The sequence below is a fragment of the Podarcis filfolensis genome (genome assembly GCF_964270895.1).
Source record: "Podarcis filfolensis genome assembly, chromosome: 11".
Taxonomy (NCBI): Eukaryota; Metazoa; Chordata; class Lepidosauria; order Squamata; family Lacertidae; genus Podarcis; species Podarcis filfolensis.
Genome location: NC_139613.1, coordinates 569,823 through 844,958, shown reverse-complemented (window position 1 = coordinate 844,958; position 275,136 = coordinate 569,823). Strand labels below are relative to the sequence as shown.

Below are 275,136 nucleotides of genomic sequence, written 5' to 3'. Positions count from 1 at the left end.
GACTACTTACTTTATGGTGAAGAATCTTATTTGAAGGGCACATGGTTAGGGAGCCTGTTGAATTATTTTGTTCAGCAGCGACTTCGCCAAATTGAAGCACACATGCACACAAAGCTGAAGATATTTTCTGCCCTTGAACTCTTTCCCCCGTCTGGGGCTGGAGACAGGCTGGTGGGTGGCAGAGCCGTAAGTGCCGAGCGCCTTGCGATTCCTTCTTCTGCCTCATCCAAAGAGAACCCTGGCATCTCTCCCGGCTGAAGCCAGCTCTGGGTTGGGGGTTGTGAGTATCCCTGGCTGGGATTCTGCTTTGCACGAGAGGCAGAAATAGGAAAAGCTTCTTGCTGCCTCACATAGTTGTTGTGTGACGCCACTTGTGAAGCTGACAAGGAAGAACAAGAGACAGAGAGTTGCTCCTCAGGGAGGAATGGGAGTGCTGAAATTCACTGTTGTTTGAAGTCTTGCTTTGCCATTCTAATTCCCAGGCTGGGCACTTTGGTCCTGGTTTTGCAGAAGCCCCGTTTGCCAGGCCCTGGAGTTTAACTGGGAGTGAAAAAAGGCAGCCTTCCTCACAGGGGTGCACATTGCTGCTCCTGTTAGAATCCCATGTTAGTGATGACCCACAGTCTTGGAAAGGGGGTGTGAACTTTCACAGCCAGCTGCCTGGAAATGGCAATCTAGCACAGATTCACCAGAGTTCATTTCTTTTATGGAGATTGTTCAGAAACATAAAATCAATGACACAGGAGGCTTGCAGGTGGTTTGCTTTTCTTTTTGGGTGTCACCAGGACAGCTTTTAGCGGGCAGCCTCCATTGTCCAAGACATCACTTACCCAAGTTCCTTGTGCAAACAACTGGCATGCTTCAAATTTCCTTGCAGAGGAGTCTGGAGGGAAAGAGATCTGAGGAGCCTGGCATGGGCCGCGGCCGACCTGCAGCTCTCCCAGGGGCGCTGGCATCACCCTTGGATACAGAAGCTGCCATGCCTCTTGCCGCTTCATGTCTGCCTGGCTAAAAACCTGCTTTGAATCCTCGTGCGGAGCAGAGACAAAATACCTCGCCGTGCTGTCAGAAACCAAACTTCATTCTCGCCAACAAGAAACATGTTTCTTAGCATATAGATCAAATAGTGGCCAATCCACTGCCCCCCCCCCGGGCATCTGTGCCCCCAGTTTCAGGTTTTCCCAGAGGACTTTCCAAGCACATTTCAAGTGTTTGCACTTTGCACTCAGTTGGTCAAATGTCTTCTGAATCTGGCTGCAATGTATCTGTTATTCCTTCAACTATGGAGAATGTCACTGGAATTTTCATACCTTGCTCCTAAGAGTAGGTTTCCATGTCTGTTGACTTTTGCTTCTAGATTGTTCAAAGAGTAGGTTAGTCTGCGTAGGCTTACTTTTGCTTACCCTTACGCTTACTTACCTTTCTGAAGGAAAATTGTCACCTGCCAATTGTTGAAATGCTTCTAACGTTAACTAAATTTAATGGGTGCCTCAGTTTTGTTCATAGAGCTTATCTTGATGAGGCATTAATGATAAGCTTTCTTAGCAAGGAGGAGAATGGGAAGGTCTTTCAAGGTGGCTTCTCTCCCTTCCGTAGGAGGAAGCGGTTAGGCTGACAGAGCCTTGCAGCAATCAGCACTGGTTACTCAAGGCTGAGTGACTTGACAAGTTCTATCACCGGCTTTTTGTACCAATCAGTTTGTGTTCTGTTCTTGTCATTCATCCCCAGAAAGCTTTGTTGCTTTCTGCCACATGTGTCCCCTCTGACTGCCATGTAACTAGGATGTCATGGGACCTGTAGCTTGTTTTGGGATGCCTGAGTCCCTTTACATTCCCAAATGCATTCCTTGGCACAAGAGGCTGTGCCAGTCTGAGCCTCTGCAATGGCTCCCATGAATCTTGGTGCGATTGGCAACAAGTGAGATGGATGTAGAAACCTAGGAGTCAGGCCCATTGAGCTCAGCATTGTCTGCCCTGATCAGCAGCTGTAGCATCTCAGGCAGCTGTATCTTCTCCACATCTGTTTATTTTGCATCCTTCTCTTTGCTTCCCGTTTTCTTCTATAAACATTTTGATCTGAGTCTCAATTCCCTTCTGAGCTTGGTGAGCGACTTGCTAGCGCATGTGCTTGCTCTGGCTGGAGTTTAGAATATTTTCCCTTTGATAAGCGTTCTCATTCGGCTCTCTACCTTCCGAAATGTGATTCATCCAGCCGCGTAGTGCCTGCTTCAGCTCTCGCTGAGATTAGCAGCTTGCTTATTGGCAGATCAGGCTTTAGAAAATAAACAGTTTGGGAAGCAAGCGACGAGGACAGAAACTGTCGTCCTGAAGTGTCATCAAATTGCAATTGCAATCTTTGCTTGCCAGCCTCCAGGGATGATGGAGCCAAGAAAGCAGCATCATCCCGGCACGTTGGCCAGGCCTCGTTTGAAGCAGGCGCAGTCCTCCGTTGGCCATAAAAGGTGCCGTGTAAGAATTCCCAGCAAGTGTCAGAATTGCCGCATGTCGAGAAGGGCTGCCATAGCAACCTTTCCTTTGGCACTCAGCTGTGAGTTTTCATTCTCCGGCTTCTGCTGTAGCCTTGCAAGCCTAACCCAAAGCAAGGCGGCCAGGTTTGCCTTGCAGGATTAGGCCCAGGCCCACCCAGCCCATTGCTGTCCAGGCTTACAAGACTGGCAGGAGGGAGGAGCCCGGAGGCCTTGTTGCTGAGGTTGCTCAGGTTCTCCAGAGCGAGACGGCTGCCAAAGACAGATGGAAAACCTACACTAGCCCATCTTCCATGGCTAATAGCTTTGCCCGTGTCTATCAGACAGATTTGTGTCAGCCTTGAAAAAAGCTTCCCCAGCCATTTCGCCACATGGTGCCTTGCGGTGGTGAATTTTGTGTGTGAGTTCTGTGTTGTGCTTCCAATCAGTTTACTTGGGTGATCCTTAGCATTAGGAGACAAGGAGTGTCTTGCTGTTTAACTCTTCTTGATCAATGTTTCCAACTTGATTGGCTTTCCCAGGAGCTACAGTTAGCTATTTCAGCATCTTAATGGCTGCATTATTGCAAGGCAACAGTATCTTTGACTGGATCAGCTTATCTTCAAATGAGTTTTTCTGGGCCCTTAATACCAAAGGAGCATCCTTTATCACCTGAAAGCTGGTTAGCAGAATTGCAAGGCTACCTAGCTATCGTCACACTTGCTCTTTATTTCCCCATAGTTTCAGTCACCGTAAGAGGCAGATACACATGTTCACAATGTGCAGCCTTCTTGAATGCTATTTTGAGAGTCTACTGGAGGAAGATCTCAGCAGGAGAGGGACTCTTTCCTTGTCTCATCCTAGATGTGCTGCTGCTATCCATCAGCCCCCCATGGGTGGGGTTGGAGATTGGAGTGCTTTTATAAAAACTCCCCTTCTCTCTCCCTTGTTGCTGTGGTGGTTGCTCAGGGTATCTGATCAGCTGTATGCTGCAACCACAAGATCCAGTTTGATTGCTGCTGAGATGAGTTTAGGACCAGAAGAAATCCTAAGGTCAAATCCTGACACTGCCCTCCATGTTCCCTCCCTACCCACTGTTGGACTGGCAGAGAGCTGAAAGCTATAAATCCCCTCCTCCACCTGCCAGTTCCCAAACTTTGTTGCTTTGGCCACGATTCTCCTTCTCCAAGCCTTTGTCTTCTCCAGGAACACAAATATCCTTGGGGAGTCATAGAACTCCAGACTCAAAAAAGAGTAATTGGTTTGTTGTGATTCCATGATGCCCAGAAGTTTGTGCCCCAGATAGGACCCCCCCCCAATTTCCCCCATTTTAATTTTTTTATTATTGACTACTTCCCCTAGGTTCCCTGCTGTGATACCATGCTGCCAAGAGGTGGGGGGTTTTTTGTAGCTCCCCAAGACCTGCCCCCGTGTGCCCTTTTGAAAGATGCCCACAATGTGCTCTGCCCCTCCCCCTTTGATATGCTACCCCCAGAGGGCCAATGTGGTTCTCAGCCTGCACACAATTTAGCCACCCTGATACAGAGCATGTGATGGCACCCAAAGGGCCTGCACCTTGTTTTCCCTTGTGCTCCCTGCTAGGTCTCTGCCACCTCCTTGGCAGCAATTTGGGGTTTTACTTGCCGACTCCCTTGCGGCTCATTAGGAACAACGTGGCTGCTGGATGGTGCCCTCTGCCTGTCAGGCCAGCTTTGAATAGCAGGGGCTTGTAGGTGGGGGCTCTTGTGGGGTGCCCCACAGCTAAGGAGTGTCCTTTCTCTGCTGACTGCAAAGCTTAAACATGAAAAAATAAAATATTTCCTTTCTGGGGCTGGTCTTAGTGCTTTTAACAACTTAGAATGTTTTTATTGCATATTTTCATAAACTGCTTATCCAGCCTGAGCTTCTGGGGATAAGCTTTTTTTTTGCACCCGTTCCCATTACGGTCCTTAACGGTTTCAGTGGAAGTTGCAAGCCCAGCAAACTTCAAACAAGGTTTCTAGCGATAAATGCCTCTCTTCCTGCCCCCACTCCCAAAGCAGTGCATCTCCTCTTAGGAGATTGTTCCTGCACTTGGGGTGAGGTGTGAAACTTCATCTGGGGGGCAGCCATCTTTCGGTACAGACCCCTCTTTCCAATGCCTGCGTCTCCAGTCCTGCCCCCCCTGCTCCAATGTGCTTAGTCACTTAGAGATAGTTAGTGTTCTTTGACGCTGGAAATGAATGGCTGCTTACTCTGTGGGCTGAAACGGTGGCACTGTCATTGATGTGCCCTCAGAAGAAACGAGATTTTGCAGGGCGATGCCGCTCGCCCTCAAGAGAACGCACAAGTAGCAGGCCAATCCTGCAGACACGTCCCAAACAGTCCGGCGGCTTTTTCTCTTAAACAAAATTGAAGCTTTTTCCATCGGAAAAAAGTTGTCTTCTTAATTATTAAGATTTCCGCCCCAGCCTTCCAGTCCATAGTCAGAAAAGTAAGCAGAAAAGCAGACAGCTTTCAGTAGAACTGGGAAAGAGACGGTGCTTCACACAATATGCTGCTCTGGGATGCTGAATACTGAGCATGGAAAAGCGGGTTTTGTTTCGCTGCTCCAGCAGTTTCTGAATGGAGCTGAGTGTCGGCAGACCCCGCTGTGCTGGGCCAGGCTGGGGTGCTTGCTGGAACAGAGGGCACCCCTTTTTGAGGAGGGTCCTTCTGGATGTTGTAGTTGGAGAGCGTGCAGCCATCTTCCAGCTGCTTCCCAGCAAAGATCAGCCTCTGCTGGTCAGGGGGAATGCCTGCTTTGTCCTGGATCTTAGCTTTCTCGGTCTCAGTGGTGTCACTGGGTTTAACTGGACTTCCTGGCTCTGCCTCGAGTGCCTGTTCCTCTCCTCCTCCTCCTCCTCCTCCAGGACCCTTCAGCACCCACTATTTTACCCCTATTTATTTTTAAGGAACAACTGCAAATGTTAACTCTCACCAGATTTATGGTAAATCTTTCTTACCGATGCAAAATAATAGTTGCAGAAACTGGCTGAGTTTCTTGCTCACTAGGCCAGTCGCAGTTGGTGTAGAATTATGTAATTGTCCAAGGTTTCAATGCTGTGAAACCTTGCCTATTTCACAGTTGTGAGGAGGTGGCCCAATAAAAATGTCTTCTGCATTATATACGCATCTCATGCCACTAGGGCCCACTGGAGTAACAGCAAGGAAAGAGGCACCTATCTTCTTCCAAACCGCTTAAGTTTTTTTGCGCAGTGAAGTGGCACGCAAATTTTGTTAAATTCATAAAAAGAAGTGTATTCCTGCCGCCAAGGAGATTGCAATCTAACCTTCAACATGGGGAGGGGGAGAATGTTCTGTTCACTTGCCTCTATCTTCATTAAGGGACAAGGACTAAGTGGTTGTGCTGAGCCTTCCCTTAACTGATTTTCGGATATTAGCAGATGACCTTAAAGCTATAAAAAGAAAGCTTCTGTATGCAGGCAAGGCCTTTTCTGTGTGTTCTTTCATCATTTTTCTTGCGAAAATGATAGCTGCACACAGACAAATCTGTGCCCATACAAAGACGTACCTTGAAGCTGGAACTGGCTTGTGCCTGCGCCTCTTAGGGAGCAGGGCAGAGCTGCTGGCTGCATGCCAAGGAGCACTTTAGGCAGGTAATGGATACGCCAGGGTATTGTACTTGAGGGGGATAAATAGAGAGGGCTCTGCTGCTAAGACTTCAGTTTTGATAAAATTCCAGTCTCCCTGGTGGAAAAGGAAACCATTCTCATAAGGCAAATTTGGGGGAAGGTGAAGGCAGCCTTTACTTGTTGCAAGAGTCAGGGAGACCTTCCTGCACACCACTTAGCCCCAGGACCTTCATTCAGTTGGAAGGCTGAAATGGAACAGCAGGTTATACCGGCATGCTTGCAAAAATAGATTTGTCCTGCTGCACGGGTGCAATTTTGTTCGATTACGTGGCCCAAGCTAGTGTGTGTGTGTGTGTGTGTGTGTGTGTGTGTGAATGTGTGCATCGCTTTTTTCTCCACTGACTCCGATACACAGCGTCTCTGTCCCTTCTCTTGACAGCGGCTTCTGATGAGTCTTAATCCTTGGCCGAGAGAGCCTTGCTGGGCGGGCAGCGAGGGGCACAGGCCTCTGCTGCTTTGTGGCATGATGAGAGGGCGCCAACACGGCCACTGAGGATGTGCGCCGGCAGAGGCACCCTAAGGCTAGAAGATGACATTGCTTCTGTGCTTAGAACGTCTGCTGTGAAACTCCTAACTGGGCAGCCCTCTCAGAAGCAGAAGGCCCTGCTGTTTCTGGAGGAGAAGATGAAGAAGCTTCTGCAAGGGCCGGCGAGCGAGCTCTCCCTGAGCCAGAATCACCACCAGCAGCTTTCCCTCGTGGAAATAGAAACGGACGCCTTTGTGTGTGGCGTCAATAGGAAATCTGCAAGCAGTGACTTTTCCGCTGCTCAGGGGAGGAGCCCTGGGACCAGGGAGGCCAGTAAAGGTGGGCTGGACTGGGATGGATACATCGAAGCCCCACGAGCGTTAGTTCCAAGCCAGTGTGACTTAGGGGGCGTCTCTGGCCGCCTGGCTGCAGAGAGCCTTCTGGAGCAAATGGAGAGCCCCAAGGGGCAAGCCGATCTCGCTGCCTTGAGCCTTGGCACCGGCTGGAGGGGAGTTGCTGGGGAAAGAGAAGGGGAAGGGCCCTGCCCTCCAAGTAAGCCCCTTGCCTACACTCCCTGCAGCCCTGGGCCCAGAGACCGCTCTGCCGATGTCATTGAGTACATCGTGAAAGAGCTCCAAGGGATAAGTCGCATCCAGACCGAGATTGCTGAGCTCCAGCAGCACCTCACCTTGATCAAAGGCTCTGTGGACGAAGTCTCCAGCTGCGTGGACACTGTTCTGAGCGAGATTGAGGGCCTGCAGAGCAGCTCTGGCCCCACCAGCAAAAACTCCCCATTGCCAAAGGCCAAGGTCAGGGAGCCCCTCCTGGGAGGGCCCATCAGAGAGCCAGTGTTGTATTTTTATGGCATCCCAGAGCAGGAGGGGGAGAACACCAAGGAGCTAGTCCACCGTTTCTTGTCAGAGTACCACTGTTTCAATGGCATTCAGCGTAGCAAGTACATCAAGGATGCTTACAGATCTGGTGCAGCAACAGGCAAGCAGCTGGCCCCACGACCCGCTGTTGTAAAGCTTGCTAACGCTGAGCAGCGAGACTTCATTCTCCAGAAATCGATTCTTTTGCAAAGTGCAGGAGTTACCATTGTGGCCAGTGGTGAGCAAAGCCAGCAGAATGGCCAGGTGGGTCCTGGGGCACAGCTGGGCACCTTGCCCTCGCCAGGCCAGAGTGGGAACCACTGGGGCTCCTTGCACATTCGTGGGGAGGTGGTCAGGACGGACGGAGATGGGCAGCTCCAAGTGGACTCTTGCCAGGCTCAGCAGGAAAACACCTGCCAAGAGGTTCACCGCCACGTAGGGGAGAGGCTTAACTTTCAACCAAAATCCACCCTACCTAGGAAGAGCAACTTAATTGGTGAACTTGAAGAAAAAGTGGGGAGAGTTGTGCAAATAATGGGCAGTAGTGAGCAGACTTTGCACAAAAGCAGCTCTTCTGCTGGAGTCCTTGATGCATCCCACAAGAAGCTGGAAGGCCCTGGGCATGAGAACACAGGCAGGGATTCCTTGCCATCCCCGGAGTACTTGGGCAAGGTGCCCGCCTTGTGTGAGGGAGGAGGGGGACGTGCCTCAGATGCTGAAAATGCCACCAAGGGCAGCTCCTCCCCTGTGGAAGAGGACCAAGCAGGAGGGCTGACTCCAGGGGAAAGCGAGACGGACTGTGATGCCACCACGCTGGAGTTTCTCAGTCCTGAGCAAGTCAGTCTCCTGGAGGAGGCACCGGTGGCCATGACCACTCCCGGCTGTGATGGCGCTCTGCGCAAATTGGTTGACAGCAGTGAGACGCTCAAAGACATGATCCAGATTGACCTGAACGAGCAAGACCCAACTGATCAGGTCTTCAGGGATGTCCTAGAAAATTCCCAGTACTTCCTTGAGCACTCTCGGGACAGCATTGATCTTGTGGACATGAGGTTTTACACTAACAAACTGGGCAAAGCACTGAATCATTTCCGGTCTGCGCTGCAGGTGGTGTTCCACAAACTGGAGACCGGGGACCCAGAAGTCCTCCTTGAAGGGGAAAAGAGCTTCCATATGAACAATGAGCCAGCTCCTGCCCTCCGTAGCCCAAGTGTGCATGGCAGCTTGGATACCTTTGCTGAAACTCCCCCTAGTCAGTCTTCTGAGAGCCAGGCTAACACGACTGTGAGCAGTGACAGTGTGGGCCTGATGCAGAGAACTCTTCCCAGTGCTTCATTGCCTCTTGACAAAGCTCCGGTCCCCGACCTGGTGCCCCCACCGGATTCCGAGAGCTGTGTGGAGCAGCCCTTCCCCTCTGGAGAGGCCCAGCAGGATCCGGGTTCTGCGCCTGTGCAGCCCGGCGGGTGCCGACCTATGAGCCTTGAGAAGGTGTGTGCCGAGACCATCTACCTGAACAAGTGCATCAACAACTTCAAGAATGTCCTGAGGGAAAAGAGGCAGATGCGTCGGAGGCTCTTGAAGGAACTGGCCCAGGAGGCAAGCTGGACTTCCTCGGCTGAAGAGATTCATTCAGGTACTCCCAAAGTTCTTGAGATTTGCTGGTGAAATGCTTGCTCATTTTTTGTCAGAAAGTTTAGCAGCTGCAGGCAGAATGATTAAATAGAAATGGTTTATTGAAGTTTGGTCAGAGATAGCAGATGATAAGAGCCAAAGACAAAGGCTGCCCTATCTCTGCACCCTTAACAAATGCAAAAACAAAACAACAACAAAAAACACAAAACCCCAGTTTCTGGAGGTCTGCCAAATGATTTGTGATGTTCTATCTCCAAGGAAGCAGACATTGACTTCAGATCTGCTTCTTGGCAAACTGAAAGCATGTTGGGAAAGTGTTTCCAATACCATCCACTTGGAAGCATGAGCTTTTCCATGTCTCTTTACTTTCACAGGAAATATTGAACCAGGAGCCAGTTGCCATTTCCCATATAAATTTGCCAGGGAAGCTGAAATCGCCTGAAATGTTTAAATAACCACCCCCAAGGAAGAGCTCCGCTAGAACACTGTTTCCCTCCATGTAATGATGCCCCTTGAGAAATCCACAGAAGAGGTGTTCTGTTGGAGTGCAGAATTCATGTGGATTGTACCCTCCGTTATGTTTGTCATGCGCCTTATATCAAGAGCCCTCTTCTGTGGAGTTTATATTGAGGACTGTTCAGATGATAATCAGTTGTGGGGTCCATGTGAGCTGCTTCCTAGCGATTGTAGGCACTTGAGATTCCATTTGGGTTAGGCTTCGTGTTTTACCTTTGAGGGTTTGTGAAAATCAAACTTCAGAACAGTGGAGCTTGACTTTAGGCAGCAATAAGGAGACTTGAAGGAGAGCAAAGCGGAAGAGCAGAAGCAAAATTCATCAGAAGCGTCACCCAGTAAGATTCAGGGAGCTGCTTTGGTCCTTATGTACTACTGAGCTGCAAAAGGACCATGTCTTGGGGGCGGGGGGAGGCACCACCTGCTCACTCGCTAAAATAAGCAAAAGATTTGCACATATTTGAAATTGCACCTTTGCAGTTGACCCTTGGGTATAGTGGCAAAGGCGCTTTCAGTTTCCCACCTGATTCCAGACTCTCATGTGTGATGCATGTTTCCTGAAATTGCGCCCAAGTGGTAGCCCCCTCCACCACACTTGGCAGCAGCACCTGTCTCCAAGGATAAAGATGAGGCTCTCTCTCCCCTCCTCCTTCTGCTGTGTGCAGTATACAAAGACGGAACATCATGCCTAGGACAGTTTGACACATTGCCCCGTGTGGGAGAATGACTTCTCTCAGAACCCTGCAGTCCATGCGCCCAGGCCAGAACCACAGTGGCTTCCCACAGCGGCAACATCAAGTCATAGTGTACTCTGCATGTGCATCTCCCACATTTATGGGGCATACCAGATGCACACATGGAAGGCACTCAGTGCTTCTGCAGTGTATGACAGGGCTCTGGATGGTGGGATGACACCAACTCCCACTTTCCAAGAGAAGCCTCATGTCTTCCCCCAATACTTCATCTTTCCCTGCTTAAAGCAGTTTTCCAAATACTTTTAACGTGTTGTGTCGTAGCTGTGCTTCAGAAGGAAGAACATCAAGTTGAACAAGTGTTGGGCTTGGGAGAGCTGGACTCTCATCCTTGCTCACTCACAGACTGAAGGCTGCTCCACACATTAGGGGAACAACCACTTCCCTGATGCGCACTTTGCTTTGATGCTTGAAGGCGAGATGCATGCAAGGAAGACGTGGGAAAGTTGCAGGAGCTGTGATTGGCTGCAATTCCCACTCAGGGCAGGCTGAAACCTCTTGCCATTTGATTTCTGCCGTTCTAAAACAGGGTTGTTGGGGATTTCCTCCTCTGCAGGACTGAAGGAAAGCAGCACGGTACTTTCAACACTTTAAATGATTTTCATAAATCATGGGTCGTAAAATTCTCTAGCAGAGCTATGGATAGTGCAGAAGGTTTGAGGCTGTAATGAGCTCAATATTACTATGGAAATAGGGGTTTTTATGAGGCAAGGATCCTGCCACAAAATGGTCCCAGGTAATGATAATTCTAGTAAATTAATATGCCCTAGCCATCCATCCTGTGGCCTAGAAAATTTATTCCAGGTCTTTATAAAATCAGCTTATTAGGGTTGGAGGCAGAGAAGTTGTTTCTGCTGAGGGATGGCAAAAGTTTGGAGCATTTGCCATCTTCCTTCATAAGAAACCTTGATCTTACTCAGAATAGCTGGTTTCTAAGTAGAGGCAGTTTCTGACTGCAAACCACATTAGCCTTTTGTGTTCAGGTAACAATTAAGAACAACAATGGGAGACCTTTGAAATAAGTGGCTGACATTGTGGTGCCATTGGGGAGCTTGTGACAAACTATTCATTTTCCTAATTTCTTGTTCTTTTGATTTGACAACAAATATTTACCAAAATTGAAATGGGAACAGTTGCTAAAATCTGCCAGCAATTTTGTGCTAGATTTATCAAGTAATGCTTCAGTTCTCTTTCGAAAACAGATGGGAGAAGGATTTATTTCTCCTCCACCTGTTAAATCACTGCTCATATGTGTTCCTTTTGTGCATGTTTTCGTTAGGGAATGGGAGATTTAGAATTTGAAACAGGAGAGAGAGAGAGCGAGAGAGAGAGAGAATGGGGCAAAGGTGGGCCTGATGTTTCAGACTCCTAGGTCCCCAATTCTTTCTTTGCTCTTTTATGCCCAAGAAAAACTAGATGACATTTACTAAGAAAATGTGCTTTTGTTGTAATAAAGAAGCTTGATTCAGAGCATACCCTGTCAGGTATTTTCCTTGGGACAGTTTCAGATGAACTTCTGAGGTAATGGTTGGCTGTGTTTCTGGTATGTCAGCTCTTTGTTTGAAAATTAGATTCTTCTGGCACGGGGCTCTCTCTCTAGGCATAATCCTAACCCCCTTACCAATTTTATTTCACTTTTTGAAAGCCAAGGGTCATCTACTTTTTGGACAATAACTGCCACTCTGGCTCCCCCCTCCCTTTTTTTTGGCCAGCAGTCACCATTATGGATTCAAATTACTATCCATGCAACTTTCTTAAAAGTAAAAAGCCATATTCTACCGCATGATGCATGTACACTCAATTTATGGTCTAATCTCAAATTAAATCAGATTGAACATGCCCCCCTGGATTTGGGCTTCCTGGGCCCTTTGATCTATATCAGGTTTTTGGGGAGGGAAGCTGAGTAGCTGTGAGACGCTGAGATGCTGCTGTCCAAGGTGCTGAATTGAGGGCTTTGCCTACTGAGCTGCCAGGAACACTCATCCAGACTTCATTTTGCACCACACTTTCCAGGCTTTAAACTCCATGTCCAAGCATTTTGTTTGTTTTGTCCTGGCGCCTCCCCGGTAAAAACCCGCATTTTACTGCTGAATCGGAGCAAATAGCAATCTGCGGGGAACCCAATTGTGGTTTGCTTCATTCAGTGGTAAAACGTGGGCTCTACCTGTGAAAGCAGCAGGGAAGAGAAAACGAAACTGCTCAGACATGGAGCTTTAAAGTGCAGACCTGGGCCCAGAAACGCAGCGCAAGAGGAAGTCTGCCTGAGCCTTAAGAGTGCGTCAAGTGGGGAGGGAGGGAGGGAGAGAAAGACCCCCCTGCCTGTGCCACTCATTGGCCTTTCATTGGACTCCTTTGGTGTAACAAATGTTCCAAGAACCACTAATAACCTTCATAACATTTTTTTATACACAAGGTGGAGTGTTTTGAATTGAAGGGTTTGCTAAAAAGCTGTATATCCATTTCCCTGCTAGCTTGCTTGTCCTGAGGGACAAGACCTCACAGCATTTTTTTTTTTTTTAAAATGTTCAGAGAAGGCTTCAATAGCATTTGATGGATTTGTTATTTAGACGTGATAAATCAGTGTGTGGTGTTTTATCCAACCTTCTTCGTTAAAAGTATTAGCTTCTGGGACAGTGCCGCAGTTTTGTAACAGAAGCATTTGGCTTTTCCCTTCCTTATGGAACAAAAAGTTATCTGAATGTTGTGTCACCACAGCTTCCCTGGACCCTTTTGCCGCAGGCTCAAAGACATCCTCTCAGGAGGATGTGGGAGCCAGCCTACTCTCGGGATCCCTGGAGCTTTGTGGGTCATCATTAAGGAGAGGGGACATGACTTCTTAAGTGAGTCAAGATTTTTTTAGGTTCCTGGTACTGTTGTGGATTTCGAGGCAGGTGTGACTATGCTATGCTAATTAAAAGGTTTACTTGTCATTAAGATTCTGTGCCCACAATATGTTGTTGATGCTAAGAAGAAAATGAAATCTGAGTGTTTCATTGAAACTGCAACAGAAATTAATTTTAAAAACATAACCACCCCAACCTTCCAGCACCTTCAGTGTACAAAGTTGAGCCTATGTTTTTCAAGCTAAATGGACCTTTCCTACTAGGGATTTTGGGGGTGATACAGAAATTTTACATCTCTGCACTGCTTTGCTTCATTTTCCAAACTTGGTCAACAGCATAATTTTTCCGTGTTAACTGTGTGACTCTCCTTTCCTCTCCTTTGTGTCCCCCCACCCCTTTCTCCTTTGCAGAAGGAAGTAGAGGAGAACTTCAGGTTATATACTGTTCATTCTAACCAGTGTATCTCCTACTTTTGACACTCCAGTGTGTTATTTGTGCATGCCCTGTGGAATTGTCACTTGGCTGTTTGGCTGACCCCTGAAGTATTCCCCCCCCCCCGCCAAGTCTCTTGGCAAGTTCAGCATGCGACAGTCTTGGGAGGAATTCCTGATCTTGTGTATGAACTGAGAGGAGTCTGTTCAGTGCAGGTAGCTTTTATAAAGGAAGAAAACATTCCTACTTAACACCTTGTTGATGTTGCAAATCCATGTCTGCTGTGCGCACGCAGTTCCTTCCCAGTCCCAGCAGAGGATAAATGTACTGTGTGGCGTGGGAAGGTTACCTGGAGTGTGTGTGTGTATCTGTGGGTCACAGAGGCTCAACTCTTACCTCTTGGGCAGCAGTACTTAAAATATAAATATTATTTTGTGTTTGTCACTTTGGCAGAAGACTTACTTCTAATTCTAAGGATTGGCAGAGCCACCATTTCTTCTGGTGCTTCTGGGCAAAATTGTTTTGCAATTGTGCAAACTGTGCAAACTGATGGGCAGAAATGGTCTTTAGGGGTCTGCAGGCTACAAGCAACAAGGGCTTTATCCTTGTGCTTCCTTGAACTCAAAAGACTCATTGTCCATTTCTAGCCATTTTATTCAGAAGTCAGACACCAGAGGGATGAAGCCCAAGAGCAACGTTCTGTAAAAAGCAAAGCAGGTTTCTAATTGAGGTTTGTCTACATGTTTCTTAGCGAGATCATGCATTTGACATTTTGGTTTAAGATTTGATAGTCTCCATGCACAAGTTCCAGGGTGAGAAGGCTGTGCATCCAGAGGCCTTTGCTTATGTTTGTCTAAATAGTGCTTCCCCAAGTGGGCTTGCTTCATTCGACTGCCGATCTGGACTCCAAATACATGTTCTGTCGCTTTAATCTGACTGCATCCTTGCACAAAGCCAGCAGACTTAAGCCCAGGCACCTCAGAGGAGACCTGCAGCTGGATCAGACCCGAGGTCTGTCTGGGCCACCATCCTGTTCTTGCAGATGCCTGCAGCTAGTTCAGAAGCACGACAGGAGTGAGCCAGCACTTGTGCTGCCCTTCTCGTGTGTCACAGGAGTGAGTCAAAGTGGCCACGTCATCTCTGCTAGCACTGGCGCCGTGCCTTCACATGAGTGGATTTCTTGAATGCCACATGATTGATCTGTGACTTGCTTGGCGCAGGCAGCTTTCCTGTTGATTCCTCCACCTTTGCTCTTATAGGAATTCCTCTGAGAGTTAGTCCTGGGCAGCCACGGATTCCCAGGGAGGGGTCTGGGTGGAAATTGCCCTCCAACTCCTCATTCAAAGGGCCAGTTGCCTTCCTTGGCGCAGTTAGCAGAAACTTGGCAGTTGGCTACTGAGGGGGCCAAGAACAAGGGAGCAATTGACCAAAAGGGGCTCCTCCTTTCACCATTCACTGTTTGCCTGCTTCTGTTCCACTGCTTGGCTGCTCTGGTTCCAACAGTGCTGTGGACCTTGGAATAAGTGGCTTCCTATTGAATTAGCCTGCCTCCTCTCGGTGCTCATTCTGGGGCTCATCCTGTTGGCAGCTTCCTGCACAGACTGTGGGGCTGCTCGTGTCGAGAGCCTTGGACGCCAGCCATGGAGGTGGCAGAGCCCTCTCTCTTGTGCTCTCTTCAGGCTGGGGAATTGGATGCTGCTGCCTGCATGAGCCTTTTGTTCCCTTGTGCTCTCTAGGCAAGGATGGCTGCTTTTCAGGAATTTGTCTAGCATGTATTTGTTCTTCCAGGAAACAGGCTGCTACTAAATGGTTGCTGCTGCTGCTGCAGCTCCTTGGTGGTGCAGGTGCCAGGAACAGCTGGCAGGCTCCTCTGGCACCTCACAGAAGTGCCCTCCCCGGCTGTTTCCTGGCTTAGGGATTGAAAAGCAGTGTGAGACCAGACACTTTCCCCTGGTTTCAGAGGGGCCGAAGGGAAGGCAGATGCGTGACTCAATTCCAGTGTCCGTAGCCTTACGTCCGTTTGTTCTGTTTGTTTGTGTGCTCTCAATGAATAAGTATTTTGGAAATGTTCTCAGCAACATTAGGACTTCACAGATTCAAATCAAACTCGTAGGATCTGCTCTTGCCAAACTCTTGGGGTTTTGTTTTTTTTAAAGAAATGTTTGTGGGTTGATTCCCCCTCAAAAGCACATTGCACTGAACAGGCTCTTTTGGCCCCTCTCCTGTGTGTGCTGCCGTGTCCACACCACTGGGCAGCACAGCCTCCCTGCCGTCCTCTGAGGTGCTAATGAACATGAAGCGCTTTGTGTGCATTTTCGTGCATGAAACGTCCTCCCTGATTTTGAACTCTGCAGCTGGCTGGAACTTTGCTCAGCACAATTAATTCTTCTCTCTCTCTCTCTCCTTCTCTCTCTCTTAAAAAAACATTTAAGGGTCCGGATGATGGCGATCCGTCCAAGTCACCGTGGTTCAAAGGAGGGTAAGTGGCCTTTGACAACTTCTGTTTTTATATTGCAAATTGCCCTATGATCCTCGGATGAAGGGCAGTATAGTAATTTAATAAGTAATAATGGCACACAAGCCTCTCAGAGTCTCTGTGTTAGTGCATGAGCTTCAATTACTCAGGGAGGGAGGCAGACACTAAGTTAGATCCCTTCATTTCAGGGGGCCTCCTCTGATCAAACTTTAGTCCCCCCCCAACTCTTAACTCCGCTGCACCCCCCCACCTCTCTGGCTGGTTCTCCCCCCATCTGGTCCTGCTCCCAGAGCTCCCTGCCGCCAAGCCCCTCTCTGAGCCTCACACCCCCCCTGCTTGCAGCCCTTCGAAGCATCAAACCCAGCCCAAGCCCACCATGTCCTACCTATGTAGCTGAGTCCCCTGAGCAGTGCAGCAGGCTTGCAGGTTGCTCCCTGAGCCATGCAGCTGAACCCCCCACCCAAAAAAATCCTTGAGGTTCCCAGCAGTAGTGGTGGGAGCCTGGTCCCCTTTGCTTTTCTCAGGCTGCATAGAGGCTGTTCCTTTCAGAAGTACCCCAAGAGAGACCTGTGCACTGCGTGAGAAAGTCCTTTCTCATCTGCCCCCCTTTGTGCCAAGAGGACAGCCTCTGCCTTGAGTCACTGGGTTATGGAAGACTCCTTTCCTCCCTGCGCAAGAGAGGCAAGAGAGGGTTTCGCCCACCATAGACGGCTCATATGGATTATCGCTTCCGTGAAGGAAATGTGGCAAAATAAGGTTCCTGTGCACACAACCACTTGTCGAGGTTGTGGCTGCATTGGGAAATGTGGGCAGATGTGAATTGGCAGACCCCGTTTTTGCTTCCCTTGGAGTTGGAGGGCAGGCCAGGGCAGGGACGGTGGTGAGCCCTACTTGTGCCTCTTTCGGCTGCAGCCCCCTCAGCTTCTCTCTTAAGGGGTTGGCCTGGAGCTTCTCGCCTGCCCTGCAAAGGACCTTTTGAGGGCAGCCGGTGAAGTTGGTGTGATCTCCCTCCTCCTCCTGCTCCTCCTGGGTGTCTCTGCACCTGCTCTTGCGCCTTCCCCCATTAGGAACTGAAGGCTTGCCAGGAGAAAGACGGGAAGGCACCATTTTACATGCTGTTTGATTTTAAATGTGTTCGTGTGTTTGATGAGAGCCATATGGCTTTGATCTGTAATATTTGAATTCTGCTCCCTCCGAGGGCTGGTGTGCTGTTGCAGCCGGCGGGACTGAGCAGGGGGGCACTGGAGGCTCCACCCCGAAACGTCTGCCTGAGACTGACTTGCCTCTCTCCCTGCATATAAATCAGGTTTCCAAACAATGAATTAGGCAAAACTAATCAAACATGAAATTAAACGAGGGGAGGCTTTAATTTCAATGAGCCTCTTTCCTGAGCTGGCTTCTTTCTTTCGTCTCCTCCTGTCACACCCGCAGATGTGCCGCGCTGCTTAGCAACTCCCCCTGTGCTGGGAGGTTTGTGGGCCATCACCCCAGAGGCGGCAAGGGAACTGTTTTTGTTTCTTCAGGTGTGCGAAGCGCCTCCTCACATGAGCTGCTTGTGAATTGCACACACTCAGCTGCCTTGAAAGAGGGGCAGATGTACTCCAGCGTGCTTCACTCCAGCTATGCCAGCTGTAACTAGGGGAAAACTCAAAAGCCCATCACCCTCCCCTTGCTGAACGGAAGCATCAGCCAGCCCTGGGCAGTTATCCTGGCCAAAAGTGTGCCTTGCAGGGGGCAGTGTCATTGAGGGTCATGGAACGCCCTTCCACCACATGTCAAAGAGAACAACAACTACCAGACTTTTAGAAGACATCTGAAGGCAGCCCTGTTTAGGGAAGCTTTTAATGTTTGATGTATTACGGTATTTTAATATTTTGTTGGAAGCCGCCCAGAGTGTCTGGGGAAGCCCAGCTAGTTGGGCAGGGTATAAATAATAAATTATTATTATATTATTATTATGGTGCCTTGGAGAAGAGGCTGCAGGGAAGGTGTCAGACAGAGAGTTGAAGCTGAGGCTCCATGCTTGCTTGAGCCGCCACCACCTCCTGTCCTTGGCAAGAGACCAACCTTTCTTTCCTGGGGCCACTTGCACTAACTTGCTAGTGTGAACTGGCTCCCTAAGGCACCTTCTCTGGCTTTCTGCTTAACCTGTTGCCATCATAGATAACAGAAATGGAGCCTTTGGGGTGTGGACACATGATCCCAAAGGCCACTAGCCTGGCCACTTCTCTCTTCCATTGTCCCTCTGCAGAACCCCCTAAGTCTGGGCCCCATAAGCTTTGCCATGGCCTCCTTCTCTACCCCCCCCCCTTCTGTAAAAACTCTTGAGCAAATGGAAATCGAAGCAAAGGGCAGGAGGGCAGGAGCAAGGCAGGGCGGCTGGAGAGGGAAAGAAAGGAGCTGGGGTCAGGGAGACTGGAGGACGTCCAGCTTGAGGGGAGACGAGGAAGGAAGCCTATGGGGGTGTCTGGATCCAGGGGATTGGGCTGTGCTGAGTGGGAGGCAGTATTGTGCCCCGAATCCTGTCTCCCTTCTGGGTGAAGGCTTCCTGGCTTGGGTCTGAGGTTCCCTTTCCATGCTGCCTTTGCAGAGATAATTAGCCATGTGCTTGTTGCGCACAAGCCAATTATCCCCATCCGCTCGTCTCTAACGTTGCCGCTCACGTTTTACCAAGCGTCTGTGCGCATCAGCGTGACAAGGTATTATCAAAGCTGACAAGCGTTCTCCTGAGGGCAATAGACTTCCAGCACAGTGCAGATAACACACTCCCCGGAGTTATTCAATGTGAAATATATGTAACTTAGTACAGCAATATTTAAAGTTTCGCTGACAGCTTCACTCCGTGTTATTGTTCACCTGCAGCGCAACAGGGAGGCGGCAGAGATGGATTCCAGAGCAGTGAAATGGTTGCATTTTTCCCTTGCCTGCCAGAATTTCCTCCTGCCTCACTGCCGAAGGGTGGTGTGTGACGGAATTGGGCCTTTTTAACGTGCTCCTAAGTGATCTGCATGGGGTGGTGATGCCATGTATGGCTCAGGGAGGAAGGAAGGAAACGGGGCTGTGAGGAGTCCGAAAAGAAGTTGTCCAAACTAGGCAAATGCCATTAAAGTAGTGCATGTGCTTCTGTATACTGATTGGGCCACAAAATGCGAGCTCTGCCTATTCCCTGATGAGGTCCAAATCAGTTTGCCACCGAGGGAAAGGAGGCAGGCATTGGGCCTGTAGGGCAGCCAGACCCTTCTGCTCTCCTGCCCCAATGGGCAGAGGTGATGGAAACTGTAGCCCAACAGCATTTGGAGGGCACAGGTTAGAATCAGATCATTTTGAAGCCCAAACCTGTCTAAGGCTCTCATCCCAGATCCACAGGTAATCTTCTCCCCCATCCGAGAGAGGGGTCTGGGATGGGAAGGGCTTCCTTCTCCCCCTCGCTGGCTCTCCTGATGAGCAGGTGCTTTTCTCTTTTAAAATGTAGATTACAGGCGTCTGAAGAGCTTTCCTGTTGTGGCTCTTTGGAGTTCAAAGAGTGTGCTGCCATGATGGCCTGATGAATTCTGACACCTTCCCCATTGCTGCTTGCCATGCCTCTTTGGAGGAAAGAAGAGAACAAAACCTGATTTAATTTGTACATGGGATGGATTTGAGCAAGGCGCCCTTGATTTCAAAACTGTCAGGGGCGCCTGTGCTGTGTAACCTGAACTGACGGGAATAATTCACAGACTTAAAGCCGCACAAAAGCCGCTCGGCATCCAGTCACGTCATGGTTATTCCTTGTAGCGTGGAGCATTTCTTGCCTTGTTGAACTGATGTGTTTTTAGGTGTTGGTTTCTCCAGGCCGAGGCGAGATCCTGCATTGCCCGCGTGATTCTTAAGTCTGCAGGAGACCTCACGTGGGTCCCTCAAGAGCACCTGGCTGACAGATGATAACTCGTGGCTTGCCATCACTGCTTGCCCTCATGCATTTCCCCCTTTGCTTTCTAGGCCAGCCGGGGGTCTCTATGGCATCGACAGCATGCCTGACCTGCGCAAGAAGAAGCCCACCCCACTTGTCAGTGACCTGGTGAGACTTGCCCCCCATCTCCCCTCCATGAATATAATGGAAGTGGTATTTACTGCTTTTCCTTCAAGTGCAGAAATGTTATAGGAACAAGGCTCTTATGATGAGTTAGACCTGGATAATGTGGATTCCTGGCAAACTCTCATTTGAAAAGCTGCAGCTTCTTGATGGAGCAAGTTTTCTCCAGAGGCCTCTGCATGGCAGCCTCCTGCCCTCAGTCCAGCTAAACTAAAAGGGAGGAAGGCAGGGAAGAGACAAAACTTTTCCCAAGCGTTTCCTCTGTTTTGTAGACTCTGAAACAAATGTGTTAGTGTCGCGTTTGCCTCTCTCTGCTGTGTGGATGTATTTTGCAGACTGTCCTCTTTTCAAGTCTTGCTTGTTTCGCTTTATATGCTGCTGCCGCCGTTCAGCATTTATTTAGCCCTCCCAGGGTCTTGTGTGCCACATGCAACTTGGAAATGACATGGTCTCTTGCCCAGATGAGGGCTCTGTCTCTTCCACCCAATCCAACACTGATTTCTTGAAGAGAGGCCTCACTCATGACCGAAGAGCCAGCTTTCATGCCTTGCATTTGGCAGAGGAAGACGGTGGAGAGATTATCAGAGTCAGTAAATCAAGGCGATGTAAATCTTTGTTCAAAACACACCAGAAAACATCAAAGCCGGAGTCATGGGCAGTGGGTGAAGGCACAGGTGGTGCTCTAAGGGGGGGGGGATACAAATTTGGAAAGAGAATTGGCTACATGCAGCAGGCTTAAAATTAGGCATCAGGAAGAGCCTTGTTCTGAACAAAGGCTCCTTTGGGTGTTTGCCTCCTGTATTGGGAACTGGTGAAAAGGGGATGGCAAACGAGTTGTGGAGATTCCTTTATATAGAGGAATCGTGCCATTTGGTTGGCTACAGTGGCATAGTGTGGTGGGCAGGGTCACAGGGGCAGCTGGCCTGGGTGCAAAATTCTTAAAGGTGCAAAATTTTGAAAGGAAGAAAAGAGAAAGTAGCAATAATCAATCAATCGTAGTCCCTCCCCCTCACACAGAAAATTTCCCAAAGTTCACAGGGTGGACTGAGGAGAGGATTTGGGTGGCAGCTGGTTGCTAGGGTGCCCCCTAAAGGGCTTTAGAAAGATACCCGTTCCCGACCAATCCCCTGTCCTGTTCTTCGCCATGCTTGACGCTCACGGGACATCGCTGCTGCCACCGACCTATTGCCCCTTTCTTCCAGCCTATCAGTGGGCAGTGCCAAGGATACTTGCCTTGCCCTGGGTTCTGGCAACTCACGCTATGCCACTGGTTGGTGATAAGGCTTCCATGGTTTTTCAGAGCTGCACAATTAAAAGCAAGAAAGGTTTTGATTAACATTACTGAGACTTAACAACAGATTTCAGGAACACACTAGATGAGCACAAGAGTCCTTCCACTTCCTTATCAGTAGCATTGACCAAGGCCAGTGTCACCAATTCCTCTAGACACTGAGATGGGAGTAGTACTTCCTAAACATTTCTGCAAAAGCAAAGGAAAGCAGTGAACTTAGTTTCTGCACTGGCAGCAAGATCAGTCTTGCTTAATTAAGAATAATAGCTAACTGGAGAATTGCATCTGTAACCTTGCAAAGAGGAAGCCTGGGCAATGTGTTTGTAGCTTTAGTGATGGGGGGACTAATGGAATTAACCTGTTATGCTTCTCTTGTATGCTGACATTCTCTTCCTACAGGCGATGGTAAGTGGAGATCCAACCATACACTCCTTCCTACAACCACCTATTTAGTTGCATTTCCCTTTCTGGTGGCTGTTCCCTCCCCCCCTCTTTTTTTGTTTATTTCTGCAGCTTGCTCAATGGGGATACTCTGCCACATTTCCCTTCCTTGCCCATCAGGGCCTTAAGGATCCCACACAGTCTTGCTGTGAAATGGCCCTAGTTTTTGGGGCTTGGGCCACCTTCAGAGTGAGCATCATCACCTTGCCTGAGTGTGGCTGGAGGGCTCCGTGGATGAGGCCCTGATCCGCCTCCTGGCCCCCTGTGCACTTGACAGTGGGAGCAGCCAGTGGGCAAGCTCATTTCAGTCAGTGGCTGCCGAACATGGCATGCGGACGGATCCAGACATGCATGCCCACTTCTCCCTTACTCAACCCTCCATGCGTGGTGCCTGCCCCTTCTGGTCCCGGTTGTCTCTCTTGCACGGAGGAGAATTGCTGGTTTCCCCCACCCACAGCCTGGGAGGAAGGTCCGAACTATATCCTGCAATGGAAGATGCCAGCTTCCTTGAAGGCTGCCCTCAAAATGTTGGGCAAAAATCTAACTGTTGGGGATGCTTTGGGTACATCTTGCCTTTTTTCCCAAGCAAGAGGCTGGATTCAGTAGGTCTGTTGGATCCCTTTATGTGATCCCCCTTGGACCTTCCTTCTGTGCCCTGCCTGTGACACGAGGAAGGGCCGACTAGCGACCCTTTGATGAGCAGCTAATTGGGGGGCCAAGTGGGTGACCTCCTTCGGGGCCCTTCTTCCTCTCAGGGGCAGAGGAGCTGGCTTTGGGGTGGGAATGGCAGAGCAGGCAAGGCTGCTGGAGCACGGAAGCCTCTCATCTGTTGCGCTCCTATTAGTTTGGCTTCCTGCCCTCCCTTCAAGGAGCTCAGGGCGTCTGACTTGGGGGTCAGCAACATGCGCAGGGACCACCTTGAGCTGTGAACGATGCTCTTGAAAGAAGCACAAGGGTGCAGAATAACTGAGGCTGCTTTTCTTTCCCAGTCGCTGGTCCAGTCCCGGAAGGCCGGAATTACCTCAGCCATGGCCACCCGAACTTCTCTCAAGGACGAGGAGCTGGTAAGGGAGCCGGAGAGCTCGCCTCCCCCTTCTGGCAGGCCCTGGTCTGTGGTCTGAGTGCCCCTCGCGCTCTGCGTGGAGCACAAAAGCCGTCTCAGAGCGAAGCTGGCGTGGAAAGTCCGCCCTCGTCGGCACAGGCGAGATCAAAATAGCATGAAAGGGGGAGACTTTCAAAGGCAGCCAAGAGAGCTGAACTTGCTCCCACAGAACAGCCATTACAAGAACAATGGGGTGTGTGCCGGGGGGGGGGCAGTTAATTACCTACGTGGGACTGCTGAAAGGAAAAGCAGCAGCACCTGAGGAGACGGAACCGAGCGGCTCTTGCGCTGCTGTTTCCATCAAGTCTCCTGCTCCTTGCCTGTCCTTTGAAAGTGCTGCCCAGGGCCTGACTCTTAGGGGCGATGGGGCGGGGGCCACGGAGGGCTCCCCACACGCCGCCACCACGACACAATGCAGGCATTGCCGGCCTGGTCGGGTGCCGGGCCTTGTTGAAAGGAAGCTCACAGGAGAGGAGGGCTCTGCTTGCTCAGCCTACGTGGATCAGGCCCCACCACTCTGGCTTTGGTTACTAGGGGCAGCTAGCACACTCGAGGAGCTCTTCTCCTGCGATGAAGCATTCTCCCCCCCCCCCCCCCGGCCTCTTTTGGTTTGGAAACACAGGCCCTGAACACATCCTTGCTGAGTTTGGCAAGGAGCTGTTCGCCGTAAGTGCTGCTCTCTGCACGCTGCCTGGAATGGCGGCTCTGCTTCAGGGCTGACCCCGGCAGGCATCCCATAAAGCTGGCAGGTGAGGCCGGGTCCCGTATTCTGACCCTTCAAGAAAACGGGGCCTGATCCCTAAACGAAACACTGCCAGCCGCGCATGCTGAAGCCTTTCCCCTGCGCAGGGCGTGACTCCGCTGCCTTCCTGTTTCAGAAATCACATGTATATAAGAAGACCTTGCAAGCCTTAATCTACCCCATCTCCTGCACAACCCCCCACAACTTTGAGGTCTGGACAGCCACCACCCCCACCTACTGCTACGAGTGCGAGGGGCTGCTGTGGGGCATCGCAAGGCAAGGGATGCGCTGCACAGAGTGTGGGGTCAAATGCCACGAGAAGTGCCAAGATCTGCTGAATGCCGACTGCCTGCAGAGTGAGTAGCCCCTCTGTTTCCTGTGGGGCAAGAACTGCTGGGGGTGGTGGGTGGGGGCCTGTAGGGCAGCCACGTTTGTTGCATTTCTCAGTGGCTTGTTTTTGAGGAATGAGGCAAATGAATGGAAAGGCTTAAAAAATGGGGGTCAGGAAATGGAGAGAAGGCTCTTGAGATTCTGAACAGCGGTCAGGACACTGTTGGGTCTCCCTGGTGATGGTGCTTCGTCTGCTCTGGCTAGGGCTGGGTAATGGGTGGCCCCACCAAGTGTTGCTGGGCTACAGCTCCCCTCGTTCCATCGGGGCTGGAGGCGCAGGAGAGTTGGAGTCCAGCAGCACCTGCCGTGGGGCATCAGGTGAGCCAGCTCTGCCCTGCAGGAGGTGGAGATGTTCTTCAACCCAGCCTTGGCACAGGAGACCCAAGTGACCTCAGTGGCCAGAAGACCTTGCAGACAGCTGTGTCCTCTCTAGACTGAGAGCATCTGACTGCTTGGTAACCTCCCCTCTGGATCTGACGCAGTCCACGGTTGTTCACTGATGTCAGCTGTCCTGGGAGGGCCCCCCTTTTTTTACTTTTTGTTGAAGGAAAAGCCAAAATAAAATAAGTTTACTCTTGTGAGTTTCTGTCTGTATCACAAATATAAAGCTGTGTTTTTGTCTTTCTCTTCTTGGAGGAGAGGTCTCTTTCTCCCTCCATGGAAAAAACAAGCTGTTTCCTCGTAAGCTTCTGACCTCTTTGGCCTCCTGTCTTTGGGAAGAGTTAAAGCTCAGAAAAGCTGACACTTTGGGCAGTAGCTTTGTTCTGGGCTGGCCCCATCCCTCTCCCTTGATGCAGCAGGAAGGACATCAATACTCAGCCGGACTTTGTGTTTCCTTTCCTGCCTCTGCTCTTGGCACCTGAATGTTTTAGCCAAGTAGCATTTTGGTCTCAGTGGATCATTTTAATTTCAACCATGGAGTCCCAGGAAGAGTTGACTCTTGTTTTTGTGTGTGCAAATTGCCTCCTTTGTCTTGTGAAGGACAGATGGCTCTGTGAGGGAGGTAAAAAAGAAAAAGAAGTCCACCTGGTTTGCAGCTTCACAGAAATAGAAATCTCACATTTTCAATGCAACAGGTGCGGCAGATGCATTGATGCCCAGATGGCAAATCCTGCAGGGAAGCTATGAGGCCTAATTTTGGTTTGGTTTTCTGAGAGTTGACCCACTGCTGGCAACTTGCTGAGGCTGCCTGCTCAGCCCATCTTTTCCTAGAGTTGAACTAGACGGGTCATTGCTGCTTGATATTATTCATCTGAATCACGACCATGCTTTGTCAAGAGGCCTGCTTTCTGAATGCAGAAAGGAAATCTGTGGGGTGTGTGGAACAGGGCAGAGATGAGAGACCATAGTCCAGGACCTGGGGAAAGCACTTAGAGGGAGCGTCCTGCACTGGACAAACTAGGCAGAATGCTTGTCGTGTCTGTTGCTGTGTCTTCCTCCCTGCTGCATGAGAAATCTTGCAGCAAAATTTGTGCAGTAATTTAGATGGCAAGAATCTGCAGCTGCAAATGTCAACATTTAGAGAAGGGAGCAACTTCACTCCCACCAGAAGTCAAGTCTGTTCCTCTGCAGGTTCCCTTTTCTATCTGTGACTTGAAGTGGCTGTGAGTGGGCTTTGTTGTGGTCCCAACCAAGGAGGAGCCGGTGGAGCAAGGCGGGTGGGCCTCCGCAGCACCAAGGAGAGCTCCCAGGGAGCAACTTGCTCCAAAGAGGGTTGGAGGTGGAACTGTGGCCCTTTCAAGCCCACAAATCTGCCCCTCCAAGGTTCTGACCCCTTTTGGAGTAGTAGACCTTCTGTGGTCTGAACACAAGCGCTTCTCCTGCACTCCATGGCTGGTGCTGTCAGACTGTCTAGGCAGCAGGGGAGGCACTAGGTTCCTTGAGCCCTGGGAGAAGACGCCCAGGAGGGTCCAGACTCTGGTTCTGTAGGTGCTTGGGCATCCAGCTGGGAGCCAGATACCTGGTCCAGCCTCAGCTGCTGACCCTGCGGCCTCCTCTCAGGGCAGGAGCAACAGTTCACAGGGGCTCAGAAAAGTTGCTTGTATGCCATGAATGCCATGACCTGGAATCATTATTTGGACATACATAAAAGTCTGTACACTTTGGGATACTCCTGCAGGAGAACAAAGGATTGAAAACAGACTCTGCCATTTGGATGCCCCCTTTTCTTGGGTTTCATATCCTTATTTCTTAAGTCGTAGTTCGTGCAAACACTTTATCTTGGTGCCAGTTCTGCGCCATTTTGAATTGAGTTTGATAGGAGCATGTAGCTGGCCTACGTTCCATTAAGGTCTGGAGCCCCATCACAAACCATCCTCAACCCCCCCCCCCCGGCAGAGCAGAGGCGAGAGACTATTTCCCCTAATGAAGGTAAGGGGGGAGAGGAGGGTGTCCCCCTCCCTGGCGCATCTTGCAGGGCTTTTAGCTGTGAGGCTGCAGCATCCTTGACTCAAACCCTGGAAGCCAACCAGCCGCTTTGGGAGCTGGTTCACTTCCGACTCCGCTCTGGTTGTTTGATCAAAAGGGGCAGCTTGATGCAGCTGGGAATTCTCGTTCTCTTCCTTTTACAAACCTTGGTGCTGAGTGTTCAGGTGGTGATTGAAGTGCAACTTTTGTGAGCGCCAGTTTCGTCACAGGCTCTCTGTCAAGAAGTGTTTGGGCAGCAGAAGGAACACTGGTTTTTATTTTAAATCGCAAAGCCTATTTTAGGGTTCCAAGAACAAATCATTTTCAGGCATTACCCTCCTACCTAACAGATGTCCCCCATACCATCAGCAGGAGGAAGGTGCACATTTCTCCACTAAGGCAAATGGCACTTGGGGGAAAACTCCCGAGGGGATCCCCAGTTCCTGTGCAGCAAGCACGTTCTGTTGGAGGCTTCCCTCTCCTTGTGACCACCCTGCGCAAGATGCTGGGGGAGCCAGAAGCCACGGGGGGGTGGCTCCTGAGGCTGGGATGCTGTTCTGTCATCTGGCCAGGAAAAGACCTTTAAGTTACAGGCTAGCAGGATCCCCTTTCCCCCTACTCAGCCTCTACTTATAAACGCTGTTTCTGTCTGTCTGTCTGTCTGTGTGTGTGTGTGCCCATGCACCGCTCCATCTTTGCAGCTCTCCCATTAGCAACAAGTGCTCTGTTTCCGACTGCTACATAGCTATCGCAGTTGAGCCTTGGGTGGCATCAGGAATCTCAGTCTTGCATATCACACAGCCCTGGCTTAGGGGAATTGAGTTGGGTCCTACTTCCTGGAAAGCTAGCATGATTCCAAGAGCAGTTTTGCTCCCCTGCCCTCTTTCCGGCCAGATCGAAGATCGACGGGGTCAGCTCTTTGCCAGCCTTCCCTTGCTAATCCTTTCCGCATTGTTTGCAGGAGCGGCAGAGAAGTCCTCGAAGCATGGAGCCGAGGATCGCACCCAGAACATCATCATGGCCATGAAGGATCGCATGAAGATCCGAGAGAGGAACAAGCCAGAGATCTTTGACCTGATCAGAGATGTCTTCAGTGAGAGCAAAATGACCCACTCTCAGCAGATGAAGACGGTCAAGCAGAGCGTTCTGGACGGTACCTCCAAGTGGTCAGCAAAAATTACCATCACAGGTCAGCAAGGCGGCCTGAGCCGTTAGGGGGGTGAAGGTGCCTTAGCTGCTCCTGGAACTGCCTTGTGTATTTCTTTAGCTGTACTTTCTTGTTACAATGATGTGTTTTTCTGAACCTTCACCTTTCCCCCCGTAGTGGTCTGTGCGCAAGGCCTGCAAGCCAAGGACAAAACGGGGTCCAGTGACCCATACGTGACAGTCCAAGTCGGCAAGACAAAGAAGAGAACAAAAACAATATTTGGGAACCTGAATCCCATCTGGGATGAAAAGTTCCACTTGTAAGTATTTGTGTGTCGTTTTTTCCACTCCTCTTTCATAGATTCCCGTGTTGTCCTTTTTGTTTACAAAACACCTTGGGGGGGGGGACACAAATACCTACCAAATATCTCAATAATAATAAAAAGGCCAAAAGTTGTTGTTGTTGTTGTTGATGGTGGTGGTGAGTGTGAGGGTGATGGTGATGATGATAATAATAAGACACATTTAATCTATTTAGCCCTAATTCAAGATAGCAGCATCCAGGGTTGCAAGAAGAGGGTAGCCAGTCACCCACAGGCATTTCTGGAGAAAGACAATTGAAAGGGGCCCAGTTGTCTGGCTTCTTGTCTGGTTTGTGTAGTGAAATTGCTTGGTAGAGGCAGGAGGTACAACTGCGGTGATCATCTAAATTACCTGCTGGAGATGGGAGTTGGAGATGGGGTGCTGTGGCAGAGCTGCTCTTTTCTGATGGTTGGACTGAGAAGGTGGTGCTGAGTCTGCGGCGATTGTACAGTATAGCTTTGCAGGGCTCTGTCTTGTCCCCCGAGCTCTTCAATGTCTTCTTGAAACCGACAGGGGAGGGTTGCCAGGGATTTGGGTATCTGCCTTTTCATCTGATCCAGAAGAGGCTGTGGACGTTTGGGCTCCATGATGGGCTGGGTGTGGGCTGATGAGCTGGAGCTCAGTCCAGGGAAGGTGGAGATGCTGCTGTTGGGTGATGTGTTGGACCAGGAAAGGTAGACAGGACTGCACTTTCCCTGTGGGCAGCTCAGGGCTGCCTTTTGAGCCAGCTTTGCTGAGAGATGCCTAAGTAGAACCGATGCCTTTCAACGACTCCAGACGTTGTGCAACCTGATTCCCCTTCTGGGAAGGGATGATCTTGTCTTGGATATCCATCCAGTTGGAGGACTGCTGTGCGGTATATATGGGGCTGCCTATGCAAAACATTTGGAAATGTCAGTTATTCCAGAGCACAGCAGCCAAGATGGTACTCATTTGGGGGAACTTCACCGGCTTCTGATTTCCAGTGGAAAGTGCTGATTCTAACCAAGAAAGCTACTTATAGCTTGGGGGCTCTTCTCCTGTAAGAACCTTCCTTTCAGTGGAGATCTGATCAGGCCCTTCCAGAAGCTAGAGGGGGCTGTCACTGCAGAGAGGGCCTTTTCTGTGGGGGTGTCCCACTTTCTTTGCCTGCTCCAGACACATTAACCTGGCCTCCTCATTACTCTCTGCTAAGCCTCCTGCTTTCCTGACCCTTTAACAGAACTTGGGATCCATCATCATTACTAGGTTTTATATTTATTTGTACTGTTTATTTCTGAGTACTTTGAGTATTGTTTCTACTTTTGCTCCTTTTATTGAAATCAATGATATTTAAGTGGTTCTTTGTAAGCTGCCCTCAGGACAAGGCAAAGGAAAAAGGAAAAAAGTAAACTTACATGGGCCTCTGGTTCTCTGTTAGAGGCAGAGCCGGCCCACCCATGAGGCAAGGTGAGGCAACCGCCTCGGGCGGCAGGATCCACGGGTGCAGCAGATCCCAATGTAGATCTTTATTCCCCCTTGTTATGGATGTAGATCTTCATTCAGCCCTTATTCCCAAGCAGGGAAGGAGAGAACATTTTGTGGTTCGCCTCAGGTGCCCAAATGTCTTGGGCCGGCCCTGGTTAGAGGGATTATGCTCCCTTCAGCTTGCTTTAGGAAGGGCAGCAGGGTGCCTGCAGGGTGCTTCTCGGTTAACAGTACAACCCCTGTATCTGTGCCCAAGTGGCATGAAACCTGGCGGGCAGCACGGTGACTTAGAGAGCACAGAAAGCTGCAGTGAAGGACTTTGTTAGTCTGCAAAGTGGTTGCCAAGTTAACAAGAGATGCCCTCAAGTTGCTGCTGCTGTCGTTTCACATTTAATTAACGCTAAACCTAAAGCGGAGACGGCTGCTGCAGAACAGCTTTGTTCGATGGGTGCTCTGCTTCTTTAAAAGGGTCTCCTCCTCGACAGCAGTTGGCCAGCTTTTCCCTTCCTCCTCTTGGCCTCCTCCCTCCCTGGGCAAAGGAGCCCCATTACCCCCGGAAGACCCCAAAGTGTCAGCCAAGGGACCTTTTCGTTTGGTACTTTTGTCGGCTATCTGAGCTGCCCAGGCTCTTCTTCCTTGAGAGCAGATTTTGAATGAAAATGGACGAAGTGGGTCTTCTGTGAGCTAGAGCTGGTGGATCTCACTCCATTCTGAGTGTAAGATGCAGTTTGTGTTTTCAAGAAAATTGTGCATGTTACAAAGACTAAGCTTTTGCTTGGATGGATGAGGAAGCCTTTCTGGTCTTTAGAATTGTCCACAGGAGGCCTGATGGATTCTGCAACCCGTCGATAGTTTGCGGAGACACCTCCAGGTTTAAGAGCGTGAATGGAGGAGAGATGGTTTGCGTTGGGCTGAAAGGGGTGCATGAACATCCCAGGGATCAGCTGCCACCCAGTGACCCTTCCTATTGCCCCAGGGCGGGTTCAGCACCGAGAGTGGAGTTTCTCTTCCCTCTGGGCTGGGAAGCCAGTTTCCTCCGGACGTTCACTGCCCGTTCAATGCCAGCACCTGGGAAAGCAGAAGAGCTGCCTGCTCACAAGGCTGGAGCTGGAAAGCCGAGACATGGGCACGTCGAACCTCTGCTGACGTCTCCAGATGTAATTGTCTCAAAGGGGGAATCAGAAAGCACAGCTCATCAGGGGAATAATCACGCATAAACACAGGATTTTGGTGAGATGCTGAGCGTGATAATAGGCTGGGCCCCTGCAAGAAAGATTACAGAGCCAGGCGGAAGCTTTTAAGCAGCGACACTGTAGTTAACCACCCAGCTGGCTAGTTGGAGAGGATTTAATGGTAATCAAAACTGTTACATGCGGCTGCCTCATCTACACCTGATATTGATCATCAGCTGCAGGGAGGCATCTCATCTCTTGTAGCAGCTGGACTGGCTTTGGTAGTGAAGGAATAAATATATCACAAAAGTACCCCGCTAACTCCCCTCCCCCTCCCCACAAAGCACCCAGCTACATTGCCATGTGGCTGGAAGAATACCATGCCTGGCAGCTTCTGAAACATTGGCATGACTTGGGCAGAGAGAGACAACCCACATTTGACCACTTGCTGTGTCATCCTGTTAAAAATGCACAGAGTGTAGTTCTGAGAGAGGAGTCAGGTTTTGTGTGAAGCATGTGTAGACTTGTGAAGAAATATATGACTGGAGCATAGAAAACAGATTGAGAGTATAGGCCTAAAAACTATAGGAGACAGAAGCACCTTACTGGGGGTGTCTGCTATAGACCTCCAAGCCAGACTGAAGACTTGGGTGATGCAGATTACCAACCATTCAGAAAAGAGAGATATAGTAGTCATGGGAAACTTCAGCTTCCCCGATATCTGCTGGAATGCAAACTCTGCCAAGAAGGTGAGGTCCAGCATGCACTCTGGACTCTAAAAAGGCCAATTTCAAAAAGCTTAAGGAGCTGCTGGGTGAGATTCCCATGCTCAGAAATGCTCAGAGAGAAGGGAGTCCAAGTTGGATGGGGATTTCTAAAGGGAGAAACTGGAGTTTCTGTGAAACACAGTGTTTGGGCTTATTATATGCATCTCAGGCTCTCTCCACACACACACACACACACACACACACACACACCAACTACTGGTGCGTTTGACTCTCAAGAAGCCTGCTTGATGCAGCATTTCCAGAGTAGTTGAGATTCCTGCACTGCAGGGGTTGGGCTAGATGACTCTTGGGGTCCCTCCCAACTCTGCAGTTCTATGATTCTAAGCCCGAAAAGAGAGGTGGCACCCCCTGGCCCATCCTCTTGGCAGAGAGGGCAGAGCAGCGCCACCCCCGGGGAGCGAGAGGAGCCCAGTCAGAGAGAGGCCTTCCGTGAGTCCAAATGGAGCTCTGCTTCCCAGTGGGAGCCGAAGGCAGAAAGGTTTCGGATGGACGGCAGCCTCCCTGGGAACGTCTCCCGTTTAATTCACTCTCAGCCATACAAATTGCCAGGAGTTTAAAAGGTGTCAATTAATGGATCCCGAGTTACAGGTCAGTGGCAACTGGAAGCCCCACAAAGGCTTGGGGGAGAGCAAGGGAAATGCCACTGTCCTGATTGACAGAAGCTTCGCAGTTCGCCCATGACCCATTTTTTCACTTTCTTCTTCATTTTCTTCGGGTTGCTTGGCAACAGATGGTGCATTCTTAAAAAGGCTAAATCCCAAGCCTTGAGCACAGGCTCTGCGATGAGGCAGGTCGTGCATTTTCCTCCCCAGGCTGGGTAGTTGCCAGGGCTGGTTAGGATGAGTAATTGTTCCCTTCATGGGTCCACCTGGGCCTCTGCCTTTCATTCCATCCTTTCTATCACTTGCCCTTTGTGAGCTGAGACATTTGCCACAGGAGCCAACCCATCTTGCTACACACACACACACACACACACCTGTTTTGGGGCTGCGGGGAGAGAGGTGGACCCAAAAATGACTTTAGTCCAAACGCATGCATCCTCTGTCCCTTGTACCTTCAGGTTGGCTTCAATATCACATTTGCACACCAGAGATTGCTTCCAGAATGACTTCTGAAAAGGCTGCATGCCTCTGGAAAGCAGGTTTTCCATAAGGATTCAAGAGCAAGCTGGGAGATGCTGGCTTGGTTCCTTTCTGCTCAGTGTAGCACCCCAGGAAACAGCCGCAGGAGTGGCAAATGTTCATGTCAAGTGATTTTTACCTGTGTCGCAATAAGCAGCCGTGCGGACAGGTTCCGAAAGAGCATTCCTGTGGGGGTCCAGGACCAAGGAAGAGGGTTATAGCTTTTTCCTCTAGGAATGAGCTCAGCTTCTGCTGGGGATTGTCCACACTCCGTGCCAAGATCACACGCAGGGTTGTTTTTGTATCGACTGGAGAATCAATGGCTTTAAACTGATGTGAAAAGCGAACGGCAGCCTGTCTTCACATCTTGAGGAAACATCATATTGGGCTGCCTGGGAAAGAGATGATTGCCAGGCAGAGCCCAGCTCCCTCTGCCAGTTGTCTCCCTCTGAGAAGGCTCAGGTCTCCCAACCTCATAGCTGGCAGAGCTCTCCAGGCCCTTCTGGGTGGGGGAAACGTCATCTGGTGGGCTCAGCTTATATGTACAAGATTTCAGCTGGATGTGAGGACGGATGCAAAGCAGTGGCTTTGCATCTTTTTCCTTTGGCCTGGAATCCCTCAACCCTTCCTCCTTTCCTCAGCAAATGGTGCATTTCTTTAGGAAAGCTGAGCCTGATACAGCAGAGGGCATTTGGGGCAGTGGAGGAGTGAGGGGGATGCTTTTTTAAGACAAGAGACTGAGCTACACGACAGTGCGCTCCCTCCTTGCTCTGTGTCCCTTGAACATCTTGAGAGATAGGCTGGAGCTCTTGACTCCATCCCCTGCTGTCCCGCACTGCACAGGGAGGAAGGGGGCCGTTCTCCCTGCCCTCCCAGGCAGCCTTGTGGAGCCTCCTCACGCCCATGATCCCCTCTTCCTGGCTTGCTTTCAGTGAGTGCCATAATTCCTCCGATCGGATCAAAGTGCGGGTCTGGGACGAAGACGACGACATCAAGTCCCGGGTCAAACAGAGGCTGAAACGGGAGTCTGATGACTTTCTGGGGCAGACCATTATTGAGGTGCGAACCCTCAGCGGGGAGATGGACGTCTGGTACAACCTGGGTAAGAAACCTCTTTGCTTGCTGGCATTTAGGCAGATGCTGAATGGGAAAAGGGGCATAGCTCAGGGGTAGAACATCTGCCTTGTAGGCGGGTTCAATGTTCCTGGGCCTACGCTGCTTCGCTTCAGTTGGAAATACAGCTTTGTAGACATGTGGATAGACTACCTTCAAAAATAAAGGGAAATTGTGTGAGAGAAACACAGAGAGAGACCTACTTCAGTCTGTGCTCAGCCAATAATTTAGTTTCTGGGCCTCAAAAATACAAGCTGCAAAATCTTTCCACCTGGAAGTCCTGTCAGAGTCTGGCAGAGAGGCCACAGAAGTGGCTTCCCTGAGCCTTTCCCTGCAGGGCTGCCTTCTGAGCTCTGACTCGGTTGCAGTGCCAGGAGTGTCTGCAACCTCTGACTGGGCTCAGAACCCAGATCCGCTGCCTCTCACTGCGCACACAAGTAAGATAACAGCTGCCGTGAAGACTCCCCCAGAAGAGTGTTGTGGGCAGAAGCAAAGCCGTCCGCAGACACCTCTCTTTAACACCCCCCACGAGGCAGCAATATTTGGGGAAGAGTCTGGCTTGGTGAGAGCTCCAGGCAGATGGTGCCTGGGTTTGGGGGGGAGGGCTTGGTTGCCTGCAATAGTCCTCCGCTGCCCCCCTGCTCTGCTGAGCTGTCTCCTGCTTTCTTGCCTGGGCTCTCGTGGGGAGGGAAGGTTTGTGGGGGGGACATTTCAGAGAGGGGCACTTGGCTGTGTCACAGAGGGAACTCTACCTCCTCTCACAGCCTGTGAAGTTGTCCTGTTCTCCATCTTCCTGATGGGCAGCTTCAATGCAGGTGCTCCCAGGGCATCCTTGAGTTGACTTTTGGCTGAGCCACCCCAGGGCTCTGAAGACATGGAAGTCTTCTCCTGCCTCTTCCCTTGTCTCCTTCCTCTGGAATTGGATCCCCTGGGAGGAAAGGGCTGTTTCAGTTTCTTGAAGGCCAAGGCCTCCAACTCCAGGATTTTATAGCCAAGGGCAGGATCCTGCCATTGACATTGCAGTGACTGAGGGGACACAGGGCTGCAGAGAATGGGCTGCAAAGTTTGTTTGTGAGCCAGGTAGGCAGGAGCAGGGCTGTCTTGTTGGCACGGCTCTCTGTCTGCAGAGCCCCAACGCTGATCTTTTATGAGGCCCCAAAATGGGAGAAGGGGTGCAGTTCTAGCCTTGGGGTACAGAGCGCAGGGTTAACTCTGTTTTTTAAAAGAAAAGGTTTCATATTTTTTTTTGGTTTTTCAAAGACTTACAAACATACAAATTACAAAGACACAAATCACATATTTTTCTGATACACATATATTTGACTTCCCTCCCCCCCCTTTGTGGTTTCTTTTTGTTTAAAATTTCTATACTGCATTTCCCACATTGCTCCATCTTTAAGTTATTATTTAGTTTCTCTTAATAATACGTTTAGCTGTTTGTTTTACGTTAACGCTCGCAGGGTTGGCTCCGGCTGCCGCTCTCCTTTCTTCCTCCAGCCAACCTTGCTGTGCTTTTGTGGACACCCAAACTGTGTTAGGGGAGGCTCAGGGTTTCCCTCTTGAAAATGGGCTCGTTTTTCCTTTTAGAAAAAAGAACAGACAAGTCTGCTGTGTCCGGTGCCATCCGCCTGCAGATCAACGTGGAGATTAAAGGTGAAGAAAAGGTGGCCCCTTACCATGTCCAGTACACCTGCCTTCATGAGGTAAGCTCCGCAGCATGGTGGAGGCCCAAGGCGGCAGCGTCTTTTCTCCTCTTGCAAAAAGAATGTTGGGGCACAGCGAATTCAGCATCCCCAAAGGCGATTCCTCAGACTCTGGAAACCCCTCTCCCTTGCTTGCTTCTCTTGGACTCCAGGGGAAGCTGGCAGGCTAGTGGGGCAGAATGGGGGGAGATTCTAGACAGACAGAAGCATGTCCTTCTTCACACATGCTTAAGCTATGGATTGCGCTCCTGCAAGATGCCATGACAGCCACCAGCTTGGACTGCTTTAAAGAAGGATGAAGCAGATTCGTGGAGGAGGAGGAGAGGGCTATTGATGGCTACGAGACTCCTTGGCTTTGCTCTGCCTTCCCTGTTGGTGGCAGGGATGCCTCTGAATGCCAGGTCCTGTTTTGGCTTCAGGCACCTTGTTAGCTTCTCCAGAAAAGGTTTGCAGGCTGCTGCCCAAAACAGTCCCCTGCTCTTGTGGGCACAGCCTGCTTCGATTTGTGCAGGGTGGCCCCCTGCCTAGGGAAAGTGGCACGTCCGTTTCCTTTGCTTATTTATTAGCTGACTTTTAGTTGCTGCTCTGGAATGAGCAAGTTCATGGCCTGCTGGCATCTCCTGCACTGCAGCCTCTGGGCTCCGATTAAATTCCTGGAAGAATCCTGGTTCTGCAGTGATTAGACGGTCATGTCCTCAAAGTTTCAGCAAGGAACCAAATGGAAAGAAAGATGGACTCCATCTTCCCAACATTGTCCTTTTCAGGCTGCGTTGGCTGAAGGGCCTTTTGCAGTGGTGTGACGGTTCATTACTGAGCTCCAGAGCGGACAAGAGCTGTCCCTGAGCAGCCTGACAAGACGGAAAGCTCAAAGATGATTTGTGCTTGAAATTGAGCCTGTGGGGATGTCATTAGGAAATTCATTTGCATGACAGCAGCCAAGAACAGAAAGCTGGCGAGTAATGAATGTCTAGCAGGACACCTGTATGTGAGCTGCTTAAGCCATTTCCTCGCCTTCTTTCTCTGCCCAGCCACCTGATGGTTTCATAGCCCCTCCAAAAGGGGGGTTAATTGGGGTCACTTTAGGGAGTCCCATTTTGCTCGGGGAAGTGTGATTCAAATTCCACCTGAGTTGAAGCAGGCAAGCTGGTTCGCCATCAGGCCTTCGTCGCCAACTGGCTCATCCTCTGGGGCTGCCTGGCCTGTTTAAGGAAGCGCTTTGATCCAGGCCGGCCTCACAACCTTCTCTGGTTTTGCCTGCCCAGCAGAGCTGCCCAGTCTGTGACCTGGTTCTGTCCCCATCACGGTTTCCTGATCACTTGTGGAGAACAGAAGAAGAGCCTGCTCCACGCAGAGGGATAGTTGGAGAGAAGCAGCACACTGATCTTGGTAGCTCAGACCCAGAAGAGGAGCATTTTGGACCCTGCATGCCACCACTCAGGCATCGAGGGCAGCATCTCTATAGTCACTTCTATCTCACCTTTGCACAGAGCTCATGGGTGACATGCCCTGATTCGATCCCCTGCCCATTTTATCTTCACAACACCCCTGTGAAGTAGAAAGGGTGTCGAGGTCACGCAGGGAGGATTTGAACTCTTCACACAAGTTCTTGGCAATAGCCCTCACCTTGAGCTTTAGCTTTCTGCAGAAGGGGTTGATTAACCAGAAAAGATTTGGGAGGGACAGCAGAGGTTGTCAGGATGCAATGCTGGAGGAGAGAGCAGCCTTCAGGCTCGGGGAAAGGCGAGGGTGGGGGATAAAACCCCACAAGTTTCCCCAAACTAAGAAAGCAGGTGGACTTTGGCCACTGGGCAGCTGCTTTCTGAGTTCTTTAAGAGTACCCCGTGTATGTCAATGATAAAGGTAAACCTAACTATGAGGGTGCTGTGTACCACTCTGACCTTCTGTTGGGTTCACACCCGAAGCAGTGCTGTGTCCGTGTCTGTGGCAGCAGCAGCAGCAGCAGCAGCCCCTGCGTTGATGTGCTGGTCTCCTCCTTTTCTGCTCCAGAACCTCTTCCACCACCTGACAGATGTGCAAGGAAACGGGGTGGTGAAGATTCCTGATGCCAAAGGGGACGACGCCTGGAAGGTTTACTTTGACGAGACGGGCCAGGAGATTGTGGACGAGTTTGCCATGCGCTACGGGATCGAGTCCATCTACCAGGCCATGACGTGAGTTCCTGCCCGATGCTGAGCATCCCTTTCACCCCGGGTGCCGCGGAAAGCTCCATTGCAGAAAGGTTTCCTGGTTAGGAAGGGGCGGGCTTGGGTTTGATGCGAGAAAGTCGAGTCTGAGAGCAGCTCAGGAAGTTGTGATGGCGGGACTTTTGAGAACCATCGTCCTTTAAAAACCTGCCTTCCGCACACTCTTCTGCAGAATATGATCCTGGCCTTTGTCGGCCATCAGACTTCCATTTAAAATGCCAGTTTTGCCAACTGCAGGGTATCTTCTGCTGCTGCCATGTGTCTTAATGCTGCTCCCTTATTCTGGGATGCCAGAGACAGGGCCGGGTGGGGCTGCAGCAGACTGCGTCTGGTGCTCCCCTTGGGGAAACTGGATCCAGGTCCCCCAGGGAGGCTCAGGGAGCTTGTAGGTTCCTCTGGGCTCATCCTGCCATCCTCAGGAAGGAAGTGGCCTCATTTGCATTTTCTCATTTAATTGCTCTCATTAAAGTGCAGAAAAGAAACCCTCCCTCAGGAAAACTTAAAACTCATTCCCCCAGCACTAGGGCTTGTGGGATGATTAAAGTAAACAATCAAAGAAAAACTGCTATAAATAAGGGAAAACAGTGCTTGAAAGGGGATTATGTCACGAGACATGACAGGAGAGAAGCACTCTCTAATTAATAGAGTTGGCGAGAAAGTCTTGCTGGAAAGTTGCTGGAGGGGAAGGGCGGAGCTGAGCAGAGAGGCTCTTGCTCCAGATTCCTAAGCAGGAGCTGAAGCAACAGGAGGCTCTGCTCTGCATCCCAGCTCCTGGGAGTCTCAGGTGGGGAGAGCCCTCCTCCTCCTGCTGCTGCTGCTGCTTTTGCTTCCCAGGAGAGGCAGCGAAGGATGTCTTGGCGTTGGGAATGTCCTTGCTCTCAGAGCCTCAGAGCGCTGGGCAGAGGCAGGGAGGCTTAGGTTCCTGGGCACTGGATCATTTTATTCCCAGCTGCTTCCTAATTTGGTGCATCTTTTAAGGCGGTCTGTAAAACCAGCAGGCTAGTTAGCTGTGCTCCCTGTTGTGGCCTCGTTGATGCTGGGGGTCAGGCAGAGATGACTTTGAACCTTTCCTGGCAGCATCTGGACCCCCTGGCACCAGCCCACTTGCAGCCGGGATTCTGTATGGTGTGCAGCTCTTTGCTGTGTCATTCTGTTTGGGATGGATCATGGGATGGGTCTTGCTCATCTTCAGTGCCTTTTATGGGTTATGAGTGGGTTTTCTCCCCCCCCACACACACACCTGAGCCTCTCTGCTAGATCCTGAGGCCCCTCTCCACCCCCACTTCCCCCATAGCGTGGTGCCTCATCCAGTCTCTTGAGTCACTTGGAGCCATTTGCTCTGGGGGAAGCACTGGGCGGGGAGGAGGAGATTTTTGCTCCTGACTTGCACCCTGTGGCCTGGTTTTTGCAGGGGGGGGGTGTGTTGGAGTGGATGAGCTTCCGCTTCCCACCCCCAGCATCCCAGTCACCCTGTGATTTCTGGCACAACAGAGGTTGGGTTGATGCTTGGTAGGAGAAGGGGGAGTCTCTTTTGAAGATGTCCTTCCTTGAGATGGCTCTGAGCATCCCTGCAGCTTCTGCCTGATGGCCCCCAATGGCTTCTGTTCCCCCAGGCATTTTGCGTGTCTCTCCTCCAAGTACATGTGCCCGGGGGTGCCAGCGGTGATGAGCACCTTGCTGGCCAACATCAATGCTTACTATGCTCACACAACAGCCTCCACCAACGTGTCTGCCTCCGACCGCTTCTCGGCTTCAAACTTTGGGGTAAGTGCCCCTGCTGCCTCCCCCCTGCCCCCCGCTTGCTTGCTTGCTTGTGGGTCCAGGTTCAAGGGGACAAGGAACATCATTCTGTGGGTTGGAAGAAATGCTGCCTCTTCTTCCTGCCAAGGCAAGTTCCTTTACACTCACAAAGACACTTGCCCGAGGGATGCTGATGTAGAAATTGGGGTTTGGCTTTTGCTGCCCAGCTCCCCTTGGGACTGAGCCCCCCAAGTCCATGGTCAGTCAGAGAAGAATGTATGGAGGCAGGATCCAGTGGAAAGCAAGGCAGATCTTTATTTTTCTATTGCAACAGAGTTCTCTCTGCTCCTTCCAAGGAGGGAGAGACCCTGAACAAAAGTGTGCAGGAACCTTTAAAGACTTTTAACATTGCCCAACCGCCTTAGCCAAAGACCACCACCAAATCACCATACATACATCACAGAAGGAGGCAGTTTACAGCAGAAATCCTGTCTGCCAGGATGCCTGATAATGGCCGCTGGTTGCATTACCTGGGCAGTCTCGCCATTCTTCTGTGAAGGTTAATACTTTAGGATTTGTAGGCGAAAAGACAGTGGGAAGGCTTTCCCCATTTGCCTCCCTTACGGCAGAGGAATATTTGAGGTCATTGGAAGAGTCAAAATGGCTTCAGGATTGCTCTCCTGTACTATTTCAGACACATGGCTTATATATTTGTGCATTTATGAATATTTATTCTATATTTGAGACCTTAGAATTCTTATAACAATGCCAGGGGCCTGCTCTGCCTGAAATGAATCAATCGGTGTTTGCATGCAGTCCTTTGGATTTTTGATGTTGCATGCCTGATAATGTAACAATCTTGAAATTGTTTGTGTTGCCGCTCTGTGGTTTTAAAGCAGAGAACGAAACCAAGTAGTGATGTCCCAGTCCTTAAACGTGGGCAGTGAAAATGCCTTTTAATCCTTTCAAATCTCCAAGGCCTCAAGAGTTCCAAAATAACACTGATTGGATGTTTTCCCTTACTGTAAAGTAAGTGGGGCTGCTCTAAATCTTCATGGGATTCTTTTTCCCCACAGAGGGGTGATTCCTAAGGGATCCTATTTATTTCCTGACAGAGCCGCCCTCCTCAGGGCAGATTCCTCTGCCACCACGTTACTCTTCAGGCCTGGGGGCCCAATGTGGCCCTTTGGGCATCTCTTTCACACTCTGGACTCTGTGCGGGCCACGCCCCTCTCCCCAGGCCACGCCCCTTCAAGGGCCCTGCTTCACGTGCTTCTCGGGTGCCTTTGCCCGGCTGGAATATGCCCTTGAAGTGACGGTGCCTCTCGCTTGCCTGAATGGAAGGTGGAGCAAAGTGTGTGCAGAAAAAGCATCTTAGCCTTTTGCAGCCTGCTGTCCGAATGTGGTCTGCTCACTTTTGCCACTGCCATGGCGACCCTGGGAGGTTGCAGCCCTCGGACAGAAAACAATTCTGCACCCACTGCTTCAATGGATGCAAACCTTTTCACTCTGTTTGTGTGTCCCAACAGACTGAGTGGCCCTTTTTGGGGGGGGGTAGGAGAGAAATGTACCCCAGAAGGGGAGCTCCCCTTTAGGCCTGGAAATAGGTAAGGACCAGTTTTTGGCCACCCCTCTAACACATCCTCTTTTCCTCCCGCACACAGAAAGAGCGATTTGTTAAACTTCTGGACCAGCTGCACAATTCCCTCCGCATCGACCTGTCCATGTACCGGGTAAGAGCCACACAGAGAGATTGTGAATAGTTCTTGGCACTCGTGAACCCCCCTCCTGAGCCTTCAAGTGCCTCGCATTCATTATGTCTGTAATCCTCACTGCTGTGCTGTAAAGTAGGCCAGCCTGATTATCCCCATGTTGGCCTGGGAGGGCGAGAGAGGCTTGTCTCGGGTTTTTGGCTGAGGCAGGGGGCTCCCTGGCTCCCACTGAGTGGAGTCCTGCTAGTCCTTTCTGCTTTTTTAAAAATAAACCTAGGGTAAGAAATGTCTGAGCAGACAAAGGCTGGGTGGGTGGGGAGTTGTCCTTCCGCTTTCCAACTCAGAAATCCTCCTGTGGGAGGAGGACACTTCAGAATTTAAAAATGGAGTGTAATAGTGACCTTTTGCAGAGTTGTCGTGCTCCCATCTAAATTAGCAAAGATTGGGAACAGGCTTTGCAGCTCTCGCCGGCTTGATTATGCCCTCTCCAAAAGACTTGGGGTGGGGAGGGGAGCCGCGCTCTTGCCTGCAGCTTCTGCACTATGAACCATGGTCAATGCATCTGCCCAGACAAATCCAGCATCACTGCACCCATGCCAGGAAAGCCCAGCCAGTAACACTCAGGACTCAGTTTGGATGGCTCTTAGTTAGGATCCCTTGACGGATGTTTCCACTGGGCTCAGCTGAATGGCACCAACTAAAGCAAGCCTCTTTGCCAATTATTTTCTCTTTACCCCCTTAAAGGTGACCTTAGGAGGCCTGTGATACCTAGATTGGGTCTTTATCATGTTTTGGATAGCCTCTATTCCCATTATTATTGCTATAGCAATGCAGAGCATGGCAGGGAGTTTCTCCTCCTTGCGATCAAGTAGAGAGAGCTCCTCTGCCTTGGTATACAGCCAGTTCGGCACGTGGTGACGACGTTGAGAGTTTCAGTTTCATTTTTGCAGTTTGGGGTTCTGCACAGCAATAAACAAAAAAGAATGTGCACCACATTGGCGAGAAACAGCGCGAGGAAATGGCCTTTGGGAATGATGTAATTATACATTGTAGAATAATACCGCTCGTTATGGTGGGGGGAATAGCTAATCCTTGGATGAGATGCCGGTTCATTCTGCTGCCAAAAATAGTAGCCTAGTGTGAGCTGCAGTGAAATGTAATTAGATCTAATTTGTAATGATAAGACTCTGTTGCATAAATGGGCTCCTAATTGATTGTCCCCAAAGTGCAGCTGACGTTCTGTCTTGGGGAGCGAAGCCCTTCCACATTAATTAAAGGTGTCTTCTGCCCTGGAAACGTCAACAAGGAGGGAGGGCAGCTCCGGCTCAGAAGCCAGCAGGGCCAGAAGCATCCAGAGAGGTTTCTTTCTTGTTGCCTTGGCTCTTGCTCACCGCCAACTTTTAAAAGGAAGCATCCGATCTGTTTCCTGGACGTTTATCGTTCTGGGGATGCCTTAACACAGAGTGAACCAAGCGTGTGGCCGTTGGGTGAATTGGTATCATTGTTGTGACCAGGGAAATCCTGCACTGAGGGGGAAGTCTCCCTTCCTTGTGCCCCTCCCTTCCGCCCCTCATCCCAGTCTTGTTTAGCTATAAGCAGTTTTTCCTGTCGGGTTAGACTCATGCAGGGATGTGGTCTTCTAAGCGATGTGAAGCTCCCATCAGCACCAGCCACCAAAACCAGTAGTCAGCAGTGATGGGAAGTCCCCAAAACACCTGGTTCTCCACCTTTGGAAGAGCCTCCCGTGCTGCTGTCTGTTTGGGCCACTGAGCTGGGTGTTTGTCCCTGGGTGTTTGAGCCATGCTCACCTTTTTGCCTTTTTTAGAAGGGGATTGGTTTTTCTGCCAACAGAACAACTTTCCGGCCAGCAGCCGAGACCGCTTGCAGGACTTGAAATCTACCGTGGACCTGCTGACCAGCATCACCTTTTTCAGAATGAAGGTAGGGGTCTTCCTCCCGGGGGCTGTTCCTGGCCAAGCCAAGCCCTCACTCTCTGGCAGAGACCTCCTCCTCCTCCTCCTCCTCTCTTTCTCTGGGGAGGAGCTTGAGAAAAGCACTCTCAGGCTGTCCAGTCTAGCGACTTGTCCACACTTTTGCCCTGCTCTGTCCAGGCACAGCTCTGTGCTTAAAAGCTCCAGGCATGAGGTTTTTTTCCCCTGAAGCTTTACCTGCAAAAACTCGCTCTTTAATGCTCAGTTGGAGCAAACAGCAGTTCGGGTTTTCTGCGGATTGCCATTTGCTCCAATTGAGCTTCAAAGAGTAGGTTTTTCATGGGCAAAGCTCTGGAGCAAAAAAGGGTGCTGCTCGGACATGGAGCTTTAAAATGCAGACTGTGCCTGGAAAGAGCGGAGAAATGTGAAGTGTGGAGAAGCCTTCAGCCTCCTAGTCCAAGGAGAGGTCAGCCTTTGCCTCCGAATGCAAGATCTCTCCTCCATCCTTCCAGCAAGTGGAGATTCTGCTGCAGGTCCCAACTGAGTTGTTATCGCATCTCGCTCACTGATGTGGCTATGAACTTTCCCGTGTGCTTATCTGACAGCCTTATTCATTTGCCAATTAATTAAATGCTGCTTATTTGTAAATATCCCTGGAAACAAAGTTAAGTACTGGAACAAAACAATTCATTTTACAGGAACAAGAAGCCCATTATTCACAGTGAAGGCTGCTGATTGGTAATGAAATCTGCCTTTGTGCTTTTCCAGCTAACGGGGAAGCCAAGTGATGATTTCTGACACCCGGAAAGCTATTACCGCTTCGATGTGAGTGCTGGTGCAGGAAGCGGCAGGCACACCTGTTTATTTTATCTGAACAAACAGGCTTATTCTGCTCCTGGAACATCAATACCTGTGCTGTCAAGTTCTTTTTCAGGCCAGGTGTCTGAGTTTGTTTTGACTGCTGCAGAAATTCAGAATAAATGTTCTGCAATGGTGTTTTCCTCTGTTTGCAAATGTTCTGAGAAGCCGCATCTAAGGTTTTCCCTCTTCCAAAAACTCTGGTTTTTAAAGTCGCAGGGGTCCCATGCATTCTCCAGAGCAGCAGGTTTCTAACACCCTTTGTAGGCAACAAAGCCTCGGCGATCTGACTGCCAGCCTCAGAGGCGGCGCGACTTGTGGCACTTGCGGCTTCTCTCTGCCTCCCACCCTCTCCTGCCTTCCTTTCCAGGTCCAGGAATTGCAGAGCCCTCCTCGCGCCAGTCAGGTGGTGAAGGATTGTGTCAAAGCCTGCCTCAACTCAACGTACGAGTATATCTTCAACAACTGCCAGGATTTGTACAGCCGCGAATACCAGACAGACCCTGTGAGTCGAGGGTGACAATAGCATTTGTATTCCACTTCATCTGGAAAGCCCTCTCAGAGTGGCTTAGTAAGGGGTCAGAGTGTCTCTGCCCTTAGGCCCATGTTCCAGGCTCAGTCCACGCTTTAAAGCTCAGCGCCAGAGCATCCCCTGCCAGCGCTTTTGCCCGTCTTTTACCACTGAATCGGAGCAAATGGCAACCCACAGAAAAACCAGTTATCGTTGCTCTGATTTAGCGGTGAAACGCGGGTTTTCCCCTAGAAGGTGCTGGGGGAGGGCACACACTTGGAGAAAGAGCTTTATAGCCCCGGCCTGTGCCTAGAAATGCAGCCCGAAAAGCAGACTGGATGAAGCTTAAGAAACATGACCCAGAGGGTGGGAGGGAGAAGGAAGCCCAGATCTCAGTCGCAGAATTCTGAAAATGAAAAATTTGGAGAGCAGCGGCACCATCTCCAGGGAGCCCTGTGGGCGCAGGCACCCACAATTTTTTTGGCTATGGGTGCCTGGCTTCCCTCGTGCTCTGGCAGAAGGCGCAGGCCCTTGCCCAGTTGCCCATCTGGTGCCTTTTGCTTTTCCTCTAGAACAAAGCTCAGGACATGCCTCCCGAGGAGCAAGGCCCCAGCATCAAGAACCTGGACTTCTGGCCCAAGCTCATCACCCTCATTGTCTCCATCGTCGAAGAGGACAAGAACTCCTATGCCCCCGTCCTCAACCAGTAAGAGCCCCTCTTGCTTTGCTGTCGGAAGCAGACTCTGTGAGCCGGCCGGATTCGCTTTGCCTGCCTCTCTTTTTTGCCTTTCTGCCTTTCTGACCTTCCTGTCTCTTTGGGGTGACACTGTTTCGATGGTGTTCCCACTCACACCCCTGCAGCGTTAGAGCTCAGATACTCTCCTGACGAGTGGGGTGAGAGCAGCTCCTCTTTGGGCTGGCCTTCCGGGTGCCTTTCTCTCCTCCACCCCACTCCCCTCAAGAGCTCTTTGTGGATGTTAGGTCTAAGCGGGGCTGGGGGAGGGGCTGCATGCATAGGGCAAGTGAATAACGCAACAAGGTTGTCAAGGGAGCAAGAAGGGCAGGATGTAGCCCAGGGGACTCTCACTCGACCCAGGAATTTGTGGTAATTTGGGAGACGGACCTCATTGGCCAAAGGTTGCGGGATCCTGCAGAATCCCTCTTGGCAGCATCTTCTGAGAGCGATCCACCGTCAGGGATCTTCCCTTCCCTTTAGGTTTCCTCAGGAGCTGGCTGTTGGGAAGATCAGCGCCGAAGTCATGTGGAACCTCTTTGCTCAGGATATGAAATACGCCATGGAAGGTAGGTGGCTGGTCTTGGCATTCCTTACTGCTGCAGAGGGTTTTACAAAAGCGGTTCCTGGCCTTTGGCCCGGGTGTTTTGCAGGAGGTCCTTGCTCCCTGCTGATGAGCACATTTGCCAGGGGCCGGCAGTGGGCTGGAGCGGCTGCTTTCAGTGCCTTTTGATTTCCAGGAGGCTCCTGTTGAGGCTCCCAACCAGCCATAAATGACATGGTGGCTGCTTTCCCTGCCCTGCTCCAGCGAGGCTCCCAGCTTCTTGCTCGGCAACTGGCCAGTCACGTTCCGCTTGGGTCGAAGCCTTGCAAAGGCCGGCTGTCCTCTAATCAAATTACTTCTCCATGATGCTGCAGCCGGAATCCCTGAGCTCTGTGCCGTGTTCTGTGAGGAGCTGCCAAAAGCTCCCGGGGGAGTTTCTCAGGCCATCTGAGGAAGCCTTGCCAGCGCTGCTCTGCCAGCTCAGCACCGCTGTCGCTTCTTGGAATGGAGCTTGGCATCCTTTGCCCCATCAGGAGACTGAGGACTGGCCTCCCTCCTGCACCAGGCGAGAAGCTGCCAAGCCCTAAGAGCAGCCGCTGGCTCTGTCCTCTCTGGGCACAATCACCTTCCCAGTCTCTCTCCCCCTGGACAGAGGGCGGCATCTCTCTGCCCTTAGCCCCTGAATTCGTGCAGCTAGAGGAGAGGAAGTCCCTGCTCCCCTTGATTCGCGCTGTGGGCTAGTACCTGAGTGGAGCAGGGCAAAGAGGGTGACCCACAGTTCATGGGATGTTTCCGAGGACCTTCGTCTTGGGTCTCTGCTTCTCCTGCTCTTTGGCATCCTGGGATGTGGGGCAGGGGAGAGGGCTGTTTGCCCCCCACCTCTGCCCCAGACCTGTTGCTGATGTCCACTTTTTCTTTGCCCCTTCTCACTGAAAGGTTTGCTCTACACTTTTATATATATGGCATGCTTTTTTTAATGTATGCTTTTTTAAATTGAAGCAGTGCTTGTGGTGGGGCTGGGGGCGGTCGCGATGGTCGGAGAGGCCTGTTGGTTGCTCCTCTCCGCACAGCCATCTGGGGAGACAGGAAGGGAGATCAGCCACATCCTGCACAGCCGGCTTGGGCTGGAAACAGAACCATCCTCTCCTGAGCTCCAGTCCCCGGAGGAGGCTTGCAGAGCTGGCCAGACAGGGCTGACCACTGATCCACTGCAAACTCCCCACTCCAAACTCTGTTTGCCCCCTAAATGAGCCACTAGTCTCTGGGGAGCATTTGGGGGTGGCATTCCTGCTCTGGTTGTTACCTTAAATGATCAGAGCATTAGAAAAATCCGGGCATCTGAGGTTAGTTTGCTCAAGGTGAGGGATCAAACCAGCAGGAAGAATACACAAGTGTGAATACATGGCATGGATCCTGGCATTAGATACTCCTCCCCACCCTGCGATATCTTGGCAACATGCATACTCATTTGAGTAATAATTATCCCAGGCCTCCAGCTCCTGTTTATGCAAAACACAATGGGGGGGGGGAGAGGGGGAAAGGGGCCAGGCGGTTAACTGCACTGAGCCATGATGAAGCCTCCTTCTGTGGGTTTGATTTTTCAACCTTTAAAGCCGTTGCTGCCTTTGCTTCCTTTTCAATGCTCTGGGTTTGAGCATGATGCATTTTGATCATGGCTAATAGGCACAGGGGATGCGATCTGTGTTTCAAGATGTCGCTTCAGGTAATTAGCATCCAATTGGTTCTGACACCTCGAAGAGCTGGAGTGAGACACACACACACACACACTCCTGAGATTTTGTCCTCCCCCTGCTGCAGTTCTGCTACGAAGTGGAGCTCTTCCTTAGGAGCGCAAATGTGACTCTTCCATCTCCTGTATTTTGGTGGGCTAAGCCTCTTCCCTCTGGGCTCCTAATAATGTCTGGCCTGTGTGTGCTTTTTGTCTCACCCCCTTGCTCATCTCTTAAGTTCTGGATAGAATGAGCACCCTCAAGGCATCACGTGGTAAGAGCCTTCCCTTTGGTGACCCTTCTGAATGTTTCTGCTAAAGACCTTTCCTCTCCATAGTGAGAATAATAGCACATAGCCTCCCACCCCCACCCCCATGGTGTGGTCTTCCACATTAACAGATGTAGAACATGAAGGGAGAGATCCAGAGGGTGGCAGCATAAGAACGGGGCCTTTTCTGCGATGGCTCCCCATTTATGGGGTGCTCTCTCCAGGGAGGCTCACCTGGTACCTATCTTTAGATGCCAGGCAAAAACATCCCTCTTCTTCCAGGCCTTTGGCTAATGAAACAATCTGTAGCCTTTTAAACTGGGGGAGGGGGGTGTATGCTTTCGGTTTGTCTTGTGCTTCTATATTGCAAACGGCCCTGTGATCCTTGGACGAAGGGCAGCGTAGAAATTTAAATAATAATCATAAAGACGTGACGCGTCCTTCTGAGCATCTCTCTCTAGAGGAGCGGTTCCTGGTGAGGAGGGGAGCCAACCAGAGGCCTCTCGCCTTGCTCTGCTTCTGACATGGACAGACAGAAGGATCTGCAGCCAACTGGCAGCTTTTTGGAGTTGGGAGTCAGGGAGGGCTGTGTGAACATTGGTGGCTGGTTCACTCCTGCCTTTTCTCTGTCCAAAGCCCCACCTATATTTCGCATCCGCATGGTCCTCTTCCAGGGCGGTAAGAGCCTTTTTTCTTTCTCCCTGACTTTATTCTAGTTTAGCAGATTCCCATCCCCCTCCCAGGCTGTGCGTAGATCGCAAACCCCGAAGTGATGCTTAGTTTGCAGAGCAGACACGTCTGCCTCAGCCCCTTTCCATGGCAGGCCAGTGGCGGCAGGAAGCAGCTTGTGTGTGTCGCTCCGCCCTGCAGAAAACCCCGCCTGCTGCTCCTCTGCTCTGAGTGTGCTTTCCCTTGCAGCTTCTTTTCAGGTGCCAGGTACTGTAGGGCCTTCTCCTGGCCCGCCCTCCTTCTAGAGAGCCTCACTGGGAGAGCTCCACTGCTTGGCAGTGTCCATGCGAAGGTATCCTGGTTTTGTGTTTTCATTTCCGAGCACAATTCAAAGTGTTGGTGCTGACCTTTAAAGCCCTAAACGGCTTCAGTTCAGTATACCTGAAGGAGCGTCTCCACCCTCATCGTTCAGCCCGGACACTGAGGTCCAGCTCCGAGGGCCTTCTGGCGGTTCCCTCCCTGCGAGAAGCCAGGTTACAGGGAACCAGGCAGAGGGCCTTCTCGGTGATGGCGCCCGCCCTGTGGAACGCCCTCCCACCAGATGTCAGAGAGAACAACAACTACCAGACTTTTAGAAGACAGCTGAAGGCAGTCCTGTTTAGGGAAGCTTTTAATGTTTAATAGACTATTGTATTTTAATATTCTGTTGAAAGCCGCCCAGAGTGGCTGGGGAAACCCAGCCAGACGGGCAGGGTATAAATTATTATTATTATTATTATTATTATTATTATTATTATTATTATTATTATTATCATTATTATCATCATCATCAGATGTCCCTGGGAGGAAAAGCCTGTCGGCCATTGCAGCCCTTCCTCTCTGTAGGGTCAAGTGTGAAAATCTTGGCCGTTGCCAACGTATTGGCTTTTAGACGTCGCTGTCCAAAACTTCAGCACTTCGGTCTTAGAATCATAGAATCGTAGAGTTGAAAGATGCCCCAAGGCTCATGTAGTCCAACCCCCTGCAGTGTGGGAATCTCAGCTAGGTCATAGATGAGAGATGGCCATCTAGGCTCTTTGAAGGAGAGTCCACTACCTCTCATGGGAGTCTCTGTTGGATGGCTCTGACAGCCAGAAGGTTTTCCCTGATGTTTAGCAGGGACCTCTTAAGTTCAGGGTATCATCTGAAAGTGCAGAAATCTTGAGAAGGAGGTCCGGCCCCTTCTTGAAGGAGGAGGCACAGGATACAAATATACACGGTGCCTTCATGTTATGCCATTGGCTCTGTTTTCCCTGGATATTATCAAGTGGGGATCAGTGGCATTTACCAGCAATTTTTAAGAATTTAGGCAGCCCAAGGTTAGAAAAGTTTCTGCCAGGATAGTTGGCATTTTTTGCGTTGAGACAAGTGTCATGGAAACATTCTGGAAGCGAAGGTGCCAAAAGCTGAAGGCTCTGCGTTGGCTTTGACGTCTCATCTCTCCTGGCCCTTTTCTCTCTGCGTCCTGAAGTCTTAAGATGGGCTGGGAGAGCCAGACAGCAAGAGGCCTGAGCCCAGGAAAAACCTACAGGGAGCCTCGAAGGGCCATCACACACGCAGAGGAGATGAAAAGCCTGAGTGTTTCCTGTTCTCTTCAGAGGTCTTGTGGTCCTGAGCAGTCAGGGTGAAAACGGTGTCCTGAGCCTAAGGTGTGGGGAGGAATGCAAAGGTCTTCTTCAGCTGCTGGGAATTCCCTCAAGGGGTCTTGGGAATGCCCTCCATGCTGTGGGGTGCTCCTTCTGATGTGTGGCACTGGTTGGTGTTGGTAGAACAGGAAAAGGTGGGCAGGGGATTTATTCCAATTACCTAAACCTGAATAATTTAAAATGAAACTGAGGCTAGTGATGGAATTTACCCTATTCTTCCGTCTATAAGACGCCCCCATGTATAAGATTCCCCCTATTTTGGGGAACTCTGACTTAAGAAAATGGAGGGAGAGCTATAGGTGTATAAGATGCCCCCAAATTTTGGAAATTATTTTTTAGGGGGAAAACCTAGTCTTATACACAGAAAAATATGGTACATTGGTCCTACAATTATTCTGTAGCAGAAGAACTCTTGCTTTCAGGAAGGCGGCATCCTCTTACCAAATGTCTGGGGATCTCCTCGCGCCTTCAGGCTTAAATGGGTATCCAGGTGACCTCCTTTCTTTCTCTTTCTCTCCCCCAATAAGTCTTAATTACTGGCCTCCTTGAGTGCTAATAAAACCCTCCTGCTGTCTGAAGTGGGACGCAGAATTGCTCTGCGCTTGCTTTCAGTAAATCCCCTTTCCCCTGGGGGCTTTCGGGATCTTAGACCGGCCTTGCCATGCCTGGCAAACGACCTGCCCTTGGGGATTCCAGGACATTGACGCTTCCCTGGCCGCTTCTGCTGAAGAGAAGGAGGGGGGCGCCCTGGCCGGGGTCATTGGCTGCAGAGGATGGTGGCACATCCTGCTGCCCCTCTTTGCCCAGAGAATGCGCAGCTCTGCTCCTGGGAGGGAAGGGGGACTGTTTCTTGCAAGCAGTGGCTTCAGCCACACAGTTAGGACCTCCAGATCCTCAGGTGGCTTGAAAGAGTTAGCTGGTTAGATCTGTCCCTGCCTCGGATGTGCCTCCTGGGCTTGGCCTGCGCTTGGATGGGAGACAGGCCAGGAGCCCCCCATGCTGCTGTCCTGAGCTCATGCGGAAGATTGGGGGAGGTCCGTTTCACCTTGGGGAAGAGCCCAGCAGCCACTGGCCCTCAGCGAGGAGAGAGCAGAAGCTCCCTGGGCCTTGTGGTTGCAGCGTGTGGGTCACTTCTTGGCAAAAGGTGCCGCTCAACTTGGAGAGCACCCAGCTGTCTGCCAGAGAAGGGGGTGGACAGGAGGGACTTTGGAAAAAGAGAAGAGGAGACATCTGTGCACAAGGTCTCATGCTTGAGACGACTGACCTGGGGCAAGATGGAGGCATCATGCGCCCCAATTGCCTTGTGGGAAGTGTCTCTCTCGTCACCTGGGCAGGCAAGCAGTGCAACCTGTCTTCAACTTTTAGATTTGTATCCTTCTTTTCCTCCACGATGGAACTCGAGGCAAAGCCATGGGGTTCCCCGCTGGTCTCCCATCCAGTGCCAGACCAGACCCAGAGCTGCCCAGCTTCAGCAAGGCGGCTGCTTTGTGCCCTTTCGAACTGGACCTGGCGACCTCTGTGAAGCAGGCAAATGCTTCTCCCGGCTGGTTTGGGAAGCTGCATGTGCTGGATTTTGAAGCTCGTTTTAGAGAGGCTGGAGGAGCCTGGAAATCCAGGAGGCCAAACCCAGTGCCCCCCCCCCATTCCTTCTGGTTTGCCCAAGGACTGGGCTGGCTTGGGTGAGACGGGGGGCAGAGGGCGCTCCAGAAGACTCTCCAGCATGGGGGGCTGCTTTTGTTTCTAGGGATTTGCTTTGTGCTTCCTCCTCTAGGAGATGTGTGCAGCATCTTAGGAGGAGGACCAGCCCTAAGAAGCTGTTCTCCTCTCATTGCCATGGCAACCAGAAACTCTTCCCGTCTATTTTTGAAGTGCTGTGTGGAAAATCAGTTCCGGGCCCCAACCGAATGAACTGCCATGCCCTGCGATCGTTAGCAGGATCCCAGGTTGCGGGGATTTCGTGGGTTTTGGACATGCACTGTGTGGCAGGGCGTTCTGCCCTGCGGATGTGCGGAGGCTCCTGTTTTTGTGGCAGGTTGCTGGGAAAGGAGCCGATTGAATTACTCACCTGACAGCATTCTCGTTCCTTCTCCCTCCCTCCCTCTCTGCTCGTCTCTCTCCACCTTCCTCACAGAACACGAGAAGCACCGGCTGTGCAAAAGCGCCGACTACATGAACTTGCACTTCAAAGTGAAGTGGCTGTACAACGAGTATGTCTGCAGCCTGCCAGCCTTCGCCGGGAAAATACCTGAGTACCCTGCGTAAGTACCTGGCTCACCCTGGGACCTCCGGCTCCCTTGCAAGGCACACACCCCTGCGCCACTGCCTCCCCCCTTCGGAAAGCGGAGGCGCCTTAAGTTCTCCGGAGGATTTGGCTGTGTGACTCACAGTGCCCTTTCCCGACGGCCTCCTGCCTCCTTCCTCTTAGGGGTACGTGGAGCAGGATGCTGCCTCCCCAGGTTGAAATGCTCACTGGTGCAAGGGAGGCCTTTCTGAGGCGTGGGGTTACCTCCTGGTAAGGCCGGTCTCTGCCACTTACTCTTTCGGTTGTCCAACGAGACACACATTTCTGTTGGCGTTTGTTCACTGCCACCACCCCATTCAAGAAGAAACTTTAGAGGGCTCGGCCCAGCATCACAAAAGAAGTTCCCAAGGCTGGCCGTCTGCTGCCAGAGGGCTCTGAGCTGGGAGGACAAGCCAGAGCTATCTGTCCTTGCTTGGTCTCTCTCCTGGAGGCTGAGGGGGCAGCTCTGGCACCAGATGTTGCCTCTGGCCCCACAGAGGAAGAGCTGACGTAGAGTAATGGAATCATAGAATTGGGAGGGAGCCAAGGGTCATCTAGTCCAACCCCTGCAATGCAGGAATCTCAGCTAAAGAATCCCTACCCAATGGCCATCCAAGCTCTGCTTTAAAACCTCCAAGGAAGGAGGGAGTCTTCCACTGTCGAGCAGCTCTCACTGTCAGAAAGTTCTTCCTGATGCTTAGTCAGAATCTCCTTTCTTGTAACTTGGAGCCATGGGTTTGAGTCCTGCCCTCCAGGGCAGGAGAAAACAAGCATCCTCCACCCTCCATGTGGCAGCCCAAGAGATATTTGAAGACAACTATCATAGCTCCTCTCAGTCTCCTCTTTTCCAGGCTAAGCATACCCAGCTCCTTCAACCGTTCCTCATCAGGCTTGGTTGCCAGACCCTTCATCATCTTGGTTGCCCTCTTCTGCACACCTCCCAGCTTATCAACATCCTCCTTAAATTGTGGTGCCCAGAACTGAGCGCAGTATTCCCGCTGGGGTCTGACCAAGGCAGAATAGATTGACTTGCAGCTCTGTTCTGCCCCTTTCTCTCTTAGGTCTCCAGTTTCACCCTTGTTGTTTTTTTTTTTATAAGATTTTTATTAAAGTTTTACAAAAAAGAAAAGTAGAGATTCACAGAGTAAAAAATCATAAATTACAGAAAAAAGAAACACACACAAGAAAAAAATACAGAAAGAAAAACACAACTAATTAAGAAAAATTAAATTTAAACAAAGAAAAAATAAAACCATTCCATTTTTCCAATAACCTCAATTTCATATGCTTATGTTCTTGACCTCCTCGCACCTTCCCCTTTTTGTATTCCCATTCAAATATTTAATTCAGCAAATTCTTACCCTTTATCAAATGTTTAAACTTTGTACCATAACATATACTATATCCATATTTTTCAACCAATTATCAATACCTTTTTTGCATAATCTTAATAACTTTTATCACTAATTACCACTTATTACCCATCCAAGCACAATTTTAACACTCATTAATTTTATAATATTTCTGAAGATAGTCTTTGAATTTCTTCCAGTCTTCTTCCACCAACTCTTCTCCCAGGTCTCGGATTCTGTCAGTCATTTCCGCCAATTCCATATAGTCTATCAGCTTCATCTGCCATTCTTCCAGGGTGGGTAGCTCTTGTGTCTTCCAATACTTTGCGATGAGAATTCTTGCTGCTGTTGTTGCGTACATAAAGAAATTTCTATCTTTCTTTGGCACCAATTGGCCCACCATGCCCAAGAGAAAGGCCTCTGGCTTCTTCCAGTTTCACCCTTGAGGGGAGAGCCACAAAGGCCCTTGCCAGCCCCTCCCACTTTCCTCCAAGGGCTCATCCAGACTTCCTTTTGCACTGCTCAAAAAGGTTCCCCAGCCCTTCTTATAAAAGGCCAGATCAGACCCTTGGTCCATCTAGCTTAGTGGTATTGACTCTGACTGGCAGCAGCTGCCCAGGCTTTCTGGCTGGAGTCCATCCCAGCCGTGCCTGTAGCTCCAGAGCCAGGAGCCCGGGCCCTTGTTCATGCAGCACTGAGCTGCAGCCCTTCATGTTTGCAAAGGGGGAGAGACCTGCCCCCCCCCTGGCGCTAGCAGTGTCAGAAGCAGGGCAAACACAGGCAGCCTTGCCGTTCCTTGTGTGCCATCCTAGGCCATAGAAAGGGGAGGGAGAGCGTAAGAGCAGGAAGAAGTTTGCTCAGTAAGCATCCTTGCTGGAAGTCTGCCAGCACTTCTTGGCAAAGCTCCAGAAATTAAATGCAGCATCTGATTCTGGGGCTGAATTGCTCCTGTAGCTGTGAAGTTTCAGGCTGTGGATTAGAGCAGAACCTGGACCTGATTGGGGTCCAAAGTACCTCCTGAGTCTCTCATGGGCTGGAGCAAGGCTTCCTTCCTGGCCTTGTCCTGAACAAAAGAAGGTTGTCACGTGTGATATGCTGCCTTGTTAACTGTGGTTCCAGACCTTTCTGGTCTTGTGGAAACTGCCTTTGGAGCCTGCGCAGCCACCAGCAAGAGCCTCCATCAGAATCCCGGCATGCTCTGGACCTCTTGGGTGCAGCCAGGCGTTGGCTCCCTGGTCCTGGACCTGCAAAACAGTCTGAAGAAGGAAGTGTTCCGGAGTGTGAATCAGACGCCAGGATCGGCAGCCACGCTGTGCCTCTGTGTTTCTGAGCTGTGAAAGGCAGAGTGTTCGGATCACGTAGAAGAGATGGCGCGCGTTCCGTCCTGCTCATTATTAAGGGCTAATTACCCCCTTCCCCAAGCCAATTCCACGCTTCCTGTTTCTAGCCCACATGAGAATCTCCGCTGCCGGCTTCCACCACACACAGCCCCGACTCTGAGCCCAGCGCCAAGGATGATTCAGTCGCTTTCAGGAGGATAACAAATCTGCATTTCTGAGCTGTCTCCCTGTGTACCAGACTTGCCTAGGCTGCCCCACCGAGAAAGCCAGGAGAAGGCGGCACCCACCGAGTGGTTGGATGGCAAGGAACCTGGCTCTAAATTGGCCCAAGTCACCTGCTTTGCCTTGGCTGTGTGGCGAATTGGGCTGTTAGTCAGCCACCTGCCATCTGCGGATGGAGAACGGATCTAAATGCTAAGCATTACTAAGCAGAGGGTGCACTGAGAGCCAGTGTGATCTTGGCTGCCCTCTGGGCTGCCTCTTGATGGCAGCCCTGTTGCCATGGCACTTCTCTGCCACCTCCCAGCACCTTCTGCCACTGGGCCAGGCTCATATTTCAGCCCAGGGGCTGTTTGCAGACACCTCCTGCCTCTTCCAACCCCCTGCCTTGCCTTGCCTCTTGCCAGCAGCCCTGGCAGGATCCCGGGTTTGATGCATGTGTGTTTGCTGAGTCACTTGCTTTCCTAATAATCTGCATCGCCATCAAATTTGGACGATATTAACACTTCCCTGCTTTGGCTTTCTCTCCAAATGTCAGCAAACAACTTAAGGCAAACCGGAGCCTCATCACAGTTGGAAGCGGGGCTCTGCGTGGGCAAGAGATGGAAAAATAACATGTGATGGCGTCGTTGCCCACTGCTGGCGGACTCCAGTTGGTTCAAAGAGTAGGGGGAAGGTGCTGGGCAAGAGCGCCCAGTTTCGCTTCCCTTCCTTCCAGCCTCCGTGCTCAAACAGGCAGAGAACTCGCTTTGCCTGTGGGCCCTCAGAGGCTTCCTCCCAACCCGGCGTCTCCTCACTTGCAGCTGCGCTTTCCTTTCCTCGGCACCGCAGGGAGTGTTCATCGCTGCCGAGAAAGGCTGGCCTTGCTCTTGACTGCCTTAGCAGGTGGCACCAGCCCCTGATAGTCTTCTGGCTCAGCGGAGACCTGCCCTGCCTTAGCAGGAACGGTGGAGGGAGTGGGAAGAGAAGAATGAGAGGTGAAACGAGAGCCATCTTCCAGTATCTCAAGGGCTGCCTCCTGGAAGATGGAGCAGCCTTGTTTTGTGCTGCTCCAGAGGGGAGGACATGAACCAATGGCCTCAAGTTCCAACTAAACATCACGAAGAAATTTCTGGTGGTGAGAGCTGGTCAGTGGTGGAACAGACTCCCTCGGAAGGCGATGGGCTCTCTTTCATTGGCGGATTCCAAACAGAGGTTGGATGGCCACCTGTCAGTCAGGGATTCTTCACTGTGATTCCTGCATTGGTGTGGGTTTGCCTAGATGTCCCTTGGGTGTCCCTTCCAACTCTGCAAATCCATGACTCTATGATCACAGCACTCGAGCAACTATGAAGAGGCTTACGCTTTTCCCCAAGGTGTGGCCCGGACACTGCCAGAGATTCCCTGGCCTTTCTTCTTACCCTCCGGCAGGCCTTGCGCTCCTCCATGAAGACTCCCTGGCCTCTCCCAGCTCTCTGTCTGGAGGTTTCCAGCTGCCTCTGTCATGGGAATCTACAGCCCGCTGCTGGCCTGATGTGGCTGTTCCTGTCCAGTCCGGATGGGACTCTTGCATTGTTTGAGGGCTGCTGGTTCTGGGTCCTAATCCTGGCTCAAGTGCCTCCCAGGCACTGCGCAAGCATCTACTGCCATCAGCACATGTTAAAGGGGTGCATAGAAGGTCTCAATAGGAAACCGCTGTGCCTCAGAATTTTGGGGGCATGTTTGTCTCGTAGCCCCAATACGGGGTGCCTAATTCCTGGACCACCTTTGTGTGCAATCAAATTTCTCAGATTCTTGTGAAATGTCTCAACTGCAAAATACCCTGCCGTGTGTGCATTCAAACAGAGCTTTGTGGTGCTTGCAACTTGCTGTCAACTTGCTGGCTGCGGTGCGGATGGGCCGATGCCAGCTTTTTAACACCGTGCCAATTACAATTCCCAGCATCGGGTAGGCTGTGCCTTTCTATTCTGAAGTGTGAAGGGTTATTTCAGGCTTCCCAGCATGCTCTGGGCTTTGCTCTCGCTCCCTCCGTAGTGTCTCTCACTTTCTTTGCAAATTTAAGCACCCCATAATTAGCGCCGTTTGTATAAACTCAGCTGCGGGTTTGAAGAGGGCCGTAATCGGCTGTGAAGATCGCACAATGTGCTGCTTTGTTGACTCCCCTTCCCTTGTTTGCAAGCACCTTGTGTTTCAGCCGCGTTTCTAGACAGAGGCGGGCTCTGGCTCCGCACGAACACAAGCAGGCAGACAACGGCCTCGCAGCGCCAGGCGGGTGTTTCTGTTCTCTTGGGGACAAAGAGCCCCCTGGCCTCTTCCGCGGCTTGTTCTGCCTCCGGGGCCTGAAGATGCCTCTGCCCTGGCTGCTGTCGGAACTTCAGACAGTCCCGGTTGACAAAGAACCGATCCTGAAAAGCAGTGCCTGGACTGGGAGGGGCGAGGAGCAGCCCAGGACAATCCAGCCCATGTGAACAGAGTTTAGGGCGATTTTGGGTCTGGGCAGGCGGGAGGGGGAGCCTGTGCCACCCCTCGACTGCTTTCCAGAGCAGTGTCATCTGCCGCAAGAAGACACGCAAACACAAGCTTGGGAGAGAAGCCATCTAGTTGACATGCACCTAAACAGAAAGATTCAATCATCCAGCATTTAGGTAAAACGAGTGAAGCAACCCGAAGGCCAGTCACTCTGTTCTCCACACTTGGAGGGAATAATGGCAAGCTGTCCTTCTTTCTCTGAAAGAGATTCTGCCTCGGGAGAGAGACCTCTCGCTGCATCAGCTCTTATTAGGGTATAAATGGAGACATAAATGGAGACCAATTTCCCCCCAACTGGTCTTTTGTCTGCCTCACCATAACTTTCTGCAATCTGCAGCTCTGTCACTTTCCCAATATCCCATCTCTTACATCGATTCTGGGCCTCTGGGGATGCTGTGATAGCCTTGGCTGTGGCAAAGAAGACGCGCAATCAGTGTTTCAGAAATACCTGGGACACGTGAGGCAGACTCAGAATGTCCACAGCCCAAGGGGCCACATCCAGACCTTGGGTCCCTGCCCCTTCCTTGGGTGTTTAGTCAAGAGCAGGATTCTCCCCTCGTTCACTGGAAGTCATGCAAATCCCTGTAATTTCCTTCCCTGCAGTTTGCAGTGCTACAGAGGCAGAGGACATGAAATGAAGGAGGGAGGGGGAAAGAGGGGGGCAAGGGCCTGTGAATATTCTGTCTCCTTCCAATGCTGGGGGGCAGTTTTGGGCGAGTTTGGTCCCAGAGCGGCCGGCTGGTGGGGAAGGGCTTTGCAAACGCAAATGACGTTGTCTTCCCTCCCTCCCCAACGCAGGTGGTTTGAGCAGTTTGTGATGCAGTGGCTGGATGAGAATGAAGACGTGTCCCTGGAATTTTTGCATGGAGCTCTGGAGAGAGATAAGAAGGATGGGGTAAGGTTTTGGAACACAGAAATAAAGTAAATCATCAAACCATCAATTCTAGCATGCGGGGGGCCATTTGAATGATTGGTATTAGGAACTGTATTATAATTTGGCATTGATATAATTAGGCTGTTATTGGATTATTGGACAGCAGTACTGTCGTCCAATGTGTGAATTGTTGTATGCCTTCTGCATTTTGCCGTCCTACCGTGTATAAACTTAATAAATAAAGAAGCCAACAGGTATCCTTCAGGATCGTGGAAGACTTGGTAGAAAATAGAAAAGTGTTTCAGATTAAAATTCACATGGTAAAAGGCTTGCATGAACTCAAAGGCACCAGGTAGAATCACAGAATCGTGGAGTTAGAAGAGACCCCGAGGGTCCTCGAGTCCAGCCCCCTGCAATGCAGGAATCTTTTGCCCTGCATTGACACTCGAACCCAGGACCCTGAAATTAAGATTCTCATGCTGTACCGTCTGAGCTATCCCGGTCTTTCTTCACACTGCATGTTTCTTGTTTGTGTTCAGTTCCAGCAGACATCTGAGCATGCTCTCTTCTCCTGCTCGGTGGTGGATGTCTTCACCCAGCTCAACCAGAGTTTTGAAATCATCAAGAAGCTGGAATGCCCCGACCCGGCCATCCTGGCCTGCTACATGCGGCGCTTTGCCAAGGTGATGCCCCTCCGCCCACGGGATCTCTAGGAGCCTCGTTCTCCAGGGGGAAAGGGGTGCAATTATCATCACGGTCAACAGCAGCATTTGTTAGTGGCTTTTTGCCAAAACGAAACCTCAGAGAGACTTAACTAGATGAAATTCAGCTGTGACAAACCATTAAATGTTCCTCTTGTGCCGCTCAGAACGAGGCAGGTAACCTTTCTGGTCTCCTTGCAGACCATTGGGAAGGTGCTGATGCAGTACGCAGACATCGTCTCCCGGAGTTTCCAGGCCTACTGCTCTAAGGAGAAAGTGGTGAGTCCTTCTGCCTGGTTGGGATGGGGAACGCAGAGGACAAACGGGGAGAAGACGTGCCCCTCTCTTCTTAGCCATATCCTCAAGGCCAGGCACCTTTGGACAGATAGTTGCCCAAGATTTGTTGACTGTGTGTGTGTGTGTGTGTGTGTGTGTGTGTGTGTGTGTGTATTGCCAGAAGCCACCCAGAGTGGCTGTGGCAACCCAGTCAGGTGGGTGGCATTTAAATATTAAAATTGTTGTCTGTAGACCGATGGGCGTTCTTGGAATGCACTTTTTGCAGCCGGGTTCTCAAGGCAGGAAGTGCCTCTTACCCTTTTCTGCTGCTTAGGAGGGGAAAGTTGCTCAGCCTTCGCTCACAGAAGGGTCACAAAATGAGAGGCGCTTCCTGTCCCCGAACGTCGTCCTTGTTCGTTCATTGGTTCCCCGGGAGCTAGGTTTCTTTCTGCCTTGACAAAATGTTCCCTCTGACTCTCTCCAACTCCTGATAGTGATGGGAGGGCATGAGGTCCTGGGGCGCGGGGGTGGGCATGGCACTCCAGCCATTTCACTTGTTTCTCACTCCAAGACTCTCTGCCAGTTGGGCTTCCAGCTCCAAACATCAACTGGGCTTCTCGGAAACCGGCGGGGAGAGAGAGATCCGTTCACTTCCTGCTGGCTGGGCTACTGAATTTGCAGAACTCACTTCCTGCCTAAGGAAGAAAGGCCTTCTCACCTGTATCTGGCCTGAAGGCTTTGCGCAGAGAGAGTCAGTGGCCTTGGCATTTGTCTGTCTCACTAGTAACCTGTCATTGGTGTTTTCTCCTCCTGCTCAGCCCTGCATCCTGATGAACAACATCCAGCAGCTGAGGGTGCAGCTGGAGAAGATGTTTGAAGCCATGGGGGCCAAGGAGGTGAGAGCTCGGAGGAGCCCTTCTGAGGGTGGGGCTCAGTACTGCCTCGTCAGCTGGTCGGGGATTGGATTTTGTGGCTGGGGAAATGGGTAGCTTGCAGGCCTGCCCCTGATTACATCATGCACCACCAAGAGACAAAGTGGTGAACTGTAATTCCCACCAGGCCCAGCCAGAAGGCTAATGGTCAGAAGGGGGGGGGGGGAGATGGACAGACATGTTGGCTACTCCTGTCATAGTCAGAGAAGGAAGGGAAGATGAGATCACGGCCTTCGTTGAACACGTTTCCTAACTCTTGAGTTTCTAAAGGGTTCGTATGGATGTGCTGAGTCTCACTTTATAAATGGCCTGAAACGTTCATACCATCGATTCGCCATGTGGCGGCCAACTTGAGTGAAGCTGGGTTGATGAAAGCTGAGATGCAAATGTGTAAAGACTTTGCTGAATGAGTCTGGTTTGAAAATGTGCTTCTTCCAGAAGCAAGTTCCAGCTGCTACAATTGGCTTTGGGTCATCCTTCGCAGCTGAACAGACTGTGTGTGCCCTTTCTCATTATTCTGGATACTTGCTGGGCCTGTGTGGATACAGCTGTGTTGCCTGATGCCTTCCAAGCCTTAACTGGAGGCAGGATTTCCCCCCTCTGTCGCTGATTCAAGCTGTGAGATTTTCTGTAACGCTGTGAGAATGCTTGGTCTAACCTTTGCATGTCTGTCTCTGTCTTTCCCTTGCTTTCCAAGACTGAGAATGTGGAAGAGAAGGAGAAGGAGAAGGATCAAAATCAAAATCAGGATGAGACTCAGAATCAGGATGAGAATCAGGAACAGAATCAGGAACAGGAAAAGGAAAAGGATCAGAATCAGGAACAGAATCAGAATCAGAATCCTGAACCGAGGAATCCTAAGGCTGTTAGAATCCATATTGCTTACTCTTGGCCTTAAGACACTTCCTCCTTAGCTGTGACTTCCTAGATCAGAGCTTTCTAGACTGTGTGTCGCGACACGCTAGTGTGTTGGCTGCAGAATGTAGGTGTGTGGTGCAAATGCTCCCCGCGCTCCTCCCGGGGCTGGAAAGGGGTTAGTTCAACCTCCGGTTTACTTGTAAAACTGAATTCCTGTGTCGTGAAATGATGCCTGTCTAAAAAGTGTGTCACCGACATGGAAAGTTTGGAAAGCTCTGCCCTAGATCCTGAATAGATGTAGGCTCTGCACGTGGCAGGAAACTCCATGGTGGCACCGTGGCATCGGGTGGCTTCTCCCTGGCAGCATGTCAAGAAGCAGCTCAGAGCTGTGCAAAATATCCTTAGGAAAAAGCATGGAATGGGAAGTGATGGCAGAGGCTATTGGTTGGTGTGGAGAACAGACCCAGGCTGCCTTGGGCAAAGTGTTGCCATCCATCGGGTCTCTCTTGCTCCCTCTGGCCAACTTTGGTCTCCAGCACTGCTGCTAGGAAGAGGCCTTGGTGTCCCTGAAGTGCCTTAAGCGGTTTCCCCCTGGTGCCTCCATTCCGAGTTCTGCTCCGTGCAGATTCTCAGTCCCTCTTGCCTTCACCTGTGTGCTGTGCAAGGACTCTGAATGCTGTTCCTCAGCCTGGCTAGCGAGTGTCGGCCACTGAGATAATGTAGTTCTCCCGCTTTTGGATTTAGTCAGCTGAACAAATAGCTAGAAACATTTGCTGCTCGTTTTAGTGCAGAGCTTCACCCTTCCCTCTCCGAAGCCTTTCCCCTTCCCAGCTTATCTAGAGTTTCCCATGAGTCACCTGCTGCTTTTTCTCTAGGTCTTCTGCAGCGGGAAGGCTTGCCAAATGAAAGCAAATCCTGCACTTACAGGAACTTGCCTTCCAGGAATTAGAGTAGTCATAGTCATTGATGGCCTTATCTAGCCTGTCATGTGTGAGTGTGTTGACCCTTTTGTTGTGAGTCTCCATGCAGTTGAGACTGGGGGAACATGGGAATAGCCTGCTGGATCAGACCAATGGCCCAACTGGTCCAGCATCCATGGACCTCCATCAGGCATTTCCCAGTTTTTTGCAGGGGGTGGGCGGGCGGAGAGGAGAATGGGGGTGGGGGGACTGGGCTGCCTTCCTGCCTTCCTGTCTCTTTCTGAGCTTATCCACATTTTCCTTTCCTCCACACTTTTCAGGCACTGTCTGCATTTTAAAGTTTTATGTCTGAGCACTTTTTTTTTCTTGCTCCAGAGCAGCCATAGGCAAACTCAGCCCTCCAGATGTTTTGGGACTACAGCCCCCATCATCCCTCGCTAACAGGACCAGTGGTCAAGGATGACGGGAATTGTAGTCGCAGAACATCTGGAGGGCCGAGTTTGCCTATGCCTGCTCCAGAGGTTTCCCCATGAAAACCCGCTCTTTACTGCTGAATTGGAGCAAACAGCAGTGCACATAAGCACCCAGTTGCCGCTTCTTGCGTTTCATCTTTAAAGAGCAGGTTTTCACGAGGAATGCTCCAGGGCGAAATAAAAAGCAATTGGGGTTTTAAAGTGCAGACTCATGCCTGGAAAACGCCAGGCGAAAGGTAAGTGTGGATCAGTCCTTACTCTCTCTTGTGTTCCTGCCGAATGAACACTGGACCGTGTTAAGGTGTAAGAGCCATCAATAAATAGTATTATTTCCAATGGATGCAATAAGCACATAGTTTAACCATGGTTTGTTCAACAAGCCACAGGTTGTCTCACAGTCGAGCAGAGAAGCCAGGACTTCTTTCCAGAGCCGCCTTTGTTTCCCAGATGCTCTTGCCTCCAGACTCTGCTGCTTAGCACATGCCCAGCGTGGGATGGGCAAACCATAGTCATTTAAGACTTTTGGTTTCAGACATGACATAAAACCATAATTAAAACATGGTTCGTGAGCCCTTTACAAACCACAGCATCACATCTTGGTTTGTTACCAGAAAGTAAACCACGGTTATTGTGGTGGGCTGGGTTTGGACATTCAGAGAAGCCGACCTTTGGCTAGGCAAGCCATGGTTTAGTGTTAGATGTGTTTCATTCGCACAACCACGTCATCCCACAACAGCCCCATCCCCAGCAGTGTAAGAGCAGGTGGGGAGTTGAGACCAGCCTAAAGCAGAGCTGATGTTCATTCTCCCTGACTTGAGCCAGCGGGGCTGAAGCTGAGTTGAGAGATATTTAATGTTATGTTATTAAGTAAAAGAGAGAGAGATGATCTCCCTGGCTGCCCACCTGCATCTTGCTATGGGCTATACCTGTGGAGCAGGAAGAAAGATGCTGGGGCCGGGAGGGAGGGAATCTCGCTCTTGGCTGCGCTTGCCCGGTGCCTGCCTGTTCCTGGGCAGCGTGACTCATGCCAGGGGCCAGCCGTTCCCTCGGCGCTCACACAGTAATGAGACCGGCTCCCTTAATAAGGCACGACACACACCAGCTTCAGCTGGTTGAATCCTGAGAGGCTTTTTTAAGCAGCCAGCTCTGCGTGCTCCCTCCTCCTCCTCCCGGGGAAAGGGAGAGTTTGCCTTCTGCCGCAGGGTCACAGCCCAGTTTCCTACGCCAACTGGGACGAGGAGGAGGGGGGGAGGTGTGGGGCTCCCACCTGACCCAGTCCTGAGATGCACTCCCATTCCAGGGCAGGTGAGAAGTCTCCAAAGCCCCGGCATCAACAGGGCATTCGCTTGTGTGTGATCTTGGGGCTCTGTGATGTGAAGCTCTCTAATAGCTGCTGATTTAAACAGAGGTCCTCAATTTGCCCCAGTGGGCGAGAGGCTTTTGGTGTCATCTGACCAGAGGCTGACACCCATTCGCAAAATTTATCCGAAGTACATTGGCAAGAAAGCAGTGAAAGTGTTTCAGTTGTGGGAGGAAACACATCAGGTTATAATGATTGCACGCGGAAATAAAGTGCGAATTTAGGATTAAAGCATTGGGTGAGGTGGCTGTTAAATGCAATAATTGTGGCCAAATAATAATAATAATAATAATAATAATAATAATAATAATAATTCTAAACTCTACTTTGAAATTTGTCCAAGCAAGTCCAATGCTCTCATGGGCTCAGCTAAAGGTGACCAGAAATCAGCTTCCCTTTTTCTTGGGGGGCAAGGAACACGCTCCCTCCCAGGGTCTTATCCAAGAGCTCTGAGCCCCGAAAAGCATCCTCCTCCTTCCCACTATGGTCCATGGAGACACAGTTTGGCCACGGCCTCATTGCCATGGCAACCCCTTGTCTATCTCCCCCTCCGTTCGGAATCCGGCAGCTCTGCCCTCCTTTGCAGCTGGAGACAGGCAGGCTGTTGGTGGGCCGCCCTTCACACCCAGGGCTTTTATTCCATAGCTCTGGAGGCCTCGACTTCAGAAGCCTTAGGCTCTCGTAAACAGTCTCTGAAAACAAGAGCAAACCCACATTGTCGCTTAGGGAAGCAGAATCAGAGAGTAGGATGAAACAGTATTAAAGGCTGATTGGGAATAGTTTGCAGATTATACGAAGAACTATCATAAACAGGTTAAATTGCTAGCAGGTTTGGAGAAAATTCAATAGTAAAAGTTACATTGAGAATAAGATGGGGGAAAGAAGGTATGGTTTGATTGTAATATTCAGCAATAATTGTTATATGGAGGAAACCATGGAAGGGTGGAAGGGAAGCCAATGTTTAATGTATTGTAGGGACATTACATATATAAAAAAATAGAAGTTTTTGTGGACAGGCGTCTCTCAGGGGTGCAGTAGGCAGAGGCCAGGGGTGAACTATTGGGGGTCCCTTTTGTTGCCGCAACGCCCTGTCTCCACAGATGGGCTCCTGTCTCTGTCCCCACCCTGCCTGGAATATAATGGAAAGTACAAGTGTACTTAAAATGATAATCCCTGGGAAAGAACTGACAGCACATCTGTTGAGAGAGACACTCCAAACCAGCTTGAAAAGGTGCTTGTTTTTAATGGCAGTCGTTGGCCCAGAGCCCAGAAACCAGCAATGCCTACAGGTAGCTAAGGAATCTCTCTTGCCAAAGGCTCTGGCAGGATGGCTGAGTGGATTTTGGCATGTTTGCAGCATGGAAGGGAGCAGAGGCAGGCAGCGTCTCCTCTCTGCTGCCTTCTTGATGGGCTTCCACCCATTGCTGTTGGATCTGGGGGTGCCTCCCCCTTTCTGTCCCCTCTCGATTTTCCCGTGAATGTGTGTAGCCCTGAGTCGGGACCTCAGTCTTGTGTTTGCCACACAGGTTGGCGCCAAGAGAGTCTTGCTGGCTTGGCTTGGCGGGTCTGAACTGTCCTCAACTCCGCAGTTGCTGGGGGACAGAGAGACGTGGCCTTGCGGACGGTCTTTCACTTGCTGCGTCCTTTGCCAGGCAGGGCTTTCTGATGCGAGTCAGATGTTGTTAGAAGTGGGGAAACTTTTGGAGACACTAGGCGCTGCTGCAGAGTTGCTTGCTCCTAGTTCCTAGCGCCAGCGTAGCACCGACAGACAGACGCACCCTCCTAGCCAACCGGCCGTTGATCTAGAACTCAGTGTCCGAATGGAGGCAGTGGGCACAGATGCTCTTGGCGCTTCTCACTTCCCTTCCTTCCTCCTGCCCACAGCTGGATCCAGAAGCCAGCGACTCCCTCAAGGAGCTGCAGGTGAAGCTGAACAACGTGCTGGATGAGCTCAGTGCTGTGTTTGGTAACAGGTGGGTGCCAGCAGCCCAGGGGTTGCAGAGGGAGATGGCCTTCCTTCTGTGTCTGCTTCACGAGATGGAAAAAGAGGCCAGGCGTTTGCTCCTTTCCCTTTTGTTAATCCTCAAATCCTCACGCACGAAAGCAGCCGAAGAACCAAGAAACGTTTACGCACTTCTCGCCTGGCTCAAAGTGAAATAGTCTCTGAACTGTGAAATCCGCCGCGAGTTCATATTCTTGGGATCCTATCGGCGCCAGATTTTGCTTGCCAGCTCATTGATCGAGTGCAATTTCTCTCTTAACATTCAGAGGGCGATATGGCAGCTTTAGCAAGCGGCAGCTGCATTAAGGGAGAGAAAGTGCTCTCTCTCGGTGCAGCTCTGCTATCAGCACACAAGCGCTTAGTGAGGGCTGGGAGATAAGGGCAGTCCGGTGAGCTCTCCTCAATATTGACAAGGCAAAGTCGGGCTCCTCCTCCGGAATACAGAATCGAAACTGATCACAAGTTCTAGGGGCCCAGCCAAAATTTTTAAGGGTGGGGTAAATCCCTTGCTTGGATTTGGGACACACAAACCCATCTCTTAGGTCCTGAACTATTTCCTTCTAATAGTGAATGCCAATCTCCTCTGCTGGCAACCAAATATGGGAGGCATTTTAAACTCTGGGGACTTTCCTTTTCCTCCGCTGCTTCTCCCGCATTCCCTTGCTCTGCCAGCGCAGTGGGAAGGAGAGATAGAAGCATCCTGGCCTGGCTTCCGTCCAAGGATAACCACGTATCCTTCCTATGTCCCTCCTCCTGAGAAGTGCAAGGGGGGAGGAGGGGAGAGCTTGAATTTCTGGGAGCATAAATCCCCCGACCCGTGAGCTGCCCGAGGTGAGGTGGGCCAGGCTCATGTTAGGGGGCTGCTGAGCGCTGTGCTGTGAGGGCTCGCCCTGTTTTCCTTCATGCAGAGGCAGACTTTGCCCACAAGCAGGTGGCATCCGCCTGCAAGGGAGGGAGGTGCCCGTAAGTGCCGCGTTGCCGCGCCCAGAGTGATCTTGTCCCTTCTCGCCTCTAGTTTCCAGGCACGGATCGACGATTGCGTCAAGCAGATGTCGGATATCCTCTGCCAGGTGAAAGGGCCGGGGAATGCCCCTCCGAATGTGGTGGCCCAAGATGCAGACAACGTCCTCAGGCCCTTGATGGACTTCCTGGATGGAAAGTAAGGGCACCAGGCAGATCCGCACCAGATTTAGAGGGTTTGCGCAGGCTCTTGGGGGCTGTCTATGAAGAGCAACCTCAGCTTGAGCCCAGGGCTGGGAAATGGAGGGGGCTGATTCTGCGGAAGAATCCCCCACCCTTTCTTGGTTTCTCTGTCAGTCCCAGCTGAGGCAGAAGGACTTTTAAAGCGGCCCAGAGTGAATTACAAAAGCTCCCCTAAGAGCTGGAAGTAGCAATAGCAGTTGGCCTGGCCAGACCTCAAGGCATGGCCACAACTGCTGGTTGCGTCCAGCCAAGGGAGTCGGCTGGAGAAGACCAAATGCAGGCTGGATGGACCTTTGGTTCTGGCCAGGCACTTGTGGCCACCAGGGAAAAGTCAGGGATCCCTTTGTCCTGCTGAGGTCCTTTTGCTTGAGCCTAACCCTCTGCTCTCCCCCTGCAGCCTGACGCTCTTTGCGGACGTCTGTGAGAAGACAGTGCTGAAGCGGGTGCTGAAGGATCTCTGGAGGGTGGTCATGAACACCCTGGAGAAGATCATTGTCCTGCCTCCCCTCTCGGACAACACGGTAATCCTCTTCCCCCGCTCCTTTCGCCCCAAGGAGGTCAAGTGAAGAGGCAACAACTGCCCAAGTCACAACCCAAAGAGCCTTCTGGCCAAGTGGGGGGTTGAGCCCTGATCTCTCCCAGGTCCTGGTCTGACTCTAACCACTAGGTAACGCTGCATCTCTTGCCTTTTGCCAATCTTGGCTGCTCTCGATGGTCTTTGCAGTTGTCCCCTTCCTTCACCCCCCCGAACAGCCCCCAGGTGAACAGAGAACAAAGGTGGTACATTTTTAAGTGTAAGCAAAGAGCTGAAGGGCTGGGGGGGGGGGGAGGAGGGGGTCTGAACCAGCCCAGGGGCATTTGGACCAGATGGGAAGGAAGGAGCAGGTCTGAGTGTGAGGAGAGGGGGCTCCAGAAGGAGCCACGTTCAGGCACAGCCAGGGAGGTGGGACCTTCCCGGATGCTTCCTCCTCCAGCCTGTTCCCACCTGGGCTGCCCTGAGTCTGCTTCTGCCCATGCAGAGGGGCAGCAGAAGAACCAGTGAGCCAGCTTGGAGGCTGGGCTTCCTTTAAGGCTGCGAGCGATCAGCGCTCTTGCTGCTGCTGCTGCTGCGTGGGCTTGTGTGGGTTGCCGAAACAGAAGGAGAAGCCCTGCCCGCCTTTGTGCGCTCCTCGCAGGCCCCGCGGTGAAGAGGTTTAAGCGGAGCTGTGAAAATGGCTGGGTCAGGCTGTCTGCGGGGCAAGCCCAGCGGCAGGCAGCAACCAGCCTTTTCAGAAAGAAAGAAGGAAGCGAGACAAGCGGGAGGGGAGGCGGGTCAAGCGGGGGGGGGGGCTGGCTGCAGAAACCCTTTGAAGCTCCCAGGAAGGGGAGGAAAATGGCCCACCAGCCTCTTCTCTGCACAAAGCCCACCCCCCACTCCGCGGAACAGAACGGACCCAGAGAGAAACGGGTCCCAATTGCCGTGGGCAATGGCAGCAAGTCCCACATTGTGTTCCTTCAAGGAGCCACCCATTGCCTTCTTGAGTGCAGTGCCAAGGAAACCCCCCACCCACTGGTGCAGGGGCTGGAGAGTTGCATGGGGCAGCCAAGAGACCTTTCTTTGTGCCGCCATCCTTTGAAATCTTTCCTCTCTCTTGCCTGGCGTGGGGAGGGCGATTTTCGCCCAGCCTTGTAGCAGCCATTAACAGGAACAAACAGGAACATTTTGCAAAGCCCGTTTTCAGCAGCCCTGTGTCCACGCTGTGCCTGCAGGGAAAGGTTTAAGGATGATAAGGGAAAGGTGCTGCAGCCTGGCCAGAGACCTGTTCCCTCCGGAGGGCAGGGGAGCCTGGCTTGGGTGGGGCTGGCGCTTCTTGGCACAGTCCCAGGAGCAGCCCCGAGCCCCGAGGCCAAAGAGGGAGCGCCAGGCAGCTGCAGTCGTCAGGAGACAGCTCAGCCAATCAACTCTGGTGCTGTGGAAACGGAGGGATGTCTCCATGCCTGGAGGCCAGAAGCCCATCGGACTCTTGGTCAGGGGCCGTGGCTGCCAGCTGGCTGCCGGCTCCCTAGAGCCTGGTGAAATCTTGTGGCTTGGGAAGCACAACTGGCATGCGGGTGGATGGAAGGCACACATGTCTTTCTGTGGTGCGTTTGCCATGGCGGGAAGAAGAGCTGAGCCATCCCTCAAGGTCTGCAGTCAGCGATGGTGGCCAAGGGTGGAGGGGGTGGCCCTGATCCACAGGCCCAAAGGAGGAGGGCCTGCACAAGTGGTTTGGTGCAGGGATACCAGAGGAGGTCAAAAACACCAGAGGGATCCATTCTAGCTCTAGAACAGGCCAATGTACAACACAGACTGCAGAGCCAGACTCGGCACGGACCCTGAAGAGGCAAGCGGTCGCCATGACTTGTCGGCACCTGGGAAAGCATTCAGGCATCACGTCTTATACAAAAGCAAGCTCAGGCTTCCAAACTTCAAAGCAGGTGAACATAAGCGAGCTCATTCTGGCAGCAAATGACAATCAGCCCCAGGGTTATTCTGACTACCAAGGTGGCGTTTGCAGGCCTTCTGGAACATGGTCACCGTTTTGGTTCTACACAGGGTTCCCTCGTGCCTCTGCCAGGCGAGATATTTCTGTTTCTGCAAGAGCTGGATTCCCAATTCCCAGTTTGATTCTAGGCTAAGGCTGGAGGGGTACGTCTGCATGTTCCCTCATATGCGCCTGGCCACAGGGTGCGGGGAGTGAGGGAGGGGTTCGTGGTGCAAAGGGGCCTGGAAACACTAAAGCAGAGTGCTGTCAACTGGCCCTTTCCCCACGACTGCAGCAGACGGGTGTGGAAAGGAGGGTTCTTTGCTTGGGTCTCCTCTTGGTGCTGGAGGAAGAGCCTCGCTTCCCCCTCAAGGGGCCACCATGACCAAGCCAGCACAGCACCCCCAAGGCTGGCTACTGGCAAGGGCTTCGGAGCCGAGGGGCGATGGTGAGCAGACCAGGGCAGCTTCTACTGGCTTGGAAGTGAAGTTTTCCTCTCTTTTTTTGTTTCTGCTGGAACCTTTGTGCACTAAATACCCCCCCAAGTCTGACCATACCAGCCTTGTATCCGATCCTTCCAGCTGAGCCCTGGGTCTTCCTTAGGAGTGAGGGGCTTTAGTGGAAGGAGGAGTATGCAGGTAGCCTCTCAGCCAGGTGTAGGGACCCTCTAGCAGGGGTGTCCAAACTTTTTAAAAGAGGGCCAGCTTTGATGACGTGAACATTTTTAGGGTAAAATAAACTGAATTAGGCCCCTGAAACAGACTTTGGACTCTCTGCCTTCTTCCTGGACTCTTGCCAGCACTTCTTCAGACCTGCCTTGGACGTTTCTGCCTGTCTTTGAACCCTGATGATGCCTCTGGGTTGCCCAGATGGAGGGCGGAGAAGGTTGTGTGTGTAGAAGTGCTCCTGCAGTACAACAATATTTTCACTCGTTGACCTCTGGCCCAGCCCACTCCTGGGAGGTCACCTAGGTGGGAAAGTGGCCCTGTCTCTAAGCTGGCTGCGTCCACTCCTGCGTATCTTGGAGATTGCCAAGATGGCCGTTTGACGGCTGAGTCGAGATAAGTGGGGCTTCCCCCCGCGAGCGCCTCTCCTTCCGTTGACAAGTCAGCATGTTCCGCTCAGCTCAAAGCCTTTGAGGCCTCCTGATCCCTCTTCCCTCCTGTACTGGTGTGACCCATGAAGGCTGCCCCCCTTCGCCTTGTTTCCCCCCTGAAGCAGCCCTAGTGGGCAGGCGCTTGCAAGAGGGTCTCCTGCCTGGGCCAGGGTCCCGCTGGCTGCCTCTGCCTGCTCAGAATCCGGGGTGTAACCTTCTGCTCCTCCTGTCTTGTCTTTCCTCTCTCGCTCATCACGCCCGCAGGGGACCCCGCTGATTTTCAGCGCCGCTAAAGAACTGGGACACTTGTCGAAGCTGAAGGTATGGGGGGGTGTAACCACTAGCGCATGGCCCTCCGGCCCCCGCCTGCCCTGCCTGTGACTGTGGCTGTCTTGCTTGTGCGTCCCGCAGAATGCCCTTGTGTCCCCTTGTGCGTCTTGTCACCGTTGTTGTAACCGTGGCCAGTGCCTGAGTCCCTGCCCAGGCGCAAGCCGGGTTTTGCCTTGGCTCTCAGCGCATGATGCTTGACCGCGGGCTGTCACACTGTCTCTCCGCCCGCCATCCCTGGAAGAATGAAGCCCTTGTGCCTCAGTGGGGGGCCCCTCCCAATGGCCGGACGAGAGAGAGGGGCTCCGAATGGGCAGGGGAAGGGGCTGGGCAGGGGAAGGGGCTCTCGGCTGGGGCTCTCGGCTGGGATAGCTCAGTTGGCCAAGCATGAGACTCTTCCCCCCCCCCAAATCTTTTTATTAATTTTCCAAATCTACAACAAACATAAAAAGAGAAACATTACAGTCTGAAAAACAAGCAAAAAAACAAGCAAACAAACATACATTTACCCTAACTGATACATTTCCAGTTTTATTATCCTTGTTAGATGACTTCCTAGCTGAGTCTCCATATAAGTCATTGTAGCAGTTTTCCAATACTACCTTCAAATAAGATTAGCTTAACCAATTAACATCTTTCTTTCTTTTCATATTAAGCAGGAGACTCTCAGTCTCAGGTTTGGGGGTTTGAGCCCCACCTTGGGCAAAAGATTCCTGCCTGGCAGGGGGTTGGACTAGATGGCCCCGGGGTCCCTTCCAGGAGACCGTTGTGCCGTGTTTTCTTACTTGCGGCTGGTGTGTGTGTCCGTCTTCTCTCCCATGTGAGCTTGCATAGGTCTCCAGAGACAGGCCTGTGGCCGCATTCCCACTCCCTCTGCTCCGCTCGTCTTTCTGCCGCGTGTCTCTTCATAGGCTTCTTCCGCTGGATCCCTGACCCACCCCTGCGCTTGCCTTCCCTCTTGGCTCCTTATCATTTAAGGACTCCCCCCCCCCCGAAACAGCCCTAATCTTGCCACCTGCTGTTTCAGGATCACATGGTCAGGGAGGAAACGCGGAGTCTCACGCCAAAGCAGTGTGCGGTGCTGGAACTGGCTCTAGACACCATTAAGGTTAGTGACACACACACACACACACCCCACCTCGGTTTCTGAAACACAAACAATGGTGATTCCTGCATTGCAGGGGTTGGGCTAGATGACCCCTGGGACCCTTCCAGCTCTGCAGTTCTGTGATTCTGTGAATTCCAGGGAGAGCATGAAGCTCAGCAGTTGTTGCTCACCCACCCAGGGGGTGGGGATGTTGGCCAGCGCCAGACTCTCAGGGGCAGACGGTGGGTCTAAATCAGGTTCCCGGGTAAGACATTTTACCTATTAAAAAGGGCAGCAGCAGAACTTATAAAGTTCAGTGAGTTCAGATGTGTCCCAAAACAGCCTGAGACTAGATTCTAAGTAAATTCTGTGTCCAGGGCAGCTGTTTATCAGCTCCATCTGGTACGCAGGATGAGACCCTACCTGCCCGCGGACTGTCTCACCAGAGTGGTGCATGCTCTGGTTATCTCCCGCTTGGACTACTGCAATGCACTCTACGTGGGGCTACCTTTGAAGGTGACCCGGAAACTGCAACTAATCCAGAATGCGGCAGCTAGACTGGGGACTGGGAGCGGCCGCTGAGACCATATAACACCTGTCTTGAAAGACCTACACTGGCTCCCAGTACGTTTCCGAGCACAATTGTTGGTGCTGACCTTTAATATCCCTAAATGGCCTTGGCCCAGTATACCTGAAGGAGCATCTCCATCCCCATCGTTCTGCCTGGACACTGAGGTCCAGTGCCGAGGGCCTTCTGGCGGTTCCCTCACTGCAAGAAACGAGGTTACAGGGAACCAGGCAGAGGGCCTTCTCGGTGGTGGCACCCGCCCAGTGGAACGCCCTCCCATCAGATATCAAGGAAATAAATAACTATCTGAGTTTTAAAAGACATCTGAAGGCAGCCCTATTTAGGGAAGTTTTAAATGTTTGATTCTATTTTTAATATTCCGTTGGGAGCCACCCAGGGTGGCTGGGGAAACCCAGCCGGATGGGCAGGGTGTAAATTATTATTATTATTATTATTATTATTATTATTATTATTATTATTATTATTATTATTTAATTTAGCTGCTTTCTCAGTCCACAAGGGAGATGGCTGTAAGACAGAGACTGCGCTAGCCGAGACAGAAGCCCTTCCTCCTTCCATCTTCTGGACCACTCAGTTCCAGAGTCTCCTTGGTGGGCTTGGGGGAGAGCCAGTTGGGGGTCCCCACCCCCTGTGGCCCAAGGAGCAGGGCAGGTGGGTCTCTGGGTGGGTCCCTGGTTGCTTCCTCCTCCTGCCTCTGACATGTATGGGCCAAAAGGGGAGGAAGGAGTCTAGTTTTTGGTGAGAAGAGCCTCGCCCAGAGGCAGAGAGAAGAGGCAGTAGTGAGGCCTCCTTCCTTGTAAATCCCACAAGGACTGCAGGAGAAAATGTCTGTAGCGTTGAAGGGCTTGGAAGGGCCTGTTTAATCCAGGCAGCCTCCCCGTCAGGAAAGGGGGAAACTGGGATTCCAGCCTCCAGTTGCGTGTTTGTTTTTTAGTATTTTTTTATTAGAATTTGGGAAATATTTTTATTTATTTATTTATACATGCCCCACCCGTCTTGCTGGGCTTCCCCAGCCACTCTGGGCAGCTCCCAAGGGATACAAAGATTATTATCCAATTTCTTTCTTTTTTATCAAAACCAAAATGTTAATCTAAGTAAAGACTCAAACCCTTAAGAGAAGAAAGACAAAAACAAATAGAGAGAGAGAGCTCAAGAGAAGGGAGAAGGGAAGAGAGAGAGGAAATAAAGAGAGACAAAGGGAGGAGAAAAGAGGGGGGAGTTAAAGTTAAGAGAACAAGGAACAGCTATATATAAATGTTATTCAACTCATCCCCTCTGATGTAACACCCAACAAAACTACTTTCTGTACACCAAAGATGTTGTTCAGTCGTGCTCCTAAATTCATGTGGTGAGCTGCTTGTGATGATGCCTGGGGGGTCCCTTAGAGTGTTCTGGGACTACAGGGGACCCCCCCCGAGCCCCCAGCCATCACAACCCCCCCCAACTGCCTCTTTCCCACAGCAATATTTCCATGCTGGGGGAAGCGGCCTGAAGAAGACCTTTCTGGAGAAGAGCTCGGACCTGCAGTCTCTGCGCTATGCGCTGTCCCTCTACACGCAAACCACTGACACTCTCATCAAGACCTTTGTGCAGACGCAGACGGCACAAGGTGAGGATGCTGCGTGAGTGCGAGACTCATTCAGGCGGGGGGACCATGGGGCAGGGCTGGGGGGGCCTCCGTGAGGTTGCCTCTTTGCGCCCTTCCTCAAAAAGGCATGTGCTCACCAGAGCAGGCCATGCGCAGCCATGTTCTGGGGACTGTCCAGGGAGTGAGCTGAGTTGAACCCTGGAAAAGCAGAGAGGGAATGCATGCCCACATTGTCTTCCCTGTTGATGCCCTGGGGGGTAGTTTTGGGTGGTCCCTGCCTGCTGCTCCGTCCTGGCAGAGCCAGCCGTGTGGCCCCTGGAGCTGATTCCCAGGCCCTTGCTCGCTTCTTGTCTGGGACGGGGTCGGCCTGAGTGCACAAGCAACCCAAGAGCCCTTTCTCCCTGGAAACACCAGAGAAGCAGCGAACTGTCCAAGAGGGGCCCCTCAGTCCAAAGTGGGGGGGGAGAATGGACCCCCTTTGGAGCATGTGGTGCCTCTGCTGGGGGTAAGAAAGGTGCCTTGGGCCGCTCCTGCATCAGCTCTGCATCCCAGGGGTCCTTTGATGCTCTCCATTCTCCTAACGGCGCATGCCTGGCCTCCTTCAGCTCAGCTCGGCAGCTGCCTTTGCCTCTGGCTCCTGCCTGGAGGCCGAGGGCTTGCTGCTGCTTTGACTGGAGGCTGAGTGAAAGGGTGAGAGAGCCAGTCTGGCCTGGCCTGGCCCAAAGTGGAGTGGTAGCTAGCTGCTCCCAGAGCAGCGGGGGTGGGGCAACCTGCACATGGGGGCAGCGTGGTGATCTGCCCACAGAGTCCGCCTGGTGGATGAAGCCCCACACTGCCGTTTGGGCAGCATTGGTCCTGAGCCACTGCATCATTCCCAGGAGAGATGTGTGGCCCAGGCAGGCCAGACCCCACAGTAAGTGCCACCCCCTGCGGTGTGCCATTTTGTCACGCCCTCAGGGATTCCCCCTGGGGTGGGCTGCACCCCCCCCCCACATACACCCCGCACCCCCTTCCTACACCCCAGCCCCCCAGGGCTTGCCTGGGAGTCCCAGCTGCAGGGCTCTGCTTCGTTCAGGGGCTGAGAAGTGAGCGATCAGCAAGTGAGCTCCGTCTTTGCCCACCTTCATCTCACCCAGAGGACTCTGGGCCGGAAGGAGCAAGGCTAGGGTCCTGCTTTCCCTCCTCTCTGCAGCCAGAGCAAGGAGACTTCCTCCGCCTTCTCCAACTTGGGCCCCAAAGGCAGCCCATTTTAGGGCACCAGGGCCCCCCTTGATGCTCAGCCTCCCTGGAGAGGGGCTCCCCTCTGAGCCATTCCCACGCCCATCCTGCCTTCTCCGCCCCGGTGGGTTTCTGCATTGTGATCTCGGCCGGGTGGTAACCAAACTCTTCTCTCTCTCCGTCCTGCCTGCTGCTTGCCCCAGTGCATGGTGGGAAAGGGATTAGGTTTACGGCTAATGAGGATGTCCGTCCTGATAAGGGTACGTTCCAGGCCAATGTTGCCATAACAACATTGGCCGGCTGCAAACCTGCTGTGCTTTGGAGCCCCCCACCCTCACCCCCCCGTTGGCCTTTCTCTGTCCCCCTCTAGCACCCCCAGGCCTTCCCTCCCCTCCTGGACCACTCGCCTCGTAGCATCTGGTGGCGTGCGCCTTGCAGGCTCCCTCCCAGGGGGGTGGGAAGGTTGCTCTCCCCAGGGAATTTTGTCAGCCTGATGGCAGAAGTCTGCAACTCTGGATGTTCGAACAGCCGTCGTGGCAAGAGAAATAGGGTGCTTCACACTTTGCAAGGTAGAGGGCTCCTCTGAGCATGCACCGAGTGCACTGTGGAGCAGCCACCTGAGATGGTGCTCAGTGCTGGACCCCAGGCGAACAGTTTGCCTCTTGCGACACCGTGATGGACAGTCCAATGAAGGCTTGGCTTTTGGCTGCAGCTCTTTCTGCAAATCTAAAGAGTCTGTATGGTTAAGATGGGTTCAAGCTCCCAGGAGCAGGCGGGGGCCGTGAAAGGCAGGGTGAGGTTGGAGCTTCTCTCTGCTCCTGAGGCTTCGCCTCTGCTCTCCACACATCCTCCTCCCACCTTACTCAGTTTCATAATCAGCAGGAGCCTTTAAAATGCCGCACCAGACCCAAAGCGCCAGCTGAAGGATGTGCACTGGAAACCCTGCTTTGCGGAGACACAACTGCCACCCCAGAGGGCCTGTTTTAGCCACCTGGCAGCCCCACCCCCCAAAAAAACCCACCCTCTGGCCCTGCAATGGCCTTCATGTTGTGTGTCTGAGAGGACAGTCTCCAGGAACCAAAGTGTTGAGCGTGTGGCAGCTCTGAGCCAGCGCCTCTGCCTGCTTTCGCAGTGCCCACCCACTGTCTCGACTGGGTCCCTTTGGTGCTAAAATGCCTCGAGACACACACACACACACACACACCTGTCAGCGGTGGGAAGCGTTGCTGAGGAGCGGAGGGGAGAGCCTCCGGGGGGGGGGCTGTGGATCCGCAGCTAGCAGGGGCTCTTGACTGTGGAACAGCAGCCTCTCCATGGGGCAAGAGGCAGCCCCCCTGCCTAGAGCTGGGCTGACTGTGCTTTGGGCTGGAGGAAAGAGAGCAGGGATCCAGTCCAAAGAGGATAGCAGAGAACTAGGCTGCAAAACATAAAGGCAGGAGGGAGCTCTCCATTGGGGGAAGAGAGCAGAGGCGTGGGGTGGGAGTCTTTGGGCAACGGGATGCAGTTGCCCCCCCCCCCAAGCTCTAGGCACATGCCAATGCCGTCTGTGGCGCTCTTTCTCTTTCTCTGCCCCCCAGGCTCAGGAGTGGACGACCCCGTGGGCGAAGTGTCCATTCAGATCGACTTGTACACACACCCTGGCACCGGGGAGCACAAGGTCACGGTGAAAGGTAACCAAACACACACACCCCCACACTCCTCTGATGGGCTGGCAGCCAGGCCTGGCCTCTTGGGCTGGCAACCCCCGAGACGTCAGCGCAGCCACTGTGCTGGAGAGTTGGCCATCCAGGCGGGCACTGAGTAAGCCTTTGAGCAGAACAGGCTGCCCGCCTTGCACTCCCCCCACAGTCGCCCCCAGAGGCTTGCAGGACTGTCACCGGCCAGGGCGGGGACTCCCTTTTGGAGCAGCCTTTTGTGGACGTGGCTTGGAAACTTCCTCAGCCGATGGGTGGTTGGGCTTCGTTGCAAGTGGAGAGGCCAGCTGCCCTTTGGGAGAGGCTGAGCTGCCTCCCAAGTTGCACAGCCGTATAGTGGTCCACGGGCTCCCCAAATGGCAGAAAGAGCTTTTCCCTGGTCAGGACAGTGGTGTGGGGCAGATGCGTCTGTGGGAGGCCAGCCAGCGGCCAAGGAAGAAGCTCCAGCGAGAGTGTGTGCCTTGAGCTGGGCAAGAGGGGCTGGGCTTCTGCCTTGGGCAGCCTCTCGGGTTGCGGCTTCTTGAGTACTGCGAGTCCAGACCCCCTTTGCCCTCTCTGGCTTGGCCAGGGGATGTGGAGCGGCTGAGCCGGACCTCTCCCCCAGCCTCTTTCTCTCCTCCCGCAGTGGTGGCAGCCAACGACCTGAAGTGGCAGACCTCGGGCATGTTCCGCCCTTTCGTGGAGGTGACCATGATTGGGCCGCACCAGAGCGACAAGAAGCGGAAATTCACCACCAAGTCGAAGAGCAACAACTGGGCCCCAAAGTACAACGAGACGTTCCACTTGTAAGTCCCGTCCTCTCCCTCCCGTCCTCTCCCCAACTGGGCCAAGAGACAGGCAAGCAGCCCCTCGGCCTGGGAATGCAGGATCAGGCCACGCAGAGGGAGCCTTGCAGGAATCCCACAGCCCTTATCTCCCTCACCTCCTTGCCTCTCCCCCTGCAAACAGAGGGTGGACTTGGCAGTATTCTTGGCATTGTTTCTTAGCCAGTAAAGGTAAAGGGACCCTGACCATTAGGTCCAGTCGTGGCCGACTCTGGGGTTGCGGCGCTTTATTGGCCGAGGGAGCCGACGTACAGCTTCCGGGTCATGTGGCCAGCAGGACTAAGCCGCTTCTGGCAAACCAGAGCAGCGCACGGAAACGCCAGAGCAGGGACCGAGCAATGGGAGCTCACCCCGTTGTGGGGATTCAAACCGCCGAACTTTTAATTGACATGTCCTAGGCTCTGTGGTTTACCCCACAGCGCCACCCACGTCCCTTTTTTCTAAGCCTTTACCAAAGCGATAAAACTGAATATGACCAGACAAAACAAGAGAACTCCTGGCCGGAGCCAGGCTCAGGAGCTCAGGAGGAAGATGCCAACTTCCCTGAGGACTTTTCCCACTGGGGTGGGGGCTCCTGGTCCCGGGACCCCGTCTCCCTGCCAGAGTTTTAACGGCGCTTCCCCTCGCTCTCTTGCAGCATCCTGGGGAATGAGGATGGGCCGGACGCCTACGAGCTGCAGGTGTGCGTGAAGGACTACTGCTTTGCCCGCGAGGACCGCGTGCTGGGCATCGCCGTGATGCAGCTCCGGGACGTGGCCGACAAGGGCAGCTGCGCCTGCTGGTGCCCGCTGGGGCGGAGGGTCCACATGGACGACACGGGGCTGACGGTCCTGAGGATCCTCTCGCAAAGGACCAACGACGAAGTGGCCAAGGAGTTCGTCAAGCTGAAGTCGGAGTCGCGCTCCACGGAGGAAGGGAGCTGAGCCCTCCTGCGTTTCCACCCTTCTTGGGTGACTGATGCCAACGTGTGCGGAAAGCGCAGCTGCCGGCTCTCTTGGACCCGGGGAGGAGCCTCGCGTCTCGGTCGGCCCCTTTGTCGGCCGCAGGAGACCTGTCTGGACCCTCAGCAGAAGGCAGGGAGTCGGAGCCAGGGGTGGGGGGGAGGACTTGGACTTGGGGTGCCTGCCTCCGTCACGGCTGCTCCTCTGGGGTTGGCGCTGCGGAGCAAGGAACGTTATTCTCTTGCATGGGCAGGAAGACAAAGCCAAGGTGGGCCAGACACTCCTGGCCTGAGGGGGGTTGGGGGGTGTCCACGTTCTGCAGAGGAGAGTTCAAGGAGGAAGGTGAGCAGCTGCTTGTTCCAGGCTGATTCCTTGGGAGTCCAACCTGTTGGTGAGCCTGAAGCCTTTGCTGGTTTTGGGTGGGCAGGAAAGCCCGAGGTCAGCTGTGTTTTGCCCGAAGCCTGGTTGAGCCTGGGTCCAAGTGGAAGCAGGAGGGGGCTGCAGGAGCTTCACTGTCCCCTACCCCCCACCCCAGACAAGCACAACACTGACCAAAAATCCCCCCTTTGCCCACCTGAGCACCATCCTCTCTCTCAGGGCCGCCTTATTCTCCATCCTCTTCTGTTTCTGCGCCAAGTCTTTGTCCTGGGAGTCTCTTCTCTTCCCCCCCTTCTCTCCCCCCCCCAAGTGTTGCTTTTGGGCCGTGCAGGGAGGGAGAGGTTTCCTGGTGCAACCATCGTGAACACACCCACCCACTGGAAACAACTTTGCACTAGGAACCGTGCAGGAAGAAGCCAAGCTGCCGACTGCCGAGGCGGATGACCCGGCCCCCGCCCTCCGTGTGCTGTGGCCCTCAAAGAAACACCCAAGAGCCGCATGTTGAGGGGGGATTCTATTTGTATATTGGGGGGGTTGTTTTTCTATATTTTTTTTCTCTTGGCACTTGTACAGCTGTATAATAACAGACCTTGTATTTCTCAGACCTGCTTTTAGACGCCGTGTAGTTGTTGTCAATGGATGTAAGAGAAAACCGCTCTTTGGGTCACCACAATTATTACTGTTGCGGTTTTTAATCCCTGTTTAATGTGCCGCTGTGGCAGGAAGCGATCTGTGTAATAAAGGGCCTTTTAGCAGCACCTCCTGCCTCCAGCCCCTCTTACTGGACTTCCCCGGTTGAAGGTGCACGCCAGGCTCCAGCCATTCCCTCTTCAGGCTCCCCCAGAGGCCTCGGGGCCTGGAGCAGCCTTCGTTGCAGAAGGGGTGGGCCTGGGGAGAGGCCCCCCCCCGTTGCTTAGCCTCCCAAAGAGTGTCTCCATCCCCAAGGTGAGACACTTCCCATCACAACCCCAAATGGAGGGCGATTCCAGAGCCCTTCACTGCTGGGCCCCCCAGCACCAATTGGCTTCTGGCCTTGGGATGTCTGCCGGATTTGACCCAAGGCCCGTCTGGATCTCGTCCAGCCTCCTGATCCCCGCAGCAGTCAACATGTCGTCTCCCAGCCGTTGCGTTCCCCAGCACCTTTGAAGCATCCTGCCACCTCCTGAGGGAGCTTAGCAACCAACCGCATCCTCACTCTTCCATGCATGTGCCTGGTTCTCCCTTTTAAAGCCATCTCCGCTGGGGATCATGGCCAAAGCCGGTGGCAGCAATTTTGTAAGCTACCTGTGTGCCGTGTGAAGAAGTCTGCTGCCGCCTGGCAAGTCATTCCCTTGACACTTGTCCCCAGCTTCCTGGGGGTGGGAAAGAATCCTGCCTCCTGGCGGTTTCTTGGCCATTGCTCCTTGCTAGGTCAGAGTGTTGGCTTTCAGGCATCATCCAGGCGCCTTGTCTATGCAAGAGCTGCCAAGAGGCTTCCTTCGTGTCATGAAATTCTACTCAGTATTGATCCAAAGCAGATTCCAACATATAGTTAGCAGAGTGAAAACTTAAACACGTTGCAGGATTCCCAAAAAATAGACCAGAGGCAATTAATATTTCACCCAGCAGAGTTTTACTGCTCCTGAAGGCAAATGAGCATAATGGTCACAAATCCAATACATTCAGGATTGGCCCTGTCCATAATAAATTCACTTACAGCAGACTTAACTTAAACTTATAATAAGAATAAACCTTAACACTAAGCACTAAGGAAGAGAGACAGAAAGAGAAAGAGAAAAACAGGCTCCTTCTGGCCTCTTATTATAGTCAACATGACCTTGACTGAAGAGATAAGAGGACCAGTTTAAGCCAACTGTACTCGGCATCTCTGAAGGAAGAACCCAAACACCATGAACCTTCTGCCTGTTTCTTTCACACAGAGAAGCTTCCAGAACCTCTTGAATTCAGTAGAATAGGAAAGATCTTTCTGCACATCAGATCAATACTTTCTGCACTAAGAAATGCAAAGCGACGCTTCTTTCAGGGGGTCAGGAGATGCAGGGCGCAACCCTGAGGGACAAGAGGTTGGTCTACTGAGCTTTAAAAAGAAAGAAGATCCTTGAGGACTTAGTGACAAAGAAAGCAAAATCTGTATTTCTGGCACCAGTGGCAAAAATAGGCAGTGTGTTTAGTGTGTCTGGTGTTTCTGAATGGGAGGCTTGAGAGGGGCAATGGGGGGAGCCCCACACCCAGGGGGAAATTCAGCAGACACTGCCTGGGCAGACGGGATGTTTTCACCTGCTGAGCAAGTCATGAATTTCGGAGGAAGCTCAAGACCATTTAAGGCGCTAGCATCTTCCATCAGAAGCAGGATTCTTGCATAGATGGACCACTTCTGGAGCATCTCTGATTGAGTTCAGGCAGAACCGCTTTATTATTTAAACAACACAATTTAAAATAATGTGGTGCTTTAGAGAGCAACAGCCAAAGAAAGACGAGAGAAGCCTCACAGTGTGATTTCTGTCTGGAGGGAGAGTTGAAGGTCACCACAAAGATGCCAGGAGAACCTTTCTTGCCTTGACAGGCAGCTCTCCAGGAGCCACGTGGGTGGGTGGGCTTCGTTCTATTCCTACCGGCTACACCGGAGAGCCGCTGCTTGCCCACCTCTTCCCGTGGGAGCGCTGATCGACTTCTGCAGTGCTGCCTCCTCCCTGTTGCTTTGCAGTCAGGAAAGAAGCTAAGGAGGTGTGAGGTTTTCTCTTGGTGGGTGCCTGGATCTCTGGGGGGCTGAACTGTGCCTTGGACCGAAAGGGGAAACATTCAACGCAGAGGACTCCTGTCTCCAGCGGAAGATGGTCAGCTCTTCTACACCTGTTTAGAAGCCAGACAGGAAGAGACTGTTCTGAAACCGATTAGCTATTTCAGCCTCTTTCAAGACATCCAGATTTAGCATTTCCAACTGCCTTTCTGTTTCGAAGGAGGCCACAGGATGAGATGCCTCCTCTGGGTCATTACTGGGATGCTGTCCTGGAAACTTAATTGCCTTGAACCATGAATACTCAGAGCATCAGTTTGTGTAGACAGAGAAGCAACGTGGTTGAGCTCAGGCTCTCGGTTGCTTTGGAGCAAAGCTGGGTTTGGGGACAGGCAAGAGAAGTTGGCTGGAGGTTTTCCAGAGAGATTGGGAAGAAAAAGCTGCTGGTGGCGAAAGACTCCTGCCATCACTGCAGGGAAGGTTACAGGTCCTTGTCGCCCATGAACGGGGAGCAGGAAAAAACTTCAACATGTAACAGAGTTTCCAAAGGCAATTGTACTTCATCCAGCAGAGCTTTTACTGATACTGAAGGGAAATGAGCAATAATGGTCACAAATCCAAAACATTCAGGATTGGCACAGTCCATAAAAATCCAGTTGCAGCACTTAAATAAAGCTTACAAACTTGTAATAAGATGAAACTTTAACACTACAGCATAGAGAACACCAGAACAAAGAAAAGAGAAAGTGAGTGAGAGCCAGGCTTCTCCTGGCCTGACTATAATAGCCAGTATGACCATGACAAAAAGGACAACAAAGCCAGTTTAAACCAGCTGTACTCAGCTTCCCAGAAGAAATATAACCCAAACAACAGAAACCTTCCTGTTTCTTTCACATAGAAACCTTCTAGAATCCTCTTCAAGTAATCAGAATAGGAAAGATCTCTGCGCATCAGATCAATACAGTGGTACCTCAGGTTAAGTACTTAATTCGTTCTGGAGGTCTGTTCTTAACCTGGAACTGTTCTTAACCTGAAGCCCCACTTTAGCTAATGGGGCCTCCTGCTGCCGCCGCAGCAGGAGGCCCCATTTTATTTTTTTAAGGGGTACAAAAATAAAAAACAAAAAACATCATTTTAAACAAAAAACAATACAACCCATCACAATAGGTAAAGGAAAAAGGATAAAATACAAAGGGGAAAAAAACACAGAAAAATAAAATCCATTAAACAAAAAAGAAAAAACAAAGAAAAATACAGCGAATCTTCCCATAACTTATCTTTCATTAGCTTATTTCCTTGACCTCCTCACACCTCCCTTTTTTGTATTCTAGATCGATTATCTATTTCAGCAAATCCTTTCCATCTTTTCAAATTTTAGTCCTGTACTTTATCTTAGTATAATGTAGCTTTACTTTCCCTCCTTTCACCAATTAACAGTCAGTTTTTCCCAAATCCTTTATATCATTCCTGCTAAAGTCACATAACATCATTCCAATATCCTTCTAACATTCATTAATTTTACAATGTTTCTGTAAATAGTCTTTAAATTTCTTCCAATCCTCCTCCACCGACTCTTCTCCCTGGTCTCGGATTCTGCCAGTCATTTCCGCCAGTTGCATGTAGTCCATCACCTTCATCTGCCATTCTTCCCGGGTGGGTAGATCTTGTGTCTTCCAGTACTTTGCAATAAGTATTCTTGCTGCTGTTGTGGCATACATAAAGAAAGTTCTATCCTTCTTTGACACCAATTGGCCGACCATGCCCAGGAGAAAGGCCTCTGGTTTCTTCAGGAAGGTATATTTAAATACCTTTTTCATTTCATTATAGATCATCTCCCAGAAAGCCTTAATCTTTGGGCACGTCCACCAAAGGTGAAAGAATGTACCTTCGGTCTCTTTACATTTCCAGCATGTATTATCGGGCAAATGATAGATTTTTGCAAGCTTGACTGGTGTCATGTACCACCTGTATATCATTTTCATTATATTCTCTCTTAAGGCATTGCATGCCGTGAACTTCATACCTGTGGTCCACAACTGTTCCCAGTCAGCCATCATAATATTATGTCCAACATCTTGTGCCCATTTAATCATAGCAGATTTCACCGTTTCATCCTGAGTATTCCATTTCAACAGCAAGTTATACATTCTTGACAAATTCTTAATTTTAGGATCTAGCAGTTCTGTTTCCAATTTTGATTTTTCCACCTGGAAGCCAATTTTTTTATCCAAGTTATATGCCTCCATTATCTGGTAATAATGAAGCCAGTCTCACACTCTATTTTTTAATTTTTCAAAACTCTGCAGTTTTAATCTGTCTCCCTCTTGTTCCAAAATTTCCCAATATTTCGGCCATTTGGCCTCCATATTGAGCTTTTTCTGAGCCTTCGCTTCCATTGGTGACAACCACCTTGGGGTTTTATTTTCAAGCAAGTCCTTACATCTTATCCAAACATTAAACAGTGCTTTTCTGACACTGTTCTGTTCTGATTTCTGATCTCATCCTGAAGCAAAGTTCTTAACCTGAAGCACTATTTCTGGGTTAGCGGAGTCTGTAACCTGAAGCGTCTGTAACCTGAAGTGTCTGTAACCCGAGGTACCACTGTACTTTCTGTACTAAGAAATGCAAACTGACCTTTCTTTCCCTCTCTGGTTTTGAAAGTGCTTGGGAGACCCAGATGAAGGTGCACAGGTAGCAGAACAGGTGATGGGGTGCAGCCATTCCCTCCAGGGACCATGTGCTGCTCTGGCCCCTCTTAAGCCCTCTGCATTGCAGGGGGGGGTGCGAGACGACCCTTTGGGTCCCTTCCAGCTTTACAATTGTGCACAGAAATGCAGCGTCGCTTTCCTTCCACATTGCTTGCTGTGACTGAGCTGCACATGCCGCCTCTGATCTTGCCCACTATCTGCAATATTTGCCCAGACCGGCTGCGAATTCTCCAAGTGCAATCCAAATGCTTGCAGGGGGCTTTGGGGGGCTGAGCCTGTGTGTCACAGATCCCAGCTGGGGCTGCAAAAGGCTGTGAGCTGCTGCTGCTGCTGCTGCTGCCGCCTCGCTGCTGCCAGGGGGCACTGCAAAATGGCACTGGCCTCTGCAACACCTCCTTGGCTGTGACATTCTCAGGAGTTTCAGCTCCATCTTTGGTGCGGCTATTTCTCCTCTCCCCCCCCCCTTGGGGCCCTGTTCTTAGAACACCAGGATTTCCCCACCGGCTCTTGCTTCTGCCTGGCCTCTCAGTTCTCCAAAGTTTTGATGTGCTCACTTCCTCTCCGAAACGTGTGATCTGTTTCCCACAAGTCCAATACAATGCAATGGCAAAGAACCTTCCCGTTTCTCAGTTCCCTCTCCAGATAACAACAGCCTGTCTGAAGCAGCTATTGGAGAGAAACAGATCCCTTTTTGTTGATTCCAGGCAGACAGACTCTGGGGCACTTGGCAGCAAGAGCAGAGTGCGAAACACGAATAACACTGGCTGTGCCCTCATAAGAACATAAGGGGCATTTACTCACAGGGTCTAGAAGCGGCCATTACAGCAGCAAAATGAAGGCAGGGCTATAAGCGCTGTCTAAGTTGCAAAAGGACAAAATGTAAGTTCACAAATGGCGTCTGAGCTGCAGAGCTCAGGCATGCCTGTGCGGTCAGCTTGGAAGTGCGGCGAAGAAAGACGAAGTCATCTCACAGAGTTCTCTCTAGCAAATGTGACAGGAAAGCTCTGTGAGCCTCAGACCCTTCATGTTCCCATCTGCCAAAGCATGACTTGTCGGTTTGACTGCAATAATGCCCCTACAGTATTCTGAAGCATCGCTGTGGAATTAGAGCAGAGCCCTCTCCTCCTCCGTGAATTTGTCAAACCCTCTTTTGAAGCCACCCAAGTTGTTGGCCATTCCTTCCTCCAGTGGGAGGGAGTTCCATAGTTTAACCCTGCGAAGAAGGACTTTCTTCAGACACTTCCACATGCGCCTCCTATCCAGGCTTAAAGAAGCTCATGACACCTGAATGCTTGCTGCTTTACCAGCCCTCTTCTCTGGACCTGCCCACCTTTTCATCCACTCGCTTTTGGCGGGGTATCCGATGAATGCGCTGGTGCTTGCCCCAGCTCAGCCCCTCTCACTTGCACACCCAGCTGCCAAGAGGAGTGTGAGCTTTTCACGGGGCTGCAGCCGAGGGAGCTCTGTGGATTGCACAGGAGCCCTGAGCAACAGCCCCGTGTTCAGTGGCAAGTCCAACGATCAAAGGCTTCTATTTGCTCAGTGCTGCTCAGTGCCATCTCCCGCCCTCAGGTGCAGGAAGTTGGCCAACCCTCTCCTCTGTCTCTGCCCGCCTGCAGCGGCCGCCCAGGTGCTCCTGAGCTGTGCTGCTGCCAGGATCACAGCAGGCGCTACTGGGGTCTACTGGGCAGAGTTGGGGGCATTTAACGGATTCTCAACAGGACTTCTGGCTGCACCCATTGGGGGCTGCATGCATGCCTGAGTTTCAAAGGAACGGGAATGGTTATATGGTTGCAGCCAGGAATCGTCTTGTGCTTGCCCTGTTGGACGACTACGGAGGAAAACAGGAGTGCCTGCGAGTGACCGGGTAAGTCTGGTCACTGTATGGCCTCTGGAGGGGGAGGGGGCCTCAGTGCCCATTGCCCTGTCTGTCCTGGCCACCAAATAATTCCCTGTTCTCCTCTCTCACCTGGAGCCTCCCCAAATGGTGTGGGGACTCACACGCCAGGCTGGTTCAGGGGCTCATTCAGTTCCTCTTTACACATTGCAGGGTTCACTCTTGGCCTTGCAAACAGGTGCAGGGTCCGGTCCCCAGCACCCGCTAAGCCTGGATTCCCTCGCTTTTCTCCCTTCCCCCGCGACAAGTAGAAAAAGATGGTGAAAGGGAATAAAGCAGCGAAGACAGCTGAGGTTTGTTCCCTCAGGCCTTCTGATCAAATGCGCAAAGGAGGAAGCGAGGAGGGTCAGGGACATCGTTCACCTTCCATCCGTTGCAAAGACCCTCCTTTTCCCAGGCCAGTGAGACATGGTGCCATTTCCCCCATTGCTTCCTTTTCTTTATTGAACATGATGTTCACATTCCATCTTTGCGCTGAACAGGACAATAAAAAGGTTGAATTCATTTCAACAAAAATAACAAAACGCTGAAACCGCACCAGCAGCAAATAAAAGCAGCAGAAGGAATCAGTCCGAAACCCGAAGTGCAATAAAGATAACTCCCACTAATGATAAAAATCAAGTGGCAGCATAAAACAGGGCTGTTTGATGGTTCAAGCCATGTGTAAAAAAAACCAGTGGTTCTACCCTGGCAGCTGAAACTAAGAGCGGGTGGCAGCTGAACTTTTTTGGTGAGGGTGTCACCACATAAAAGCCCCTGCGCTGGCTTGACATCTGCCGCTCCACTGTGGGCGGGGTTTGCAAAGAAAGGAGTCCGCTGCCAATGGGCTCAACCTCCAGGAAGGTTCCTATGGGAGCAGGTGGTCTGTCCCATTACCAGGCCCCAAATCCCGTCGGACCTGGATGGCCAAAGCCAGCTCTTTCCATTGTGCCCAGAATAGGGTTACCAGACATGCCCGGTTCCCGGGGACAGTCCCCGGATTCACCAATCTGTCCCCGGATTTTAATTAATGTTCCCTGATTTATGCCTGGGGACTTTCGGTGAAGCAACATGGTGGGTGCCATGGCAGCGAGCAGCACCTGAGGTCCCGGCCACGTTAAAGTTCCAGCCAGCCAATCTGCTGGCGGGGGGGGGGGGGGACTATTTAAACCGAGGCCTGAGCCAGACAGCTTCCTTCTGGCTCGCTTCCTAGATCAATGCTCGCCCCAAAATCACGCAGAGCTGCCTGCAGCAGAAGAGCCCGCGGCGGTCTTCTGCTGTGGGCTCTGCGCACCCAAGTTGGGGGGGGGGCAAGCAAGGCGGTGAAAAAGAGAAGCCTAGAAAAGAGCTGAGCTGCGTTGCGAGACAGAGAGAGAGAGATGGAGCCTTGTGTGTGTGTTTTAATGCGTGTTTTCCCAAGACCAGCGAGCGCCTTTACTCGATCTCTCTCTCCCCCTACCCCAACCTCTTTTTTGGGGGTGTTTGTGTGTTTGTAGATGGGCTTCTCCGCCTGCCTTGTGTCGAGGTGCACGCCCAACAACTTTGGGGTCCCGCCCTTAAGAAGGTCAAGAACTCTGGGCAACCCTTTCCTAAAATAATAAAGCATGAAATTATTATTTTTTTAAAAGTGTCCCCGGATTCCTTGAAAAAAGTCTGGTAACCATAGGCTGGAAGCACAGCTCTCAGGCTGACGGAGCGTCATTCATGTGCTGCACCACAGCTCTGAGCTCCTGCAGCCAAGACCGCCTCTGGCTGGTGAACTGTTGCGCTGCTGCACCCTGTGGGCGTCCACCCAGCATTTGAGGTGCAGTTTCTTCTGGAGCTGAGCTTGTGACCAGGGTGGTTTTCTTGCCAGCTCCACTTTGCAGGGGCTCCTGCTCCTCTTCCTCCTTTGGTAGGCAAAGCTTCACAGCGACAGAGGAGCCCCATCTCTCCCATGACCAGGTCCAGGCAACTGTCTCTCCTACATCTTGCTCCCGCTTTTCTGAGCTGCTTCTTCCTCCGCAGGAGACCATCTCTTTGATTTATGCCTCCCTTATCTCCTGCCATTCCTCCAGGAAGATCAAAGTGGTGGGGCCGGCTCTTGCCCTCACCATGTCATCCTCAACAACAACAACAATGCCCCCCCCCCACAGGGTAGGTTAGGCTGAGAGGCAGTGACCTGATGAGTGAGGATTTGAACCCAGCTCTCCCAGGTCCTAGTCGGACACTCTCCCTCCTGCACCACGCTGGCCCTCATCTTACAGTTGGTGAGGGGTTGATTCTTCTAGTGAAGGCTTCCTAGGGGCTCAGGCCTTCGTCCTCCCAACTGATAACGTTTGCCAGCATAAAAGTTTCCTGGCCCCCAAGTGACCCTGGCAGAATACGATGCCAGTGCTCTGGGGCTCGACCCTCCTGAGTGGCGCACAAGGCCAGATTGAATGACACGGCTGAAACTCTTCCAGTCGTGGAACTGGATTGCCTTTGGGGCTCTTGCTTGCTCCCGGGCAGCGGAATATTGCCTGAAGCTGACTTATGGGGGATCTGGGGTGCGCAGAAGATCCTGGGGAGCCTCAGGCTATGAAGGAAGCCAGGTGAAGGCGAGCGCAAGTGGCGCAAGCCTGGCCTTGAAGCCGACCAGGTGCTGCTTAGAGCATGGAATGGTGCCCCCCCCCCCATGCAGCAGTGGCACAGGCTGAAAAGAAGGCTCCTTCCACACCTGGCGTGGCGCCTCCTAGTGGCCAATGGGTGCAAAATGCGCCTGGTGTTGTAAACAAAAATCTGCCCTTTTCTCCCTAATGGGGTACCCAAGAGCCCATATAGAGTCCTTACATAGGTTCCCTATTGGTAGGAGAAAATAACAGAGGCCAACCAGAGAATACTGAGAAGCAAAGCAGCTCGTAAGCCTGATCTTTATTGATCTGTTGCAACAGGGTGCTCCCCTCACACGCAGGAAAGGAGGAAGACCCAGAACAAAGGTGTGCCCGCCCTTATATAGACATTTTAAATTCCCTGCCCTGGAGCTCAAGACCACCCCCAGAAACATCATACATACATAACAGAAGGGGTGTAACCCAAGACCCCCCCCCCAGATACATCATACTTACATCAAAGAAAAGGTGGTCTACAACAGAAATCTGAGTGACTTGTTTATCTCGTCTGACAGGTTACCTGTTTAATGGTCACTTGATTGGATTGCCTGCTTACTTGATTGGATACCCTGGGGAACCTGGCCAGTCTTTTGTAATGATAAATACTTAGTAATGATAAATACTTAGTTCCTGGGCCAGGTCACAGGCCCACCCTATTCAAACACAGACGGACATACCCTTAAGACAGGATTTGTGAAGGAAAAGACAATGGGGAGGCTTTTCCATTTTCCTTTGACCTTGCAAAGAAAACGTTTGGTCAGTTTGGGACAGTTTGGGAATCAAAAATGGTTCCAGGTTGGTCTTCCTGTGCTGATCTATGTACATGCTTGGTTGGTACACTTATGAACATTTCACAAATTCTAAGACCTCAAAATTCCTATCACACTGGCGCCTGGCTAATTTTGAACCCTATACTCTCCATGCATCACCATTGACCTCAGAGGGAAGGGTGGGCCAGAAAACATGCTTTGGTAGGCTTGGCTGCATCCTGGCTTATCTCAGGGAGCCCAGCAGGTGCCTCGAGTAAAGCGATGGAGGGGGCTTGTCGGGGTGTGTGTGTGTGTGTGTGTGTTAGCCCAGGCTCCTCGTGAGGCTTCAGGGCCCCCAAGGAGAAGCCCAGCCCAGCAGCCAGACCCAGGGGAGGGAGCCAGGCAGTCAGACCCAGCACAGGACACAAGGAGAGTCGGCTGCTGCATCAGACCAAAGGCCCGTCCAATCCAGCATCTTGTTCTCACAGGGCCAAGCAGATGCCTCAGTGGGAAACCCACAGGCGGGATCTGAGCCCAAGAGCAGCTCCCCTTCCTGCAGTTTCCAGCCACTGGTGTTCAGAAGCATGGCTGCCTCCAGCTGTGGAGGCAGAGCAGGACCATCAGGGCTAGTAGTCATCAATAACCCTCTCCTCTAATCCTCTTTTATAACCAGCCAACTTGGTGGCCATCCCTGCCCTCTGTGGTAAAGCCTCCAACTTTTCTCTGATGAAATTAGGGACGTCCCATCCCATAATGATGATTTTACTCTTTAAACCCCACACATCTTACTAGGTTGCCCCAGCCACTCTGGGCAGCTTCCAACATATATAAAAATATTAAGCATTTCTTTAAAAACTTCCCTATACAGTATTGCCTTCAGATGGCTCAGGGGTCAGATAACTCCATACCCTCCAACATTTCTCCAATGAAAATAGGGACATCCTAAGGAAAAGCGGGACATTCCAGGCTCAAACCAGAAACCGGGACGTCTTCTCTAAATCAGGGACGTCCCTGGAAAACAGGGACCCTGGGAGGGTCTGCTGCAGGAGGGAGTTCCTCAGTTTAACTCTGCTCTGCATGAAGAAGGACTGCCTTTGATCTGTGCTGAATCTCCAAACCTGCTTCAGTGGAAGCCCTCGAGTTCTTGTGTTGGGAGAGATGGAGAAGAACGTTTCTCCGTCCCCTTTCTCAAGGCCAGGCATCAATATGTAAACTCCCATCATGTTTCCTCTCCCTTGCCTTTTCTCTAGACTGAAAAGTCCCAAGCGCTGCTCCCTTTCCTTTCGGGGAGCCTCTCCATCCCCTGGGTCGTTTCAGTGGCTCTTTTCCCAGAGTGGTGGCTGGCTCGTTTGGATGCCCTTCCTGCACCTGACCCGTTGGCACCATCTCCCTGAGCCCCCCTCCCTCTTGGTCCTTCTGCTCCAGGCTCCTCGCCTGCAAGGTCCCTGCCTGCCTGGGTCCTTGGCTTCCCTCAAAGCCTTGCAGCTGCTTTAAGCAAGCAAGCACCCTTTCCCTATCTACAGGAAGCGGGGGGGGGGGGGGCTGACAGAAGCCTTTGGCCCCAGGCCAAGACCACAGAGTGGAGCAAAGAGGAGGAGGAGGAAACTCTGCAGAGCCCAACTCCTCTGCCCAGGACCTGGAAGAGCTGGCCGGCCTTTGCCTGGCTCTGAGCCCCTCCAATCGGCAGGTCTGGGGTGCCTCCTGTTCCCCATAGCTGTGCCCCTTCTCTGCTCCCCTCCCCACAACTGGCTCCACGCTGCGCAGAGTCGGGTTTGGACTGGGGGTGTGTGGAGCGCCTGACACATCTGGAAGTTGCAAAGGGCCCATGGAGGCGGAGGAAGTGAGCAGCCCGGCTGCTGGGAGGCGACGCCTTGCAGGGTAAGATGGGAGCTCCCGGGGTGACTTGTTTGCCTTCCTGTCAGCCCCAGATGTGGCCCAGCTGCTGTCTGAGAGGAGGAGGAGGAGGAGCTGCCGCTTGGGCAACTCTCTTCCCACGCCTCCTTTCCAGGAGGGCCTCAGAGCCGGAGCAAATCTAGGAGCTTTGCTGGGGGGTCAGACGGTGGAGCTGTGCCCCCTGTCTCCTTTGCAGAAGCCCCTTTCCACTCTGGGGCGAAGGAAATGCCACGGGACATGTTTGGGCTCCTGCAGAGGGTCTTGGCGTCAAGGCAAAGGAGCGACAGGGAAGCCCACCCTCCTGCGGAGAGCAGGGTATGTTGGTCCAAGGCAGGCCGGAGGCGCAGCCAGGTTCCTGGCCTGGGTTCAGCTGGGCATGTGGTGGCCGTAGGTCTCCTCCTGAGCCCTTGGGATGTTCTGGCGGATGCAGGTTTCCCTGCTTGGAACTGCAAAGGAGTTTTCACAAGCGGGACCCGCTGACAGTCTAGCGCTGATGCGGGTTGGTATGTAACAGAAAAGTGAGTGGGCTTTTGCTGGCTGCCGCGGGTGCCGCTCTGCTCCCCTTGATTTTGCTCTTGCTATGCGGCCAGGATCCTGGGTCTTCCCTGGCAGGGTTGGGGAGCCCCGTGGGGCCCCTGGATCAGGGGGCCTGCCTGGGAGGGGGATGCCCTGGGGTTGGGACGAAGGTCCTGGAAGGCCCCTGGGAAGAGACAGGCTTCTGCTTGGCAGTTCCAGCCAGGGAGGGGAGCTACCCCCCTCCCCAAATTACTCTTCTGGCTTGACAAGGCAGTGGAGCTTAGGCCAAGCTGGGGAAGAAAAATGTGGCTAGAAGCCCAAAGCTGGGGGACTGGATAAAAGGCAGAGCCTTGCTTTAATCCCAGGCCTCCTCAGATCAGCCTCCTCAGAGGTGTGTGTGTGTGTGTGTTTCCTTTTTGTGCACCTGCATCCTGGCTGGTGAAGCCAAGGTCTGCCCACCTGTTTCAGTCATTTGCCTTTGATCCGACTGGCTGACAATGAGAGTTTGCATGTTACCCAAATGCTTTCCTATTTCTGGGACCGCGAGGGGAATCATTGAGTCGAAAGGGACCTCTGAGGGTCATCTAGCCCAACCCCCAGCAATGCAGGAATTGCAACCCAAACGTCCCTGACAGGTGACCTCTACTTAAAACCTTCCAAGGGAGAGCCTTCCGCTGTCCAAGAGAAAGTTCCTCGTAATGCAGGAGGCAAATTCTATCAAATAGCCAAAAGCTCCTGGTTGGAAGGGAGCCTTTCTCCTCTCTCTGGCAGCCACAGGCAGAACCAAAACAGCCTCTCCAAGTCAGAAAGTGAAGGTGCCTCATTTTCCCTCTCGATTCCTCTTCCCCTTCCGCACTGTCTGACGATTCCCAGGCAGCCCAAAGCAGCGCTTGTTGCCTCCCCCTTCCAGGCCAAAGGAGAAGCCTTATAATTCCTCGACGCCTTCCTGCTTCTGGGATGCTGTTCCCAGGAAGGCTCACCTGGTGCTTTTGTTCTATATCTTTAGGCACCAGGCAAAAACTTCCCTCTGTAACCTGGCCTTTGACCTTTAACTCTCTGTGGCCTTTTAGAAGTGGGTGGGAGGTTAAGTCACTTTGGGTTGTCCTAGGCAAGATGAACAAATTTAATGAATAATATTGTTGGCATCTGCCTGTCTTGGAAGACAATGGAGTGCACCTCTGGGGGTGAAGTTAAGCCGCTGCGCTGGCAGCACCGAAGTGACCTCCTTGGGGTGCAAGCCCAGGCAGTGTGTCTGGAGGTTGGGCTGCCCAGATGACAAGACCCCCTTTTGACCTCCCTCATGTGGTCCTCAGGGAAGCAGAGGGTGATGTTGGGCACCAGCTTGGCTGCCAGAGTTGCCAGGAGGAGGCATTCAAGGCGCCATCCAACCACCTTAGGGACTCCACTCCAGAGTTGTGTTGGGCTTCCTCCTGAAGCCTTTCTTCTCCTCAAGATATCCTACAGGGCAGCAGAAGTTTAGGGTCAGAAATGTCCCTGCCTAAAGAGGTGTAACACGTATCATTTCTCTGGCAGTGATCCACACAGCTCTTAAGCGGCTGGTAGGTCCTGCTTATTCGGCCTCCACTCCTCCTTATTTTTTAACTGACCTGGATTTCTGGCCTGCTGGGTTTTGGTTCTGCCAAAATTATAGTCTTACCACAGGAAGTGGAACAGAATATTTGCTGGAGCTGCCAGTGTCCGAAATGCTTGGAAGGACATCTTGGAAAGGGCATGAGAGTCTTCTTTCGGCAAAAAAGATGTGCAAAACGGAAAATTAAAAATAGATTTGGTGACGCGACCAGAGCTGGAGCCGACCCTGGACAGTGGTGCGATCTCCAAAAAAGGAGACGTTCCACGCTGCTCCCAGGCAGATGTCGCTCAGCTAGATAATTTATTATTTCTTCATCCTAATGCGTATGAGAGATGCAGCAAGGCTAGACCAGGGAATGGAACAATTTATCAAAACATTTCAAATGACAGAAGTGGAATCTCTCATTTACTCTACTGAGCATCACAAAAACCGTTCCTGTTCATCACAGAGACTGCTAACCATTTCCCTCTGAGCTACTGACTGACTGGCTGAGCTCACTTGGGAATGACTTCGGCTGGTTTGTGTGAATAAAGGGAATGAGTTTTGTTCTTCGGAACAGAACATTTAAAATGTAGTTTGGCTCTTAAGCAAATGGATTGTTTATACACTGCTTATCTCAAGCCCAAAGCAGTGGACGTCTCATACATATATCTAAAATATACCTCCTCTTAATTCAACTACCGATCAAAACTAATCTTCAAACTGAAGACATTTGCTTTGCTTTTCCCTCTTGCAAGAGGCCTTCTAAATCAGGGCGTCCTCTCAGTCAATGAGGCACAGCCAAATCTGTTGCCCCTCCCCACTCATCTCCAACACCCTGAATGCTAGGAGGGTCCTCAGCCCCTCCTCTCCTCCCTCCCTGCCCCTTTCTTCTAAGAGTCCAGTTTTCTAGGGCTTAACAGCCCCTCCCAGGTGATCTCCTGAACAGGAGAGGCCAGCCTGGCTTGATTTTAACATGCTGAACCCAGTGTCTGGTACCCAGGAATCAGGAGGGCTGGGCGGGTGTCCAAGCAAATTGATAGCAATGTTTTTAGCAGGCCCTGGAAAATAGTACAGGCTGCATCTCTCTTGCTACTGCCGGGGGTCAAGGACCAGCTCTCCCCGGACGTCCTTGCACTCTCGCCCTGCTCCTGAAGGTCTGTGCCCTAGCTTGCTTCCCATCGTGTGTATGGAATGTGGTTTGCAATCTTCTTCCAGAAGCAGAGCAAAGCTTTCCATTTTCCTTTCTCCTTCTGTGATGGAACTCCTATTTAGGGACTTCCCTGGCTTTTTTCTGGCCCGCGTAGGACCAGTCTGGATAGTTGGCCTTGGTGAAGATTTGACGTTTTCATCCCCAAAACGTTTTTTATTTGAGTTTCTACTGAAATGAGGCTGCATTTTAATGTTGTATTTAATCTTGTTTTTAAGTTGTATTTTAATCAATTGTTTTTATACCTGGTGTTAGCCGCCCTGAGCCTGGTCTTGGCTTGGGGGGGGTATAAATAAAAATTATTATTATTATTATTAGGCCTTCTGGACAGGTCTGGTTCTGGCCTCCGCAAAGTCTCTGGGGGCCTCCCTCCCTGCTGGAGCCGAGCAGGGCTAGTTGCCACCACGTCCTAAAGCGCCATTAGCGGCGACATCGCAGCCGTTGTGCAAATCTGTTTTGGGCCCCGGCTGCCTATTCTTCCCCCTCTCTCTGGTTCTGCAGAGGAACAATCCCTGCGCACTGGAGGGGAACGGTAGGCCCTTAATTGCTGGGCTCTCCTGTTACTGCAGATGGTTGTCTCGGAAGGGGTGGCAGACGCCTGGTCGGCTCTGGTTACTTGGCACCTCTCAGGGCAGGTAACCGTATAACGGAGTTAAAACACTAGACGAAGACCTGTAGCTGGAGGGAGGGCGGCTCTTGCAGGGTGGGGCAGGGATACAGACGGCTTTGCCCCTGCCCTGGTCCAGAGACCCCCTCCCCACCGAGGCCATTTGCCCCAGGATGGAGGCGAGATCCCATTTGCCTTTAAATTGTCGATGAGGAAGCCTCAGTTTAGCTCTGCCGGTGGCTGTCTCCTCCTCCCTCCTCTTGGTGTCTCTGTATCTGATGGTTTCTTGGTCCTGGGACTGGGTGAGGGGCCCCTGTCCCCCCACCCCAATTATGGCAGGAGCAAGGAGAGTGGGGGTGGAAGACTAAGAGGACAGAGGAAAGGAGGGGAGGGGAGGGGAGGGGAGCAAAGGACGACTAGCACCACACACACCCCTGCCCTGACATGGGTGCTTGGTGTTCCTTGAGGGCTAGTAGCTTGCGAGGCAGATTGGACTCCCTCGGAGAGGGTGGTCTCTCCTTCTGCTGGAGGCTTTCAAGCAGAGGTTGGGCAGTCGTCTGTCAGGGATGCTTGAGCTGAGATTCCTGCATTTCAGGGGGTTGGGCTGGATGGCCTTTGGGGTCCCTTCCAACTCTGCAATTCAAGGATTTCAGGTGCTGCCCAGGAAACTCCTGGCAACCTGAGATTTGGCTTCTCCCCGTGATCTGCAGATGGAGCTTTTCCTTGCAACAGCTGCTTGCCTTGTGGGCCACCCTTCTCCCTGTTTCCCCCTGGGGTGCAACTGCCTTTTGCCTCTTTCAACTACCTGAGGGTCTCAGGCAGGCATGGGGGGCCGGGTGCTGCTTCGGGCGGACTGGGGGCAGGCAGGGTGCTGGCAGCTGCCTCTGCTGGCCCCCTGCTGCATACTGCTCCTTTCCCACGAGGAGCTCCCGGCAACAAGCAAAACAGATCCCTCCGTGTTGGTGAGGGGGGAGGGTTTCTCGCAGCATCATATTGCTTGGAAGGCTTGTCCACTGCATTTCAGGACAGTGATCTCTCGACCTGTTCACTTTTTTTTTTAATTCATAAAATTTATACACTGTTTGATTGTTTTAAAAAAAAACCCTCAAATTAGTTTACGGAAAGGACAAAATGCTAAAATTATCATAAGAAGAATTGGCAACAACCATTTAAGACTTCTGAAAAGTTAAAGCAGCAACAGACTCAAAGCAGGTTAAAAATTGCACCGGCCTTCTGAATCTCTCGACAGGCTTGCCTAAGCAGAAATGTCCACAAGGGTTCATTGAGGGCCCCTGCCTGATGTTACTAGGCAGGGGGTTCCTACTGTTGTTCTTGCCCTCGTACGGCTGCTCTGCCCTTTTGGGGAGGCCGGGAGGGTGTTGCTTTGCCCCTCCTGCCTCTCCACGCTGAACACCTGGGCAGGAGGACAGGTGAGCAACAGGCCCCCAGGTGGGCTGCAGCACACAGTCACCTGCTGCGAGGCAAAGTGAGTAGCACAGGTGAGCAGCAGCAAGGCGGCCACTTTCCTCCTCCTCCTCCTCCTCCTCCTCCTCCTCCTCCTCCTCCTCGTGGTGCTGTAACCGTACCTGCCCCCTGAACTGTGTCTGCTTCCTCAGAAATAGGGCTGAGCCACCTGGCTGGAGAGGCAAGAGGCACCTTGGAGTCAAGATCCTTCTTTCTCTCCCTCTGCAGGAACTCCAGAGCAGACTGCTGAAAGGATCTGCCGGGATGCCGCTCTTCGGACTGGGGTCTGGCCAGAAGAAGCGGCTGGAAGGTAAGCGAGCTGGACTCTTGCGGTGGGCACAGTTCCTTGGCTCTTGCCCGGATGCCCTGCAGACTCAGCTGCCGCCTGGCGCTCCATCAACCCGTCTCTCCAGCGGCAGAGCAGAGCCTGCGCCTGCCGGGCGTCTGGTTACAGCTCCCTGCCTGGAGCGCAGAGCCCAGGCCATGTGCCCAGGAGGCTGGGTAGGCAGCCCCTTCCCACAAGGGGTGGGGGGCAGGGGGTTTCCCTCCCGGAGAGATCAGATCTGTGGGTCGCAGAGGTGTACAAGGGACACCCGGCTTGGTCCAGTCGCTTTGGCCTGGGGAAAGAGCCCTTGCAATTCATGGAATCGTGGAATTGTCGCGTTGGAAGGGATCCTGAGGGTCATCTAGTCCAACCCCCTGCAATGGAGGAATCTGTTCTCACAGTGGCCAGCCAGAGGCCCCAATGGGGCACCCTCAAACAGCCCCTCCTGTGGTTTCCAGCAGCTGGGCTGCCTCTCACTATCAGTGCCTGATTAAACCCTATGGAGGCCCCTAGGCAGCTGAGATCTCAGGGACCCCCCTCCCAAATCATCTCTTAATTTTTAAAATTTTCTTTCAAGACCAAATCAATATTGTTTTGATCTATTGCCGTGGGGCACATCAGCCAGGGCCTCCTCTGCCTGCTTGGTAATCTGGCACTGCTCACTAAGCAGGCAGAGCTGAGCCGCCACGGAGCGTGGCCTCGAGTGTGGAAGTGCTGGCTCTGTTGCTCCGTCCTGCCCAGGTGATGGGGCAGCTTCTGCATGAGCCCAGCAGCCTCCTTGCTGCAGAGGTTTCCTCTCCAGGCTGTGGGGTGGAGCAGGAGCACTGCCCTCTCTGAAGCAGCAAGGGGTACGGAGCTCCGACGCCCTTCTCCCTCGTGCGACGCTAATGCCCAGCGAGGGCTTCTGTGTCTCCAACCTTCCACATGTGCAGGGAAACGGGAAGTGGAAGGAGGTTTGTGGCCCAGCCAGAGAGCCGGGCCTCTTTCCCTTTCCCCTCTCACTTCTCCTCTGGCTCTTTGGGCTGGGGGGGTGCCAGGACCACGTCCGAGAGGGGGGCTGGACCTTTGGCAAGCAAAGGAGGAGACCTTCTCCCCAGGGCTGTTCTGTGGCTTTGAGCAAAGTGGCTTCCTGCACGTGGCTTGGCTTGGGGGGCTTTCAGGGCTGCCCCCTCCCCGTCCTGTGATTCAAGATGAACTCCGGCAGTGCATTTTGGTTTGTGTGTGTCGGGAGGGGGGTGGGGAGGCTGAATTTCTCGTTTTGTGCTCAATGAGCAGCTTAAGCAAGAAGGGAGGAAATTGTGCAAGCTGCCAGATCATTGCCTGCTGATTCCTCCTCTGAAAGCCTTTGACTTGTCCACGCAAAGTCCCCCTTCTCTCGCCCTCGCCCTGGCCAAGAGATGTTTGGAAATTGGTCTGCCCCTTTCATGCAGGAGGGAAAGTGGGGCTTGGTTGCTCCTGCAAGGTTTATTTCTCACCCACCCCTCACCCCAAACTTATTTCTTGCAGGAGAGCAGCCCAATAGGAAACCACGAGTTTTGTGTGAAGCCAACAGCCATAAGTTGGGGTGGGGGTGGGGGAGATTCAAGGCTGCCCAGCGATCTTTATTCCAAGGAAAGCTTACCTATATTTCTTTGTGCTGTGGTTTAAAAAAGTTTAAACGCAGGCAGTCGATAGCACACATGAACCAGACCTCAAATGGCTTTCAAAACACCCTCATTATGTAACAGTGACGCCATGGATAGATCTCGTGTCTTGCAAGCCCCCTTTTGGGTCCTTCCTGTCTTCCTCTTCCTCCTCCCTCCAGTCTCTCCTGGCCTCCCTCTCCTTCCAACTGCCACCAACTGACTTTCCCTTTCTTAGAACTTTCCCAGCGCTCTCTTCCTCAGACCCCCCCCCCCACATCCTGCCAGCTCAGGAGAGGGTGCATGGCACCCATCCCCCCACAATCGCCCCCCCCCCCCGCTGGCCGTGGCTGGAGAGAGTGGCCGGGCAGAGCTGCTCTCCTGGGGAAACCTCCAATAAATGCATGTTTACGATTTAGGGGGGCTGCGTATGACAGCGTCTGGGGACCCCGGATCTGGGGGATTCGGAGCTGATTCAGCCGGGGGGAAAGATGAGAAGAGCAAATATCCAGAAGGAAAGCGCAGGATGTCTGAGCTGAAGTAGGTCCCCCTCCTCTCCCCCTTCCGAAACAATTCCCTCTTTTGAAAAGACCAGAACTCCTAATGCTGCAAAGGATGGGGGGGGCGGGTGGAAGCCTGTTCTGTAGCCTCAGGCCAGGCGGGTGGGAAACAGGTTTGGGGTGGACCTGAGCTCAGTGGGAGCTAGAGCTTTGCATGCGGGGGGGGGGGGGTCCTGGGTTCAGCCAGGAGCATCTTCAGGAAGGGCTTGGAAAGACCCAGGCAGAGACCCTGCCAGACAGCGGGTGCAGAAGATGGGCTGGCGGCAGCTTCCTCTGCTCCAACCTTCCCTGAGCTCTGGCTCCGAGGAGATGCTGTGAGTTATGAGAAAGAGGCCTTGTTGTAGCTCCTGAATCAGGAAGCCTCAGGGGGGCCATGTGAGCAGCACAGTATCCGAGGCAGAACCATACCAGTCTCTCTGAGGTCCAGCAGCCCAGCTAGGGAAGGACCTGCCCAAGGCTGGCATGGGGCTGTGCTGGGCCACAGCTGGGGCTCCTTTGGCCTCTGTGACCTGCTGGCCATAGCATGTGATGATGGGTCAAGCGGCAGAAGAGCCGAGCCCTGGCTTGCAGCCGAGGAAAGATGAGAATGTAAGAAGAGTCTGTGGACCCGGCCAGTGACCCCTCTAGCCGAGCATCCTGTTCTAGGTGCCTCTTTGGGAAACCTGCAAGCAGCATTCAAGCAGAAAAGTTCTCCTGCCATTTCCAGCAACTGGAAAAAGCATTGCTGCCTCTGTGGAGGCAGAGCAGAGTCATCCTGGCTAGGAGCCATTTCTAGCCCTTCTTCAGCTGCCTTGCAAAGACCAAGAGCTTCCAGTATAGCAAAGCCCCTTCAGGAGCCCCCTCACCTTTCCCCTTTCTGGCCTTGTTGCCTTGGCGTAGCTGCAAACACATCTATTTATTCCCACATTTGGAGCTGGAAGACGAAAAGGGGTTTGTCTGTTTCCTGGCTGGCCTCTGGCTCAGCCTTCTCCGCCTTGACCGTTTCCTGCTTTTCTTCGCACTTATCCTGGCTTCATGGGAAAAGGTGGACAGAGCAAAGGCTTTCGAAGAGAACAAAGGCCAGCAGAGACATTTACTGGAAAGTCAAAGGATGCCGGCGGAAGATGGAAGACCCCACTTGGCCCTTGCCCAACTTAAGAGGAGGAGTCGGAGTCTGAGCCGCTGTCTGTGCCCTTGAAGCCATGCAAGCAGCAGCCGCCCCTCCTGGAGGCAGAACTGATAACAGAAGAGCCTCTTAGCCGAGGTGGAGCATCACCCCCTTCCTCCTGTCCTCTTTCAGATGTGGATATTTAGGAGGGGACTGAGCCTCTTGTGGGAACAAGGTGCTGTGAAACTCTGCAGCAGGAGTTTGGGTTCTCCTTTGGAGAGATGAACGTGTTGCTCCCCCCCCCCCCGCCCAACAGCTCTTTGTGTGGATCTGAGCAAGAGGAGAGAAAGCAAAGACCAGCCTGGGAAGGTGGGTGCTTGGGAGCTTCCTATGGGGCACCTTCTCTGCTTCTTAGGGGAACTCCCCAACCTCCTTCCCTCCAGATGTTCTGGACTCTTCAGGCTTGGCTCTCCAATGCCTGGGAAGAAGAAGAAGAAGAGTTTGGATCTGGTATCCCGCTTTATCACTACCCTAAGGAGTCTCAAAAGACGCGGGTGGCACTGTGGGTTAAACCACAGAGCCTAGGGCTTGCCAATCAGGTCAGCGGTTCGAATCCCTGCAATGGGGTGAGCTCCTGTTGCTCAGTCCCTGCTCCTGCCCACCTAGCAGTTCAAAAGCACACAGTGCAAGTAGATAAATAGGTACCGCTCCAGCAGGAAGGTAAACGGCGTTTCCGTGTGCTGCTCTGGTTCGCCAGAAGCGGCTTAGTCATGCTGGCCACATGACCCGGAAGCTGTACGCCGGCTCCCTTGGCCAGTAAAGCGAGATGAGCACTGTAACCCCAAAGTTGGTCACGACTGGACCTAATGGTCAGGGGTCCCTTTACCTTTACCTTTACCTTTAAGGAGTCTCAAAGTGGCTAACATTCTCCTTTCCCTTCCTCCCCCACAACAAACCCTCTTTGAGGTAGGTGGGGCTGAGAGACTTCAGGGAAGTGTGACTGGCCCAAGGTCACCCAGCAGCTGCAGGTGGAGGAACGGGGAAGTGAACCCGGTTCACCAGATTACGAGTCCACTGCTCTTAACCACTACACCACACTGACTCTCACAAGGGAGCCTTGGTCAGGCTGGCTGGGACTGATAGAAGCTAAGAGTCCAGAACATCTGGAAGGCACCAGGTTGGCCAAGGCTGACCAGAAGCCTGCAGGTGCTGGAGGTGCTGTTTGCATGGCATTTGGGCTTCCAGGAGGAAGCAAAGCAGCTGTTGGTTTTGCTTTCTGACATAGGAGTGGCAAAGGGCAGAAGAGGAGGAAGAGGAGGAGATGGGCTTCAAAAGAGGTGCAGGTGGCCTGGGGGTTGGGGGATGCAGGGCAGATACTGGGAATCTCACTATTAAGTAAATCACAGAGAAACAGGAAAGTCCCTTGGCCCACCTGCATAAATATTTGCACAGGGCATGAGAGTGACCCTTCTCCACCCCAGAGTGAAGTGGAATATTTTGTCCTGGGAAAGGGAGGCTGTCTCTGGTGGTTCAGACAGAATACATCTGGTTACAGCAGCATTAGCATCAACAAGAAGACCTCCCACCACACTGCCGCTGTCCTCTGAACTTCTGTGTGGAGCATAAGGGACTTGTGGGACTTGTCGGCCGTTGGTCTCCTGGGCCGGTTGCTGGAAGGTCTCCTAAGTCCAGCTTTGATGAGGTTCTCCTGGATCAATCCCATGCTTTGCTCACAGGGAATCTCCTCCATCCCTTCCCCACTTCCAGAACCAAGATGATGGCAAAAGAAGAGCTCCCAGGAAAAGTCTGGAGATCATTTCTGGCACACCACGAGACTTCACCTGCTCCAATCCCAGCAGCTGGTCTAAGAGCTGCGGGGCTTCAGGAGATCACCCTCTCCTTTGCAGTGGGTGGTGTTGATGGGCACAAGTCCTTGGGCTACCTAGCTGGACCTCCCACCTTTACACCAGGAGCACCCCTCCTGCAGGGACTTGTCACTTCAGCCTCGAAGGCGCCCTGGAGCATCCCTGCCACAAAAGTGGCTACTCTGAAGGAAAAGCCCACCTGCCTGCAGCTACCTGTGCTAGTCATCTGTGGTCCATCTCTGGGAAACACAAATAGCAGACCCAGCGAGCCACCTTCTATGGAGTCCTGGCCCTGCTCCATCTGACTCAGGAGTGTCTCTGCTGACTGACAGAAGCTGTCAAAGACCTGGGTCGCAGGAAGGTCCTTTGCCAGCCCTACACCACCAGACCTTTTTGATGGGGATGAATCTGGGACACAATGTGCATGCAAAGTGCAATGGATCCAATCCCCCCCATCACCTCCAGCTCCCAGAACTTTCTCCTGAGCCCAACCATCAAGTCTGGCATCCTCTGCTTCAGGGGCTACAGCTTCCACCAGCCCCAACCAGTATGGCTAGTTGTGAACAGTCAGGTGGCACCTGAAGTGCTCCGCTGGCACAAGGGGGTCCCCAAGACCCCTTTATTGGTCCCTGGGTGGGGGCTGCTCTTGGGACCTAGCGCAGGCAGAAGAGGTTGTCTGCCCTGAAGTCACAGGCTTCTCTGCCTTGAGGTGTGACATCCCTTACCTGAGTCACCTGCGGCAGGTGACTTGCTTGTGGCCTCTGCTGGGCTGCTCTCATGGGGAGGATCCTTCTTGGGTTTGACCTCCCAGTAGGTAGGGAGCTGGGGGGAGCACAGTCCCTCCTCTTTATCACTCTAGGAGACCCATCAACTTCCCAGGTAGTTGGCGGGAGTTAGAACCAGGTAGAGGAAGCAGTGGCGACTTGCGGTAATGTGACCACAATTTTTGCGTGTGAGTGAGCGAATGGATAACGCTTCTGCTGCCCCTCCCTCCCTCCTCTCTGCAGGGGACCTCTAGCTCCTTAGTAAGCGAGAGACACCTGCCAATCAATCCCGCCCACAGTGCCATGGAGTTCTCTTGCCTGGACTGATTTCTTCAAAATGGGGTAGATTCTTCCCGCGGTGCCGCCAGATGCTGCATTCATGAGTGAGAACGGTGTCCGCCGTCAATATCACCGTTTAGATGCCCTCCTTTCCTGGGCCTCGACAGGTGCGAATAAATAACAGCATTTCTTCTTAGCGCTAAAGTAGACTTGAGTCAGGGCCCCATAGCGCCAGCTCACTAACCAGAGGGATCTGGGATTGACGGAGGGTGCTGAGAACTCTAGCTCCGTGAGGAGGTCAACTGCAGTTCCCAGGATTTTGGGGAGAGGGCTAAGTGCTTTAAGTTTGCTCTGCATAGATGGTGTGGCTGTGACGGGTGTCTGCCTGCTTGCTTGACTGACAGGGCACTTCTCCCAAGTCTCCTAAATGGCACAAAGATTGTGGCGCATGAGAGAGTTGCCCCTTTTTCTTTATGCCTTTGCTTGTTTCCATTTCTTCCACTCTGCATTTCTCCACTAAAGTCCATGCAGGGTGGCTTGCAATGAAACATCAGATTGTGAGAAATAATTATAATTATTTATACCCCACCTTTTCTCCTAATAAGGACTCAAGGGGGTTTAGAGGTAAAAATCATAAACACAAAACAGCAAAAGCCAACCATCCCTTGTAGATGACATGGACACTGACCAGTAGGGCCCTGAGACACACAACCCTCTTCCACATAGTGCAACCTCCATGGCTTTGCTTGCTGGGAGAAAGACCCCCCCACATTTTCCTAGGGGCTCCTGGGGAACACTGGGGAAGACATTGTGACCCCCAGCAGCCGAGGCGTTTGCTGGATCGTGCTCAGCAATTCAGTCCTCCCTGCGGATTCCTTGCACAAAAGCCCTTCTGTCTGGGGAAGCCCTGGGCTCCGGTTCCCCTTATCTCTCTTGCTGTTTAATCATTGACCCTCTCGCTGAGGGCAGGCAGCCTGTCTTGGCCCCCCTGCTCTGGAGAAAGGCTCTCTGGATTCCTGCGGATGAATCCAGCCATTATCCCCCAGACCAGAAATGGCTCTGAGGTCTCTGGAGTCCCACCACCTCTTGAGAAGGAGGGCCAAAACTGCGGCTGAGCGGCCAGAGCTTGTCCTTTCGGGTGAGTGAGCTGGGGGGGTGGGGCTACCCCCAGATCCTTGACTTTGAACCCAGGTGTCAGCCGTGACACTGGTGACAGAGCAAGGAAGAGGGCGTCCGAGTGTGCCAGGGTGCCTTATCTCTCGCAGCGGAATAAACAAAGCCTGCATTGCAGCAGGTTGGACTAGACCCAACATTTTACCTCGCGGAGAGCATCCTTGAGCACTCATTCCACAGCGTAAGAACAGGATAGAAATCTTAAACACATTGTTGTGACAGGACTGGTGTCACAACTCTCCCACCGGCACCAGTGCTATTTTAAGAAGCTCTGGAAAATTAAAGGTTTCATCTCCTCCTTTAGAGACTATGAGGCTCCTGTGGGAGCATCTTTTAAGAACATGGCTTTTGAAAAGGGTCTGAAGATCTGTGGCTGAGAGAAGGGGGTTCGTGCCACCTGCACACAACTCACTTGCAGAGTGGAGGCGCAATGGCACAAGTGCTTGCATGCGCCTGCGGTTGTATGTGTATGTGCATTGTGCGCTGCCCCAATCTCTGAATGGTGGGAGATTCCAGGGGTTCCAAGCACTTGGCCAGAGTTTGTGTTTGCGTTTGGGAATGAGGCACAGTGAAGACACACTGGTGTCTTTATAATCAATGGTTTGTTGACACATACATGCCGCCTGAGCCTGCAAAAGAGGGGTTCACAGCACTGACAGCCCAAAAGAGTCTTGCTTCTCCCAGAGATGCAGCCTTGAATTCAAGCAGAAGTCAGCCTCTCTCTCTGCTTGCTGCCTTGATTTTAGGTAACATCACTCAAAATTCAACTCTAAACTCTGGCTTTTGTCCTCCCCCTTACCTGTGAGTTAACAGGTGGGCCCCACCCATCTGCCCTCCCCCACAGAGCCCCTTCCTTGGCTCTCCTTCCCTTACGAGAAGGCTAGCCTGGATATTCCAAGATTCAGGAACCTCAGTTAGATTTTAACACCTGCTTTGTTGTTGAGTCGTTTAGTCGTGTCCGCCTCTTCGTGTTCCTGCCAGGTTTTTAATTGTGTGAGTAGATCGGAGTCTCTTGGAAGTTGGCTGTCCCTGGACTAGATGATCCTGGGGGGTCGTACAACTCTGCAATTCTTTGATTCTATGACCTCTGGTTGGCCACTGCAAGAACAGGATTCTAGACTAGATCCTTTGGCCTGATCCTGCAGGCTCTTCTTGTGTTCTACGTTGAGGGAGGCAGCTTGGAGTGAATCACAACCGCAACCCTGCACTGGAGTTGGGTGGGGAGAAGGTTTCTCTGTGCTAGGCAGGCCCAACTCAGCCCTGGGCAATTTCCTCCTTTCTTGCACCAGGTGGGCTGAGGTTGCAGCCTGTCGCACCACCACTGTTGCTGCTGACTTCATGCCCCATTGAGTTTGTGTGTTTGGCAGCAGCAGCCCCCTCCGCTAGCCCAGATGTCCCACCCACTGTCCAGATGTTGCTCTGTGGCATCTTTCCCAAATCTCACTGCCTGGGGCAGCGGAGAGAAAGGACTCCAGTTTCTGCCGCGAGAATCTTGTTCATTTTCCACATTGTGAAATTGGAGGTTGGATGAGTCATTCCCTCCAGTGTACTTAAAAAAAACAAAAAACCCCATTCTTTCCCCACCTCCCTGCCTTTCCTCCCAAATATGTGGGTTGATGTGCATCTCCTGACCCAGCCATGAGTCTCAGTGGGAAATTCAAATCTGGGTCTTCTTGACCTGACAGTCCTCCTCCTGCCCCATTTCTTAAATGCAAGGGGCTGAGAGGCATCCTTTGCAGACCCATTAACTCTGAACCCCAAAATGTGGGGTCCTCTCCAAACCTGTGCCAAAGTTTTGCCAGGGTTTGGGGGGGTTCAGCATTTTGCAGCGAAACCCCTGCATTTTGCAGCGCCCCACAAACTAGCAATTGATATATCAAACACGGGGTTTGTACTACCCATTAACTACGAACCCCAAACTGCCTGCTCTCAGGCAGCCCATTGGCCATGGGAGATAAATGCCAGGGGGCTGAGCAGACCAGGTCATACCATGGATTCACCCCAAGAAGGGTGAGCGGTGGTTTTTGGCTGCCACCCTGCAAGTCAGAGGAGGGAGAAGGGCGAAGCTCGGTCAGAATCTCCTCCTGGCTTCCCGGCAGCCATTCATATATGTTGTTGTGTTGAGTCGTTTAGTCGTGTCCGCCTCTTCGTGACCCCCTGGACCAGAGCACGCCAGGCACTCCTGTCTTCCACTGCCTTCCACAGTTTGGTCAAACTCATGCTGGTAGCTTCAAGAACACTGTCCCACCATCTCGTCCTCTGTCGTCCCCTTCTCCTTGTGCCCTCCATCTTTCCCAACATCAGGGTCTTTTCCAGGGAGTCTTCTCTTCTCTTGAGGTGGCCAAAGTCTTGGAGCCTCAGCTTCAGGATCTGTCCTTCCAGTGAGCACTCAGGGCTGATTTCCTTCAGAATGGATCGTTTTGATCTTCTTGCAGTCCATGGGACTCTCAAGAGTCTCCTCCAGCACCATAATTCAAAAGCATCAATTCTTTGGCGATCAGCCTTCTTTATGGTTCAGCTCTCACTTCCGTACATCACGACTGGGAAAACCAGAGCTTTTACGGACCTTTGTTGGCAAGGTGATGTCTCTGCTTTTTAAGATGCTGTCTAGGTTTGTCATTGCTTTTCTTCCATGAAGCAGGCATCTTTTAATTTCATGGCTGCTGTCACCATCTGCAGTGATCTTCATATATGAGGTGTAGCCTTGTCTATGGGCCTTGTTGGGAGAGGCAGGCTGGATGGTGGTGGCTGGTGCTTTGAGGCGTCAAGCTCTCCTGGGCCAGGAGATCCACTGCTGTCTCTCAGCAGCTTCGTGGCGCAGGCTTGGCTCTGTGGGCAGAAGAATCCTGGGCAGTGATGAAGGTCTGGAAGCCAAGCCTTAGGAAGAACAGTTGAGGGAGTTTAGCCCGTAGAAGAGAAGTGGTGATAGGAGAGCCCTCTTCAGATATCTCCAGGGATGGAGCAAGCTTCTTTTCTGCTGCTCCAGAGTGTAGGACCTGAACCAAGGGATTCAAATGGCCAGAAAGGAGATTCTGACTCAACATTGGAAGGCGGTGAACTCTCCTTCGCAGGAGGTTTTGTAGCAGAGATGTCCACCTGTCAGGGTTTTCTTCAGCTGTGATTCCTGCATTGCAGGACTAGATGACCCTTGGTGTCTCTTCCAACTCTTCAGTTCTGTGCTGGGTGCCAGAAATCTCCCTGCTCTGCTTTTCTGCCTTCACCCTCCCTGGGGTTCAAGAGCTGCCATGCAGAGGACCCTTCCAAGTTCTCCAACACCTTGTAGGTGGGATTCCCTCACAGGTTGTCACATTCAGATTTCTGCCCTGATTTGGCGCTCTTTGGTTCCTCCTCCTTGAGGAGGATTCCAGACTGGGAGCGGTCAAGAGCAGCTGAAAAGGGGAGGAGGGGGGAGGATCAGAAGACCCCCAGTGGAAGGAGCATACTGCTTCCAGGATCAGAGACAGGATGGGAACAGCAAGAGGCTTAGAACATGGCTGTTGCAGCTAGTCCTGCATTTGAGCTTCCTCTCTGGTTGGCTACTGCAAAAAACAGGTCTCTGAACAGGATGGGCCTCCTTTGGCCTGATCCACGCCCTGAGCTCCCTCCTTGGGAGGGAGTTGAAGGTGTCCTGGTGTGTCCTCCGTCCCTTGCTTTCCTTGCAATTCCTGTCCCATTTTATGACTCCTATCTCATCTTCGCTTTGCCTTTATCTCCTCCACCCTTAACCTTTGTCCCAGGTGACACCCTTGGCTTGCACAGACCTTTGGGTCCCGGCCTTATCAGTTCTGCACAGACCTTAGCCTGGTGTCGGTGGTGCTGGCTCCCGGCAGGTGGCTTGTAAAGCAGGAAGAGGAAGGGCGTTCCTGGATGTGCATCCCACCTCTAGCCGGTCCCCAGCGGCTGCAGGACCCACAGACACCTTGGGGAGGGAGAACATCAGAGGAGCTTGCTGGATCAGCGCAGAGACCCACCTGGTCCAGCCTCCAGTTCTGCCTGTGGGAAACAAGCAACTGGAATTCAGAAGCATTGCCAGCTGGAGGCAGAGTGTCGCTTTTGCAGCTCACGGCCACACTTGTGTTTAAGAACATGGATAAACAGGTTTTTAAACAGAGGTTGGGCGGCCCTCTGTCAGGGATTCTCTAGGAGTCATTCCTGCATTGGACTAGATGACCGCAAGGGTCCCTTCCTGCTCCACAGTTCTATGATTTTCATGTATCTCTAATAAATAATAATAATAATAATAATAATAATAATAATAATAATAATATTTATACCCTGCCCATCTGGCTGGGTTTCCCCAGCCACTCTGGGCAGCTTCCAGCAAAATATTAAAATACAATAATTCATCAAATATTAAAAGCTTCCCTAAACAGGGCTGCCTCCAGATGTCTTTTAAAAGTGATAGTTGTTTATTTATTTGACATCTGATGGGAGGGTGTTCCACAGGGAGGGCGCCACTATCGAGAAGGCCCTCTGCCTGCTTCCCTGTAACTTCTCGCAGGGAAGGAACCGCCAAAAGACCCTCGGGAGATGGACCCCGGTGTCTGGGGTGGAGACGCTCCTTCAGGTATATTGGGCGGAGGCTGTTTAGGGCTTTTAAGGTCAGCACCAACCCTTTGAATTGTGCTCAGAAAGGTACTGGGAGCCAATGTAGGTCTTTCAAGACCGGTGTTACGTGGTCTCGGCGGCCGCTCCCAGTCACCAGTCTAGCTGCCGCATTCTGGATTAGTTGCAGTTTCCGGGTCACCTTCAAAGGTAGCCCCACATAGAGTGCATCTCCAAGCAGTGTCCAAGTCCCATTTTGTGTGTCTTAACTTCTTCTCTCTCCTCCACAGAGCATGAGAGGCACCTTCGCGCCAACGACCGAGCCTTCAACCTCCAGTTTGAATATGCCGTAAGTAACTGGGCGCCAGTAGCTGCGTATTCTAGCCAAGCTTGAGCCAAATGGTCGCAGAGCAAGAACTGCTGCCTGTTTAGAGTTGCCACTTGGAGAGTGTGGGGAGCAGGGATCCTGAGCTCGGGGGGGGGGGTGCTCTGCTGGCGGGGGGGGGGGGAGCAGCACCTTGGAGTTGCCAGGCTGAGTTTTGCACACCGTCAGTTAGAGAGTTGCAGTAGGACCTGAGAGACCAGGGTTCAAATCTCCCCACTTGGCCATGATGCTCCCTGAGTGACCCATCCCAGGGGGCAGCTGATGGGTGCTTGAATGGCATCTGGGTGTGTTTGTTTTGCTGCAGCTCTTCGAGCTGGCCAAGGGGTCTTGTTGTTTAGTCTTTCAGTTGTGTCCGCCTCTTCGTGACCCCCTGGACCAGAGCACGCCAGGCACTCCTGTCTTCCACTGCCTCCCACAGTTGGGTCAAACTCATGCTGGTAGCTTCGAGAACACTGTCCCACCATCTCGTCCTCTGTCGTCCCCTTCTCCTTGTGCCCTCCATCTTTCCCAACATCAGGGTCTTTTCCAGGGAGTCTTCTCTTCTCATGAGGTGGCCAAAGGATTGGAGCCTCAGCTTCAGGATCTGTCTTGGAAACCTGCAAAAGCAGGAACTCAAGCAAAGCACCCACTAAACAGATGTTTGCAGGGAGCGGGAAAGGGGAGCAGCCAGAGCATTGCTGAGCCCCGAACAGCACTGCTGGCGCCATGGCACTGGGCTTCTTTTCCCCATTGCAACCCCCAATGAAGTGCGGGGAGCATTTTCTGGGGGAAAGTGGTGGGGCAGAGGCAAAGTTGCTCAGACTTCTGCTTCTTAGGTGCAGGACAAGCTGAAGTCTGGGTGAGCCCTCCGTGGAAGCAAAGAGCCCCACAGATGGAGAGAGTCTCTGGGGTGTTCTGGGTGTGCACCACAGACAGCCTTTGCAAGACTGGCAATGGCCCAGCCCTGGGCTCGTGCAGAGTGACTTCCAGCTGAGTTCCTGGTGCTGAAGATACTTGGCAAACCAGTCCCCTTCCTCCTCGTGAGGCGTTTTCCTGCCGCAGAGCCTCAGGGCCAGGGAAACCTCAGCTTCCCGTGTGAACCTGTCACCGGACTGTACCTTTTTGTTCCTGCATTAGCTGAGCAGAAGGCTCTGCAGGAGCGAGGAGGAAGGAGGCAAGAGGGAGGAAGCCAAGGAGCCTGACAGCCTGCCGAGGACGCACACAAACACACGCCACCTTTTCCGAATCTCACGTTGTCAGTCGCCCTGAGATCCGCCAAGCCTCCTCTCCCTTCCCAAAATAGCGCTGTGGATTCCCACTCCTTGCTGCGAACCGACACCTGAAGCTGCTCTGTTGAGTGAGAACAGGAGCCCCCAGGCTGGTGAGCAGCCCAGGGGGGCAAAGGCCTGGCAGGAAGAAGGTGCGATCACATTGCAGGCCTGGAAGGAGGAGGAGGAGGAGGGAACAGAACGCAAGACCCTGAGAAGAGCCCTGCTGAATCAGGCCACAGAAGAGCCATCTCGCCCCAGCATCCCATTTTCACTGCTGCCAACCAAATTGCCTGTGAGAAGCCTACAAGCAGGGCATGAGCACAAGAGCTCTCTGCCCACCAGCAGCTGGCGTTCGGGGGAATAATGCCTCTGACACTGAGCGCCTTTCTCTCCGTGAATTTGCCCAGGCCTCTTATGGGCAGCTTAGGGGGCAGCCATCTAATGATGGAGACTCCTCTGTCCAAGGCTGGCCTGTGTCTAGGCATGGTGCTGGCTGTCTCTGGAGCCAGGCACCCTGATCCTGATCATAAGACCCACACCTGAGTCCCTTGAGGGATCAGGAGCTGGGATCCGTTTGGGGTTTGCATCCCAGATGCCATTTGGAGGCGCATCCACGTTCTCAGTGAAATGGGCTCCATCCAGCTTCCTGCCTGCACTTTGGTCCACCTTTGAATGCAAGTGCAGTTGTTTAGATTTATGTCCCACCATTCTGCCCAGTGCACCCAAGGCCACCGTCCACGACGGCTGGCGAAGAAGGCCAACTTTGCTCACAGATCTCCTTAGCTGGGTGGAGGAGGAGGAGGGAAACCTGGTCCCTCTCCGCCCTTGTCTCTCTCTCTCTCTCTCTCTCTCTCTCTCTCTCTCTGTGTGTGTGTGTGTGTGTGTATCCGTGCTTGCCGTTTTGCCTTGTACCAATTGTAGGTGGCACCCTGCTAGGCCCGACCCTGGCATACGATGGGTCAGAACTCTGACCAGAAACAAGGCAGCTTTTAATATTCCAAAAGAAAAGGAGGAAACCAAATACAGAACAATTAGAGCAGTGAGCATGGCAGAGAAGGAAGTTGGAGGGAGAAAAGAAGGGGCCGCTTTGGGGCATGTACAAATGCGAGCTATTTTGGAAGCAAAAGCTGCTTTCTGGAAGGGCGCCCTATCTGCTGAAGACAGGCGTATCTCTGAACAAGTGGCATCTACAGCCTTTTAAAGCAGAGCTTGGCTGGCCCTCGGTCAGGGATCCTTGCGCTGTCTTTCCTGCATTGCAGGGGGTTGGACTAGATGACCTTGGGGGGGTCCCTTCCAACTCCACAATTCTAGGATTCTGTGCTTGTCCTCCCACTAGAGCCAGGTGGTCAAGGTGGTGGACCCTGGGGCAGAGAGAGAGCCCAGGCCCTGCATCTCCCGCTTCCTCCTCTGCTGACCAGCCCTTTCTTCTTTTCGGCAGACAACTTCCCAGAAGCTCCTCTGAGCTCGAGGGGGGCTGGGAGCAGAACAATTGGTGGGGGCTGCCTGTCTGGAGGCGGCCAGGCTGAGGAGGAGAGCAAATGACTTTGAGGAGGAAATGGGCTGGCCGGCAGCCTGGCCTTGGCTGTCAACCAGCCCAGCTGCCCAGGGTGGAGAAAAGAGAACCGGGAGGGCAGAGGAAGCACTTAAAGGCACAGCAGCCGCAGCTCAGACTGGCTGGCCCGGCCTCTGGTGCTGGGGATCTTGGCTTGGCCACTGAGCACGTCCCACGCGGTGCCCCTGGAGAAGGACCAGGCCATAGAATCCTAGAATGGTAGAGGGACCCCGAGGGTCATCCAGTCCAACCCCCTGCAATGCAGGAACATGCAGCTGCCCCAGAGGGGGCTGAACCTGCCGCCTTGGTGTTATCAGCAGCACCAGCCTCTGACCAAGCATCAAGGCTGGCAGGCAGGCAGCTGGGCCAAGGCAGAAGAGCTCAGGATACCAGGAGACTCCGGCAGTGACTCAGGGAAGGAGCTTGTCCCCAGCATCAGCTGAGAGGGAGCCCCAATGGGCAGCCGGGCAGCCGGGCCATAGCCCTCCCGTGCTGATTCTCCCCAGCCACAGGTTTCCAGAGCTAGACTGCCTCTGAACATGGAAGCTCCACTAAAGCTGTCATGACCAGAACCCATGGCCTGATCTATCCCAAGCAGTTCCCAGGCATAGCTCTAGTCCCATGGGCACCTTGGCTGCTCTTAAGAGCCCTGGCTTATGCGTCTGTGGACTTTGGCAGTAGGGGAAGAATCCAGTCACCCATCCCTGGATGGGGGGTTCAAATGATGAGAAAGGAGAGTCTAAACAGAGTTTGGATGAGCGCCTATTGGAGATTCTCTTGCTGCAATTCCTGCATTGCAGGGGGGTTGGACTTGATGACTACTGGTGTCCCTTCCAACTGCAGTTCCGTGATTCTGTGACATGATGAAGGGCCTCCTGCCAAGGCTCACTGCTGCAGCCCTCTTGGCACCCCCAGGATGTGGTCCTGTGCAGCAAGAGAAATGGAGGAAGCTGAGAAGAGGAAGCTATTGCAAGCCCAGGCCAGGTGCGGCTGCTTGTCTTGAGCCCCCAGACAGCTGCGAGCTGGCACATCACAGCTAGCGTGGCAGGGAAGCAGGGCTGCAGCCTCTGCCTGCCAGTTCACCCAGAGGTGAATGAGATGCCTTTCCGTGTCACTCTCACTGCCTCCCAGTCTGGGTCAGCCGGGGCAGAGTCTTTCTGAGAGATGGTTGGAGGAGCTGCGAATGCTTGGCCTGGAGGAGAGAAGACTGATATCAATATCTTTCGATATCTCAAGGGCCGTCACATGGGAGAGGGAGCAAGCTTGTTTTCTGCCGCTCTGGAGGGCAGGACTCGAACCAGTGGCTTCAGGTTACAAGAAAGGAGAGTCTGAATAAACATCAGGAAAAACTTTCTGATGGCAAGAGCTGTTTGACTTCAGGGTGGAAGATGGCGGACTCTCCTTCCTTGGAGGTTTATAAGCAGAGGTTGGAAGGCCATCTGTCAGGGATGCTTCAGCCGAGTCTCCTGCATCGCAGGGGGTTGGACTAGATGACCCCCGGGTGTCCCTTCCAACTGTCTACAATTCTATGGTGCTGTGATTCTCTGGCAGAGCGCTTGCGCAGGGCAGAGGCGGGTCTCCTTGGGAAGGGAATGTTTCTGCTGCAACTTTAGGCAATGGTAGCAATCATATGGGGGAGGATTACGGCAAGCACAGCACGGAAGGTCTTAATGATGAGCATGTGCCAAGTGCTAATCCCCGGCTCATCTTCTCTCTGCCACAGTCAGACAGAGCGCCTGTTAAACACAGCAGGAGGACCCAAAACAGGAGGAGGTGGAGGCAGTGCTGTGCGTTGCAGTCCTTGCAGAGTGGTTGCTTAGCTCCACCGTCTCCTAATGACCGAATCCCCAAAAGCGGCAAGAGCAGGGGATGCTGAGCCAGCGCAGCTGCTCTCTGGGGCATCTCCCCAAATTTAGGGGGCTCTCTGGCAGCCTGAGCAGCCAAGGGAGAAGCCCAGAACTTGATGGCACCAACTAAGCCCCCAGTTCAGCATCGCCCTGCATGTGAAAGAGTTTGCACGAGCCTTTCTGTGTCTAGAGGCACTCTAGAAATGTGTCTCCACATTTTTGCAAGCATTAATCCTGCATCCTGTTTAGGCATCCGGGAGAACATTCAGAAACTTTACAGAACTGGGCGTGTGAGCTGAGCCTTCTTTCAGAGCTGCTGGGTTTGGCTCAGTTCAGCCAATAAGCTTGGGATTGGGGTCCTCTTTTGCCTTGCAGTCCTGGGTGCCACAGGATTTAAGTTTAAAAAGAAGGAAATTGACAAGTTGGAAGGGGTGCGGAGGACGGTGACCAAGATGAGCAAGGAAACCCAACCCTATGAGGAGTGGTTGAGGGAGCTGGGGATATTTAGCCTGGAAAAGAGGAGGCTGAGAGGTGCTATGAGAGACATCTTCAAACATCTCAGGGGCTGTCATATTGGAGATGGAGCAAGCTTGTTGTCCCCTGCTCCAGAGGGGAGGACCCAAACCAATTCAAAGCTCAAGAAAGGAGATTCTGACTTAACATTAGCAAAAACTTCCTGATGGGAAGAGCCATTTGACCTCCCTCGGAAGGTGGTGGACTCTCCTGCACTGCAAGTTTCTGAGCAGAGGTTGGATGGCGGTTTGTCAGAGATCCTTTAGCTGCGATTCCTGCACTGCAGGAGGTGGGATTAGATGGCCTTTGGGGGTCCCTTCTAACTCTACAATTCTATGCTTCTATGCTTCTATATGATGGTGGAGCTCATGTCTCTGACTAGCCATGTCAGGCCCTCTCTCTGCTGCATCCTGGCTGTCCCTGGCTGGTGCTGTGTCCCACTGGCCCATCTTGAGGCTCTGTGAGTGTTCAGTGCACCTTCCCGGATCAGGAGATTATGAGGCACGGAGAGCAGAGATGGGACATGCGACTCTCAGCAGGCCCCTAAATGGAACTGCTAAAGTGCCCCTGGAGGCAGGTTGAGCTTCTGAAAAAGCAGCTCCCTGTAAAGTGATGAGGGGTTCTTTTTCTTTTTCTTTTTCTTTTTTTTTTTTTTGCATTTTCATGCGGCCAAGAAGGAAATGTGGTTGTTGGCGCTTGACTTGGGGTGGATCTGAAAGCAAGGCCCCCATTCTCTCTGCCTCCATCCGGGGAACCCCTGATTCCTCGCACCCTCTTCTGAGCCACCAGGTGTCAGGGACTGTGCTGAGGAGGAATGGTGGGAGCCGTCCCTCTCCCCCTGCTCCTGATCAGGATCCTGAATCTTCCCAGGAGCAGGAGGACAGTATAGATTTGGAACAGTGGTTTGCAGAGGGACGTAGCACAGAAGGCAGAAGCTGGGAAATACCGGGTGGGGAACAACTAGGAGACAAAACACTGGGAGGGAGGGAGAGTTAACAGACTCCCTTTTGCTGGAAAGTGTCATCCGCTCAGCCCAAGGTCAAGGAGAGCAGATAAGGTGGCAGCACAGAAAGCACACTGGTTGCGAGATCAGGTTGCAAGACACGGAAGTGATGTGGGTGATTAGGGGGGAAGTGGGTGGGACCCTTAATGGGGGAAAGTGGTGGGGGGCCCCTTCACTCCTAGAAATTGATTCTTTGTTCTCTCGCTATGATCATTAAAATTTCTAACTGGTAAGAGACTCCTTTCGCTTTGTTCTACTTGTTGTTGTTGTTTAGTCATGTCTGACTCTTCGTGACCCCCTGGACCAGAGCACACCTTGGGACAAGTGGCTGCCTTGGGGGGGGGTCGCTGGCGTGCTGCCCTCCTTGTCTACTGCCAAGGGGAGGGAAGTGGACCGGGTGCCCCTTTCTCTCCTGGCCTCAATCACCGCCTTTTCTTCCTGCAGAGAAACTCCATCCAAACCTCCAAATACAACGTCTTCACCTTCCTGCCTCTCAACCTGTTTGAGCAGTTCCAGCGGGTGGCCAATGCCTACTTCCTCTTCCTCCTCATTCTGCAGGTAGGAGTTCCCCAGCTCCTCCTCCTCCTGTCCCTTCCCTCACTTTTGCTGCAGGGATGCTCCCCTTCCGCATCAGGAGGCAGCCTTCCCCACCTGGCGCCCTCTTCCATCAGCCCTGCCAGCTGCATTTGGATGGCGCGCATTCCAAATCCTGGTTGGCGTTGCGCTGAGCCCCTGGCAGGGAAGCAGGGCAAAGCCGGCTGGTGACCCTTTTAAGGAACACTTTATAGAGCCATTCGACAGCGGAGCAGACTTTTTTGGGCAGAGGCTGGATGGTCGTCTGTCAAGGGAACTTGATCTGTGATTCCTGCATGGCTGGGGGTTGGACTTGATGGCCCTTGGAGCTCCTTTCCAGTTCTGCAATTCTAGGATGCCTCTGTCATGGAATTCTATTCAATATTGATCCAGAGCAGATTCCAGTGTATAGTCAGTGGTGGAGTTGGCTGCATGGGCTCCCAGAGCGGCGGCCCTGCTGTGCACCCGGGGGGCGGGGCGAGCTGTGCAGGGGGTGGGCAGGACGATCTGCCACGCACAACGGCTGCAGCGGGGCGCCGCACATGGGGGCAGTGGCTCAAGCCCCCCACAGTGTGCCTTTTTGTCACCCGCCTCATGGATGACACCCAGGGCTGACTGCCCCCACCGCCCCCCTTCCGATGCCCCTGTGTATAGTAAGCAGAGTAAAAACTTAAACATGTTGCAGGATTCCCAAAAAGTAGACCAGAGGCCATTGTATTTCATCCAGCAGAGCTTTACTGCTACTGAAGGCAAATGAGGATAATGGTCACAAATCCAATACATTCAGGATTGGCCCTGTCCGTAAGAAGTCCAGTTGCAGAAGACTCAACTTAAACTTACAGTAATTTATAATAAGTCTAAACCTTAACACTAAGCATACTATGCACAGAACATCACATCAGAAGGAAGAGAGACGGAAAGAGAAAGTGAAGCCCAGGCTCCTTCTGGCATCTTATTATAGTCAACATGACCTTGACTGAAAGAGATAAGAGAAGAATTTAAACCAGCTGTACTCAGCTTCCCAGAAGGAATAACCCAAACATCATGAACCTTCTGCCTGTTTCTTTTACGCAGAGAAGCTTCCAGAACCCTCTTGAATTTGTTAGAATAGGAAAGATCTCTACACATCAGATAAATACTTTCTGCACTCAGAAATGCAAACTGACAGACTCTGCCTGTTCTCCCCCCCCCCTGCAGCTCATCCCTGAGATTTCCTCCCTCTCCTGGTTCACCACGGTGGTCCCCCTCATCTTGGTGCTGGCCGTGTCGGCAGCAAAGGACGCCATCGACGACGTGGTAAGAATTTTGAGCCTGAAAACGCCTCCCATAAAGAGCTTTTCCTGTGGCCGACCCCCTTCGGAGCAAGCACCCAGCTTCCTCTTTGCACCCGGTGGGCCTCCTGGCCTGGAAGGGTCTGGCCGTTCTGCAGTCAGCGTGATGTGGGACAGTCACAAAAACAAATTAACAGAAAAAGCCTCAAAAACAAAAACACAAAATAAATAGCAAAAACAAAAGCGCCAAACTTACTCCATTCCAGAAGTCTGTTTGACTTCCAAAATGTTTGAAAACCAAGGCCCAGCTTCTGATTGGTGCAGGCGCCCTGGAAACAATAGCCAACAGCCACATAGGATGTCCAGCTTCCGAAAAATGTTTGAAAACTGGAACACTTACTTCTGTGTTTCTGGTGTTTGAGAACCAAGGCGTTTGAGTACCAAGGCACCACTGTAATTCTGTTATTTGCACCCTGCCCATCTGACTGGGTTGCCCCAGCCGCTCTATCATATACAAAACATAATAAAACATAAGGGGGCAAGACTGATGTCTAGGATACGCTGCCAGAGGGAGAGAGGCTAACTTCCAACTCCCTGTTTGAGTTCAGGTTCCATCTTTGCCTTCCATGTTTTTCAGAATCGACATGCAAACGACAAGCAAGTCAACAACCGTCCTGTCAAGGTGCTGATGAACGGCAGGTGAGCAGGGCTCTCTCCCCTTGTGACGGCCTTGTCAGGCTGCCAGCATCATCCACAGTTTCCCCCCCTGCCCCCAGGGAAAGCTGCTCTTTAGCGCTCCATGGGAACAAATGGCTATTCAGGTTTTCTCCATTTGCTCTGATTTAGCACTAACGAACAGGTTTTCTGTTATGTCTTGAGCTTGGATCCCAGAACAATAGGCAAGTAGGATTGTAGAATGCAGTAACTTGATTGGCCCGTAGGAGCTATCCAATCCAGGAGGGGAGTTTGAATCAGCCTATCCCGTGTGACTGATGGTGTCAAAAAAGTATATATGGTCTGGGTGGGGCAGCATCGAATCCTACAGGATGATTGACTGTTTCACTGTGAGTTGAAATAAACACAAGGAGACCGATGGCTCTACACTGAGTTTATTTCCTTTTCCTTGGGAAAGGAGCAGAGCAAGGGGGAAACTGCTCAGACACAATCTTTCTAGGAGAAGTGGAAGTGTGTGTTAGGCAAGGGACTTGGGTTCAAGAGCAACAGAAAGTGTGTTTGGAAGGTAGCCATGCCCTTGCTCCTTCTCCCCCCACCCCCAAATCCCTGAGCTGGGACTCAGACCCAAGAAGCCCCTTGAGAAAGGCGGCCGCTGTTGGACTTCCTTCGCCAACCGTGTTTGCGCAGCTACTGGGGCGATGGAATAAAAACTTGCCCGCAATATCTTTGCTTATCTTTATTTTAAATAATAATCAAACAGCTGCAACTCACCGCTCTACACCAGCCAGTACCATACAAAGCATTTGGTCAACTTAAATACAGTTTTCAAAATAATCAATTACCCTATCACATTGCTGCATTCGGTGCAGCAGGTAAACACCGCCCCCCCCGCTAATTAGTTAAATTGTTAAGATGCCACAGGTGTGTGGAATTATTAAGCGCTCACAGATGTGCTGCCATGCAGGTTATAATTACAAACACCTCTGAGTAGCACCATTGACCACATCAATATTAAGGAAACTCAGCAGCCGCTCCTTTGCATGGCTGGAAGCCAGATGAGCCCAGAATCCCTTCTGGATGGAGCCAGACTTTCCTTGCCTTAGGGATCCTGGGGGCTCTGCTGCGGGGGTCCAGGCAGCCCCTGTGATAGTGGGGGGGGGCTGCTTCATTCTCCTTTCCCAGGCAGAGGAAGCAAAGACAGAGGGGGGTGGGGTTGCAGAGCGTGCAGCCCCCCTTCAGCCCACCAGGGAAGGGGGCAAAGCGGCTGGATTTGCTTGCGGGTGTCTCTGTCAGCCCCACTGCACAGCCAGTCCCACCCCTGGCTGAAGGGCTCCCTGTGGGGTCTCTTTTCTCATTACTCTCGTCTTCACCTTTCGTCTCTCTTTCCAATGGATTTATTCGTAATCGGCTTAGGCGACACATTTTCTCTGATATCCCACCTTCTCTTGAAATTAAAATTGAGGCACCGCGGAGAATTAAGAGCATCAGAGTCCATCAAATGCTAAATAGCCTTTTCAAAATTTGCTAATATAAGAGGCAGAATAAAACAGATGACATTTTTTCCGATGTTTTAGTGCTTTTACTGATAATTTTATTGTTTTATTCTCTTTGTAAACCACTTTGAGGATGTTTTGTTGTTTTTTTACAATCAAGTGGTATGGAAATTTTATGAAATAATCATAATAAAACAACAACTGCTGATTAAGTGTGGTTTTCTTCCAGCCTGAAGGATGATCTGTGGCTGAATGTCGAAGTCGGGGACATAATCAAGTTGGAGAACAACAACTTTGTGACGGTGAGTGCTGTTGCCTGGCCCAGCTGCCCCCCCCCCCACTCCTGGGGCTGCAAATGCGCCTTTGAACTCCTTTGGAGACACAGTTCCAGAGCTGTGTTTGGCTCAAGGACTCTTCTCCTACCAAGTTGGGCACCCCAGACCCCTGCCCTGTGAAACAGGGAAGCAACAGCTCTCCATGATTGCCTCAGGCACAGAGGGGGAGAGAGAGAGAGAGAGAGAGAGAGAGAGAGAGAGAGAGAGAGAGAGAGAGAGGGAGGTGGAATCTACACACTTTTTTAAAAGTTCTAAAAATTCTTTTCTTAAAAGCATTTTAAAGAATACATTGAATTTTCCATAAGCCTCACCATCACCTTCTAGTGTCACATTGTGTATTGCACTTAAAACACACTTAAATTGTTTTATTTGCAAAATCCGGGACCTTTTTCTTGAGGGAAGGAAGGATGAATGGATGGAGGTTGGTGGTGCCTCTCGCCATGCACTCTGCCCCAAGAGCTGGGTCTCCTGTCACTCTTGCCTCTTGCTGTTCTTTCCCTCCAGGCAGACGTGCTGTTGCTGTCCAGCAGTGAGCCCCACAGCCTGACCTACATTGAGACGGCCGAACTGGATGGGTGAGTCTTGCCACTCCCTGGAGCAGCTGCTGATGCAATGACAGTCCTAACACAAAGAGGAGACCTCAGCTGAGGGTCTTCAGGGCTGTTTGGTTACAGACTGGACTGGATTAAAGTGCCCTTCTGCCCCATGGACTTTTTGCAGTTAAGAAAGTGATAAGGAAGTGCATTGAAAAGTATGGAAGGAATCAAACAAGCATTGGAAATGTAAAGAGAAAGAAGGTTCTTTTTACCATATGTGGTGGTCTTGTGGTAAGGTTAAAGCTTACTGGGAAATGATATACAATGAATAATAATAATAATAATAATAATAATAATAATAATAATAATAATATATTTATACCCCGCCCATCTGGCTGGGTTTCCCCAGCCACTCTGTGCGGCTTCCAACAAAATATTAAAATACAGTAATGCATCAAACATTAAAATCTTCCCTAAGCAGGGCTGCCTTCAGATGGTAGTTATTTTTCTCTTTGACATCTGGTGGGAGGGCGTTGCACAGGGCGGGTGCCACTACCGAGAAGGCCCTCTGCCTGGTTCCCTGTAACTTGAATTGAACTGAAATGTTTAAAATAACTTTTGTAAAAAGAAACCCAGAAGCTTTTCTTTTGGGAATCATAGGGATAGAACTACCTCAATTGTATAGAAATTTATTTATGTGTGCTACTACAGCAGCAAGAATGCTACTTGCCCCAAAGTGGAAAGAAGCAGAAGTCCCAGTAAAGGAAGAATGGATACAAAAGCTTATGGAATATGCAGAAATGGCGAAACTTACCAGAAGAATAAGAAATCAAGATAACAAACTTTTTATAAAAGAATGGAAATGGTTTATTGAATATTTACAGATAAATTGCAAACATATTGGCAGGATTGTTGTAATAACCTGTCATTTTATAAGAGTATATATTTAAAGTAGACAATTAAATGAGCAAATTAAATGAATTTGGATATGCAGAAGATATTAAAAAATTAATTTAAGGAACTGCAGGAAGGGGGGAAGGAAGTCAAACTTTGCAATGTTAAATTGATTGATTATAAAACTAATGAAATGTATAAACTTGAAAAGTATAGATAAAAACTTTTTAAAAAAGAAAAACATGGAAGGAAGGAAGGAAGGAAGGAAGGAAGGAAGGAAGGAAGGAAGGATGGATGGATGGATTGATTCTTAGGGCGATGTTCAAGCATCCCACGAGCAAAAGGGAATGAATGCTCATTATTGCATAATCTCCCTGCAAATGAAGCCAAACAAATGATCAGTAAGGACTGGATCCTAACTTCTGTCCAAACTTTGTGCAAAAAAATCAGGATGAATGCTCAAGAAAAAGGTTGTCTGGATGATGGCTGGCAGTCAGCAGCCATTGTGCAAAGCAGGATCGTGCTGGGGACCCTCGTTGCAAGGAGCAGGATGCGGCCAAGTTGGGGGGGGGGCACGACCCACCAGTCAGCTGCTGATACCAGACTGATACTGATGAATTGGAAAAATAATAACGTGGCTCCCTTCTATGATTGGATTGAAGATTTACCCAAACTTGCAACATATGAACAACTTGCACATAAACACAGACTTGCCACGGACAAATTAAAGGATATTTGGAATTCATTCTTACAAATACTGTAATAGGTTAAGATCTGGTGAAGTACAATTAACAACCTTGTAAAGTAGAGAATTTTGGGTCCCCTCCCCTTTATTTTCCCTTCTGCACAGGTTATCTTTCTATTTCTCTCTCTTTTATTTACGTTTCACAATGTTTAGTGCACATATAATTATGCACTTTCTGAACTTTCAATAAAATAAGGGAGAAAAGGGAACTCAAGTGTGAGAAGGAAGGACCTTGTGGTTTTGCATCTGATCCAATTTCTCATTGCAGGGAAACCAACCTGAAAGTGAAGCAAGCCTTGACCGTCACGGCTGAGCTGGGAGAGGATCTGCAGGCACTGAGCAGCTTCGATGGTGAGTGCCCAAGGGAGGAGCTTGGCAGCCCCACAAGCAGTGGGGCTGGGGAGCCCTGGGGGGGGGCAGGAGCTGAGCTGCAGGTGAGAGGGGCTCCTGACGCTCCAGCCAACAGGGGGCGGCCCTGCTGCTCTTGGATGCACACGTGGTCAGGGCCGGCTCCAGATGTTTTGGCACCAGAGGCAAACCACAAATGGTGCCCCTCCCCACCAGGGAATTTCTGCATTGCTGGGGGTTGGGCTAGATGACCCTCGGGACCCTTTCCAACTCTACAATTCTGTGATTTGAGTCTATCTACACCAGGAGTAAGAAGGGGAATCAAATCAACCTTAAGCCCGTGGTTGAAGTGGGAATCCATCTAGAATTGGAAGGGACCCCGTGGGCCATTGTGGGCCAGGGGACCTGGCGTTGGACGGCTCAGATTTTGGGGAGCTTTGCTGCCCTGTGGATCTCAGAGCCTGAAGATGAGGAAGGGAAAAGCAACTCTTGCAGCTCAGCCTTGCTCTGCAGAGCAAAAAGGAGTTAGGATGGGGCAGGGAGGCCCATGTTGGGGGGGGGGGCTCATCTCAGGGCAAGGCAACTGCCCTGTGTGAGGTCTCCTGTTCAGTCCTTGGCAGAAACTGTGCAGGGATGGAGCCACCAAAGGGCTGCTGGGATCTGGACAGGAGAAAGTGCAGTGCTGGGCAAGGGTGACAGGTGGCCTTTTTTGACCTAAGGCAGTTTGCGTGTTCACACGCCAGGAAAAAAAATAAGTTCCTGTACGCAGGCTGAGACCCTCCCTGCCTGAGGACTGTCTGGCCAGAGTGGTGCATGCTCTGGTTATCTCCCGCTTGGACTACTGCCATGCGCTCTACGTGGGGCTACATTTGAAGGTAGCCCGGAAACTGCAACTAATCCAGAATGCAGCAGCTAGACTGGGGACTGGGAGCGGCCGCCGAGACCACATAACACTGGTCTTGAAAGATCTACATTGGCTCCCAGTACATTTCCGAGCACAATTCAAAGGGTTGGTGCTGACCTTGAAAGCCCTAAACGGCCTCGGTCCAGTATACCTGAAGGAGCGTCTCCACCCCCATTGTTCAGCCTGGACACTGAGGTCCAGCTCCGAGGGCCTTCTGGCGGTTCCCTCCCTGCAAGAAGCTAAGTTACAGGGAACCAGGCAGAGGGCCTTCTCGGTAGTGGCACCTGCCCTGTGGAACGCCCTCCCTTCAGATGTGAAGGAAATAAGCAGCTATCTTATCTTTAAAAGACATCTGAAGGCAGCCCTGTTTAGGGAAGTTTTAAATATTTAATGCTGTATTGTTTTTAACATTTGATTGGAAGCCGCCCAGAGTGGCTGGGGAAACTCAGCCAGGTGGGCAGGGTATTATTATTAATAATAATAATAATAATAATAATAATAATAATAATAATAATAATAAAAATAATAATTCTTGGTGCAGATCGCTCCATCTTCAGGGCCCTGGAGGTTCCCAGGGATATTTCAAAGTCTTTGCTTAGTAGTTACTGGGTTTTTTAAATGTCCTTTTGGCAGGCATTTTAACCCCAGCAAAATCCCTTGGACGCGGTGCTTCTTTGGCCTCTGCCCAGAGTCCCCCCCTCTCATTCCTGGGCTGTTGGCTTGACCCTTCCATTCCCTGTCCAAGGCTTAAACAAGGGATTTGCAGAGGCCACATTTCTCCGGAGCCTGGGAATAAACAACGGGTGTGAGGCCAGGATGGGGTGTGTGACCCTTTGCATCCGTTTTTATCGCTTTGGTTTTCTGGTGCTATTCAGGGAAGTGGAGAGGAAGCAATATTCTGGGATGGAGGCAGCTCTTTCCTGAATGCTTTGAGGCAGAGAAACACGGATCACTTTCTGCCCCTGGAGGGGACACGCTCTCTCCAGCGTTGCCTGAAGCTGTAGGGGTTGTGCCAGAAGGTCAGATTAGCCCACCAACCATTTTTCAATATATATTAAAAAAAATATTTCAGCACATAACATCATACAGAAAAATAATGACATATCCCACCCGACACCGAAAGCTGGTGCTTGGACAATGTGTACCAAATAACATCCCAGAATCATAATAAGCTATTATCCCAGACTTCTATCTATAGAGAAAGCAATGAGCAGTTTCAATGAAGCTGTTGTCTGTGTTGTCTGAAGCTGTTGTGCAGGGATCCTGTACCAGAAAGTCAAATTAGCCCTTTGGCCATTTTAGTCCTGGACTCTCGAGGAATCTCAGCAGCGACCCAGAAAACATGAACCATTCTGTAGGGTGTCTGAAGCCAGCAGTTTGGGGACCTTGTGTCCCTCCAGATGGAACTGAATCCCACTCCGTTCAGCCCTGACCACTAGTCCTGCTGGCTGGGGCTGATGGGATGCAGGGTCCTAGCAGCACCTGGACGGGAGGAGGTTTCTGCATGCAAAGGAGATGCTCTACCCATGAGCCACGGCCTCTGCCCCTTTGGCGCAATCTGGCACACTAGTGGGGGAGAAAATAAATGGCGGTATTTTGTGCCAATGATATTTGGAAATGCAGGGTTAAAGTGATAGAATTGATTCCTGGAGGAGGAGGAGGAGGAGGAGGATAGAGACCATAGAGAAGGAACTGGGTAGCGCAATCGACACAGGTCACAGCTGGCCAGAAATGTTACTGAGCTGGCGCACAATGCGTCATCTGCACCTGGGGAAATTGCACTGCTATTCCATTCTGTGTGCATTTAAGAAAAACTGGTTTTCTGAGCTCTGGTGGGAAAATGTAGGAGAGGGATGTTTGGATCATGATGAGCGAAGAAAAGTGTGGCTCTTCTGCAGTAAATGCCCCGTGTGACCATAGGAATCTCAACATGCTGTCTCCCATCCAATTTGAAACTATACTGGAGCCTACTTAGCTCCACATAGGTGCCAGCAGGTCTACTGCTGCCCCACTAGGAGAAAGCCAAAGAAGTGTTCCCTGCGGAAGCTGCCCAGGATGGTGGAGCACTTTGCGTGCCAGGCATGGGGGGGGGGCAGAGGTTTGCCTAGAATTCCTTGTCTCCCCACAGAGATGTCTTGCACTGAGTGGCACCTGGTGCCTGGTCATGTGTGCTCACACAGGACCCAAGCCGGGCGTTGGTATGGGTGCCTTGGCTTGTCCGCAGGGTGCGGTGGGGGTGGAGAGGACCCTGTGTTGCTTTCTGCCTGTTTCTTTCCCTCACACCCCTCTTTCTCTTTGCAGATCTTTGCTCTCTTTGCTTCTCTTCCGAGTCCTTTCCTGCTTCACTTCACCCCTCTGGGTCCTAGTCCCACTCTGCCCTCTGGCCTCGCTTGCACCCGTCCACCTGGTGTTCCTCGGAGAGTGGGTATGCCAAGCTGTGCAAGAGGAGGGGCAGGGCTGGCCGGGTTGAGGAGATGGCTGGCAGCTGCGGGCGCTGGGCTCCCTTTCCTTGGAGACAGAGAGAGGCTTTGCAGCTGCCTCCCGGGAGGGTCTCCAGCCCAGCCCCCTGCCCTGCACACCTGCCCCTTGGACAGAGCGAATGTTGTGCTGCCCCTGCACCAAACAGGTGGGGAGCCACCAAGGTGGGGGGGCAGGGTGCAGAAACCCCACCTTGTTTGGATGTTGCCATGCTGACCCCCCTGGGCTGCTGTTTGGGGTGAACCCGAAATGACTCTTACAGAGCCCCCTTCTGGCATGTGGCTAAGGTAAGGTTACCAGACGTCCCCATTTCCCAAGGACAGTCCCCAGATTTACAAATCAGTCCCCTGGCAAAATCCTATCATTCCGACTCATTTCAGTGGATTCATTGAAAAAAATCTGGTAATCTTCAGCTAAGGACACACAGGCCCCTGACGTTCGGTGAGCGTGGGGTGGCCTCACAGCCTTTGCTCTCCTGACACTGATACTGTCAGCAGGCACAGCTGCATAGAATCCTAGCTCTGTAGTGTTGGAAGAGAACCCCAAGGGTCATCTAGCCCAACCCTTTGCAGGAATCACAGGTTTTGACCTTTAAAGCCCTTTGTGGCTTAGGGCCCTCATATTTACGGGACCGCCTCTCCTGGCATGCCCTGCAGAGGATCTTAAGGTCCATGAATAACCATAGTTTAGAGGTCCTAAGGAAGTCAGACTATCCTCCACCAGGGCCAGGGCCTTCTCAGTGATGGCTCCGACCTGGTGGAATGCTCTGTCCCATGAGACCAGGGCCCTGCAGGATTTAACCTCCTTCTGTCAGGCCTGTAAGACCGAACTATTCCGCCTGGCCTTTAATTTGAATTCAGCCTGATCTTTTATTTCCCTTCTCTTCCCTCCCCCTCCCCTTTTATGAAGATTACCTGCTCTGAGACCACACAGCTAATTCTCCCCTGGCCTCCTCGCTGGCCCAAGTAGGACCAATTCAGCCAGCTAGCCCTGGGGATTATCTAATGCTTATTGGATGGATTTCCCCCAAATTGATTTCTGAACTTTGAATTTTATTGTTATTCATGTTTTTATACTGTATTTTATGCTGCTTCTATGTTGTATTACAATTAAGTGTTTTAAATTTGTTGTTAGCCGCCCTGAGCCTGTTTTTCTGAAGAGCGGGGTATAAATAAAATTTATTATTATTATTATTAATATTATTAATACTATTATTATTTGCTGTGAGAGGGCAAAGAGCACCTGAGCTCACCTGAGTGCCTTCTGGGCAGCTGCTGTTCCTAATGGGGAGAAGAGGAAACGCATCAGAGAGAGTGCTGGAGGTGGACCACCGAGGCCCGAGTTCAAATCTCTGCCTGGCTATGAAGCCCATTGCCAGGGACTGACCCTCAGCCTTGCAGGGTGGCTGGGAGCGAAAAGGGGGAGGCCCTCCTGCCCCCTCCCTGCTGCGAGCTCCTCTCTGCTCCTGGGTTTGCCTCCATCCCAACAGAAAGGGCAGTAGATCTGATGTCCACCCAGATCTCCAGGCTCGGCCTGGGACTCTGGCCAGCGGCGGATGGTGGCGACTCAGAGCGCCTGTTCTTTGCCTGCAGGCGAGATCAAGTGTGAAGCGCCAAACAACAAGCTGGACAAGTTTATGGGGACCCTCCTCTTCAAGGGGGAGAAGTACGCCCTGGACAACGAGAAGATGCTGCTGAGGGGCTGCACCATCCGCAACACGGACTGGTGCTTCGGACTGGTCATCTTTGCAGGTAAGAGCAGGTGGCCGAGAGAAGCAGGAGGAAGGGACCAAACGTCTCTGGTGTAAGCATGTAAAAGCCCCTCTCACCTGGATTGGGGGTTTGTGTCCTCTAGCTCTCGAAAGGGGTCTTTTGCCCACAGCTGGGGGGGCACAGAAAAGAGCCTGGCTTGTGTCCAGGGCCAGATTGAGGTTTGAGGAGGCCCTCAGCTCCTGAAGGGAATGGGGCCCTTTCTATGTCCAGCTGTCCTTTGTCAACAACAAATTGTCTCTGATTTTATGTGTCAAATATATGCTATATGGAAATTTATGGACTTAATAGGTCCATACACAACACAAAACACTGTTGCTGTAAGTAGGTTTTATTTTATTTGTTTTTTCTCTTATGTTTTGGAAATGTACATTCAGTTTTTTTCCTTTAATTTTTTTTGGGGGCCCCAAGAGAGTGGGGCCCTAAGCTATAGCTTGTTTACCTTATACCTGAAGGAGCGTCTCCACCCCATCTTCCAGCCTGGACACTGAGGTCCAGCTCCTAGGGCCTTCTGGCAGTTCCCTTCTGGCAGTGAGAAGTGAGGTTACAGGGAACCAGGCAGAGGGCCTTCTCAGTGGTGGCTCCCGCCCTGTGGAACGCCCTCCCTTCAGATGTGAAGGAAATAAGCTATCTTCTCTTTAAAAGACACCTGAAGGCAGCCCTGTTTAGGGAAGTTTTTAACATTTAATGCTGTATTGGAAGCCGCCTAGAGTGGCTGGGGAAACTCAGCCAGATGGGCAGGGTATAAATAAACTATTATTATTATTATTATTATTATTATTATTATTATTATTATTTCCGGCACCGCTTGTGGGGCTGCCAAGCGCCTCCCTTCCCTAGATTCCTGCATTGCAGGGGTTGGTCTAGATGAACCTCAGGGTCCCTTCCAACTCTGCACTGCGATGATTCTGCAAAGCACCTGCATCTCCCACAGGGCCCACGATGCCCAGACCCGATCCCACATGGTGGCTTTGTGCAGTGGGGTCCCTCTGCCCCTTCTGCATCCTGAAAGGGGGCCGACTCTCGCAGGTGTGTCTGCTTCTCCTTTGGGCAAAATGATGCCTGCCTTTGCCTTCCCTCAAATCCATCACTGGCTGCCATTTGTCAGGGTCTCCTGCCTCCCAGGAGGTGCTTTGATCTGGAAATTAAAATCCGACCGTGCAACAAAAAAATCAGACTTTTGTTTCAACTGCCAGGGCCAGACACCAAGTTGATGCAGAACAGCGGAAGAACCACGTTCAAAAGGACCAGCATTGATCGTCTGATGAACTTCTTGGTGCTGGTGGTGAGTGCGAATGGCGGCTTCATTCCATCTCTCAGGGCATGAGAATAGCAGCAAAGGGGGGCATGCAGGGACTTTATTCATAAGAGACTCAGAAATCAATTATTCCTTCCCTCCTTCTTTGCAAGGACCAGGCAGCAACTAAGGTTCCTCACATCAGTAGATTTAGGGAGTAGGGTTAGAAATTTACTGGCATTGGGGGGGGTTATTTCATGGATTAGCTATCTTTTCTTTGAAATCATTTTTATTTGATTTTACAAATACAAGGTTATAAAAATCCAGACATAAATCCATATACAGAGATTCCCCGAGTCTCACAACTTCCCCCCACCCCCTCCATGGGGTCCCATTTTAAACATTTACAACTGCATATTCTTCCATACTCTATCTTTTATCTCAATCCATAATGTCCATAGTATTCGTTAGACTACAAGTGAAATCAAAATCCTGTCAGTGTTTCCTTCCTTCTGCTTACAGAGGTCTCCTAAATAACTGATAATTTTTTTCCATTCTTTTATAAAGTTTTTGTCCACTTAATATCTGAGTTTTCCAATCAGTTTTGCCATCTCGGCATAGTCCATCTGCTTGGTTTGCCATTCCTCTCTGCTAGGGACTTTATCTTCTTTCCACCTCTGGGCAGCTGTTGTTCCATACACAAAAAGTCTTTTCTGCTCCTTTGGGATATTGGCACCTATGATTCCTAATAAAAATGCTTCTGTTTTTTTAACAAAAAACATTTTTTTCATTTCATTGTATATCATCTCCCAGAAAGCTTTTACCACCCTACAAGTCCACCACATGTGATAAAAGGTCCCTTCTTTTTCTATACATTTCCAGCAGGTATTTGTACTTGTCCTGTACATTTTTGCTAGCTTAGTGGGAGTCAAATACCACCGGTACTTCATTTTCATATGATTTTCTTTCAGCGTGCAACATGCTGTATCGTGGATTAACTATTTTAGCAGACTAATAGCTTTTACACCATAGTTTAATTGTAGAAATTAAACTTGCTTTGTACATCCATTTGTGATTAAATATGTCACAACCTCCGATCTTCCCATTGCATTCCCGGATTAAGTTCCTTAAATATGCACTTAAACTTTTCTTTCTCCATATTATTTGACTTACTATAAATTTTATTTTATAGAATTATCCTATTTACGCACCAAAGCTCTATCAAAATCTGCCAACGGATTGATCTTTTGACAATGTTCTTTGACATAAACTCTGGACATAGATGTTCTTCTGCTTTCTGCCCTCCCCTTTCCTTGCAGATCTTTGTTCTTCTGGCTGCCATGTGCTCCGTGCTGGCCATTGGCAACAGCATCTGGGAGTACAAGAGAGGCTCTGCCTTCCAGGTCTACCTGCCCTGGCCGCACGACGTCCACTCGGCCTTCTATTCCGCCTTCCTCATGTTCTGGTCCTACGTCATCATCCTGAACACGGTGGTGCCCATCTCCCTCTACGTCAGGTAAGTGGGGGGGGGAGGCGCGTGCCCTGCGCCAGCCCCCAAATGGCCCATTTTGCACCGGTGTGTGTGTGTGTGTGTGTTTGTCACGGTCCGGTCTATGGGCGATCAAAGTCCCAGCTGAGGACGTCGGGACCGGGGGCAAGATGGCGGGGTGGGAGCAGGAACGAGAGTTCAGAAGCCAAGGGCCTGAAGGTCAGGAAGCAGGGAATCACAAAGTCAAGGGTCCTAGGGTTGAGAAGTAAGGAGCCAAGGAGCCGAGGTCCGAGGATCAGGAAGCAAGAAGCTAAACGCAGCAAGGCAGCGAACGTGTTGCTGTGGCCAAGAGCTGAAGGGAAATGCTGACTTTCTATCCCTTCCTGGCTCTTGCCACCAGGTGCAGCGAGTTACCAAGCAGCCTCACCTGTGCAGCTGCGCCTTGCCTCCCCAGAACAAACTTAGGAAGGCCCCAGTCCTGCGAAGGCCTACTGGTCACAGGGCCTGGCTCCTGCATGCACTCCTGACAGTCTTCCCTATTATCCTTCAGTCGTTTGGCATTCCAAACGTTTGGCATTCCAACCCCAAACGTGGAGGGCTCAAGAGTGACAAGCCATCGTGTCCTCATGCACCTCTATCCTCACAGGGTCTGGCCTGGCAGGGGCAGATGTGGCAATGGGGACTCCATGTGCAGCCATGCTCAGGAGCACTGGGAAAAGTATGCGAAACGAGATTGTCAAGATCGTAATGTCATTACAGTGGTACCTCTGGTTACAAACTGAATCCGTTCCGGAGGTCCGTTCATATCCGGAAACCGTTCTTATCCCGAGGCGTGCTTTCGCGAATGGCGCCTCCCGCTGCATGCACACCTCTGGTGTGCGATTTCCGCTCGCATCCTGGGGCGCAACCAGGAGACCTACTTCCAGGTTAGCGGAGCTCGTAACGTGAAGCGTGCGTAACCGGAAGTGTTCGTAACCAGAGGTACCCCTGTATGCGAATCAATGCTGCGAATGCACTTGGGATTGTATCTGAAGTTACTTCTACCCAGACTAGAGCCGTTGTGATGACTCGCTCGGCTCCATTAATCTCAATAGGTCTACTCTGAGTAGGTGGAACATTGGCTACAACCCACCGTGTACAGTTCTGGTCGCCTCGCCTGAAAAAGGATATTAAAAAGTTCAGAAAATGGCAACCCAAAGATCAAGAGGTTGTCGCGACTCCTCTATGGGGAAGCCAGTGGTGAAGCAAGCCGATCAGGTGCCTGGGGTGGCATGCGTGCCCCGTGCCCAGGGGTGGGGCCAGCCGGGGCAGGACGCTCTGTGGGGCCTCCAAGGAGTCTGCCTCCTCCCACGCGGCCACCCTACGGCTGGGGGAGAGATGTGTGGCTCGGGTGCGCTGCAGGCCCCACGCTGAGTGCTGCCCAGCATTTTGTCACCCCCCTCAGTGGTGATACCCGGGGCGGACTGCCCCCCCTCCCCCCTTCCTCTGCCGCTGGAGGAAGTTGCCGCATTTGGGATTTTGTGGTTTAAGGAAGAGGCCAGTCCAAGTGTGAGCCAAAAGGAGTGGGAGATGTCCCAGCATGCACTGCTCCTCCAGCCCTACTTTCACTTTCTGGGCACCAATAAAGGCACCAAGAGGGCCAGCCCCTCCTTCTGGTGTGTTTCCTCCTCTTGCCCAACCAGGGCGGGCAGTGTGCTCTGGCAGCCCATCCCTTGCGGGGGGGGGGAGGAGGAACCACCTCGTTGGCAAGGCTGGTGAGCTTTTTGAAGGAGCTCTGGGACTCTCGCCTTTGATTCCGCAATGGTGGCGCTATGCCCAGGCTCCGACTCAGCCGCTTCCTTCTTCACAGCGGACGTGGCATCGCGCTTACAGTGGTACCTTAGTTCTCAGAGTTAATCCGTCCTGGAAGTCCGATCCAAAACCAAAGCATTCCAAAACCAAGGCGCGATTTCCCATAGAAAGTAATGCAAAATGGATGAATCCATTCCAGACCTTTAAAAACAAACCCTAAAACTAACCCACACAGGATTACAATTTGTTTCAACCCGCTTGTGGAGACTATCAGAGGTCACAAAGAGAAAGGAAAAATATATGAAAATAACAAGAAGAGATGTGGAAAATAAGAAGAAAGGATTGGATAGAATTGTGAACACTATTTGGACAGATTTGTGGACATTAAAGCAGCAGCAACAACAAGATGATTGGATCCCTTTCGGAACTTGAAATATGGGTACCCCCAACAAAAAATTTAAAATTTGGCTTTGTAATTTGGAATTTATGTGATTTGATTTGATTGCTCTGTTAATAAAAATTATTAAAAACAAACAAACAAACAAACCCTAAAACAGCAATTTAACATGAATTTTACTATCTAACGAGACCATTGATCCATAAAATGAAAGCAATAAACCATGTACTGCAGTCATACAATCCATCAATCAGTAACTGAACTGGGTTCCACACAGTCACAGAAACAAAACAAAAAAGCCGCAAAAACAAAAATGCAAAATAAATAGCAAAAAGAGACAGACCTCAGCATAACACCCAAATTGGAAGTGTGGCACCCAAAACGGAGCACGTTCGGCTTCTGAATAAGGTTTGCAAAATGGAACACTTACTTCCGGGTTTGCAGTGTTTGGGTTCCAGGTTGTTTGAGTACCAAGGCGTTTGAGAACCAAGGGACGACTGTACTTCATGGGCTCCAGGGAGGATGCTTGCGACTTCTGTGTCAGGGAAGGTCAGGGGGTGAGGGAGATGGAGCCGAGGTCCCTGGCCAGCCACCTAGGAATGCCTTTTCCTTGAGGGAGCAGCCGGTTCTGGCTTCCCAGCATGCGCTTGGGCTGCAGTTTATGGACTACATTTCTGTCCCACCTTCCTTCCTCCAAGTTGCTCAAGGGCATGTGCAGAGTTCTCTCTCCTCTCTTTGGTCCTCGCATTAACCCTGTGAGGTAGGCTGAGAGACAACGACTGGCCGAAGGTTGTCCAGGGAGCCGCATGCTCAAGTGGTGCCTGGAAAGCTGGCCTCCCAAATCCTAGCATGGCGTTCTAACCACTACGCCGCACTGCCTCTGCACACAGGTCACCCGCCGATTCCCCCCCCCCCAAGCGCCAAGAAGCTTTTCCTGCCCAGGGCTCCAGCCCATTCCTTGGTCTCCCCTCCTTCCTCTCGTTCAGCGTAGAGATCATCCGTTTGGGCAACAGCTTCTACATCGAGTGGGACCGCAAGATGTACTACCCCCTCAATGACACCCCTGCCCAGGCCCGGACCACCACCCTCAACGAGGAGCTGGGGCAGATCAAGTACATCTTCTCCGACAAGACGGGGACCCTCACCCAGAACATCATGGTCTTCAACAAGTGCTGCATCAACGGGAAGATCTATGGTAGGGGCTGCTCTCCTGGGGCTGCTGCATCCCTTTATCTTTTTGAAATAATTTTTATTTGATCTTACAAGTGTAAGATTATAACAATATAAAATACATATCCACATTTAGGGAGTTCTCTCAATCTCTGCACCTTCCCCTCCATGGCTCCAATTGTCAACTTTTTCGATTGCATATTGTTCCAGAATCCATATTTTATGACACTCCATTTTGTCCATAGTATCTGTGCTACTGCAATCCTGCTAATGTTTTCACCTGCTTACAGCTGTCTCCCAGATATATTGTAAATTTCCCCCCATCCTTTATTAAAGCTTTGGTCTTCTTGATTCCTGAGCTTTCTGGGCAGTTTTGCCATTTCGGCAGAGTCTAATAGCTTAGTTTGTCATTCTTCTCTGCTGGGGACTTTGTCTTCTTTCCATCTCTGGGCTAATAACATCCCTGCGGCTGTCGTTGCATACATTAAAAGTATTTTCTGCTCCTTTGGAATATGGACCCTTTGCCAGCCTGCTGTCCTCCCCCCCCCCCCTGAGATTTTGTTCATCCATTAGTCCCAGTCAGCATGGGTGGCTTAGGGGAAGGAAAGAGGGTTCGGATGCTTCAGCTGGTGTAGAATTCAGTGGCCAGGTTGCTCACTGGAGCAAAATAGTTTGAGCATATTATACTAATCCTTGTCCAACTGTGCTGGCTACCGATTAGTTTCCGGGCCCAGTTCAAAGTGCTGGGTTTGACCTATAAAGCCTTAAGCAGCTCAGGACAGCAAACCTCCAGGACCGCCTCTTCCCATATGAACCTATTCGGACCCTGAGATCATCTTCTGTGTGCCTCCTTCGTGTGCCTCCTCCTTGAGAACTCCAGAGGGTGGTAACACGAGAATGGGGCCTTCTCTGCAGTGGCTCCCCATCTGTGGAATGCTCTCCCTAGGGAAGTTTGACTGGCGCCTTCATTATACACCTTTAGGCGCCAGACAAAAATGTTCCTTTTTAACCAGGCCTTTGTTGATCTGTTTGACATCCTATACCCTTTTAAATGGGTACACGGGTGGCGCTGTGGGTTAAACCACAGAGCCCAGGACTTGCCGATCGGGAGGTCGGCGCTTCAAATCCCTACAATGGGGTGAGCTCCCGTTGTTCGGTCCCTGCTCCTGCCAATCTAGCAGTTCGAAAGCGCGTCAAAATGCAAGTAGTTAAATAGGTACCGCTCCGGCGGGAAGGTAAACGGCGTTTCCGTGCGCTGCTCTGGTTCGCCAGAAGCGGCTTAGTCAAATTTCAAATTCAAAATCCTTTATTAGGCATAGCACACCACACATTATCAAACAAACATCATATACAGACTGTATAAAATACGGGCTCAGCGAACACAATTTATCCCAGTCCTATTCTTAACTCCAAAAAATAAAGCGGCTTAGTCCTGCTGGTCACATGACCCGGAAGCTGTACGCCGGCTCCCTCGGCCAGTAAAGCGAGATGAGCGCCGCAACCCCAGAGTCGGCCACAACTCGACCTAATGGTCAGGGGTCCCTTTACCTTTTTTACCCTTTTAAAATGTGGCTCTTTTCTGTGTGGGTGTGTGTTATTGGGTTGTTGTTTTTATTCTGATTATTTATGTTGTGATCTTTTCTGTGAACTGCCCTGAGACCTCCGGGTATAGGGCGGTATGTAAATTCAATAAATAAATAAAGTGCCAATACAGGAACCATTCAGACCTTCTAGAGCCCCACACCTGCACCTGTTTTTCAATGTCGGCCTGGTGTCTTACCTGCTTCCCAATGGACAGTTGTAGATCCTTGGCCAGGGTCCCAAAGGTGCCCGGGTGCCCCTGTCGTCCCGCTGGCACAAACTGGCCCAGGCCCGGAATTCACAGCCAGGTGTGCGTTTGTTGTCATCTCAGCTGGGCTCTGTGCTTCTCGCCCACAGGGGATGTCTTTGACTTGGACGGACAACGGGTGGAGATTACGGAGGTAAGGGGCTGCGAGGGGTCAAAGGGTGGCAGGCAGGGCCACTGGGCACTGTTGTGGTTCCAGCCCTGCCCGGCACTTGCCAGGACGTATCCCAGTGTGGCGGCTGAAGTGGACAAAAGGAATTTCGACTCCCCCCCTTGTGCCTTGAGCTTCCCTCCTGGAAATTTCCTTCTTCCTTTCCTCTCTCGGGGGAAGTTCTGGACCTTCTGGGTCAAGGCTGCCATTGCCCTGGAGTTTGGCAGGCTGGTCCCCAGAGCAGCCAGCTGCCTGGGAAGGATGAGGCGCCTCTGTGTGGTCTTTCGTGGTCTTTCTCCAGCCAGAAGGAAGGAAGGCAGATGAGCCCAGAGAAGTTCTCATGGTGGCAACCTTTCTCTCGCCCCCCTCTTTCAGAGTACCCCAAAAGTTGACTTCTCCTACAACCCCCTCGCTGACCCCAAATTCTCCTTCTACGACCAAAGCCTGGTGGAGGAAGTGAAGGCGGGAGATGTCATCACCCACAAGTTTTTCCGCCTCCTTTCTCTCTGCCACACGGTGATGCCAGAAGAGAAGAAGCCAGGTGAGGGGGAGGGGTGGAGCTGTGCCTCCTGCCTTGCAGGGGGTTGGACTAGATGACCCTCGGGTCCCATTCTGCAATTCTGTGGGGAGACAGCACCTCTGGCTCAGAGCAGCGGTGTGGCCTGTGGGGAGAGGAGGGGACCTCGCCTGGGGGTGCTGTGCTGGGGGGCTCTTGCGGGTTGGACTCTGAAGGTCTCATGAGAACATAAAAAGAGCCCTTATGGGTCAGACGCTGCGCCCTGTTCTCACAGGGGCCAAGCAGAAACCCGCAAGCAGGATCCGAGCCCAAGAGCAGCGATTCAGAAGAAGGAGGCAGAAAACATGGTAGCCACCTGTTGTCTTCTCCTCCAACATGAATTTGTCTAACCCTCTTCTAAAGCCATCCAAATTGGTGGCCATCCCTGCCTGCAGTAGGAGGGAGTTCCACGGGTTAGCTATGAGCTCACTCACACTTCTGCTCATCCTGCACCTTCTAAGCATGGGTTTTGCCTGTGCCCTGGAGAACCTGCTCTTTAGTGCTAAATTGGAACAAATGGCAGCCTGCTGATGGCTGTTTGTTCTGATTCAGCACCAAAGATGAGGCTTCCCCCGAGGAAAGCAGGGAGGCAAACGGAGGTGTGGATCAGCCCTGGGTGCTGCATGAAGAAGATCTTCCTTTTATCTGTCCTGAGTCTTCCCAACATTCAGCATCGCTGGCTGCCCATAAGATCCAGTGTTATGAGCAGTGCCAGATTGACGTATAAGCCAAACAAGCTCTAGCTTAGGGGCCCACTCTCTTGGGGGCCCAAAAAATGTAAAGGAAAAAAACTGGGTGTACATTTCCAAAATAGAAAACCTCTCCCTGCTCCCCTTTGTCCAGGCCAGGCATCATTTTAGGAACTTTAAGGGCGTCTCTTCTTGGCCGCCTGTTCCCTCAAGACTCCCGAATCGGTTGCTGCGCTTGGGACTTTTCCGCCTCCCTCTTGCAAGTGACGCTGCCTCCCCCCCCCCTTGCCCTCCCTGGCAGGTGAGCTGGTCTACCAGGCGCAGTCTCCGGACGAGGGGGCCCTGGTGACGGCCGCCCGGAACTTTGGCTTCGTCTTCCGCGCCCGGACCCCAGAGACCATCACCGTGGTGGAAATGGGGAAGACAATCGTCTATAAGCTCCTTGCCATCCTGGATTTCAACAATGTGCGCAAGCGGATGTCTGTCATTGGTGTGTGCCCCCTTCCTCCCCTCCCCCAAACCCAGGGCCTCGCCTGTGATTGGTTCTCAGGGAAATACTCTGCACATGCCCGGGTCTCCTCTTTGTGTCCTGGTGGAGTGGCTCTTGCTGAGTTGTTTCCACCAGCGTCAACCAGCTGGGCAGACTTTTTCGACGGGAGTTTGACTGAATTGGTGCAAAGCGATTTCCACTACCTGCTCGCTATAGAAAAGGAACTTCTAGGGGGCTGGACTCTTGCAAGAGCTCCAGTTCTGACACCCTTTGAGGGGCTGCATGAGAAAACCCCAGAAGAGAGAGATGCCATGCCCTGCAGTTAGGAAGCTTCTGCCCATTGGCACATCTCACTCAGTGTGGTCTGCAGTGACAACGGGCAGCAGTCGTCCAGGACCTCAGGCAGGGCTCCTCCCCTTCTGCATGCCAAGCAGATGTTCTGCTGTTGAGCCGCTCTGGCCCTTCCATCCAGGAAGACTAGATCTTTGAAGGAAGGGGGATGAAATATCCTCGGAGTCGAGAGTGGATTTCATGCTCTTTATTCAGCTCACAGTGGTGAGGAGGAATGGAAGTTCCCCCAGAATGTCTGCTTTATGTACATTATTTACACAATGGGCCCCACGTGATTGGCTAATTCCGGGATTCTCCTGTAGGCCAATCAGGTTGCGGATTCACTTCCACCTGGAGCTGGTTTGGGTGGCTCCTGTGGACCAATCAGACTGCTGCATTCTGAATCCTATTGTTCTAGGACCAATCAGACTGCTGCATTTTGGATCCTATTCAACTCAATACATGTTGTTGTTGTTTAGTCGTTTAGTCATGCCCAACTCTTCGTGACCCCCTGGACCAGAGCACGCCAGGCCCTCCTGTCTTCCACTGCCTCCCGCAGTTTGGTCAGACTCATGTTTGTAGCTTCGAGAACACTGTCCAACCAGTTGACAAAGACAACTCAATACATAATAGGGGACAAACCCTCCCCCCAGCCATCTCTGACTCTCTGCCTGCGTGTCGTGTGTCTGTCCAGGGTGGGGAGCGATTCTGGGCACCCTCTCATTTTCTGCCCTTCTTCCCTTCTTCCCAGTGCGTCGCCCCGATGGCAAGGTGACCCTGTACTGCAAGGGGGCGGACACGATCCTGTACGAACTCCTGCACCCTTCCTGTGTACCTCTTAAGGAGGAGACTACCGAGTACTTGGAAGTAAGCTGGCAGCAGAGTTTGCATGCAGAGCGTCCCCAGAGCGATGCCCTTGCGGCTTCATCTTCACCCCAGCCCACCCCCTGGGGGCTTCGTGAGACCCACAAAGAGGGTGCTTTAAGAAGGGGAGTCTCTGCGGAGCTCCTTTCCCCTGACCCCTCCTGTGCTCAGTTGCGTCCCTGAAGGACCAGGTGCACAGCCTGGGAGTCATTTTGAACTCACAGCTGTCCATGGAGGTCAATTCTGTGTCCAGGGCAGCTGTCTACCAGCTCCATCTGGTATGCAGGATGTGACCCTCCCTGCCCGCAGACTGTCTCGCCAGAGTGGTGCATGCTCTGGTTATCTCCCGCTTGGACTACTGCCATGCGCTCTATGTGGGGCTACCTTTGAAGGTGACCTGGAAACTACAACTAATCCAGAATGTGGCAGCTAGACTGGGGACTGGGAGCAGCCGCCAAGACCACATAACACTGGTCCTGAGAGATCTGCATTGGCTCCCAGTACGTTTCCAAGCACAAGTCAAAGTGTTGGTGCTGACCTTGAAACGGCCTCTGTCCAGTATACCTGAAGGAGCGTCTCCACCCGCATCATTCACCCAGACACTGAGGTCCAGCTCCGAGGGCCTTCTGGTGGTTCCCTCATTGCGAGAAGCAAAGCTACAGGGAACCAGGCAGAGGGCCTTCTCGGTGGTGGTGCCTGCCCTATGGAACGCCCTCCCACCAGATGTCAAAGAGAAAAATAACTACCAAACTTTTAGAAGACATCTGAAGGCAGCCCTGTTTAGGGAAACTTTTAATGTTTGATAGGTTGTTGTATTTTAGTGTTCTGTTGGAAGCCGCCCAGAGTGGCTGGGGAAACCCAGCCAGATGGGCGGGTATAAATAATAAACTACTACTATTATTATTATTATTATAGGAGTTTGCAGGGGAAGGCCTCCGGACGCTGGTTGTGGCCTACAAGGACCTGGAGAGGAAGTCCTTTGCCGACTGGCAGAAGCGTCACCACGAAGCCAGCACAGCCCTGCAGGACCGAGAGGAGAAGCTGTCTGAGCTGTACGAAGAAATCGAGAAAGACCTGATAGTAGGTGGGGGTGTCCAGGAGGGAAGCCGGGCGCTCAGGGCTCAGACACCAAACAGGAGCAAATAGGGATTGGTCAGCCAGAGTGAGGGTTAGCGGAGATTGCTGCCTTGCAGGGGGTTGGACTAGATGACCCCTGAGGTCCCTTCCAGCGCTACAAGTTTGTGATTCTATCAGCCTTGCAACTTAAGCGGCTTGGAATGCCGTTGTTACTTGTTTATTTTAATTTGTCCGAGTATTTCTGAACACTCAACCCATTCAAAAAAAGAATCATGGCAATGAAGCATAACATAACAAGCAGGCTTGCTTTCTCTTGCTCCAGAGGGAAGGACCCAAACCAGTGGGTTCGAGTTACAAGAAAGTAGAGCCCCCTGCCTTTGGTGCCTTCCTGGCTTTGCCTTTCAGATGCTGCCTGATTCTCGCTGCCCCAGTGGAGAGATGTCCTTCTTCCCCCTTTCAGTGTGTGCATCTCTTTTCCTTTTCTGATTTTCCACTCATTAAAAAGCTCTTTGTTGAGCCCTGGGGCTGGACTCGCAATGATGCGTGGCTCCTTCCTGCTCCTGCCTTTTAAGAGTCTATGTGCGAGCGCATTTTGCAAGCCCCTTCCTGAGCCGCCTTCATCTGGGACGCTTCCCTGGAGCCCCACAGGCTGGCGGAATGGAGCCAGCCAGGGCTCCGCTGGGCCAGATTGTCTTCTAGGAGGTCATAAGAACATAAACGGAGCCCCCTGGATCAGGCCAATGGCTCGTCCAGTTCGGCATCCTCTTCTCATCGCGGCTGAGCAGTTGCCTGTGGAAACCTACTGTTAGAAGAAAAAACTGCTCCTTTATCCCTTATGGGGGTACCCAAGAGCCCGTATAGAGTCCTAAAATAGGTTCCCTATTGGTAGAAGAAAAATAACAGATGCAAACCAGAGAATATTGAGAAGCAAAGCAGCTCGTAAGCCTGATCTTTATTAAACTGTTGCAACAGGGTGCTCTCCCCACTCCCACGCAGTTCTTATATAGACTTTTGAAATTGCTTTCCCTGTAGCTCAAGACCACCCCCAAAAATATCATACATACATCACAGAAAGAGGTGGTCCCCAGCAGAAATTTGAGAGTGTTGCTTCTCTCCTGTCTGCCAGGATACCTGATAAGGCTTTATCAGTTGCCTTTTCTGGTAGCCTGGCCATTCCTCTGAGGTGGTAAATACTATCCATACACAAATATGCCCTTAAGACAGGATCTGTAAGCGAAAACGCAATGGGAAGTCTTTCCCCATTTTCCTCCCTCCCTGCAGAGAAATAGTTGAGGTCGCTGGGAGAGTCAAAATGCTTCAGGATTGTTCTTCTTTACTGTTTCAGACACGTAGTTTATATACTTATGTATGTGTTTGCCTTGTACATTTATGAACATTTATTTTATATATATATAGGACCTTAGAATTCCTATAACACTACAAACTGGATCTGAGCCACAGTTTAACCCTGCACTGCGTGATGAAGGATTTTTCTTCCATCCATCCTGAATCTTTCAACCTTCCATGTCCCATGCTTAGAAGGCAGGAGTCTGAGTGGTTTTTTGTTTGCCTTGCCACTTTCCCCAGAAAACCCGCTCTCTAGTGTTGAATCAGAACAAACATCAATCCACAGAAAACGCAGCAGTCACTTGCTCCAATTCAACTCGCTATAGGGCGGGTTTTCCTGGAGGGAAGCAGCAGGATAAGTGAAAGTCTGGGTGGGCCCCAAACTTCACTGGGTGTCCGTTGGTCACCCCTTTCAGAGCACCCCTTTGTGACCCCCCTCTTTCTGCAGTTACTTGGTGCCACGGCCATCGAGGACAAGCTGCAAGACGGTGTCCCACAGACAATTGAGACCTTGGGGAAAGCGCAGATTAAAATCTGGGTGCTCACTGGAGACAAGCAAGGTACTGCCAGAGGGGGAGATGACACACCGCTTACAGCTCCCCCCCAAAAAACAGCTGGCGATTGATTCTGCCCCCTTCTGAGGTGCATCCCAGAATCCTTTGTAACATCACAGGGCGGAAAGAACACCGCAGCACCTTCTCAATTCATGGGGGTGACTTTGGGCCTCCTCTGCTCCCTGCGCAGTGGGGCAGAACTCCCTTGATCTGCCCCTGGGTGAGAAACGCCTGGGGGGTGAATCTCAAAAGGGGTGAGGCTGGCCTCCTTGCTCCCACCAGCCGTAAGTCGTCCTGGAGTTGTCTCAGCAAATGGGAGGAGCTGGGAAAGAGAGGTGGGCTTGGGGGGGCCAAATCCGAGGAATGCGCCAGGGATCCTAAGAGGTCTGAGAGAAGCAGAGTAACGAGAGAGGAGAGCAAAGACAGCAGGAGCAAAAGAGACAAAGAACACTGAAAAGTTAAAGCCCTTTAAAGCGAGCGCAGGGGGGATAGACGTGGTTTGAAGCACAGGCAAGAAAAATGAGATGAACCGCAAAGAATCCATTTGAAGCATTGCCAACACACATTTAATGCCCATCAGCTCCCCCAGAGAATCCTGGGAAATGTAGTTCTCCCCTCCCAGAGCCACAGTTCACAGCACCCTTGCAAACTACAGTTCCCAGGCTTCTTTGGGGAAAGCTGTGAACTTCAAATGTGTGTTTGAAGCTTCTCCGGTGTTTGGGTGGGTTTTCCAAAAGAAGTCCAGCAAGGCCGTCTCCAAGCTGAGATGAGAAGGAGAGTGAGCAAGAAGCTTCAGGAATCCCTGGACCAATGTGGGGGCGCAGGAGGGGCCGTCCGGGATGGAGGGGGCCCTCAGGTCAGCTGACCCAGCCTGAAGGGTCCATCTCAGGCAGAGGCGTTGCCACGAAAGGGGAGAATGAGTGAAGGAGAGTCCGTCCCCCAAGGGGCCAGGGATGGATCCCTCCTGGCCCTAACACTGGTCGTGTGATGGGGTGCATCTCCTCCTTCCTTGGAGCTGCTGAAGCAGAAGTTGAGTGGGCCCCCGCCAGAGATTCCTGCCTTGCAGGAGCCTGGACTAGAGGACCCCCTTCCCACTCTGCCATTCTGTGATCCTTCTCCAGAGACGGCCGTGAACATCGGCTACTCCTGCAACATGCTCTATGACGACATGAAGGACATCTTCTTCATCCAGGGGGACACCTTTGAGGAAGTGCGCCATGAACTCAGGTAAAGGGCTTCTCCGCCCTGTGGGAATGTTCAGGGAGGCAGGAGAGGATATATTCTTTATTAATATCCTTCCTAACTTGCGCTAGCAAGTTCCTTTACTTGGCAGAGTTTCACATTCCCCTTTTAAACACACAGTGGGTAGCTGGTTGCAGGCTTGTTTAAGCCTCTTAATATTAGATTCCTGGTAAGTCCCCTTATATCCCTCTTAAAAGAATAAGCACGCCACCATCTTGTGTAAAATATATATAAGAAGTTTACTCACATTCAGTTCACAGTTGGATCCCTGCAGGCAGACTTAGTTACAAAGTATATACATGTGGATCTATCCCATATGGGGATAGCTAGCTAAAAAGCTGCTCCAACAACGGAGGAAGTCAAAGAGAGAGAGGGCTGCGTGCCTTGTCCGTTTGTTACCTGGACAGGTACGGTCACGCCCACCTCTAGTCACACGCAAAGGAAGTATGTCCCATTAGGGAGGAAAAAGGAAGTTTTCTGCTGACAGGACCAAACATCCCCCTGCATGTCCACTCTAAGAAAACAAGGAGTGTTGTACTTGACTGCTACTTATGTATCACATCTCACATGCCCTCCAGATCCAAGGCTGCGCCAAGGCTGCCGGGGGCTACTAGGCAAGAGGGCCCCTCTCTCCCCCCAGCATGCCCTGACTGCCAGCTGCTGGCAGCCGCAGGTGGGCAGAGCGCTGCTAAGCTCAGGCCCTGCTGGGGGGCTTCTCCCAGGGAGGGACGGAGATGGTCTGCTTGTCTACTAGTTAGGGGGTGGGAGTCTGGCTTTGCTTCTTGTTTGCATATTGCTAACGTTTTTGTTATTATTCCCTTATTTCATTTATTAAATTTATTACTGTTTTGGGGAAACTCCCCACTGGCTTCCGCAGTGCTTGTTATTGTGGGTCTTCTCTTAGGAAAGCGAGGAAGACGATGACGCAGGAGGCCGCCATGGATGACGATGAGATGGATGTCCAGGTCAAGAAGTCTGGCAACTGCAAGGTCTTGCCGGAGGAACAGCCCAATGGGGAATACGGCCTGGTCATTAATGGGCACAGCCTGGTAAGGAGGTGGCAAGGCGCTGTTGCAGGAATCTATGTAAGGGGTGAAAGGAGGGTTGGCCCCTCCAGCGGACATCGTACACCCCCCACTACCAAAATCAACACAATCACTTCTGCAAATGGCCCCACGAATCACAGTTTTTCCTGTACATTACCAAATGCAACAATTCACTGATAAATGTATCTATGTACTGGCTCACTGGAGAAACTTCAGAAATTCATATAAAATCACTCCAGTATCGGAATCACGCCATTCCAACGTTGTTCTGTTCAGGAAGGAAATGGCTACCAAGGGGGTAGCTTGGGACATGAGGGAGGGCAGCCACCCCTCTGCCTGAGTGATAATCTCTGGCATCCCTCCACCTGGGTCAGCGGCGGAGGAAGCTGCTTGGGCGCCTGGGGTGGCGTACCCAGGGGCTGGGCGCACTGCAGGGCCTCTAGAGTCTGCCTGCCTCCTCCTACTCAGTCGCCCTACAGCTGGCGGGGAGCGAGCGGGCGGACCATTTGGGGCAGCGCAGAGCCTGCGGGTGCCCAAGCCACTGCGTCTCTCCCAGGAAAGATGCATGATTCGGGCACGCTGCAGGCCCTGTGGTGAGTGCCACCTGGAATTTTATCACCCCCCTCAGTGTGACACCCGGGGCAGACCGCACCCCCCTCCTTCCTCTGCCCCTGACCTGGGTGCCAGACAGGTAGCCATTCCAGAAACAATTACAAACCGAGGTGACGACAAAAGGGTGTGATGAACTTGGCTGGGAAACAGAGAAATGTAAATATCTCTTTTGTATCACTCGATGGGTGTATGGTGGGGTCAAGCCCTGATGCTCAGGTTACTGCATCCAGACCCTCGCAGTGTGTGATGTACTGAAGTTTACTCACATCAGTTCACAGTGGGATCCCTGAAGGCAGACTTAGTTACAGATACAGTGGTACCTCGGGTTAAGAACTTAATTCGTTCTGGAGGTCTGTTCTTAACCTGAAACTGTTCTTAACCTGAAGCAGCACTTTAGCTAATGGGGCCTCCTGCTGCTGCCACACAATTTCTGTTCTCATCCTGAAGCAAAGTTCTTAACCCGAGGTACTATTTCTGGGTTAGCGGAGTCTGTAACCTGAAGCGTCTGTAACCCAAGGTACCGCTGTATATACATGTGGGTCTATCCCATATGGGGATAATCCCAGTGTCCTCTGTCGGCTAAAAGACAAAAGGGCATTTTTAGCTAAAAAGCTGCTCCAGCGATGGAGAAAGTCAAAGAGGGAGAGTGCTGTGTGCCTTGTCCTTTTGTTACCTGGACAGGTAAGGTCATGCCCACCTCTAGTCACATGCAAAGGAAGTATGGCCCAGCCCAGGAGGAAGCAGGAAGTTTTTGACTGGCTGGACCAAATATTCCCCTGCATGTCTACTCTAGGAAAACGAGGAATGTTGTACTTGACTGCTACTTATGTATCACATCCCACATTGTTCCTGTCCCCGCACCCTCCCTGTGTGTGTCTCCCCTCGCAGGCCTATGCCCAGGAAGGGGAGCTGGAGCTGGAGCTGGTGCGCACAGCCTGCCTCTGCAAGGTGGTGATCTGCTGCCGGGTGACGCCTTTGCAGAAGGCGCAGGTGGTGGAGCTGGTGAAGAAGTACAAGAACGCCGTCACGCTGGCCATCGGGGACGGGGCCAACGACGTCAGCATGATCAAGGGTGAGGGCCCTGCAAGCCCATCAGAAGGCTAAGGGGGGACCTTTGTGAGGGGGGGGCACCTGGGCCACTGAAGGCAGGATCCAGCCTCAGAGTCCCAGGGAGAAGCAGCTTCAGGACTTCATCAACTCATTGCGCTGCAGAAACCTCCGCAGCCCATCAGCCTTCGGGTGCATTCAATGCTCTCATTAGTTAAATGTGCCTAATTGGCTGTCAAGCGAGATGCTGCGGTTTCTGAGCAGTGGGGGAGATAATGGGATTCTTCAACAGAGCTGCCTGGATTAAAAGGACCCCAGGTGCAAAACAAGGGTGGGGTGGGAAGGACACCCAGCCCCCCAGCCCCAGGAGAGGGGTGCCCCACAGCAACTTCCTGGGACGATGAGCCCCACCTGGGACTGTCGCTAGAAGAGGAATCTGCTGGGGGGGTGGGCTCTATTTGAAGAGGAAGGGGGTGGCCAGTGGGGTTGGGGCTGTGCTCTCTCTCTGGCCCTGATCCTGGAGATTTAAAAGAGGATTAGAGATATCCATGGAGAAGAGGACTATCGATGGCTCTAGACAGGAGGGCGATTCTCTGCCTTCCTGGTTGGAGGCCGCAATGTTCCTGGAAACCCCAGGAGTTGGGGTGCTCTTGGGCCCGGATCCTGCTTGCGGGTTTCCCATTTGAGGAATCTGCTTGGCCACTCTGAGAACAGGAGGCCGGACCAGGTGCGCCCCACAGGCCTGATCCAGGAGGCTCTTCTCTGGTTCTGCAGAGGTGCAGAAGTAGCAGAGAGCCCTCCTTCGATGGGAAGAGAATCTCTACTTACTCTCTCAATCCATGTTTAATACGATAATGTCTTATTCTCTTGCTAATTATGCTCTTTCAAATGTGTGTTCTCGACCTTCCTTTGTAAGGCTTTGTTTTGAAATCTTTACGACACAATTTCAGTTTCCTGCTAACGACTCGTTTTGAATGTATATGGTGCAGCTAATGTTCTTCTGTATGTTTTGTTTTGAAATGTGCTGTTTGATGTTTGAATGTAGGTCGTAAAGCGCCTTGAGGTTTTTTTCTTAAAAATTTAAAGAGGTATAGTAATGAAATGAGTCAAAAGTCGACCCTGCCTTCCCCCACTTCATTTGTAAGAAAGCAGATGGTGGGGGAAACCTGCGTACGAGAGGTGGGCACAGGCAGGGGGCTGGCAGGGGGCACAGACTCATGCCAATTTTTGCCCCCTTGGATGCCCCTGAGTGCCAGTTGCTGGAAGCACAAGGGCAGAGGCTGCTGCTGCTGTTTGTGACCCCCTTTCCAGGGGGATGCCTGCTTGGCCCCAGGGGCAGCAGGGCGCTGGACCCCCTTGGCCTGACGCGGCTGCTTCCGGGCTCCCTCTCCTTCTCTTCCAGCCGCCCACATTGGCGTTGGCATCAGCGGCCAGGAGGGGATGCAGGCCGTGCTGTCCAGCGACTTCTCCTTTGCGCAGTTCCGCTACTTGCAGCGGCTGCTGCTGGTCCACGGACGCTGGTCCTACATCCGCATGTGCAAGTTCCTGGCCTACTTCTTCTACAAGAACTTCGCCTTCACGCTGGTCCACTTCTGGTACGGCTTCTTCTCCGGATTCTCCGCACAGGTGAGCCCTGCCGGCAGGCGGCGGCCGTTTTGGCAGGCCTCTGCTGCTCTCTGCTGACCGCCCCTTAAAATTGCCAGGAATTGCCAACGTTTCCTCTGACAGGAGCAAGCAAGAACTGAGAACCGCAGGACCTCTGCTGGCAGCGGAGCTACTCAGTTCATTTATGTCTTTTTTTAAAAAAATAAAAAAGTTATATATTGCTTGATTGCCATTAAAAAAACAAAAGACCTCCAAGCAGTTTGTGCTGGACTGCCAGGCTTTGCTGGATCTGTGCAGCCCCAAATACAGACTCTGAGCCTGCACAGAGCACCCCTTGGGATCTTCTGGAGCCGGGCAATGCCTCGTTGGGCTCTGGGGGGGCGGGGCCCCACCTTCCCTGCCCCTCTTTCTGACTGCTGCCCTCCTTGCATGTTCACACTGGCTCCTTCCAGGTCTGGCCAGCTGGTCTTTCCTCTGCCTTTTGCCTTTTCTTCTCTCCATCTTCTCTGAGATTTTCACTCCCTCATTCATTTTTGCATTTCACTTGTTGCCAGGTAGGGGTCTTTTGCAGGAGGGGACAGTTCAGGAACGGCGGAGGAAGCTTCCTGCCTTGGATAATAATAATAATAATAATAATAATAATAATAATAATAATAATAATAAAAAATAATGATATTTATGCCCCACCCTCCCCGGCCAGAGCCGGGCTCAGGGCGACTAACACCAATAAAATCACAGTAAAAACATAATAGGTGGGAAGGGATGGGGGAAACCCAATTTAAAATACAAGTTAAAATGCCATTTAAAATGCAGCCTCATTTTAAAAGTAGCCGATAGATCAAGACCTTAAGGGAGGGATACATAAGGGTCAGACTGAGTCCAGACCAAAGGCCAGGCGGAACAGCTCCGTCTTGCAGGCCCTGCGGAAAGACGTCAAGTCCCGCCGGCCACTAGTCTCTTGGGACACAGCGTTCCACCAAGTCGGGGCCAGTACTGAAAAGGCCCTGGCCCTAGTTGAGACCAATCTAACCACCTTGCGACCTGGGACCTCCCAAATGTTGTCATAGCACTGTGGAGCTGGAAGGGACATCAAGGGTCATCTGCTCCAACCCCCTGTCACGCAGGGTGCTCACAACCATTCTTTGCAGGCGCCAAGGGCTCCAGAACACCCCAGGGACTTTGCACAGAGCTTTGTTCATGGGCAGCAGGTGGGGCGCAGGAGGGGGGCTCCTGCAGTCCTGGGGATCAGTGACACGAGAGGGCTCCTTCCCTTTCCAAAGGTCTCCTGCCAACTTGCAGCACCTTGCTTTAGCTGTGATCCCTTCACGGCAGGGGGTCAGGCCAGACGGCCTTTGGGATCCCTTCCAGCTCTACAGTTCTATGATCCTTAATATTGTTGCGAATTGAGGGGCTCCACGCGCACAATGTCCTGAGGACCTCCCTGTTTTGGGGCTCCTCTATCTGTGGGGCTAGTGAGTCCGAGAGCAAGCTTGCCAAAGCAGTCCCAAACCAGTTTCTGTGGTTGCACACGGCACCTCAAGACGCAACTCCAGGACTAAGGCTGATTTGTCACTGATTTGGTGCATGGCGCACACTGACACCGACACCACCCCACCCCCAAAAATTCACAACAATATTTTCACCTCTGTCCTGGCTGACAGAGGAGGCCATTTCCAGACACCCCCTCCCCAATTCACTGCTGAGCGGAGATTTCCACCTGGTTCTCCCCACTGAAAGGGATGCGGGTGGCGCTGTGGTCAACCACTGAGCCTCTTGGGCTTGCCGATCAGAAGGTCGGCGGTTCGAATCCCCATGATGGGGTGAGCTCCCGTTGCTCGGTCCCTGCTCCTGCCAACCTAGCAGTTCGGAAGCATATAGTGCAAGTAGATAAATAGGTACCGCTCCAGCGGGAAGGTAAACGGCGTTTCCGTGTGCTGCGCTGGTGCTGGCTTGCCAGAGCAGCTTCGTCACACTGGCCACATGATCCGGAAGCTGTACGCCGGCTCCCTCGGCCAATAAAGTGAGATGAGCGCCGCAACCCCAGAGTCGGCCACGACTGGACCTAACGGTCAGGGGTCCCTTTACCTTTTACCTCCCCACTGAGATACTCACCTTAGACCATGCCCTGTGGGCTCCTTATTTCTGCCCCTGTCTTTCGACCACAGATTTACACCCTTGGCTTCCCAGCAGCTGCCTGGGCCTTGTTCTCCTCTCTTGCTAGCCCTCCCTTGGGACACCCACCCGCTTGCACCAGAGGCCCTGGGACTGCGCCTCTGCTGCTGCTCTGCGTGGGGCTTTTCTCATTTCCCCCCTCTCTTGGCCTCTGCAGACGGTGTATGACGAATGGTTCATCACTCTTTACAACATGGTGTACACCTCCTTACCTGTCCTGGGAATGAGCCTCTTTGACCAGGTACGGCTCCTTGATTTGTTTTATGCCCTCTTCGTTTGATCAGGAGTTTGCCCCACAACTGGGAGCAGAGGACTCTGTTTCTGGCCCCAGCCCTGCCGTCGGGGTGACTTGCCTCTCTCTGCCTGGGGGCTGCCCTGGGGTCAGGCTGCTCCTCCAACACACACCCTGTGTTTAGCACACACACAGCACAGGTAGACAGGCATGCTCAGCCCAGGAGTGTGCGCTGGGTTCCTCCCTGTCACAGGGCTGGGCTGGGAGGGAGGAAAGCATTTTCCAAATGGGGAGTATCCAGGGTTGGAAGCCTAGAGGTCCAGGCTAAGACCAGCGGGTGGAAGCAATTTTTGCTGAGGCTTCTTGGTGAAGGATGACAGGGGAAGGACCCCTTAGTGCGGGGCAGGGAAGGGAAGATCATCTGAGGTGGGACAATGGGGGAAGCAAGAGATGCTCTCAGGCGAGAGTCAAGATGGTCCTCCCATTTCTGTGTGATACAAGGCTTAAGATCCACCTTGAATTCTTCTTCTTGCTCTTTCGGGGATTACAGTCATACCTCTACTTACGTATCCCTCTGGATACAGAATCTTTGGGTTACGGCCACAGCAAACCCGGAAGTGTATTCTTCTGGGTTTTGCTGTGTATGTATGCACAGAAGCGCTAAATCGCGCCGTATGCATGCGCAGAAGCGCACCTCTATTTATGTAATTTTCAGGGTGCAAACGGACCCTGGAACGAATTAAGTTTGTATCCAGAGGGTCCACTGTAGTTTGTTTTTTATTGTACTGTATTATGAGAAGCTTTAATAAAATCTTATACAGTGCTACCTTGGGATGCGAACTAGATCCGTTCTGGAGCCCCGTTCGCATCCCGAACAGAACATAAGACACAACAGCACATCTGCGCGTGCGCGTGACGTCATTTTTACTGTCTGCACATGCGTGAGCGGCGAAACCCGGAAGTAATGCACTCAACCTGAAGCGTATTTATCCCGAGGTATGACTGTATATAAAACCAGAAAGTTAGAAGAACATTCCTAAGTGAAAGAGCAGGGGAGCAGACTGTCAGTTGGGAATAACTGGTGGGTCAGAGATGCTGATGTTGCATCTGGAATGGAGCTCTTCTATGGGGCAGGAGGCGATCTAGGTGGCCATCTCTAATCCACGTACAAAACAGCCCGTCACAGCCTTGTGCAGATGGAGGGAAATGGAAAAGATGTGGGTCTGTGTCACAATAGACCCCAAAGCATTGCAGGGTTGCATATTATTATGGTTTGTCAGGCCGGCCCAAGACACTTTGCCACCTGAGGCAAGCCACAAAAAGGTGCCCCCTTCCTGCCAGGGAAGAAGGGCTGAGAGAAGATCTATATCCGGAGCAAGGAGGGGGTGGGGATAAAGATCTGCGTCCGAATCTGCTTCTCCTGTTGGTCCTGCCGCCTGAGGCAGTTGCCTCATAGGTGGGCTGGCCCTGTGTGGCTTCAACTTACTTTTGGTTTGAGGGTGAGTGAGCTCTGCCGGTTTGAGCTAGAGGCTTTGCATAAGTGGTGGGTGTTGAGGGCGGATACTGCAGGGTGGGCGAGGAGGGGTGGGCAGCCGCCTTGTTTGCCATCTCAAAACACACACCCTCCACTTTCCACCCCCAGGACGTGGATGACCGGTGGAGCCTGCAGTTCCCGCAGCTCTACATGCCTGGCCAGCAGAACCTCTACTTCAACAAGAAGGAGTTTGTCAAGTGCGTCCTCTACAGCGTCTACAGCTCCCTGGTCCTCTTCTTCGTCCCCTACGGGACCCTCTTTGACTCCCTGAGGAGTGACGGGAAGGCCATCGCCGACTACCAGTCCTTCGCACTCATGGCCCAGACCTGCCTGCTCATTGTGGTCTCCGTCCAGGTAAGGGGTCGCTGCCTGCCACGGGCGGGGCTTGTGGGGAGCCCTGGGGCCTCTGCCAGGCCCATGGGGAGAATGCAGGACTTCCCGTCCTCAGCTGGTGCAGCAAAATGACATATTGGGATGGGAAGTGTTATGTACTGAGTTGCATAGGATCCAAAAGGCAGCCGTCTGATTGGTCCTAGAACAATAGGGTCCAGAATGCAGCAGTTTGATTGGTCCACAGGAGCCACCCAATCCAGCTCCAGGTGGAAGTGAATCCGCAACCTAATTGGCCTACAGGTGAATCCCGGAATTAGCCAATCATGTGGGGCCCATTGTGTAAATAATGTACCGGTATATAAAGCACACATTCTGGGGGAACTTCCATTCCTGCTCACCACTATGAGCTGAATAAAGAGCATGAAATCCACTCTCAACTCCGAGTGTATTTCAGGGAGGGTTAAAGTGGGCCAGAATTTATTCTGGTATAATAATAATAATAATAATAATAATAATAATAATAATAATAATAATTTATTTATACCCTGCCCATCTGGCTGGGTTTCCCCAGCCACTCTGGGCGGCTTCCAACAGAATATTAAAATACAATAACCTATTAAACATTAAAAGCTTCCCTAAACAGGGCTGCCTTCAGATGTCTTCTAAAAGTTTGGTAGTTATTTTTATCTCTGACATCTTGTGGGAGGGCGTTCCACAGGGCGGGTGCCACCACTGAGAAGGCCCTCTGCCTGGTTCCCTGTAACTTGGCTTCTCACAGGGAGGGAACCGCCAGAAGGCGCACAGCGCTGGATCTCAGTGGGGGGGGTAGGAGCTCACACCCTCAGCAACTTCCAAGTGGTCCATGGGGTGGCAGGAGATATGGGAGGGGGGGTTAGGATTTTGCAAATGAATGACCTTGCCTGGAGTGAGAGAAGCAAGGGTCAATGCCTGTCCCTATTTCTGGGAGGCTGGAGTTCCTTGGGGAGTTGAGGGTGCGATGAAGCATAGCAGAAAACAGAGGGAAGAAGAGAGAGAGAGAGCAATGGAAAGACAGTCAGACTTCGGCTCCCGAACACCTCTGTTTTGGAATGTTTTGGCTCCCGAACGCCAAAACCCCAAGCAAATGCTCCGGTTTCTGAACGTTTTTCGGAAGCCAAATGTCTGACGCAGCTTCCTCTTGAATGCAAGAGGCTCTTGCAGCCAATTAATAATAATAATATAATAAATTTTATTTATACCCTGCCCTCCCCAGCCAAGACCAGGCTCCGGGCGGCTAACACCAGGTATAAAGACAATTGATTAAAATACAACTCAAAAACAAGATTAAAACACAACATTAAAGTGCAGCCTCATTTCAGTAGAAACTCAAATCAAAAACTTTTTGGGGGATAAAAACGTCAAATCTTCACCAAGGCCAACTATCCAGACTGGTCCTACGTGGGCCAGAAAAAAGCCAGGGAAGTCCCCAAATAGGAGTTCTATCACAGAAGGAGAAAGGGAAAAGGAAAGAGGGAGAGGGGATTAGAAGCTGCGCTTCGGTTGTTGAACATTTCGGAAGCCGAACGGGCTCCCGGAACGGATTATGTTTGACAACCAAGGTTTGACTGTACAGTGACTCCCCAGGGAAGAAAAGCTGCAGCGCTGGGGACTTTTCAGTTTAGAGAAAAGGCAGGGAAGAGGGGGCACGATAGAGGTTTACAAAACGATGCCTGCCGTGGAGGGAAGGGAGGGAGTTTTTCTCCCTCCCTCTCTCTAGAACTATCTGGGCATCCAGGGAAGCTGAATGTGGGAAGAAGCACATAGTTCATACAGCACATAGTTAAACTTTGGAACTCCCTGCCACTGGGTGTTGTGACAGCTTTAAAAGAGGATTGGACAAATTCATAGAGGAGGAGAGGGCTTTCGAGGGCTCCTAGCCAGGAGGCAGCGATGCTTCTGAATGCAGAAAAGGAGAGGGCTGCTTGCCGGTCTCCCCTGTGGGGCATCTGTTTGGCCCCTGTGAGAACTGGTGTCTGGAGGGGCCCCTGGCCTGATCACGGGTTCTCCTGCTGTCCTCCTTCTCTCACGCTCTCCCTGGCCTCCCTCTTGCAGATGGGCCTGGACACTGCCTACTGGACGGCCGTCAACCAGCTCTTCATCTGGGGCAGCCTGGCCATGTACTTTGCCATCACCTTCACCATGTACAGCGACGGCACCTACCTCATCTTCACCGGCTCCTTCCCGTTCGTCGGTGGGTATCAGGGGGGTCGGCAGGCAGCCCCCCTTTCTGGCTCGTGGGCCATAGAGCCACCTTCTTCCAGGGACAAGGGCAGGGGGGGGTCCCCGTTGAATGCAGGCGTCAGCTCCAAAGAACGGTCCTTGGGCATGCCAAGGAGCCCTGAGCAAAGGCAGCTGGGGGAGCAGGGAGTGCCAAGGGCTGCAATCGGGGGCAGAGGGTGGTGGGCACCTGCATTGCATGGGGTTGGGCTAGATGACCCTCGGGACCCATTTCTAACTCTGCAGTTCTGTGGTGCTATGATGATCCTCCCTGGGCAATGGTGTCCTTCAGAGGCGAAGGGGCCGAAAGGAAGATTTGGAATAATAATAATAATAATAATAATAATAATAATAATAATAATTTATTTATACCCTGCCCATCTGGCTGAGTTTCCCCAACCACTCTGGGTGGCTCCCAATTGAGTGTTAAATACAATACTGCATTAAATATTAAAAACTTCCCTAAACAGGGCTGCCTTCAGATGTCTTTTAAAGATAAGTTATCTGCTTATTTCCTTCACATCTGAAGGGAGGGTGTTCCACAGGGCGGGTGCCACCACCGAGAAGGCCCTCTGCCTGGTTCCCTGTAGCTTTGCTTCTCGCAATGAGGGAACCGCCAGAAGGCCCTCGGATCTGGACCTCAGTGTCCGGGCTGAATGATGGGGGTGGAGATGCTCCTTCAGGTATACTGGGCCTTTGAGGCCATTTAGGGCTTTCAAGGTCAGCACCAACACTTTGACTTGTGCTCGGAAACGTGCCAATGTATGTCTTTCAGGACTGTTGTTATGTGGTCTCGGCAGTCGCTCCCAGTCACCAGTCTAGCTGGATTAATTAGTTTCCAGGTCACCTTCAAAGGTAGCCCCACATAGAGCGCACGGCAGTAGTCCAAGCGGGAGATAACCAGAGCATGCACCACTTTGGCCAGACAGTCTGTGGGCAGGGAAGGTCTCATCCTGCGTACCAGATGGAGCTGGTAGACAGCTGCCCTGGACACAGACTTGACCTGCGCCTCAATGGACAGCGGTGAGTCCAAAATGACTCCCAGGCTGCGCACCTGGTCATTCAGGGGCACAGTGACCCCATTCAGGACCAGGGAATCCCCCACACCAGCCCGCCCCCTGTGCCCCAGAAACAGTACTTTTGTCTTGTCAGGATTCAACCTCAATCTGTTAGCCGCCATCCATCCTCCAACAGTCCCCAGACACTCACACAGGACCTTCACCGGTTCTGATTTGAAAGAGAGGTAGAGCTGGGTGTCATCCGCATACTGATCAACACCCAGCCCAAACCCCCTGATGATCTCTCCCACAGAATCATGGAACTGTAGAGCCAACAGGGACCCCCAGGGGTCATCCAGCCCAATCCCTTGCTATGCGGGAATCACAGGCAGGAAGGGCCTCCAGAGCAACAGGACCCTGGAGGCTCCTCGTTCCCCCTGGCCCCTGCATGATAATAATAATAATAATAATAATAATAATAATAATAATAATAATAAAGTATTAATATCCCACCCTTCCCCAGCTGAAGCCGGGCTCAGAGCGGCTAACAACAGTAAAATAATTCAGCATTCTAAAACCAATTCATTCTAAAATCAATTCAAATCAGATTAATGGCAACCATTGGGCTGGAGTTCTGTGAGGATTACCAAAGGAGGGGGTCAGACTGTGCCCTGGCCAAAGGCCTGGTGGAACAGCTCTGTCTTGCAGGCCCTGGGGAAAGATGTCATGTCCCGCAGGGCCCTGGTCTCTTGGGACAGAGCGTTCCACCAGATCGGGGCCACAGCCGAAAAAGCCCTGTCTCTGGTTGAGGCCAGCCTAACCTCTCTGTGGCCCAGGACCTCCAAGATGTTTCTGTTTGAAGACCATAAGGTCCTCCGTGGGACATACCAGGAGAGGTGGTCCCGTAGGTACGAGGGTCCTAGGCCTTGAAGGGCTTTAAAGGTCAAAAGCAGCACCTTAAATCTGACCCTGTACTCTACCGGGAGCCAGTGCAGCTGGAAAAGCACTGGGTGAATATGCTCCCATGCCAGAGACCCCGTAAGGAGCCTTGCCGTGGCATTCTGCGCCCGCTGGAGTTTCTGGGTCAGTCTCAAGGGCAGCCCCACGTAGAGTCCCATGTCCTGAAAGCGACCCTCAACTTGGGAATCAGTTTCTCCACCAATCGCTGACCCCCCAGGACCTCCAGCCCTGCTTGTTCTGCCCGCTCTGCCCCAGCAGCAGTCTCAGGCGGCTGCATCGCCTGCCCGCTTCTTCTTCTCCCTGCCAGGCTCGGCTCGGAACACCCTGAACCAGCCCAACGTCTGGCTGTCCATCTTCCTCTGCGTCACCCTCTGCGTCCTCCCCGTCGTCGGCTTCCGCTTCCTGAAGGTGCAGCTCAAGCCCACCATCAGCGACCAGGTAAGGCCCCCTCCTCCCTGCATGTAGAGGCCACAGGTGCTTCTGGGGGCAGGCTGCTTGCCTCTAAGCGGTGGGGTGAGGGGGGCACAAGGAGTTGCCCTCACTTGGCCTCTGCCTGCTTCTGCGATGCTTCCTGCCATCCCAGGGGCCAAGTGACCCCGGCCATCTGTGGCTGAGAGGCGAGTGCGGATTATGGACATGGATTAAGAGGAACTGGGGCAGGAGGAGAGGGCTATTTTTAGAAAGAAGTGGGGGGTAGGCGCTGCAGCTCAGGGACTGTGCACCCCCCCACACTCCTCCTGTGGGCTGTGGTCGGCTGAAGCCCCCACCGCCCCTCTGTGAAAGAAATCTGAAATCTCTAGTCAGAGTGCAGATGAGAGCATGCCCAAACTGGAGTTATCATTGCGGATTTTATTCAATTTATTTCTATATTGTTTTATTTGGGGGGGGGGAATCTCAAAGTGGTTTAAATGTTAAAACACCAAATAAAACATTATGGAAGCAGATGAAATATAAAATATACATTCAAAGCAACGTAAAAAACAAAAATAGTACAACGTTGGTCTTAAAGATTTCCAAATAAGACGTTCCAAATAAGAAAGCCAGGTACAGAATTCACATTTAATGCAGCAAAGCTAGCCAAGGAGCTATTAAGATTGAAAAATACTATTTTGAACATTTCAGACACAAACAAACAAACAAACAAACAAACCCAGAGATGCCTTAAGACCCCGAAGGCTCCCTTGAGAGCCTAATCTGCCAGAGCAGCCATGCATCTCTGCTGCCCCCTGCTGCTTCCTCTCAGCCTGCCAGCCCCAAAGTCTGGTGCCCTGGGGGGCACAGAGGGGAGCCTGCCCTGATCTCCATGGCTGCATCTTGGCTCTGGATGGGCTTTGCCTTTAGGGACCCCTTTCCCTCCCCACTCACCCCCCAATTAGGTCTCCAGGTTTTGCTGCAATTTTGAGTTGCAGTTGGAAACAGAACATTTCCATTTCTTGTTACGATATTCCTGTTTTAAGCACGGGAATAGTTGAAAGCCCAGATCCCTGGGCATCTTTTCTTTAAAAGGGCGAGAAAGAGGGAGTCTCCTGAGCAGGGCAGGCTGCAAATCCTTGCCCCCGCCACGGGTGTTGTGGCACAGGGTGCTCCAAGGCAGGACGGGGGGGGGGGGGGTTGGCTGGGGTGGGGGCTCCTCATCTGCGTAAGTATACGCAGCATCCGCACAACTTCGCTGACCTCAAAATCTGTAGGGAAATCTGGGCCAGGGGGAAAGCCTGTTGCCAGTGACCCATTGGTGCCCTGCGTCAACCCCAGGAGGCTGCGGTTGCTTCGACACCCACATTAATATCTTTCTGGGTGCTGGGCCCCCTCAAAGTCAACGGGCAAAGTTGCTGCAGCCACCCACAATCTGGCTGTGAGGTGGCACCTGAGCGTTGGTGATACCTGAAGGGCCCTTTGGCAACCCTCCTTGTTGCTTTCTTGAATTTCTATCCTCTCCAGCCCGCCCCCCTGCTGGCACTCCTGGCAGATAGAAATGAGAGGCTGCGGCGGCTTAATCTGCCACAACTTTTCTGAGGCTTAGGGGAGAAAATAATAATAATAATAATAATAATAATAATAATAATAATAATAATAAATAAATAAATAAATAAATAAATAAATTTATTTTTATTTATACCCCACCCTCCCCGGCCAGAGCCGGGCTCAGGGCGGCTAATACCAATAAAATCACAGTAAAAAAATTATAGGGGGAAAAGAGAGGGGGGGGACAATTTAAAATACAGTTTAGAAAGAGGTCCCTAGAACTGTAGAGTTGGAAGGGACCCCCAGAGGTCCTCTAGCCCAACCCTAAAGCATCCCTGACAGACGGCCTCTGCTTCAAAGCCTCCAAGAAGGAGAGGCCGCCACCTTCTGAGAGAGCCGCGCGACTCCCCTGCCCCTGCTCCCAGCCGACGCTTCCGCCTGCCCTTCCTCCTCCCTCCCCGCAACTTATCCTCTCTCCTCCTTCCGCCCGCAGGTCTTGCACATGGTGAAGCAGCTTCAGAAGGGGCAGCTGCCTCCGTCCCCCAAGCGGCGCCTGCAGCGCAAGGCCTCCCGCCGCTCCGGCTACGCCTTCTCCCACCAGTATGGCTTTGGGGCCCTCATCACCTCAGGGAGGAACATGCGCCCCTTTGGCGTCACCAGGTCCTTCTCCCCCAACAGCGAGAAGTACAGGCAGAAGTGAGGCGCAAGGGGGGGCGAGGGGGCTCCGTGAACCAGGGACAGGCAGAGCTGACGGGACAGCCTGGGCAAAGGGGGCCCTCTTTTTCTGCGGGCCCCGGGCCCCCAGGGGCCAGACTGTTTGGTCCTGGGGAGCGAGAGAGGAGATGGGGCAGCACACAGAGCTCCCTGGAGGAGGAAGGGGGTCCCCAGGGGAGAGAAGGAAGAGGGGACCCCGTGGCCCCTGCACCACAGCCCTTTCCAGAAGAGAGGTCGGTCCCTTCTCCTCTGCATGGACCCCTGAAGCTCTTCCGGAAGTGGAGGGCCCAAGCCACCCGGAACCACGTAACAGGAGACGACAGTTGCGGAGAGGCCATGGGTGCCGTTTCCAGCGTGGCGACCGGCTGCTCAATGTGGCAGGATGAGGCCTCGGCCCCAGAGGATTCCCAGACTCCATCCTGGAAGCAGGAAGCATGGATTTGGCAAAGCGTGGAGGGGCCCTGCTGGGACGCCCCCAGAGACTCAAGAGCCCCTTCGGCTGGGAGCCTGGGTACAGTTTGGGGCGGAGAGTGCCGTCCCACGTGGCTGAATGGGCGAAGCAGTGGGGTCTGGGTGGGCCTGTGTGCTCATGATGCGCTTCCTCGGTTCCAAGGATGGCATGGGAAGTGGCACAGCTGGGGCCCCTCGGTGCTGGCAGTGGGCGAGGTCTGCCCCATATGGGTCCCAGCTATTCTTCCCAAAGCACCTTATCAGTGGGGGGGGGGGGCGTGATGCTGCCTGGCCAGGTCCACTTCTCCCACCCCCTAACTTTGGGACTTTGCGGCTGTCCGTGGCATGAAGGCCCCTGGCCACTGGTGGCCCTTGCCCCATGGCAAAGCGGGGCTGGTGCTGGGGTGGGTGGCAGAGCAGAACTGGCACTGTCCCGGTTGGGTCCCTCTCAGGGCTCCAGATTATTGGGGGGGGAGGTCTCTGGCCACATTTGCACTGCTCTGGGTGGGAGGGAAATAGGTGAGGCCGTGGGGCGCCCCACAGACTTTGGTCTTCCGTTTGTACAACCCTTTGTAATAAAACAGCAAATGAAAATGCTCTGCATCTCCCTGTGGTCTTTCAGTGAACGGGGCTCATTGGTCAAAGTGGAGGGGCAGTAGGGGGCTCTTTGGGGGGGACCCTCAACAAAGGGGGCTTTTCCTCCTGGCCAGACCCACAGGGGGGGGTGTTCCATTCCAAGGGGGGGGTGAGAATGAGTGGGGGTGCTGCATTACACCGCCAACCCTCAGCCACCTTTCCCCTTTGGATCGTTCAGGGGGGGAGAGCAAGGTGCGTGGAGACCTCTGGAAGATGCCCCCATCGCCTTGGGAGAGAGAGAAAATGTGGGGAGGGCTTGCAAGCTTTCCCAAACGACCCAGAGGCAGCGCTGCCCAATGGTCACAGCAGCATTCCGCCTCCAGTCTGCTCCTCTTCTTTTGACGCAGTCCAGCCTGGTCAATGTGCCAATCCAGACCCTCCACCAGTTTAGGGAAATTGGGGGGGAGTGGTGAAGGGTGTCTGGATTTTTCGCTAATCCAAAGAGAAGACCCCACTGCAACTCCTGGCGCTCCGCACGTGCTCAGAGGCCCTTTGGCTCTTCTCGCCCTGGCATATGCCCCTCCCAGCTGATCCCCAATCGAAATCAAGCTAAATTTTGTCCATGGCTGCAGACAGCGGAAGTGAGTTTTGTTCAGCTCCTGCTCTGTTAAAATGGAAGGACCTCTCACTGACATCACAGGTAAGTCAGAATAAATAAGATATAAGACGATGGTCAGCGCCTGGTCTGACAACTCCGTGTTGTATTCAATCACTAATTGCAGACTGAAATTACTTTTCCACGGAGCTTCCAGCTGCCGACCTGCAAGGAGGCTCTTTGGCAACTCTTTCGTTTTGCCAGGCAAAAAACAGTAAAAAGAGGAGAAACCACCAACATGGTAGTCAGAAATGGAGGAAATAATGTGTTCTGGAAATTATTATGAGTTGCATCCAACTACGTCCTACTCAGAGAAGGAAGGAATTGTCACGGGGAGCTGACGGCAAACACCCTCTGGGAAGAGCAGAAGGAAAGAAGGCCCTCTGCTCAGATCCATGAAATAGACTCCCTCCTCGTGAGCTGGGGCTCAGAATGTGTGCCCCCCCCCCGACTATTTTCGAGGTCTCAGACCCCTCCCTCTGCCCACCGCAAGGCACCAGGCACATTCCTTGGGGTTTCCTGGTTTCCTGTTCTGTTCTGTGGAGTAATCTCCTTGTTCTGGGGCTGGATCTACACATGGGGGGGGGGGAGGAATGCTATAAATAAGTCAGAAATGAAATCATTATTTTTAAAAAGCCCTATGTAAAAATGCTAAAGAAATGTCTTGTGCTCTCTGGCGCCATCTGGCGTTGCATGTTTATAACACATTCAAATTGCTGAGGTTTTTTTGACTAATGTAGCTGAGTCCTAAGGGTGGGAGGAGGGTATGGCAGACTGTCCACTATCTGCTGGTGCTGCCTCTATTCACCCTGATTCCTGTCCTTGCTCAGGCCCTCCAACTCCCAGCTACCAGCATTTCCCAGCTCTCCTCCTCCTCTTCTGGGGTGTGTCCTGCTCCCCCCCCCCCATGAACCTGGGTCCAGGCTGCCCTCTTCTGCCCTCTTCCTGGGAGCCTCTTGGCCAGACTGTGTCCACTGCTGCTCCTCACCTAGCCAATCCCTGTTAGGAATCAAGGAATGGCTAACAAGCCATGTCTACTAACTTTGGTGGGTCTACTCTGCGTAGGACTAGCACTGAGCACAACCCTATGTCTCCCTCAGTCCTCCACAGTGTCAGGCAGATGGAAAGCGCTTGTTTCCATCAAAAGAGCCACAAAAAAGGCATGGGGGAGTCAAGATGCGAGGGAGACGCCGTTCAATTTAGTCTGTTTCAGTTCTGAGCAGTGAGTTTCTGCTTCTTCATATTCTTCATCAAATGCATCCTGGACTTTTGAAAACGGAAGGTTCGTCCAGATCAAAACAAATGCCTCTACCCTTTCATATGCCATAATCATAACACTTTTTTTCCATTTCTGGGGAAGAAAAACAAAGGTTTTGCGGAGGGGGACAGGGATACCCCCCCTTATTCAACCCCCCTGTCCCCAAGGCCCTTACATCTCTAATCTGGTTCTCCCTTTCCTGGCCCCAAAATGGATGTGGCCCAGTTTGCCCCCTGCAGAGTCCCACGGAGACATCGCCCACATTACTGTCCCCATGCCAGCTGCCACTTGCTGCATGATGGGCCTTTGTTGTTGGGGTCCAGATGGGGTGGAGTTTGGCCCCCGTCTTCTCTCTTGGCTGCTCTTTGCAGCATCCCAGGCTGACCAGAGGAAAGGGAGGGAACTGCTGCGTGTGATGCTGGGTGGAGGTCATGGGAGAACTCAGTTTCTGGAGCCCAGAGTTCAAGGAGGACGTTGGTGAATTGGAAAAGGCTCCCCAGAGACGGACAAAGAGGCAGGAAGGGATCAAATCCTGTAATAAGAGGCTGAAGAACTGGATATATTTAGCTGAGAGAAAAGGTTATTTTCAGGCCAAGCAAATAGGCTGCTGACTGTTTTGCAAAACATTCTTGGAACAGGGCTATGGCTGTTCTCTTCCTCTTCAGAAACATTATTGATCAAGGTTAGTTCAATAATCAATGGTTTTGAACTGTGGCTGTGTCAAAAGGGGACAGCACAAGTAATTGGCAATTGCTGAGGGTCTTGTTGGAGCAAGTGGGATGTGCTGGACTAGAGATTGTAATTTCAAACTGTAATTTTATTGCTTCCCATATTGCTTTCATCTTGCATTTTATTGTATCATGATTTGAATTCCCTAGAACTGAAATTGTGTCACAAGAAATAAAAGAAGCAGTAAAAACCATTATAAATCAGTTAGGATATTCATACAATTTTATATATTGTAATTTATTGTATTTCAATCTGAATTCCATGCAATATATAAGAAATTAAAGGAGCAATTAAAAACAAATGTGAATATGATGGATGTGCCGTCTTCAACCGCGGATCCACAGGCCATAAGAGCTGTTTGACCGTGAAATGGACTTCAGTGTAAAAGAAGGGAATGTCTCTGTAGCAGCCAACCTCCTGTGAGGTTTTTAAGCAGAGCTTGGGTGGCCACCTGTCAGGGGTGCTTGAGCTGAGATTCCTGCATTGCAGGGGGTGGACTAGATGACTCTGGGAGTCCCTTCCAACTCTAGGATTCTGGGATTCTCCTCCCACAGGGAGTTCCAAGGAGCCAGTTCATGGGCCACAAACTAAGGAACCCTTTAGCCCTCTTGCCATGCTCTGGAATTAGTTGGTGCATCACTTGCTTAATGAGAGAGTTTGACTTCTTGTGTGTCTTTATGCAAAATTAACACCAGGGTGACGGCAGCCCCCTCCTCCTCTTTGGTGGGGGGGGTGTCAGCAGCTCATTCTTGGCCTAAAATAGCCTTCCTGTCTGGCTCACCAGAAGTCTGGCAGCTCTGCCTAGAGGGTGGGTGGGTTTTAAGAGCCCCCACTTTCAACTGCACCCCCTCGCCCCCCTGTCCTCTTCCCCTGGATTCTGGACATAACTGGTGCCTGGGAGTTTGGGTGGCGCTCCTTCTGTGCTGCTATGATACTTGATTCTGATTCTGTGACGTGAGCCTGTTATTCTCCTGGGCGTTAGGCAGACTCACCACCAACACGCCTCTTTTTATGTCTTGCCTCTGGCCGCTGCAGCTGTTCCTGAGCATGTCACTTTAAGAACATGCAACTTTTTAATTAGCCGGTCAGCTTCCTTGCCGCTGCTTTTTCCGCAAGGCCAGAAGCTGATCCAACAGACACTCTTCTTAAAATAGGTTTGTTGGTAACCAACTTTGCATTCTCTCTAGCTGTGAATTGGCTGCTATTATTAGCTTTGGATAGTCTCTGTTGATCTTTTGGCACCCCAAATTATGCGTGGGATGAACAGTTTTAGATATGCAGCAGACTCTTTAGGATTTAAAAATTCATTTCGATGATGCTGGACGCTGCTGCCTCGAGCTATAAAGAGGCAGGGTGAAAATGTTTTGAACTGTTAACAGAGAAATCTAAGGGCTCCCTTGGACAAAAAACAAGTTTTCCCAGTGATCCAGTACAGAGATACATTTATCAGTGAATTCTTACATTTGGTATTGTGCAGCAAAGGGTAACCTGAGAGTAAGCCTGTTCCCCTACTACGAATAGTCAGTCTGATAAATGTCACAAAAGAAGCTACTCAACCCAGGACAGGACAGTCTTAAAAACTGGGGCAGGGGCAAAGGTGGCCTAGCCAAGCACTCCATTCAAAGGAGGCCTTCAGGCATCCGCCAGCCAACCTCCCACTTTCATAGACCTGCAGATTTGGAAGGGATCCCAAGGCTCATCTAGTCCAACCCCCGGCAAGCTGCTTTCTCCGCCTGGAAGAGGAGGGTGCCTGTGGGTGCAGAAGTCAAGGGGACGGCAGGAGGGAGGGCAATGCACTTTGCTTCCTCCCTGGGGGGTGGGGTGGGCAGCAACAGAGGCTCTGCTGTGCCATGAGGGCCTGGAAGCAGAGCATTCTTGACATGCTCAGGGAAAAGGCACACTCCCTGGTGTTATAGGAATTCTAAGGTCTCTCATATATATATATATATTAGACCTTAGAATTCCTATATATATATATATATATATATATATATATATATATCATATATCCATAAATTTACAAGGCAAACACATACATAAGTATATAAACTATGGGTCCAAAATAGTACAGGAGAGCAATCCTGAAAGCATTTTGACTCTCCCCAACTGACCTCAAATGTTTCTCTGCAAGGAGGAAGGAAATGGGAAAAACCTCCCCATTGTCTCTTTGCTCACAGATCCTGTCTTGAGGGCAAAACAAAAAAAAAAAATTTCTTCCAGTAGCATCTTAAAGACCAACTAAGTTAGTTCTTGGTATGAGCTTTCGTGTGCATGCACACTTCTTCAGATACGTATCTGAAGACCTAACTTAGTTGGTCTTTAAGGTGCTACTGGAAGAAAAATTTTTTTTTGTTTTGACTATGGCAGACCAACACGGCTACCTATCTGTGTCTTGAGGGCGTATCTGTGTGTGAATAGGGTGAGCCTGTGACCTGGATTCAGGAACTGAGTATTTACCATCACAAAAGACTGGCCAGGATGCCCAGGTAAAAGCAATCAGTGACCATTATCAGGTAACCTTGGCAGACAGGTTTTCTGCTGTAGACCGCCCCTTCAGTGATGTATGTATGTATGTTTTGGGGGGGTGGTCTTGAGCTACAGGGGAGGCAATTTTCAAATGTCTATATAAGAGCTTCCACACCAATGTTATGGGTTCCTCTCCTCTCTCCCTCCATGGGGTGAGCGGGGGACCCTGCGGCAACAGATCAATAAAGATCAGGCTTACTAGCTGCTTTGCTCCTCAATATTCTCTGCTTGGCCTCTGTTATTTTCTCCTACCAATAGTGAACCCGCATAAGGACTCTGTACGGGCTCTTGGGTACCCCATAAGGGAAAGGGAGCAGTATTTTTCTGGTAACACTGGGCTGGCTGCCCTGCCTGCGGGAGCAGTTCTGCTTGATGAGCCGGGACAACACTTGGCACAAGCTGACTGGGGCTTGCAGGCCAGGCTTGTGGTTCTGTGGTCGCCATGACAACCATGGTGTGGCCCAGTTCCATCCCAGCAAGAGGAAGGAACCATTTGCTCTCCCGGCACATTTCAGCCAACAAGAGGCTTTTTGTCCTTTCCGGCCAAAAGGCTGCCCAGGAGCCTCTCCAGATCCTCTTCTCCAGACTCTCTGGCTCATAAGAGCATAAAAGAGCCTGCAGGATCTGGCCAATGGCCCATGTGGTCCAGCCTCCTGCTCTTGCAGCGGTCAACCAAATGCCCCGATGGGAAACCTGCAAGCAGAATTCGAATGCAAGATCCCTCTCTCTTCCTACAGTTTCCAGCAAGTGGCATTCAGAAGCAGGGCTGTCTCCAACTGCAGAAGAGCCATCCTGGCTAGGAGCCAAAAAGGGCTGGTACCACTTTGTTTTATGGCAAATATTTGGCTGGCTTTAATAGATTTTGGGTGGTTTTTATTTTTATCTGTAAGTTGCCTTGAGTCCTGTCAGGGGGGAAAGGTGGAGTATAAATCAAAGCATAATAGTAATAATGCCATACTAAATAAAGGCCAGCCGAACCTCAGGGCAGAGTGGGGGGAAACCATCATCTCTGGACAAGTTTGTTGCCAAATGGCAAGCACCACTCAGCCACGGGGTGGGGGGTGAGGTGTGGGGCAGCATGTGATAATTTAGCATGTTTTTGGGTAGGGTTTTTGGTTAGCTGAAGGCCAGATAAAAGAAAGCTTCCCTTCTTCACAAAGAGTTCACCTGTGGAACTCCCTCCCACTGGAGGCAGAAATGGACACCAACCCAGAAAGCTTTAAATGAAGATTGGGCAAATTCATGGAGAAGAGGGCTAACAGTGGCTAATAGTCAAGATGGTGGTGCTCTGGTTTCACCACCAGGCTTCTGAATCCCAGAGTGGATCTATACAAAGGGGGGGGGGGGGAACGCTATAAGTAAGTCAGAAATTAAATCATTATACCAAAAGGGGAAAAACCACTATGGGAAATCGCATTGATTATTTTTTTGCTCTCTAGCTCCATCTGTCTTTGCATGTTTATAACGCATTCGAAACATTGTTTTTGGACTAATATCCATGAGTCCAACTCATGTGCTCAGATTCTGCTTGCTGGATTCCCAGTGAGGCATCTAGTCAGCCACTTTGAGAACAGGAGGCTGGACTGGGTGGGCTCTTCTCATGCAAAGCCCTGGTCGGTGCAGGAGGGAGCCAGGACAGGGCTGGATTGAGATTTGATGAGGCCCTCAGCTCCTGAAGGTAATGGGGCCCTTTCTATGTCCAGCTGTCCTTTGTCAACAACAAACGGTCGCTGCTTTTTTGTGTTGAATATATGCTATATGGTAATTTATGGACCTAATAGGTATCTCAAGCCATTTGCACATCACAAAATATGTATTTTATCAAAGTAATTGTCGAACTGAAATACAATTAAGAAGTATATTAATAGTGAGGGACACGGGTGGCGCTGTGGGTTAAACCACAGAGCCTAGGACTTGCCGATCAGAAGGTTGGCGGTTCGAATACCTGTGACGGGATGAGCTCCCGTTGCTCAATCCCTGCTCCTGCCAACCTAGCAGTTCGAAAGCACGTCAAAGTGCAAGTAGATAAATAGGTGCCGCTCTGACGGGAAGGCAAACGGCGTTTCCGTGTGCTGCTCTGGTTTGCCAGAAGCGGCTTAGTCCTGCTGGCCACATGACCCGGAAGCTGTACGCCGGCTCCCTCGGCCAATAAAGCGAGATGAGTGCTGCAACCCCAGAGTCGGTCACGACTGGACCTAATGGTCAGGGGTCCCTTTACCTTTATATTAATAGTGAAATAATTATTAAGCTCTAACTTTAAATGATTTTTTTATTCATTAAAAAACTTAATAATGCAAACACATTGGCATTTGGCAATAACAAAAGTTCCTTTAGAAACACAGTTTACAAAGACTCATAATATCGTCTCTAGAAACTTGCTATAACATGAAATAATAATTGGTGTAAATATATGATGCAAACTGCTAATAATTGTAAATAGCTTTATTAATATGAAATTAAGTGTTATAACCTGTACAATGCAACTGTAGTTAATAAAATGCATTTTTATATAATATCAGTATCACCATAGTAATCCACACTGTCCACATAATTCCCCCCCCCCCAGAGTGGGGCCCTAAACTATAGCTTGTTTAGCTTATGCGTAAATCCGGCACTGGGCCAGGAGAAGGAAGGACTTCGCTGCCATCCTGATGCCATCTGACGGAAGGGCTGCAGGTGGCCACGGTTTTACGCGCCGCGCAAATCCCTCGTTTCTGGCCTCTTGCTTCATTTCGTGGGGCGACTGTGAGCTCCAGGCTATGATACGAGCGAGGGGGAAATTCTCTCTCTCTCTCTCTCCACCGCGTGCCTAATTTTAGGAGACCCAGGCCAGCCGCGTCTCCAAATGCAGCCAAACAAACCGGCTGGCGTGTGAAGCGCAGCCGGGCCGTCGGCTGTCTGCGCGCTCCGAAGCTGCGCGCCGCCTGCAGCCGCCGGGGAGTGTCTTGTTTTGATGCTCCCGATGCGCCTCCTCGCTGCCGGGCGAGGCTGCCGTCATATTTCGGGCATAGCATGCATTGCTGGCATTCCAGGGCGCAGCGCTGCGCTCGCCGCGCCCGCCCAGGACAGCCTTCGGAGGCTGGAGGGAGCTCTGCTCGGGGCTGCGCGCGGGGGCCGAATCGCGGAGGGTCTCCGGGCAGGAGGCTGACGCCGGGTGAGTGCCGGGGGGGGGGGGATCCTGGAGTCCTGAGCCCGGGGGGGGGAGGACGGGGGGAGGCGGCCCTTGCCTGGCTCAGCTGCTGCCCATGTGCGCCGAGCGTTGACTAAGAAGCGCAGCAAAAGGGAAGCGTCACGAGTCTCGCAGGTGGAGGCGCGCACCTTCCCACAGAATCGCGATTGGCTGAGCCTTTGCCAGGGATATTTCTGGCAAGGGCCCTTTACGGATCTGTAGGTAGGGGGGAGGGCGCGGCCATGTTTCTCTTCTCCACCCCAACCCGCCCCAATTAAAAACCGAGGCTACATGTATCTGAAGAAGTGTGCATGCACACGAAAGCTCATACCAAGAACTAACTTAGTTGGTCTTTAAGGTGCTACTGGAAGGAAAAAAATTTTTTTGTCGAGGCTACATGTGTCAGCCTTCCAATAATTAAATGGTTTTTAAATCTTTAAAAAGTCAGCAGAATGGCGGAGAAAGTAGCGTAGTGTTTCAGGGAGGGCAGGTAGGTGGGAGCTGTTTATCTGTCTGTCTATCTATCTATCTCCCATTTTTTTCTCCAAGGAGGAGCTCATGGTGGTGTACATGGTTCTCTCTCTCTCTCTCTCTCTCTCTCTCTCTCTCTCTCTCTTCTTTCTTTCTTTCATAGTTGGAAGGGTCTCCCAAAGGTCCTCTAGTCCACCCCCTAAAGCAGGGATGTCCAACAGGATGTCCAATCCTACATTCCTAAAAAAAGCTCAACAACTTTTGTCAATCCAATGGGTAGATCACTGGCAGTTTTGTTATAGTGGGAGTCGATCATAGTCTCTTGTAAGCTGGACATCTAAAGCATCCCTGACAGGTGGCCATCCAACCTCTGCTTAAAGACCTCCAGGGAAGAAGGAGGGTCCACAACTTCTCAAGGGAGTCTATTCCGCTGCAAAGTGGTTGAGCTGAGAGGTGGTGACTTGCCAAGGTCACCCAGTGAGCTTCATAGCTGAGTGGGGATTTGAACTCTCTCCCTGGTCCGACACTTACCACTGATCAGTGCACAAGCCTCCTATGGCAAAGGAGAGCCACGCCAGGCATGTGCCGCCCTGTAATCCTGGTAGCCGGTGCGTCCAAAGGAAGGTTTGCCATTTTCACAGGCGCTGAATATTGCTGCCTGAGCGCTGGGGGAACCTGTTAAGCCAACAATGGGATTAGGTTGTGTCACCCGAAGAGAAGTGTGGGCGATGAGCAATAAGCACATGCACATTTGTTACCAAACAGACTTTTATGTGTGGTGGATTTATCAGCGGCTATGGAGCCTCTGTGTTCAGGGGCAGTCTACCTGAAGCCAGGAGCAGACTGGTAGATTTCTGAGTTTCTGGAATCCGGCAAGGAAGGGCCTCAGCTCTGTGGAAGGACCTCCTCTTGGCAGGCAGAAGCTTCCAGGTTCCACCTCCAGCATCTTGAGGCAGCCCCTGGAAAGGACCAAATGTGTCTGAGTCCTCCATGTGACTCAGCAGAGCCAGTTACAGGGAGTCGGCAGGAGGAAGTGACTCAGGCCAGAGCTGGGATTGACTCAGGATGGTTTGTCCTAAGAAGGGCTTAGCCCTGGAGCAGGTGAGGTCAGTACTGAGAGTGTGTTTCTGAGCAGGTGCAGAGTGCCATTTCCTCACCAGTCTTCTGGCATGCAAGCCTGACCAGGGGAAAGTCAAGGTGTGGGGTGAATAGACCACAGGGCCAGATTTAGGTTTGATGAGGCCCTCAGCTCCTGAAGGTAATGGGACCCTTTGTATGTCCAGCTGTCCTTTGTCAACGACAAATTGTCGCTGTTTTTTGTGTTGAATACAGTGGACACTCCAGATACGAATTTAATTTTTTCCGGGGGTCCGTGCGCACCCTGAAAATTTTGTAAGAAGAGGTGCTGCTTCTGTGAACGTGCGTGGCATGATAGAGTGCTTCTGTGCATGCGTGCACGGCGAAACCCTTCCAGGTTTGCCGCATTCACAACCTGAAAGTTGTGTTACCCGAAGGTAACGTAACCCAAGGGTTCACTGTATATGCTATATGGTAATTTATGGACCTAATAGGCATCTAAGCATTTGCACATAACAAAATATGTATTTTATCAAAGTAATTGTTGAACTGAAATACAATTAAGAAGAAGTATATTAATAGTGAAATACAATTAAGAAGCAGTATATTACAGTAATAGTGAAATAATTATTAAGCTCTAACTGTATGTAGGTTTTATTTTATTTGCTTTTTATCTTATATTTTGGAAATGTACATCCAGTTTTTCCCCCTTTAAATGTTTTTGGGGCCCCAAAGAGAGTAAGAGAAAGGAGATTCCGACTAAATTTCAGGAATAACTTTTGGGCAGGTGAGAGCTGTTTGACCGTGCAATGAATTCCCTCGGGAGGTGGTGGACTCCCCTTCACTGGAGGTTTTTAAGCAGGGCTGTAGCTGAGATTCCTGCACTGCAGGGGGTTGGACTAGAGGACCTCTGGGGTTCCCTTCCAACTCTACAGTTCTAGGATTCTATGAAATGTCTTCCAGTTTTTGTCAGAGAGACGCAGCGATGGCCCTTCTGGCTGGCTGATCTTTGCATGGCTCCTGCTAGTCCGGCGGGTCCAGCCAGCCAGGATCACATGCGGCTGCACGTGGCTGAGAGAGAGGAGAGACTGACTGGCTGCCAGGCCTGGGAAGGCGGCCTGCTTTCAGGCTGGCCCAGTTCCTCCCCTGTGCTTCTTCTGCCTGAGCTGCTCAGCTGAGTCAGAGCTTTGCAGATGTGCATCAGCTGGAGCTGGGGGGAGAGCTAGAGGCGGAAAAATGGGATGCCATGGCAACGCCTTGCTCCCCACTCGCCCCCTCCAGTGGCAAAGCCATGGAAACGAATTCTTTCCATGTTCTTATCCACCAGCTTCTGGCTGCTTCTACAGAGGTTGGTTTGCCTTTTGGAAACTACATAACCCAGCATGCAACGGGGCTCACGCATGAGCAGGGAGCATTGTTTTGATTCCTCCAAAGCACTGCATGCTGGGCAATGTAGTTTCATCCAGCCAGGGCACCCTCCCCGTCTCAAGGATGCTGCTCACCCCAAGGAAGGGAGGCTCCCAGGCTGAGTAGGCCCAGCACTTAACTGGAGGACGGAGGGAAAGAGCAAAGAGAATGAACTGAGGCAGGGAACTTTTGTCAGCCCAAAGGCTGCAATTCCCCCTGGGCACCTTGGTGGTCAAGGGCAGAGGCAGAACTGGATGTGATATTTTTCTATCTATTGTCTATCTCTCTCTCCCATAAAATTTATACTTGATTGTAAAAAACAAACAAACCCCCGAAACAAACCCTAAGCAGTTTGCAAAAAAACAAAACAAGAAAATGAGGGGAAACGTACAACAGTGTTTTAAAACATACAATACGAAGCCTGCAATACGAAGCACTCAAGGAAACTGCAGAGGAGAGCCAGTGTGAGGTCTGGGCGCCACATTCAGCCCTTGGGATGCCTGAGATTCATCACCAGCCCTAAACTAAACCCCCCCGCCCAACCGCTTCCCCCCAAATCTTCATTACTGTTTGATCCTGACCAGAACAGGAAAGGCGAAACAAGCTGGTCATTGTCTGAGCCAATTTGGAAAGGATGCAAACTGGCAGGGCAGCGTGGGGTCAGGTGAGGTCAGGAAACAAGAACTCCCGAAGCTGTGCATATAATGACGCCTTGTTCAGGGCCTGCTCCCTCTAGATTCCCGTTCACCCAAATTGTGGGTGAGTCAAGCCTTCCTCCCCTTGTTTTACTCCACTGCTTTGGGATGTTTAATGGGCCAGAAAAAGTGGTCCTTATAGGCAGAGCTGTTCCAGTTCCTTGGCCTCGCATAACGGGCTATTCTGAGATGTGGAAGAGCTGCAAATCCACCATTATCTCTCTGTCCCTCCCAGGCACACCAGCTCCCAGCCCCCTATCGTCCGGCAACAGACACTCGCCACACCCCACAAGGCTCCTTTCCTCTTGGACTTCATCCTTCCACTCACCCTTTCCCCGCCTGCCTCGCAGACACCCGCCCCCTTTAGCTTGAAGGGGGTGTAATAAACGAAAATCTGCCCTTATTCCCTTCTGGGGGACACAAGAGCCCTTATAGAGTCCTTACGTAGGTTCCCCATCAGTCGGAGAAAATAACAGAGGCCAACCAGAGAATATTGAGAAGCAAAGCAGCTAGTAAGCCTGATCTTTAGTGATCTGTTGCAACAGGGGGCTCCCCTCACACGCAGGAAAGGAGGAGGGCCCCAAACAAAGGTGTGCCCACCCTTATATAGACATTTTAAATTCCCTGCCTTGGAGTCCAAGACCACCCCCAGAAACATCATACCTACATCACAGAAAGGGCGATCTACAGCAGAAATCTGAGCGTGCTGTTTGCCAGAAATCTGAGTGCGTTGTTTACCTCCTGTCTGACAGGTTACCTGTTAATGCTCACTTGATTGGATACCCTGGGGAGCCTGGCCACTCTTTTGTAATGATAAATACTTAGTTCCTGAACCAGGTCACAGGCTCACCCTATTCATAAACAGACACACCCTTAAGACAGGCTTTGTGAAGGAAAAGACAATGGGGAGGCTTTTCCATTTTCCTTGACCTTGCAGAGAAAACATTTGGTCAGTTTCAGAGTCAAAATGGTTTCTGGGCTGTTTTCCTGAGCTGCTTCAGACATGTGGTTTATATATTTATGTACATGTTTGCTTGGTGCATTTAGGAACATTTATTATATATATAAGACCTTAATTCTTTTATTTCAGGGGGCAGGGTGGTGTGAGAACTTTCTGGCAGTAAGAGATGCTCACAGCAGAATGGGCTCCCTTGGAAGGTGGTGGACTTGCCTTGCTTGGAGGCTTTTAAGGAGAGGTCGGGTGACTGTTTGCCCGAGAAAGCTTTTGTTGGGATTTCTGCACTGCAGGGGGTTGGACTAGAGGACCCTCTCAACTCTGCCATTCTAGGATTCCAGGAGTGGTGGGCCAGGACCCAGAAGAGACCAGAATTTAAACTCCATATTCAGCCATGAATCCCCCTTGGAGGCCAGTCACATTGCCTCTCAGCTTAACCTACCTCACAGGGTTTTTGTGGAGATTAAAGAAGGAAGGGGAGAAAACCATATATGCCACACCCTAAGCTCCTTGGAGAATAAGGTGAGGTGTGACTGTGCCCCTGAAGGACCAGATGCGTCGCGTCATTCTGGACTCACAGCTGTCCTGGGAGGCGCAGGTTAATTCTGTGTCCAGGGCACCAGCTTCATCTGGTACACAGGCTGAGACCCTCCCTGCCCGCAGACTGTCTCACCAGAGTGGTGCATGCTCTGGTTATCTCCCGCTTGGACTTCTGCCATGCACTCTATGTGGGGCTACCTTTGAAGGTGACCTGGAAACTGCAATTAATCCAGAATGCGGCAGCTAGACTGGTGACTGGGAGTGGCCGCTGAGACCATATAACACCGGTCTTGAAAGACCTACACTGGCTCCCAGTACGTTTCCGAGCACAATTCAAAGTGTTGGTGCTGACCTTGAAAGCCCTAAATGGCCTCAAAGGTCCAGTATACCTGAAGGAGCGTCTCCACCCCCATCGTTCTGCCTGGACACTGAGGTCCAGCGCCGAGGGCCTTCTGGCAGTTCCCTCATTGCAAGAAGTGAGGTTACAGGGAACCAGGCAGAGGACCTTCTCGGTGGTGGCACCCGCCCTGTGGATCGCCCTCCCACCAGATGCCAAAGAAATAAACAACTATCTGACTTTTAGAAGACATCTGAAGGCAGCCCTGTTTAGGGAAGTTTTTAACATTTGATGAATCATTGTATTTTAATATTCTGTTGGAAGCCGGTTAGCAAATGGAAAGGCCTTGGGCAAGAACACAGCAGCCTGGCTGGTGTGACGGAAACCTGGCAGGGTGATTGGGGGGGGGGGATGTGCAGGGTTTCCTTGGAATATCTGTGCACCTTGGGAAGCAGTAGGAGCAGGGCCTGGGACCTCTCCGGATGCATCTGCCTGGCCAGTGGCAAGTCCAGCAGTCAGTGGATTTTGGGTGTCTCTCTACCCAGTGCTGAGTACCTGAGAGAGGACAGGGATTCTGTTCAGGTACCATCTGCCCTGCTCCCAAAGGGATTCCCTCCCTCAGCTCCCCAATACTTGTGGTCTGGAGGGGGTTCAGTCCTCTGGAGCCTTCAGGGCACCCATGAACCTGTCTCAGATAATGTTTCCATCCAACACATGCGGCGGGACATGCTTTGGCCCTGGACTTTAGGGGGCTTGATTATTACTATTAGTAGTTTAAATATGTTTTCAATGAAAGTTTTCCCATAAGTAACAAAAGTACATTCTGCATCTCCGTTTTCAAATCATAGAGTCCTTCATATAGGTCAGTTACTGTCTGTTTGAGACATTTTTGTTATAGGCAATGTGGGGTTGTGGGGAAAAGAGAGGCGAGGAGAAAGGAGGAAATAGAGAAAGAGAAAAAGAAAGAAGGAAAAGAAAAAAGGGGGTGATCTCTGATTTCTCCAGATTGCTTTTGATTTGGGGGGGCTGTTTAAATGGCTGCTGTGATCTTTGTTGTTCCTACTTGTTATGGCACAAGTGTTTTATTGCAATATTGCATATGCCTTTAGCAGATTTTATCAGACATGATATGACAGCTTGCACCAATACTTTATTTTGAGAAGCAGCTAACATATTTATTAAATAAAAATTAAGTTAGAAGATACCTCGGTCGAATAATAAACACAGTGGCTTCAAATTCTGAATAGAAGCTCTTAGGAAATTGTTTTATGAGGGGGTTAAACCATGTTAATGATTCTTTGTCGACAAGAAGCAACACTTTGGAACAGAGGAATTTGCTGAGGAATTTCAGTGGAAAGGAATCCAGTCTGTTTGAAAGGGTTCAGGAGGTGAAGGCCTCATCTCAGCCCCTGGGTCAAGAGTGTGTGGCTTCCTGGAAGAGTTGCAGTGTGAGGAGGAAAGGGAGATAAAGGTGTGATGGACTTTTCACCTCGGATAACTTGGAGCTCCCACCTCTTTGATGCGCCATTATGGAAAAGAAGAGCATGATGCTTTGGGCTTTGCAAAGAGAGTTTGTTCCAGCCAAGCTCCGGCGCAGGCAGGCCTTCTCTTCTCCCTCGGCGCCTCCAGGAATCAGGTGGAGCCACTTGCAGGTGGGCAAAAGATAGATGGAGGAGCCCAGGCCAAGGGCTGGAAGCCAGAGCCTGGAGCCAAGATGAGTCTGTGTACACCAGCCGTGCCTCTCTCTTGGGCCATGGAGATCTCTGGCTTGGTGGCCACACAGCACTGGGGAGAATGGCCCGGCCCTCGCGCAGCCAGGCGAATTGTCTTGCCAAAGGTGGTGCTTTGCCAGCCGGCAGATTCAGCCCAAGCCCGCAGAGCAGATCTGCCCTGGCCCTTTCCCCTGGGATCGTGACCCGAGCCGCGTCTGTGCCAGGCCCCTCCTTGGAGCTTTTCTTTGCACGGACACTGGGCCTTTTCATTCAGCAGCCCAGGCTTTGCTCCCTTGGTGGCCAGCTGCTCTCTCCACCTCCCCAGCAGAGGCTCTGCAGACTGCAAAGGGGAGGCACCCAAGAGAAGAGGAAAGCTGGCTGAAGAACCTTGCATAGCACCTCCCTTGGTTATATCTGGTCTGCTCCTCTGAACCAAGCAGAACACGCCCCCCCTCACTCACCCCCAAGGGGCTTCTGTGGGTCAGGCAGGTGGCATCTGGAGGCTCTTGTGAGGCCAGGACTGAGGGCTCCCTCAGGGGCTGCTACCTGCAAGCAGGAGGGCAGGAGTGATGGTTGGCACCTGGAAAGCAGGTGCTGCCTTCTGTCACTTATACCCTAAAGGACATTCTTAGTGTGTGCGGGCATTTATATTTGAAGCAAGGAGAGATGCCCATCTCGGGGGCATTCCTGGTCAGTTTTCCTCTTTCCCGGCAGCTGCCTCTGTCTCTTCCTCTGCGTTTGCTGCGTTGCTCTCCCTCTGAGGAGGTGGCATCTTCAAGGCCCTTGGAGGTTTCACAAACAACATGCCACTCGAGGAGAATTGGTGCCTGCTGCTTCTGTTGCCTGCTTGATATCAACTGTTTGGTAGGCAGACTGAAAAACTAGGTAAGGATCTCGGCTGGTCTGCAGGTTGCAAAGCCCTCATGTGTAAAAGATGATCTCTCTGTGTCAGGAGGAGCTGTTTTCTCACAGTGATTTACTCAGGAGGAGCTGCTAGTCATCTCCATTCTCGGAGTCTGCTTGCCTCTGAATGCCTGCTGGTGCAAGAGGGCAGAGGACTCTTGTTTTGCTCCTGTAGGATGCCCAGGACGGGCACCTGGTTGGCCGTGGCCAGATCAAGATGCCAGACTGAATGGGCCCCCTTTGGCTCGATCCACCTGCTGCTGCAGAGCTCTGCTCACCTCCTTACTGTTTTGTTGATATTTTGTGATGTTTCGGTGCTTTGTTGCTCGTTTCCTTGGCGACAACTCCCCTGGATTATAGAATTCATTACAAGAATCTTAGGACTCAGCCAGTACTTGTCGCGCACGTGAGCAAACTCTTGTTTGTCATTCGTGCGGCCTTGATAGTGTTTGGCACCTCTGACACGGGAGGTGGCTCACTCTTCTTCCCATTGGAAGAGAGAGCCTCTGCGGTTGCCAGAAAATGCAGGCGGGGAGAGGACCCCTGTGCCCAAATCCTGCTTGTGGGCTTCTCTTTGTGGAATCTGGTTGCCCACTCTGAGGCGAGGGTGAGGGGCCATTGGCCTGATCTGCACATTTCAGTGTCATGGACCCAGATTCCCAAGATCCAATCCCAGCTTTTCATCCCCTGAACCACACCGGATCTCAGCACATCACGCTCCGGAAGGCTGTGTGCCATGATCAGTGATGGCTGCTGCATTAGGCACTGTCCCACCGCCCTTAGCCAGCCCTCCCCCGTCCTGCCCTCTTCCTTACAGCCAGCCAGTGAGGGCCCACCAGCTACTACCAAAATGATTAAGGTTTTAAATGACAATTTTAGGTTATATTTTGGTGATCAATATTTAATATATTTTTTTAACTGCCTCTATATCTGTATATCTGGCGTGCTCTGGTCCATGGGGTCATGAAGAGTCGGACATGACTAAACGACTAAACAACAACAACAACAATATCTGTATTGACTCTGTTATACCCAATTGCAATTTAATGTATTCCTGTTGTGTTTTATGATTTTCCTGATATTGTAAGTGAGCCCGAACTGGTCTGTGACCGTGATAATAAATCCACAGGGGCAGCAGATTTGAATGTAGATATTGACTCCCCCCAGTTCCCGATATAGATTTTCACTCACCCCTGAGACATCGCATAGTCATGCTCATTCATTTCAATGGGCCTACTCTGAGTCAAACTTATTTGAATGCCACCCTCTGGCTGCTCCCCCTGCTCTTGGCCTCCTTCCACCCTCCCAATGGGCACCAGTTAGCACAGGCCCCCCACCCCCCTCTCAAAAGTTCCGCTTTGCTCTCCCTCCTAGCAGCTCAGTTGTTTCAGTCTTCCCGGCACAGTTTTTGACTGCCCCCTGGAAACTTCCCCTGATGGCCCCTTCCAGCCCAGCCCCTGTGCTTTTGTGGGGGATTCAAAACTGCTGGGGGGGGGTCCTGCTCTGCGGTGTATAGGGAAGCTGTCATGTTTTATATGTGTTGGAAGCTGTCCAGAGTGGCTGAGGCAACCCAGTCAGATGGGTGATAATAATAAAATAATTGTTTTGATTATTATCTTCCTCCCAACCCCCCCCCCCAGTGAATGCAGGACTCTGCTGCGCCAGGGCATAAATAGGGCGTGCCACACCAGGCTATTTTCATTCCCTGAATGCAACAGACATTCACATGTGAGGGAGTGTTAAAAATAACCCCTTGGAGATCTGTTGCCACCCCTCCCCTCCCAAGGCCACCACTGCCCAGAGAGAGCTTCCTGGGGCTCTTTCTCCTGAAGCCGACCCCTCCTGGCGCTCACCCCCATGTGCCCACTTACACATTCACCCCCACCCCTCCCAGAGTCTCAGGAAGAGGCTGCTGGGGGAGCCCTGTGGGGTGTGGATCAGGCCACTTCCTGGGGCTGCTGGAGAGGCCTCTGGGTCTGGGGGGGGGGGAGCAGAGGGCCTTCTTGGTGGTGGCACCCGCCCTGTGGAACATCCTCCCATCAGATGCCAAAGGAATAAACAACTATCTGACTTTTAGAAGACATCTGAAGGCAGCCCTGTTTAGGGAAGTTTTTAATGTTTGATGTTTTATCGTGTTTTTAATATTTTCTTGGGAGCCGCCCAGAGGGGCTGGGGAATACTGTTGTTGTTGCAAGCAAATGGCCCTGCTTGGTCCTTTCCAGCAGGGGCCCCTCCTCCCATCTATGAACATCAGGCCAGTCCTGCAGCTGGATCCCTGCATTGCAGTGGGGTTGGGCTGGATGACCCTTGGAGTCCCTTTCAGCTGGACAGTCTTTGTGCTCAGATCCCTTAAGAGCATCTGGCTGACCATGGTGAGGGCCTCATCCAGGTGGCTTTTCTTCGCTTCTCCTTCCCTTGTGCCCCAATGCTGCTTGCTGGTTGCCCCCTGCGAGGTGCGGATGCCAGACTAGGGGGGTCCTTGGTCCGACCCGGCAGGCGCTTCTTAGCTTCTGGTGGAACCACCAGCTCCAGGGGCCGTCTGTCCAGATGCCCGGGGATATTGGGCCCCTTGGACAGCAGGAGGCTGCGCTGGAGGGGCCTCATCCGAGGCACTTCTGACATCCTGATGGATGGGACGCGCGGCGGCTGGGGTGCGGTGGGGGCCCTCCTCCCAGCGCCCCCCCCAGGGGCCCCAAAGGGAATCCTCTCCCGCGCTGGCGGCCACATCTCGCTTTCCCAGGCGACGGCGCGCGCCTGGCCCCGTTGGGCAGGCGGGGGGGGGGGCGGGGGACCGGCGATTCCTCGCTCGGACTGCGCACCCCCCCCGCTGCCCTCCTGCCGCCGCCCCCTCTGGTCCCGCGGGGTCTGCGCGGTGCCCCGCGCGCGAGGAGCGGAGCCGCGGTCGCGGGCGCGACGTCACGGGCGCGGGAGGCGGAGCGGGCATTGCGCAGCGCCGCCGCATTGCCAGGGATGCAGCGCGGAGCCCGGCGGCGGAGGCAGCGATAGCAGCACCACGGACGACGCCCGCCTGCCCGCCCAGGAGCGGCGCCCCAGGTGAGCCGGACAGCGCGGGGGTCCCCGGGGGCGCAGGTGGCCCGTGCCACGTCCTCACTCGGCCCGCGGGGCCACCGGAGCCGGCCCGGGCCGCACTCGCTCCTCCGGGCACCGGGCTTACACACAGACCCCCCCTCCGCCTCCCTGGACCCGGACCCAGGCGTCCTGCCGCTTGGCTGCCCGGAGCCCCGAGGGTAGTGGCGCCGGGCATCCTCGCCTTTGTGCGCCGCCACTCGGGGTGTGGCTACTGCTGCTGCTGCAATCGGCGGGAGGGGGGGAAGGGGTGATTATTTAGTGAGAGGGGGGCTTTTTTGGGTTTGGAGGGGGTCGTGCCTTGGGGTTTTGCCCTCCCTGCTCCGGGCCAGGCTCACCTGCAAAGGGAGCGGCGCTGCCGCCAGACAAAGCGAGCGAGAGATGCTGCCTGGAAGGGGGGGGGGGCGGAGACAATGGAGGCAGGGAGGATGCGGAGGGATGGAGGGCGAGGATGGGGGGACCGCCTCCTCCTGGAGCCCCTACCTGCTGCAGCCCTCCGACCCCCCACCCCGCGCCGGGAGTTTTGACAGCTGCTTCGCCGCGCAGCTTGAGGGATGCCCCCCACCCACCCCGGGGCAGCTGGAGATCCCTCCCCGGGGACCGCGCGGGGTCTGGCGGGTGCCCTGCTGGCTGCAGCAGGTGCATTGCAGCGCCTCCTCGCCCTCCCCGGGGCATCCTCGCCAGGGAAAGGGGAGGCGGCGGCGGCCGCTCGCCGTCCTCAGGCACCATTTTCTTCTCGCAAATTCCGGGAGCGCGGCCTGGTAGGAGCGGGGGGGGGGCCGGGGGGTGCTGGCAGCGCCGGCGCGAAGGCTGGAGCTTGACGCGGGAGGGGAGGGGCGCTTTGGCCGAGGGGTCTCTCCGGTGCGTCTTATTTTCTACTCGACAGTGGGGAGCAGCATCATGAGATGACAAATGGAGGGGAAAGGAGATTTGGGGCTGGGGAGGGGGCGGCAGGCCTGGGAGAGCCTCTTCCCAGGATTCCTGCCCGGGTGGTGTCGAGGGGGTCCAGGGATGCCCTCCTCCGGGTGGCTGTTGTCGCCTCCTCCCGGCAGGGGAGGGTCTCGGTGGGCAGGAGGGGGGGGACAGGGGCCGGCCTGGGTGGGGCTTTCAGGCCCCGAGCCGGGAAGGGCTCCTTCCCCTCCCACGGGGGCGAGCGTGGAGCCGGGCTCTGTTAGCATCTTACTTTCCAAAAATGTGCAGCTCTGTAAAATCGACCACTCTCCCCCAATCGCGTTAGTGATGATTTGCTTCTTTTCGGATGAGGTTTCATGCTGTGTTGTTGTTCCCCACCCTGAGATTTTATGCTAAGGCGGTAGCAGAGAAACGTTTTTGTGAATAAAAATAACGTCCCTGACCCTGGAAAGAGTGTGGCGTAGAGCCTGGTCTTGGCCTGGGAGGGAGCCCCCTTGCCGCAAGAACTCCGTGGGTCGTCTCTTTGTCTGTGAAATGGACACAATAAAGAGGCCTGTTATTCAGGACCCCTGAGGATTTGCGTGGCACTTGGGCAAGTCGAAAATCTGCACTTTTGGCAAGTCTGTTTATTATTGACGAAGGCCTCCTTCAGCTTCCTTCTCAGCCCGGGTCACTTTTTGCAGACGCAACAGCCTCCTTTTAGTTCTCGCATTTTGCAGATGTTCACAGTTGTTTGATGCCAGAGAGCTGAGCTCAACAATTTCCATAGCAAGGAACTGATTTCCTTCATCGTCATCATCATTTTATTATTTGTACCCCGCCCATCAGACTGAGTTGCCCCAGCCACTCTGGGCGGCTTCCAGCATATATAAAAATATAAGAAAACATTAAATATTTAAAAACCCGATGCAGGGCTGCCTTCAGATGTCTTCTAAAGCTTGCATAGTTACTTATCCCCTGGCTATCGAATGGGAGGGTGTTTCACGGGGGGGGGGGGAGGCGCCACTACCCAGAAGGCCCTCTGCCCTGTTCTTTTATATCCCCCCCTTTTTCTCTCCCAGGCATCCATGGTTCTCTCCCTCCTCATTTACTCCCCACAACAGCCCTGCGAGGGAGCTTTGGCTGAGAGGCAGTGACCGCCCCCAGTGGGGATGTGAACCCTACTGGGAATGATGTCTTGACCGCTCCCCTTAGCACCCAGCGCCACTCCGGGAGCCCAGCAGCAATCCTGCTCTCGCCATGTAAGAACAAAAGACGAGCCTGCAGCTGCATAGGCCAATGGTAGCCCATCGAGTCCAGGATCCTGTTCGCACAGTGGCCAGCCAAATGCCCCAATGGGAAACCTGAAAGCGAGCAGGATCCAACCACCAGAGGCCTCTCCCCTCCCACAGTTTCCAGCAACTGGGTTCAGAAGCATTGTTGCCTCCAGCTCTGGAGGGCAGAGTATAGGCATCCTGGCCAGGAGCCACCCATAGCCCTCTCTTCCTCCATGAATTAGTCCAATCCTCTCTTAAATGTGGGATGTGAAACACAAGAGCAGTCAAGTACAACATTCCTAGAGTGAACATGTTTACACATGGGGAGGGATACTTGTCCAGTCAGCAGGTAAACTTCCTGTTTCCTTCTGGGCTGTTACAGACTTCCTCTGCATGTGACTAGAGGTGGGCGTGGCCTCACCTGTGCAGGTAATAACAAAAGCACAGGGCAGGGCAGCCATCTCTCTCTTTCACTACATGCATCAAAGAAGCAACATCTGCTTAGCCAAAGATGCCCTCTTGGCCTCCAGCCAAGAGAGGACAAAGGGACTGTCTCCTTATGAGATAGTTTCTAGGTATATGTTACTTTTCTAAGCTAAGTCTGCCTTCTGGGATCCTATTGTGAACAGAATGATGTGTGAGTAAACCTTTTTATACTTTTATAGAAGGCTTTGTTGTGTCTTATCGTTTATGAGGGTATAAGGGGGAAATACCAGAACAGTTATTAGAGAGGCTTTAGCGAGCCTGAGCAAACGCATCCGCCACAAGTTTAAAAAGGGGAATGTTACTCTGCTAAATTGTGGAACTTGTTAACACAAGTTGGAAAGGCTATAATCAGACAATATATCCTCTCCTGCATCCCTGAACAGTCCCACATTAAAGCCATCGCTGCCTTCTGTGGGAGGGAGTTCTGCAGTTTAACTGTGCTCCGTGGAGATGTCCAGCTTCATTGAATGCTGCCAGCCTTCTCCTTCTACTCATAGACAGGCTTACCTGGCAGCTGGGCAGCCGCTTGACTCCAGGTGAACCTGCTTGTGTTTAGCCAAGGCTGGCAGCTGCGTTGGCACAGTCATTGGCCGGAGGCAGATGTTGTCTACACTGACTGGCAGCAGCTCTCTTGAGCTGGGGGTTGAACCTGGGACTATTGGCATGCAAAGCAGATGAGCTACCGCTGACCCAGGGCCTCCTCCCTTGGATTCAGTTGAGGAACGCAGCTTGCCGTTTTTGTGGCTGAGGTGCCAAGTTCCCTTTCTGCTTTCTCTCCCAGAGACACTGCCAGTCAGAGCCAGCAGCACTGGGCCAGCTGGACCAGTGGTCTCAGCAGCAGCTGAACTGCATGTCTAGAGGCTGCCATTCTCCAGGGGAAATGTGGTGTGTTGGGTTGGGCACAGCTGCCCTAGGGAAGCAGGGCAAGTAGTGGCATCTCCTGGTCTCATACCTCTTCACAACGGCCCTGCGAGGCCTGCTGCTGCTTTTCCTGTTTCACAGAGGGGGAGCTGAGGATGAGAGAATCTGTGATTCAGGCAAGGTGCTCTCTGCTCCCAGGTCCCATGCTACATGAGGTACAGCAGGTCCCTGTTGGGGACAGGCCTGCTTAGGGTGGGGTGTGCCAGGCAGATGTGGCATTTTGGGTGCCAGCTGGAGACTTGCTCTGTTAATGGGTCTGTGTGTTAACCAGAAGGTTGGTGGTTCGAGCCCATCCAGGGATGGCTGTTGGCAGGCAGAGCTATAAGAACAGGGGTGGGGGGCGCTGCCTGCTTTTTTTGCCCCAGGTGAAGCCTCCAGAGGTGCCCGTTGAGGCTGCCAGCTTGTGTGTGTTTGCAAATGTGTGTGGGTTGTTGGTTTTTTGCCAGACTGGGTCTTTGACCTGCGTGAAATAAAGCCTTGCAGCAGGATTCCTAAATGTTGTTGTTGTTGTTTAGTCGTTTAGTCGTGTCTGAGTCTTTGTGACCCCCTGGACCAGAGCACGCCAGGCCCTCCTGTCTTCCACTGCCTCCCGCAGTTTGGTCAAACTCATGCTGGTAGCTTCGAGAACACTGTCCAACTATCTCATCCTCTGTCGTCCCCTTCTCCTTGTGCCCTCCATCTTTCCCAACATCAGGGTCTTTTCCAGGGAGTCTTCTCTTCTCATGAGGTGGCCGAAGTACTGGAGCCTCAGCTTCATTCCTAAATATAGACTCTTCCAACTCTACAGTCCTAGGATTCCTCTTTCCTCTCAGCTGTGTTTGGTGTTTTTAGGCGTCTCCTGGTTTTACGGCTTTTAGTATACTTTTGAATGTTTTAATTTACACGTGTTAAATTAATTTTGGTGTGTTTTGAAATTCTGCACCTTAGGAGGACAGAGGATAAAAGAATAAGACTAGTCTGCAGTATGAGCTGGAGCTTATCAAAGGATGTGTTCCGTCCTGCCCTCCCAAATAAATGCAAAGCCTTCTGCCCCGGGGTAAGTCCCAGTGTCCCCTGGCACCCTGATCCTTGACTTGAGATTTGCTGGGGCTCCAAGGCCATCAGTTTCTCCCCGGCTGGCCTCCTTGAGGTTCCTGCAGCCCGAGGCCTGGCATTTTCCTTGCTGCAAACAGGTCGCCCATGTGCTTCCGACTCTTATTAATATCTTTGCTGCATTTCTGTTCTCTCCCTCCTCATTTAATCCCCACAACGACAGCCCTGTGAGGCAGGCTAGGCTGAGAGGCAGTGGCTGAGCTCAAAACCACCTTTGTGAGTTTCACAGCCAAGGGGGGATTTGAACCCTGGTCCCCCAGATCCTAGTCTGACACTTCTAACAGCTGCACCACACTGACTCTTGCATGACCGTGTGATCTTTTTAAGTGAGGGCATTTTGCACAGGCTGTTCCCTCTTGCTGCCATCGCTCCCCATACCAGAAGCAGGAACCCCCTCCGGAGGCGGCACCCCTCTTCCGAAGCCCCTGAGACCCTTTCCCCCCTCCTTCCTGCTTCTGAGCATACAGCCCCCCCCCCGCCATCACTCTGGGCTTGGCAGAGCCTCTGGCGCCAAGGACGAGAGCTTTTTGCAGCGGCAGTCAAGAGCGATGGCGGCTGCTCTGGGAACGGCCTCTTGGAGAGGCACCACTGTCAAGGCGAGGAAGCTGCTGGAAGGGAGCGTGCCAGCTGCCCACACAGGGACACTCTTCTGTGCCATCCATGCGCACATGCAGCCATCCATGCGCGGTTGGAGGCTGGGCTTCCCTCCAGCGGCCGTCGGGGGAGGTTTGGATCAGCCTCGCCTGAGCGGCAGCCGCAGCCTTAACAGCTCGGTGCTGTTGCTGCTGCAGCTGCGGCCGCCCTCCCCCTTCTCCTGGTCCCAGTGCGCAGAGCACACAGGCGAGCACATGCGCACAGTGCGTCCCCCAGCCTGCCTGCCTGCTCTCTCCACTGAACCCTGCCTTCTGAAGGCCCCAGTGGCATTTCAAGACATGCATTCAGGCGGCAGGGCTGGGGGATTTCTTGCTTCACCCAAGCGCTGCTGGCTTCTCTGCTAACTCACTCTCTCCTGGTGGGGGGCTATTCTGAGCCAAATGTCCCACTGAAGTGCTCCTGGAGGAGTTCTGGTTTTTTGGGGGGAGGGGGGAGTGAATTACACCTGCTCAGAATTGTGTGACACTGTGAACTGTCCCTTAATCATAAAATCGTAGAGTTGGAGGGAATCTCAAAGGCCCTCTAGTCCACCCCCTGCGATGCAGGAATCTCCGCTGAAGCATCCATGATGGACGGCCACCCGACCTCTGCTTCAAAACCTCCAAGGGAGGAGAGGGTCCCGTCTCCCCAGGGAGACCGTTCTCTTACTGTCAGAAAGTTCTTCCTGATGTTTAGTCGCAATCTCTTTAACTTCCGCACAGTGACAGATGCTGAGCGTTGCTAAAAAGGAAAATTTCACCTGCTCACCCGTTTTCCCCTAGTGGGGCAATTAGCAGATAGCTTTCAGGTGTGTGTTTCTGAGTTTTGTACTGGCAAAATTGTGTGTGTGTGTGTGTGTGTGTGTGAGAGAGAGAGAGAGAGAGAGAGAGAGAGAGAGAGAGAGAGAGAGAGAGAGTATTGCTCAGTTTGGTTGTGTACTTCTTGATGTTTTATTTCTTTGTGACTGCTTTTGTTACGTTTGCAACTCTCTAATATTTTTCTGTGTTGTAAGCCGCCTTGGTTTTAACTAGGGCAAGGTGGCATGCGAGCAAAATGATCTAGTGCGCAGGGCTTTTTTTCAGCCAGAATTCACCAGAACTCCCTTCTGGCCCCTCTCAGGTGGGCACCCTGGCTATTCTAAAAGAACAAAGGAGGTGTTCAGGGTGAGTTCCAGAACCTCTTTTTCTAGAAAAATAGCCCTGTTTATCTCCACCAATTATTATTATTATTGGGCAGCAGTTTAGGGGTGATTTGGATCAGGGCCAGCATGCTGCACTTAATATATATTTTAAGTGCAACAAGCTGGCCCTGATCCAAATCACCCCTAAACTGCTGCCTAAAAAGATAATAATCGGTGGAGATCTCACCACTTCATTAATCTGGTTGGCCCCCAATCCCTGTTTATGGATTCTGATTTGTCACCCTATTGGTGGTTGCAGATTCAGAGCCTGGTGGTTGCTTAGCTGCAGGATACGGTTGCTCCAGTCTTGAAAGCGGTGCATGATCTTGCAAGTTGGCCAAATCCTCTCCTGTCTGCCTGATGGCCACCAAAGTTCACTCCCATTTTCCTTGCTGCCTGTGAGACAACAGATTCTGTTTTTTATGCAGCGCCCTTGATGTAGTAGCTAGCGCTTCAGAGGCAGTGTGGTGCAGTGGTTAGAGTGTGGGCTCAACCTGGGGGCAGCCACATGAAGCCCACTGGGAGGCGCCATCTCTTCGCCTGACCTACCTTGCAAGGCCGTTGTGAGGAAAAGTGTGTGTGCCACCCTGAACTCCTCGAAGGAAAGGCGGGGTGCAAATTTAATAAATAACTAGCATAAGCAAGGAGGACCCTCTTGTGCCTCGTGATCAGCTGCTGAGGCCAACCTTTGGGCTGCCTTACCTGCGGAGATGGTGATGGGGGAAGTGGCCATTTTGGGGGCAGACAGCACATGGCCTAGATGCCTTCAGGGACCTACGTGGATTACTTTTGGGGTGAAAAAGTGTCCCACGCGTTTCATTGCTCTTGGGTCTTTAGCTGCATTTTAATTGAATTTTTACCCATTTTGCTTTTTCACCTGTCGCAGTGAGTCGCCGTTTGGTCCTGCCGCAGCAAAGCCTTCTCAGCTGTGTGCACATGATTTCGATGCACCGCTAGGCAGGGATGGAGGGGAGGGGGCAGAGTAGCGTTTGGGAGCTAACCTTTGGCTGGACTCCTCCGGTGTCCAATGAGGCGGGGCCAGATCATCATCATTTTGTTTGTATGCCGCCTTTCCATAGTTAAAACAGTGCTCAACGTGGCTCACAGGATGACAAGATTTACATGATTACCCACATAACAAAAGTCATAAACAATAAATAAAACACATCAAAAGGTACACAACCAAACGGGAAACGATTTCCACATAAATCATAAAATCTAAAACTAAAAAGACAACATTAATATTACAATAAAATTGTAATAAAATTACAATTTAAAATGACATAAATAAAAAAGAAAACAATTTTAAAAAGGAGCCCCCCCTGTTTGAGCAGCCTTTATGGAGCCTGTCAGGCCCCCCCCCCCCAGCCAGGTGGAGAGAGGCAGGGCAGGGCCCTTCGGGCTCCCGGCAGGTCAGTCCTGGGCATCAGGAGCAGCAGCCATCCTTTATGGAGCCTGTCCACACCCCACACCCCACAATGGCTCTTCTGGGCTTCATGACCTCATCCTGCTAGGGGTGAGTCACCCCATGGCAGTGCTGCCCCCCCCCCGCCGTTCCACCACCCAGCCATGGAGGCTTTGGCTGAGATTCCTGAAGCCACAAATCACCATTTTTTCTTTAAATGCCTATCAGAGATGCCCGTGGGGTATTCCCCACACCTCAGCTGAGAACTTCATCCATCCCTCCCAAACTGGCAGGTGGTGAACCACAGACTAGGAGACATTTCTAAGAATGGGGCTGGAGCCTATGAATTTCCAAGCAGAGCCAGGAATAATTTATCAAATGCTATTTATTAGGAAAGCGAGGCCAAGGCAGCCAGTGGGTTCCCTTCAAGAGGAGACACAGTTCCTCCCCCATTTCCCAAGGGCACCAGCCCCAGACTCCTGAGAAAGGAGGACTCTGGGTGAGTGGATTGGGCCCCCTCCATCTCTCTTCTTTCCTTCAAGGAAACCAAGGCTCTCGCTGGTTCCCTTGCGTCACACGGTCTTGCCAGGTTCCCACGGCATCCCATTAACCTAATTTCTGGCGGGGGCAGGGGGTCACCGCGCAGGTAGGCAGCTTCCCTGATGGAGGGGGCTTAATATCAGCTTGTTCCAGGAAGGTCCGTTTGCCAAGGGGTCCGGCTGCAAGTTGGACACTCAGAAACGCTCTTCTGTCCAGAGGCCAGGAGTCTGGCAGGCAATGGGCTTCTCCAGGAAAATGCTCTTTGCTTCTGTTGCCTCAGGAGACTGGCCACGCGAGGGAGAGGCTCTTGCCTCCAGCCCCACAGCTTCTGGCTCTTGGGGGTCGGAAGCAGATCCGTGGCCTGGACAGAAAAAGGGTGGTTTTGGTGCAGAAGCACCCAGGGGGAACATCGGCTTGGCTGTTGTCATGGGATGTTGCGTGTCCTGGGAAGGCAAAGGAGAGAGTCACCCCCTCAAGGCCTTGGGGTGACGTGAGTGGTGACTGGAGAACTGGGGGTGTGTGGGGCTGTTTTGTGCTCTGTGTATGCAGGGAAAGGAGGTGCGAACAAGTGCAGATAAGGCTGGGGTGCAGGTGGGGAGTGCATGACCCCAGGTTCCTCTTCAGTAGCAACAAATTTACTTCCTCTTTTAATTTGCTCTAATTTCTTTTAGTGGACAGTCATACCTCAGGTTACAGGTGCTTCAGGTTGCGTTTTTTTGGGTTATGGACCCGCTGAAACCCGGAAGTACCGGAATGGGTTACCTCCGGGTTTCGGGGGTCACACATGCACAGAAGCACTAAATCGTGCTTTGCGCATGTGCAGAAGCACCGAATCGCAACCCGTGCGTGCGCAGATGTGCCGCTGCAGGTTGCGAATGTGCCTCCCGCATAGATCACGTTTGCAACCCGAGCATCCACTGTAGTGGTTTTTAACCAGTGTGCCGTGGCCCCCTGGGGTGCCTTGAATGATGGTCAGGGTGCCATGGGCAACCCTGGCCTCTGGCCTCCTTTCCTTCCCTCCCTCTCCTGATGCCCTCTTGCGCCTCTGAGAGGCCAGGCAGGCAGACAAGGGCCACACTGGCCTTTCTTGGGCTTGCTGTGTGCAATGCTTGCCCGGGAGCTGAGTGCCCAGTGCTGAAGGAGAGCCTTTCCGCCATGCAGGCCTGGCAGCGCCCGCTGCTGCCACCCAAGGCAAGGCGTTGGCCTCATGTTCACCTTTGGCCAGTCTCCGTTGGACCACTAAGGCTGGGGACATCCTCTTCCCAGGCCCCTGAGGGGCAGTGTGAGGAGGCCCCTCTCTTGGGGGCAGGGGGGCAGCTCAGAGACCAGGGGCGGCAGCAGCACCTGCCCAGAGGACTCCCAAGGAAAGGGGAGATGAGGCTGAGGGAACACTCCACAAAGGAGGGGGTTCGAAAAGGGGTGAGGGGCTGCCAGCTCTGCAGGCAAGGGGGGAACCTAACTGGCCTCCTGGTCAAGGGAAACATGGACTCAAAAAAGTTGAAAACCTCTGTTTTAGTGTCTATAGGCTTTTAGAAGTCTGCCGAGGACTTTTCTGAGAAAGACTGATTTACCAGTGATGGTGATGGTCTCTCTGTTGTAGTGCTGAGCCACTTTCCTCCCTTCCCCTCCCCCTCCCCGAGTCTTTTCACCCCTGGGGGGGTCCCTAAGTCTCTTGTTGAGTTCTGAGCAGGGGTCTCTCAAGGTGGTCCAGGCAGGAGCCAGCAGTGGGACCCTCAGTCGGTTTCGTTTGTTTCTAGGCTGCTGACTCCTTGCTCTTTGTCTCCCTCCAGGTGCTCCTTGGATGCTTCGATGAGATGTGCTTCTGTGGTCCCTCCTCACCTGAATCCTTCCATGGGTAGCTTGGGGACCGCGGGGGTCCTGGAGAGCGGCGACGATGGATAGCCCCCCCAAGCTGGCCGGCGAGACGCTGATTGTCCACCACATCCCCCTGGTGCACTGCCAGGTCCCCGACCGGCCGTGCTGCGGCACCACCAGCAAACGGGCCAACCCCTTTGGGCAGGCCGACTCAGGTGCCCTGCGGACCGGCTCCCTCCCGGAGCGGGACCTCTCGCAGGCCGACTCCCTGCTCTACAGCAGCTTGCTCCAGGCTCCAGAAGCGACCCTGGCCCCGGGGGAGACGCCCGAAGAGAAGGAGGCCCCACGCAGGGACCCGCCTGCCCCCGGTGCCAACAAGCGGCAGAACCCTTTCCTGCTGGGGGGCAGCGAGACCCAGGAGCTCTGCGAAGATGAGCTGGGCAAGGCCTCCTTCCACCTGCACGAGCTGGCCCTGCCGCCCTTCCGCCTGCACGAGCTGGCCCTGCCGCCCTTCCGCCTGCACGACACCAGCCCCGTCGTGAAGCCCTGGAGCGCCAGCCCCCGGGCGGACGTGGTGGAGGGCCAGGAGGAGGACGAGCTGTCCCACGAAGACGCCCGCAAGAGGAGCCGCCTGGCGCCTGAGCTGATGGAGCTGGATGAGTACGGCTGCCACCGGGCCGAGCCCTCCAGCTTCTCCTTTGAGCAGGAGTGGGCCAGCGACGGCGAGGAGCTGGCGCACAGCCGGGACGCCCCCCGCAGCCGGACGTGCAGCTGCTCCAGCGCGGAGCTGCAGCGCTGCTGCTGCTACAGCCTCTCCAGCCAGTCGGAGGCCCCCGACCAGCCGATGGGCTACGTCAGCGACTCGTCCTGCAACAGCTCCGACGGCGTCCTGGTCAATTTCAGCGCCCTCTACAACAAGATGAACGGGCACGTGCACCCCAACCTCAACTCGGGGGCCCACTCCTGCGACGACTCCTCCTCCGGAAGCCACTCAGACTCGGGGGCCTTCTACCTGGACTTGCACTCCTCGCCTGGCGAGCCCAAGGCGCCCGGCGAGCCGCACCAGGCCTGCGGATGCCACCACGCCTCCTCCCCGGTCTTGGATGCCAACTGCAACTCCTACCCTGCCCTGTGTGACCCCTGCGCCTCCGAGGCCTCCGACCTGACGGCCTGCTTCCAGAGCCAGGCGAGGCTGGTGGTGGCCACCCAGAACTACTACAAGCTGGTCACCTGCGACCTGTCCTCCCAGTCCTCGCCCAGCCCGGCCGGCTCGTCTATCACCAGCTGCTCGGAGGAGCAGCCGCGGGGCAGCCCCCTGCAGCCCACCGAGTACTACCTGTTCCAGAGGCCCGACAGCGACACTGACTGCTCGCGGGAGGAGTCGCAGGGGGAAGCCGAGAAGGGCGCCATCGAGGGGCAGGTGTACGTCAACGTCTCACCGCCCACCCTGGCTGGCCCGCGGAGGCAGCGGTCCCGCAGCTATGACCGCAGCCTGGACCGCAGCCCCACCGGGCGGCTGGGCTCCCTGGAGCGCATGATGAGCTGCCCGGTCCAGCTGAGCGACGGCCCTGCGATGCCCTCCCAGGGCTCCCCACCCAAGCGGGTCACATCCTTTGCGGAGCTGGCCAAGGGCCGCAAGAAGACGGGCTCCTCCCCCCCACTGCGCACCAGCAGGGACTCTTCCCTGGAGTTCTCCCCCATCCCTGAGTACCAGAGGGACGGATCCGTCTTCCTCGAGGGCCAGGCCAGGCACAGCCAGAGCCTCCCGTCCCACGCCCTCAACCGCAGCTGCGAGGGCCACCGTGGCGCCGAGAGGGGGCCAAGCATCCCCAGGAAGGGCCTGGGCTCCAGGGAGACGCCTTCCTGCGGGCAGGAGGGGCCCGCGCAGCCGTTCTTCTCCGCCTTGATGGAGCAGGGGCCTGCTGGTGGCCTTGGCCAGAAAGACATTCGTGCCCGAGCTGATGGTAAGCCACTGCCCTGGGTGACTGGCGCGCTGCTTCTCTCTCGCGGCCGGTGGATTGTGCGTGTTTGTCTGAATGCTGGAGGAGGGGCAGTCAGCTCAATGTCTCCTCCTCCTGCGATTCCTGCATTGCAGCGGGTCAGTCTAAATGGCCCTTGGGGTCCCGTCCAGCTCAACAATTCTAGGATGCTGTGATTCAGCTGAGGCTTTTAAAGAGAGGTTGGGTGGCCCCCTGTCAGGGATGCTCAAGTTGTAATTCCTGTGTTGCGGGGAGCTGGACTAGATAGCCCTTAGGGGCCCCTGATAACTCCAGAATTCTGTGATTCTATAAACATGGCTTCCCCCAAAGGGCGATGATGGGCAGGATGAGGTTTTTCAGGCAGGCTATCTGCAGGGGACCAGCCCTGGAGGCCAGCAGGGCCAGAACATCCTTGTGGGTGAACTGGGGGTCCTGATCTGGATTGGGGCCACTTCTTGTGTGATGGGGTCGGTGGGTATTGGGGTGTCTGGGAGGGACAGCACGGCTCGTTCGGGGCTCCCCAAAGGCTCAGTGCTGAGGGGAAGACTTTGCATGCAGTGGGGCTGGACCATGTGGGGAGCTGTGGACGCACCCCACTGTCTCTGGGTGCAGCCACCACACAGCTGACAATGCCCCAGAGGTGAGACCATTAGCAAAACAGCAACAACAAACTTATGGTTACATGAAACATACTCAATAAACACACAAGACGTAACATGAAGGGCTGTTACAGTTCCACAGAATCCTTTCAAAGAGTCTGAGACAAGGATTTCCGGAATATTAGCCTTGTTTCGCCATCCCAGGCTTCATCAGTAGAACAGGCTCTAGATAATGCAAATGAATACAATATCATAATCTCACACATTTTTACAGCAAAATTAATATAAAACCATAAACAACTGCACATACCATATACATATGAGTTTACAACATCTGAGCATGGATTGCTTTACTTCTGTTGTGCCATATGGGTCACTTTAAGAAAGAAGTTTTGTATCTGTGGATTGCCAACACCTGTTACTCAAACCAATATTGTGCTTGTCCATCTAATCCTGCTTTGTAACAGTCTCTGATTACTGCAACTACTACTATGCTATAAGATCCACTATCCTGTAATATTACATCTGGTATGTACAGCCTTTTGTGTGGATTATTGGACTCTGTGAACAGACAGGTGGAATAGATACTTTTATACGTGTGGACCTTAAGCATGAACTGATGAGAGAATGAACTGATCCACTGGGTCTTCTGCTTTTTTTGTTGAACTTTATGAGACTTCCGTTGAAATCTACAATTTGATACAATGAATAGTATACAGTGGTACCTCGGGTTAAGTACTTAATTCATTCCGGAGGTCCATTCTTAACCTGAAACTGTTCTTAACCTGAAGCACCACTTTAGCCAATGGGGCCTCCTGCTGCTGCCACGCCACCGGAGCACGATTTCTGTTCTCATCCTGAAGCAAAGTTCTTAACCCGAGGTACTATTTCTGGCTTAGCGGAGTCTGTAACCTGAAGTGTATGTAATCTGAAGCATCTGTAACCTGAGGTACCACTGTACCTTATTTATTCAAAAGTACAGCTGGTTACGTCTTGTGTGTTTATTAACCAGAGGTGAGACCAGCAGTGAAGCAGCAGCTGCAGGCATTTGGTCCGAATTAAAGGGCCTTGTCTTCTTAGGTACAGAGAGGTTAGTGTGGTGGTTTGGGGAGGGGTCCCTGGGGAGCCACCTGGCCAACTCTCCGCTCTGAGGCAAGCCTCTGAAACTTAAAATGCAGAGCAACAGCTCCAAATGCCCAAAGATCAATGGGGAAAATACAGGGGCGATGGCCAGAATGCCCCTTTCAAATGAAGAGCCTGCTCCATCAGGGCTGTGGCCCCTCTAGTTCTCGCAGTGGCCGACCAGACGCAAACAGGATTTGAGGACAAGAGAACTTTCCTCTCTGGTTATTCCAGCACTGCGGCCTCTGACTGGGGAGGCAAAGAGTCGCCCTTGAGAGCCCTCTCACCCATGAATGTGTGGCTTGGGCACTTGGCAGGCTGTGTGCTGGCCCCGGGGTGCTCTGCTCCCTCACCTCTTGGCCACTGCTGGTCTGGGGCTCAGGCATCCTGGGCGACCAGCACTGGAACAAGGAGGAGATGCTTGGTTTTCTTTCGACAGCACCCTGCCCAAAGGGCAGCCTCTGTTCTCGACAAACATCTCCCAGAGGTTTGCAGCAAAACCTTTCTCCTGATTTCTGTCGCCAGCTTGATGCCACCGCGTGACTTTGTTTGCTGAGGATCTGAAATGTGCCCACAAGGGCCGGATCCCTGGGTGGTCTTGCCGTCTAACGGCAGGTGAGCAGAGAAGGAAGGGAAGGGGTGGCTCTGGGGGTGCAAAGAGCCTCCTTGGGAGAGGAAGAGAGAGGGGGGCAGGCTTTGCTCAGAAGCCGCACAGCACCCGCCTGCAGCAGAAACGGGCCCTGATCCCAAAGCCTGCCCAGCATTTATTTTACAACTCCTCTCATATCCTTTACTCTCAAGAAGGTGGCTTGTCCAGTCCCCCCAATCCCCTGCCAGGGAGATCCATGCTCAGGAGCACTTAGACCAGAGTCTCCTCAGTCCACCCACCACTGCCTGGACATTCCCACTGCCCTTTCGCACCCCGGACCAGGAAGGGTCCTGGCCTCAAAGATGCTCCCTGGCCCTTCCTGGCCTCAAGGGCAGCTTTGCCTCCACTCTTCTCTGCACTCCCTTCAGTTTGGGGCCCTGGCACCCCGCCCCCCCCCCTTGGCCTGCTTTGTCTTTTTAAAAAAGTTTTCATTGGGGCTTATAAAGAAGAATACAAAGATTAATAATAATAATAATAATAATAATAATAATAATAATAATAATAAATTTATACCCAGCCAGAGCCGGGCTCAGGGCAGCTAACACCAGTAAAATTACAATAAAAACACAATGGGGTAAAAAGACACAATTTAAAATACAGGTTAAAATGCAATTTAAAATACAGCCTCATTTTAAAAGTAGCCCATGGATCAGAACCGTAAGGGGAGGGAAAACGTAAGGGTCAGACTGAGTCCAAACCAAAGGCCAGGCGGAACAGCTCTGTCTTGCAGGCCCTGCGGAAAGATGTCACGTCCCGCAGTTGAATATTCTCTCTCATGGCCAAACTAAAACGTTAATCTAAAGGGAAAAAAGAGAAAGAGGAGAGGAGAAGAGGTAAAAAGGAAGGAAGGAAGGAAGGAAGGAAGGAAGGAAGGAAGGAAGGAAGGAAGGGATAAAGAAAAAGGAATAGAAAAAGATTTAGGAGAGAGAGAGAGAGAGAGAGGGAGGGAGAGGGAGAGAGGGAGAAGTTAAGAAGCTAAAGAACTTCTGGTTCTTGGCCTGTCCGCTATATATAAACATTTTCTTCATCTACTCCAGCATAACACCTAATAACTCCCTGGGTCTCCTTGTGGCTGCCACCCAGTTTCCTATGGGGAGGCTGCTGGTGGGACTCCCCAGTTCCCTACCTTCTTGGGGCTCCTGGCAGGACCAGAGACCCTGCCTGGAGGCAGGAATTGTCCCCCTTGGAGAGATCTCTGTCCAAAGCGAAGCAGCTCAGAGTCGCCTCCTAAGTGGGAGCAGCCGCTGGCCTGGAGGAGCAGAGCTGAAAGGGGAGAAGCTGGTCTTGTGGTCCGCAGCGGGAGGAGACCCTCGTGTTGCGCAGCTGGGCTCCCATTTCAGGGAGGGGCCAAGGCAGCTGCTCTCCTCCTTCCTCTCCCGGGGAAGCAAAACACCTCCAGCTGCGGGGAGCGCCAGCCCAGGACATCCCAAGTGAAATAAAAAGGTCTGGAGGGATTGGGGGGTGTTGGGGGTGGGGGAGACCCTCTTGCATGAGGAGGAGGAGGTGGCAAACATGCCTGGCCACCAGAGGGGCAGATTCTGCCCTCGCAGCCCCCATCGAGGGGTGTGGGTGGGGTTCTCTTGCTGGCCCTTGCTGGTTCAGATAGACCCCCTTCCAAGAGGGTCCAGGGCAGAGGCTCAAACCCCCATAGCCCCCCTCCCCACATAGATGGTTCAGGGGGGGGAAGGGGCTGTGATTTGGGGTGGGTGGGGGAAGGGAGGGCCCTGGTCCTGCCCCCCCCCCCGCTGACTCCTGCTCACCCACCCACGGGACCCTTTCTGAGCCTCCCTGCTCCATCCTTCCAGCTTGACACGGTTTTTCCAGGGCCTCATCCAGCACAGCCTCAGAGAAGCTGTTCTCCCCTTTTCAGATGCTTGTATGAAATGCTGATTGGATCCAAGGATCTGGTGATCTTAGCAGGATGCGCCTGATTGCTTTGTCCAGGGGCAGAACTGGGCTGACTCATGGCTTCCCTTTCGACCACGGCTTGGTCCCAAAAAGGCCTTCAGATATTCCAATTAGCACCACTAATGACTTGCCCAGCACCTTCTGAGGGCTCTGACTGCTTGGCACACACGACGGCAACCTCGAAACCCGTACAACGGCCCTGCCAGGTTGGCCTGCGCCATTCTCTGAGGCTGAGCGAGGCTTGCTTGCCCAGGCAGATGCCAAAGTCCTTCCTGGGCGGCCAGACTTTTTTTTTTTTATAATTAATTTTTATTCAAATTTACAATAACCAATCCCATTACAATTTAACATCCCATTTAACTTATACATCTTATAGACTTCCGTCAGCCTATCTGACAATTTCCATATTTTTCACAACATTTCACATTCCTTAAATTTGTGTTGCACTTTAACCGTCCTTATTTTATCTTTTCAATTAAACAACATTCCTTACTATTCTCTTCACAAAGCTTCCTGAAATCCAACAAGCGTTATTTCCTGATCACACACAGTTTTGATATACTCTGTAAATTTGTTCCAGTCCTCGGTGAACCTCTGATCTCGTTGGTCTCGAATTTTACATGTTAATTTGTCCATTTCTGCGTATTCCATCAGTTTCATTCTCCATTCCTCCCTCGTTGGCATTTCTTCCTGTTTCCATTTTTGGGCCATCAAAATTCTAGCAGCTGTAATTGCATATCTAAATAGCTTCACATCTTTCTTTTCAACATCATTACCTAGTATACCTAGTAACAATGCTTCTGGTTTCTTTACAAACGTATATCTCATCATTTTTTTCATCTCGTTATAAATCATTTCCCAGAAGCTTTTTACTTTCTTACATTCCCACCACATGTGATAAAATGTTCCTTCTTTCTCTTGACATTTCCAACATTTATTACTAACTTTGAACATCTTTCCTAGTTTCACTGGGGTTATATACCATCTATATAACATTTTCATCACATTTTCTTTTATCGTGGTACATGCGGTGAATTTCATTCCCTCTTTCCATAACCTTATCCAATCCTCAAATTGTATATTATAACCAAAATCTTTAGCCCATTGAATCATTGCCGTTTTAACTTCCTCATCTTTTGTATGCCATTCGAGTAATAGTTTATACATTTTTGACAATACTTTTACATCACTATTCAAAATTTCTTGCTGAAACTTTGATTTTTTCCCTGAGTATCCTTTCTCCCGTATCTCTTTTTTAAACATTGCATTCAGTTGAAAATAATGCAGCCAATCATACACCTTTTCTTTAACCTCTTCATATGGTTTCAGATTCCATTTATCACCTTCTTTGATTATTAAATTTTCATATGTAATCCAGTCTCCTGTCATATTGACTTTTTTCGTACTCATTATCTCCAGTGGGGATAACCACATTGGTGTTTTCAGCTCTAAAAGGTTTTTATACCTATTCCATACTTCGATTAACGTACCTCTAAAGATATGACTTTCAAAACCTCTGTGCACTTTGTTTTTATCACACCATAGATAAGCGTGCCACCCGAATCTGTTGTCATGTCCCTCCAAATCCAACAATTCCATATTCTCCAATTTTATCCATTCTTTTAACCAGCAAAGACACGAAGCCTCATAATATAACTTCAAGTCTGGCAGGGCAAAGCCTCCTCTTTCTTTTGCATCTGTTAATATTTTAAATTTAATTCTTGGCTTTTTGCCCTGCCAGATATATTTTGACATTGTTCTTTGCCATTCTTTAAATATAATCACTCCTTTAATTATTGGTATCATCTGAAACAAGAACAACATTTTCGGTAGCACGCTCATTTTTATTGTTGCGATTCTTCCCCAGAACGATAATCTCATTCTTGCCCATACGTCTAAGTCACGTTTAATCTTATTCCAAACTGGTACATAATTATTTTGAAACAAGTCAATATTTCTAGGAGTTAACGTGATTCCTAAGTACTTTACTTTTTTTACCACATTCATTTCTGTTTGCTGCTGTATTTCTTCTATAACTTCTTGGTCTAAATTTTTCACCATTATTTTGGTTTTTTTCCTGTTTAATTTAAAACCTGACACCTGACCAAAATATTCAATTTCTTCTATCACTTCTTTAACACTCTGTATAGGATCCTCTATAGTTATAACCAAGTCATCGGCAAAGGCCTTAACCTTATATTGATTGTCACCCACAGTTACTCCTTTTATATTTTCATTGTTTCTTATAGATCTTAGGAAGACCTCCAGGACCGAAATGAATAACAGCGGGGATAACGGACACCCTTGTCTTGTACCTTTCATTATGGCAATATCTTCTGTTATAACGTTGTTCACAATTAATTTTGCTCTCTGTTCTGAATATATTGCCTTTATACCACTTAAGAAAGATTGACCCACATCCATATATTCTAAATTCTTTAGCATAAATTCCCAATAGATGTTATCAAAGGCCTTCTCAGCGTCCACAAAAATCAACATCGCTTGTTTATCCTTCCCGCTTGACAAATATTCAATTATGTTAATTACATTTCTTATGTTATCTTTCATTTGTCTCCCGGGAAGGAAACCCGCTTGATCCTTATGTATCATTTCATTCAAAACCTTTTTCATCCTATTTGCCAAAATATTTGCAAACATTTTATAATCATTATTCAATAACGAGATTGGCCTATAGTTTTTAACCTGCGTTAAATCCGAGTCTTGTTTGGGAATTAACGTTATGTATGCTTCCTTCCATGTTTCAGGTAGTTCTCCTTTTTCCAATATCTTATTCATCACATCTTTCAATGGTACAAGTAAAGTGTGTTTCATTTCTTTATAATATCTTGCACTGAATCCATCCGGCCCTGGCGCCTTCCCATTTTTTAAGTCCTTTATTACTCTTAAGACCTCTTCCAGTTCTATTGGTTCATTCAATTTAATTCTATTACTGTCTGATACTTTTTGCACCTTTTTCTTCTTTAAATATTCTTCTATTGCTTTAGTGTTAAGTTTCTCTTTTCTTTTATATAAGTCTTTATAAAAGTCCACAAAGCCTTTCCTTATTCCCTTCGGATTCTCTATCTCTTGATCTTCTATTTTGATTTTCTTAATTATACTTTGTTCCTTCCTCTTTTTAATTTGCCACGCAAGCCATTTTCCAGATTTGTTTGCATATTCAAAATTCTTTTGCTTCATTCTTCTTATATTCCATTCCACTTCTTTATTAATTATCATTGCAAATTGTGTCTGTAACATTTTTATACTCTGTTTTACTTTCTCGTCACCTGGCCTTATCGTTAGTTTCTTTTCATTTTCCATTATTTGTTTTAAAATTTCCTTCTTCCCTTTTTCTCTCATTCTATTTTTAATTGAATTTTGTTGAATGAAAAATCCTCTCATTACGGCTTTGCTGGCATCCCAGACCACACTCGTTTTCGTTCCTTTATTAGAATTGTTTACAAAATAGTCCGTCAAACATTTCTTGGCCCTGTCCACAATTTTTTGATCATCTAGAAGGTTTTCGTTTAGCCTCCACCTAAAAGACTTTTCTTCACTCCCTTTTAGAATGGCTTTCACCGCATTATGGTCTGATAATACTTTGGGTTGGATCTCAATCTTTAATATTCTTGTAGTTAACTCACCAGAAACCCAAATCTGATCAATTCGAGACATTGCTTGATTAACTTCTGAATAGAAAGTAAATTGTTTTTCTAACGGGTGTCTCAATCTCCAGATATCCACCAAATTACAGTTTTCCGCCATGTCAAAAGAAGTTTTTGGTAGTTTCCCCTCTTTCGATTTACCTTTGGCCCGAAGTCTGTCCATTTCCATTGAGACCACCCCGTTGAAATCTCCCATTATTATTATTTTCTGATCCAAATATTCAAATAATTTTTCCTCCAGTCCTTTAAAAAAATCTGCTTTGCATCCATTTGGTGCATAAACTCCAATTATTATTAATTTTTCGCCTAGCCAATTGACTTGTACTGCTATAATCCTCCCTTCCTCATCTTTAAATAGTTGCTGTGCCTCTAATTTACTTTTTATATACAAAACCACCCCTCTCTTCTTGCTTTTATCCGATGAAACAAACTCATTTCCCAATTTTTTATTAACCAAAATTTTCCTATGTGCTTTTTTAACATGAGTCTCTTGTAAACAAATAATGTCCAAATTCTTCTGTTTTAGATGTTGTATCACTTTATTCCTTTTTTTCCTTTCATTCAAGCCATTTGTATTCCATGTCCATAATTTTAATGCCATGATGTCTATCTATTAAATAAATTCCTTTTCCTCTTTTTACTTCTCTTCCTCTTCCTTATCTTCTTCGCTTTCCTCTTCCTCGTCCTTTCCTCCTCCTCTTCCTTTTCTTTTCTCCTTACTGTCTCGCTCCTCTTCCTCCTCCGGCTCCACCGAATCTCCCTCACCACCTCTCGCTCCCAGCACTTCAGCCTCTTCTCCAACTCTGGTCAACTCTCTGTATCTTCTGAAAAATTTCTCCACATCTTCTGATTTAGTCAGTCTGTGCCTCTTCCCTTTGTATGCAAATGTCACTCCTTCTGGAAATTCCCACTTAAATTCTATTCCATTTTTCTTCAATGTTTGTGCTAGTTGTCTGTATCGGTCCCTTTTTTTCAGTAGTCTCACCGGCACGTCTTTAAAAATAATTATATAATTTCCGTCGATGTTTAGACGCTTCTCTCTGTTTCTTTGCAAAATCAAGTCTCTCATTTCTTTGTCCCTAAAAATGATCAGACAGTCACCGGGGAATTTTTTAGCTTTAGTCGTTCTTATTTTAATCCTAAATGCATTTTGTATCGTTTTCTGCACATCTTCAATTTTCATATCCAACCATTGGGCAATTTCTGCCGTCAATTTTTCTTTAATCTTTTCTCCCTGGGTTTCTGGCACCGATCTTAATCTCAAGTTAGACTCCCGTTGCCGAAGTTCATTCATCGCAACCGCGTCCCAGAGCTCTTCCTGCGTCCTATTCACTTCAGACATTTCTGCTCTTATTTTTTCCTCTTCCTTTCGCACCTCTCTCATTTCTAATTTTGTCCTTTTCATTCCTTCTTCCAGGTTTTGTGTTCTTTTGTGGGGGTGGGGGAGACCCTCTTGCATGAGGAGGAGGAGGTGGCAAACATGCCTGGCCACCAGAGGGGCAGATTCTGCCCTTGCAGCCCCCATCGAGGGGTGTGGGTGGGGTTCTCTTGCTGGCCCTTGCTGGTTCAGATAGACCCCCTTCCAAGAGGGTCCAGGGCAGAGGCTCAAACCCCCATAGCCCCCCTCCCCACATAGATGGTTCAGGGGGGGGAAGGGGCTGTGATTTGGGGTGGGTGGGGGAAGGGAGGGCCCTGGTCCTGCCCCCCCCTGCTGACTCCTGCTCACCCACCCACGGGACCCTTTCTGAGCCTCCCTGCTCCATCCTTCCAGCTTGACACGGTTTTTCCAGGGCCTCATCCAGCACAGCCTCAGAGAAGCTGTTCTCCCCTTTTCAGATGCTTGTATGAAATGCTGATTGGATCCAAGGATCTGGTGATCTTAGCAGGATGCGCCTGATTGCTTTGTCCAGGGGCAGAACTGGGCTGACTCATGGCTTCCCTTTCGACCACGGCTTGGTCCCAAAAAGGCCTTCAGATATTCCAATTAGCACCACTAATGACTTGCCCAGCACCTTCTGAGGGCTCTGACTGCTTGGCACACACGACGGCAACCTCGAAACCCGTACAACGGCCCTGCCAGGTTGGCCTGCGCCATTCTCTGAGGCTGAGCGAGGCTTGCTTGCCCAGGCAGATGCCAAAGTCCTTCCGGGGCGGCCAGACTTGTGGCTCCCGCAGGAGCTGCCGGTTGAGCCCTCATCCTGCTTTGCCTGGCATTTTCCGGGGCATTTTCCCTCCGCTGGGATATTAGGCAGCCTTTGTCGCCTTTTTGGCACCTGCTGAAGCCCTTCCTCTCCCAACTAGCCTTTTGAGATCTTTCCTGCTCTCCATCTGCTTTGAAGTTGTTTGTAAGCTGCTTTGGTTGCTTTCTCACTTTGTGGGCTCCTCTGGGAGGAAGGATGGGGCGTACATTTAATAATAAATAAACTGGGAAGGTTCAGCCATGCCTCCAACTGAATGAGAGCCAGCAGTGCACCCTGGTTTGTTTCCTTGCTGGTTTTCATTCATCGGGCACCTGGGTGATCCCTCCTGGGCTTGGCACTGGCCTGGCATGGTAGGTGGGGGCTGTCCCAGTGAGATTCTTGACCTGTGCTGTGCTGCCCTGGGGCAAGAAGCTAGTCCTGGCTGAGGTGCCAGCTCCACATCAAGGTAGGGCATGTAGTGCCAGCAGGGGCCACTTGCCCATGTTGCTGGGGCAGAGCAGGGATCCGTTGGCCATGAAGAGGAATGGAGGGCAGGGGGAGATTTTGCTTGCATCCATCTTAGCTGTAGAGCTCTGCTGGAAGTGAGGGCTTAGCGGAGGGATGATTTTCTTTCCCAGGGTTGGGGGCTAGGGTGCTGCTGCCCCTGAGCCAGAGGACCAGGCAGGGCTCTGCCACCACATCCCTAGGAGGGCTGAAGCAAATATGAAGGGGGGCATGTTTCAAGGCAGGGGCAGGAGAGGGAAACTGAATTGCAGAACGTTGAACTAGATGATGTTGTAAACAAAAATCTGCCCCCTTTCCCCTTGTGGGGTATCCAAGAGCCCATATAGAGTCCTTACGTAGCTTCCCTATTGGTAGGAGGAAGTAACAGAGGCCAACCAGAGAATATTGAGAAGCAAAGCAGCTTGTAAGCCTGATCTTTATTGATCTGTTGCAACAGGGTCCTCACTCATCACACGCAGGAGGGAGGAGGAACCCAGAAAAATGGGGAGATGCCCAGAGCAGCACCTGCCAGGCTGCCTCTGACTCAGGTTTCCAGATTGATGGAGGCACTTGGACTAGACAGTGTCTGTGTTGGGCATCATTTCACAGACATTTATGCCAAAGACGGAGCCTTTCACTGCAAAAAGTAACACACACGCAGGGGCACCAACTTGAATAAAATATTGGGGGGGGGCTCAGGTAAGCCCTCACCCTCATAATTGATTACATGGCATGGCGCACGCACACCACATGAATGGCAATGCCCATCAGCTTGAGGGGGCGCTGGCTCCCTCTAATACTTTATTGGGGGGTTGAAGAGCCCTCGGCCCCATGGAGTTGGCTCCTATGCGCAGTGGACGCTTCCAGCTAACCGTTCATTGAGCGTCCATCCTGATTTGTGTGCAGAGGGATGAGGTGAGAGTGGCTTTTTAATTCACTCTTCTGGAAACCACAGGAGGGAAAAGTGGCTCTTGTGCTTGCTTGTTTCCAGGAGAGCAGGATGCTGGGTGAGATGGGGCCCCTGGGGCCTGATCCAACAGGCTCTTCTCATGCTCTTAAGGCTGCTGTGCCACCCAGAGGCAGTCTGTGAGGGTTCCAACTGTTATAAGAAAAACTGCTCCCTTTTCCTTATGGGATATTCCAGAGACCGTATAGAGTCCTTATGAGGGTTCTCTGTCAGTAGGAGAAAATAACAGAGGCCAACCAGAGTATATTGAGAAGCAAAGCAGCTAGTAAGCCTGATCTTTATTGAAGGAAATAAACTATTGCAACAGGGTCCCCCACTCCCCCCACGCGGGAGGGAGGAGAACCCCGAACAATGCTGCACAAGCCCTATATAGACTTTTGAGATTGCCCACCCTGTAGCTCAAGACCACCCCCCAAAACATCATCCATACATCACAGAAGGAGGCGGTCTCCAGCAGAAATTTGAGAGTGTTGCTTCTCTCCTGTCTGCCAGGATACCTGATAAGGCCTTACTTGGTTGCATTTTCTGGGTAGCCTGGCCATTCCTTGGAGATGGTAAATACTTCCTGAATCTCTTACGCATATTGAGAGTGATACTTGCCAGGCTGTATTTACAGGGAGGTGTAAGCAGCCCCCACAGTCCAAAGACCACTGGAAAGCTTCCCCCTTTTCCTTCCTCCTTGCAGAGAAATATTTGAGGTCCATTTGGGAGAGTCAAAATGGCTTCAGGATTGCTCTCCTGTACTATTTCAGACACGTGGTTTACATACTTATGTATGTGTTTGCCTTGTAGATTTATGAACATTTATGTTTTATATGAGACCTTAGAATTCTTATAAAACTACATCCTTAGAGATATTTGTCCTTAGAGATATCCTTAGCCCCCTTTGGCCTGACCCAGCCGTCTCTCCTCATGCTCTTATGGAACTTCCAGCTCCAGAGGCAGTCTATCTGCAGTCCAATCTTCTATGGGGCATCTGGGCACTGGGAGAAGAGGAGCCCGGGTCCCCTGGCGTCCTTTCACGCTGCCTCTCTCTCTCCCTCTGCAGGCGGCGCAGCGGACAGCAAGTCGGTGGTGCGCTACAGCAAGGCCCAGCGCCCGACCACCCTGCCCATCCAGCCCTTTGTGTTCCAGCACCACTTTGCCAAGCAGCCCAGGGCGCGGGCCTTGCACAGCCACTTTGCCGCCAGCCTCTCCCAGCTCTACAGCCGCTCGGCCGCCAGCCAGACTCTCTCCTCCGCCTCCCAGTCCTCGGCCTCTGCCACCTCGGCCGAGATGGTGGTCCAGGCGGCGGCCCTGGGGCACGGCCAGCGCTCGGCGGACGGGGCGGCCTCCCTGGGGGACGGCTGTGCCAGGAAGCCCGTGCCAGAGACCACGCGCCCGTCCCCGCTGGGCAGCTACTCCCCTGTGCGAAACAACGTGCCTTTTTTCCAGAGCGCGGACTCCTCCTCCTCCTCCTGCTGCTCGCCAGGCAACGAGAGCCACCCGCCCCGGAGCAGGTCTTGCCCGGTCTCTGCCAACCTCCTGCCCACCGGGACTTCCCCTCCCGCAGGAAGCCAGGCTGCCAACCTCAGCAGCAACGCCAACGGCACCGCCCTGCTGGCCAAGAAGGAGAGCCCCTCGCCCGCGCCCACGAAGGCTCCCGTGCTGCTGCCGGAACTGGATGCCCCCGCGCCCGAGCGCCAGCTCCACCACAGCACCGCCCTGCCTCCCCTGATGCCCCCCGGGCTGATCCTGGCCAGGCCAGGCGACCACGGGGAGCCCCAGTGGCCCCTCGGCTGCAGCGAGGCTCTGGGCGCAGGATCGCTGGGCCCTCGGCCGCTCAATGGTGGGTAGCCGGTCCAGAGATGGTCATGCAGCAGAGTGTTGGGGTGTTGGGGAAAAGATCTTGGAGTGTGCATGGGGTTTTGGGGGGGCTATGGCATTTTCCTTCATTGCAGGGGCCCCCAAAACACTGGGTGTTGGGGGGAGATATGGGCTGCTGTTATCAGGCTGCCAGCGCCAGCCCAGGTGGGTCCTGCTTTTGGGGAACGCATGCCAAGGCACCGTCTCTGGGCCAAGGGTTCCACTGCCTGTGAGTGAGGGTACCCCCTGTAACCTCCCCCTGGGGAGCAGCCAGTGCAGGGCAGGGGATGGGTGTGCCTATCTTTGGCCAAGGATTGGCTCCAGTTCTGGGGGTGCACTGACTCCTGTCCGTTCACGCCTCTCCAACTCCCCTCCCTGGGAAAGCCAGGCTGTGCCGGAACTGAGACGCATCTTGCCTTGGTGGGGGGTGGGCTAGATGACTTTAGGGGACCCTTTCCAGCTTACAGTTCTAGGATTCTGCAGAATATGCCTGTGTGCATGTGTGCGAAAGGCCTCTGAAGCATCAGATGGCCGGGAGTCCCTGCAACCTCCTCTGCCCAGCTGCCTCCTGCCCCACCTGCCCAGTTCAGGTGTGCTCTCCAGGTGTGTTTCCCCTGCACCTTTTTGGGGGCTTCACCGCATGAACACTCCGATGCTGCTGCTGCTGCTACTAACTGCCTGTCTCTGTTCCTGCCTCCTTCCCTTTGCCCCCCTGCTTTTCTGCCCCTCTCCTTCTCCCCCATCTCTCCTTCCGGCTGCCCCCTGCCTCGTCCCGGGTGCCCCCCCAGCCAACCACCTCTCTCCGCAAGCCCTCAAGTGGCGGGAGTACCGGCGGAGGAACCCCCTGGGCCTGGACCGCATTTCGGGGCTGGCCGGCAGCCTGGACTGGAAGCAGCCGGAGGGCAGGCTGCCCTGGAGGAACCCCATCTTCGAGCTCCCCTTGAGCACGGGCCGCGCCAGCTGCAGACTCAACGGTGGGCCCCCTCCTCCCGTGGGGCTGAGGCAGCCAGCAAGCCCTCTGGGTGGGGAGGGGGGCTGAAAGGGGGCCTTGGAGGGACCCCCTAGAAGGGCAGGATGGAAGGGGAGGACTCAGCGGCGGGCCATGAATGCCAACCCCCTGTCTCTGAAATCATATACCGTATTTTTCGCTCTATAAGATGCACCCGACCATAAGACACACCTAGTTTTTAGAATAGGAAAACAAGAAAAGCCAGCAAGAGCCGCAGACACGCTTGCTTGGCGCGGCTCTTTAAAGATAGATCGGCTCTTCCTTGCTTTTCCGGGAGGTGGGAGAAGGGACTGACGGGCTGCCCTCCATCCCTTGTCCCACCTGGAAAAGCCAGAGCAAGCTATCGCTGAAGCCAGCAGAGCAAGAGCGATATCTGCGCAGCGCCTCTTGGTCTGCTGGCTTCCCAGCGAAGCAGGATGAGGGACGGGAAGCAGCCCTTACGGAGCCCCTTCCATCCCTCATCCTGCTTCGCTGGGAAGCCAGTGACCCAGAAGCGCTACAGCTCTCCCTCTTGCTCTGCTGGCTTCTGGGATAGCTGCGCAGCCTGCATTCGCTCCATAAGACGCACACACATTTCCCCTTTCTTTTTAGGAGGGAAAAAGTGAGTCTTATGGAGCGAAAAATACGGTATTTATTCCACCTTTTCCTCCAGGGATCTCAAGCTGGCAGGCATGGCTCTCCCCACTCATTTAATGCCCACAACAGCCCTGCGAGGTAGGCCAGGCTAGCCCACGATGGCAGCCAGGGAGCTTTGCGGCCAATCCAGAGTCCGAGGGAAGCCAGTGGGCCTTGAGGATGCCCTTGTGTGCCCAGGCTGGTGGGATGGCAGCCCAGCCGTTACCTTTGCAGGGACTAGATCAGGCATGTCCAGCCAGTCGAACGCCATCTACTGGTCGATCGCGGGGCATTCCTGGTCGATCATGGCTGATGGCGTGACCCTGATCGATCATGACACGCCACGCCCCCGTTGCTCTTTCCCCTTGCTGCCGCCAGCGCTTTTGTTATTGCCTTATTTTCCTGCATCTGTGGGGAAAGTGTGTGACGGAGTGAGAGCTGTAGGCTGTAGGGTGAGCGATTTAATGCAACTTTGGTCTCCCCGCATGAAGAAAGCTCAAGAACTTTGGTCTCTCCACCCAAAAAAAGCTCAGCTACTCTGTGCAGTGACAATGGGCAGATCAATCCCAGTTTTATTGTACTAGGAGTAGATCGTGGTCTTTATACAGTTGGACGTGCCTGGACTAGATGGAGAGACAGGATGGCAGCCTCACTCGGAACAGCAACTGATTCTGATTTAAGGCATTCATAGCTTGGTCTTTAGCCATCCCTCCGATAAAGACAGAGCCACCAAAATGCTACTCCCTGCCACTTGGGTGGATTTAAAAGAGAATTAGACAAATTCATAGAGGATCAATCTCTCCCAGTGGCTGCTAGCCATGAAGACCATACTCTGCCGATAGTAAGAGGCAGCTTTACTTCTGGATCCCAGTTGCTGGAAACCCTAGGAGGGGAGAGTTGCTCTTGGGTTTGAATCCTGCTTGCGGGTTTCCCATGGGGGCATCTGGGTGGCCACCGTGGGGGCAGGAGGCTGGATTAAATGGGCCCCCTTTGGCATGATCCAGAAACAGGGCTCTTCTTTTGCTATAATAATAATAATTAATAATAATAATAATAATACCCTGCCCATCTGGCTAGGTTGTGCCAGCCACTCCGCATGTCACAGAGGAGCTGGATCTGACCCTGCCCATCTCCTTCCCCTCCTCTGTCCCTGCAGGACATTCCCTGAAGCAGCCACAGCTCAACTACTCCGACTTCTTCCCGGACTATTTCTCCTTGGCGGAAAAGCCCCCGGCCGAATTCTGCCTCTCTCCGGACGGCAACACAGAGTCCATCTCCATCGATCTGCTGCAGAAGAAGGGTGAGGCCCCGGCAGCATCTGTGGGGTGCCAGGCAGGGAAGTGGGGCTCTCTGCCCCCCCGTCCTTCAGCCAGATACAGCTGAGCAAAGGGCTTGGGGGCTCTTGTCCCTGGGGGGCATCAGTCTGAGTGGCGATTGACAGACCCCAAAAGTGTCCCCATAGTGCATGAGGAGCCCAGATAAAGGAAGGAGAGTGTGGGGAGGAGGGGGCTACCCGCTGGGTGTCCTATCAGGGGCTGGGGGGCTCCTCCTGCATGCACGTTTTTTGCCGTGTCCCAACGACAAGGACCTGGGACAGACCAGGGTTCGAATCCCCTTCCAGCCACATGAAGCTCACTGGGCAACCTTGGACCAGTCGCTGCCTCTCTCAGCCCAACCCGCCTCGCAGGGTTGTTGTTGAGGAGGATGTTGTAAATGAAAATCTGCCCTTTTCCCCTTATGGGGTATCCAAGAGCCCATATAGAGTCCTTACGTAGGTTCCCCATTGGTAGGAGAAAATATCAGAGGACAACCAGAGAATATTGAGAAGCAAAGCAGCTCGTAAGCCTGATCTTTATTGATCTGTTGGAACAGGGTGCCCCCCTCACCCGCAGGAGAGAGGAGGGACCCAGAAAAATGGTGTGCAAGCCCTTATATAGACTTTTGAAATTGCCACCCTGTAGATCAAGACCACCCCCAGAAACAACATACATACATCACAGAAGGGGTGTAACCTAAGACCACCACTCAGATACATCATATCTACATCGCAGAAAGGGCGGTCTACAGCAGAAATCTGTGTGCTTTGTTTACCTCCTGTCTGCCAGGTTACCTGTTGAATTCTCAGTTGATTGGATTGCCTGGGGAGCCTGGCCAGTCTTTTGTAATGATAAATATTTAGTTCCTGAGCCAGGTCAGGCTCACACCCTATTCATATCTTAAGACAGGATTTGGGAAGGAAAAGACAATGGGGAGGCTTTTCCATTTTCCTTTGAACTTTCAGATAAAACATTTGGTCAGTTTGGGAATCAAAAATGGTTCCAGGTCAGTCTTCCTGTGCTGATCTATGTACGTGCTTGGTTGGTACACCTATGAACATTTAACATATATCTAAGACCTCAAAATTCCTATCACAAGGGGGAACACTGCCTTGAGATCCTGGGAGAAAGAGATGAGAATCAAATAAATGAGTAAAATTATAATCTCTCCCCCTGCCTCCCGCTTCAGCTACCAGCAGTTGTGGGGGATGGCCTGTGTGGGGAGAGTCAGTGCTCCAGCGCATGGGCCAGATCCAGTCGCTTCCTCCCCTCCCAGCACAGAACGAGTCTTTGGGAAATTTGGTCCTTTCTAGTTTATCTGAGTGCCCCATCTTTGTATGTTCCAGATGGCAGCAGCCTCACTCGGGCACTGAAGCTCTTGAACACATTTGGGGGCTGAACCTCACCCCCAATCTGGGCTCTCTCTCCCTCCTAAAGCATAGGGGACAGGCAGGCCACCTCTTCTGTTGCAAGTGGGCAGGAATTCCTGCTGGCTCCTGGAACCAGGATTCTCCCAGAGTTCTCAAAGATAATAGAGGCAGCAGGATTACACCCTCAGATCTCCAAGTTTCCTGCATTTCAGGGGGGCGAGGGACACACCAGATGGAGCTCTGCAATTCTAGGATTCTTGGAGTTTTATCCAAGAAGGAAACTTCTGGGGAAGACCTTCCTGGAACCTTCTCTGCAGTGTGGGGCAGGCGAGGGATGCATGGCGAGGGCCCTCACCCACCTGCCCTCTTTTTCTGCCCCCCAGGTCTCGTCAAGGCGATCAACATGGCTGTGGATTTGATTGTGGCGCATTTTGGGACCAGCAGGGATCCTGGGGTGAAGGTGAGATCCTTCTTTTCTTCCTCTGCCTCCCCTCCCCTTCCTTGGGTCTAGGTCACCAGGAGCAGCCAGGATCCTCCAGGGGCTCCCAAAGCCCTTCCTTCCTTTCAAGACATTGCCGCCACCATCGCTTGCGGCCCCCACAGCCCTTGTCCCTTTAGCGCAAGTAGGAAGAGCCTGTCCTGGATCAGGCCAACAGCCCACCTAGTCCAGCATCCTCTTCTCACAGTTGCCCGTGAGGAACCTGTGGGAATGTTCAGGGATGCAGGAGAGGATATATTGTTTGATTATAGCCTTTTCAACTTGTGTTAACAAGTTTCACAATTTAGCAGAGTAACATTTCCCTTTTTAAACTTGCAGTGGATGTGTTTGGTCAGGCTTGCTAAAGCCTCAATAAAACTGCTCTGGCATTTTCTCCTTATTCCCTCATAAAAGATAAGACACAACACAGTCTTCTCTGAAAGTATAAAAAGGTTTACTCACACATCATTCTGTTCACAATAGGATCCCAGAAGGCAGACTTAGCTTAGAAAAGTAACATACATCTGGAAACTATCTCATAAGAAGACAATCCCTTTGTCCAAGAGAGCATCTTTGGCTAAGTAGATGTTGCTTCTTTGATGCATGTAGTCAGAGAGAGAGAGAGATGGCTGCCCTGCCCTGTGCTTTTGTCATTACCTGCACAGGTGAGGCCACGCCCACCTCTAGTCACATGCAGAGGAAGTCTGTAAGTGTCTCAGCCCAGAAGGAAACAGGAAGTTTACCTGCTGGCTGGACAAACATTCCTCCCCATGTGTAAACATGCTCACTCTAGGAATGTTGTACTTGACTGCTCTTGTGTTTCACATCCCACAGAACCAGCAAGCAGGATTCAAATCCAGGGTGTTCTCTTAACCCTCTTTTAAAACCATCACTGCCTCCAGTGGGAGGGAGTTCCATAGCTTCACTCTGTGTTGCGTGAAGCAGTTGTTCCTGCTGGCAAAGTGCTTCCTTTTCTCCCTCCCGAGTCTTCCAACGCTCAGCTTCGTTAATGATCAGGAGAGCAGTGGGCAAGTGGGGAGACGAGGCCAGGGCGTCCCATGGTTTGCCAGGTCCCAGGTCAGCTCCCAAAAAGGAGCCCTTTGTGAGTCAGGATCTGGACCCCTCCCTCTCCTTGAGGAGAAGCCTTTCTTGCAGCAATCCTGGGCAAAGCTTCATAGGAAAACCTGGCAGGAGAGTAGGAACCCAAGCCTATTGAATCCCAGGCTGTGGGTGTAAGGGGACTCTGCAGAATCTTGAAAAACAATACAGTCATACCTCTTGTTACGTTTGCTTCAGGTTTCATGTTTTCAGGTTGTGTCTCATGGCAACCCGGAAGAACCGGAAAGGGTTACTTCTGGGTTTCGCCACTCGCTCATGCACAGACGCGCAAAATGACGTCATGCGCATGTGCAGAAGCGGCGAATTGCGACCCATCCATGTGCAGACACGGGGTGAGTTCCTTTCAGGTTGTGAATGGGGATCCGGAACGGATTTCGTTTGCAACCAGAGTTACTACTGTACTGTAGCTCCCGCAGGGAGTTGGAGATGTTTAGCCTGGGGAAGAGGAGACTGAAGGTGGGACAACACACGGGCGGGAAATGCTATAAACAAATCAGAAATTAGATCGTTATAACAAAAGGGGAGAAACCCTATGGAAAAACACGTATAAAAATTCTCTGCTCTCTGCGCCATCTGGTGTGCGCATGTTTATAGCACATTCAAACAGTTGTGTCTTTGCTGAGTCCTGAGAGGAGATCTCAGGGGCTGCCACAGGGAAGATGGAGCCAGCTTCTTTTCTCCTGCTCTGTACGGTAGCACCAAAACCAGTGTGGTGGACTTTCCTCCACTGGAGGTTTTTAAAACAGAGCTTGGCTGGCCATCTGTCAGAGATGCTTTAGCTGCAATTCCTGCACTGCAGGGGGTTGGGCTTGAGGACCAGATAGATCAGTCAGTAGAGCATGAGACTTAATCTCAGGGACACGGGTTCGAGGTCCCCCTTGGCCCAAAGATCCCTGCAATGCAGGGGGTTGGCCTGGATGACCCCTGGGACCCTTCCAGTTCTGCAGTTCCGTTATTCTATGACCATCCCCCTCTGCCAGTGGGAAATGTGTCTTGCAGCAGGAGGGTTTTGTTTCCCAGAGACGGGTGTGTTTGGCAAGGGAGCCTCGCCTGTTCCTGGAAAGGCTGAGACATCTGCAGCCGCGTGACCCTGCCCTGTTCCTCAAACTGCCTCCAGCTGCCCCCCCCTCCAGGGTTTATGTATCGCTTATTTATAGTAATCCTGAGGATTTGCAGCCAAGACAGGTCACAGCCTTGAGCATCTCTTAGCGCTGCGGAGCTTGAGGCTTCTGCAGTTTGGTCTGGGCCGAGTTCAAGTCTGGTTTCTCCTTAATCTTACTGCTCTAATCCCGCCTTATCTGGTGGGGGCGGAAACCCTGACCTGGGGGGGGGGGGAGAGCTTGCAAGGAGACGCAAGGAATCGAGCACACTGACCAAACAGGCTGGGCGGGGGGCGTTGCTCCAGACCCCCCTTGACTCATTGCGTGGCCTTGGCCAAGTCGCTTCTCAAAGTTTGCGCTTGCTAAAGGGAAAGGATGGGGGCCTCCTCTGCAGGGGTGTTGTGCGTCATCGGCCTGGGGGAAAGTGCTCTGGGGTGCATCCGTGGGAATGTTCAGGGATGCAGGAGAGGATATATTGTCTGATTATAGCCTTTCCAACTTGTGTTAACATGTTCACAATTTAGCAGAGTAACATTCCCCTTTTTAAACTCGCGGCGGATGCGTTTGCTCAGGCTTGCTAAAGCCTCTATAATAACTGTTCTGGTATTTTCCCCTTATTCCCTCATAAAAGATAAGACACGACACAGTCTTCTATCAAAGTATAAAAAGGTTTACTCACACATCATTCTGTTCACAATAGGATCCTAGAAGGCAGACTTAGCTTAGAAAAGTAACATACGCCTGGAAACTATCTCTTAAGGAGACAGTCCCTTTGTCCTCTCTGGGCTGGAAGCATCATTAGAGAGCATCAATCAGGATGAATCTGAGCCTGGTCAGATTTATTGACTTGCCTACTGCAGGAACACTTTGTCTCTCTGACTCTTTCTCACCTTTAAACCAGAGATCATAGAATCACAGAATTGGGGGACCCCTAATTCTCCTCTAGTCCAACCTGCAGCAGTGAGTTCCGCAGGCTTAGGTTCGGAAGGTCAAACAAGACTACAGCCAAGAAATTGAAGCAAACCAGCGGCCGGAAGGCCTGATCTTTATTGTTGCAACAAAATTCCAAACTACACCATAGAAGAAGCGGAGAGTAGCCCCAAACAGTGAGTTATGTCAGTTTTTAAAAGTTCCCCAAAGTTTCCCATAATACATTTCCAGAAGCATCATCAAGACATCACAGAGATGTCACAGAAAAGGTGTGGTCTCAGGTAGAACCTGAGATCCAGGCATGCCCAAGTCACTCAAATACAGTCTTTCAGGCTTACTCCATCAAAGTACAAAGGAAAGTATTTACGGTTCCCTGGTCCCTGAGTCAAGTCAAATAGACCCCTTTGTCTTATCTGGGCTTCATCCCACTATGGGACTTTAAAAGGGGGTTAAGAGAACACCCTGGGTTCGAATCCTGCTTGCTGCTGTTCCATAAATTTATTTATTTTATTATCTTCTGCATATCCAAATTCATTTAGTTTGCTCATTTAATTATCTGCTTTAAATATATACTCTTATGAAACTGCAGGTTATTACAATAACCCTGCTAATGCTTGTATCTGTAAATATTCAAGACGTAAACCATTTCCATTCTTTTAGAAAAAGTTTGTTATCTTGATTTCTTATTCTTCTGGTAAGTTTCACCATTTCTGCATATTCCATAAGCTTTTGTATCCATTCTTCCTTTGCTGGGACTTCTGCTTCTTTCCACTTTTGGGCAAGTAGCATTCTTGCTGCTGTAGTAGCACACATAAATAAATTTCTATACAATTTAGGTAGTTCTGTCCCTATGATTCCCCAAAGAAAAGCTTCTGACTGTTTTTTTTTAATAAAAGTTATTTTGAACATCCTTTTCAATTCATTGTATATCATTTCCCAGCAAGCTTTTTTAAAAAACATTTTTTTACTAATTTTCCAAAAACAACAAAAAGTAAAAAACAACAATACATATTCAAACATAGAAAAAAATAGAGTTGACTTCCCCCTATTCCTTTCCCTGGTTCTATTGTTTATCATCATACCACATGTCCATTTAAAATTATAAAAATCATTTAATTATAAAATCATTAAAATTAGTTATTGTCCAGCCATAATGTCTTTACAAGTATTTTTAAAATCCTGCTAATGTATTAACCTGTGTACACTGCTTCTGTAGATATGCAATAAAGTCCTTCCAATCTTCTTTAAATTCATTGTCATCTCTTCCTCTTAATTTCAAAGTCAATTTTGCCATTTCAGCATATTCCATTAATTTCACTTGCCAGTCTCCTTTAGCTGCGACACCTTCTTCTTTCCAGCGTTTCCCAGGTAGCTTTAAGCTTTCTACAAGACCACCCCATATGGTCAAAGGCACCTTCTTTCTCTGCCGTCCTCTGATTCTCTCCCCTCCTTTCTCAGGCCAAACTGGGGAACAGCTCCGTCAGCCCCAACGTGGGGCACCTCATCCTGAAGTACCTGTGCCCGGCCATCCGGGACGTGCTGAGCGACGGGCTCAAGGCCTACGTCTTGGACGTCATCATCGGCCAGAGGAGGAACATCCCCTGGAGCGTGGTGGAGGCCTCCACCCAGCTGGGTAGGCAGCGCAGGGGTCCGGGGGGGGGGGCAGTGGCGTAGCAAGGTCAGGTGGTACCCGGTGCAAAAAATTTCTGGTCACCATTGAATTTTTTTATTTTTTTGCCTGCAAAAATGGTTTGACTTTATTTCACTTTATTTCATATTTGCTTACCAAGAAATGTGGATTCTAGGCCTCTGATAACAAGTAGGCAACTGTGGACAGATACTCACCGCATTTTTCGCTCCATAAGACGCACCTGACCATAAAACGCACCTAGTTTTTAGAGGAGGAAAGGGGGAAAGCCCCATTTTGGGGGGATCAGCTCACAGATGTGCAGCTTCTTTTGCAAAGGGGAAAAGCCCCGTTTTTGAAGGATCAGCTCAAAGTTGTTGAGCTTACTTTGCAAAGGGAAAAAATCCTGTTTTTATGGGGTTCAACTCACAATTCTGCAGCTTCTTTAGGAAAGGAAAGGGAGCAATTTCTACAGTTCCCAGACAGATAGTCTAATCAGCCAGTCACATGTCACTGGGGAAACAAACAGTCTCCGTCCGCAGAACATTCAACAAAGCAAGGCAGGGGGGCGGAAAGGGAGCTAGCAATCGACCACACATTCACTCCATGAGACACACAGACATTTCCCCTTACTTTTTAGGAGGAAAAAGGTGTGTCTTATGGAGCGAAGAATATGGTAAATCTACAGGATGGATTGTGTTTTGGCTTGTGTTGTTTTATTTATAGCAGGCATGTCCCAAGAGACTGCGATCTACTCCCACTATAAAAGATTGGTAGTGATCTAGCAAAAGTTGTTGAGGGAGGCAGCGGGCGTACCGTTTTGGCAGCGGGAAGAGGTGGCACCCGGGGTGGACCTCCCCCACTGCGTCCACCTTGCTCCGCCCCTGGCCACCTGACTCGGAAGCTGAAACCCAGCTCCCTCGGCCAATCAAGCGAGATGACGCCGCATCCCCAGAGCCGGTCACGACTGGACCTAAGGGTCAGGGGTCCCTTTACCTTTACGCAAAAGAAAACCCAAACCTCAGAGTGATTTACAGAAAAAGTTTAAACAATAAACTGATGAGAAAAATTAGCAGCAACTATTTAAGACTTTCGAAAAGTTGAAATAGCAATAAGCTGAAAACAGATTAAAACTGGCATCACCTTTAAGCCGAGAGCACCCCCCCTTCCAGGCCTGTGGGGGCATCCTTCCCAGCCCCTCCCTCCCTGGAGGCTCTCTGGGAGGTGGGGAGCTCTCCCCGGGTGCCAGCCCCTCCCAGCCCTTCCCCCTGGGTTCCGGGCCGGGTTCCCTCGCAGGCTGGGTGCTCTGCCTGACCCCCAGCTGACTGTCTCTTGGGGATGTTGTGTTGTGATACCTGCCTTGCAGGGGGTTGGACTAGATGACCCCGGGGTCCCCTCCAATGCTGCACTTCTGTGATTCTCCCGTTCCTCCCCAGGCCCCTCCACCAAGGTTCTGCACGGCCTCTGCAGCAAAGTCAGCCAATACCCGGAGCTCACCAGCCACTCCATGCGCTTCAACGCCTTCATCCTCGGCCTCCTCAAGTAAGCGCTGCTTCCGCCATCTCACGCCAGCCCTTTGGGGTGGGCCCATGGGGGGCGGGCGGGGGGGGAGAATGTGAGGGAAACGAGCAAATCTCCAGGGCGCCAGCCCCCCCACAATAAAGCTAAACGCTCCCAAAGTCTGTGGTTCACCTGTGGTTTCTGCACTGCAGGGGTTGCGCCTTGGGGTCCCTTGCAACTCCACAAATATGTGATTCCAAGGGAGGAAGGCAAGGGGTCCATGGAGCCCCCACCCCACCCCGTGGCTGCTGCCTCATAGGAGACTTTTGTGCTTTAAAGCCAAGCCTGAAGACTTGGGGGAATCTCCATCTCTCCATGAGAGAGACTTTTCTGCCACCTCACAAACCGGAACTTCGGTCTGATTCTTGCATAACTTTCTGGCCAGCCAAAACTCCCATGGGGGCCTTTCCCCACAGTGCTGGTTCCCACATGGCAGCGGGGCTTTCCTAGGGGGCTCCTGTGACGCCAGAAACTCGTGCCATCAGCCTGCCTTGCTTCTGAGTTTGGCAGCTGGGCTGCCCTTCCTGCCAGGCCCACACTTGTGGGCCCTGGACATGAGACTGACCGACTCTCAGCCTCTCTCTCTCTCTCTGCTTTCTCCTCCAACAGCATCCGGTCCCTGGAGTTCTGGTTTAACCACCTCTACAACCACGAAGGTGAGAAGAGGTGGCTGGGAGGTGGGGGGGCAGGTGGTCTGCATCCGAATGTAATGGTTGGGATCTTGGCCACTGGGGAGGGAGCCAGGCACTCGTACTCCGCAGCTCCCCCAGGAGGCAGGGATGGCCACCAACTTGGATGCCTTTAAAAGAGGATCAGGCCAGTTTGTGGAGGCAGTGGTGTAGCAGGGGTTGCCAGTGACCGGGGCAGGGAAGCCACCGAGGCTGCAGGAGGGGCCCCTCAGAGCCAAGCAGGGCTGTGCTGCACCACCCACCCACCCGCCTGTGTCGTGGGGGGCCCTCCTTTTCTCTCTTGGAATGTCTGATGCCATGATACCTACCCTGTTTCCCCGAAAATAAGACAGTGTCTTATATTAATTTTTGCTCCCAAAGATGACCTAGGTCTTATTTTCGGGGGTGTCTTATTTTTCCATGAAGGTACACATTTATTGTCTAATTGTGAGGCAGCCAGACTCCGTCAGGGCAGAGCGAGCAGCAGGCGACAGCTTGTCTTGGCGGCAGCGAGGGCTCTCTGATTTAAAGAGACCTCACACTGCCTGAACAGCTCCGGCTGCGCTGCGGCCAATCAGTGAGCTGTGCGGCAGCGCCCGCCAGTACGGTCCAGAGGAGTCGGACGCCTCACGGTAGCTTTGGAGGCCTTACATTCCAGGGAGGCCTTATGTTCGGGGGGGGGGGGCTTAGTATCGGGGAGGTCTTATTTTGGGGGGGATGCCTTATGCCCTGTTTCCCCGAAAACAAGACCTCCTTCCAGTTTTGCCTCTCGCTGTAAAATAAGACCTAGCGCATCTTTGGGAGCAAAAATTAATATAAGACACTGTCTTATTTTCGGGAAAACAGGGCAGGAGAAAGGCTTCAGTTTTTTTGGTAAACGTTAATTTGAGCATCTTTTTAAATTCATGGTAAATAAGTCCCCAGAAGCTCTTCATTTATTTTTTACAACTCCACCGCATGTGGACTGAATGACCCAGTGACAACCCGCGGTTCTCCCTCTCCCTGCAGACATTGTCCAGGTGCACTACCAGCCGGTGGGCTTCCTCTCGCTGTCGCACGGCGTGTGCCAGGGCCTCTTTGAGGAGCTCCTCCTCCTCCTCCAGCCCCTCTCGCTGCTCCCCTTCAGCCTGGACCTCCTCTTTGAGCACCACCTGCTGCAGATGGGCAAGGAGCAGCAGCAGCAGAAGGAGATGCTCCGCGTCCAGCAGGGCCTGGTCCTCTCGGCCCACTCCACCCTCCAGCTGATGAGGAGCCGGGGGGCAGCAGCAGCCATGGGGGCCGGCGGCAGCACCAGCAGCACCACCAGCAGCAGCCTGGAGAGGAGCGGCGGCGGCTGGGGGGCGGCGGAGCAGGACCGCGGCCGGGAGAGCCATGGGGGCCCCCCGGTGAAGGCAGCAGAAGAAAGGGTCAAAGGCGAGGGGGCCCCATCGGTGGCGCCCCCCGAGAGGGAAGCAGAGTCGGCTCGGTGGAAGGGGCCCCCCGAGCCCAAGAAAGACAAGCAGGCCAGCTGGTGGTACCAGCTGATGCAGAGCTCCCAGGTCTACATCGAAGGGTCGGCGGAAGGGGCTCGCTTGGCCCGCTACGAGCGAAGGAAGAAGGGGGTGTCGGGGGGGACGCCCCGGCCGGCTGAGCCCAAGAAGGGACCTCCACCACGGGAGGGGGTGGTGGAAGGGGCCGAGGCCTGCCCCATCGCGGAGGTGCCCCTCCAAGACAGACCCCTGGCGGACGTGGCAGCGACAGGGACTGAGCCTCGGTGGAAGGCAGAGACCCCCCCTGCCCGGGAGGCAGCAAAGGAGAAGACCCTCCGGCCGTTCTGGATGGGCAGCCCCCCGGACTCGGTGCTGACGGAGCTGAAGCACACCAGGGAGAAGGACGCGGTGCCAGCGCCAAACCAGGGGGGTCCCCAGGAGGACAACAGCACCCCCAAGTGGGGGCACCTCTTTGGTTCCCGAAAGGCGCCCAAGGAGCCCAAGCAGGCCAACAGGTAGGTGGGGTGTGGGCAGCAACCTGGGGGTGCAGGAGGGTGCTGGCGGTTTGGGTGCGCCCTAGAGCGGCCAGGAATGGGCAGAGACCCCAAAGGCTGGGAATAAGAGAAGGGGGTCTCCGTGGCACTTTGGCCTCAAACTTTTTGCAAAGGACATGCCACTGGCCTGGAGGTCTATGAGTTGATAGTACAGTGGTCCCTTGGTTCTCAATCCATTCCGGAAGTCTGTTCCAAAACCAAAGCATTCCTAAACCAAGGCACGTTTTCCCATAGGAAGTCATGCAAAATGAATTAATCCATTCCAGACTTTTAAAAACAACCCCTAAAACAGCAATTTAACATGAATTTTAATATCTAATGAGACCACTGATTCATAAAATGAAAGCAATAAACAATGTACTGCAGTCACACAATCCATCCATCAGTAGCTGAACTGAGTTCAACACAGTCACAAAAACAAAACAAAAAGAGCTGCAAAAACAAAAACGCAAAATAAATAGCAAAAACAGACAGACCTCAGCGTAGCACTCAAAACGGGACACATTCGACTTCCGAAAAAAGTTCGCAAACCGGAACACTTACTTCCAGGTTTGCAGTGTTTGGGTTCCAAGCACTTTGAGTACCCAGGCATTTGGGAACCAAGGGACCACTGCATCTGAGATTGTGGGGTGCAGAAAGGGAGCCCCAAGGACACTGCCCCCCCCATTGTGCCAATAACTCTGGCAATAACGACGAGGCTGAAACAGAGGAGGAAGTAAGGTGAATGTCACTCCAAACAAGGGGACAGTCTGTTCTTCCTTACTCTGGGGTGTTTATCTCCCGCTTCCCCTTCAAGGCCTGGGGGGGGCAGACCCAGGTGTATCTTTTGCACCTGGGACATTTCAGAATGGAAACGGAAAAGGGGTGAAGAAGGTTGAGCAGGCAAAGGTGGGAATGCTTAAAACTCTAGATGTTTCTGTGTCTTCATCAAGCAGCACTAGATTAAGACCTTCAAAGGCCCTAAGCACATAAAAGATTTTGCTGCCCTCCCCCCATATATCTAATTCAAAATACAAACAATAACAAACCATCAAATAAAATTGTATTTTTTCAAAATGAAACAAAACCTACAATAAGATGGAAAATAATGTTCATTTCCCATTTCCATGCATTTGTATTTGAAAACTTTTCTCTTACTTGTTGTTTATGAATAGATGTTATTAGGATTTATACAGGGAAATACAAAACTTAATATCATATATCTGGGGGTTTTGGTCCAAATCAAAATATTGATTTGGATTCAATAAAACTCGTAGAGAAAAAGAAATGCAGGAAATATAGAAAGGCAGAGAGGGAGATAAAGAAGAAATAGACAAGAGATTTAAAAGGCAGGAGAATAATAAAGTTCAAAAGTTAAAGAACTTCCGATTCTTCATTTGACTGCTGTATATAAGCAATACAGTCATACCTCATGTTGTGTCCGCTTCTGGTTGCCTTTTTTCGGGTTGCGGACAGCCGAAACCTGGAAGTACCAGAACAGGTTACTTCCGGGTTTCGGCAGTCATGCATGCACAAAAGCACTAAATTGCGCTTTGCAGAAGCACAGAAGCGCAACCTGTGCCTGCACAGACGCGCAAACACGGGTTGCGAATGCTGCGGGTTACGAACGTGCATCCTGCACAGAGCACGTTCGCAATCCGAGCATCCACATCCCTACAAAGCTACTTTCTATAAGCAAATATTATCTTCCATCCTCAAATCCAAATGCCATTATTTCAAAACGTCTATGAGAACTTTCCAATCTCCCATAAATGTTAAGAATGACTTTTCTCTGCTTAAGCATGCTAGTTTTTCCATCTCAGCCATTCTCCCATTGCTGGTAGTGACGAGTCCTTCCATCTCTGTGCATATAAAAGTCTCGCCCGCGGAATTGAAGCAAAGCTCCAGAGACCTTTTCTACCTGTATAGCTGGAAGTCCCACTTCCGGTGAGCTCTGGCGGTGTGCTAGCAGCCTCTTCTCTGCACTCCTGCTGGAAGAGATAGTTGGGTGGCCCTTATGGCGGCTAGGAAGCCTTTCCTCTTACTTTTTCTAATTGCTAAGCCTGTGCTCAGATCCTCAAAACTAACCTTATGTCACGCATCCGCTTCTGTACTTAGTTCTGCCTCGTTGCAGAGTTCTTCTGTTGGGATTTTTAATGTACAGCAATTGTGACCATTAATGTTGAAAATCTGGCAATGGGAAATTTCTGTGGTGCCCCTTTGATGACCCAAGCACAAGCTTCTTTTGCTGAATGGTTAATCCAGCCCTGCTGTCCAGGCTGAACCCACAGGGTATGGCGCGCTGAACCCCAATCTTTCCCCGACAGCTGCCTCTCACGTTTTTTCTGTCGTTCTCTGATCCGCCTACTGGTCTTGACTTCCTTCTCCCCTTCCAGGCTGCCCTCTGGCTGGCTGAGCCTGGACCGCTCCGTGCTGCAGCTGATGGCACAGACAGTGGGGGCCACGGTGTGGAGAGAGGCTTCCTCGGAGCCTGAGCGGCTGGCGCCGGACCCTCCTCCCCCACATCCCAAGCAGCCACTGCCGGACAGGGGAGGCTCCCCCGAGACACCCTGGTGAGGGATACTGTGGGGCAACGGGGGGGGGGGCAGCCGCAGGGCTGGTGGGCCAGGGGGTCTGTCTCCAGGATGCTCAAGCTAGAAGGCTTTTCAGGGGGTTTTCCCAGAGGCCCAGGACCTCCCCTCTCGGGGACCCCTCAGGCTTGCGGTCCTGGCAACCAGTCCAAGGGGGTCTCTTGGAAAGCCCTGCGGGGGTGAGAACTGAGCCCCTGGCCTGGGCGGGGAGCAGAGGCCTGGATCTCTTGGGGGGAGTGTGAGGGGGCTGGGCTCAAAAGCAACCTCAGGTGAGGGACTGAGAGCATCTGTGGCCCTCAGGGTGCTGAAAGACACCCCCCCATGAAGCCAGGAGTCTGGTGAGAGTGAGAGTGCAGAGACATGGGGGGGGGCGCTTGAGGCTGCTCAGCCCATCACAGTTCTTCTCTCTGACAAGCTTCTTTTATGGTTTGCCCCCAGCCCTTGCGGCCGATGGAAGTGGCCCCAGAGGCAGCTGGTGGGCTGTGGCCATTGTGCCCTGTGGGAGAGAAGGACCCATTGTCTGTGGAGAACCCCCCCCCATGCTGCCCCACTGCCCCTCCTCCAACAGCCGGTGGTGACCATGCAATCCTGGAATGTCACAGTTGGAAGGGAGCCCCGGGGAACATCTAGTCCAGCCCACTGCCAGGCAGAAATCACAGCTGAAAGAATAGGGGCCCCCAACCTCTCCACAAATGATTTATTTATTTATTTACGGCTATTAACCCATAAAATATGTACAATCATAAAAACACAGAGACATAAAAACAGATATATCCAACAGCAGAAGGTGAACACCACGATGCAAGGGTGGGTCATTGAGCAGAGCCAAGTGACAGCTTGGGGCCAGGAGAGCTCCAAGGGACGGATCACAGAAAAGGATTACTGGAGACAAACTCCGACATGCACTCTCAACATAACAGTCCGATTAGTTTTGATGTTGTTGTTGTTTTTTGGTGGTTTTTGAGTGTCAGATAACCGCATTCAGAAATCTCGCCACCTGCCGAGTTACAGAAGGATCTGTATCCTGCAAAAGCAGTGCGGCGTGTGACTCAACAGGCCTGCCAACCAAGCGCAGTAAAGCAGGACCCAGGAATTTAGCCCTGGCTACAACCTCTCCTGAAAGGCTTCCACTGAAGGAGAGGGTCTCGGGGGGCAGCTGCCCTTTCTCCTCCCCCACAGCACCCCAGATCTCCTGCCTGCCAGGGGCTTTGAGGGGGACTCTCCTTCACTGGCAGAGTAAGCAGAGATTGGGTGGCCGTCTCTCTCTGTGATTCCTGCCATGGGATTAGATGGGCCTTGGCAGCCCCTGCCATCTGTGGCTATAGGATTCTAGGATTCCTCGGAGGTTTCCCAAAAGCGTTTGGGTGTCTTTCCGCCAGGGATTCTTGAGCTCGGAGTCCTGCCTTGCAGGGGGTTGGACTAGAGGACCCTGGGGGGTCCCAACCCCCTCGGCAGTGCTGTGATTCTACAAAAGCCTTGCCTGGGCAGGGAGGGGCTCCCTCAGTGCCCCCAGGAGGGCTCTCAACCCCTGCCTGCCTCGTTTAGGGAAGTTTTTAATGTCTGATTCTTGATTGTGTTTTTAATATTTTGTTGGGATGCGGGTGGCGCTGTCGTCTAAACCACAGAACCTAGGACTTGCCAGTCAGAAGGTCAGCAGTTCGAATCCCCTTGACGGGGTGAGCTCCCGTTGCTCGCTCCCTGCTCCTGCCAGCCTAGCAGTTTGAAAGCACATCAAAGTGCAAGTAGATAAATAGATACCACTCCGGCAGGAAGGTAAACGGCGTTTCCGTGCGCTGCTCTGGTTCGCCAGAAACGGCTTAGTCCTGCTGGCCACATGATCCGGAAGCTGTACGCCGGCTCCCTTGGCCAATAAAGCGAGATGAGATGAGAGTCAGTCACGACTGGACCTAATGGTCAGGGGTCCCTTTACCTTTACCTATTCTTGTTGCAGGGTATAAATAATCAATTGTTGTTGTTGTTGTTGTTCCCTCACGACCCCCTCCTTCCCTCCGCAGCGAGGTCAAGGCCCTCTGCCACCACATTGCCACGGAGGCCGGGCAGCTGAGCTTCCAGAAGGGCGACGTCCTGCGCGTGGTGGGCAAGGTGGACGCCGACTGGCTGCGCTGCAGGCGAGGGGCAGAGAGCGGCTTGGTGCCCATCATGTACGTCACCCACATGGAGGACGAGGACTACTGACGGGGGCCGGGGGCGGCCGGGGAAGCCCAGAGAAGCACAGACCCACAGAGCCCGGCCGTGCCCCCCCAGCAAGACAGTGTGGGGCGCACAGGCGCCTCCTCTTCCTCCTGATCCCGTCTCCTGATCTCCTCGCTGTGAAGGAAACTCAGAAATCACTGCTGCTCTCCGCCTTCGCCCCCTGTCCTGCCAGGGGTCTCCTGTTGCCAAGTGTCATTGCTGTGCATGCTCCTCTCCTCTCTCGCCCCAACAAGGAACTCTTCACCTGCTTCGCCTCCAGGGCTCGTCCGGCATAGACCTTCGGCCGCCAGGACTGCCGCTTTGTGTTGCAGGGGGTGGACTGGATGGCCCTTGAAGCCCCCTTCCTAAGTAGGGCGGTACAGCCAACCCCCAGCATGCATTGCTCCGCCTCCATCTGGGGGGGGCTTTCCCGCAAGCTGCCCCCGGTGGCGGCAGGTGGCATTGCAGGCGGCCCTGCCCTAGACATGCCCCCTCTAGAACTGTGTGCTAACATATATTAACACCCCCGTTGCATCTTGTGGCCCCCGCCACACCGCAGGGGCAGCCGGTGGGAAGGGACCTGTGCCCCGGGGAAGGGGCATCTAGCTTCAGAGGGAGGGAGGGAGGGAGGGAGGGAGGGGGTGGGGTCCCCCCGAGGGAAAATATTCCCGTCTGTGTGTCTGTGTAGTGGTTTGGTAGGGGTCCACGGCCGTTCTGTGTTAGAAGTAGGCTCGACGGTGGGCGATGCCCACAAAGGGGAATCAAGGGTGGTGGGCAGAGGGCGGCCCTTCCAGCCGCAGGGGGCTGCCCCCCCCCACAGGGTCCAGGGTCCTGACCCAGCAGCAGAAGGGCACTGCTGGGGTCCCCAGAGGACATCCAGGCGGTGCTGGTGAAACTGCCTGCCCGTGTCTGTAACAGGGTGGGTGGGAGAAGGGTTTTCTCTGGGGTTGGGACTCCTCGCCATTCTCCCTTTCCGTTGGGGGCGGGGTGGGGGTCCTGGTCTCCCGTGTCTCCCCCCCCCCCCGTGTAGCCAGTGTTATTGCCAAGACCAGCTAGTCGGTCGGTCAGTATTGAGGGGCTGGGCTGGGGGGCCCCGCCTTGCCCTCTCCCCAAGGGGCGGCTGCTGTTGCGAAGTCAGAGGCTCCTGCGGAAAAAGGCGCCATGTTTAATTTGTACTTCCGGCGTTAGAACAGGGTGTCTCGCCTTTATTTATTTCTTTATTTATGACGCATATTAATAAAAAAAGGTGCTGATTAAAGAGCTCCTCTCCGCTGCAGAGACGGTCGATACACCCACCCACTTCCTGCGCAGGGACCTCAGGATTGGGACCCCCACCCCGATGGACGCTGAAGCCAGGAGTGGAGGAAAGCTATGGGGCGGCTCCTCCACCTGGCGGAGCCTGCAGGGAAGTTCTGGATATTGCAGGCCTTGACGCAACTCCTTGAGGCGGTAGAATAAAAGATTAATTGGAGATCCATTGGAGGATAGAGAAAAAGAAGGTTGAAGACAAAAAGGAGGGACAAAGTGGGCTGGGGGGCAGCAGCTGCCCTTTGCCCAGCACCCAAGTGATGCCCTTGGCATAGAATCAGAGAATCGTAGAGTTAGAGGGACCGTCAAAGGTCCTCTAGCCCAACCCCTGCAAGGCAGGAATCTCAACTCAAGAATCCATGATGGATGGCCACCCAACCTCCAAGGGAGGAGAGGCCCCCACCTTCCGAAAGAGACTCTTCCACTGTCCAACAGCTCTTATTGTCAAAAAGTAAGAGGGAAAAAGGAAGTCTTCCTCCATTTTTGGGGGCAAAACCAACGTTTCTTGCCCCTACCCCGAGTTGTGGGAGAAGCGACTCTTGACCAGTGCTTCTGGAGCAGACTTCTGGAAGGCGAGAAGAAGCCTCAGAGAGGCTTTTGCTGTGGTTTCTGCGTTGCAGGAGGGTTGGGCTACATGACGCTCCCAGCTTTCAGATCCCATGGTTCTGTGATTCTCCCGTCCCCTTCCCCTCTCCCTCAGGGCTTGGACCTGGCGCTTCTTTCCTATGACATGCAGGGTCTTCACTGAGCTCTGGCTCCTCTTCAAATGTCTGCGGCAGAGTTTTCGCCTTGCTGCAGAAGGTGGAGCTATTGCCTACTGAATCCCAGAGTTACAGAAGATTCTGCTAAAGGGGAGGAAATCCCCAGGGCAGGAGAAGACTGATCTCAGGTGGGCCCTCATCATTCCATGGGACCACGACTCCCCACCCGGCACTTGCATTTCCCCATCTACTTAATTTTGGTCATCTGGGGTCGTATCCCAGCAGCACCTGTGACTTCCTCTTACCTTTATGTCTGCTCCATCCAAACAGAGCTACCTGGAAGCCAGAGGTGAAAAGTGGGGTGCATTTGGGATGTTTTCTCTGGAGGCTGATTTCAAAGCAGTTCTGCTCATTCCTAGCAAGTGGCAACTAAATCCTGAGCACGGCTGGAAAATGTGTAGCTAGAATCAGAGACGTTTTGTGCATTTTCCAGCTCAGAAAAATAATCCTGAATTAAGGGGTTTTCTTGTCACTTTTAAGTCCCTCCTGTTTCGTGGGAGGGTTGACATGTGCAGCTTCCCAAAGTGAAGCAAAAAATGTAGACCGTTTCCTCTTGTTTTCAGGTTGAACATGCCCTGGTTGATATTATCTAAGTCTTATAGATGCCCTGTAGGCCTCTGCCCCACATGCCACATTCCCCTCTCCCAAACTGTGCGGGACGGACCCTCTTCTTAAGATTGCCTGGCCCAGGGTGGTCCTCTCCCAGAGAGGCAGCTGGTCTCCAGCTGGGCCTCTGGCAAGAGGAAGGTTGGCGGGTGAAAAAGGGCTTCTCCAAAGGGTGTTTCTGGGCTTCCCAGAACATGACTGAACCCTCTGGAACAACTGGGACCTTCCTGAGAAACAGACCCCATAGATTCAAAGAGCTGGGGGAACCAGAAGGCTGTCCGGTCCACACACACCCCAGTCCAGAATGGGGAGCTGCCCATCCATCCTTTCATCCGCACCCCCACCCCAAAAAAGTCCCACCAGGGATCCTTTGTCTGAGGAAGAGGGGGAGTTGAAGGGGTCCTCTTCCATCCTGGCTGTCTGTTTCCCTTCCTTACACCACACACACAAAGCAAGGGGGCAGAAGCGGCTCCTGGAGGGGGGGGGGAGTCCCAGAGAGGGCGGGGCATCATGGCTGCCCATCCAGCACCTGCTTCTCCAGGGTGCTCTGGCCCAGGGCGTCAAAGGTGAGCTGGCCGTAGGTGTGACCAAACTGGAACTTGTAACCTGCAAGGAGACACACAAAAGCCTGAATGGAGAAAGGGGGCGCCTTCACTGCGATTCCTGCCTTTCGGGGTTGGGCTGGATGAGCCATGGGGGTCCCTTCCAACTCTGCAGTGTCTGCCGACGCCTCCTCCTCCAGACCAGAGCATTTGAGGAAGAGTGGCAAGGGCTTTCAGGAAGCTGGAGCAGAAGGTGAGACCCCTCCAGGCCTGCAGAGCTTTTCAACATTTCTCCAGTGAAAATAGGGACGTCCCATTCCATAAGGGTAATTTGACTACTTATACCCCACCCATCTGACTGGGTTGCCCCAGCCACTCTAGGCAGCTTCCAACATATATAAAAACATAATAAAACATTTTTAAAACCTTCCCTATACAGGATTGCCTTCAGATGGCTCGGGGGTCAGATAACTCCATAAAAAAGTAAAGGGACCCCTGACCATTAGGTCCAGTCGTGGCCGACTCTGGGGTTGCGGCGCTCATCTCACTTTATTGGCCGAGGGAGCTGGCGTACAGCTTCCGGGTCATGTGGCCAGCAGGACTAAGCCACTTCTGGCAAACCAGAGCAGCGCACGGAAACGCCGTTTACCTTCCCGCCAGAGCGATACCTGTTGATCTACTTGCACTTTGACATGCTTTCGAACTGGTGGTATCCCCACCCAAATAATGTCATACAGCTGTGGGACAGCCAGCTGGCATAGATCAAACCCCAATTACGGGCACCTCATCACAGCTTTGAAAGGTCTGTAAAATTTACCTCTCCCTGCAATGAGCATATTTTAAAGAAGACCCCCCCCCCAAATCCTAGCAAATATGAGGTTCCATAAGAACATGCTGGATCCGGCCAACGGCCCATCCACTCCAGCCTCCTGTTCTCACAGGGGCCAACCAGATGCCCATTATAGGAAACCCACAAGCAGGATTTGAGCCCAAGAGCGGACCTCTCCTCTGTGGAGGCAAGAGCCTAGTCCTCATGGCCAGCGGCCCTGGAATAACTTTCCTTCCTGGACTGGTCCAAGCCTTTGTGGCAGCTCCTTTTCCTCAGGTGTCCCCACAGTCAAGCCAGGTCTCTGTGGGTTGCAGCTCCCATGGAGGAGAAGAGCATGAACAGGTGGGGCAGCCCCCCAGCTCACCTGGAACGTAGCCCCTGTAGTGGGGCAGGAGGCCCGTGTCTGTGGGGTAGGTCTTTGTCAGCGGAGGGAGGGCATCGCCACCTTTCTGGGCATCGCAGCTGCTTCCAGAAGGCCCTTGCTTCTGCCTGCATCGCATCCGGTCGAACTCTGCCAGAGCCCGGTGGGTGATGACAGGGTAGCTTGCCCCAATCAGATACTGGGCGCGAGGGACGAATCCAGTGAAGCCTGCGTTGCAGGAGTTGAGAGAGTTAGACCCACCACAGAAGCCCACCCCCCTCCAGAGCTGGTGGGGTGTATTATTATTATTATTTTACAAGATGAAAACACAAGATGCGTAACTTAATACTAAAAAGACTACCCCTCTCCAGTCATATTTAAACGGCCATGGATTGTTTCATCAGCTCAAGGCTTTGTTATAGAGGAAAGTTTTCACCTGGCATCTAAAGATCTTCAAGGATGGCGCCCGGTGAGCCCCCCTGGGGAGAGATTACTACAAATGGAGCCAAATGTGACTTCCGGTGTGTAACCTCCTAGTTGCCAAGTATCAACTGAAGGGCTTGAAGGTTCTTCCCAGCTGCTCCTTGGCAAGGAGAGAGCCTTTCAAACTGGGCACCAGATGCCCACCCCATGGGGTTTCCTTCCACTTGAGAGCTCCCAGTCAGAGACCCCGAGAGCAGCCAATCCCTGCCCAAGGCAGCAGGTTTTGAACTCGGACCCTTTGGCCAGAGGTCTTCCTTTGCAGCCCCACCCACCTGTCCAACTGGAGCTGTGCAGGCCAAGAGATTCTGATCCAAGGGCTAAAGGTAAAGGTAAAGGGACCCCTGACCATTAGGTCCAGTCGTGACCGACTCTGGGGTTGCAGCGCTCATCTCGCTTTATTGGCCGAGGGAGCTGGCGTGCAGCTTCTGGGTCATGTGGCCAGCAGGACTGAGCTGCTTCTGGCGAACCAGAGCAGTGCACGGAAACGCCGTTTACCTTCTCGCCAGAGCGGTTCCTATTTATCTACTTGCACTTTGACGTGCTTTCGAACTGCTAGGCTGGCAGGAGCAGGGACCAAACAACGGGAGCTCACCCTGCCACAGGGATTCAAACCGCCGACCTTCTGATCGGCAAGTCCTAGGCTCTGTGGTTTAACCCACAGCGCCACCCGCATCCCTGATCCAAGGGCTAAACGTGACCTTAAAAGCATTGCTACATTTACTTTACAGGGGCTTGTTCTGTTTTTTGAAGGATGAAAATAGCAACAGGTGAGGGTGGTGGAGGAGAATGAGCAAGGTCACGGTACACCTGGAGGGGGAAGGTACCCCAACTTGCCCACCCCCACATCTGCCAGAGGTGCTTCTTGCATTGGGAGAAGATCCCTCAGCCTGGATAGGGGCAGGGCAGGTGAGCCTCACCTGAGATGAAGTGCCTCTGTGGGTTGCTGTCCTCCAGAGAGTAGGGCGATCCCTGGGGCCGGAAGGTGTAGCAAGACACATATGGGGCGGCAGCTTTTGACACGGGGGCCAGGGGGGTCTTGCACTTGGGGGTGAGGCTCTGTGGGCACCAGAAGGGTCTGAGTCAGGCCCAGGCAGGCGTCTCTTTGCCAATTTTATCAAAACCCTTTGCAGCCACCTTCCATTTCAAAGCAACACCAAGGCATAGGAGACGGGGAAGGAGGTGGGGACTTTAAGGCCCCTCCCCAGATAGATAGATAGATGGATAGATTCAAGGGCAAGGGCAACCTGGGAGCCTCACAGACATGGCCCTGGCAGATTCAAGAGGGATGTGGGGGCCCCAGACCTTGCTACCCACTTATTTATTCACTTACTAATTTTTTTAAAATATTATGTACTGCTTGATCGTAAAGAAGAAACCCTTAAAGCAGTTTATGAACAGACAAGCCAAGAAAATGGGGGGGGGGGAATGCAACAATAGTGTAAAAAGAGTTAAAATGCTAAAAACAGATTAAAATGCACACCAGCTTTCTAAGCATCTGGATCGGCTTGTCTAAACAAGAATGTTCTCAGCAGATGCCTCATAGGGGCAGACAAGGCGCCTGCTCGGTATCAAGAGGCAGGGAGTTCCAAAGTGCAGGTGTCAAGTTCTTACAAATATGGAACGGGCATTATGTGACACCTGCGGTGGTGCCCATTCCGCCAATCAAAGCGGCCAAGTCTATACCCTCCAGCATTTCTGCGATGAAAATTAGGGGCATCCTAAGGAAAAGCGGGACATTCCAGGATCAAATCAGAAACCAGGACGGCTTCTCTAAATCTGGGACGTCCCTGGAAAAGGGGGACACTTGGGGGGGTGTCTGTGATTGATTGATCGATTGATTGATTGAGTTTATATACCGCCCTATACCTGGAGGTCTCAAGGCGGTTCACAGAAAAGATCGCAATACATAAAATCAAAATAAGAATAATAATTCAATAACACCCCCCCCCCGAAAAGAGCCACATTTTGTGCATGTGGCGGGGGGGGGGGAGAGGCAACCTCATAGGTAAACTGGTCCCAAGTTGCAAATGAGATGCACGTGCTGGCAGACCAGCCAGCAGCCTCCTGACCCAGCCAAGGCCCCATCTCCAAGTAGGGCTGGAAATGTGCCCCCCCCATTGGAGACCCTGGAGAGGTGGTGCCAGTCAGTCTAGGCCAGAGGGTGCCCACCTGGTGCCCTCCAGATGTGTGGGGCTGGTGGAGTTCAAAACACCGGTGACGGTGCTTCTTTCTAAATTTGTGCCTGCATACAAGTGTTAACACATGCGAATCTCATGCAGGTTTTTTTTTGGTGACATGTAAGTGCCCCCCCCCGGCTGCCACACTCGCCCACGAAAGGGCTTGACCCTCAGGTGTGCCACGTACGTGAGACTCCGGCTTGGTGTCCTTCGGAGACTCCCCTCCGGCCGCCTTCCAGGCCTCCCGCTGCTCAGCTCCCCTCAGCAGCTGCCGGGCAAACTCGCTCCTGGCCTCCTTGCAGATCTCACTGTAGGTCTTGGCAAAGTGGTTTTGGGCCCGAGGGATGAATCCTGCCAGGACACAAGACGTGTTTCAACAGCCCAGGCAGCATAGGGTGAAGGGAGAGAGTGTCGGGGGGGGGGAGATGTAAAAGGGGGGGCTTGGGTCAGGTGTGGAGGAAGGGCAAAGCAGCTGGCAAGGTTGGCAGGTGGAGTAAGTCAGGGAGGCAGCCCCTAGCATTTAATCTTTATTGTCTCCAGGGACAGACGGACACTCACTCTGAGACCTGGGATTAAGGGCACGATACAAGTAGCCTCAAGAAAAATATGCAGCCTCCTCGTGAGCAAGAGAGCTCCACACCTTCTCCCTGAGAAAGGAAGCTCTCCGTTGCCGCTGCCGCGTTTTCCTGGGCTTGGGGAATATTCTGGGGTGGACCAGAGCATGTGCCCCATTCTCTGCTTTGCTTTCTCTATGAATATGTGTGAGGGACTGACCCAGACTTCAGCCTGAACTACGGGCGGGAAGAGTCGCTGGCACCTCTGACCCTTGTCTCTCTCTGGCCCTCGGGCTGCTTATTTCATAAAATTTGCGCACGGCTTGTTTGTACAAAAGCAGCGACCTCCAAGGGGCTTATGAAAACGACAAAGCAATAAAATAATCAATGAGAAAAATTAACTACAGAATTACAAAGGACTAAAAACAGATTAAGGACTCGGCTACATTAGTAAGGAAACAGGTATTTGAATGTGCTATATACATGCAACACCAGATGGTGCCAGAGAGCAGGAAATTTTAAAACGCAGTTTTCCATAGATATTTTTTTCTTTTGTTAAAACGATCCGTTTCCTGACTTATTTATAGTGTTTTCCTCCCGTGTTTAGATCCACCCTAATACGCTCGTCAACTTTCTAAGCATCTGGCTAGGCTCTTCTCGGGGCTTCTTCCCACTTAGCTTTCACCCCGCTTTTACCAGAGAGATTTCTGAGCTTTAAAGCTCTGTGTCCAAGCTGTGTTCTTTGCTTCCCCCTGGAATTTCCCCTGCCAAAACCCGCTCTTTAAAACAGAAGCACAACCAACGAAAATCTGGGTTTTGCGCTCCTTACCCCTTGCTCTGATTCAGTGGTAAAGGGTTTTCGAGGGGAAAGCGCAGAGGAGAGTTAAGTGGGCATAAGCCCTAAACAAAAATCATTTTTAGCAGGAGTCAAGAACAGTACAGTGAAACCTCCTGCCTGGTTTTTCCATCCCACCCTTCCTCCCAGAGGAGACCAGGGTGGTAATCCAGGGCCAGCCCTCCGTCACCTCGGGGGCCACAGCCATCTGCCTCTGGCCCCTTTGAGCCTCCCCTGCCCAAGTCAGGTGCCAACCGCTGCTGCAGCCCCGACCTGACTGAGGACCTCCTGCTCTCCGGAGTTTACCTGTGTAACCTGGGATGGTTCTGCAGCCAAGCAGGGGGAGCGTTCCTCCGCTCTCGTTCTGCTCCGGAGGCTCCTCGGTGTCTCTGGGGGAGCAGTTGGGCTGCAGGAGCAGCCGGCCAGAGTGATCCGCCTCGGGGCTAGTGAGCAGCTGCGAGGTCAGTTTCCCATAAGTCTGGCCCAGCATGAACTTGTAACGGGGGCAGTACCCTCCGTAGCTGCAAGGGGGGTAGGAGAGCGTCAGGGGCAAGGGAACGTAGCAATCATGGAACACAAGTATGTGGGACAAGAAGCTCCAGTTAGAACTGGATATGGAACAACTGATTAGTTCAAAATTGGGAAAGGAGTACGACAAGGCTGTATATTGTCTCCCTGCTTATTTAACTTATATGCAGAAGTCATCATGCGAAAGGCTGGATGAATCCCAAACCGGAATTAAGATTGCCGGAAGAAATATCAACAACCTCAGATATGCAGATGACACAACCTTGATGGCAGAAAGTGAGGAGGAATTAAAGAACCTTTTAATGAGGCTGAAAGAGGAGAGCCCAAAATGTGGTTTGAAGCTCAACATCAAAAAAACGAAGATCACGGCCACTGGTCCCATCACCTCCTGGCAAATAGAAGGGGAAGAAATGGAGGCAGTGAGAGATTTTACATTTTTGGGCTCCATGATCGCCTGCTTCTTGGGAGAAAAGCAATGACAAACCTAGACAGCATCTTGAAAAGCAGAGAATCACCTTGCCAACAAAGGTCCGTATAGTTAAAGCCATGGTTTTCCCAGTAGTGATGTATGGAAGTGAGAGCTGGACCATCAAGAAGGCTGATCGCCGAAGAATGGATGCTTTTGAATTCTGGTGCTGGAGGAGACTCTGGAGAGTCCCATGGACTGCAAGAAGATCAAAGCTCTCCATTCTGAAGGAAATCAGCCCTGAGTGCTCACTGGAAGGACAGATCCTGAAGCTGAGGCTCCAAGACTTTGGCCACCTCATGAGAAGAGAAGCGTCCCTGGAAAAGACCCTGATGTTGGGAAAGATGGAGGGCACAAGGAGAAGGGGACGGCAGAGGACGAGATGGCTGGACAGTGTTCTCGAAGCTACCAGCATGAGTTTGACCAAACTGCAGGAGGCAGTGGAAGACAGGAGGGCCTGGCATGCTCTGGTCCAGGGGGAGATGAAGAGGCGGACACGACTAAAGGACTAAACAACAACAACAAAACACAAGACTGTCGCTGGATCAGGCCAAGGTCCCATCTAGCCCTACGTCCTGTTCGGTTCCTGGGTGACCCTCCCCTCCCCAGGTTTACTGCCGGGTTGCTATGGCAGCTGCTGTACACAGAGAGGGTAGCGAGAGAAGCGCAGCCTGATGGAGCTGCGCGGATGAGGAACGGGAGGGGGGAGAGAAGGGTTGCTGTGCTGCCAGCTCCCCCCCCCCGCATTGTGATTCCTGCCCCCACCTACCAGAAATCCTGCCAAAGGGGACCCTTTCCCTCTCTTGGTGTCGGGAAGAAGCCTGCGCATCGATTCCACACACCTACACATAGGTGCCAACTCCCTGGGTGCCCAAACACCCACAAAACTCCCCATGAAGGGGCCAGGCACCCACAAATTTCAGGGCCAGGGCCGTGCACGCTTCATGGCGCCCCCGGCACCCACGGTCGCAGGGCCAAGTTGGCACTCCTGCGCCCCCACAGACCCGCAAGGGTGTGAAGAGACACAGGTATATAGCCTGATCCTCACGCGCAGGAAAAGAGCCGCTGGAGAAAGGGCAGTGCCCCGACTCACTGGGCTCCCAGGAAGTTCTTCTGTCCTGGGCTGCCTGCCGGCTGCAACCTCTGCCCTTACCCGGGGATGTAGTGCGGTTCCGGGGTCATCAGAACCTGGCTAGCCTTGGGGGCGAAAGCTGTGGCCATGGCCCGTGTCGGCTCTCCGCGTCTGCCCAGGAAGGAGCGCCGAGCCAGGACGGGAAGGGCAGGAGGCGGAGAGGTGGAGCCTGTGCCCAGGGAAACTTGAAGCGCAGAGAAACACAGCCGGCCTGCCAGGCAGAGGGACAAAAGCAAGCAACCCCCCCCTCCAATTTGGGGGGAGGAGGAGGAGAAAGGGCAGCAGGGGAGTCTCCTCGGCCCCTTGGTCTTTGCCTCACTTCAGCTCAGGCGCAGCAGCTGCTGGAGCTCTGTGCTGAAGGGGAACGGGCGGTGGCACACAGTGGGCAAGGTGCCAGGCAGGGCTCTGAGTGCCCAAAACCCCAGCCATCTGGGCCCTGGACTCCTCCTATGGCCCTGGGCAGAAGGATGCTGATTAAAATGCCCTCTGTTCTCACGCTGACCTTTTTCAAGGGAAAAGTGGCAGTGCCATGGAGCTGTCTGGCAGAGCCACCTCCAAACAGCAAATCTTGGGCAAGGAAGGGGGTGGCTGGCCTGGCTTCATCCTGGCCGAGTGGGAGGATTGGAACCCTGGTCTCTCCCAGGTCCTGGGCCCCACACTCTATTCCCCCCCCCCAATTTTTTTTTTTTGATTTTCCAAAATTTATAAACACACAAACAAACATAAATCCTAACTGTACTTAGTCCACTCTTAGTAACATTGTTAAGTGACTTCCTCAAATCCCCCTGGCTGAATTTCAATATATATCATTGTAACAATTTTCCAAAACAAGTTTCTCATAAAATTTACTTAATCACTTAACATCTTTCTTTCTTTTCATCTTTACTTTAAACATATTATTCTATAACATCACATATTTAAATCCTAAGCCTATCTGTTATTTGCAAGTATTTCAAATACTTGCAAATAACTAAATAGTCTTTGCATTTCATCCATTCCTCCTGGTACTCCTCCTCCTTCTGGCCGCGGACTCTTCCAGTCAGGATGGCTAGCTCCGAAAAGTCCATCATCTTCATCTGCCATTCCTCCCCTGTTGGCACTTCTTGTGTTTTCCAATTCTTAGCTAATAAAATTCTAGATGCAGTTGTGGCATACAAAAACAATCTAACATCTTTTTTGGGCAATTCCAAACCTGTTATTCCAAGAAGAACCTGGGCCCCACACTCTATTTTTTTTAAAATGATATTTATTAGAAGTTTAAAAATTACAGAGAAAAGAAGAAGAGAAAACAACAAAAAATTTAACAAAACATACATTACAATACATTAAAAATACATTAAAAATACAACAATAACAATAAAAAAGACACATCCAATATTCCATATCTTTATCTTTCATTTACTTGTTTCATCGACCTCGTCACACCTCCCTTTTTGTATTCTAGTTTAGTTATTTGTTTCAGCAAATTCTTTCCATCTTTCTCAATTTTTATTGGGTAATTTATCTTAACAGTCTATTTTTAAAAAAATATATATATTTATTGAAATTTCACAAAAAACAAAGAATTACAGTATAAAAAGAAAACAAAAAGAAAAAAATGCAAAAAGACATATATAAAAAGATATAAAAGGCATACAAAGATAAATAAAAAAAATTAGAAAAGCAAATTAGTTTTTCTGTCTTAATTTTCATTTGCTTGTTTCCCTGACCTCCTCACACCTCCCTTTTTTGTATTCCCATTCACATGATTGATTCAGCAAATCCTTACCCTCTTTCGTTTATCTTAACTCTATATCTCAACATATTATAACTATATATTTTCATACGTTATCAATCCATTTTTACATATTCTTATTAACCTTATTGCTAATGCCACTTAATTTCAATCCAACATCATTTTAACATTCATTAATTTTACAGTGTTTCCACAAATAGTCTTTAAATTTCTTCCAGTCTTCTTCCACCAACTCTTCTCCCTGGTCTCGGATTCTGCCAGTCATTTCCGCCAGTTCCATATAGTCCATCACCTTCATCTGCCACTCTTCCAGGGTGGGTAAATCTTGTGTCTTCCAATACTTTGCAATGAGTATTCTTGCTGCTGTTGTAGCATGCATAAAGAAAATTCTATCCTTCTTTGGCACCAATTGGCCAACTATGCCCAGGAGAAAGGCCTCTGGTTTCTTCAGGAAGGTATATTTAAATACCTTTTTCATTTCATTATATATCATCTCCCAGAAAGCCTTAATCTTTGGGCACGTCCACCAAAGATGAAAGAATGTACCTTCATTTTCTTTACATTTCCAACATTTATTATCGGGCAAATGATAGATTTTTGCAAGCTTGACTGGTGTCATGTACCACTTGTATATCATTTTCATAATATTCTCTCTTAAGGCATTACATGCCGTAAATTTCATACCTGTGGTCCACAACTGTTCCCAGTCAGCGAACATAATGTTATGTCCAACATCTTGTGCCCATTTAATTATAACAGATTTGACCGTTTCATCCTGAGTGTTCCATTTTAACAGCAAGTTATACATTCTAGAAAGTATCTTTGTTTTAGGATCTAACAGTTCTGTTTCCAATTTTGATTTCTCCACCTGGAAGCCAATTTTTTTGTCCAGCTTGTAGGCCTCCCTTATTTGATAATAGTGAAGCCAGTCTCGCACTTTATCTTTTAATTTCTCGAAACTCTGCAATTTCAATTTGTCTCCTTCTTGCTCCAAAATTTCCCAATATTTCGGCCATTTGGCCTCCATATTGAGTTTTTTCTGAGCCTTTGCTTCCATCGGTGACAACCACCTTGGGGTTTTATTTTCAAATAAGTCTTTATATCTTATCCAGACATTAAACAATGCTTTCCTGACAATATGGTTTTTAAATGCTTTCTATGCTTTGACCTTGTCATACCACAAATATGCATGCCATCCAAAAACATTATTAAAACCTTCTAGATCCAAAATGTCTGTGTTCTCAAGAAGCAGCCATTCTTTCAACCAGCAGAATGCTGCTGATTCATAATAAAGTTTAAGGTCTGGCAGGGCAAATCCACCTCTTTCCTTTACATCAGTTAGTATTTTAAATTTTATTCTGGGCTTCTTGCCCTGCCAGACAAATCTAGAAATGTCTCTCTGCCACTTCTTGAAACAATCCATTTTGTCCAAAATTTGAAATGTTTGAAACAAAAATAACATTCTTGGCAATACATTCATCTTTATAACAGCATCTTTATAACATCTTTATAACAGCTTCAAATTTTTATCTTAACAGTCTAACCTATTAATTAACTCAGCAAATCCTTTCCATCTTTCACTATATTCTGTCATTCAGTTGACCTTAATTTATTTTAACCTTATCTTACCATAAAATACCTTAGAGCTTAAAACTTAATACTTATTTATACATAACTCCTTATATCATTTCTACTAAAGCCAAATAGTTTCATTCCAACATTTTTCCTAATACTCGTTAATTTTACACTAATTCCCAAAATAAGTTTTTAAAAACTTTCTTCCAATCTTCATCCAACGTCTCTTCTTCCTGGTCTCGGGTTATGTCAGTCCTTAATGTCCATTCCATCTAGTCCATCAACCTGGTAATCTTATGTCCGGGCTCTTAAGTCTTTTCCATGTCCCTTCTGCAGATCTTCTTCTTGTTTATACCTGCACTTTACCTTGTCTTTTGTTGATCTCTTTCTTAGTTTCTTTCCTTTCTCATTGAGGAGTAGGTCTCGGGGAGACTCCAACCCAAAGATATCTCCATCTCCCCTCAGCAGATCAGCCCATTCCCCACAGCCCCATTCCCCACAGTCAGCAGTGTAGTCCAGAAAGTATTTAAAAACATGTTTCAAAGTCCCTCCAAAATTAAGAGCCCCCACAACTCCAGACCCCCCTGGCCCGCTCCAGATTCATTCTTCAAGAACAGCGGCTTGTGCTCCTGCAGGGCCTCAGATCTCTCCATTTGTATTACTTGAGGTTCAGCAGCAACCTCCTCCATTGTCTTCTGCATTTGCACTTGCCCTGTCAAAACAGGTTCCTGGGTTGGTTCCTGAATGGTTTCTATATAAGTCTTCACTGTTTGTCCAAAGTTTTTAACTGCAACAGTCATCAAATCCATCTTCTCATGTATCTGGTCCAACAAAGCGCTTGTCTTGCAAAAAGCAAGCACCAAAACTTCTTCTAAACACATTTTTATTCAAGGTCAGAGTCTGGTCCCACGATCCTAATCACCACAGCTGTGAAATCCCCAGATCGACTCCAACAACAATTTAACAAGCTCCCTCTAGAGGAGACAATTTCCATTTGTATCCATCTTTTGAAAGCAGGTCCAACAAAAGAAAGTTACTTTCATTTTTCAATTTTTTTGTTTCTTTTAAATGCAAAAGGCAACATTGGAATCAATTTGTTTCTCTTCTTTAACTATCTGTCAAAAGACGTTCCATTAACAGTCAATGAACTTCCCCAGAAATTTCTGTCTCTGACACCCCGTTCCCAGGTTTGAGACGGTGGAAATTTATCTTTCTTTACTCTCTCTCCTGCAGGCTTGAACAATCAAAATTCCCCCTCTTTTCTCCTACTTCCAAGAGGGGTTTTGGTGGTTGAAACTGAAGGAAATTTAGACCTTTATATACGACTTTCCAGACTTTAGCTTGCACAATTTTTGCTTTAGTCTATTTACAAAAGCGGAAGGCGGACTTCCTGTTTAGAACCTTCCCGCTTCAGTGCCAAATTAAAATGTTTCTTAATCCAATTTTCCGTTCTACTCATGGGTACTTGTTTAGAGTCCAATTGTCCACAGGAAAAAGTCAGCGCTCTCCGGCAACGGCTGTGCGGTTTCACTCCGTAAAAATAGCGGTTGATTCAAGACACCACACCGCTCACCCCATGTCGCTTCGGATCCCCGAAAAAGGGTTTCCCTGCGAGTAGGGGAGGCGCTCCTGGTGTCAGCCGAATCCCACGTTCCCAGGCTTCCTCCGCCTGGGATTTTTGAAGGGTCTCCGCCTTCGCCGCGGCGGCAAGACCCGATTTTCGCGGAGTGGGTTCCTCTCAGTCAGAGGAACTCTGCCATTGCCGATGGCGCTAACCCAGAAGTCCCCACACTCTAACCACTACACTCTGGCTTTGTGAGCCAGAGGCAGGATATCACCCTTCCCCTTCTCTCCCTCTAACTCCCCACCGCCACCACCCAGCCTGGCTACTTTCCATAGGTGCAGCACAAGCTGTGCCCCATGGGCTCCTTCCAGATTTAGGGACCATTTCCACCCAGGACCAGGCTCAGGGTCTTTCCAGGCTTGGACCTTGGAGGGCACCTCCCTTGGGCTCAGTTGGGCAGCGTGCCCAACCCGACTACCCACCTGACTCCTCCTTGTGGTTTGGAAACTCAAGGATGGATGCATGCATTCTGATCCTTGCAGACCAAACTAATGCAGCAGCGGGGGGGGGGGGATAACGTGGGGGAAATAATATGCTTTATATGGGTAGCAGGTTCACAAAGCAAGGAATGTTGGAACTGCTCTGTGCCGGAGGCCAGCAATGTCATATTGGGAGCAGCCAGCAGGATTTTTTAATATTTATTTTAAAACATTTTTATTGATTTTCCAATAGAAAACATCCAATTAAATATCTGATCATAATACTTCAATAAAAAAATAAAAAATAAAATAAAAAAGATCAAATTATAGTCCAAATTGTATTTATTAATTTCTTGGGGCTCTCCATGGTCTGGATCTCTGGAGCAGATCTCCGCCTCTTAGTCCTGCTTCTCCTTGTCGTTTCCATATTTCCCACATCTCAATATTAACGCTTGATCATTTTTTGTCCCTGGGTCCAGGATTCTCATTCATGTCAAACACCATATACTTTCATTGTCCGAATACAACTTTGTTAATATAAAATTTTTCCAACTGCCTTTTTCTCGGCTCAGCTTCATCTGATTCCGTTCCAATTCCGGGATGTTGTCAAAGTCTGTTATCTTTGATGGTGCAGCAACTCCTTAATTGTCCAACCTTCCTTTTGAACTTTGTTCTTTCCAAATTATTAGGCAAAACTGTTTGCAATATTAAACTGTGTTCCACAGTATCAGTCATTTGGCGATCGATCGACCTTTGGAAACCGCACTCTCCCCCCTCTGAGCCCGGGGGGCAGTGCTGCTAGACATCCCTTAGCCCTCTCTTTCGCTCATAATGAATATAAAAATCTTCTGCAAACAGCTGCACTGTATATTGTTCCAAGTTGTTTTCTTGATTCATCATGTAGCAGGAACCCCCCCACCCCAATCACTCTGTTTGTACAAACTTCACACACACACACTCACACACTACATTCGCCACATTTCTGTTATAAATTCATAGAAAATCAACCATACATCGGATTTGCACTGTTCCATTTTATTTTACTCCATATGACAAGAACTATCAAAGGGGGGTGGCTTGGTCCTGGTCAGCCATAATCCCTTCACCGTCTCAGCACATCCACAGGAGCCCTGCCCAGTTGCTATGCCAACCCTGATGATCCCAGACAGAAGACAATCAAGATCACAAAGAAGTTGCATATGGGAGTGGATTCAGCATGGACTGAAACAAAGGACAATGATCAGATCTTCCCTCTGGGGGCAGGAAACTGCAAACTCCCCTTTGTCTCCTGGAAGTGACTCATGGGGAGGGGGGAAAGGAGGAACTAGCCAGGTGACAAGACACTCAGGTTACCACCAACTCCTCCCTCAACCCCTCCTTTCTGTAATGTATGCATGATGTTTCTGGGGGTGGGCTTGACCTAGAGGAGGGGAATTTCAAAAAGTTTTTATAAGACCTTGCACACTATTTTTCTGGGTCTTTCCTCTCTCTTGCAAGTGAGGGGAACACCCTGTTGCAACAGTTCAATAAAGGCCAAGCCTACAGGCTGCTGTTTTGCTCCAAGTTATCCTGGTTGGTGTCTTTACTTTTTGTCCAAGGGAGCCCTCGGATATTTCCGGCAACAGTTTGGCGACCACGAAGGGACACTTGGTTCTCCTGCGAAGGTGAGGAGGGAGATAGAGGGGATCGGGCGCCACTGGGCAACCTTAGCCCAGGGATCCTTCTTCCTCTCCCTGCCTCCTCTTTGTGGGCGGTAATCAATCGTCACCAAAAGCCCAGCCAGGGGGAGCAAAGGCAAGGTCAAGCCGGCTAAAGGGAAAGGATCCCGGGATCCGCGGGGGACATCTTCGAACGTGAGTATGGTTTGAAGTGAATACATTGGGAGGGGGGTGGAAGAAGCAGCGTGCCCACGACAGCCAGACTTTCCTTCTTTCATTTCTGACGTTGCCCCTCGGAGTCGGCCGGGACGTCTTAAACTCTCCCCTTTTCTCCCCCGATTTTCCCCCTCGGAGTGTGGCCAGGGAGATCGCGGAACTTTACTGTCAGACGATCACCCCTCGGAGTCGTCCGGGTGCGTCTAAAACTTTCCCTTTTCTCCCAATTTCCCTTTCGGAGTGTGGCCGGGGAAATTGTGACCCCTTTACTGTTTTCCGGCGTTACCCCTCGGAGTCGTCCGGGTGCGCCTATCACTTTTCCTTTCTCTTCCCCAATTTCCTTTTCGGAGCGTGGCCGGGGAAATTGTGGTACTTTGTTTCCAGCGTTACCCCTCGGAGTCGCCCGGGAACGCTAATTCTCTCACTCTCTCCTGTTCTCCCCCGTTTTCCGTCTTGGAATTGAGTCCGGGAAAGCGTGGCTCTTTACTGTTTCTCTGACGTCCCTCCCTCGGAGTCGTCCGGAGGCGTCCTTCCGATCTCACTCTCTCCTTTTCTCCCCCGTTTTCCGTCTTGGAATTGAGTCCGGGAAAGCGTGGCTCTTTACTGTTTTCTCTGACGTCCCTCTCTCGGAGTCGTCCAGAGGCGTCTTTTCAAAAGTATTTTAACGCAAGGTCATTTGCTTCCTTTCGAACCTTGGGTGTTTTCTCGGACCCCGATCTGGCACGGCATTGCGCAGGCGTTCAGTAGGGGTCCGAACTTAGTCTCAAAGGCTAGGCAGGAGGCTGTCGTGGGTGGTAGAGGGGGAATTGGGGCCCCACACTAGGACTAGTTGTGTAAGCAGTACTGAGGCAGAATTTCAGGATCCGTGGTTGTGTAGCGGGTAGAGAGAGAGACCCGTGGTTTTAAGGCTGATGTTTGAGGTTTTATAGATGATAAGTTATTTGCGGTTCGTTGATAGGCAGGAATTGAGTTAAAGAGATAATCAAAGGTACCTTAAATACTGAAAGAATATTATTTTCTTCTTTCTACCCTTTCCCCCCTCTTTGTCTTCCCCCTTGTGTGTCCATTCTTTCTGTCCTTTTCTGTCCTTTATACTAGAGGGAAATGGGAACTCACTAAACACCCTAGCTGGACTGACTCCTCCTGGCAACAAAGCTTCCATGAAGCCTTTTTGCCCCAGAGAGGATTCTAATACGCCCCTCCAGCTTGTCATCTCCAGTTGGAAAAATAAAATAAAATAAAGGGGCAAAATGGTCTTTCAAGTACAAAGTACGAGACCGTTGCAACTTTTAGTGGGTAGCTTAGGCCCACCACCTGGGCCACCTCAGGGATCCTTCAACACAATCAGGGTGTGAACCCTTAGGGAGAGCTGAACATATCAAATTTGTGTTGTTAAACTATAACCTAAAGCTAAACATGAAACCGTAAACTTAATGGTGCTCAGAAGGCAGTAGATATAATAACAGCCCAGCCTGAGAGCCCACACATTAGAGAACTTAGTTTCTTAAAAAAAAAAAAAATGAATAAGAGATGTACTCAGAGATTTAGAAATATTTAAAGGGTTTGTGTTTACATTGGCTTCGGCATCCACAGACTGTTCTTAAATGCACATAGTTTTTAAAATTGCAAGCTTGCTTCAAAATTTTAGATCTAAGGAAGCCATGTTGGGCCTTGTCAACCTGAAACAAGACAAAATGGAGAATGAAGTGTGCAAATGTTTGTTCTTTGAGAGAGGCTCTAAAAGAGAGTTTTCCTCCCAAGTGGTAAAATCCTGTATACGTGCTACTTGTGTTCTGAAAGGAGGATTACCCCACCTCCTTCCTCTAGTTTAAGTGAGGAGGGTGATTTTAAGTCTATTGGTAAATGATGTTTTGTTGTAACTTTTGAGTTTGTGAGTACACCTGTGTTCCAGTCTATTTTGGAATGTGAAGTTAACCTAATGTTTCTGCTGCAAAAGCCTAGTTGAGCACAATTGCTCTCTCAAGCTAAAATGCAGTGTATGTATTTCATCAAGCATATGCCTATGAAAGTATGGTGTTCCTTCTAAGAAAAATATGTTAGTCCAGTTTTAACTTTGATTTGGTTGGACAGAAGAGTTATTGTAAGGCTCCTGATATCAGTCTCTATAAGACTTCCTGGCCTCTTTTCTCAGAAAATGCCCCCCCTTGTTTCATTCTGTCTCTTTTTTTCTCCCTTCTTACTTCTGTGCCAGGTAAATTTACTCCCGAGTAAGCTTCCTTTAAAGGAAACTGCAAAGAGGGGGGGAGCAATCTTTCCTAAGGTACCCTGCATCTCACTTTCCTATGTGTGGTTATTTAAAAAAAAAAAATAAATAAAATTAGGCTTACTATTCCTCTGCAAGTTCAAAAAAAAAATTGTTCACTTTTGTATTCCCTTTAAATCAAATCTATGGCTGTTTTAACTATGCTTAATAAAAGATCCTCTCCCTATCTTAGGGGAAAAAAACTGTTCACTTCAATCTTCCTTTAAATATCATTTCACTAGGAACTTGCATTCTTTAGTCTAAGGAAGTGAACTCACTCAAACTATCTCAAGATCTGCTAAAAGGGTTCTGTGTAAGGTTGGGTACTTTTATTTTCCTCTTCCTTAGTACATGATAGGAGCATAGATGTTTCCTTTCTCAGTTGTAAATCTGTACTTAAATGGGTATGTCTCTTTGATAGTACAAATCTTGCTGTGAAATCTTGCTGTAAACCCTATATTTTGGAGGGTTGGACTAGATGACCCCAGGGTCTCTTTCAACTCTCCCAATTTGTGGCTGTGTGGAAGGGACATGTGTCTGCAAGCATTGGAGGGTAATTCTTAAATTCTGGTGTGGTGATGTAGTTGAAATTCAGCCTAGCTTTGCTCTTTAATTTTTAAAAGGTGAGAGGTGAAGCCTTGATGTTTTTGAAGCACAACTGCTAATATCAAGCATTTGAGTGATTACAGTGTTTATCATTTTGTCTACTATTTAAAAATCAGACTTCAAAGTCAATTCAAAGTTTAAGCAAATAAAAATACATATGCGCCTTGACCAATCCTGTAAATAAAGGGCAGAAAATATATATATATATATATATATATATTGTCTGCAAATGGTAAGGTTGAAATGACTGAGAATATTAAAAAAAAAAATAATCCTATGAATTTTGACTCTCTGGCCATTTTTTCCCATATATAAGGGCGTGGCATTGTTCCGCGAATGGCCAGAGGGATATTAGCCCTTTCCTGTACATAAAGGAAGCAGTCCCTTTGCTTGGGCTACAATTGCTAGCTTTGGTGAATACTTGAATTGCTGAATTTCTCTTTTTTGTTTTAAAATCTAACCCTATTTTAAAATCTACTCCTTACCCTCACCTTCCCTTATTCAAATGGTAATTTAGCCAAAAGATTCAACATTTTCAATAGTATAAAAGGTTTACTGAGACATGAACTCTGTACATGCACAGAGGCTGGATCAGCTTAAAACACACACACACACACACACACACACACACAAAGGAGAGAGAGAGAGAGGAAGAAGGGGGGAACTGTAAGGGGGGAGAGGAGGTTTCGAGAGCTTGGGCTGCAGGGAGAAACTTATCCAAATTTCCTTATGTAAAAACTTGGAACCATTGAGGGAAATCACCCTTAATGTGTCTTTTGCTCCAGGGGCTACGGAAGACAAAAGGGTTAAAAAAAACAAAAAAACAAAAAAAAAACTAGCCCATCAAAAGTCAAGAGCTTTCCAGGTTCCAAATCTTAACATGCCAAATTCTTTTCACAGGTAAACATCAAAACGCTCCCACTGTGAGTTCCACTCTTGACTAGTCCCCCCCCCCCACGGGATTTAACTTTTACAACAGGCTTTGTGTGCATTATAGGAACAGCATTCCTGACAGAGATTTTCGAAGAAAGAAAGAAAAAAAATTTTTGTTTCCCCCTTTAAAACAGGATACGTGAACTCGGACCCACATAAGCAAAAAGTTTAATAACTTGCCAATTGTGTTCAAATTAACAAAGGTTTTGTCCCTTCGTTTCTTCCACAGCCAAACTAAGTGAAGGAAAGCAAACAAGCTTGGCAGAGATAATAACAGTAATTATATGGAAATGTGATAATAATATTGGAATGAATGAAATGCTTAATCCGCTAAGATTTATATTATTTGCAGCTTCCCACGTACATTGAAGGACATCCTTTTTTGCCTTTTGCCCCTTCTAACTCTGCCTTTAAGCCCCCAAAAACCCTGCCCCTTACAGGATATCACTTCTACAGATGTGTTACTACAGATCCAATGAAAAGCTTCGCCACCACAAGACTATTACCTGCAGCAACAACAACAGACTCCAAAGTTTTCAAAGTGGCCACAGCAATTCCTTTCAAAGGGGAAGTGGGGCTGACAAAGGGGGGTGGAGTAGAATTCTAAGGACATCTTCTCACTTTTGAACCTCAAGACTGTGCTCCAGGATTCAAAAGATACATACATAAAATATCACAATTGTCTCAAGATATGCAACTGATACTTAATTAGTTTGTTTTGTATTATGTGTTATTATGTAGGAATGTTGAAATGTGTCTGACAGTGTGTTATTTCCACAAATGCAAGGGGGGCTATTTTTGTGGCTATTTTTGTGTGTAATTGTTTTTATGTTTAATGTCTTATTCCTTACAACCCAGTGGAGGATCCTCATACATTTTATGCCTTTTAACAGACCAGGCTATTATGTAGTCCAATGTTTAGAACTAGATAAATTTATAACCACATTTAGTTGTTTCACCTGGCACTCTGCCAACTTCCCTACCCATTTTAAAATGTGCTAAAAACTCGCTTAACCAAAGAGAAGCTGATAAGATACATGAAAGTGCATATGCTTTGGTTTAGCAGGAATAATCCCTTATAGAGTTAAATTGACTTATTTGGACAATTGCCCTCCAAGAATGGTTTTGTTTTAACAGATTGGTTTGAGAAGTTGGGAACCATGGGGCAAGATAAATTCAAATTGGACTCATTTTGAATTGGGCAAGTGTATCCAGGCTGCAATTAGCTTTTTGGTCCTTAAAGTGCAAGTGAGCAACTTCCCATGACTGCAAGACCAGAGCCTATAATAATAAAATCCCATAGAATGGCCAAGGCAAGGACATTTCCCTCATGACGTGCCCAAACCTGTGCCAGCTGGGGTGAGTGCCAGGCAACATGGTTAATATGAAAGCCCTAAGTGGATTCACCAGGGATTGCCACTACTGTGACACCAGGCCGGTGTGAGACCACAGAAGAGCTACCTTGACACCTGAGAACACAAAAATGGCGGGGGACAAAGCAAACTGCATTTTTCAGTCATTAGTGGACCTTCCTGCTAAATGTAAAGCATACGCCACTATTGAGAAAATATTTCTTCCAAGGTACTAGAATGCCACAAGTAACTGAACAACAAAATATTAATTTTACGTGACATCCTAAGTCTAACTATGTGCACTGTTACACCATTATATTTCTATGCAAATATCCTTAAGAAGCATGACATCCGAGTCCCTTTCAGGTACACATGGAGACACGCATCTGGGACGGAGAATAGCAGGTTAATATTTACCACGTTAAATTGTGCGGAGAAAAGGATTGCAAAGTAGCCACCTTTGCAATCTTATCTCCGAAGGGGGGAACTGTAGCAGGAACCCCCCCACCCCAATCACTCTGTTTGTACAAACTTCACACACACACACTCACACACTACATTCGCCACATTTCTGTTATAAATTCATAGAAAATCAACCATACATCGGATTTGCACTGTTCCATTTTATTTTACTCCATATGACAAGAACTATCAAAGGGGGGTGGCTTGGTCCTGGTCAGCCATAATCCCTTCACCGTCTCAGCACATCCACAGGAGCCCTGCCCAGTTGCTATGCCAACCCTGATGATCCCAGACAGAAGACAATCAAGATCACAAAGAAGTTGCATATGGGAGTGGATTCAGCATGGACTGAAACAAAGGACAATGATCAGATCTTCCCTCTGGGGGCAGGAAACTGCAAACTCCCCTTTGTCTCCTGGAAGTGACTCATGGGGAGGGGGGAAAGGAGGAACTAGCCAGGTGACAAGACACTCAGGTTACCACCAACTCCTCCCTCAACCCCTCCTTTCTGTAATGTATGCATGATGTTTCTGGGGGTGGGCTTGACCTAGAGGAGGGGAATTTCAAAAAGTTTTTATAAGACCTTGCACACTATTTTTCTGGGTCTTTCCTCTCTCTTGCAAGTGAGGGGAACACCCTGTTGCAACAGTTCAATAAAGGCCAAGCCTACAGGCTGCTGTTTTGCTCCAAGTTATCCTGGTTGGTGTCTTTACTTTTTGTCCAAGGGAGCCCTCGGATATTTCCGGCAACAATCACAAAGTCAGTCAGCACACAGCTCCTCTTGTCTCAAAGAAACGAAAAGATATAAAATTTCATGCAGCATCACTAGTAGAAACTAGTGGAAACCATCTTGTCTCTTCCTGCACCTCCGTCAGATCTCTCAAATCCAAAATGAAGCTGAGCGGTTAAATGCCTTTTTATAAATAAAAGTCCATCTGTACTCTTTTTTTAAAAGTTTTAAAAAAAAACTTTTAAAATTGGCAGCCTTAATGAGGCTTGGCATAGACTTCCGGTTAGCGCCAGCGCTTAATGGCGGACCTCACCCGGAGCTCCGGGAGAGGTCTACTTCGTAGGTTCGGGTCCTGTCAGCTACGGCGGAGCGGGGACCCTTAAAAATCACAGGCGCTTTGCCTGTGAACCGGAGACTCGGCGGGCACCTTTGCGCCCCCCCGACGCTGTGAAATAGCCTTTTTAAAGGCTGCGGATCAGCGGAGGGGGTGAGAAGCGGTGCTGAGAGTCGTTCTTACCCAGCCTGCGAGGAGAAGCCGCGTCGCCATTAGCGGAGAGCGCTGATTTCTTCCGGCGAAATTGGACTAAAAAACAACTATCCGTGAGTAGGATTGACCGCTAAAATATAATTGGATATCAAAATTAAAGAAATTGGGCACCGAGACGGACAAGCACTAAAAAGGAAGTCTGCTTTCCGTTCTGTAGCAAGATCAAAGCGAAAGGCATTCCAGCTGTAACTGCTTGAGAGGAAATTTGTGGGAGCTAAGAAATTCATCACCAAAGCAAAGAACTCCCTCCCCGAAGGGCAGAAGGGGGGGGGGAGAAGATTTTAAAGTGTTTTTCTGCCAATTTTAAAGAATTGAGTTAAATACCGTTGTTCTTATACCTGGGATCGGACGCTCGGAGGAAAGGAACCGGCTAAAGACTGTTGCTATAAGAAGGTTAAAAAGTATCTTTAATTGACTTGGGTTACTCTCAACTTGAAATATTTACTTTGTTGCACTGCAAAGCTACTTACAGGACACTATTGATTTTAGACCCCACAGAAAGAGAAAATAATAATTGGAAGGGATTAGGAAAGTTTTGTTTACTTTTAGGAGAGTGTGGGTTTACTTGGAGAAGTAAAAATTGACTCTGCGCCCTCTGGTGGATCTACAAATTGTTACAGCAACGAGTGAAATCTATGAGAACTTTTGTTTGACGGCTCAAGAGTCTGGGAATGACCTTGACTAAAAGACTTTGTTATGGCAGATGGTAAAGAGAAAGGGGATTTACAGGAAACAACTTTGAGATCTGGCAAACAATATAAAATTGACTCTTTTATGCAGAGAAGGGCTTCAGTATCAGGAGCCTCTGGAATTACAGCTGTTCCAAAGGCAAGAGTGAAAACAATGTCTACAGAAGAATCATTTGCCAAGGTATTGGAGAAGATAAATGACTCTCTGGAGGAACTTAAAAAACAAGGTGCAGAAACTAAAGCACAAGTTGCTGAAACTAAAGTACAAGTTGCTGAAACAAATAAGAAAATTGAAGAAATCTCTGGGAAAATTGACTCAAATACAAAAAGTATAACTGACCTTGGGAATAAAGTGAATTCAAATACAGAAGCAATTGGGCAAATATTGCAAGAATCATCTACAACAAGAAAAATAGCTGAGGAAGCCAAAGAAATTGCAACTGCTGCGGAGGCAAAGTTTCCACCAGTGTTTAAGAAACTAGATGAATATGAACTGGCACTTTCTATGCAGGACATGCAACGCAAGGAGAGAAATCTAAGGATCAGACTTGTGCCGGAAAAGGAAGAAGATAACCTGGTGGACTATTTGACAAAAGAATTTTCTGACTTTTGGAAGCAGGAGCTGGGCAAAGAAGAATTTAAGATAGAAAGTGCTTTCAGATTGGGAGCAAGGCAGAGGAAGAATCGACCCAGAGATTGTCTTATAACTTTAAGATCAAAGGAGGAGCGAGATAAAATATTGAACCTGCATTATCAAACAACCCTTCGAATCGAAGACTTTTATATCGAGATCTTCAAAGACATTCCTAAGAGTATCTTGGACGCAAGAGGACATTACAAGGACCTGGTGATACTGCTGAGAAAGAACTACATACCATTCAGGTGGGAGTTCCCCCAAGGCCTGTCTTTTAAATACAAGGGAAAGAAGAGAAGAATAAAGACCGTGAGTGATAAAGACAAGTTTATGGGAGAACACGAAGAAGACCTACAGAAAGAGACTTATCCAGGACAAGGGCATCCGTCATTAGATACGGAAAAGGAATTACCGACAAACGAGGAACAAAAATTGGGAGCTGTAGGAGGAAAGAGCAAGTAACCCCATCATGACTCTGCAACTTCTAACTTGGAATTGTAACGGTTTGAACATCCCTAGAAGGAGAAAAAATATATTTCATGCTTTGAAGAAAGATCAATTAGACTTAATTTGTTTACAAGAGACCCATGTGACAAGAGCTCATAGAAAGTTACTAGTAAATAAGAAATTGGGACAAGAATTTATATCTTCAGACAGAGTAAAAAAGAGAGGAGTGGTGATTTATGCAAAGGAGAAGCTCCAACCGAAACAAATCTTTAAAGATGACCAAGGAAGATATTTGGCAATTGAAATTCAATTTCAAGGAGAGAAGTATTTGATAGTGGGAATTTATGCACCAAATGAAGGGAAAGCTGAATTTTTTAAGAAGTTGCATGAGATTTTGATGGACCACATGGATTGTAAACTAATCATGATGGGAGACATGAATGGAGTAGTTTCAACAAATATGGACAAAGCACAAAGACAGGTAGTAACAAAAGATGGAAGACTACCAAAGACTTTTTTTGAAATGACTGACAATATGGACTTGATTGACATATGGAGAACAAAACACCCACTAGAAAGAGAGGGAACCTTCTTTTCTGAAGCCAAAATGACATGGACAAGGATCGACCAAATTTGGGTAACTAGCAGTATGGCGCAAAACATAAAGAGAGTGGAAATCTGCCCAAAAACTTTCTCCGACCACAATGCAGTGAAGATGGTGATGAGGCAAACAACAACTGGCTCCTTCAGATGGAGAATGAATGACACCTTATTTAGAGATGAGGAGATTTGTAAGAAGGCCCAAAAAACCTTGACAGACTATTTTGAAATTAATCTAAGGACTAAAGTAGAAAAAAGAATAATATGGGACGCAAGCAAAGCCGTGATGAGAGGGTTCTTGATACAACAAAATACATTAAAGAAAAGGAAACAAAACGAGAGGAAGGAAAAAATTCTGGAAAAAATAAAAGAAGGGGAAAGGAAACTAAGATCGAAGCCAAAATCACAAGAGATCTTAAGAGAAATCAAACTTTATCAAACACAATATATGGAACTGACGAATCAAGAACTAGAGTGGAAAATTAAGCAAATGAGACAAAAGACTTTTGAATCGGCTGACAAATGTGGCAAGCTATTGGCTTGGCAAATAAAGAAGAGACAAAAACTCAACACGGTAACAAATTTAGAAGTGGAAGGAAAGAACATAAGCAACCCAGCGGAAATTAGGAATTGTTTTCAGAACTACTTTAGACAACTCTACACACAAGGGCCGCAAAAACAAACAGATATACAACAATTCCTCGAGAAAAATGGGCTGAAAGAGATTTCACAGGAAAGTAAGACAATTTTGAATCAGGAAATATCAGCACAGGAAATAGAAGATGCCATTCAAAACATGACGCTGGGCAAATCACCTGGACCGGATGGACTGACTTCCAAATATTATAAAGTCTTAAAGGCAGGGCTTATACAACCTTTGAAGGAAGTCTGCAATGAGATCATGGAGGGGAGGAAGGCACCCGATACGTGGAGAGAGGCCTATATTACACTTATACCAAAGACAGAGACTGAAAAGACTCAACTTAAGAACTACCGACCCATCTCGTTACTAAATGTGGATTACAAAATCTTTGCTGATGTTTTAGCAAGGAGACTGAAAAGAATTTTGATGGAGGAGATTCATGGGGACCAAGCGGGCTTTCTCCCGAAAAGGCACTTGTCGGATAATGTAAGGAATATAATTGACATTTTGGAGAAGTTGGAAGTGAACATAAACACTAAGGCAGTTTTGATATTTGTGGACGCCGAGAAAGCCTTTGACAACATTTCTTGGAGTTTTATGTTGAAGAACCTCCGGGGGATGGGGGTAGGCCAAGGGTTTGAGAATGGTATAGGTGCAATATACTCTGAACAGAAAGCTAAACTAATTGTAAATAATGTGGTCACAGAAGAATTCAAGATTGAAAAAGGGACACGCCAGGGGTGCCCTATCTCCCCATTACTTTTTATATCGGTCCTGGAGGTTTTGCTTAATATGATCAGGAGGGACCAGTTGGTTAAGGGGATCCAGGTCGGAGCTAAACAATACAAACTGAGAGCATTTGCAGATGACCTAGTACTTACATTGCAAGAGCCAGAAGCTAGTACGAAAAGAGTTTTGGAAATAATCCAAGAGTTTGGTCAATTGGCAGGATTTAAATTGAATAAGTCAAAAACAAAGGTATTGGAGAAAAATCTAACACAGGTGGAAAAAGAAAGGTTTCAGAATGAGACAGGGTTGACTGTGGTTAAAAAAGTGAAATATTTGGGTATAAACATGACAGCTAAGAATGTGAATTTATTTAAAGATAATTATGAAAAAACTTGGACAGAAGTGAAAAAAGACTTGGAGATTTGGTCAAATTTAAAGCTTTCCTTGTTAGGTCGAATTGCAGTCATAAAGATGAATGTATTGCCAAGAATGTTGTTTTTGTTTCAAGCACTGCAAATAATGGACAAAATGGATTGTTTCAAGAAGTGGCAGAAAGATATATCTAAATTTGTCTGGCAGGGCAAAAAGCCCAGAATTAAATTTAAGATATTAACGGACTCAAAGGAAAGAGGAGGGTTTGCCCTGCCAGACTTTAAACTTTACTATGAAGCGGCAGCTTTCTGCTGGCTGAAAGAATGGCTGCTTCTTGAAAACACAGACATTTTGGATTTGGAAGGTTTTAATAACATTTTTGGGTGGCATGCATACTTGTGGTATGACAAGGTTAAAGCACATAAAAGTTTTAAAAATCATATTGTCAGAAAAGCACTATTAAATGTTTGGGTCAGATACAAAGATTTGCTGGAAAATAAAACTCCAAGGTGGCTGTCGCCAATGGAGGCTAAGGCAGTTAAAAAGTTAAATATGGAGTCCAAGTGGCCAAGATATTGGGAAATTTTGGAAAAGGAGGGGGACAAAATGAGATTGCAGAGTTTTGAGAAACTAAAAGGGAAGGTGAGAGATTGGCTGCATTATCATCAAATAAATGAAGCGTTCAAATTGGATAGCAAAATTGGCTTCCAGGTGGAAAAATCAAAATTGGAGACAGAATTGCTAGAACTCAGTACTAAGAATTTGTCAAAAATGTACAACTTGCTGCTGAAATGGAATACAGAAGATGAAACGGTTAAATCAGCTATGATTAAATGGGCTCAGGACATTGGTCATAATATTTTGTTTGCTGACTGGGAAAAGTTGTGGACCACTGGGATGAAATTTACGGCATGTAATGCCTTAAGAGAAAATATTATGAAAATGATCTATAGGTGGTACATAACCCCAGTCAAGCTTGCAAAGATTTACCATTTGCCTGACAATAAATGTTGGAAATGTAAAGAAAAGGAAGGTACATTTTTTCACCTTTGGTGGACGTGCCCAAAGATTAAGGCATTCTGGGAAATGATCTATAATGAACTTAAAAAGGTATTTAAATATACTTTCACCAAGAAACCAGAGGCCTTTCTCTTGGGTATTGTCGGCCAAGGGGTGTTAAAGAAAGATATAACTTTTTTCATGTATGCTACAACAGCAGCTAGAATACTCATCGCGAAGTACTGGAAGACGCAAGATCTACCCACACTGGAAGAATGGCAGATGAAGGTGATAGACTACATGGGTTTGGCAGAAATGACGAGCAGAATCCGAAACCAGGGAAGAGAAACAGCGCAAGAAGAGTGGAAAAAATTCAAGGACTATTTAAAGAAATATTATAAAGTTAATGAAAGTTAGAATGATGTTGGATTAGAAAGTAAATGGTTACTATTAGTAATGGTTAAGACAAGGAGAATAAGGAAGATTAGTCTAAACTTTAACTAAAATAAGGGAAGATTTGCTGAACAATTGATAAGAATTTGGAATACAGAAATGGGAGGTATGAGGAAGTCGGGGAAGGAAGGTATAAGAAATTAGGATACGAAATGGTACATGTTTTTTGTTTCGTTTTGTTTTTGTATGTCTATGTATGTCGTGTTTACATGGAAAAACTTTTGAATAAAAATATTTTAAAAAAAAAAAAAAATGAGGCTTGGCATAAAAGACCAATTATAATTGTTGAGTAGAGAGAGGGGGGAAAAACATACCAAACGTAATCCAAACACCATGATGAGAATCTCTTTGAAGTCCGAACTTAACCCCCAGGAACTGTACACTTCTGCAGGCTTTTCCTCACACTCTTTCGTTCCAGCCGTGTCTGTTTATTGTCCAAATCTATTAATATTCCCAAACAGATGCTCCTGGCTATGAGAACGACATTGAAGGAGTGCAAGTCATTCTGTGCTTGTTAACCCAGTGTCCTGCCAGCTGCACCTTAGTGCACGCCAGCAATCTCGGACAATCCGCGGGTCCTTGAGGCTGCCAGGGCTAATTACACCCCTATCAGCCCTGAATTATCGGAATGGCTGGGGTCTGATCTTGTGGGAGTCCACCATTTCCCCCCGCTGGAAACAGGAAGCCGGGAGCCGCCAGCAGGATCAATGGCTTGTAGGATCAATGGCTTGTAGGATCAGTGGCTTGTAGGATCAGTGGCTTGTAGGATCAGTGGCTTGTAGCACCCTACAGATGAGCAGCCATAGTGGCGCTGTGCATTTCTAATTTGACATCTATGCTCCTGCAGTCTGGACTGGCAGTGACTGACGAGGAACGAGACCTTGGGGTCATTCATAGTAGAGAGCTCAATGAAGATGTTGGCTCCGTATTGGGGGGCCACAGAAAGGGCAAATGCCACGCTAGGGATAATTAGGGGAGGAATTGAAAATAAGGCTGCCAATATCATAATGCCATTACAAATCTCTGGTGAGACTGCATTGGGAGTGCCGTGTACAATTCTGGACTCCCCACCTCAAAAGGGATATGGCTGAGTTGGAGAAGGTTCAGAAACGGGCATCCAAAATGATCCCGGGGATGGAAAAACTCTAAAGAAAGGTTGCAGCACTTGGGACTTTTTAGCTTGTTTTTTTAAAATGTATTTTTATTAAAGATTTTATTTATTTACAAAGGTATGTGCAATGTCTCTTGTATTCCCCCCCATGTAACATTTTTTTACAAATCGGTTTCATTTGTTGAGACATTAGGAAGAAAAGAGGGAAAGGGGGGGGGGGAGATGAGTGGGGGTGGGGTCGGGTGGTGATATTTCTATTTTACTTAATATATCTTTTTTTTCCTGGTTCTTCTATCACTTCCCCTTCATCTATCATTTTCCCTATTGTTTTGTCGTTTTGCATTGTCTTTATTAACTATGCTAGCATCTTTCCTTCTTGGGAGAAAAGCAATGGCAAACCTAGACAGCATCTTCAAAAGCAGAGACATCACCTTGCCAACAAAGGTCCATATAGTTAAAGCTATGGTTTTCTCAGTAGTGATGTATGGAAGTGAGAGCTGGACCATAAAGAAGGCTGATCGCCGAAGAATGGATGCTTTTGAATTCTGGTGCTGGAGGAGACTCTTGAGAGTCCCATGGACTGCAAGAAGAACAAACCTCTCCATTCTGAAGGAAATCAGCCCTGAGTGCTCACTGGAAGGACAGATCCTGAAGCTGAGGCTCCAAGACTTTGGCCACCTCATGAGAAGAGAAGACTCCCTGGAAAAGACCCTGATGTTGGGAAAGATGGAGGGCACAAGGAGAAAGGGATGACGGAGGACGAGATGGTTGGATGGTGTTCTCGAAGCTACAAACATGAGTCTGACCAAACTGTGGGAGGCAGTGGAAGACAGGAGTGCCTGGCGTGCTCTGGTCCAGGGGGTCACGAAGAGGCGGACACTACTAAACGACTAAACAACAAGAAGGGGGAATGGAGAGCAGGCACTACGACTCCCAGAAGGCAACGGGAGAGCCGGCTCCTCCTCCTCCTCCTCCTCTCTTTCTCCTCCCCCCCGCCCGTTCCGAGCCCTCCCCATTGGCCGGCTCCTCCGACTCCGTATCTGGGCAAAGTCCGGGCCCCGTCAGCCAATGGGAGCCGAGAGTCGGGCGCGGGGCGTGGCTGGGCGGAGAGCCGTTGGGCTTGGCGGTTGCTTCAAGATGGCGGCGGGAGGAGGGGCGTCTCTTTCCCTCAGGAGGGGCTGGCGGGGCAGAGGCCGACGGGGTTCCTGAGCATGGGCAGAGAGCCGCCTCCGTCGCCAGGCCCTTTTCGCCCCCCCCCCGCCTTCCAGGCCGCCTCTCTCTCTCTCTCTCGCCCTCCTCGACATGGCGGCTTCCCTTCCAAGTCTCCATTCCGGGCGCAGCGGAGCCGAGACTCGAACTCGGGGCTTCCCGCTTCCCCCGCCAACCCGGAGCCGCAGATTTCAGGTGGTGTTTGTGGTTCCCCTTGGTGGAAGTCTGGGAAACTTTGGGGTCTGCCGCCCGGGGAAGAAGGGGCTGGGGGGGCGGGCGGGCGTACCTTGCCTGGCCCTGGAGGGGTCCTGTTTCCCATCTGGCCTGCCTCCAGAGCCTCTCCCCTTCCCCAGGGGACCCCAGAGCTGGGGACCCTGCCAAAGTCCCGTGTGAGTGTCTGGAAGAGTGGCTGGAGGATGGATCCTGACAAGACAGAAGTACTGTTTTGGGGGGACAGGGGGCGGGCAGGTGTGGGGGACTCCCTGGTCCTGAATGGGGCAACTGTGCCCCTGAAGGACCAGGTACGTAGCCTGGGAGTCATTTTGGACTCACAGCTGTCCATGGAGGCGCAGGTCAATTCTGTGTCCAGGGCAGCTGTCTACCAGCTCCATCTGGAGCGCGGGATGAGACCCTTCCTTACCCGCTGCCTTTCTTTCAGACAATCCAATGCCTCTTGCCTCCATAACCATCAACAGCATCTCCTAGCTAAACCGAGTCAGAGCGTCACCCGTCTACGCCTTGCCCAATGCCCCCATGCTGGCTGACTTGGAGGACACCGACAATGAAGGAGGTACTGCCCCACCTCACCCCTTTGTCCATGGGCGACCTTGGTCCTCCTCTCTGCCCCACCTGCTACCCCACCAAGTTTTTGTGACCTTATACACAAGCCCCACTGATGCCTAGCTTCCCAAGCTCTGCTTGGTTTGAGTATTCCTTGCCCTGCACCCGACGAGAATGCCTGCCTGCCTCGCTCAGCCTTTCCTTTCTCTCCAAAGGTAACGGGGGTCAGTTGGAGAAACCTTACTTGGACTTACGGAGCCCGGTGTTTGAGCTGGACCCGTGCAGAGGGAATGGGAAAGTCTGCCTTGTGTACAAGAACACTAAGCCAGGTATGTTGTGTGATACCAGCAGCCCAAGAGCTGTCTTCACCAATCGACCCCATCTGCAAACCCCAGTTAGCTTTTGTCTTCGTGGGAGATGTTTTGGACTACTGTTCCTAGCACCATACAGTTGTGCTGGCTGAGAGTGATGGGCTTTGTAGTCCAGAACATCTGGAGGAAACCAGGTTGACAAAGGCTGTCATCTATGATGGCCTGTGATGACGTTTTCCTGAAGCGAGCTATGCTTTGTTGTGGTTGTTAATATTATTATTAAAATTTGTATACTGCCCTTCATCCACAAATCTCAGGGCGGTTCACCACATAAAATCACTATTACCTATATATATGCATAATAAAAACGAGAAGAAAAGCAAACATCCCCCTCACCCAGCACATTTAGAAAGATATTGGAGATCAATCAGCCAAAGGCTTGGTTGAAGAGGAACGTTTTCACCTGGCGCCTAAAGATAGGTAGCGAAGGTGCCAGGTGAGCCTTCCTGGAGAGGGCCTTTCACAAACAGGGAGTCACTGCAGAAAAGGCCTGTTCTCGTGTGGCCACCCTCCAGACCTCTTGTGGAGGAGGCACCTGAAGAAGGGCCTCAGAGGATCAATTTCCCTTGGAAATGCCTTTATCCTTTGTAGAAAGCACCGAGGCCCAGTTCGTCATCCCTAGGCCTCAGAGTTCCTTATTAAACCCCCTTGAAAGGTGGGGTGGTCCATTCTTCTCATCCTGTGGCCTAATAGTCTCTCTTCTCTCTTCCAAGTGTCACCCCGGATTCTGAGATCTGGCTTCTGGACTGAGCTCTCTACTGGCATTTCCTTCACCGCTTACTACCTGCTCCTGATCACCCACCTGGGACTGCGACATTGGCAGTATGCCTTCACCAGCTATGGCATCAGCCCCCAGGCAAAGGTGAGAGAACGACAAATGGCCCGTCCCTTTTTCTAGGGTCTGCTGCTCCTCCCCATTCTGCCTTCACAAAAGCCCTGCGAAGGAGGTCAGGCTGTGAGTGAGTGATTGGCCCAAGGTCACCCAGTGAGCTTCATGGCCAAATGGGAATTTGAACCCCGGCCTCCCAGGCCCTAGACCGACATTCTAATCAAGTGTGTCTCAAACTTGGGTTCCCACCTGTTGTCTGGATCCAAGTTTGAGAAACACTGTAGGTGTGGATGACTCCCTGGTCCTGAATGGGCTAACTGTGCCCCTGAAGGACCAGGTGCACAGCCTGGGAGTCATTTTGGACTCACAGCTGTCCATGGAGGCGCAGGTCAATTCAGGGCAGCTGTTTATCAGCTCCATCTGGTACGCAGGATGAGACCCTCCCTGCCCACAGACTGTCTCGCCGGAATGGTGCATGTTCTAGTTATCCCTCGCCTGGACTACTGCAATGCGCTTTATGTGGGGCTACCTTTGAAGGTGACCTGGAAACTGCAATTAATCCAGAATGCGGCAGCTAGACTGGGGACTGGGAGACCACATAACACCGGTCCTGAAAGACCTACATTGGCTCCCAGTACGTTTCCAAGCACAATTCAAAGTGTTGGTGCTGACATTTAAAGCCCTAAATGGCCTCGGTCCAGTATACCTGAAGGAGCGTCTCCACCCCCATCGTTCTGCCTGGACACTGAGGTCCAGCTCTGAGGGCCTTCTGGCGGTTCCCTCACTGCGAGAAGCCAAGTTGCAGGGAACCAGGCAGAGGGCCTCCCACCAGATGTCAAAGAGAAAAACAACTACCACACTTTTAGAAGACATCTGAAGGCAGCCCTGTTTAGGGAAGCTTTTAATGTTTAATAGACTATAGTATTTTAATATTCTGTTGGAAGCCGTCCAGAGTGGCTGAGAAAACCCAGCCAGATGGACGGGGTATAAATAATAAATTATTATTATTATTATTATTATTATTATTATTATTATTATTATTAAAAATTATTATACCACTATGCCACACCACCTCTACACTGACTGGCTGCTGCTCTCCAGGGCTTCAGGTGGCATGGTGGGGGTCTCTCCCAGCCCTCCTTGGAGATTTTCTCCTGACCAAAAAGTCCTAACCTCAGCCACCTTCCTTCATAGGGGATTCGCTCCACCCCCTTGATAATTTTGGTTGCCTTTTTCTGAACTTTTCCCAACATCCTTTTTGAGATGAAAATCGCATGCCTGCCCTGCAGGGAGTGCCATTTGCTGCTCCTCACTTTCCCTTTTCCTTTTCCAGCAAAGGTTCAACATGTACAAGCCCATACACTGTCAACACCGATCAGCTCTCTGAGGAGGCCGAATCCTTTGTGAACAAGCTGGACCCAAACAAGGTCTTCCTGACATTGCACAGAAACCTTAAAGTCATGTGGGTCTCCCTTGCTGATTCCAGTATCCTTCTGGTCAAGACCAGACCTGGAGGCAGGGATAGTCTTCAAACAACGACTAAACCTGCCTCCTCAGTAATGACACGGTCTGGACTTAGTGTAACTCCTGCTGCCTGTGATCACTGAGATCGGATGTCCCAGGACACACACACACACCGTGGAACATGCCCCAGCCATTCTCTTGGCTGGGGGCCACACTCGGGCAGCCCTGACCCTCTCTCCTTAAGAACAGAACTATACAAAACTATACCTATCCACAACCCAACACCCGCCCACCCCAACAGAGAAAGAAACACACAAACAAACAAAAGAACATACCCATAAAGCACAATTTAAAACACCACAGATAAAATATAATTTAAAAACTATTAAAAAGAAGAGCCCTCTCTGCCAAGTAGCAGCCGCAGTCCTTGTGAAGCCTGTCAGCCCCCCCCCCCCAGCCAGGTGGAGAGAGGCAGGACAGGGCCCTCAGGCTCCCGGCAGGCAGTCCTGGGTGGCAGCGGCAGCAGCAGTACTTTCTAGGGCCTGTCAGCCCCCCCCCCGCAAGCCAGGTGGAAGAGTGGACAAGATTCCATAGGCTTTCGTTGTCAACAATTCTATTGTTCGTCTCTGAAGGCACTTTGGAATTCTACCACACAAACCTAAAAAGAGGGTTGGGGGAGAAAAACAGTTCTTTTAAATAACTATATTTTGAATGTTGTAGATAAAAAGTGGTATATAAGCACTTGTAATTAATTCATAAATTGAGGGTGAAAGAAATTCATTTCACAAAGACATAACAGGGACCAAGGCTGATCCGCAACCTAAAGGTATTAGCATTTGATGCAGCTCACACAAGGAAATGTCAGGTATCCGAGGGTTAGACTCTTAACCTGAGCAATTGTATTTTACATGTCTGGGGGGCATTGTTTTGTTAAATATCAGCCGAAAAATCTCACACATTTTTTGGATTCAGCAAAACCCAGTGGAGGCCGCAAGGAAACTGGGAGGCCACACCTGCACACACCTGGCCCGTTGTCCCAGGCCAGGTGAGCAAGAGGTCTCCTTTCTACTGACATCATTTCACCTCTGATGTTGCCATAAATAATGTGATCTCGTTTCTCAAGGGGCTTGGGGGGCCACTAGCAACGCTAGTGTATTTTAATTAATTGATGTCTGTTTTTATGCATATTGTGTTGTTTTATGATGTTAGGCGCTCTGAGCCCGGCCTCAGCTGGGGAGGGTGGGATACAAATAAAAATTTATTATTATTATTAAAAGGGAACACAAATGCCAAATTAAAACTAAATATACCACACTGACTTTGGGGAGAAAAAGAAAACACACTCACTCTCTATGGAGGTCGCTGTGTACCAGCGTTTCTAAGGGGCCCCAAGCCCCTGGAGACATGAGGTCACAGCACTATAACAACATGATGAAATGATGTCAGTGGAAAGGATTTAACTGAGTCTCAATGTAACTGTTTGAATGACTTGTCCAAAGATACTAATATCATTATAAAACAAGCTGACAAGGGTGGGGCCATTGTAATTATGAATAGACAAGATTATCTAGATGAGGCCAAGGCCAACTTTCAGACTCTCTGTTTTCCCTGAACACCGCGAAAGACTCTACAGGCTCAAGAGCCACACTTCTTCAAACAGCACTCCAACATGCAGACACAATGGACTTCCTAAACATTCCACCTTATCCCCGCATCCCGGTTTTCTATTGTCTGCTTAAAATACTAAGATTATTGACACTCCTCCCCCCTGGGCAGACCCAGAGTTTCGGGCTAAATACTTAGACTCATTGCTAAATACTTAGACTCGTTCTTACCAAAATATGCTAAAGACACCCTGGCAGATATTCAAGATACAGCACATTTCATCCAACAGGTTGAACAGCTGCAAATACCTGAAGCCACTATTTTTGCTTCTTTTGGTGTGGCTTCACTGTACACTAATACTCCTCTGGAAGAAAGACGCCATCTTATTCAACAGTTGTGGGAATCCAGGCAGGATCTGCATCCGCCCTCTTGAGTTTTTTCTAGATTTATTAGATACAGGTTTTTGAGGGAAATACTTTTGTTTTTTTAGATCACTTTTATTTTCAATCAAGGTGTAGTCATGGGCTCTCTTTTAGCCCCTTTTGTGACCAACATCTTTATAATTTCATTTGGGAAAACACACATATTGAATAACAATCCATATTCTGAGTCTCTGCTGCATTATTGCAGGTATATAAGATGATCTGTTGGTTTTTTTTGTTCAGCAATGAACATGACTTAAACTGTAAAAACTCCATACACCCTCCCTCTCCTTTTCAGGACAACACAGCACCAACCTTTGTAAGTTTTTAGATGTGGAAGTGGTGAAACATGACGGGTACTTAGGTGTTAAACCCTTTCATAAACCCACTGACAGTAACTCCTTACTTCACTACTCTTCTTTTCATCCTAAGGATCTTAAGGACAATTGTTGAGGATCAAGAGGAATTCCTCACTGAATAGTGATTTTTTCACTGCGGCCAAAACACTTTCTAATTTCCTGTCAGCTAGGGGGTACCCAGAGCGTGTCATTTCTCAGGCAAGAAGCAGGTCTCTGGCTGAGGAACACCCTTCACTATTTTTCCCCATTCATCGTACTCAGTCCAGGGAACGCATTACAGGCTCCTGAGAATTCTCTAATCATTCTGATTTGATTATCAGGATCCTCAGGAAACACTGGCATTCACTGTGGAACATTCAAGGCTGTGCTGATTTTCCTCTCATTGGCCTTAAAAAAAACCTTTCTCTGTCAAAGATTTTTTTAGTTCATACTGATCTGATACTGGTTCCCACACCCACCAGTTCCTCGGTGGTGGGTCATTATAGATGCAGCAGATATTTGTCTTGCACTCTCACATTACAGGCAAAAGAAATTTAAGGTGCCAACTTGGGCTTTAGATTCACCCTTCACAATCTGAGCACTTGCCAAACCAGAGATGGAGTGTCTCTAATACAATGTCCCTCTAACTTGTTTCATATTAGTTCCACTGTACGCTCTGTCAGCGCCCGTGTTGGGGAGCATCGCTCCCATATTAGAAACAAAGTGATGGAGGCTCCCGTGGTGGGTCACTTTGTGAAGCACAACCCTGCTGACACAGACTTGCCTTATACAGTTTTATGGGTCAGCCAGAAGAAACCTGGGATGAGGAGGGACTTTGTCAAACTGTTACATCAGCAAGAAGCCAGGTTGATTTTCCTTTTTTAAATCCTAACACCCCAAAGGTTTAAACACTGAACTAGACCTAAATTGTTTTGTGTAATTCCAGGTTTGGGTTTGCAGTTGTAAGTGTTGCTGTTATCTGTATTGCTGGTGTTGTGTATATTAGGTGCTGTATTTTTAAATCTGGGAGAACAATTGGCTGGACCTTGTTCCTCTGGACCTCTGCATGCATCTGTGGCCTCACAAGCACCGGCAGGAGTTGGGAAGTTATTTGGCCAGCAGGGGCCTGGGCAACACTGGGTTGGTAACTAGACTGCTGGGCCTCTGGCTCATCCCACTGCTGCCCCTCCTACTCCGTTGGATCAATTTTGTTCTTTTTTTCAAACTCTGGGAAGACTACCGGCTCTGCCTTATTATTTTGGGCCACTGTTCGCATCTCTGGCCTCACCAGCACTGGCAGGATTTTGCCATCAGGGGCCTCCTCTTCATCCTGCTCCACTGGATAAATTTTGTTCTTTTTTCCAAACTCTGGGAAGACTACCGGCTCTACCTTCTTATTTCGGGCCACTGTTCGCATCTCTGGCCTCACCAATGCTGGCAGCATACTGCCTGCAGGGGCCTCATCCTCATATGATGGGTAGATTTTGTTTTTTTTCTTCAGAAAAAAAGCCATCCTGCAGGAAAGGACATCAGAAGAGCAACTCATCAAAAAGAACTCACCAAATAAGATACATTTAATACATAGTGTTGGTTTTGACCTTATCAGAAGTAGTTTCTAGTAAACGACTCTGCAATTGTTATTATACAGCCTTGAGTCTGGCCTGCTGCTGCACCAACCCTGGCAGGACTACGGGTTCTACTTTGTTATTTTGGCCACTGTTCGCATCTCTGGCCTCACCAGCACTGGCAGGATTTGGCCAGCAGGGGCCTCCTCTTCATCCTGCTCCACTGGATAAATTTTGTTCTTTTTTCCAAACTCTGGGAAGACGACTGGCTCTACTTATTTTTTCGGGCCGCTGTGCAGATCTCTGGCCTCACCAATGCCGGCAGCATACTGCCTGCAAGGGCCTCGTCCTCATAAGATGGGTAGATTTTGTTTTTTTTCTTCAGAAAAAAAGCCATCCTGCAGGAAAGGACATCAGAAGAGCAACTCATCAAAAATAACTCACCAAATAAGCTATATTTTAATATGTTATGTCCCTAGTGTTGGTTTTGACCTTATCAAAAGTAGTTTCTAGCAAATGACTCTGCAATTGTTATTATACAGCCTTGCGTCTTGCCTGCTGCTGTACCAACCCTGGCAACATTACCGGCTCTACTTTGTTATTTCAGGCCACTGTTCACATCTCTGGCCCCACCAATACTGGCAGCATATTCCCAGCAGGGGTCTCTTCTTCATCCCACTTCACTGGATCAATTTTGTTCTTTTTTTCAAACTCTGGGAAGACTACCGGCTCTGCCTTATTATTTTGGGCCACTGTTCGCATCTCTGGCCTCACCAGCACTGGCTGGATATTGCCAGCAGGGGCCTCCTCTTCATTCCTGCTCCACTGGATAAATTTTGTTCTTTTTTCCAAACTCTGGGAAGACTACTGGCTCTACCTTATTTTTTCGGGCCACTGTTCGCATCTCTGGCCTCACCAATGCCGGCAGCATACTGCCTGCAGGGGCCTCATCCTCGTATGATGGGTAGATTTTGTTTTTTTTCTTCAGAAAAAAAGCCATCCTGCAGGAAAGGACATCAGAAGAGCAACTCAGCAAAAAGAACTCACCAAATAAGATACATTTTAATATGTTATGTCCCTAGGGTTGGTTTTGACCTTATCAAAAGTAGTTTATAGTAAATGACTCTGTCTTGAGTCTTGCTTGCTGCTGTACCAACCCTGGCAGTACTACCGGCTCTACTTCGTTATTTTGGGCCACTGTTTGCATCTCTGGCCTCACCAGCACTGGCAGGATTTGGCCAGCAGGGGGTTGGGCAACACTAGGCTGCTGGTCATCCCACTGCCCCTTCTCCTCCTCTGGATGAATTTTTCTTTTTCTTATCTTTTTAAGAAAGAAAGCCATCCTACAAGAAAGGAAATGGCCCACATAAGCAACTCAGCAAAAAAGAACTCACCAAATAAGCTTCATTTTAATATGTTATGTTCCTAGTGTTGGTTTTGACTTTATCAGAAGTAGTTTCTAGTAAACGACTCTGCAGTTGTTATTATACAGCCTATTAGGTTTGTGTGTTGTTTCAAGTGGATCTAATGATCAGCCGTTACAGCAGTTTAAACCCAAATCTTCCTTCGTTCCACCTAACTCCAACCCATCTATGACGCTGTTCCACCAATTGGTGCTCCGTGATCTAGACAAACTTGAAAAGAGCCCCCCCCCCCGGTCTCTATCTCCATTAGAAGGAATTTCAATTAATATTTATAAAGATAATTATGAAAAAATCTGGAATGGAATAAAAAGGAATCCAGAAATATGGAGTTGGATGAATTTATCATTATTAGGAAGAATTGTGGCAATCAAGATGAACATTATTTATGGCAGCATCAGGGGTGAAATGATGTCAGTAGAAAGGAGACCTCTTGCTCACCTGGCCTGGGACAATGGGCCAGGTGTGTGCAGGTGTGGCTTCCCAGTTTCTCTGCGGCCTCCATTGGGTTTTGCTGAATCCAAAAGCTGTGCAAAATTTTTCAGTGAAGCAGGTCAAGGCAATATTATATTTATTAAAGTAAATTTATCAAATTTCTATGACACCCTTCATCTGAGGATCATATGCTTGTTTGGGAAATCTACAATTTAAAAGCAATTAAACACTGATAGAATTAAAACTGTGTGGTGTTGTTGTTGTTTAGTCATTTATTCATGTCCGACTCTTCGTGACCCCTGGACCAGAGCACGCCAGGCACTCCTGTCTTCCACTGCATACAAATTAAAATATTTTACCATACAAATAATTGCAATAAAAACAGCACAGCACAGGCCCTTTCATTAAAAGCATTTTTATTTTATATTCATGTATACTTTGCTTACCATTGAATTGTCGAGTCAAAAGGGACCCTGAGGGTCACCCAGTCCAACCCCCTGCAATGCAAACCCACGACCCTGAGATTACGAGTCACATGGTCTATAAACTGAGCTGGAGTCTTGTTCAAAATTTTAGGCCTTTATAGTGCAATCCTATACACATCGACTCAGAAGTTCTTTAAAGTTCAATGAGTTTATTCCTAGGTAAATGGGTAGAGATCCCTGCAGCCTTACAGCGAAGGCTCCTCAGATTGTTGGAATTCTTTTTTTAAAAAAAATTGCAGAATATTTTGTACTTCTTTGTTTATTCTACCTGAGGGATTGATTTAGGCAAAAAAGGCCTTGTGATCTTTGGATGGGCAACAATTCTGTTGACCCTGTGTGAGTGGTGGAATCTAGACACATATAAAAAATGCTGTGAAAATGCTTTTTCAAAGAAGCTTTTTAAAGTATATTGAATTTGCCATAAGCTCACCATTGCCATCTAGTGTCACATTTGCATAACGCACTTTCCGGCACAGACTGCCATAGCATACAGGGGACCGTGCAGTTAATTAAGGATAATATGAGAGTAATTATTCTTGTGACCCGCCCCCCGGGGGAGAGAGGGCAAGCTTTGACTGGCAGATTGTCCGTTAACTGTCTCTGACCAAATGTGGGGGCCCTGAGTGCTTGGTACTGCATGAATTGGAAACTCCAATGTGGCCACCGTGAGCAGGAGTACTTACGTTTTTTAAGATAAAAAATTTGGACTGGAATCCTCTGGGCCGATCTTTTTGGCCACGGGGAACTGCTGCTTTGTGTCTAGCCAGCTGGTGGTTGGCTGCTGGACCAGGGAAGGGAACCAGCTGCCCCTGAGTCTCTGTCCAGGCCGCTGCAGGTGATGGGGACAGCTTCACCAGTATTGGGAAGACCTTCGAGCTTATTCTCCCTGGCCTCCACAGTTGCTGCAAATACTTTTGATGAACTTTTCTTTGTGCGTGGGTTTTTTGGTGTGTTTTTTGAATTTTTTTAAATTATTAATTTCAACATTACAATTTATTAAAAATACATCATCCACCCTTCTCTTCCCCCCCATTTTTTCCCTCCCCCCAAAAAAGAAATACCCACCCTCCCCTCAGCTCCTCTCTCTGGTTTTTCAGTACATGTTATTCTCTGCATATTATAAAGTTGTAATGATCCTTAATTTATCTGTCTGTCTATTACCAATAAAAAGTTTGTGAATGTTCATTCAAAACCTGCCAAGGAGTCCGGTTCATTTTGTTGTTTATTTGGATCCCCTTTGGACATAAGGCTACCCAAAGAGCAACTCAGCAAAAAGAACTCGCCCTGAGGTCTGGATAAGTAACCAGCCTGACTCCATCCCAAGTCTTTTAATGTAACCAAGTCTGCCAGTGACTTGAGCATCACATCACAGTCAGGTGTAGATGAACGATACTCCACTCTAGGTCCTTTACCCCAGAAACAGGGATTCGGAAACGATAAATGGGATTTTTGAGGGGGCAGACATCCCTGGCAAAGGAAGAGATACTAATAGTCAACAACTCATCCCGCACCTCAACACTGGAGGAAGAACAGGTTTTCCTGAAGGAGCGTCTCCACCCCCATCATTCTGCCCGGATGCTGAGGTCCAGCGCCGAGGGCCTTCTGGCGGTTCCCTCATTGTGAGAAGCAAAGCTACAGGGAACCAGGCAGAGGGCCTTCTCAGTAGTGGCGCCTGCCCTGTGGAACGCCCTCCCATCGGATGTCAAAGCGATAAATAATTACCTGACATTCAGAAGACATCTTAAGGCAGCCCTGTTCAGGGAAGTTTTTAACGTGTGATATTTTACTGTATTTTTGGTTTTCTATGGAAGCCGCCCAGAGTGGCTGGGGAAACCCAGCCAGATGGGCGGGGTACAAATAATAAATTATTATTATTATTATTATTATGATTCCAGCTAGGACTGGGCTTTGGGCCCAAGCTGCGTTATAATGCCTTTCGCACCAGAGTAGATTTACACAAGCTTGTGCGCAATATCAAGCCCTCCCGTTTTCCACTGCCTCAAGATACCTCTCCCCCCCCAGCCCCTTCTTCCCCGGGCGGCAGACCCCCAAGTTTCCCAGACTTCCACCAAAGGGAACCACAAACACCACCTGAAATCTGCGGCTCCGGGTTGGCGGGGGAAGCGGGAAGCCCCGAGTTCAAGTCTCGGCTCCGCTGCGCCCGGAATGGAGACTTGGAAGGGAAGCCGCCATGTCGAGGAGGGCGAGAGAGAGAGAGAGAGAGAGAGGCGGCCTGGAAGGCGGGGGGGGGGGCAAAAAGGGCCTGGCGACGGAGGCGGCTCTCTGCCCATGCTCAGGAACCCCGTCGGCCTCTGCCCCGCCAGCCCCTCCTGAGGTAAAGAGACGCCCCTCCTCCCGCCGCCATCTTGAAGCAACCGCCAAGCCCAACGGCTCTCCGCCCAGCCACGCCCCGCGCCCGACTCTCGGCTCCCATTGGCTGAGGGGGCCGGACTTTGCCCAGAGACGGAGTCGGAGGAGCCGGCCAATGGGGAGGGCTCGGAACGGGCGGGGGGAGGAGAAAGGGAGGAGGAGGAGGAGGCGGCTCTCCCATTGCCTTCTGGGAGTCGTAGTTTCTGCTCTCCATTTCCCCTTCTTCTTGTTTAGTTGTTGAGTCTTTTCCTTTTTTTAAAAAAGATATTTATTGCAGTTTTACAAAAACATAAGTTTACAAAATGAAAAAAAGTCATATAAAAAGAAAAAGATACAAAAAAGAGAACATAGAAAAATACATGAAAAAGAAAAAAGAGGAATAAAAATACAAAATACAAAAGACAAATAGCTAAAAAAGAATTAAAAACAAATCCGTTTTTTGTAACTTTGAATTCATTAGCTTATTTCCTTGGCCTCCTCACACCTCCCCTTTTTGGATTCCCATTTAAATAATCAAATCAGCAGATCCTTACCCTCTTTCGTTTATCTTAACTCTGTATCTTAACATATTATAACTCTATATTTTCATCCATTATCAATTCATTTTTGCATATTCTTATTAACTTTGTTGCTAATGCCACTTATTTTCCGCCTCTTCGTGACTCCCTGGCCCAGAGCATGCCAGACACTCCTGTCTTCCACTGCCTCCCGCAGTTTGGTCAAACTCATGCTGGTCGCTTTGAGAACACTGTCCCACCATCTCGTCCTCCGTCATCCCCTTCTCCTTGTGCCCTCCATCTTTCCCAACATCAGGGTCTTTTCCAGGGAGTCTTCTCTTCTCATGAGGTAGCCAAAGTCTTGGAGCCTCAGCTTCAGGATCTGTCCTTCCAGTGAGCACTCAGGGCTGATTTCCTTAAGAATGGAGAGGTTTGATCTTCTTGCAGTCCATGGGACTCTCAAGAGTCTCCTCCAGCACCAGAATTCAAAAGCATCCATTCTTCGGCGATCAGCCTTCTTTATGGTCCAGCTCTCACTTCCATACATCACTATAGTGGTACCTCAGGTTACATACGCTTCAGGTTACAGACTCCGCTAACCCAGAAATAGTGCTTCAGGTTAAGAACTTTGCTTCAGGATCAGAACAGAAATCGTGCTCCGGCGGCGCGGCGGCAGCAGGAGGCCCCTTTAGCTAAAGTGGTGCTTCAGGTTAAGAACAGTTTTGGGTTAAGAACGGACCTCCAGAACGGATTAAGTACTTAACCCGAGGTACTACTGTCCTGGGAAAGCCATAGCTTTAACTATGCGAACCTTTGTCGGCAAGGTGATGTCTCTGCTTTTGAAGATGCTGTCTAAGTTTTGTCATTGCTCTTCTCCCAAGAAGCAGGCGTCTCTTAATTTCGTGACTGCATAGTGGAGGAGCCGGCCAATGGGGAGGACTCAGAAGAGGGGAGGAGAAAGGGAGGAGGAGGAGCCAGCTCTCCCATTGCCTTCTGGGAGTCGTAGTGCCTGCTTTCCATTCCCCCCTGCAGACCGGCCACCGAAAGGAACTGTATGAAAGGGAGAACTGTGTCTCCCAAAAGCCACCACGGTGCAGATTCTGAGCGATGGGTTGCAAGAAGAGGCAAAAGACATTCACCTGGTGCTGTCCCCCCCCTTTGGCTGCGTGTGCAGGTGTGCAGGCGCAGGTGGTCAGGGGCTGATGCAGGAGGGAAGAGGAAGAGGATGGAGGAGGAGAAGGCCCTGCAGCTCCAGCAGCACCAATCCCCGTCTGGAGAAGCTCACCCTGGGGAGGGGGAGGTGGCATCCTTGGTTGGCATGGAAACGGCCAAGGGACGGAGCCACAAAGAGCCTTTCTTCCGTCTCCTGTTCACTGCATGCTGCTTCCCCCTCACAACAGCCCTGTGAGGGAGGCCAGGCTGACTGACTGCCTCTCCCAAGGTCTCACCCTGTGGAATTCATGGCCAAGTGTGTTCCTATTGAATGACAGGGACTCAGCTAGAAATAAGAGGGGCTGAAGACCTATAGGGAGTGGGGAATGGGGCAATCCGTCGTCCAGGAGTGGCCCTACTGCAGCTAGCGAACCAGACAAAGCTGGTAAAAGGCACTGCTAGCTCCCTGACACTTTCCATTAGCTCTTGCTAACATTGGATGAATTTGCAAGTCACAAGAAATAGTTGATGCAAATGAGCCGCAGTTTCTCTCTGACGTGCATTCTTCCCCCACCTCCTTTCCTCCCCCAATTTTTCCTTCTGGTTTTCCCTTGGCAACCCTTTCCTGTTTTGTGGGGGCAGTGGGGCCTCTTGCAGTAGGACCCCCTCCTAAAGTGGCTCTCTGCTATCAGCCTAGCTTCCTTCCGGGCTTGGGACTCTCCGCAGCCAGTTATTTCCTCCCAGCCTAACCTGCCTGCAGGGTCGTTGTGATGACAAAATGTGGGAGAAGTTAATGACGTGCCCCATCTTGGGCTCCTCAGAGCAAAGGTGGGATATCAATGTAATGGACAAAAATGCTCCAGGGCTACTTTTTTATTGCATTTTTATGTAAAGGTGTAAGACAAACAAACTGTCATATGCTTATCAACACAAAGAAAGCTTTCTCTTTTCTGACGTTTCGTATTTGTTAGAGTTCAAAATCCCTCTTCACAACAGCAGGTTGTGTAGAACTGTAGAATAATAGCCAGTGCTCCTGAAAAGAGGCATGGATGCCGTTTCTGGCAATATTCCTCAAAATTATTTTTATACTATACTATACTGAAATGTTTAAATGTTTTTTTGATTCCCCCCCCCCACTTGCCATTCTCCCCTGCCACCAGTGGCGTAGCGTGGGGGGTGCAGTGGGTGCCGGCCGCACCGGGCGCAACATCTGGGGGGGGGCGCTCGCCGCCTCTGGAGTTGCCAAAGAGCCTCGGGCGCAGGCTGTAGCAGAGCCCCATGTCTCGCGGAACCAATGAGCTGTGCGCGCGTCCGGGCTGAAGGCGTCTGGCAGGCAGCGGCTCTCAGCGCTCGCCACGGTCCCCGCGCGTCAGGGCCGCAGAGCGGAGGGCGCGCCAGGCAGCCCCTCCTCACAGCCCCGCTCATCTTGCTTTACTGGCCGAGGGAGCCGGCGTACAGCTTCCGGGTCATGTGGCCAGCATGACTAAGCCGCTTCTGGCGAACTAGAGCAGCGCACGGAAATGCCGTTGACCTTCTCGCCAGAGCGGTACCTATTTATCTACTTGCACTTTGACGTGCTTTCGAACTGCTAGGTTGGCAGGAGCAGGGACCAAGCAACAGGAGCTCACCCCGTCATTGCGGGGATTTGAACCGCCGACCTTCTGATCAGCAAGTCCTAGGCTCTGTGGTTTAACCCACAGCGCCAACTGCATCCCGCCTACTTGGAAAAGGGTGGTCAAATTCTCTCTGGAAAGTGGGCACTCTGGAGTCCCGCAGTTGCACTTGTGGGGGGGGGGAGCAGCTGCTCACCAAGGTAAATAGGCCAGAGAAACTCCTCACAACGGAGGTTTGGAGCATTTGCTCCCCATTTCTCATCTGTGTGTCCACCCCCTCCCCAGGCTGAGTTTTGTGTCCCAAGGTGCCAGTTTCTCACTGTGATCCTTCTGGCAAGGTGAGCTCTGCACCTGTTAGCCCAGAAGAGTACCTGGGCACTTGATCTCACAAGGGAACATTGACTCCTGTGCTCTGTAGTGCCCATTTCAAGAGCTGATTTTATCATCTTGTGTTTCGTAATCACAACAAAAGCTTTTAAGAAACAACTCTGGGATCAGTCCTGGAACCATTTCCCTGTTCTGGCTGTTCCAGCAAGTGGCCCTAGAGGGTGTGATGAGACTCCCATTGTGAGCAGCGGATGATGTGAGCCGTATCTGGGACTCCCAGGGCAGAGAGGTCCATCTCTACGCCACCCATGCAGACCTTCCAAGGGTCCCTGTTTTCCAGGGATGTCCTTGACTTAGAGAAGCTGTCCCAGTTTCTGATTTGATCCCGGAATGTCCCACTTTCCCTTAGGATGTCCCTATTTTCATTGGAGAAATGTTGGAGGGTATGGAGTTCTCTGACCCCCGAGTCATCTGAAGGCAATCCTGTATAGGGACTTTAAAAAATGTATAAATATATTTTTATATATATTGGAAGCTGCCCAGAGTGGCTGGGGCAACCCAGTCAGATGGTTGGGATAGTCGAACTATCAGGATGGAATGGGACATCCCTATTTCCCCAGGAGAAATGTTGGAGGGCATGCGCATGGCAGCTTCGCTTGCGCCTCAGCACCACTTCCCAAAGGGCTGCCTCTCCTTGCCCTCTGCCCCAGCCCACTGCAGACAGACTCCTCCAGGCTCTCCGCACGCAGCCTTCCTTCTCCACCAAGGCAGCCTCCATGACCTTTCTGGGCCTGGAAATATCAGAGACGTCATGCGCAGCTGGGCCCATGCGCTGACTCAGCAAGCCTGGGGTCCTGGCTGCAGCGTGGGGGTGGGGTGGGTAAATGGATGGATGGTCAGTTTAATCTTCACCCTGCTAGTGCTTCTTCCAGCCAAGGCTCATTTAGACCCAAGAAGAGTCTGGGCACAGAATCTCTCCCCTGACATTTTCATCTCCTTAGCAGGCAAAGGAGGGGGGCAAGGGGGGCACTGGGCTCTGCAGCACTGAGTAGGCGGCATCATCTTGAGCTCAGCCCAGACGCCAGTCAGGCCAGGAAGAGGCAGGAGAAATGATGACGACGACGGTGGTGGTGATTTATTAAATTTGTACACCTCCCTATACAGTGGTACCTCGGGTTCAGTACTTAATTCGTTCCGGAGGTCCGTTCTTAACCTGAAACTGTTTTTAACCTGAGGTACCACTTTAGCTAATGGGGCCTCCCACTGCTACCGTGCCGCTGCTGCACAATTTCTGTTCTCATCCTGAAGCAAAGTTCTTAACCTGAAGCACTATTTCTGGGTTAGCGGAGTCTGTAACCTGAAGCGTATGTAACCCGAGGTACCACTGTATTGATATTGATGTATTGATACAGCATCCCAAATTGGTTTGAAGTCCACATCGTGATAACAGTTTCATAATATCGGACATGGCGATATACAGGTACTTGCAGATCTCAGGGCGGTTCACGACATGCAATTACAAAATAAAAAACACAACACTAGATTGCGGGTCACACTTCTTCGCAGGAGATAGAAGGAGGCCAATCTTTTCCAACTGTACAATTCCAGGATCATGAGAGACATTTTCGTAAACAGCCAGGACTCTGACTTGCCTTTTACAGGTTTTATTAAGTGCACAACTATGTACAGTGCAGGAACCCAAAGTTCATGTCTGTCTCAGTCACTTGCAGATTCCGGGAGTGGGTTCTTCTGGTCATCCCCCAGCATAAGAACTTAGACACCCCAGGTCTCCGCCTCCTATCTTTACATTTGACCTCCTTGCGAAAACCGGGTGATGGAAGCTGCATGTCTGTTTCCCTGTCAGCCTGGCTGGAAGCGGGGCCAGGGCTCACAGTAACCTCTGAGAGCTTTTGCTCCACTTCACCCCTCCGTTTCGCCGGAAGTGTCACTCTCCCCAGTCCCGGACAAAGTGCTACTGCTGAGCAACGTTGGAGGTTCCCCTTCCCCCCTTCCGATGGCAGTACCCTGACAGTTATCAGTAAATATATCTGTATTAGGATAATAAGCTTAGACACATCTGTATATTAACATATGAGATTTCTTTCTCTTCTTCACTTTCACTCCCTCTATCTTTTTCTCCATGAAATTCCTCCTTCTATGATGTACCGTATGTATGATGTTTTTGGAGTGGTCTTGAGCTACATGGTGGGCAATCTCAAAAGTCTATATAAGGGCTTGTGCTCCATTTTTCAGGGTTCTCCCTCCTGCATGTGGTGAGTGGGGACCCTGTTGCAATAGTTTATTTCCTTTAATAAAGATCAGGCTTACTAGCTGCTTTGCTTCTCAATACACTCTGGTTGGCCTCTGTTATTTTCTCCTACTGATAGGGAACCCACTTAAGGACTCTCTATGGGCTCTTGGGTACCCTATAAGGGAAAAGGAGCAGTTTTTTCTTATAAGAGCTGGGAGAGAGCTCTGCCTGGAGAGCTGCTGCCAGTCAGTGCAGGCAACACACTGTCCGTAGCCTCCTAAAACCACACAGAACATATGTGAGCACTGAATCTGCCTGGAGCTGCTCCTCTTCTGTCAATGCCCACAAAGGCCTCTTAGACCCAGCCCAAAGGATGCCAGTCTTGGTGCCCAGCATGTTTCCAAGGGCAGAATGTGCACAGTCATGGCACTGACAGCCCGGACAGGACCCACAGCCTCTGAACTTGGAAGGTAAGAAGATAAGAAGAACCTGCTGGATCCGGCCAATGCTCCACCTGGTCCAGCCTTCTGGCCCCCGTGAGAACAGGAGGCTGGACTCAATGAGCCATTGGCTTCATCCAGCAGGCTCTTCTGAGGCCCTCTGATTCAAAAAAAAGGTAAAGGACCCCTGGATGGTTAAGTCCAGTCAAAGGCGACTCTGGAGTTGCAGTGCTCATCTCGCAGACAGCTTTCCAGGTCATGTGGCCACCAGGACTAAACAACTTCTGGCACAACGGGACACCATGACGGAAACCAGAGCACACGGAAATGCCGTTTACCTTCCCGCCGGAGCGGTACCTATTTATCTACTTGCACTTTGATGTGCTTTCGAACTGCTAGGT

General features: G+C 50.9%; 5 protein-coding genes and 1 long non-coding RNA gene across 29 annotated transcripts in view; 4 read left to right on the top strand and 2 right to left on the bottom strand.

The window, feature by feature from the left end:
• UNC13B (unc-13 homolog B) overlaps positions 1 to 80,308 on the top strand; it is a 156,013-nt gene extending 75,705 nt beyond the window's left edge. For 5 of the 15 annotated variants that reach the window (XM_083575433.1, XM_083575446.1, XM_083575445.1 and 2 more), the window contains 30 exons: positions 16,081 to 16,127; positions 20,103 to 20,181; positions 22,918 to 22,992; positions 23,909 to 24,128; positions 27,530 to 27,757; positions 27,893 to 28,034; positions 33,537 to 33,706; positions 35,305 to 35,420; positions 37,428 to 37,591; positions 39,238 to 39,388; positions 41,029 to 41,097; positions 42,928 to 43,017; positions 44,236 to 44,370; positions 44,949 to 45,082; positions 45,593 to 45,678; positions 52,137 to 52,263; positions 58,504 to 58,600; positions 59,119 to 59,262; positions 59,482 to 59,559; positions 60,375 to 60,452; positions 61,186 to 61,353; positions 65,984 to 66,072; positions 67,117 to 67,260; positions 67,702 to 67,825; positions 71,169 to 71,225; positions 72,259 to 72,339; positions 74,369 to 74,516; positions 77,291 to 77,383; positions 78,033 to 78,192; positions 78,869 to 80,308. In XM_083575433.1, the coding sequence (XP_083431559.1) occupies positions 16,081 to 16,127; positions 20,103 to 20,181; positions 22,918 to 22,992; positions 23,909 to 24,128; positions 27,530 to 27,757; positions 27,893 to 28,034; positions 33,537 to 33,706; positions 35,305 to 35,420; positions 37,428 to 37,591; positions 39,238 to 39,388; positions 41,029 to 41,097; positions 42,928 to 43,017; positions 44,236 to 44,370; positions 44,949 to 45,082; positions 45,593 to 45,678; positions 52,137 to 52,263; positions 58,504 to 58,600; positions 59,119 to 59,262; positions 59,482 to 59,559; positions 60,375 to 60,452; positions 61,186 to 61,353; positions 65,984 to 66,072; positions 67,117 to 67,260; positions 67,702 to 67,825; positions 71,169 to 71,225; positions 72,259 to 72,339; positions 74,369 to 74,516; positions 77,291 to 77,383; positions 78,033 to 78,192; positions 78,869 to 79,154 (3,780 nt within the window). In that variant the 3' untranslated portion in view covers positions 79,155 to 80,308. Of the gene's footprint in view, positions 1 to 6,563; positions 9,110 to 13,626; positions 13,650 to 16,080; positions 16,128 to 20,102; positions 20,182 to 22,917; positions 22,993 to 23,908; positions 24,129 to 27,529; positions 27,758 to 27,892; positions 28,035 to 33,536; positions 33,707 to 35,304; positions 35,421 to 37,427; positions 37,592 to 39,237; positions 39,389 to 41,028; positions 41,098 to 42,927; positions 43,018 to 44,235; positions 44,371 to 44,948; positions 45,083 to 45,592; positions 45,679 to 52,136; positions 52,264 to 58,503; positions 58,601 to 59,118; positions 59,263 to 59,481; positions 59,560 to 60,374; positions 60,453 to 61,185; positions 61,354 to 65,983; positions 66,073 to 67,116; positions 67,261 to 67,701; positions 67,826 to 71,168; positions 71,226 to 72,258; positions 72,340 to 74,368; positions 74,517 to 77,290; positions 77,384 to 78,032; positions 78,193 to 78,868 lie in introns of those variants that run through there. The other 10 variants (XM_083575437.1, XM_083575434.1, XM_083575439.1 and 7 more) reach the window with 6 other exon arrangements.
• Positions 80,309 to 92,203: 11,895 nt separating this feature from the next.
• Positions 92,204 to 160,046, top strand: LOC310744348 (phospholipid-transporting ATPase ID-like). The gene is made up of 28 exons (XM_083575569.1): positions 92,204 to 92,455; positions 97,736 to 97,817; positions 110,018 to 110,076; positions 116,722 to 116,835; positions 118,048 to 118,146; positions 118,759 to 118,820; positions 120,519 to 120,591; positions 121,129 to 121,199; positions 123,068 to 123,150; positions 128,122 to 128,280; positions 129,495 to 129,583; positions 130,855 to 131,051; positions 134,199 to 134,407; positions 136,321 to 136,364; positions 136,755 to 136,920; positions 137,926 to 138,114; positions 139,196 to 139,311; positions 140,224 to 140,388; positions 142,181 to 142,292; positions 143,408 to 143,513; positions 144,433 to 144,577; positions 146,075 to 146,258; positions 147,636 to 147,859; positions 150,168 to 150,251; positions 151,885 to 152,130; positions 154,201 to 154,339; positions 156,631 to 156,761; positions 158,779 to 160,046. The coding sequence occupies exons 1-28, from the start codon at positions 92,366 to 92,368 to the stop codon at positions 158,983 to 158,985; spliced, it is 3,645 nt and encodes a 1,214-aa protein (XP_083431695.1). The 5' UTR covers positions 92,204 to 92,365; the 3' UTR covers positions 158,986 to 160,046.
• Positions 160,047 to 167,736: 7,690 nt separating this feature from the next.
• RUSC2 (RUN and SH3 domain containing 2) lies at positions 167,737 to 225,040 on the top strand. 5 transcript variants are annotated; one of them, XM_083575486.1, is made up of 12 exons: positions 167,737 to 168,347; positions 189,762 to 191,750; positions 204,408 to 205,187; positions 205,993 to 206,178; positions 207,985 to 208,128; positions 209,898 to 209,974; positions 214,600 to 214,774; positions 216,205 to 216,310; positions 216,938 to 216,984; positions 218,005 to 218,980; positions 221,395 to 221,571; positions 223,605 to 225,040. In XM_083575486.1, the coding sequence occupies exons 2-12, from the start codon at positions 189,866 to 189,868 to the stop codon at positions 223,783 to 223,785; spliced, it is 4,734 nt and encodes a 1,577-aa protein (XP_083431612.1). In that variant the 5' UTR covers positions 167,737 to 168,347; positions 189,762 to 189,865; the 3' UTR covers positions 223,786 to 225,040. The 5 variants fall into 5 exon arrangements, with proteins under 5 accessions (XP_083431612.1, XP_083431615.1, XP_083431611.1 ...); XM_083575485.1 differs by lacking the exon at positions 167,737 to 168,347 and adding an exon at positions 179,425 to 179,513; XM_083575487.1 differs by lacking the exon at positions 167,737 to 168,347 and adding an exon at positions 187,839 to 187,930.
• On the bottom strand, positions 185,304 to 234,928 carry CIMIP2B (ciliary microtubule inner protein 2B). Of its 3 annotated transcripts, none has more exons than XR_014539561.1 (7): positions 234,386 to 234,928; positions 232,545 to 232,759; positions 231,037 to 231,200; positions 229,590 to 229,728; positions 228,193 to 228,417; positions 225,470 to 227,063; positions 185,304 to 185,466 (listed from the first exon to the last, which is right to left on the bottom strand). XR_014539561.1 is itself a non-coding variant. In XM_083575872.1 (6 exons), the coding sequence occupies exons 1-6, from the start codon at positions 234,451 to 234,453 to the stop codon at positions 226,966 to 226,968; spliced, it is 909 nt and encodes a 302-aa protein (XP_083431998.1). In that variant the 5' UTR covers positions 234,454 to 234,928; the 3' UTR covers positions 224,947 to 226,965. The 3 variants fall into 3 exon arrangements, 1 of the variants encoding a protein (XP_083431998.1); XR_014539562.1 differs by lacking the exon at positions 185,304 to 185,466 and having other exon boundaries at positions 224,947 to 225,841; positions 226,422 to 227,063; XM_083575872.1 differs by lacking the exon at positions 185,304 to 185,466 and having other exon boundaries at positions 224,947 to 227,063.
• A 22,095-nt stretch (positions 234,929 to 257,023) lies between these two features.
• On the top strand, positions 257,024 to 262,613 carry LOC310744443 (tubulin polyglutamylase complex subunit 2-like). Of its 3 annotated transcripts, none has more exons than XM_083575861.1 (4): positions 257,024 to 257,160; positions 257,366 to 257,479; positions 259,689 to 259,777; positions 262,140 to 262,613. In XM_083575861.1, the coding sequence occupies exons 1-4, from the start codon at positions 257,124 to 257,126 to the stop codon at positions 262,170 to 262,172; spliced, it is 273 nt and encodes a 90-aa protein (XP_083431987.1). In that variant the 5' UTR covers positions 257,024 to 257,123; the 3' UTR covers positions 262,173 to 262,613. The 3 variants fall into 3 exon arrangements, with proteins under 3 accessions (XP_083431987.1, XP_083431986.1, XP_083431985.1); XM_083575860.1 differs by lacking the exon at positions 259,689 to 259,777 and adding an exon at positions 258,235 to 258,383; XM_083575859.1 differs by having other exon boundaries at positions 259,689 to 262,613.
• A 1,122-nt stretch (positions 262,614 to 263,735) lies between these two features.
• LOC310744498 lies at positions 263,736 to 269,855 on the bottom strand. 2 transcript variants are annotated; one of them, XR_014539567.1, is made up of 3 exons: positions 269,764 to 269,855; positions 267,365 to 267,552; positions 263,736 to 264,745 (listed from the first exon to the last, which is right to left on the bottom strand). It is a non-coding gene; the product is annotated as an uncharacterized lncRNA (long non-coding RNA). The 2 variants fall into 2 exon arrangements; XR_014539568.1 differs by lacking the exon at positions 269,764 to 269,855 and having other exon boundaries at positions 267,365 to 267,619.
• Positions 269,856 to 275,136: the final 5,281 nt, after the last annotated feature.

Excerpts from the sequence above, each read along its gene's own strand:
- LOC310744348 (XM_083575569.1), top strand. The coding sequence starts at position 92,366 with ATGCCACGGGACATGTTTGGGCTCCTGCAGAGGGTCTTGGCGTCAAGG. Across the intron at positions 118,821-120,518 it reads AAGGTGCTGATGAACGGCAG|CCTGAAGGATGATCTGTGGC; the intron begins GTGAGCAGGGCT and ends GTTTTCTTCCAG. Across the intron at positions 136,365-136,754 it reads AACGGGTGGAGATTACGGAG|AGTACCCCAAAAGTTGACTT; the intron begins GTAAGGGGCTGC and ends CCCCTCTTTCAG.
- RUSC2 (XM_083575486.1), top strand. The coding sequence starts at position 189,866 with ATGGATAGCCCCCCCAAGCTGGCCGGCGAGACGCTGATTGTCCACCAC. Across the intron at positions 206,179-207,984 it reads CGCCAGCTGCAGACTCAACG|GACATTCCCTGAAGCAGCCA; the intron begins GTGGGCCCCCTC and ends CTGTCCCTGCAG. Across the intron at positions 214,775-216,204 it reads GGAGGCCTCCACCCAGCTGG|GCCCCTCCACCAAGGTTCTG; the intron begins GTAGGCAGCGCA and ends GTTCCTCCCCAG.
- CIMIP2B (XM_083575872.1), bottom strand. The coding sequence starts at position 234,453 with ATGGCCACAGCTTTCGCCCCCAAGGCTAGCCAGGTTCTGATGACCCCG. Across the intron at positions 231,201-232,544 it reads AACCATCCCAGGTTACACAG|GATTCATCCCTCGGGCCCAA; the intron begins GTAAACTCCGGA and ends GTGTCCTGGCAG. Across the intron at positions 229,729-231,036 it reads ACACCAAGCCGGAGTCTCAC|AGCCTCACCCCCAAGTGCAA; the intron begins GTACGTGGCACA and ends TGGTGCCCACAG.
- LOC310744443 (XM_083575859.1), top strand. The coding sequence starts at position 257,124 with ATGCTGGCTGACTTGGAGGACACCGACAATGAAGGAG. Across the intron at positions 257,161-257,365 it reads GGACACCGACAATGAAGGAG|GTAACGGGGGTCAGTTGGAG; the intron begins GTACTGCCCCAC and ends TTCTCTCCAAAG. Across the intron at positions 257,480-259,688 it reads GTACAAGAACACTAAGCCAG|GTTCAACATGTACAAGCCCA; the intron begins GTATGTTGTGTG and ends TTTCCAGCAAAG.